The 286343-nt window shown below is 40.7% G+C and overlaps 3 protein-coding genes and 1 non-coding gene across 4 annotated transcripts; 2 read left to right on the top strand and 2 right to left on the bottom strand.

Annotated features, from left to right (window-relative positions):
* Positions 1 to 53013: 53013 nt before the first annotated feature.
* On the bottom strand, positions 53014 to 90019 carry LOC126272372 (uncharacterized). The gene is made up of 3 exons (XM_049975181.1): positions 89650 to 90019; positions 56173 to 56433; positions 53014 to 53644 (listed from the first exon to the last, which is right to left on the bottom strand). The coding sequence occupies exons 1-3, from the start codon at positions 89960 to 89962 to the stop codon at positions 53463 to 53465; spliced, it is 756 nt and encodes a 251-aa protein (XP_049831138.1). The 5' UTR covers positions 89963 to 90019; the 3' UTR covers positions 53014 to 53462.
* On the top strand, positions 78519 to 78593 carry Trnal-caa (transfer RNA leucine (anticodon CAA)). Its single transcript has one exon. It is a non-coding gene; the product is annotated as a tRNA-Leu (tRNA).
* A 213-nt stretch (positions 90020 to 90232) lies between the features above and the next one.
* Positions 90233 to 164740, top strand: LOC126272630 (DNA methyltransferase 1-associated protein 1-like). Its single transcript, XM_049975596.1, has 9 exons — positions 90233 to 90384; positions 109177 to 109403; positions 112184 to 112347; positions 146459 to 146677; positions 146776 to 146883; positions 155645 to 155836; positions 155917 to 156058; positions 159943 to 160097; positions 164322 to 164740. Exons 2-9 carry the CDS (start codon positions 109199 to 109201, stop codon positions 164466 to 164468), a joined length of 1332 nt encoding a protein of 443 aa, XP_049831553.1. The 5' UTR covers positions 90233 to 90384; positions 109177 to 109198; the 3' UTR covers positions 164469 to 164740.
* An 18904-nt stretch (positions 164741 to 183644) lies between these two features.
* LOC126272631 (SOSS complex subunit C homolog) lies at positions 183645 to 196877 on the bottom strand. The gene is made up of 3 exons (XM_049975597.1): positions 196717 to 196877; positions 184707 to 184828; positions 183645 to 184472 (listed from the first exon to the last, which is right to left on the bottom strand). Exons 1-3 carry the CDS (start codon positions 196745 to 196747, stop codon positions 184320 to 184322), a joined length of 306 nt encoding a protein of 101 aa, XP_049831554.1. The 5' UTR covers positions 196748 to 196877; the 3' UTR covers positions 183645 to 184319.
* Positions 196878 to 286343: the final 89466 nt, after the last annotated feature.

The raw sequence follows: 286343 nt of genomic DNA, 5'->3' as shown, positions 1-286343 counted from the left end.
TGGTAGTATTAATCAGTAAGAATCCATAATAGTGGATTCCAGTAGAAGATTCAGTTCTCGTTTGTAGGCAAATTTGCAGTCACGAGTTGCTGAGCTGAGAGAGCCATCGAGCGAGCTCAGACCTGCCTTTGTGCTGTACGCTGCTGCTCACATCTATTACTTTCCCCTCTTTGGGGAAGTGTGAGGGGGAGTTTGTAGCCTTGCGGCTTTTACTCCCCTGTGTACTTATGTGTGTGATTATGTCTGTACTTTTTGGTGTCTGTGAAATGTGATGATTGTTCTGTGTGTGTCTGGTACTGGCGAGATAATTGTGGTTATTTGGGTAGGAGCAGGATTTGGGAAAGAATATTGGGATTTTCTCTTCGACTTAGTCGTCGAAGATCGTCATGGGGCGATTGTGCTTATCGCAGAAAATGTCATACCGACCTAGGGAGTGGATGAGGGCGTTTCCCGACCTGCAAGAACCTTCATAGAAGGCCCTTACCAGGTCTTGAAAACGCTCATTCAGGAGTAGGATTTCAGCAGCGGCATGCTAATCGTCAATGGGGAATCCGAGGTAGACGCAGTGCCCTCCTGAGGGCGCGGTTCTGCAGCCTCTGGAGTTTGTCCAGGTGCTGCTTCGCCGCGTGTCCCCAGACAGGACACGCGTATTCCATGACTGGCCCGATCAGGGCCTGGTATACGTTCACTCCTACTGAGTAGGGAAGGGAGCTAGATGAGTTCAGGATTGGGTACAGGATGGACATTCTGGCGCAGACTTCCTGTGGACTTCGTCTATGTGGGGTTTCCACATAAGGCGAGAGTCCAAGGTTACGCCAAGATACTTGGCGGTTCTACGCCAGGGGAGTTGGGTTCCATTTAGATAAAGGTGGAGGGGGGGGGGGGGCGTTGAGGAGGTTCGCGCCTTCCGAGCCTATGGGTAATCAGCATAGCCTGTGTCTTTTCGGAGTTGATGGTGATTTGCCAGCGACGGGCCCAAGTTCTGTGTCATCTAAAACCCTTTGTAGCCTACGGTTGACCAGGTCCTTGTTCGCATTCCTTGTGTAGAAGGCTGTATCGTCAGCGTACTGTGCGGTGTGCACCAGGGGGGCCGTTGGTGTGTCCGCAGTGTATAGACTGTACAAAACGGGCCCCAGGACCGATCCCTGCGGCACGCCAGCACGAATACGCCTCTTGGTGGAGGTGGCTGTTTCTACTTTGACAGAGAAAGTTCTATTCGAGAGGTAGCTTTTGACCTGCTTAACTATGCTCCCGGGGAACTCTTGTGTGTACAACCTTAGAGTAGCCCTCTATGCCATACTGAGTCAAAGGCTTTGGCTATGTCTAGTAGCACTATCCCGCAGTAGCCTCTGTGGTTGAAGCCCTCTGTGGCTGCTTCGACCACTCTCATGATCTGTTGTGGGGCAGAGTGGTTCTGCCGGAATCCGAATTGGAAATCCGGCAGAAGTTGCTCTCTGGTAATATGTTCTTGTATGGGTCTCAGCAGGAGGCGCTCATAGATCTTGCTGAGAGTTGTCAAGAGGCTAATCGGCCTGTAGTGCTGCGGGAATAGAGGGTCTTTCCCTGGTTTGTGTATCGCGACCACTTCCGCGTGTTTCCAGCAAGCTGGGAACTCGTGGGTACGAGTAATCTCGTTGAAGACGTTCGCGAGGTGTTCGATCGCCGTGGGTGGGAGGTTTCTGATCAACTGGTTGGTGACACTGTCATGTCCTGGCGCTTTTTTGAAGGGGAGAGACCTAATTACTTTTGCCACGTCTGCAGGGGCAAAAACTGTGGGCTCATCTTCTGGGCCCTCCTCAGCATTGAGGAAAACAGCCAGTTGACGACGGACCACTCTTTCATACTCATCATCCTGGGGTTCTGCCGCTTGGAACTGCTTCTAGAAAGTGTCGGCTAGGTCGTTGGCCTTTTCAGCATGGCTGTAGGCCAGACCCCGCTCGCCGTGCAGTGGCGGCATCCTAGCGCGTCTTTTTGTGAATTGTTTGATTGCTTGCCAAAGTGTGTGATCGTCTACTTTGAGGGCTGTGAGGCGGTTTTGCCATTGCTGGTTTTTGTGCTCACTGAGCGCTACCTTCAACTCTCTCTGTAGGCGATAGAGCAGCCTCCTTGTGGCCTGGTTTCTGGTTATCTTCCACTCTTTTGCCACTCTGTTCTTATGTCGAATTTGATCTAGCAAGTGTTCTGGGGGCTGTATTTGCGGCGGCGGGCCATCCCTTTGTGGAGGGGTGGCCTCTTCTGCTGCCTGGAGGATGGTACCTGTTAGGTCTTGTAGCGCTTGTTCTACTGTTTCGGCAGTAGGTGGCGGAGCGCGAGTGATATCAGAGGCGACAGTCTCTCGGTATCGCTCCCAGTTTGTACGTCTGTAAGACGTCTGGTACCGTAGGAGTACTACCCATTCTCCCACGTCGACCTCTAGAATCACTGGGTTGTGGTCGGAGGACATTCTGTTGATTGTCCTCGCAGTCACAAACCCCGTAATCCTCCTGGTGAGAGCTATGTCTAACAGGTCTGGCCTGCCTCCATTTTTTTGAAAACGTATGGACTCGACTGGAGCCCATGTTTCGAAATGGTGGTTGCGCGCTAGTTGTTGCAATCTGGCGCCTGCTCTGGAGGTTACTCTAGAATTCCAATCAGGATGTTTGGCATTGAAGTCGCCCCCTATTACGAGTTTGCCTTCAATTTACCCTAGAGTAGCTATGTCTCCCTCCTCTATCTGGTCTTGTGGAGGTCGGTAGATCGCAACGATTGTTAGGGGTCCAGTGGCAGTGGCTACTTCCACCGCCACTGCTTCGATTTTATTGGTAGCTGGTAAGAATACCTGGTGGTGGGGGATCCCCCTTTTTATGTATATGGCCACTCCTCCGCCTTGGGTTGGCCTGTCTTTGCGGTAGCTAACGTAGTTGGGAACTGTCGCTTTTATTCCCGGTTTTACATGGGTTTCCCCCATCATGCATATGTCGATGGAGAACTCCTTCATGAGTTCCCTGAACTCGACCTCTTGGTTAACAATGCCGTCTGCGTTAAAGACGCACATTGTCAGGCCTTGGATGTTTGGTCGTCTATCCATGATGAGGTTTTGAAACTACTGAGGAAGTCGCAGAGGGGAGCGACTGCTGGACTGCTGCCTGCAGGGCAACAAGTATCTGTGTGTTCTGCTTCTGGGCTTCCCTGAAATCCCTCATCATTTCCATGACGAGGTTCATGGTCCGCACTATCACTAACAACTGATCCGTGGGGGGGGGAGGGGGGGGAGGACGTGTGTGAGGTTCCCTAGAGCTTCCTCTGTCTTGGTGGACCTGGTCGTTGTTGTTGTGTGTACCCCGGTGTTGTTCTTGTGATTGTGATTGGTGTTGTGGTGACAGGGCCGCGCTTTCATGGTTTCTCGGGGGAGAAACCACTTCTGCGTATGTTGCCCTGGGTGTGTAAGGTCTTGGTTTTACCCAGGCCTTGTCTGTGTGTGTTGTTGTATTTTGTTTTCTTGTGTGACTGGTTGGGATTGCCGTGTATTGTTTACGTGTGTGGGGGGCGGCCTTTGCGCCCTTTGCCTGCTGTGAGTGTCTTTTGTGGACCTCACAACCTTGGTACCCCGCTGTGTGGTTTTTGCCACACAGTGTGCACCTTATTTGTGGGTCGATGTGTTTTATTGTGCATGTCCTAGTGTCGTGGGCCTCGGCGCACTTCCTGCATCTCACTGGCATTGTGCACTGTGCAGCGATGTGGTTCAGGCCCTGACACCTGAAGCACTGCACTGTCTTGTTTTTACGGCACAGCGGCTCCGTGGTGAGAGGCACAGCCAGGACCATCTTAACCTCCCTCTTGTTCTGGGGTATGTCAGGGAGTGTTACCTGGTACAGCGGCCACTTGCTGTCGGTGCTGCCCATCTGCTGGACCACCTTGACGACGTACCCCTGGGCAGTCAAGTCTGTTTTGATTGCCTGGGGGGACAGTCGTCTTGGGAGGTCTCTAATAAATATGTTTCTGTTTCGTGTTTTTGTTGTGGGGAATGTGTAGTGAGGTATGTTTTTTGTGTTGAATAGCGTTTTGACTGTGTTGTAGTGTTCGAGTGTATGTACTGTGACTTTTATTTTGTCTCCACCGGCGGGTTTTGCCTGGAAACTGCCTCCCCCGATTTCTGTCTTGAGCAACTCGAAGAGCTCCTCGTAGTTTTGAGGAAACTCTGCGACAATCGGGGGGAGGTGGTGGGTGGCTTGTTTTTGTGTGTCTGTTGTGTCACGTGTTGTCTCCAGTTCATCAGCCACCGCCTGGAATCTGTTCGGGGTGGGTTCCACTCCCCGGGTCGCCGGTAGCCTCGGCTGGCGAAAGGTCTTTTTCACCAGCACGAAACCGTCCGAGTCCTGTCCGGTTAAGCGGTTCCGTTCCAGGTCAGTTGATTCCTGGTCCCCTCCCAGAGCGACTACAGGTGTTGTCGGGGGCGCAGATTCCTCAGAGGGTGAGGAAGTGGTAGGAGCAGGGGCGGTGGAGTGCTTCTTGCTCTTTATGTGCCTCACCTTGCGGTCCATCTTTGCATGTCGCTGCTTGGATGAGGTGGACTTGTGTGGGGGGGATTTTAGGTATTTGGATCGGGTGGAGGGCTGGGTTGAGGTGGTGGGTTTGGGGAGGATTGCAATCGGCTGACAGGTCGTCTGCTTGCCTTTGTTCATGGAAGCAATGGCGTTATCAAGCAGGAGCGGACTTAGGAGAGGGGAGGGAGGGGTGGGATTACAAGTACTGACGATGTATGAGGTTGTTGTTGTTCTGTGTAGGATGGCATTATTTGCTGTGTTATTTGCATGTCCGGAGCGGGGAAGGGGGACGCTGCCAGGGAAGCGCCAGTTACAGCCTTCGTTGACACCGTTAGGTTTCCCGGCTGCATTGCTGGCCCTACTGTATTCGTGGACGCGGAGGTCTGGACGGCGGCGGCAGAAACCTTTTCTGCGCTTCCGTGGTCGGCTTTCAGATCCTGGCCCACAATTTCCCTACTCTTGGGGGGAGCAGAGCCTGGCTCTGCGGCAGCTGGGGTGCCCGAGACGGCCGACGACGCGGCCCGCGGCAACAACAAGACGCGCTTTTTGTCGACAGCGGTTGACCGCTTCGACCCCAAAGCAATACTGGAGCTCGACATCCCGCAAAACGAAAAGAAACACGACAATTCTGCTGTCGGGCGTCGCAAAGTTATGAATCCTGCCCGTCGTTGCTTGCTGTAGACCTGTACGCGAGTTACCGCCAATGCTTTAATAGAAGCAGAGCCGAATAAACTCCTGTTTTGTCACCCGTACAAGCGGGGGCCTATGGCTGACGGTAAGCGAGTGAGAGGAGCAATGCTCAACCCTCGACTGCTACTCAGCGAATGTGCTGTACGAAACAACACACAAAACACACTGCTGCACTTTAATGCTTCCTCTACTTGAGGGTGGCTGCGTGTGGAGTTTGTTGTCCTAGAGACATTTACTCCCACTGGGTTTGGGTGATTATTTTTTTATTTTTACTTTTCTTTGCGGTTTGTCTTCTGTCTGGCGTGCATTTGTTTGTGGGGTACTTGACTGCCCTAACTGGGGGCTGGCTTGGATGATGGTGATGTGTGGTGGTTGGTTGATGATGTAATGGATGTTTTCTTTTTATTATTTTTATTTATTTATTTGTTTTTTTATTTATTTTCATATTTATTTTGATTTATTTTTATTATTATTTTATTTTATTTTTTTATATTTTTATTTTTTTGTTTTTATTAGTCATAAAAGATCGTTTTCGGTCTTTTATGCCTGCCTGTTGATGGATCATATTGTCCTAGCCTGTTGATCAGGTTGTTTGTGGACCTGGATGCTGTGTCATAGAAGGTTTCCGCGAGTTCTCGGAACCTTTCTATTAGTGGCATGACTTCTGCCGCCTCGTGTAGATCGGCCGTTGGGAACTGCGAGGGGACATGTAGTGCTCGTCTCAGCGCCCTATTTTGTACACGCTGGAGTTTTGCTATGTGTGTTTTTGCTGCATATCCCCAGATGGGGCATGCATACTTCATGATGGGGCGGATAAGGGAGCAGTAAACTCTTACCCCTATATTTGCTGCCAGTGAGCCTCCTGTATTGAGAACAGGATACAAGGGGCTCATTCTGGCGCTCGCTTTGCGCCTTAGGTCCTCAATGTGTGACCCATGTGAGGCGTTTATCGAGAGTCACCCCTAGATATTTAGCTTTTTGCCTCCATGGTAGCTCCTGGCCGTTTAGCTTAAGCTGCAGTGGTGGTCTCCTCTGTGGTCCGCGCTTGCCTAGTCGGCGGGTTATGAGCATCGCCTGTGTTTTCTCACTATTGATGGTGATGTGCCATTTCTTTGCCCATTCTTCCGTGTCGCTTAGGACTGTCTGTAGTCGTCTGGTGACCAGATCCCTGTTGGCGTTGCGTGTGAAGAACGCGGTATCGTCCGCGTACTGTGCTGTGTGCACCAGGGGCGCGGTGGGGGTGTCCGCAGTGTATAGGCTATACAGGACGGGCCCTAGCACCGAACCCTGGGGCACTCCAGCACGCACGCGTCTTCTCGTCGAGAGTGAAGAGTCGACCCTAACGGAGAATGTTCTGTTCGAGAGATAGCTTTTCAGTTGTTTGACTGTCGTCCCGGGGAAGCCTTGTGAGTGTAGTTTGTATAGTAACCCAGTGTGCCATACGGTGTCGAAGGCTTTGGCTATGTCAAGTAGCACTATCCCACAGTAGCCTCTTCGATTGAAAGCTTCGGTTGCTGCTTCGACCACTCTCACGATTTGTTGCGGGGTTGAATGTTTTTGCCTGAAACCGAACTGGAAATTTGGTAGAATTTGCTCTCTTAAGATGTGTTGCTCGATGGGTATGAGCAGGAGGCGCTCGTAAATTTTACTGAGAGTGGGTAGGAGGCTAATCGGCCTGTGGTGCTGTGGGAATACTGGGTCTTTACCTGGTTTGGCTATCGCGACCACTTCCGCGTGTTTCCAGCACGCTGGAAACTCGTGGGAACGAGATATCTCGTTGAAGACGTCCGCGATGTGTGTAATAGCCAGTGGCGGGAGATGTTTTATTAGTTGGTTCGTGAGCCGGTCGTGGCCTGGGGCCTTTTTGTTGGGAAGAGACTTGATTACTTTTGCCACTTCTTCTGGTGCGAAAAGTGGTGGGTCATCGTTTCCATCGTCTTCAGCTGCAAGGAAGACTGCAAGCTGTCGACGGACTGTATTTTCATGGTCTCTATCCTGTGCCTCCGCTGGTTTGAACTGCTGTTCAAATGCGTCAGCGAGCGCATTGGCCTTGTCAGCTGCGCTGTAGACCATGCCACGCTCACCGTGCAGCGGCGGCATTCTAGCGCGTCTTTGCGTAAATTGTTTCGTCGCTTGCCATAGGCTGTTGTCGTCTACTTTGAGGGCTGAGAGGCGTGCAGACCATTGCTGGTAGCGGTGCTCAGTGAGTGCGGCTATCAGCTCTCTCTGTAGCCTGTTGAGCAGCCTCCTAGTGTTTGGGTTTCTTGTTATTTTCCACTCCTTTGCGATCCTGTTTTTGTGCCGAATTTGCGCAAGCAGGTGCTCCGGGAGTCGTATTTGAGGAGGACGGCCTTCCCGCTGTCGGGGTGTGGCTTCCTCAGCAGCCTGCAGGATCGTGTTGGTGAGGTCTTGAAGCGCCTGTTCTGCTGTATTTGCAGTTGGAGGCGGGGCGCGAGCAATTTCTGATGCGACGTTGTCTTGAAATTGCTCCCAGTTTGTGCGTTTGTATGTCGCCTGGTGTTGTGGAAGAGCTACCCACTCTCCCACGTCGACCTCTAGTATAACAGGGTTGTGATCGGAGGACATTCGGTTGACTGTCCTCGCTGTCACGAAGCCCGTTATCCTTCTTGTGAGAGCTATATCGAGGACGTCCGGCCTACCTCCGTTCTTTGGGAAGTGAGTCGGCTCCTCTGGGCCCCATACATCGAATTGTAGGTTGCGCGCGAGTCGTTGCAGTTGACGACCTGCTCTGTTAGTGTTTCGCGAGTGCCAGTCTGTGTGCTTGGCGTTGAGGTCTCCTCCTACTAGGAGTTTGCCTCTGATCTGCCCTAATGCGGCTATATCTTCCTCTGCTATTAATGGGGTGGGGGGGCGATATACTGCAACGACTGTTAGGGGTCCTGTGGCTGTGGCTATTTCCACTGCCACAGTTTCCAACTGTTGGGTAGCTGGAATATAGACCTGGTGATGGGGGATCCCTCTTTTGATGAATATGGCTACTCCGCCCCCAGCGGTTAGCCTGTCTTTTCTATAACAATTGTAGTTGGGGACCGTCGCCTTTACTCCCGGTTTTAGATGGGTTTCGGCTACCATGCAGACGTCGATATTGACTTCTTTCATGAATTCGCGGAATTCCATGACTTGCCCGACAATTCCGCCGGCGTTGAAGATACTTATTGACAGGCCTTGAATATGTGGGCGTCTGTCCATGCTTGGCCGCTTGTGCTGCTGGGGAAATCGCTGAGGGCTGCGATTGCTTGGCTGCCGCCTGGAGAGCGGCGAGGATTTGCACATTTTGTTGCTGTATCTCACGCATCATTTGCGTGAGGAGACTGAGAGTCTGTGTCATTAGCCCTAGCATTGGGTCTGTGGAGGAAGGTTTCGTGGTGACTTCTGTCGTTACATGAGCAGTGTGCTGAGCGTCGTCTGTTTGACGGCCTGCTGCTGCCGCTTCTCGCAGACTGGGCTTTGGTGTGGGGTGCAGTGCTTCCCTAGAACTTCCCTCGTTAGGCGGGATCTGGTCGTGTTCTGTGGTGTCCTGAGTTGCGTCTGTGTCTGTGGGTGCCCGGTTGTCCTCATCCGCGCCCGCCGCAGCCGGCAGGGGCCTACTGGGTAGCTGCCCAATGCCGACGGCGACGTTCGCGTAGGTCGCGTCATCAGTAACGTCCCTGGGTTTTGCCCGATAGGCCGGCCTGTCCGGTCTTGTTCGGTTTTCAGGACGGTTAGCGGGCTTGGCTCGGGGTTTGTCCGGCGGTTTTTGTGCCGCCTTCATGCCTCTGGCGCGTTGGACGTAGTTTTTGTGCACCTTGCAGCCCAGGTAGCTGGAGACATGGCCTTCGCCGCCAAGTGCACACTTGATGCCTGGGTCGTCCTTTCTTGTGGTACATGTCCTGGAGTCGTGTCCCCCTGCGCATTTCCTGCATCGAGAGGGCATGTCACAGTGGGTGGAGATGTGCCCGGGTCCCTGGCACGTAAAGCACTGGATTGATTTATTCTTCCTCCGCAGCAGCTCAGTGGTTACTGGGACAGAAAGGACTTCGGTGATTTGTCTTCTATTTTGCGGTGTATCTGGTATGACTGCTACGTATAATGGCCATTTGTTGTCAGACACAGGTTGTTTCATCTGGGTGACCGATTTGACCTCGTAGTCTTGGCGCATCAGGTCCATTTTGATGGCCTTGGGAGAAAGTTTACGTGGCAGGTCACGTATCACGATGTTAAGGTTGCGCGTCTTGTCTGTTGGGAAAGTGTAGTGTGGATTTCGTTTGTCCACTAGCACCTGTTTTACCTCTTTATAATCGTCGAGGTTGTGGAGGACTAGCTTTATTTTATCGCCTCCCGCGGGTTTCGCTTTAAATGGTCTGTGCCCTAGTGTCGATTTCATTAGATCATACAATTCTTTGTAATCCCTGTCGAACTCTGCAACTACTGGGGGCAGTTGGACGCGTTTCTGCTTGCGCGTTTCCCTCTGTTGGTTTTGGGGCGCATCACCATCTGCGGGCTCGTCTGCAATGCTAGAGTAACGGTTAGTCGTAGGGGCTATATCCCTGGCTGGTGGAGGAGTGGGCTGGCGGACAGTGTTTCTGGCTAGTTCGAAGCCGTCTTCGTCTGGACCGCGTTCTTGTTCCACAACGTCATTTTCCTTCCGGGGCCCTGTCTCGTCGATCACGAGAGCGCCCTCTGAGTCAGAGTCGCAATTTGGCGACTCATCTTCAGTGGCCTTGGCGCTTTCGAGGATTTTGGCTCTGTGGTTTCTGCGCCTACATCTGTTTTTCTTTTGGGTCCTCGATAGCTTGACACGGGGGGAGGGGGTGCGGGTGAATTTCACCTTACTCGACAGTTTACTGGTGGGCTTGGGTTCTGCTACTGATGTTGGTTTTGGGAGAATTGTTACTGGAACGTGGATGTTTCCGCGTTTGCGCTTAAAAAAAGGAATGAGTTTATCTTGCGCATTTGCCAGTAGTAGTTGTTCTATGAATGGGGAGGGAGTGGTGGTGGCACTGCACTTACTGACGACGTAAGTCGTTGTGCTCGATTTCTGTGATATGGCGTTAAGCGCCGTGTTATTCACGCTGGTTGGGGAGGCAAAGTCGAAGGCTGCCATGGGGGTGCCAGTCGCTGCCTTGGTTGCCGACACCGTTAGGTTTCCAGCAAACGACTTTGGCCCTAACAAACTAGCATGCGCGGGTAACTGGCCAGTGACCAGGCCCTGACATGCAGATTCCCTATCGCTAGGAGGAGCAGAGCATGGCTCTGCGGCAGCTGAAGTACTCGAACCGCTCGGAAAAGCGGCCCGCGACATCGAGGAGACGACATCGACGCCGCCAACAGCAAGCTGCTGGGGCCCCGAATCGTCACCGCAGCTCGAATCCGCACACGACAATTTGCTCATTTTGCACCTTGGCCATGCTGCGCTTCGATGCGTGGATCCGTCAACGCTTTAATAAAAGCGAAGCCGAAGTCGCACCTGGTTTTTCACCCGTACAAGCGGGGGCCTATGGCTTTGTGTCACAGACTGACGGAGGCGATGCTCAACGCCAGACTGCCACGCAGCGAATGCGCCGCGGCCTTTCTTTATCTTCGGCCTCGGCTGCGACCTTCGTGACGTCAGCCATTCAGAAGCGAACACTGACTGCTGGTGGCGTAGGTCGCTTGCTCCGCGCAAAACTGCTACGACCCGGTTTTAACAAAGCGACTGGACCACGTACAGTCGCAGCGGCGCTCCCCTAGGTTTTCATGTCAGTAGGGGCAAAATATTTTCCCCGTGCAAGTGATTCAATTTTGAGTACATTGTTACCTGCTCACCGTTTTTTCCTGTGGTTTCTACAGCTGTCTTTCTGAACTACACAAAAGCGCCAAAGAACATATAGGCATGCGTATTCAAATACAGATATATGTAAAGAGGCAGAATACGGCGCTGCGGTCGGCAACCCCTATACAAGGTGTTACAAAAAGGTACGGCCAAACGTTCAGGAAACATTCCTCACACACAAAGAAAGCCAATATGTTATGTGGAAATGTGTCCGGAAACGCTTACTTTCCACGTTATAGCTCATTTTATTACTTCTCTTCAAATCACTTTAATCATGGAATGGAAACACACAGCAACAGAACGTACCAGCGTGACTTCACTTAGTTACAGGAAATGTTCAAAATGTCCTCCCTTAGCGAGCATGCATGCATCCACCATCCGTCTCATGGAATCCCTGATGCGCTGATGCAGCCCAGGAAAATGGCGTATTGTATCACAGCCGTCCACAATACGAGCACGAAGGGTCTCTACATTTGGTACCGGGGTTGCGTAGACAAGAGCTTTCAAATGCCCCCATAAATGAAAGTCAAGAGGGTTGCGGTTAGGAGAGCGTGGAGGCCATGGAACTGGTCCGCCTCTACCAATCCATCGGTCACCGAATCTGTTGTTGAGAAGCGTACGAACACTTCGACTGAAATGTGCAGGAGCTCCATCGTGCATGAACCACATGTTGTGTCGTACTTGTAAAGGCACATGTTCTAGCAGCACAGGTAGAGTATCCCGTATGAAATTATGATAACGTGCTCCATTGAGCGTAGGTGGAAGAACATGGGACCCAATCAAGACATCACCAACAATGCCTGACCAAACGTTCACAGAAAATCTGTGTTGATGACGTGATTGCACAATTGCGTGCGGATTCTCGTCAGCCCACACATGTTGATTGTGAAAATTTACAATTTGATCACGTTGGAATGAAGCCTCATCCGTAAAGCGAACATTTGCACTGAAATGAGGATTGATACATTGTTGGAGAAACCATTCGCAGAAGTGTACCCGTGAAGGCCAATCAGCTGCTGATAGTGCCTGCACACGCTGTACATGGTACGGAAACAACTGGTTCTCCCGTAGCACTCTCCATACAGTGACGTGGTCAACGTTACCTTGTACATCAGCAACTTCTCTGACGCTGACATTAGGGTTATCGTCAACTGCACGAAGAATTGCCTCGTCCATTGCAGGTGTCCTCGTCGTTCTAGGTCTTCCCCAGTCGCGAGTCATAGGCTGGAATGTTCCGTGCTCCCTGAGACGCTGATCAATTGCTTCGAACGTCTTCCTCTCGGGACACCTTCGTTCTGGAAATCTGTCTCGATACAAACGTACCGCGCCACGGCTATTGCCCCGTGCTAATCCATACGTCAAATGGGCATCTGCCAACTCCGCATTTGTAAACATTGCACTGACTGCAAAACCACGTTCGTGATGAACACTAACCTGTTGATGCTAGTACTGTAGAGCAATGACTCGCATGTCAACACAAGCACCGAAGTCAACATTACCTTCCTTCAATTGGGCCAACTGGCGGTGAATCGAGGAAGTACAGTACATACTGACGAAACTAAAATGAGCTCTAACATGGAAATTAAGCGTTTCCGGACACATGTTCACATAACATCTTTTCTTTATTTGTGTGTGAGCAATGTTTCCTGACAGTTTGGCCGTACCTTTTTGTAACACCCTGTATAAGACAACAAGTGTCTGGTGCAGTTGTTAGATCTGTTACTGCAGCTAAAATGGCATGGCATCAAGATTTGAGAGAGTTCGTACGTGGTGTTATAGTCGGCGCACGAGCGAGGGGACACAGCATCTCCGAGGTAGCGATGGAGTGGGCACTTTCCCGTACGACCAATTCACGAGTGTACCGCGAATATCAGGAATGCGGTGAAACATCAAATCTCCGACATCGCTGCGGCCGGAAAAAGATCCTGTAAGGACGGGACCAACGACGACTGAAGAGAATCGTTCAGTGTAAAAGAGGTGCAACCCTTCCGTAAGCTGCTGCAGATTTCAGTGCTGAGCAATGAAGAAGTGTCACCGTGCGAACCATTCAACGAAATATCATCCATATAGGCTTTTGGACCCGAAGGCCCACTCATCTACCTTATGCAAGACACAAAGCCTTGGGCCGGCGACACCGGCATTGGACTGTTGATGACTGGAAACATGTTCCCTGGTCGGACGAATCTCGTTTCAAATTGTATCGAGCGGATGGACGTTTACGGGTATGGGGACCACCTCATGAATCCATGGAGCCTACATGTCAGGAGGGGACTGTTCAAACTGGTGGAGGCTCTGTAGTGGTGTGGGGCGTGGGCAGCTGGAATGAAATGGGAGCCCTGATACGTCTAGATACGACTCTGACAAGTGACATGTACCTAAGCATCCTGTCTGATCACCTGCATCCATTCATGCCCACTGTGCATTCCGACGGACTTGCGCAGTTCCAGCAGGACAATCCGACACCGCACAAGTCAGAATTGCTACAAAGTGACTCCAGGAACACTCTTCTGCGAGTGAACACTTTCGCTGGCCACCAAACTCCCCACACATGAACATTATTGATCATATCTGGGATGCCTTGCAACATGCTGTTCAGAAAAGATCTCCACCCTCTCGTACTCTTAAGGATTTATGGACAGCCTTGCACGATTCATCGTGTCAACTCTCCAGCACTACGTCAGACATTAGTCGCGTTGCGGCACTTCTGCGTGCTCGCGGGGGCCCTAGACGGTATTAGGCAGGTACCAGTTTCTTTGGCTCTTCAGTGTAGATGAATGCCGGCCGTTGTGGCCAAGCGGTTCTAGGAGCTTCAGTCTGGAACCGCGCCACCGCTACGTCGCAGGTTCGAATCCTGCCTCGTTCATAGATGTGTGCGATGTCCTTAGGTTCGTTAGATTTAAGTAATTCTAACTTCTAGGGGACTGATGACCTCATATGTTAAGTCCCATAGCACTCAGAGCCATTTGAACCATTTTGTAGATGAATACTGTAAACAAAAACAAGCTAACAGCATTAATATATAGTAAGACCTGTTTCTGCATCCTCATATTTCACGTTTTCTTGGCATTTCCGTTATTTTCGTTGGTCCTCTCTTAAACCGTATTGTCTCAAGTAATTTTTTTCCTACCATTGGAACGTTTTTGCTTTCAAACCATTAGAAAAAGCTTCAGCATCGATTTTCAAACCGATTTAATGTAGAAACTACATCATGTTCCCTCCTTATGTGTAACCTGTAGGATAATACATAACGTAAAACTGAGTAATTTGTTGTTGTTGTTGTTGTCTTCAGTCCTGAGACTGGTTTGATGCAGCACTCCATGCTACTCTATCGTGTGCAAGCTTTTTCATCTCCCAGTACCTACTTCAATCTACATCCTTCTGAATCTGCTTAGTGTATTCATCTCTTGGTCTCCCTCTACAATTTTTACCTTCCACGTTGCCCTCCAATGCTAAATTTGTGATCCCTTGATGCCTCAAAACATGTCCTACCAACCGATCCCTTCGTCTAGTCAAGTTGTGCCACAAACTTCTCTTCTCCCCAATACTATTCAAGCCGGCCGCGGTGGTCTCGAGGTTCTAGGCGCGCAGTCCGGAACCGTGCGACTGCTACGGTCGCAGGTTCGAATCCTGCCTCGGGCATGGATGTGTGCGATGTCCTTAGGGTAGTTAGGTTTAAGTAGTTCTAAGTTCTAGGGGACTACTAACCACAGCAGTTGAGTCCCATATTGCTCAGAGCCATTTGAACCATTTGAACCTTCTCATTAGTTACGTGATCTATCCACCTTATCTTCAGCATTCTTCTGTACCACCACATTTCGAAAGCTTCTATTCTCTTCTTGTCCAAACTAGATATCGTCCATGTTTCACTTCCGTACATGGCTACACTCCAAACAAATACTTTCAGAAACGACTTTTTGATACATAAATCTATATTCGATGTTAACAAATTTCTCTTCTTCAGAAACGCTTTCCTTGCCATTGCCAGTCTACATTTTATATCCTCTCTACTTCGACCATCATCAGTTATTTTACTTCCTAAATAGCAAAACTCCTTTACTACTTTAAGTGTCTCATTTCCTAATCTAATTCCCTCAGCATCACCCGATTTAATTTCACTACATTCCATTATCCTCGTTTTGCTTTTGTTGATGTTCATCTTATATCCTCCTTTCAAGACACTGTCCATGCCGTTCAAATGCTCTTCCAAGTCCTTTGCCGTCTTTGACAGAATTACAATGTCATCGGCGAACCTCAAAGTTTTTACTTCTTCTCCATGAATTTTAATACCTACACCAAATTTTTCTTTTGTTTCCTTTACTGCTTGCTCAATGTACAGATTGAATAACATCGGGGACAGGCTACAACCCTGTCTCACTCCTTTCGCAACCACTGCTTCCCTTTCATGCCCCTCGACTCTTATGACTGTCATCTGGTTTCTGTACAAATTGTAAATAGCCTTTCGCTCCCTGTATTTTACCCCTGCCACCTTTAGAATTTGAAAGAGAGTACTCCAGTCAACATTGTCAAAAGCTTTCTCTAAGTCTACAAATGCTAGAAACGTAGGTTTGCCTTTTCTTAATCTTTCTTCTAAGATAAGTCGTAAGGTCAGTATTGCCTCACGTGTTCCAACATTTCGACGGAATCCAAACTGATCCTCCCCGAGGTCCACATCTACCAGTTTTTCCATTCGTCTGTAAAGAATTCGCGTTAGTATTTTGCAGCTGTGACTTATTAAACTGATTTCCATAATATTGTCCTCAAGTACATCGCCCTTGTATAAACCTTCTATATACTCCTTCCACCTTTCTGCCTTCCCTTCTTTGCCTTGTCTTCTCTCCAAAGGTCTCTTTAATTTTCCTGTAGGCAGTATCTATCTTACCCCTCGTGAGATAAGCTTCTACATCCTTACATTTGTCCTCTAGCCATCCCTGCTTAGCCATTTTGCACGTCCTGTCGATCTCATTTTTGAGACGTTTGTATTCCTTTTTGTCTGCTTCATTTACTGCATTTTTATATTTTCTCCTTTCATCAATTAAATTCAATATTTCTTCTGTTACCCAAGGATTTCTAGCAGCCCTCGTCTTTTTGCCTACTTTATCCTCCGCTGCCTTCACTACTTCATCCCTCAGAGCTAGCCATTCTTCTTCTACTGTGTTTCTTTCCCTCATTCCTGTTAATTGTTCCCTTATGCTCTCCTTGAAACTCTGTACAACCTCTGGTTCTTTCAGCTTATCCAGATCCCATGTCCTTAAATTCCCACCTTTTTGCAGTTTCTTCAGTTTTAACCTACAGGTCATAACCAATAGATTGTGGTCAGAGTCCACACCTGCCCCTGGAAATGTCCTACAATTTAAAACCTGATTCCTAAATCTCTGTCTCACCATTATATAATCTATCTGATACCTTTTAGTATCTCCACGATTCTTCCATGTATACAACCTTCTTTTATGATTCTTGAACCAAGTGTTAGCTATGATTAAGTTATGCTCTGTGCAAAATTCTACCAGACGGCTTACTCTTTCATTTCTTAGCCCCTATCCATAATCACCTACTATGTTTCCTTCTCTCCCTTTTCCTACTGACGAATTCCGGTCACCCATGACTATCAAATTTGTTTCAGAATCTAAATCATTTTAGGTTTCTATGAGAAATGTAGGTGGCATTTTAGGAGCATTTTCAAAATGTTTCCACAAAGTTTTGACACTTAACTGTACTGCAGTAAATGACCAGAAAACAGCATTTTAGTATATTTTCTCTGTTAAAGGCAAGTCATTTAATGCACAAAGTAATAAAAAAAGAAACAATTATTTTCAACTTACGGCAATTAGTTTGTACTAATTTCTAAAGTTCGTCGTTAACCATTTCTTTATATAACATTACAAAATTACTTGACTTTTCAACTAAATATTTATGGCATTCGCAATTCATACGCAATTTTTGCAGACTGTAATTTTTTGAAACCGGTGATCGGACTGCTTATGAATGAGCCTTGATGACTGCCATGCGTTACGCATGACCACAAAAGCATACTGTCGCATGTGTGTCGATAGAAGCTTCTGGAAGGAGGTGAGGTCGGGAAAACAGCGCGTGATAGCGTGGGAGGCGCGTCACGCGAGCCTGTATGAGCGGGTTCAGTTATTATTTCGAGTTCCTCGTCCTATTCCCACCGAGTTTCCTTTTCTGAAACTGTTCCATATTGTATTCTTTAAAGACACCTCCCGCAGTAAGTGAGTAACTTACATGCGAAATATTTGAAATGTAATAAACAAATAAATAAAGCATTAAGTACAAATTAAGTACTATGAACGGTTGTATCGACTGCAGGATACAAACACAGAAAAATGTAGAATTACGTCCCTCAAGTAAGTGTAGTAAAAGTGGAAGTAAAACGTGGACGATAAATAGTTTAGACAGGAAGAGAATAGAAGCTTTCGAAATGTGGTGCTACAGAAGAATGCTGAAGATTAGATGGGTAGATCACGTAACTTATGAGGAGGTATTGAATAGAATTGGAGAGAAGAGGAATTTGTGGCACAACCTGACTAAAAGAAAGGATCGGTTGGTAGAACATATTCTGAGGCATCAAGGGATCAGCAATTTAGTACTGGAGGGCAGCGTGGAGGGTAAAAATCGTAGAGGGAGACCAAGACATGAATACACTAAACAGATTCAGAAGGATGTAGGTTGCAGTAGGTACTGGGAGATGAAGAAGCTTGTACAGGACAGAGTAGCATGGAGAGCTGTATCAAACCAGTCTCTGGATTGAAGACCACAACAACAACAACAACAATTATTTTTGTGAAGGGGACGGCACTTTTTTTTTTATAGAAACGAGTCAAGACAGTTTTCTACGATTATGGCGGATTTATACGGTTCACGGCCATTATCATTTATATTTTGTACAGGCGCAATCATACTAGATGCACTCACCTATTGTTGCATGCAGCAGCTTATTCAATGTAAGTCTCATTGTAAATTTATTTTTTATGTGTGATAATTGAATATAGTGATATTACTTAACATTTGTTTCATTTTATGTTAAAAGTCATCTTGAGCTATACTGCATCTTTCAACTACCCAAACCACGTCTATTCACGTTGAGGTGGTTCGCTTTGGTGGTTTGCTGTTGGGGAGGTTTTCCGGTGAGTAACACTGAGCGGTTCTACTACTGAGATTTAGCCGCCATGCTGTGCAATTAACTATTTTGGTCGACTATGATTTGAGTGCACCAGTGGAATTTTCTATCTTGTGGCCGTTAGTGTTCCGGTTACCTGCCCTGGCCACTAACGCAATTTAAGGCAACGTCCTTTCCTCACCTGTTGTCGCTGTCCAATATGATGTGTAATTTTGTCAGCTAATACGTATTCCATTGTGGGTCACCACATTCGGAACATTGCCGGTTGAGGTTCTCATGTACTGATTGACGGGAAGCAAGTCGTTGTGTCTGTCGGTCCGTGGCTGTCCCCTGGTTGGGTTCCGACGGATCAGGCATAGTTGGGCTCACCACCTGTCTCACCTAAGTGAACGAGGGCAGACCGATCTCCCTGGATGTCCTCTGAGTGCCACCGGGGTTTCATTATCTGTAGTCAGCTATTTTAAATTTTATGCTTGTGGTTTTTGCTAGTTTCTTAAAATTTTTCAAAATTAATATTTTAATTTATTTTTGAATCTTAAACACTGTGGCCTTCTGCCTTTAAAGATTATGGTAATATATTTTGAAATTTTAAAGTTAATTGTGGGAAATTAAGGAGATGGGACCTGGATAAACTGAAAGAACCAGAGGTTGTACAGAGTTTCAGGGAGAGCATAAGGGGACAATTGACAGGAATAGGGGAAAGAAATACAGTAGAAGAAGAATGGGTAGCTCTGAGGGATGAAGTAGTGAAGGCAGCAGAGGATAAAGTAGGTAAAAAAACAAGGGCTGCTAGAAATCCTTGGGTAACAGAAGAAATATTGAATTTAATTGATGAAAGGAGAAAATATAAAAATGCAGTAAATGAAGCAGGCAAAAAGGAATACAGACGTCTCAGAAATGCGATCGACAGGAAGTGCAAAATGGCTGAGCAAGTGTGGCTAGAGGACAAATGTAAGGATGTAGAGGCATATCTCACTAGGGGTAAGATAGATACAGCCTACAGGAAAATTAAAGAGACCTTTGGAGAAAAGAGAACCACGTGTATGAATATCAAGAGCTCAGATGGCAACCCAGTTCTAAGCAAAGAAGGGAAGGCAGAAAGGTGGAAGGAGTATATAGAAGGTTTATACAAGGGTGATGTACTTGAGGACAATATTATGGAAATGGAAGAGGATGTAGATGAAGACGAAATGGGAGATACGATAATGCGCGTGGAGTTTGACAGAGCACTGAAAGACCTGAGTCGAAACAAGGCCCCCGGAGTAGACAACATTCCATTAGAACCACTGACAGCCTTGGGAGAGCCAGTCATGACAAAACTCTACAAGCTGGTGAGCAAGATGTATGAGACAGGCGAAATACCCTCAGACTTCAAGAAGAATATAATAATTCCAATCCCAAAGAAAGCAGGTGCTGACAGATGTGAAAATTACCGAACTATCAGTTTAATAAGTCACAGCTGCAAAATACTAACGCGAATTCTTTACAGACGAATGGAAAAACTGGTAGATGTGGACCTCGGGGAGGATCAGTTTGGATTCCGTCGAAATGTTGGAACACGTGAGGCAATACTGACCTTACGACTTATCTTAGAAGAAAGATTAAGAAAAGGCAAACCTACGTTTCTAGCATTTGTAGACTTAGAGAAAGCTTTTGACAATGTTGACTGGAATACTCTTTTTGAAATTCTAAAGGTGGCAATGGTAAAATACAGGGAGCGAAAGGCTATTTACAATTTGTACAGAAACCAGATGGCAGTCATAAAAGTCGAGGGGCATGAAAGGGAAGCAGTGGTTGCGAAAGGAGTGAGACAGGGTTGTAGCCTGTCCCCGATGTTATTCAATCTGTATATTGAGCAAGCAGTAAAGGAAACAAAAGAAAAATTTGGAGTAGGTATTAAAATTCATGGAGACGAAGTAAAAACTTTGAGGTTCGCCGATGACATTGTAATTCTGTCAGAGACGGCAAAGGACTTGGAAGAGCAGTTGAACGGAGTGGACAGTGTCTTGAAAGGAGGATATAAGATGAACATCAACAAAAGCAAAACGAGGATAATGGAATGTAGTCAAATTAAATCGGGTGATGCTGAGGGAATTAGATTAGGAAATGAGACACTTAAAGTAGTAAAGGAGTTTTGCTATTTAGGAAGTAAAATAGCTGATGATGGTCGAAGTAGAGAGGATATAAAATGTAGACTGGCAATGGCAAGGAAAGCGTTTCTGAAGAAGAGAAATTTGTTAACATCGAATATAGATTTATGTATCAGGAAGTCGTTTATGAAAGTATTTGTTTGGAGTGTAGCCATGTATGGAAGTGAAACATGGACGATTACTAGTTTGGACAAGAAGAGAATAGAAGCTTTCGAAATGTGGTGCTACAGAAGAATACTGAAGATAAGGTGGATAGATCACGTAACTAATGAGGAGGTATTGAATAGGATTGGGGAGAAGAGAAGTTTGTGGCACAACTTGACTAGAAGAAGGGATCGGTTGGTAGGACATGTTTTGAGGCATCAAGGGATCACAAATTTAGCGTTGGAGGGCAGCGGGAGGGTAAAAATCGCAGAGGGAGACCGAGAGATGAGTACACTAAGCAGATTCAAAAGGATGTGGGTTGCAGTAGGTACTGGGAGATGAAGCAGCTTGCACAGGATAGAGTAGCATGGAGAGCTGCATCAAACCAGTCTCAGGACTGAAGACAACAACAACAACAAAGTTAATTGTGGCCCTCAGCCATTGGTATTGCATCTCACATATGTTGCTTCCTTAAATTATTTTATTGCTATCTTAACCGGGTTTTTATCTTGTTGATTTTTTAAAGATTTCTTGTTGTTAAACATGCTGACCATGGTAATATATTCTGAAGCTTTGAAATTTAATTGTAGCCCTCAGCCTTTTGTGTTGCACCTTGGATAAGTTGCCTTTTGGGTTTTTAATTATTATATTGCTGTTTTAAATGCCTTTAAAGGTCTATGATAATATATTCTAAAATTATGGAACTTTATTGTGACCCTCAGCCATTTTCATTGCTCTTTGAGTATGTTGTTTTGAATTGTTTTATTATCTTAATTGGATTTTTATCTTGTTAAGATTTCTTGTTGGAGGCCTTCAGCCGTGAAAGAGTTGCTAAATTACAATAAATGACCATTAGAAGCAGAAACTGACCTCAACCCTTGGCCCTTTCCACAATCCTATCACCTGTTCTGCCCAGTGGGTTTAGCGGGCTTCTCATGCGGCACAATGAATGCTGTCAAATGCAAGATATTTGTTGTACGTGATACTACCGCCATCTGTACATAGGCATATCGCTATCCCATGTCTTTTGTCAAAGAAAGAACTGCAGAGACTTTCTTAACAGATTGACCATTTTTCAAAATGTTGTGCTCGCTCCACGGTTCTATTTCAGTGAATGAATCTTTAATTTCTATGATGAGCAGCTTATTCCTCACATTTCTAATCCAGACACAGACTTTGTTGTATTCTGCCTACTCGTCAAATATGAGGTGCGTAGGAAACCTGCTTTCTCGGATCGCTAGACAACAATTCAAACAAATCGTATTGGTGAATTTTACTTATAGAAAAAAAATTACAATACTTAATTTCGAGAAATTTACAGTGATGTGTCGCAAGCAAAGGGCGACATGCAACATAAGCAACCTCTCCAGTATGAACGGTTCGTAATACAAGAGAAGTAATACAGTTCGTACGTCACTGCTACAGAACTCGCAGAACTGCTAGTCTTCAACTAAGCGGCGGCCAGGCGGGGCCGCGCTTATGTCTTCGTGTTGAGGGCGCTGTCGTCGGATTTTCGTCGTAGAGAGGGGTTGGTCCACGTGCAGTTGGCTGACGTCTTCTTCACAGTCCCCTCTGCTCTAACGTTCTCGACCGGTGTGACGGCGCTTGACTTTATGCCGGAACAGGAGTGATCTCGCCAGAAAGGTCCCGAGTTCGAGTCTCGGTCCGGCACACAGTTTTAATCTTCCAGGAAGTTTCATATCAGCGCACACTCCGCTGCAGAGTGAAAATCTCATTCAGGAGTGATCTTCTCAGGTGCTGTATGCAATAATGTATCACATATCGAGGCGAAACCGTAGAAATCTTCCTCCATAACCTTTACAACACTGAATGATCGCATATTCTTCGCCTCTCTGATCATATCAGCTATTTTGTTTAGCGTCACTGGTTGTGAAACCCTCTTTCTCTTCTCTATCACGCCGAAATCTCAGCCGTCGGGCATGCATGGATGCCACGACACTAGAAATTTCGAAGTGACATTATCAACCATGATGTTTATCACTGAATAGATTGAGGCCATTAAAACCATTTGATTTTTATTTTGGCCGGCGCATTTGACCACACCACACAGTGGAAGAGTCAGCATCTCCTCAAAGCAGGGTCGTCAGTATTACGCAACATTCTTCGTTTTATCTGATGAAACTGAAAAGAAAATTACATTGACTTCTCCAGTTTTGATTCCAAAACTATGAGTGCAGCTTCCGTACGTCATTCTCTTCAAAACTACGGCAGTTATATTTGCGTTCACAAGCATCCATACAAAGTAAGTATATAAATCGGTTAGGTCATAATGAAACACCAAATTAGTTGTTACCATTGTAATCAATTACATTTCATTGCAGATGGAAAATATGACTTACCAGCTTGTGTGGTTTCGGAGCCATTTTGCCTCACTAACAACTGCTAGTAAAGTTACTACTGCATCAGTAACACAGTAATGAATAGTTGGTAACTCGGTGACCTGTTGACTTACTCCCATATACATGCCAGCTAACGTGGTGTTATTACCAGTGCCATCTTGTGTCGTTTATAAGAACGCAGCCACTCCCAGTTTTTACATTTCTATGTCTTTGGCCACATGCCTTACCTTTTTTTTTTTTTTTTTTTTTTTTTTTTTTTTTTTTTTTTTTTTTTTTTTTTTTTTTGCGGCCCTTCACGAATTCCTCTCCTGTGCCAGCCTCTTCATCTCAGGGTAGAACTTGCAACCTGCGTCCTCAGTTGCATGCATTACAATCTCTGTCTTCCTCTACAGTTTTTGCTCTCTACTGTCCCTCTCGTACCATGGAGGTTATTCCCTGGTGTCTTAACAGATGTCTTATCATCCTGAGCCTTCTCCTTGTCAGTGTCTTCCACATATTCCTCCTATTCTGCACAGGAGCTCTTTATTCTTTACCTTACCAGAGCACATGACTTTCAACGTTCGTCTATAGCACCACATCTCAAATGCTTCGATTCTCTTCCACAGTCCATGTTTCACTACTTTACAATTTTGTGTTCCAAACGTATATTCTCAGAAATTTCTTCCTCAGATTAAGGCATATGTTTGATACTAGTAGACTTCTCTTGGCCAGGAATGCCCTTTTTGCCAGAGCTAGTCTGATTTTGATGTTCTCCTTGCTCCGTCTGTCATAGGTTATTTTGCTGTCTAGCTAGCAGAATTCCTCAACTTCATATACTTTGTGATTGTCAATAGCAATGTTAAGTTTCTCGTTGTTCTCATTTCTGTTACTTCTCGTTACTTTCGTTTTTATTCGATTTACTCTCAATCCATGATCTGTACTCATGAGACTGCTCATTCCATTTAGCAGATCGTGTAATTCTTGAATGATTTCAGAATATAATTCTGCTTCACTTTCACTCAGCATAACAATGTCATCAGCGAATAGTGCTATTGATATTATTTCACCCTGAATTTTAATCCCACTCCTGTACCTTTCTTTTATTTCCATCATTGCTTCTTCTATATGCAGATTGAACAGTAGGGGCAAAAACTTAATCCGACCACTTCGTTCTTGGCCACCCACTCTTGGCTCTTGTACATACTGTTTATAGCTTACCCCTATTTTTCTCAGAATTTCGAGCATCTTGCACAATTTTACCATGTTGAAGGCTTCTTCTGGGTGGACAAGTCCTATGAATGTGTCTTGATTTTTCTTTAGTCTTGCTTCCGTTATCGTCTGCAACCTCAGAATTACCTCTCTGATGCCTGTACCTTTCCTAAATCCAAACCGATCGTCATCTAACACATCCTCAATTTTATTTTCTGTTCTACTGTATAATATTCTTCTGAGCAACTTGCCTTACTACCTTCTCAATAAAAAAATCTGAAAAATTATTCGTTTTGACTTACTACCTTCCACATGTCAATGCCTCAACTACTGAGTAAGCGCAGCCCACTGTTATATTGCATAGGTTGGCAGCAGCTCCAATGATGACGACCTCTTATTTCTATCGACAAGTACCATTCAGTGACCAAACACTGCAAATCAACACCCATTAAGCAAATGAAAAGAAATGTAATGCAGTGTGTTACTTTCAATCAACGCCTGACTTTAATTGTTAACCATTATTTGAATTTTGAAAGAGTAAGCTTTTGTCGAGTGTATTTTGTCGTGCAACCCTTTTGTTACACCAACAGTCATTTGAGGTATATGAAGATATGTACATTTATTGATGTGGGAATTGGGTTAGGTGACTTTTTCATTCCCTAGGGACATAACATTTCCGAGAGAAAAGTAGTAAGTGAATATGGATTGCGGATAAGGAATGAAAGAGGAAGCCGCCTGGCAGAATTTTGCACAGAGCATAAATTAATCATCACTAACACTTGGTTCAAGAATCATGAAAGAAGGTTGTATACGTGGAAGAATCCTGGAGATACTAAAAGGTTTCAGATAGATTATATAATGGTAAGACAGAGATTTAGGAACCAGGTTTTAAATTGTAGGACTTTTCCAGGGGCAGATGTTGACTCTGACCACAATCTATTGGTTATGAACTGTAGACTAAAACTGAAGAAATTGCAAAAAGGTAGGAATTTAAGGAGATGGGACCTGGATAAACTTAAAGAACTAGAGGTTGTGGAGATTTTCAGAGGGAGCATTAGGGAACGATTGACAAGAACAGGGAAAAGGAATACAGTAGCAGAAGAATGGGTAGCTTTGAGAGATGAAATAGTGAAGGCAGCAGAGGGTCAAGTAGGTGAAAAGATGAGAACTAGTTGAGATTCTTGGGTAACGGAAGAGATATGGAATGTAATTGATGAAAAGAGAAAATATAAAACCGCAGTAAATGAAGCAGACGAAAAGCAATACAAACGTCTCAAAAATGAGATCGACAGGAAGTGCCAAACAGCTAAGCGGGAATGGGTAGAAGACAAATGTAAGGAAGTACATATCGCTAGAGGTAAGATAGATGCCTCTTACAAAAAACTTAGAGAGACCTTTGGAGAAAAGAGAACCAATAGTATGAATAACGAGATCTCAAATGGTAAACCAGTCCAAAGAAGGGAAAGCCGATAGGTGGAAGGAGTATATAGTGGGTCTATACAAGGGCGATGTACTTGAGGGCAATATTATGGAAGTGGAAGAGTACGTAGATGAAGATGAGATGGGAGATATGATACTGCGTGAAGAATTTGACAGAGCTCTGAAAGACCTAAGTCGAAACAAGGGCCCCTGGAAGCAGACGACAATCCGTTAGAACTACTGAAAGCCCTGGGACAGCCACCCTTGACCAAACTCTTCCATCTGGTGGGCAAGATGTATGAGACGGGCGAAATATCCCCAGACTTCAAGAAGAATATAACAATTCCCATTCCAAAGGAAGCAGATGCTGACTGGTGTGAAAATTACCAGACTATGAGTTTAATAAGCCACGGTTGCAAAATATTAACACCAATTCCTTACCAACGAATGGAAAAACTGATAGAAGTAACCATCGGGGAAGATCAGTTTTGATTCCGTAGAAACACGTGAGGCAATACGGACCCTACAATTTATCTTAGAGGCTATGTTAAGGAAAGGCAAACCTATGTTTCTAGCATTTGTAGACTTAGAGAAAGCTTTTGACAATGGTGTTTAATACTCTCTTTCAAATTCTGAAAGTGGCAGGGGTGAAATGTAGGGAACGAAAGCCTATATATAATTTGAACAGAAACCAGAAAGCAGTTATAAGAGTCGAGGGGCACGAAATGGAAGCAATGGTTGAGAAGGGAGTGAGACAGTGTCGTAGCCTATCCCCTGTGTTATTCAATCTGTACTTTGAAAAGGCGATAAAGGAAGCCAAAGAAAAATTTAGAGTAGGAATTAGACTCCAGTGAGAAGAAATAAAAACCTGGAGGTTTGCCGGTGACATTGTAATTCTGTCAAAGACAGCAAAGGACTTGGAAGAACAGATGAACAGAATGGGCATTGTCTTGAAAGGAGGCTATAAGATGAACATCAACAAAAGTAAAACGAGGATAATGGAATGTAGTCGAATTAAATCAGGCGGCGGTGAGGGAATTAGATTAGGAAAGCCTATGTTCAGGATCTTGCTCAAAGACTTAATGCTGCCATTTTTACTGTTCGAATGGTATCTGAAGTGAGTAATGGTTCGAAACGAAAATTAGTCTACTTTGCTTCTTTTCATCTGCTTATGTCGTATGGTATTATATTTTGGGTTAACTCTTCCTATTCTAAAATGATACTTTTGACTCAGAAACGGGCGGTTCGTGCAATAAGTGGTGAAAGTTCACGAACCCACTCATGTTCACGAGGCTGGGTATTTTGACGTTGGCCTCTCAATATGTATATTCCTTACTGTCATTTCTTGATAACAATATTAGCTTATTCCTCAGAATAAGCAGCTTTCACTCAGTTAACACTCGGTAGAAATCAGACCTGCATCTGGATCGGACTTCCTTAACTATTGTGCAGAAAGGTGTGCATTTTTAATAAGCTACCACTGGAGTTCAAAAATCATAGCAGTAATCCAAGCGCTTTCAAATCGAAACTGAAGCGCTTCCTTACGCGTCGCTCCTATTCTGTCGAGGAAGTCCTCGAAAAATTAAGCTGATTCTTGTTGTATTGTTGACTGCGCTTACTTGAACTTACGGGTTGACTCTTTTCGGGTTCATAAACATCTTATTTTCAGCTGTTACAACTTTTATGTTGTAATTTCATGTACTGACACGTTCCATGACCTCGGAGATTTGCTCCTCAATTTGGTACTATCGTGCTTGACGTATAAATAAAAAATAATAAATAATAAAGACACTTAAAGTAGTAAATGAGTTTTGCTACTTGCGCAGCAAAATACCTGAGGATGGTGGAAGTAGAGAGGATATAAAATGTATACTGGTGATGCCAAGGAAAGCCTTCCTGAAGGAGAGAAATTTGTCAACATCGAGTGTAGATTTAAGTGCCAGGAAGTCTTTTCAGAATGTATTTGTATGGAGTGTGGCCAAGTATGGATGTGAAACATGGACGATAAACAGTTTAGACAAGAAGAAAATAGAAGCTTTTGAAATGCGATGCTACAGAAAAATGGTGAAGATTAGACGGCTAAAGAGGAGGTACTCAATAGAATTAGTGAGAAGAGGAATTTGTGGCACAACTTGACTAGAAGAAGGGACACGTTCGGAGGTATCAAGAGATCACCAATTATTTCTGGAGGGTTGGGTGCAGGGTAAAAGTCGCAGAGAGAGACCAAGAGATGAATTCGCTAAGGAGATTCAGAAGTACGTAGGTTGCAGCAGTTACTCAGAGATGAAGAGGCTTGCACAAGATAGAGTAGCACAGAGACCTGTATCAAACCAGTCTTTGGACTGAAGACGACGACAACAACAACACTGGGTATAAAAATATGAATTTAATTTTGCATTTTTTCTCATACAGGTACTGCACTGTACTTAATTTTTCAAGGATGATCCAATTTTTGCCATTTTACTTGGTTTTTTACATGTTTCTGTTTAACGTACGTAGCAGCTCCTATAAATATTTACCCCACTGCTTAACTGATAAATTAATTAGGATAAGATATAAGGAATGTTTTTGTCATGTCAGAGTATTAACATATTGGCATGAGTTTATAACAATTTATGGTAACTTCTTGCATCGTATTAACAAGTACTTATTATTATCTGCATCTTCCGTCGCTACTTTACGACGAGAAGCTGTCGTTTGGAATGGTTATGTTCCCGTAACAGAAACACGCAACAGTAGTTTTTCCAAATAACACCAATTTCAGCAAATCTTTTCTGATGCTTTCTCAATAATTTCATCAACACTTCTTTTTCATCGTAGCCTTTTATCTGACCGATTTGACCATTAATATTTTTGTCCCAGAAAATAAAGTTACAATTTTACGCAGATTTTAAAGTCATCATTATTCTGGTTTATCATCTCATGAACAGTATTATCTGTCTCTGTCCATCGTACCTACTACTTCCCTCTGTACGACAACTAAATTCGTTTTCTCTTACATCATTATTACCATTATACTGTTTATCTTTGCCTACACATTTTTCCACGTACTTCACCTCCGTTTTTTCTTTATTCAACTCTGTTTCCACTTTCCATTTACATCTAGTATTAAATCATAATTCCGTACCTCCTATTTCCCCATTTTATAGTCCCATTCATGCACTTTATTTTCATCACTGCTGACCTCTCCTGTTCATAATTTTAACCACAACCACTTGGTTTGTCTGCAGTTTTCAATACTTTCACTCCTAGCCGTTAACAAATTTTTCATATCTTTCAAATCAGCTTTAATTTCTATATACAAGTCTTAAAATCCTGCGTTCAACACATCACGTCATCCAATAGTTGCATTATTATTCTGCTCATTTTCCATATTTCCATATTATACTTGTCTTCCAAATCGTCTTTATTTCACATAGTAATAATTTATATTCAGCTTATGTTAATTCAGAAATCCCATATCTGCAAGTATGTTATCACGTTTGTTATTAACTGACATATTAACATTGAGATCCACCTTTCTAAAATGGCATGGTAAATTGTCATAAAACATCATTAAAATTCCTTATCTTGAGCCAAATGCCTCTTATTTTCCAAAACAGTGTAGTCGTACTTTGCACTCTGATATTAACTTTATGAAACAAATTGTCATTCTCACTACTGATTAACTCATTAATACTTTCTTTATTATCAGCAACACCTCCCTGGAAGACAATTTCATCACATGTATTTTCATTAATTGAATTCATCTTTCCTGATTTGCAAGGTCAGTTGAACTCTAAGGCAAAAAAGACGCACCAGAATGGAATTATCCGAATGAGACAGTTGCTGTACAGACAAACAAATGACTACCATTTTAGAAAAATTACATGATTCGTTCAAGAAAAAGTGCTTCACAAATTGAGCAAGTCAATAATGCGTTGGTCTACCTCTGGCCGTTATCCAAGCAATTATTCGGCTTAACATTGATTGATAGAGTTGTTGGTTGTCATCGCGAGGGATATTGCGCCAAATGTTGTCCAATTGGCGCGTTAGATCGGCCCCCAGCTGTTTGGAGATCCCTGCCGATAGTGCTCCGAACGTTCATAATTGAGGAGAAACCTGGCAATGTGGCTGGGCAAGGTAGGGTTTGGCAAGCATGAAGACATGTTCTGGAAACTCTCGCCGCGTGCGGGCGTGCGCTATCTTGCTACAATGTTTGCCTAGGATGGCTTCCCATGTAGGGAAACAAAATGAAGCGTAGAATATTATCGACGTATCATTGTGCTGTAAGAGTGTCGCACATAACAACCTAAGGTGTCCTGTTATTGAAAGATGTGGCAACCCAGACCGTCAGTCCTGGTTATTGGAACGACAGTGAGGTCGGTACCCCATATTTGTAAAGGGCGTCTCCAGACACGTCGCCGGTCTGAAATCTCATTGACTGGAGCATAATTGTCTTCACCGATGATTTCCACTTGGAACTGAGGAACAATGACCAGCGAAGATGCCACAGGCAGCGGTGGGTTACCAGCCTCACCGTCATTCAGCATGTGATCTGACAACGAGGAGTGATGGTCTAGGGTGCTATTTCTTTTCATAGCAGAACCTCTCTGGTTATCATGGTTATCACCCTTGGCATGCTTACAAACAGGGGTACGTCTACGATATATTTTTCACTCCATTTTATCGCCCTTCATGGCAATCTATCCTGGTCCTACATTTCAGCGAGAAAATGCCCCCCCCCCCCCCCTCCCCTCTCTGCACAAGGCAAGAGTTTCTACCGATCGTCTTCGTGCTTGCCAAACCCTGCCCTGACCAGCAAGGTCGCCAGATATTTCTCCAACTGGGAATGTCTGGAACAGTATGGGCAGAGCTCTCCAACCAGCTCGGGATTTTGACGATGGAAAGCGCCAATTGGACAGAATTTGGCACGATATCCCTCAAGACCACAAATAACAACTGTGTCACTCAATGCCAATCAGAATACCGAATAACTACTTGTATAAGGGACAGGGGTGGACAATGTGTTATTGACTTGCTCAATTTGTGAAGCTCTTTCTCTTGAATAAATAATACAATTTTTTTGATTTGTAATCATTTGTTTGTCTGTAAATTTACATCATATCCACCGATTTCCGACCCAACGCTATAATTCCTTCATGATGGGTCGTTTTTTTCTTAGAGTGTATTTCATAACAGAAATATACACGGAAGATCCAAAGAAACTGGTACACCTGCCTAATAGCGTGTAGGGCCCCCGTGAGCAAGCAGAAGCGCCGCAACACGACGCGGCATGGACTCTACTAACGTCTGAAGTAGTGCTGGAGGGAACTGACACCATGGATCCTGCAAGGTTGTCCATAAACCCCTAAGAGTACGAGGGCAAGGAGATCTCTTCTTAATAGCACGTTGCAAGGCATCCCAGATATTCTCAATAATGTTCACGTGTTGGGTGTTTGGTGGCCAGAAGAAGTAGAATGTTCATGGAGCCACTTTGTAGCAGTTATGGACGTCAGTTATGGAAGTATGGGGTGTCGCATTGTCCTGCTGGAACTGCGCAAGTCCGTCGGAATACACACTTGACATGAATGGATGCAGGTGATCAGACCTTTCAGAGTCGTTTCTACACCTATCAGGGGTCCCATAACACTCCAGCTGCATAAGCCCCATGCCATTACTGAGCCTCCGCCAGCTTGAACATTGCCCTGCTGACATGCAGGGTCCACGGACTTATGAGATTGTCTCCATAACCGCACACGTCCATCCGCTCATACAATATGAAACGAGGCTCGTCCGACCAGGCAACAATTTCCAGTCATCAACAGTCCAATGTCGGTGTTAACAGGGCAGGCGAGGCGTAAAGCTTTGTGTCGTGCAGTTATCAAGGGTACACGAGTGGACCTTCGCCTCCGAAAGCCCATATCGATTATGTTTCGCTGACACTTGTTAATGGCCCAGCAGTGGAATCTGCAGCAATTTGGTGAAGGGTTGCGCTTCTGTCACGCTGAACGATTCTCTTCAGTCATCGTCAGTTCCGTTCTTGCAGGATCTTCTTTCGGACGCAGCGATGTAGTAGATTTGATGTTTTACCGGATTCCTGATGTTGACGGTACACTCGTGAAATGTTCGTAAGATAAAATTCACACTTCATTGCTACCTCGGAGATGCTGTGCCCAATCGCTCGTGCGCCAATTGTAACACCGCGCTCAAACTCACTTAAATATTGATACCCAGCCATTGTAGCAGCAGTAAACAAATGGTTCAAATGGCTCTGAGCACTATGGGACTTACATCTGAGGTCATCAGTTCCCTTCACTTAGAACTACTTAATCCTAACTAACATAAGGACATCACATACAGCCATGCCCGAGGCCGGATTCGAACCTGAAGAGCCTAGAACGATTCGTCCACAGCAGCCGGCAGCAGTAACAGATCTTGTTTTATACAGGCGGTGCCGACCGCAGCGTTGCATTCTACCTGTTTAAATATCTCTGTATTTGAACAAGTATGCGTATACCAGATTCTTTCGAGCTTCAGTGTATAATAAACTCCTGGAAATTGAAATAAGAACACCGTGAATTCATTGTCCCAGGAAGGGGAAACTTTATTGACACATTCCTGGGGTCAGATACATCACATGATCACACTGACAGAACCACAGGCACATAGACACAGGCAACAGAGCATGCACAATGTCGGCACTAGTACAGTGTATATCCACCTTTCGCAGCAATGCAGGCTGCTGTTCTCCCATGGAGACGATCGTAGAGATGCTGGGTGTAGTCCTGTGGAACGGCTTGCCATGCCATTTCCACCTGGCGCCTCAGTTGGACCAGCGTTCGTGCTGGACGTGCAGACCGCGTGAGACGACGCGTCATCCAGTCCCAAACATGCTCATTGGGGGACAGATCCGGAGATCTTGCTGGCCAGGGTAGTTGACTTACACCTTCTAGAGCACGTTGGGTGGCACGGGATACATGCGGACGTGCATTGTCCTGTTGGAACAGCAAGTTCCCTTGCCGGTCTAGGAATGGTAGAACGATGGGTTCGATGACGGTTTGGATGTACCGTGCACTATTCAGTGTCCCCTCGACGATCACCAGAGGTGTACGGCCAGTGTAGGAGATCGCTCCCCACACCATGATGCCGGGTGTTGGCCCAGTGTGCCTCAGTCATATGCAGTCCTGATTGTGACGCTCACCTGCACGGCGCCAAACACGCATACGAGCATCATTGGCACCAAGGCAGAAGCGACTCTCATCGCTGAAGACGACACGTCTCCATTCGTCCCTCCATTCACGCCTGTCGCGACACCACTGGAGGCGGGCTGCACGATGTTGGGGCGTGAGCGGAAGACGGCCTAACGGTGTGCGGGACCGTAGCCCAGCTTCATGGAGACGGTTGCGAATGGTCCTCGCCGATACCCCAGGAGCAACAGTGTCCCTAATTTGCTGGGAAGTGTCGGTGCGGTCCCCTACGGCACTGCGTAGGATCCTACGGTCTTGGCGTGCATCCGTGCGTCGCTGCGGTCCGGTCCCAGGTCGACGGGCACGTGCACCTTCCGCCGACCACTGGCGACAACATCGATGTACTGTGGAGACCTCACGCCCCACGTGTTGAGCAATTCGGCGATACGTCCACCCGGCCTCCCGCATGCCCACTATACGCCCTCGCTCAAAGTCCGTCAGGTGTACATACGGTTCACGTCCACGCTGTCGCGGCATGCTACCAGTGTTAAAGACTGCGATGGAGCTCCGTATGCCACGGCAAACTGGCTGACACTGACGGCGGCGGTGCACAAATGCTGCGCAGCTAGCGCCATTCGACGGCCAACACCGCGGTTCCTGGTGTGTCCGCTGTGCCGTGCGTGTGATCATTGCTTGTACAGTCCTCTCGCAGTGTCCGGAGCAAGTATGGTGGGTCTGACACACCGGTGTCAATGTGTTCTTTTTTTCCATTTCCAGGAGTGTACCTATAACTGTAAGGTTAAATTTCCTATAAATACAACATATGTTCCTTTTTAAAAATAATTTCGTATGTACAACTTACATTAATCAGTGCAAAGTCAGGCACACCTCAATGCTGTGATGAGGCCGATGCTGCGCGCGTAAAGCTGATAAGCCGCCCGGACCCCTGGCAGTAGCCGGTAGTCTGCAACTGCTGTTACAGCGCTCGCAGGGTCTTTTCACCCTCTTAGGGTCGTTCACGCATCAGCACAGCTGCCGTGTAAATGTCGCACTAGCTTGCGGCGACAGTACCGAACAGACAGTAGCGACTGTATCATGTCAGACGTTTACACTGTTGTGTACAACTTTGTACACTGCCCTGTTGTCGGTTACCTCATTTCCTTGGAGTTTTACCGAAATTAATTGCTATACAATCACTTACGGAAGGTAAAAACATAACAACCTGGTAAGGAGAGGTAGGTACAGATTGGTGCGGCAGCTGTCATCCCAGGGAAGCTAGACAGGAGAAGAAATAATACAGGAAACAGAAGTTTTAGTTAACATGTGACTTGCTCCTAGTGCTGTGAAGAAACTTAACGAAAGAATAAATTGCAATATAAACCAGCTATTACAACAACGAAACTAAAGAGCTATATTGTAACAAATAAGCCCTCGGTCACAAATATTAAGTCAAAATTGACCTAGTTTCGACGCTACTATGAGCGCCGTCTTCAGAATTAGACTGACTGTACTAAAACATTAGGTATATCGTACATTAATAAAATTAAAGTTTGTACTGACTCGAAAAGATGCAGTACTTACAAGTCACACATTAAAAAAGATCTAAGCCGGAAAGGAACGTCATGAACACTTGTGAGATGGCGAGCCACTTAAGGGCTGCTCGCACTGTGAACAACTGTCTTGTTGCAACCCTTGTTCACAGTACGAGCAGCCCTTAGTGGCTCATAGTAGCGTCGAAACCAGATCAATTTTGACTTAATATTTGTGACCGAGGGATTATTTGTTATAATATAATTCTGACACGGTCACTGAACCTTAGCAGCTATGTTCAAAGTTTAAACTAAAGAGCGCATTCAGTGTGAGGCTCCCACCCTCCCACTAGTTCTGCACGTCAAAGGCTGACTGAGACTGGTCGTGTTGCTGCCCTATATCTGGGCTGCAGAGAGCACTCAGTCGGAGCCACTGAAGTGTGGCTCAGCTGGAGGACATCATTGGATCCGCCGGGCGGCGCCCGACGAGTATCAGCGTCTGTCGGAAACGTGCCTTTCCGTTGCCAACTGTGGAACGCCAGTGATACTGATCTATGACACCACATACACCTATGCACATATGGCTAAATTTTGGCACACAATTACTCAAATGAACCGCAACAGATTACTGCTGTGGATGGTCTTTCTTAGAAGCCTTAAGAAAAAAGGAATAGGATGCGGTGGGTTCATCCAATCAACATGAGAAGAGACGATGTTGGGCTACTATTTATACATTTAGAAAAAACTAGAAGTGATGCTAAAACTTTTTTCAACTATTTTTTGATGATCTATGTATAAGAAAGGATTCAATTCAAAGATGAAGCACATCCTTCAGAGATAGTACACAGCCTATACACATGTCACGGATGAGTGGAAGAATCAAGCGTTTTAATTGCTGAGAATTTTTCCGGGTTGTATGGCCGTGGTCCATGGAACTCTAGCACAACCAGAGGCACGTCCGAAGACGTACCTACATTGTGCTGAGTCTTGCTTTTTAGATCTGTCTTTCGGAAGGTTACACACACTGACCGATACGTGCATAAGGAGTCCAATCATCATCCGCAACAGAAAAGAGGTGTAATTAAAAGTCTAGTGGACAGACCTAAAAGGATTTGTGCGCCGGTATCCCTAGACGCCGAGTTAAAACTACTAAAGCAGGCTTTGAGAAGAATGGGTACTCTAGTAAGGAAATAAATAGAGTTTTGCGACCGAATAACAGGAGCCCTGGGGTGGCCGAGTGATTCTAGGCCCTACTGCCTGGAACCGCGCGACCGCTACGGTCGCAGGTTCGAATCCTGCCCCGGCCATGGGTGTGTGTGCTGTCCTTAGGTTAGTTAGGTTTAAGTAGTTCTAAGTTCTAGGGGACTGATGACCTCAGCAGTTAAGTCCCATAGTGCTCAGAGCTTTTTTTTTATTTTTAGCTGGAGGCCTAAGGACAACGATAGGACACAACTTCGACCGATTTTCAGGCCGACTAAGAAAATAGGCCAAGCACTTCGTTCCGTTAAGCATAAACGGCCCCCTCTGTCTGCAAGTGGTGTATACAAGATTCCGTGTACGTGTGGTAGGGTCTACATTGGAACTACAACGAGAAGTGTGAATGCACGGTTGAAGGAACATAAAAGTCTTTGCCTACTAGGGAAAAGAGACAAGTCAGCAGTGGTGGAACATACTCTTCAGTCGGTTGATCACGTAGTGAAATTTTCGGAAACTGATGTACTATGACGAATTATTAGCCACGGCTATACACCGAGAAGCCATCGAAATATATAAACATGGTGATAACTTTAACAGAAAAGAAGAAGCTATGAAACTCAGCGAACTCACTGCCCATGACAGTGGCGCTACATAATCAGTGAGAAGCTTTTATCTTTGATGTGCTATGATCGATAGTCATTTTTATCCTTGACAAGGTTCATCTCTGCTATCACGTGAAATCCAGACCACGTCCACTTATTTAGGCCGTTCTTCGACGTCCGACTCGTCAGTCGGCAAGACTCAGCACAGCCTATCTATTAACAGAGGAAAGCTTCAAATTCTAACGGCTTTTAAGAGAAAAATGATATTTAATTTAGAAACCGAACGCATCGGCTGATGAGGTTTCGTTGTGGTTTGAAACAATTGGGGACATGCAAAACGTCCCTGTGAAGTCTTTATAGCGGATCTGTAACGTTTGATGCTGGCTATCCTGTGCTGACGAGATCTATGGGAAGCCCTTGCATGAACAGGCACACATTTGTAACACTGTAAGTTGAAATCCCAGTACTTCATCGTCGCAGGACGGGATTATTCCTTTGAAAAACCCATCTAGCTTTTGCATTATAGGGATCATTAGTTCACTTGGGTTGGTTTCCTCAAGTAGGGTTGATTTCTAAAGTGATTAGTACTTCCAGGAATACTTCCACCACGATAAAATAGATAACAACTGTTCACATGTATAACTTCACACGAAATAATGCCCAAGTAGTGAAGACTAGATCAAAAAACGCCAAATGCAGCGAGATGTAAACTCCAACAGTGTTCTACAGCGTCTACTCCTTTGGTAAGTTTGGTTTTCCGCCTCCCGCATCCGGCGGCGGCATTGGGGGCTGCTGACGTCACACAGCAGCATGGCAGCGATGCGCCGTTTAGCCGGCGCCGGGTGGATGTGAAGCGTCTCATACGATTGACCTCCCGACAACCGTCCACTGGCGCCATTTACACCGCACACCGGAATAAGTGTGAAACGACCGTAGTCATCCGCGCAGTCCAATCAGCACGTCGTCTTCACTCATCCGGTTCCACTTGCAGTCACCAGATTAATATCGTGGCAGTAAACTACAACAGTCCACAATCAACGTTTTCTACTACTGTTCACTGCCTGCAGCGTGGGAGAGAATTAACTGCCCATTGCTAATAGTTCATAAATTTTTAATTCTAAATAATGTTAATGAAACAAATTATTATGTTCCTTAAAGTAGTAGAATTAACTACATTATATCTCATGTTATGTGTCAGTGGAAGACCACAGCACAATGTCCAAACGTCCGTGAGCGGGCTCAGCTGGCATCCCGGTATGAAGCATGGCGATCTATGGTACAAGTACAGAGATAGCGGTGACGTGGGAAAGGGCCTCATGCCTCGGTTGATGCAAAGACCCCAAGGAATTGCCAGGAATGGACACAGGTTCTGTATCAGATGTTAGGAAAAGCTGTCGATCCCCAACATCTATGAGCACACTGGACTCGCATTCGGGAGGACGACGGTTCAATCCCGTCTCCAGCCATCCTGATTTAGGTTTTCCGTGATTTCCCTAAATCGTTTCAGGCAAATGCCGGGATGGTTCCTGTGAAAGGGCACGGCCGATTTCCTTCCCAATCCTTCCCTAACCCGAGCTTGCGCTCCGTCTCTAATGACCTCGTTGTCGACGGGACGTTAAACACTAATCACCACCACCGACAACATCTATGACAGAAAAAAATGTGCGAGTGGCTAAGGAAACGTTCATCTGAAGACCTCAGAAATCACCAAGACAGACATCTAGCGAAAGTGGTTTAACCCGACACACAATCCAAACTGTTCTGAAGAAAGGTTTTAATTTTCGTCCGGGTGAACCACGTTACTGCCAGGAATTATCGCGGAAAGACTATGATCATGGTTGGAATATGAGGAGGTGTTGCTTCCTTGGTATGAAGACTGGTCCGATATTTTCTGTAATATCCTGTGGCCAGATGAAGCCGTGTTTTACGTTTGGTGGGTTTAACCGGCACAATTGTTCTTATTGGCAACATACAATCTGAGGGTGGCTACTAAACAAAGCCAACATCGCCCAAAAGTCACAGCGCGGTGCGGCATGACATGCACAAAAGCTGTGGGTCTCATTCGGGACACAATGAATGCAGAACGATTGCTTAAAATTTATCTTCACGGTATTGTACCCACCTGGGGCATTTATAATGATTTAATCTTTATGCAAGATGGTATCCTTCCTGAATTCACACATCCTCTCCACGCGTGGCTCGACACTTACTTTCCAGGACGCTGTTTGGGCCTCTTGAATGCCCAGCAAGGAATCTTGTCCTAATGCGCTGCGTTTCTTCCTCTGGGAGTGACCGAAAGGGGAAGTTTATCGCACAAAACCAAAAACTCTTGATGAATCGGAGGAGCGAATTCGCCGAGTTCTTGTAAAACGTACCACTGGATTATCTGCAGAACAAACACCGTCCAAACGAGCCTTGAAGGCCCTACAATACTGACCAGCCGCTTCACTCAGCCCTCAGGTGTCACCAGATGTGGATACACATGGACATGTGGCCAGCACACCGCTCTCCCTACCGTTGCCAGTCTTCGCGCTCGGTGCCTCTACTTCACGGTCAAGTAGCTCCTCAATTGGCCTCTCAAGGGCTCACCCCACTTCCCAACAGAACTCGGCAGACCCAGACAGTGACCCATCCGAGTGTGAGTCAAGCCCGACAGGACGTAACCTCAGTGATCAGAGACGAACTGGTGTTAACACTGCGACAAGGCTGTTGGCATTAACGGTAGTTGAAACGTCCCCTTAAAAAAAATTGTGAATGACAGTGCTGGAAAAACTCTTACTTTATTTTATACAGAGACAGCGGAGTAAAACTCAACGTACTCAAACAATTCTCCCTTTACTTATTCTGATCATCACTAAACTGACACACAATATTTTTAGCGCAACGCAATCTGACTTTCAATAATTAACCTAAATCTTTCATGAATCACTTACCTCACAAAAATCTTCGTTACTCGAACTACTGCAATACACCGAGCGCCAATACTGCAAGCTAAATAAAAGATTCTAACTACTGAAGGCACTAACTACTGATAGGCATAGCTAGCAAATGAAAGATTTTGATAGAGAACAAACAATGTATTTACCTTAATAATGTTCAAAAGTCATCATATATATATATATATATATATATATATTTATCAATTCATGGCATCCATCTTTACAAATTTTCTTTTTTCTGTCGGACACACGTCCAGATCGTCCACTTATCGTAACCTCTCTAAACTCTGGCATCTCTCTCTCCACATCCACCACTGCTGGCGGCTCACCTCCAACTGCCCAACGCACACACGTCCAGATCGTCCGCTTATCGTAACCTCTCTAAACTCTGGCATCTCTCTCCCCACATCCACCACTGCTGGCGGCTCACCTCCAACTGCCCAACGCTACGCGCTGTTCACGTCCAACTGCCCAACACTACACAAGCGAGTATTGCAACAATGAGTCCAACCAGCCACAGACTGCACACAGCGTGGTCAGCAACTTTCATACGCAGCACTACATAGCATTACCAACACAAAAACCTAAACAGCCTACTACCAAAGTCTGTCACAAACATCCACATCACTTTATAGAAACAGGTAGATAATGGTGGTGCTTACGTTGAATTTTAGCAATGCGTAACAATTCTGACACTGTAAGGAACAAAACGTTTTTGTTTCGTGAAAATTGGTTAATTATTTTAAAAGTTATAAGCAATTTTTAGTAGAGAATTAGTCACGCCCACCCTATATAATCAACATTGCAGGATGTGGTATGCAGGAATATACAACGTCACCATTCATAACAATGTAGCCCTCAATAACAGATCAAAGTCAAAAGTTTCTCCTAAAGTTCAATGTTAAGAGTTTGCCAAATGTAATCTTAACTACTCAAAATAGTTTCTACCACAACAAATATTCACTATCCAATGCCAATTAATAAATTTCACACTTACCATTCATTGTTCAGAACATTTCGTACCACACTAATGACTCAATGCCTACTGGTTATTTTTAAAGTTCAGATCTAATATTCACTGTTCAGATCCTTCTTATCGTGCCAATTACACACTGATCAATGGTCGATACCAACATTAACAAGAAAAATCCACTGCTCAAGACGTTTACTGCCACACCTATTCAGGTTATTTACAGTTTGTCAAATTCATACATGACGTTCACTGCTCAAACTACTTACTACTTCATCAGTCACAAGCAGTCTATTGGCTTTCTCCCATATGGAGATGCCAAGCGTGGCGGTTCCTTTTAAATCTCTGTGGCGTAAATCGTTTGTCTGGTGTTTAACGGCGGTTTCCCAAAACGAGAAGTGCCAAGAGCACCTTCTTTTTTTTATCACAATGCCTAACTAATTAATTAATTAGGGATGAGATATATAGAATGTTCCAGACGTGACACATTACTACGTCGGACATGCTAAAAGCGCTGATCGTTCCTCGTGAGTTGATGCATGTTGAACGCTATCTTGACCATATCTTGATTAAATTGTCCAATAACCTTCTTACAATTTTCCTGGCAAAACAGGATTAGGAGCTAGAAATGACAGAGAAATTTATCTATTTGGGAAGCAGGATTACAAGGGATCGTAGAAGCTGGAAAGAAATTGTGAGCTGAGTACAACGGGCCAAAATTGTTTTTCATTTAAGAAAGAACTTACTCACCAGTAAGAACATCAGTCTGGAAATATGGAAACGGATTATGAAAGCATTTTTATGGGGTGTGTGTTCCTACATGAGTGTAAACTTGGACAGTAGGAAAACAAGAGAGAAAATGGCTAGAAGTTCTGGAGACCTGGTGCTACGGAAGGATAATGGAGATCAGCTGTAGAGACAGAGCTGGCGATGAAGTGCTGCTAAGAAGAGTAGAGGAAACCAGATCTCTGAGGAGACACGTCGAAAGAAACAGAGACAAACTACTACCACACAATTTAAGACACAATAATGTCATTGGACCAATAGCAGAAGGAGCTATTAACAGAAGAACTCGCTGGGCACGACCAAGGATATCATACATGCAGCACATTATGAATGCCGTGGATATATATATATATATATATATATATATATATATATATATATATATATTAGTGTTCATCTCTGAGGTTGGTTTGCGCCACTCTCTTCTTATATATATATATATATATATATATATATATATATATATATATATATATAGTGAGAGAGAGAGAGAGAGAGAGAGAGAGAGAGAGAGTGGTCCATTGATCGTGACCGGGCCAAATATCTCACGAAATAAGCGTCACACGAAAAAACTACAAAGAACGAAACTTGTATTGCTTGAAGGGGGAAACCAGATGGCGCTTTGGTTGGCCCGCTAGATGGCGCTGCCATAGGTCAAACGGCTATCAACTGCGTTTTTTTTTAAATAGGAACCCCCAATTTTAATAACATATTCGTTTAGAACGTAAAGAGATATCAATGTTTTAATTGAAACACTTTTTTCGCTGTGTGACGGGTGGTGCTGCAATAGTCTTTACGTACTACACGAATATGTAATAAAAAATTGGGGTTCCTATTTTTAAATAACGCAGTTGATATCCGTTTGAACCATGACAGCGCCATCTAGCGGTATTGGTATGCCTGTTGTTCCATTGCGCGAAGTGCCATCAGTGAATTTTCTTTTCTCTCTTCTATTGTTAAAAATCTTCATCCTTTCAATGAGGTTTTTAACTCTGTAAAAAAAAAAAAAAAAGTCATCTGGAGAGTATGGAGGATGAGTAAGCACAGTGATTTCATTCTTTGTGCAATAATCATGCACCAACAGTGATGAATGTGCGGTAGCGCTATTGTGATGCAAGAGCCATGAATTGTCTCGCCACATTTCAGGCTGCTCTCAAATTTTCTCGCAGGCATTGCAACACATCCTGCTAGTACCATAAATTGACAATTTGTCCCTGTGGCATGAATTCGCGATGAACTAATTCTTCAAAGTCAAAGAAAACTCTCAGCATGGCTTTGAAATTTGACCAGATCTGACGAGCTTTTTTTAGTCTTGGAGTAGCTTTCCCGACGCATTGTGAAGATTGAATCCTGGTCTCAACATCAACCGTAGACTCACGTCTCATCACCAGTTAATATTCTTTAAAGGGACACCTCATTCTCATTTGCACAGTCCAAAAGCCCTTTGCAGATTGCGAGGCGGTCTTTCTGGTCTTGACTCATGAGCTGTGGAACAAACTTGGCAGCAACGTAATGCATAGACGCAGGTTTGTCAGGATTTCATGCCATGATCCAACTGAAATGTTACATTCTTCTGCAACCTCTTGGACCGTCAGTCTTCGATTGACACACACAATTTCGTTGACGTTCCCATGTTGCTCCTCTAACTCTCCCATCTCGAAATTCGCAAACTGTGCAATACAATGTTCTACACAGTACTAACAGACATACAACAATGAAACTTCTGGCAGTTAAATATTAAACACAGGCGTGTGCAGGGATGCCAATCACATTACGCTTCAGCGCACCATTGGCGCGAAATTACGAATGTTCTGGAATTTTTTGAGCAGATCTTGTACAAAGGGCTTTGAGGGAGGCTTCAGTCAAATTTTCCAACAGAGCATGGGAAATGTGAAAGAAACCTCTTTCAAAGGTATCACTTCAATGGAAGAGAATGAAAGCAAGCTTGGTAAATCTCTTCAATTTTTAATGACCACTCTTATCCCCAATGACAGTCAGGCAGAACTGATCAATGCAATCACAATCCCCATGAAGTTCTTTGGGGATTTCCTTCACTGGCCTGATCTCTAAAATGTTTTGGAACTCAAGGACAATGGCATCACCCCTTGACCATCAAAGCATGTGACAGTGACATGCAACAGTGCTATGCCTAATGATTTGTTCACAAGATCCGCCTTCATTGTCACTTCTGGGTCCAGACACATGATGCTCTTTGTAAATGAATATACCAGGGGCAATTATCCAGCATTTAAGAAACTGTACTCTTTATAAATGTAAGACACTTATAGATATCTTGCTCTGGTGTGTCAACTTGACCGAGAGCTTTTTTGTTTCTGTATCCAATGACTGTGGTTGTAAAAAACCAGGTCATCAGATATGTGTTACAGACAGCCTGTTACTCCAAAACTTCTGATTTGAAAAATTTCCTCATTAACTCTGTGACTATAGATTGGAAGGAAGTATAGGGGAAAGGAGCTAGGGGGGCATCTGACTAAAATTTAGTCAGAAGCAGCTCAACCTAAACAGCCATAGTCTCAAGAAAGAGATGACCTTGCAGCATTTGACCCTAAAAGACTCAACCACTACTTGGTACATCTACATCTACATCTACATGACTACTCTGCAATTCACATTTAAGTGCTTGGCAGAGGGTTCATCGAACCACAATCATACTATCTCTCTACTATTCCACTCCCGAACAGCGAGCGGGAAAAACGAACACCTAAACCTTTCTGTTCGAGCTCTGATTTCTCTTATTTTATTTTGATGATCATTCCTACCTATGTAGGTTGGGCTCAACAAAATATTTTCGCATTCGGAAGAGAAAGTTGGTGACTGAAATTTCGTAAAAAGCTCTCGCCGCGACGAAAAACGTCTATGCTGTAATGACTTCCATCCCAACTCGTGTATCATATCTGCCACACTCTCTCCCCTATAACGCGATAATACAAAACGAGCTGCCCTTCTTTGCACCCTCTCGATGTCCTCCATCAATCCCACCTGGTAAGGATCCCACACCGCGCAGCAATATTCTAACAGAGGACGAACGAGTGTAGTGTAAGCTGTCTCTTTAGTGGACTTGTTGCATCTTCTAAGTGTCCTGCCAATGAAACGCAACCTTTGGCTCGCCTTCCCGACAATATTATCTATGTGGTCCTTCCAACTGAAGTTGTTCGTAATTTTAACACCCAGGTACTTAGTTGAATTGACAGCCTTGAGAATTGTACTATTTATCGAGTAATCGAATTCCAACGGATTTCTTTTAGAACTCATGTGGATCATCTCACACTTTTCGTTATTTAGCGTCAACTGCCACCTGACACACCATACAGCAATCTTTTCTAAATCGCTTTGCAGCTGATACTGGTCTTCGGATGACCTTACTAGACGGTAAATTACAGCATCATCTGCGAACAACCTAAGAGAACTGCTCAGATTGTCACCCAGGTCATTTATATAGATCAGGAACAGTAGAGGTCCCAGGACGCTTCCCTGGGGAACACCTGATATCACTTCAGTTTTACTCGATGATTTGCCGTCTATTACTACGAACTGCGACCTTCCTGACAGTAAATCACGAATCCAGTCGCACAACTGAGACGATACCCCATAGCTCCGCAGCTTGATTAGAAGTCGCTTGTGAGGAACGGTGTCAAAAGCTTTCCGGAAATCTAGAAATACGGAATCAACTTGAGATCCCCTGTCGATAGCGGCCATTACTTCGTGCGAATAAAGAGCTAGCTGCGTTGCACAAGAGCGATGTTTTCTGAAGCCATGCTGATTACGTGTCAATAGATCGTTCCCTTCGAGGTGATTCATAATGTTTGAATACAGTATATGCTTCAAAACCCTACTGCAAACCGACGTCAATGATATAGGTCTGTAGTTAAATGGATTACTCCTACTACCCTTCTTGAACACTGGTGCGACCTGCGCAATTTTCCAATCTGTAGGTACAGATCTATCGGTGAGCGAGCGGTTGTATATGAGTGCTAAGTAGGGAGCTATAGTATCAGCGTAATCTGAAAGGAACCTAATCGGTATACAATCTGGACCTGAAGACTTGCCCGTATCAAGCGATTTGAGTTGCTTCGCAACCCCTAAGGTATCTACTTCTAAGAAACTCATGCTAGCAGATGTTCATGTTTCAAATTCTGGAATATTCCATTCGTCTTCCCTGGTGAAGGAATTTCGGAAAACTGCGTTCAATAACTCCGCTTTAGCGGCACAGTCGTCGATAACAGTACCATCGGCACTGCGCAGCGAAGGTATTGACTGCGTCTTGCCGCTTGTGTACTTTACATACGACCAGAATTTCTTCGGATTTTCTACCAAATTTCGAGACAATGTTTCGTTGTGGAACCTATTAAAGGCATCTCGCATCGAAGTACGTGCCAAATTTCGCGCGTCTGTAAATTTTAGCCCATCTTCAGGATTTCGCGTTCTTCTGAACTTCGCATGCTTTTTCCGTTGCCTCTGCAACAGCGTTCGGACCTTTTTTGTGTACCACGGGGGATCCGTTCCATCTCTTACCAATTTATGAGGTATGAATATCTCAATTGCTGTTGCTACTATATCTTTGAATTTGAGCCACATCTCGTCTACTTTCGCATAGTCAGTTCGGAAGGAATGGAAATTGTCTTTTAGGAAGGCTTCTAGTGGCACTTTATCCGCTTTTTTAAATAAAATTATTTTGCGTTTGTTTCTGATGGATTTGGAAGAAATGGTGTTGAGCCTAGCTACAATGACCTTGTGATCACTAATCCCTGTATCAGTCATGATGCTCTCTATCAGCTCTGGATTGTTTGTGGCCAAGAGGTCAAGTGTGTTTTCGCAACCATTTACAATTCGCGTGGGTTCGTGGACTAACTGCTCTAAATAATTTTCGGAGAATGCATTTAGGACAATCTCGGAAGACGTTTTCTGCCTACCACCGGTTTTGAACAAGTATTTTTGCCAACATACCGAGGGTAGGTTGAAGTCCCCACCAACTATAACCGTATGAGTGGGGTATTTATTTGTTACGAGACTCAAACTTTCTCTGAACTGTTCCGCAACTGTATCATCGGAGTCTGGGGGACGGTAGAAGGAGCCAATTATTAACTTAATTCGGCTGTTAAGTATAACCTCCACCCACACCAATTCGCACGGAGTATCTACTTCGACTTCACTACAAGATAAACCACTACTGACAGACACCAACACTCCACCACCAATTCTGCCTAATCTATCTTTCCTGAACACCGTCTGAGACTTCGTAAAAATTTCTGCAGAACTTATTTCAGGCTTTAGCCAGCTTTCTGTACCTATAACGATATCAGCTTCTGTGCTTTCTATTAGCGCTTGAAGCTCAGGGACTTTTCCAGCGCAACTACAACAATTTACAACTATAATTCCGACTGTTCCTTGATCCAAGCACGTCCTGTAATTGCCAAGCAACCTTTGACATTGCAGCCCATCCCGCACTTTCCCGAGGCCTTCTAACCTAAAAACCGCCCAGTCCATGCCACACAGCCTCTGCTACCCGTGTAGCCGCCAGCTGAGTGTAGTGAACTCCTGACCTATTCAGCGGAACCCGAAACCCCACCACCCTATGGCGCAAGTCAAGGAATCTGCAGCCAATACGGTCGCAAATCCGTCTGAGCCTCTGATTCAGACCCTCCACCCGGCTCTGCACCAAAGGTCCGCAGTCGGTTCTGTCAACGATGCTGCAGATGGTGAGCTCTGCCTTCATCTCGTAAGCAAGACCGGCAGCCTTCACCAAATATGACTCTTAGGAACTCAGATAGAGACCTTAGGTTTCATTTTTATCTACTGTTCTTTCCTTGTCCTTTCTACTAGCTTCACATACTTTTCAACAGCTATTAACATTTGATGAACCCTGAAAAACACAAGACTGGATAAGTTCTACCGGATTAATTTATTGAATTAACCAGTTGTCATCTGGCAAGGCCATCATCAGACTTTAACTGTTTATTGCCATTAAAGAGGATTCAATACATTTAAACAACATTGGAAAATATGTTACTCATCTAGAGTGAGGCACAAACACACAATAAATATCATCTTCGACAGTGGAGTGGTAATGCAATTAAAAAGTTTAAAGTTGAATAGTAAATAAAAGTAAAGGGAGCAGACTAGAAAAAATATTAACACTAAACTCAAAAAACAGTGCCTAAGTAATGATTTAATTTAAAATTAACAATATTATGAAAAGGATAGTTGTTACTCAGTAATATAGTGGAGATTCTGAGTTGTAGATAGGCGAAACAAAAAGACTGTCAAACAAAGCTTTCAGCCAGGCAGACCCACGTGTTCACCATCTCTGGCAGTCCGTTTATTCTATATTTGTGCCTCACTATAGATAAGTGTGGTGTCACCGCCAGACACCACACTTGCTAGGTGGTACCCTTTAAATCGGCCGCGGTCCGGTAGTATACGTCGGACCCGCGTGTCGCCACTATCAGTGATTGCAGACCGAGTACTGCCACACGGCAGGTCTAGAGAGACTTCCTAGCACTCGCCCAATTGTACAGCCGACTTGCTAGCGATGGTTCACTGACAAATTACGCTCTCATTTGCCGAGACGATAGTTAGCATAGCCTTCAGCTACGTTATTTGCTACGACCTAGCAAGGCGCCAGTATCCGTACTATTGATATTGTGAATCATGTATCATAAAGAGCGCCGTTCGTTATTAATGGATTAAAGATAAGTATTCCACCTGCTCCGTCCGTTTTTCTCACTTCTAATTCCCTTGTCATGTTCCAGACCTCACGCCAGCCTGCGTGAGCTAAAATTCGTGCACATCAGCCTCCTTTAACCATACGGTTGGCTCTCCTGCCAACCACAAAAATAAGTAACATCTTTTCTGTTGTTGTTTAAAAACATTGTAACTTCATTGATGATGATAGTTAAGGTTTTATGGTGGCCTTGTGAGTCAACAACTTGTTAATTCAATAAATTAATACTGTAGAACATAAACAATATTATTTTTTTCATTTATAAGTAAGTTGTTCTACCAAGAAAAGATGGAAGAATCAGCTAGCTGCCATTTTATTTTCTGCCCATTAAATGGCACAGAACTTCTGTGGAAAAACAGAAGTGCCTGTAGTATTGGTGAAATCAGTTCAGCCAGAGTGAATGTTTTGAAATAGATTATATAAAGCTCTCAGAAACTGAACAAGATTCCAACCAGTGCTAGTACATGTCTTTAAAACACCTTGCACTGCATGTAATGCACATGTCCCAAAGCCCAAAAGCCTGGGATCCTCTGGATTACCATCAACTTTAAGCTTGCTTTTTAGTTCTCTTCGGAACGCACTGTTAACAATGGGGCTTTCCATGGACACCTGAATAACTCACCTTTCCAGACTTACCCTAGGTTGGGATGTATTTGCCTTAGATCCTTCAGCTAAACCTTTTCAACACCTTTTCCTAAAAACAATGAAGTGAGATTCCTGCTCAAGACCTGGGCCAATGCACTATCCCGGAAGTGTAAAAAGAGTTTTTGCTTTTGGTTTTGGCTAACCTAACTCAAATTCTAATCAAACCGAAGGGCAACCATGTCACAGGCAGCAACAGTATCTTGTAGTTGTTGAGTGAAAAATGGTCCCAGTCTGAACACAATTCTATAATTTACTTCTGACTTCTAAACCTGCACTTTGGAATCAATGTCAGTGTCTGAGAACATATCTGATAAGATATTGACAAGGCTGACAGCTTCCCAAGAATATTGGTGTCTCACAACAGCCAAAAGACACAAATGGTTCTCTGTCATTGTTACAGCTTTCTTCTGCATGTAATCTAGCATTGTCATCCATCATCCAGAAGTTCCTGCATAAGTGCATGATACGATTGCCTCAGGTAGGCCCTTGTTGCTGGACACATTCTCTAATGGCCCACAGCAGAGTAAAAATACATGGAGACTAATTAGTGATATACTTTTTTCAGTGAAATTGTTAACTTTACTTTACAGTCCACCTACGAAGACAAGGACAACATCAGGAGTGTTCTTTCCATTGTTGGAGTTGATGATCATCTGGATGTGTCCAAATAGTGGCAGGTGGCACCGCAGAGGCTATGTTCGATGCAGTAATATTGGGGCCATAGCTGTTTGCCGAGACTAACGTGAATATAGGCGCCATTACCTTTCTAGTAGCCTCAGGCTCAGTATGCTCCTTTCCCCTAGCCTGACTGGACAAGACCTACTTGCCCATATTGCTGAAGGAGAAGTTCATTTTACAAAGTGTAGGCTAAATACTGCCTTTTTTATACATGTGCTCTCTGAACCCCCAAAATTCTGGATCCTCAGTCCACAACAGTTGAACACACACTTCCAGTTCATCAAGTGAGTGCTGAGTTAACATAAGCATCAGACAGTATTGCACCTAAATAATACTGCAAGACTTTTCCAGGCGTTCATGAAGCTGAAATGTCATTAAAAAGTCTTGAAACTTGTACTATTTTCTTTCTTATGGGCAACTTCCCTCTCACTCCCTCACCTACGTCCCTCTTTGATTGGGTGCGAAGGAAGGTGATAATATCTTCCTTGCACGCATGTAACTGATTGTAGTTTATGGTTACTAAGATGCACAGCAGCATCGAAAACATTAGTCAGTGAGGAAAGATATGATGCCCCATATGCTTTCTAGCCACCCGCGTAAAACTGTTCCAGTTGCTAGAGTTAACTCAATGTTAAGTCAGTCAGCTATCACATGCTGAAAGCGCAGAGCATGCTTGTTAGTGTTCTACTTACACTACATTATGACTACCACCAAAGCTCTTTCGTACACAACAGCAATCAGATAAATAGCTGTTGTCAAGCTACAATAATAATTTTTTCTGCATACATTCAAAGCAATGTAGGTATGCAATCCTATCACCTCCTAGATAAAAGGTTTCAAATCAGCTGCAAACTTCCCCTCCCCCAAGCTAATCCCCACTTCCTCTGCCTGAATCCGGGAGAGCTTGCCAGTGTTACATTTATTTCTATTTCCCTTTCTGCTTCTCATTCCGCAGCAATCACCCTTCTTACCCTTTACGCTTGCATTTTAGTTTCAAGGATGGACATTGTCCAAAAGTTTAGAGATGACTTCAGTCTCGTTTATGGGCGTATTAACTACTTACTGCTCAACTATACACTGAGCGGTTACCTTTATTCTTTGCATTGTTTGTATACCACCCAGCAATCTCCAGAATTAAATAAAGAGTTAAACATGTGGTATAAAGACACATTTATGAAATCATATAAGGAAATTCTCCTGAGGTAGAATATTTATGATTTACTTAAAATATTGCAATGACAATGGGATGTTTGATACAAGTGAGCATGGGTGTGAAGATCATCCTAATCTGGCTAGTACTACTAGTGAATGACAGAAGATTCTAAATATGCAGTCTCATAACAAAGCATCACCGCTTGCTAAGTTAACTAACGTGTTTACGAGATTTGATCCTGTCTGATTGCCAAGCATTGTGCTCATTATTAAGCTTCAAGTACAAAAACCAAGTACTTAATAGTGATACACACATCAATATTAAAGCCAAGTTTACTTAATAGTGACAGACATATCAATAAGTAAAAGTAGTGCTGTCATCAACCTGAAGGGTGGTTTGAATGCCACAATGCTTTGCTAGACATGGTAATATAAGAGGTGTCATACTGTTGCCTGCTTCCAGTCTTTGAATTGACTTGCCCAACTAACTACAGGGGGAATTACAGTTAATGTTACAGTTAATGTGGACCATGAACCATGGTGCAAACAGAACTATAGATAAAAAATGATAGTTGATGAATAAACACACGGCACCTGGAATATGAACTTTTTTTTTATTGTGCCTGTCTACCGGCGCTTTCCTGCTTGGTAAGTCTTGGAATCTTTGTTTTTAATATATTTTTCCCATGTGGAAGTTTCTTTCTATTTTATGAACTATATTTTTAATTACAGTAACTTTGGGTACTAATTAAAAAAAATGGCGGTTAATCATAGTACAAAAAGTGAGACTGTCAAAAATTGCAACATTGTGTAAGTAATAAATTCATTATTGAAAATATTCTGTGATTTTTAAGTCTTTTGACTCTCAACTTCTGATTACTCTCTACAAAATAACTTCCAGATTTAGTACAAACAACTTCCATACTGTGATCATACAAAACTAGCTTGTAGTGCTTATTAACAATAAAATAATACCGTAAATTCTGTCATAGCCCATAAACATGCAGCACAACTGAAATGTAGTCACAATGCCATATAAAAGATGGTTAAAACTTAGGGTATTGGATGATCTGTGTGAAATAGATACTTTGGTCATTGACAGTCAAAATGAGGGACACAAAGAGGGATCTGAAGCACTCAAAGCCATTAAAAACAGGTTTTTTCCCAATGCAATGGAAGATTCAATGCAGTCATTTCTTTAAAAAGAATATCAGTGGCCAAATGAAAATCCTCTAGGTACAATTCAGGGCATAAATCAGCAGCAATTTAAAATTAATATTACGTTGTTGCATAAGTAGGTAGCATTCTTCTTTTGAAGGTTCATATTCTAGGTGCCGTGTGTTTATTTATCAACTATCATTTTTTATTTATGGTTCACTGTTTGTATCTGAGTTTACATATTGTCATTTTGAGATTCTGAGTGAAGCTGTGGATGCTAGAAAACGGAGTGCCAAGTGGAGAAGTTAGAACATTTCAACATATTCTTCCATGTGAGTTCAATAGAAGGATGATAGCAGTGTAGGCACCCAGAAATATTCACAGTTTTCTCATTTTAAGGAGAATCATTTTGACAGTAATGACACTCTATGTTCAGGAAGACCTTTGGTTGTTGATGAAGATCATTTAAACACATTAATCCACAAAAATCCATGTCAAAGGACTGAAGAAATGGCAAATGATGAATTGTGATCATTCAATTGTGCAACATTTCCATGCAATGAGGAAGTATCAAAAATCAGGTGTATGGGTTACCATAAGCTCTAAGTTAAAATTATAAAAATCACAGGGTGGCCATTTGTACATCTCTGCTTGTTTGTCATCAATTGGCTTATGAACAATACCAACAATTCATATCCTGTATAGTTACTGGTGACAAAAAGTGGCGTCTTCATACTATTATGAGGACAAGAAAGGAATGGTTGACTCCAAACAAAGCAGCCACTCCCATGCAAAGACCTGTGTGCATCCACAAAATATAATGTTATGCATCTGGTGAAACAGCAACAGTATGGTGTACCACAAATTACTTCCCTAAGATATAGCCATCACTGCTGACATTTATTGTTGATAACTGAGACGTCTTGCAGACAGAATTCAATAAGAATGAGTGGGAAGACTGTGTGAACTATTGCAACTCCATGATAATGCCCACATGCGTGCTACTAGACTAACAAAAAATACTCTACAGGAGATGGGTTGGGAAGTCATTCTGCATTGAACTTATTCACATGATCTTGCACCCTCAGGTTCCCACCTTCTCTGCTCTCTATAAAACAACCTTCAAGGTACTTCTTTTCCAGATGAAAATGCACTCGGAACACGGTTAAACAATTGCTTTGTCTCAAAACCACATGATTTCTACAGTCACGGAAATGAAAAGTTACTCCAGCATTGGCAGACAGTTGTAAACAGTGAAGAAGAATATATTATTGATGACTGAAGTCTCTATTCTATGTATCTGTTATGTTTATTAAAATTACAGAAAAACATTAGAAACTTATGCAGCAACCTAATGTATGAGTAGGAACTGTAGGTGACTGAACTATCTGGTAGGTCCATACATTTTCCCAGCTGAGCTTACTGGTGCTTTTTACAGTTCGCTTCAGGACATGTCACTGTAATAAGAGGAAGATGTGGTTTATACATGAAGACCTCTGAATACATTTCATTAGCACTGTTTGAGATGCACTGAATGACATCTACCATGTCAGATACAAAGTAGGGGAGAGCAGTTGCATGGTCCTGTCTGTTCCCATGATCTCAACCTTTTGGATTATTAACAATGATGCATCCCAAGACAACTTTTTCATGCACAGATATACTTGTGATTTTTACAAGCCACTGTAGAACTGCAAGTAACATGCAAATAAGTGAATGTCCAGACCTCCTGTGAATCTAATTAGTTGACAGTAGAGCTGACTTGGGAAAGTAGAAATGGAGAATTTTATACTTTGTACTCAGATAATATTTTTAACACATTACACACTAAAGTATTTTCCTGACACAAATATAATAATGTGTTTTTCTGTTACATGCTTATAATTGTTCAGTATGTGAAAGTCTGTTTGGATCATAGACAGGTGTCAAATTTTTCAATAATCAGTCCACACAATGAAGATTATTTACTTGCATTAGAGAATAAAGTAGAAGTTTTAGTGAATGCTGAAATTAACTATGACACACTCTGATTGTTATAAAAATATATTTATATAATATATACATAGAAGCAAACAATCCTAATCCATTAACACACAATAAATTAAACACAAATATTTTAGATTGAATGTACAATTCTTGATAAAATATGATTTCCTGATTCAGTTAAGTCCTTTGGTTTCATTTTTCATAAACAATTTGATGGTTGCTCAGCTTCTTCTGGAACTAAAGTGATTGTGTCTTGACTTCAATTGGTTACTGTTTCTGGCAGTGATTATATCAGAGATCGCTGCTCACAGCACCTAAAGACAATTCACGCACTCAAAATATTATGTAACAATCTATTTGACAATGCTGCTGGAACCTAGGAAATTTATCTTTTTATTGTTCACTACAGCAATGTACAGAAAAAAGACAATGACAGTCTTTACTCAGTGAACTACAATTAAAGGCACAAAACAGCTTTCTGCTTTAGGTTAACCTTTGGTTTCTGAAGGCTTTATGTCACCTAAAAATACAGAATGCTGCAAGAGTAATTCCACCACTGGATCATCTTTCTTGTTACTAAGTCTGTCATATTCAGCTCCAACAGACCATAATGATTCCAGGTCATAAGTCAGTCTTGCAGTTTTGGAAAAAATGTGCAATGCAATATTACCTGAAATAAAGGAACTGCTTCAAATTAATGATGATTATACATATAAATATTACTGGAACACAGGAATCCTGGCCCATTTACTGTATCCACAACCACAATCAATCAATAAAGTACATAAATTTATATTATTAACTGTATGCTTCCCATCTCTTTTTGTCAAACAGTCTCAACAGGAAGGAAATTGTCAAATGAAAACATAGCCCAGAACAATTATTACACAAAGCAGGAAAATTTCAAAAAGCTGGGGAATCTTACCACATTTTTAATTTGTTCGAATGTCTGCCCTACTCTAGTAATTTTTGTTTTTGAGATGCTACTCCACCAAAAATATTGTCATTATTGCCCTTTATTACCATTATCTTCTTACACAGCCATGTTTCCTGTCAGTATCATTACTTTTATCTGTGGTGTTGTTGTACCCTGGGGCTGATACCCCATGCAGTATAGCCCAGCCTACCAGGCTGCCTACTTGGCTGATGTCATTAGCATAATAACATGTTTACGGTCAATCTTGTGGAAGTTTCCACTCAGCCAGATTGCGCCATAGGCGGTGTCAAAGTCAGCAAACTATTTCCTTATGCCAGTCACGCACGCAAAAAGAGTGTGTGCAAGGAATCATCCACTTGGCCAGTATTTAGGAGGCCACAGCTCCAAACCAGCCACAACTCCAGTGAAGTGAAATGATTAGCAGCTACGTCTGCATTCTACAAGTGTTTATCCATGAGTTGCTTAGCCATGGTCATCGAGTAACCTTTGAGTGATTTTCCAGATTTCTACTCCAATTTACAAATATTTACAGACTACACTATGTCCAAAAAGCTAGCCTCAACTGGACTCTGAATCAGGAATGTATAGCTCATCCAGAATGAAATTTTCACTCACGAGCGGAGTGTGCGCTGATATGAAACTACCTGGCACATTAAAACTGTGTGCCGGACCGAGACTCGAACTCGGGACCTTTGCCTTTCGCAGGCAAGTGCTCTACCGACTGAGATACCCAAGCACGACTCACGCCCCGTCCTCACAGCTTCACTTCTGCCAGTACCTCATCTCCTACCTTCCAAACTTTACAGAAGCTCTCCTGTGAACCTTGCAGAACTAGCACTCCTGAAAGAAAGGATATTGCGGAGATATGGCTTAGCCACAGCCTGGGGGATGTTTTTTATAGCTCATCCAGTTTGGATTTTACTTCTAAGAGAGCTTTAAAGGACTTGTGTAATTTATCCAGAGTCTCTTCATATGACTCAGACTACATATACTGCATCTTGAATAAATGTAGTGATTTATTAATACTGTCATTTGTAGTTCTGTAGATATGTTGGAGAAACTGACATTTATTTGGAGTGCACTACAGCACTCTTTCAGTGCCATTCCAGCCAGTGTACTCAACTAAATTCTATCTATATCCGAATCCCACTCCAGCTACTGCTGGGTCTGGGTGCTGACGAGTCCTCTCCATTTGGCTTGGTCCTCCCACCACTTTTCTTACTCCACTGGCTGCCAGGTCACACCTCTCCTTTCTACAGATATTCTCACTCCCATTTTCCACCGTGTTCTTGGGTGCCCTCTAGGTCTTTTCCCATCCATCTTTAGTTCTTCCATAATTTTGGGGAGTCTCTGCCCATGCATCCTCTTAACACGCCCATACCATCTTAATCTCTTTCTTTCAATTTCTTCTCTCATACTTTCTTGTTTAAAGTCCTTTCTAATCTCTACATTCCTTACTCTGTCCATTCTTGTTTTTCCCTTAACTGCTCTGAGAAATTTCATTTGCCCTGCTTGCAGTCTGCTCCAGTCCCTTTCTGTCATTGTCCATGTTTCTCCATCATAGGTGACAATAGGGATGTAATAATTCTTATAAATAAGGAGTTTTGCTCTTTCTGAAACTTCATTATTCCAAATCAGGTGTTTTATTGTTTGGTAGAAATTGCCTCCCTTCTGTAACCTCCTATTAATTTTGTTAGTTATTCTTCCATCCCTAGATATTTCACTCCCTAAATAAGTGAAACTTTCTACCACTTTGAGGGGTTCTTCATTCAAGGTAATATTTCTGTTGATCCCTTTCTCTCTTCCAAATACCATTACTTCACTCTTATCTTTATTATTTTTAATCCATACCTTTTCATTATTTCCTTCCACACAGCAAACTGTAACTGTACATCTCTACCTCTTTATCACCTCATATTACCATATCATCTGCAAAGATCATCTTTTTGTCTTTTTCTTTTACTATATCTTTAACTGCCCTATTAATCAACTACATTAGCTTACAAAATTGCTACTTAACACTGATTTGTGCATTTTATAAAAACACTGTTAAAAATTTGATTCAGTTTTTGGCAAATACTAACTTCCAAGATACTGTAGGATTCAGAATTTAACTAAAGATACAAACAACTTATGTAAAGATAATTATGTGAATTTCTCATTCCTCAAGCTGTATCAATGTTGTCTTAATGTTTCCAAAATTATCTATCAAAACTGCTAAAAATTAAGATACACAACTAAGATACAAAACTGTACTGTACCTAGATCCATGGAAATCCAGTCCTTTGAGTCTTTACCTTCTATCTCTGGTATTCTATCATGTGGGTGTCGTTTCTTTTTGAAAACTCTTCTTATAAATTCTGCCGTTGCATACATATGCCTTGGTGATTTTCCAGTGACTATTACCATGTAATTCACATACTTAATTTCAGGGGGTACTGACACAACAAAAATATCTAACATATTCTCTCTCCTGAGGATACTCACAAGTTCCTCTACTTCAAAAACACCAGTCACTCCTCCTGCAAATGAGACAGTGATACTACAAGAATTTTCAATATTGGTTATAGAATTTATATCATTTTCTACTGTTGAAAAGTAATGAAAGAAGTGTTTGGAACAGGTAAAAATATGTATAGTGATGTCAAGCAATACACACAACAGTAAAACGAGCATAAAATAATTAAAACATTGACCTTAAAATAAGTTTTAAATAGGTATTTAGTGCACCAATTAACTTATTTTATATAATAAAATGTGCTAAAATCAAGGGCATGTTTTAGTGACAAAGTGCAAAATGAAAATGGAGAAATGAAATATTAATTTAGTGTTTCATTATAAGATTTGAAAACTTTCACATGAAATTCATGCCATTATAGTAAAGAAAGTTAAGACAGACTGTAATTTCACACAATCAGTTTAAGAGCTCATGCATCCAAGCTGCTGATAAGAATAACATACAGAAGAATGGAAAATTAAATTGAGGACATGCTGTACGACAATGAGTGTGGCTTCAGGAGAGGTAAAGGCACCAGAGAGGCAGGCTGATGTTGTAGTTGATAATGGAAGCAAAACTAGAAAAAGCACTCAACAATGTAAAATGGTGTACAATGTTTGAAATTCTGGGAAAAATAGGCGTAAGCTGTAGGGAATAAGGCTGGAAAGACCAAGGACAAAACGTTCGGATTAAAAAGGGTGTAAGACAGGGATGCAAGCTTTCATCCCTACTGATCAATATATACACAGAAGAAGCAGTGAAGGCAATGAAAGAATGGTTCAAGAGTGGAAACTCCATATAGTGAAGAAAACATGCAGGAACTTCATGCAGGGGAGCAACACCTGATGATTTGAATCTGAGTTTGCAGTTCGTACAAAATTTAAGTACTGTACAATGAGAGAGAACAAAACAACAAACAACTCAAAGAAATGAAAGAGTTATTTCAAACAAAATAGGTATGAGAGGTATGTATTCAGTTGTTTGTCTGCTCAAAACAAGCAGGAGAACAATATTAAGGTTTAAAGTCTTGATGATGTCATTAGAGATGGAGTACATTCATAAATGTGGTAAGGTTGGGGAATGAAGTTGGCTGAGTCCTTTTCAAGCTAAAAGAAAACAAGGAAGACCTATATCTGGCTGGATGGACTAGTATTTGAACTGTTGCCACTCCAAATATGAATCCCCTGTCTTACCAATGTGCCACTTGCTTGGTAAGATACAGATGATGGTAAACACAAAAATTAAAAGGAAGCTGCTTAAAGCATGACACCATCATGCAAACTTATGACAGATACATGGTGGAAAGGGAAAAGCCTTCCAGGAATCAGCTTTAATTTAAAATGTAAACAAATCCCAAAAATACTTGAAGCATCTTAAAAATGTAAGCTCAGCATAAAAGTGAACTTTGGAGATAAAATGTCAAAAAGTGAACTTATTTTGACAACTACAATCTAAATGTAAAACTCCGACACGTCAGCAGTTCCCAAACTTTTAAATGTGTGGACCGTACACTTGTGGCAACAGTTCAAATTAGTCCAGCCAGCTGGTTATAGGTTTTCCATGGTTTATGTAAATAAGTAATTCCTGTAAATAAGTAACTACTGTACCCACAAGAGAATCAATATCTGTATTAAAACTGGTTAACTTTAGCCTCAAATCATATCTACAGTCAACCTATTTCTGTACTTATTAAAAAAAAAAATTAAAACTGAAAAGGCTCATTCACATAGATAGCTTCTCAAAAAGCCCACCAAGTGTCTCAGTAAATAGTAATTTAACAATATCTTCAGAGAAACTTATCGAAATGGCATAATAACTAACACTCTCAACTCATATGCAAGAGATACACATTCAGTTCCCAGGTCAGCTATTCACATATCGGTTTTCTGCAGTCACCCATGTCACTCTGTGCAAATGCCAGGATGGTTGCTCAAAAGGGCCATGATCGCTTCCCTGCCCTCCGGTAGTAAGAAATTTAAGCAACGCTAATCTCTCATAATCTTAGCTGTGGGCAGGATGTAAAACACCAATTGCCCTTCCTTCTTCTTGTGTCAGAATATTAAATGAGCAAAATCCAAGTGAATCATTCTTGTGAACACTTGTGTCCAAGAAAATACCAACTTGAAAATTATGATCAGATTGGTTCGTTTGGGGGAAGGCCAAACAGCGTGGTCATCAGTCTCATCGGATTAAGGAAGAACGGGGAAGGAAGTCGGCCGTGCCCTTCCCGAGGAACCATCCTGGCATTTGCCTGGAGCGATTTAGAGAAATCACGGAAAACCTAAATCAGGATGGCCGGACGCGGGATTGAGCCGTCGTCCTCCTGAATGTGAGTCCAGTGTGCTAACCACTGCGCCACCTCACTCGGTCTATGATCAGATTGGGGCACATTATGTGTTTACTCCCCCCCATGAACCATGGACCTCGCCGTTGGTGGGGAGGCTTGCGTGCCTCAGTGATACAGATGGCCGTACCGTAGGTGCAACCACAACGGAGGGGTATCTGTTGAGAGGCCAGACAAACATGTGGTTCCTGAAGAGGGGCAGCAGCCTTTTCAGTAGTTGCAGGGGCAACAGTCTGGATGATTGACTGATCTGGCCTTGCAACATTAACCAAAACGGCCTTGCTGTGCTGGTACTGCGAACGGCTGAAAGCAAGGGGAAACTACAGCCGTAATTTTTCCCGAGGACATGCAGCTTTACTGTATGATTAAATGATGATAGCGTCCTCTTGGGTAAAATATTCCGGAGGTAAAATAGTCCCCCATTCGAATCTCCGGGCGGGGACTACTCAAGAGGATGTCGTTATCAGGAGAAAGAAAACTGGTGTTCTACGGATCGGAGCGTGGAATGTCAGATCCCTTAATCGGGCAGGTAGGTTAGAAAATTTAAAAAGGGAAATGGATAGGTTAAAGTTAGATATAGTGGGAATTAGTGAAGTTCGGTGGCAGGAGGAACAAGACTTCTGGTCAGGTGACTACAGGGTTATAAACACAAAATCAAATAGGGGTAATGCAGGAGTAGGTTTAATAATGAATAGGAAAATAGGAATGCGGGTAAACTACTACAAACAGCATAGTGAACGCATTATTGTGGCCAAGATAGATACGAAGCCCACACCTACTACAGTGGTACAAGTTTATATGCCAACTAGCTCTGCAGATGACGAAGTAATTGAAGAAATGTACGATGAAATAAAAGAAATTATTCAGATAGTGAAGGGAGACGAAAATTTAATAGTAATGGGTGACTGGAATTCGACTGTAGGAAAAGGGAGAGAAGGAAACATAGTAGGTGAATATGGGTTGGGGCTAAGAAATGAAAGAGGAAGTCGCGTAGTAGAATTTTGCACAGAGCACAACCTAATCATAGCTAACACTTGGTTTAAGAATCATGAAAGAAGGTTGTATACATGGAAGAACCCTGGAAATACTAAAAGGTATCAGATAGATTATATAATGGTAAGACAGAGATTTAGGAACCAGGTTTTAAATTGTAAGACATTTCCAGGGGCAGATGTGGACTCTGACCACAATCTATTGGTTATGACGTGTAGATTAAAACTGAAGAAACTGCAAAAATGTGGGAAATTAAGGAGATGGAACCTGGATAAACTGAAAGTACCAGAGGTTGTACAGACTTTCATGGAGAGCATAAGGGAACAATTGACAGGAATAGGGGAAAGAAATACAGTAGAAGAAGAATGGGTAGCTTTGAGGGATGAAGTAGTGAAGGCAGCAGAGGATAAAGTAGGTAAAAAGACGAGGGCTGCTAGAAATCCTTGGGTAACAGAAGAAATATTGAATTTAATTGATGAAAGGAGAAAATATAAAAATGCAGTAAATGAAGCAGGCAAAAAGGAATACAGACGTCTCAAAAATGAGATTGACAGGAAGTGCAGGGATGACTAGAGGACAAATGTAAGGATGTAGAAGCTTATCTCATTAGGGGTAAGATAGATACTGCCTACAGGAAAATTAAAGAGACCTTTGGAGAGAAGAGAACCATGTGTATGAATATCAAGAACTCAGACGGCAACCCAGTTCTAAGCAAAGAAGGGAAAGCAGAAAGGTGGAAGGAGTATGTAGAAGGTTTATACAAGGGTGATGTACTTGAGGACAATATTATGGAAATGGAAGAGGATGTAGATGAAGACGAAATGGGAGATACGATACTGCGTTAAGAGTTTGATAGAGCACTGAAAGACCTGAGTCGAAACAAGGCCCCCGGAGTAGACAACATTCCATTAGAACTACTGACAGCCTTGGGAGAGCCAGTCATGACAAAACTCTACCAGCTGGTGAGCAAGATGTATGAGTCAGGCAAAATACCCTCAGACTTCAAGAAGAATATAATAATTCCAATCCCAAAGAAAGCAGGTGCTGACAGATGTGAAAATTACCGAACTATCAGTTTAATAAGTCACAGCTGCAAAATACTAACACGAATTCTTTACAGATGAATGGAAAAACTGGTAGATGCGGACCTCGGGGAGGATCAGTTTGGATTCCGTAGAAATGTTGGAACACGTGAGGCAATACTGACCTTACGACTTATCTTAGAAGAAAGATTAAGAAAAGGCAAACCTACGTTTCTAGCATTTGTAGACTTAGAGAAAGCTTTTGACAATGTTGACTGGAATACTCTTTTTCAAATTCTAAAGGTGGCAGGGGTAAAATACAGGGAGCGAAAGGCTATTCACAATTTGTACAGAAACCAGATGACAGTCATAAGAGTCGAGGAGCATGAAAGGGAAGCAGTGGTTGGGAAAGGAGTGAGACAGGGTTGTATTCTCTCCCCGATGTTATTCAATCTGTATATTGAGCAAACAGTAAAGGAAACAAAAGAAAAATTTGGAGTAGGTATTAAAATTCATGGAGACGAAGTAAAAACTTTGAGGTTCGCCGATGACATTGTAATTCCGTCAGAGACGCCAAAGGACTTGGAAGAGCAGTTGAACGGAATGGACAGTGTCTTGAAAGGAGGATATAAGATGAGCATCAACAAAAGCAAAACGAGGATAATGGAATGTAGTCAAATTAAATCGGGTGATGCTGAGGGAATTAGATTAGGAAATGAGACACTTAAAGTAGTAAAGGAGTTTTGCTATTTAGGAAGTAAAATAACTGATGATGGTCGAAGTAGAGAGGATATAAAATGTAGACTGGCAATGGCAAGGAAAGCGTTTCTGAAGAAGAGAAATTTGTTAACATCGAATATAGATTTATGTATCAGGAAGTCGTTTATGAAAGTATTTGTTTGGAGTGTAGCCATGTATGGAAGTGAAACATGGACGATTACTAGTTTGGACAAGAAGAGAATAGAAGCTTTCGAAATGTGGTGCTACAGAAGAATACTGAAGATAAGGTGGATAGATCACGTAACTAATGAGGAGGTATTGAATAGGATTGGGGAGAAGAGAAGTTTGTGGCACAACTTGACTAGAAGAAGGGATCGGTTGGTAGGACATGTTTTGAGGCATCAAGGGATCACAAATTTAGCATTGGAGGGTAGCGTGGAGGGTAAAAATCGTAGAGGGAGACCGAGAGATGAGTACACTAAGCAGATTCAGAAGAATGTAGGTTGCAGTAGGTACTGGGAGATGAAGCAGCTTGCACAGGATAGAGTAGCATGGAGAGCTGCATCAAACCAGTCGGAGGACTGAAGACAACAACAACAACAACAACAACAACATGTGTTTACTCCATGAGCAGCCAGCCAAAGCTGTGTATTGTACATGTGAGGAATGACTGCTTAAATGCTTCTGTACCTGATGTAATTAGTCTAATTTTATCCCCATGGGTCACACAGGGATGATATCTAGTGGGGCAAAAAATATCTCTAGATTCTTCACTTAAGACTGATCCGGAAATTTTGTGAGTAAGCTTTGGCGGGATAATTGGTTCCTTTCTTCAAGTGTCTGACAGTTTAGATTTTTCAGCATGTTCTTGACACACTCATGTGGATCAACCAAACATTTCACCATTTGTACTGCCCTTCTTTGAACACATTCAGTATCCCCTGTTAGATCTCTCTGGTTTAGATCCCATACAACTGAGCAATATTTTAGGATGTGTTGCACAGTGTTTTGTGAGCAAACTCATTGCAGTTCCCCCATATCCTACCAATCAACAGAAGACTACCACCTACTTTGTCTATGATTTAGCCTATATAATCATTCCACTTCATATCAGCACAAATTGTAATACCCAGGTATTTGCATAAGTTGACATTCCAACTGAGACTTATTGATACTGCAGTCATGAACACTATTCTTTCATGTTTTGCGAAGTTCATAATTTCACGTTTCTGAACATCTAAAATAAGTTGACATTCTGTCTGAATATTAGTGCAGCTTTTTCCAGATAACACTTCATTATATATAAATGCACTATCTGCAAAAAGTCTGTCAGGTCATTAATATACAGTGGGAACAGTAAGGGTCGCAAAATGCTTCCTTAGCGCATGCCTGAAGTTGCTTCCATGTCTGTCAATGACTCTCCATCCATAACATGTTGCATCCTACCTACCAAGAAATCTTCAATCCAGTCATTTGACACTTCATACAAACATTCTTTTGATAATAAGAGTAGGTGTGGTGCAGAGTCGAATGCTTTTTGAAAGGCATGAAATACTGCATCTAGCAACCTGGTTGCCTTGATCCGTGGCTTCTAGGAGGTTGAAAAGCACAAGTTTGTTTCTCAAGACCGGTGTTATCAGAGTACTTGGCAGTTGGCATGGAGATATTCTGTTCAAGGTGCATCATTATGTTTGAGCTCAAAACCTGTTCTAAAATCCTACAACAGAGAGATGGCATGGATACTGAATGGTAGTTTGTGGATCACTTACACTACCCTTCTCATACCAGTGTCATGCACGTTGCTAAAATTGGGAGATGGGGATATACTAGACATGACCTATACTGGAATAGGAAAGGACAACAACAGTTGGCTGAGCTTCTTGCAGACTATGTCCAGAGGAGGGGTGGGGGGGGGGGGGGGGGGGCACCATCACACACAGCAAGATCCCTGTAGTTACTCGTGTTAGACATGCACCTTTATAAAGTTAGAATCGGGATACACGCACCCTGCTTTAAAAGAAAAGAAAGTAATAGAAGAGTCTCACAAAATGCTTACGAATGCACAGCAAAGTAAGGTTAGCTTATTTCATCAAAATATTACAGGTCTGAGTAATAAGGGAGGAGAGCTTCTTGCCTATTTGGAAAACTTAGAAAGCTCCTGTTCCTGTCTGAGCACCACATAACCACAGAGTTAGATAAGTTACATATAAAAGAATACACTATAGCAGCTTACTCATGTGGAACTAATATGGGAAAAGAAGGAGTTGTGAAGTACATTAAGACAGAAGACAAGTAGATTTTGTAGTGATCAGCACAAAGAAGTATGCTTGTAAATTAATATTGAAAAATAGTTCACTTTTAATTTTAACTGTATACAGACCACAGCAGGGAAATTTTGAACTGTTTATGAGGACATCTTCAACTTTTGTAGTCCTGTCTTCCTCAGTTGCGTGTAATATTACGGTATATTGATAATTTTTACTTATGGACCGCCTGACAGCAACTGAATAAAACACAATTTTAGTGCCATAAGCGTTTCGCCTTTATTTTCTGCAAAGCATCATCAGTGGCAGGTTGCGTGGACAATTTCTTACATATTACACTCCTGTTGCATTTTTGGTGTTGTTGTTCTCCTCATTGCCAATTTGCGGTTTTTTCCCCGCACTCCATAGCACTATGAACTGAACGCTTGTTTATGAGGAACCTGGATTCCTTACTGTGCTATCTGTCAGACAGTAGCAAGTAGTTAATATTCTATGGTGACTTTGATGTACACCTTCTATGGGATTCTGATAGGAGAAATGATCTGGAAACCTTATTTGAATTCTACAATTTGATCACAATAATTATTTTCCAACACAGGTGGATAAAGACAGTAGGATTCTAATTGATAATGTGTTCTTTGGTGAAGCTCGAGGCAAGAAAATAACTGTTTATCCAATAACAAATGCTCTCTCTGTTCATGATGCACAGTTAGGATAAATAAAATCGTGCCCTACAGTTTGGATACTCCTCAGTGGAAATCAGTAAGAATAATTAATGGCTCCAGGACAATTGATTTTAAGAATAATTTACAGGAGATGACTTGAGATGAAATTTATAATGAATTAAATGTTAACATAAATGTAATCTATTAAATAATAAGTTCATATTATTATTTGAAAATAACTTTCCTTCATAATCATATCAGGAAGGTCACTAAACAGCCATGTAAAAACCATGGACTATTAGACGGATTAAAGTATCCTGTGAAAGGAAAAGGAAATGTATCTTTCGGCGGGAACAAATAGGGATCCTGCAGTAGTTACACACTACAAAAATTGCTCAAAATTAGTAAGAAAAGTAATTAGAAATCAACAAGTATGCACATAATGTCAGAAATCAGTAATTTCAACAACAGACTTAAGATTATACGGAATGTAGTGAAACGAGAGACAGGACAACCAGCCACAGAAGAAGATAACATCACTATTCAACTGAATGGAAGCGCTGTAAATGATGAGTCATAGGTAGCAAATATATTTAATAATCACTTCTTAAATACTGTAGAAAGCATAGGGACAAACATTTCAAGAGAAAAATCACAGCAGTATGTTGAAAAAGTGACTACCATAAAATTCAGTCATGTGAATGTATCACGAACATCGTCTGAAATTAAGAAAATTATACATTCTCCCACAAAAATCTCATTTGGTTTTGATAGTGTTTCCAACACAGTACTAAAGATTTGTTCCTGCAAAATAAGCTTAGTCTCATCTGAAATATGTAATGCCTCACTAACTCAAGGCATTTTTCTAGAGAGACAGAAATATGCCATTTTTAAACCCCTCTTAAAGAAAGTTGATAAGTGACATATCAATAACTACCAAGCTGTTTCACTGCTGACATTATTTTCTAAAATTTTTGAGGTGGTGGAATATTTCAGAATATCTCACCTTAGTAACAATAAGATCCATAGCAAATCACAGTCTGGGTTTCAGAAGTGTTGCTCTACTGAGAATGTCTTTTACATGTTCACTCACCAGATTTTACAGACATCAAGTAATAAAATAGCACCAGTTGGTGTTTTCTGCAACCTACCTAAGACATTTGACTCTGTCAATAACAGTATTCTCCTAAGTAAATTGAAGTTTTATGGGACTGATGGAATGGTCAACCAATGGATAATGTCATATCGAACCAAAAGAATGCAGAAAGGTGTACTTAGAAATTCAATCAATACAACTCAGGGGCATAATTCTGACTGGGATGAAGTCACATATGGGATTCCTCAACGCTCAATCTCAGGTCCACTATTGTTCCTGATATATGAAAATGATCCTCTGTCTAATATACAACAAGCAGAATTAGTTCTTTTTGAAGATGAGACTAGTATTGTAATCACTCCAAGCATACATGCAAAAATAGAAGAAATGGCAAACAAAGTTCTTAAAAGTATCGTTGACTGGTTTTCTGTGAATAGTCTCACCCTCAATTCTAAAAAGACACAACATATCCAGTTCTGCACATCTAGGGGTACTATACCAATGGTAAGTGTAATACACAGTGAGGAAATAATAAATAGGGTGGAAGCTTCAGAATTCTTAGGTATCCATATTGATGAGATCTGAAATCAGAAAAAGCAAATTTTGTAACTCCTAAAATAATTTAGTTCAGCCTTGTTTGCACTTAGAATCATTGCAATCTTGGGGAGAGACAAATCGGTAAGGTGACATATTTTGCATATTTTCATTCATTAATGTCATATGGAGTAATGTTCTCGTTTAACTGATCTTTAAGAAAGAAAGTCTTCATTGTGCAAAAAAATGCTGTAAGAATAATATGTGGTGATCACCCACAATCCTATGGTAGACATCTGTTTGAAGAGTTGGGCATTCTGACTACTGCTTCACAGTATATCTATTCCCTCATGAAGTTTGTTGTAAATAATCCACTACAGTTCAAAAGGAACAAAGATGTACATACTTACAATACTGGAAGGAAAAATGACATTCATTACTCCACATAATGTTGTACTTAGCACAAAATTGATGCACAATGCTGCAACAAAAATTTTTAATCACTTACCCAGTGATATAAAATGTCTGACAGACAGCAAAGTACAATTTCAAAACAAACAGAGAAAGTTCCTCATTGAGAACTTCTTCTATTCTACAAAAGATTAGATTAGATTAGATTAGATTAATACTTGTTCCATAGATCATGAATATGACACTTCGTAATGATGTGGAACGTGTCAGGTTAATGAAAGATGTCTGTACAAGATATTACATTACACAAAATATTGCATGACACAAATGCTTAAGTTAGTTTTTTCCCTCCCTTAATTTATATCTAAAAATTCAGCCAATGAGTAGGAGGAGTTGTCATCTAGAAATTCTTTTAATTTATTTTTAAATGTTGGTTGACTATCTGTCAGGCTTTTGATGCTGTTTGGTAGGTGACCAAAGACTTTTGTGGCAGCATAATTTACCCCCTTCTGTGCCCAAGTCAGATTTAACCCTGCATAGTGAAGATCATTCTTTCTCCTGGTGTTATAGCTATGCACACTGCTATTACTTTTGAACTGGGCTGGATTATTAACAACAAATTTCATAAGTGAATATATATATATATATATATATATATATATATATATATATATATACTGTGAGGTTACTGTGAGGATCCCTATATCCTTAAATACACTCCTGGAAATTGAAATAAGAACACCGTGAATTCATTGTCCCAGGAAGGGGAAAATTTATTGACACATTCCTGGGGTCAGATACATCACATGATCACACTGACAGAACCACAGGCACATAGACACAGGCAACAGAGCATGCACAATGTCGGCACTAGTACAGTGTATATCCACCTTTCGCAGCAATGCAGGCTGCTATTCTCCCATGGAGACAATCGTAGAGATGCTGGATGTAGTCCTGTGGAACGGCTTGCCATGCCATTTCCACCTGGCGCCTCAGTTGGACCAACGTTCGTGCTGGATGTGCAGACCGCGTGAGACGACGCTTCATCCAGTCCCAAACATGCTCAATGGGGGACAGATCCAGAGATCTTGCTGGCCAGGGTAGTTGACTTACACCATCTAGAGCACGTTGGGTGGCACGGGATACATGAGGACGTGCATTGTCCTGTTGGAACAGCAGGTTCCCTTGCCGGTCTAGGAATGGTAGAACGATGGGTTCGATGACGGTTTGGATGTACCGTGCACTATTCAGTGTCCCCTCGACGATCACCAGAGGTGTACGGCCAGTGTAGGAGATCGCTCCCCACACCATGATGCCGGGTGTTGGCCCAGTGTGCCTCGGTCGTATGCAGTCCTGATTGTGGCGCTCACCTGCACAGCGCCAAACACGCATACGACCATCATTGGCACCAAGGCAGAAGCGACTCTCATCGCTGAAGATGACACATCTCCATTCGTCCCTCCATTCACGCCTGTCGCGACACCACTGGAGGCGGGCTGCACGATGTTGGGGCGTGAGCGGAAGACAGCCTAACGGTGTGCGGGACCGTAGCCCAGCTTCATGGAGACGGTTGCGAATGGTCCTCGCCGATACCCCAGGAGCAACAGTGTCCCTAATTTGCTGGGAAGTGTCGGTGCGGTCCCCTACGGCACTGCGTAGGTTCCTACAGTCTTGGCGTGCATCCGTGCGTCGCTGCGGTCCGGTCCCAGGTCGACGGGCACGTGCACCTTCCGCCGACCACTGGCGACAACATCGATGTACTGTGGAGACCTCACGCCCCACGTGTTGAGCAATTCGGCGGTACGTCCACCCGGCCTCCCGCATGCCCACTATACGCCCTCGCTCAAAGTCCGTCAACTGCACATACAGTTCACGTCCACACTGTCGCAGCATGCTACCAGTGTTAAAGACTGCGATGGAGCTCCGTATGCCACGGTAAACTGGCTGACACTGACGGCGGCGGTGCACAAATGCTGCGTAGCTAGCGCCATTCGACGGCCAACACCGCGGTTCCTGGTGTGTCCGCTGTGTCGTGCGTGTGATCATTGCTTGTACAGCCCTCTCGCAGTGTGCGTAGCAAGTATGGTGTGTCTGGCACACCGGTGTCAATGTGTTCTTTTTTCCATTTCCAGGAGTGTAGATGTCTGCAAGATGACCGTGGGTGGGCTCCAGCAATTATTCTGATTATACATTTTTGAGCAATGAATACTTTTCTACTCAACGATGAATTACCCCAGAATATGATACCATACGAAAGCAGTGAATGAAAGTAGGCATAGTAAGCTAATTTACTGAGATTCTTATCACCAAAATTTGCAATAACCCTAATAGCATACGTAGCCGAACTCAGACGTTTCAGCAGACCATCAATGTGTTGCTTCCAGTTTAACCTCTCATCAATGGACACACCTAAAAATTTTGAAAATTCTACCTTAGCTACAGACTTCTGTTCAAAGTCTATATTTATTACTGGAGTTGTGAGATTTACTGTACAGAACTGTATATACTGTGTTTTATCAAAATTTAAAGAGAGTCCATTTGCTGAGAACCACTTAATAATTTTGTGAAAAACATCATTTACAATTACATCACTTAGTTCTTGGTTTTTGGATGTTATTACTATACTTGTATCATCAACAAAAAGAACTAACTTTGCATCTTCATCAATATGGAATGGTAAGTCATTAATGTATATCAAGAACAGTAAAGGACCTAAGACCGAACCCTGTGGGACCCTGTGCTTGATAGCCCCCCAGTTTGAGGAATCAGCTGTTGTATTAACATTACATGAACCACTTATTTCAACTTTCTGCATTCTTCCAGTTAAGTATGAATTAAACAATTTGTGCACTGCCCCCCTCAAACCATAATGATTTAGCTTATCTAAAAGAATTCCATGATTTACACAGACAAAGGCCTTTGAGAGATCACAAAAAATACCAATGGGTGATGTCCGGTTATTCAGAGCACTTAATATTTGATCAGTGAAAGCGTATATAGCATTTTCTGTTGAAAAGCCTTTCTGAAAACCAAACTGACATTTTGTTAGTACTTTATTTTTACATATATGGGAGGCTACTCTTGAATACATTACTTTCTCAAAAACTTTTGATAGAGCTGTCAGAAGAGAGATTGGGCGATAGTTGTTGACATCCGACGTATCCTCCTTTTTATGCAATGGTTTTACAATTGCATATTTCAGTCTATCGGGGAAAACACCCTGCTTCAAAGAGGTATTACATACGTGGCTGAGAATCCTACTTATCTGTGAGGAACAAGCTTTAAGCATCTTGCTGGAAATGCCATCAATTCCGTAAGAGCTTTTACTTTTCAGTGAGTTTATTATTTTACTGATTTCAGAGGGAGAGGTTCGTGGAAATACAGTTGTTTCAAACTGCACAGGTATGGCCTCTTCTATTAGAAGCCTTGCCTCTTCTAGTGAAGATCTAGATCCTACTTTCTACACAACATTTAAAAAATGATTATTGAAAATATTTCCAATTTCAGATTGTTTGTTAGTACACTTGTCATTCAGTTTTATGGCACTAAAGTCTTCATGTGCTCTTGGTTGCCCTGTTTCCCTTTCAATAATATTCCACATTGCTTTAATTTTATTATCAGAGTTACTGATCTCAGACACGATACACATGCTTCTGGACTTTTTAATAACTTTTCTTAGTACCGCACAATAGTTTTTATAATATTGAACAATTTCGGGGTCAGTACTCCCTCTTGCGGTTAGATACAGTTCCCTTTTACGGTTGCAAGATATTCTTATTCCTTTAGTTAGCCAAGGTTTTTTATATGTTTTCTTGGAATTATGTTTCACTGTTTTCTTGGGAAAACAATTTTCAAATACCCTTAAAAATGTATCGTGAAATAAGTAAGAATTTTTGTTACTGTAAAGTGTAAAAGGTGGTGGGTAAGAATTACTAATTCACATCTGTATATCTCCTTCTTTATATACTTTTATATTTAAAAAGCTTAGAAATATTCAGAATGTAACCACATGTACAAATTAATTTGCACTGTGAATGTAAAATGTCTTGTTCCACATCATGACGATCTGGTGTGCAAAATGATCCATGGACCATGTAACTAACTTGTAGATGAGTGTGTCCTGTGTTTCCTTCCAACTACTGAGCACAGTCTGTGGTCTATTACAATTACAAGAGGGGCTAACTCACTTACAGAAAGTGATATGGGTTCCATCAGGCCCTTGGGGTTTGTCTAATTTTAACTATTTCAGCTGTTTCTCAATCCCACTGGTGCTAATATCTGTGTCCCTCATCTTTGCATCAGTGCAACAATTAACCAGGAGCTGCACTCCTGTAACTTCATTTGTAAAGAAACATTTGAAAATGGAGCTCAGTATATAGGGTTTTGCTTTGCTACCATTAACTTCAGTTCATGTGTAAGTATCTGAACACTAAGTTTAGTGCCTGTAGCCACTACACATAAATGGAATTTCTTTAGGTTTTGTGACATATTTTTCAACAACATTCTACTATAGCAGTCATTTAATAGTTCATACTCTGCTCCTCTGACAATAAAATGTGTTTAATTCAACATCTCTCTATCTATACTGTATACAAAAAGGCGGCAGCTCTTGTCTCAGCAGCACCACATGAGAGAACATCATTCATTTGTGAATTATTTGCATGAGCTTCAAGAGAGGCAACTTATTTTCATTTCCTGTGTGTTTAGTAGTTTAATTTGTAAATTTCTTGCATGTTTGTGTGCTTAGCAGGTGCAGTCCAGCATTTTAATTACTATGAGTGTACAGTCCTGCCATCTTCAGTATGGGTAGGGACTGGGATTTTTGTGTTCAGATGCAGGCTGAGTTGGTGAGCCTTCACTCACAGCTCCAGGTGGTGCCAGATTCAGTCACACAACTTGAGTCTGTTGCCAACAGGCACCACTGTGGGGAGCTGGAGGTGGAGATCCAGGGAATGTCCAGCATGTTCCATGTATCTCCCCAACTAACTACTACTGTCGTAACCCCAGTTACTGCCTGCGACTGAAGTTTCCTCACCTATGGTCGAGTGCGAACCCGTTCCGAGGTGTGACACGCTTAGAAAGACTTTCTGGCAGGCCGGTTGAATGGCCTCCACAGTGTGTCTGATAGACAGATCTCAGGGGCTAGCTGTGGCTGATAAAGATCCTGAGCCAGATGCAGTCTTATGTCCTGTTTCATAAGAAGTCTCTTGACCTGCAAGATTTGTGCATTCACAGAGGGTGGTATTACTGGTAACTGGGAGCTCCAATGTTAGGCACATAATTTGATGTCTTAGGGATATGGCTGCCAAGGAGGGAAAGAAACCTGCTGTGCACTCTGTGTGCATACCGGGGAAAGTTATCCTAGATGTGGAATGGGTCCTTCCATGTGTCATGAAGAGCACAAGGTGCAGCCAACTGCAGGTATTGGCTCACTTTGGTACTAATGGTGTATATTGCTTTGGGTCAGAAGAGATTCTCTCTGGTCCTGTGTGTGTAACTGAAGATATAAAGACTACCAGTCTCACTTGCAAAAGGCAGAGCTCCCCACCTGTAGCATCGTTGACAGGACCAATAGCAGACTTTTGATATAGAGCCATGTGGAGGAGCTGAATCAAAGGCTCACACAGTCCTGTGGCCACGAAGGCTGCAGATTCCTTGACTTGCGCCTCTGGTTGTTGGGGCATTGGGTTTTGCTGAATAGGTCAAGAGTCCATTACACACAGAGGGCAGCTACATGGGTAGCAGGGATAGGTTTTGGAGTGTACTGGGTGAATTTTTACATGTGAGCATGTCAGGAAGAACAAAAAGGGCTTCAATCTAGGCCACTCACAGGACGAGAGCAGACCTAATAACCATAGGTATTATGGTAGTAGACTGTTGTAGTTGTGTTGGGAAAGAATCAGAGCTTCAAGCCCTAATAGAAATCACTGAAGCTCAAATCTTTATAGATACTGAAAGCTGGTGAAAGCCAGAGATAAGTTCAGACAAAATTTTAAAAAAGGACCTAATGGTGTTTAATAATGATAAATTAAAAACAAATGGTGGTGGTGTGTTTTAGGCTGTTTGAAATAGTTTATCTCTTTACCTACTCTACTAAACATTTAAATCTTTCAACCTGTCATACCTGCTATTAGTATTTTACTAATCATTATTGCTGCAGCTTCTTCATGGTAACTGACACAAGTTTCAACATGTATATCCTCAAATGGATTAAGCCCATTTGTTGCCTTTACATCTAATACGTCTCCACCATGAGTGGATTTTTGAACTATGTGTTCTCTGTAGTTTCCAGACAAAGTATTAATTATTTTTTCACATGATATCTTGTCGCACCTACTACTTACAAAATTGTAACTCTCGCAATCAGTTGTTGGGTAATTAAAGTCTCTGGAGTGCACTTTCAGAGCTTTTGAAGACAGATCTCTCGGCAACACGGCAGATTGACAACAATTTCACAAAGCTTGTTTCTTTATTAAATTCAATGCCGACATTCAACTACAGTTTAAAAAACAACAGTGATATTCACAAACAAAATAAAAAAATGATACTCATCATCCATTCATTAGCCTAAGCATGGTACAGAAAGAAGTGGAGTATGTAGCAATTACACAACAATACAAACCCAAAATATTGGATGTCATGGTGATGAAACTTAAGCAAAATGAAGACAAACAACAAACAAAAAGGTGTATTAGTTTGCTACAGCACAAGTAACTTCAAAATAGACTGTGATCACAAAACAGAACATGCAGGAATGTTTCTTGCTTTTAATGGTCTCTATGAGCTCCATGAGAAATAAGTGTCATTCTTCTTAGAAAGTTGATCACGCTGCAAACAGATTCTTTACCATATCCTATTGGATTCAGATAAGAAGACAGAGCTGGTCACTTCATCATTCTTCATCACATAAGTCTTGAGTTTAACAACTCACCAGTGAGAAGCTCATTAGAGAAAGATCCATCATAGTATGTAACATAAATTCTACACAGCAAAGTTCACTATTTTGGCTGTCTTCTCTTGCTCTTACAATATTAACTGCTGTATTACTCACATAAATGCAACTGTCTGCGGTATACAGAAGATACAAGCATACTGCTGTGTTAATTTAGTGCATCATTACTGTTGCAAAAACATATGTAACTTTCACATCAATGTCTTTGCTTCCTCAACTAACTGTAATTTTTACATTTTTTTGTTTCAGTTCATGGAAAGCAGTGTCTCTGCCTGAAAATTATTTCCGATTCTTAGGTCCTACTACCGTTTAGACCTTTTTGGTGAAAAGCTTACTTGTTTGACAGTCTTTCTGCTGTGACTATATGGGACTTAGCATCTCTGGTGTATGGTGAATAGTAATCTATTTTTTTTTTTTCATAATACTGTTATTATTCCATCCTGGATTTTCGACTGTTAGAATTAAATTCAATGTATCATAATCACAGGATAAATTAAAACAAGTATAGCTTTGCAAAATGTCCAGTGTTATACATAGAAGGACTTCGCAGACGTACGAGTTGTAGAAACCTTTTAAGTAATTAATGTCTCTGAATTCTCATTTACATATCCACTGACTAAGAAAATACTAATTATCTAACACAAAATAATACAAAGTGGCATTGTATGTTGCGAGGTATGAGACACGGTTTAGTTGCGTCAAAAAGTATTAGCCTATTTAGTTGGTCCCGTTTATCTTTCCTTTGTGAGCTGGAAATATATGTTGAGTATGGAGCAATATGATTACTCTATCAACATGTGGTGTTTGTTTTGTTTATGATAGCAAGAGAAGCAGACACAAGAAACCAGGTACCAGCACTCTCAAATAGCACTAGAATGCTCAAATTAATGCTGATTTGATGAACATATTGCCATTAACTATACCTTTAGACAAACATGGTAAGACACAGCACATATATTTAGAACATAACCAAGGATACTGGCATGTATATTGATCATCTGAACAATATTTCACCCTACCCACTGACTCTATGTCAGTTGATTTGAAATGTGACCTTTCAGAGAGGAAATCATAAATCCATGTACACAGCTGAGTTGATACTCCACAGGCATGCAGTTTAATTAGAAGTTGCTTGTGGGGAATGGTATCAAAAGCCTTAAGGAAATCTAGAAATTTGGAATCAATTTCAGATACGCTGTTGATAGCAGTCATTACTTCATGAAAATAAAGAGCTAGTTGTGTTGCACAAGCAAGATGTTTCCTGGATCCATGCTCATCGTTCTCTCTGAGGCAATTCATAATGTTTGAACATAGCATCTGTTCCAAAATTCTACTGCAAACTGACATAAGTGATTTTAGTCTGCAGTTCATCAGATTACGCCTCTTCCCTTTCTTGGGTGTTGTCGTGACCTGTGCAACTTTCCAGTCTTTAGACATTGATCTTTTTTGTTTTCTCAAATGAGCAGCTATATATGGTTGCTAGTAGGGAGATATTGTATCAACATCCTCTGAGAGGAATGTAACTGGTATACAGTGTGGAGTGGAAGTGATCTGAGTTGCTTCGCTACACCAGGGATACCTACCTCTAAGTCACTCATGTTAACAGCAGTTCTTGTTTTGAATTTTGGAATACTTACTTCACCTTCTTTGGGCAAGGAATTTCGAAAAACCTTATTTAGTAACTCTACCTTAGTGGCATTGTCACTGGAGACATTAACATCACTGCTGTGCAGTGAAGGTATTGATTGTGCCTTGCAGTTTGTGTACTTTACATATGACCAGAATTGCTATGGATTTTCTTTCAGGTTTTGGGACAGAATTGTTTTGAGACAACTATTAAAAGCATCTTGCATTGAAATCTATACTAAATTTTGAGCTTCCGTAACAATTCATCAATCTTGGGAGTTTTGTGTTATATTAAATTTGGCATGCTTTTTTTGTTGCATCTGCAACAGTGTCCTGACCTATTTTGTGTAATATGGGGGGATTAGTCCTGTCTCTTAGTAATTTATATATAGTATAAATTATCTGTCATGGTACTCCTCAATTGCTCCGGATTATTTGCTGCTTGCTAAGAGGTCAAGTAAGTTTTGCAACCATTTACAATTTGAGTGGGTTCCTAAACTAATTAAATAATTTTTGGAGGAAGCATTTAATACAATGTCGAATGTTGTTTTATGCCTACTATCAGCTCTGAACATGTAGCTTCCCCAGCATTTTGAGGGTAGATTGATATTGTGGTGTGCGTATTGTAAGACCTTCGGTACACACACCATCAGATTATTTGACTCGTCGCTCTAATGAAGTAGGTGAGTGTCAGCAATATGTCTCGTGGTCTTATCGTGGCATCTTTATCTTCTGCTGTTAGGTCAGACGATAGAAATGCCACTTACATGCTGACAGTAGCAGATTGATGGTGACGAACTTTAAACAGAACTTGGTTAATTTTCATACCCATTTATTAAAATAATAACAAGCATAAACATTACGTAACTTGATTCAGGATGCTATTTACAATTGATAATCTGAAGTTCCTTTGGTCTTCGTACGTTAATCTTATTCTCACATAACTCTGATATATGACAAAGTGTCTATACATTTATCTTCATTGCTATGTACAGGAATATGATAATCTTCTTAGGTGCAGACTGAAACTTGACTATAGACTGGTACAAACTAATGCAGACTGGTACAGACTGGTGCAGACAAATGCACACTCACTAATCGGAGGTCTGTACACTAGTTATAATACCTCGCGCATTCAGGTATCACTGCGCGAGTGTGATCCACGAGGAGAAAAAGTTCTATGTTAGCAGCAATCTCATTGGCTGCGTTACATATTAATATGTGGATCGGCGGAAGCAGAATTTGGTCCATCTCTAAGGCAGCACCATCTCGTAGTGCAGAGACAGACGAGCGCTGCGCCTGCACTCTTGAGCTTAGCGGGGCGCGCTCTAGTGGGAAAGTTTTGTACGCGCTGACTATGCAGAACACAACAGATATCACCATTAACTATAGTTCTATGAGTGGGGTACATTTCTGAGATGATACTCAAGTTTTCTTTGAACATTTCAACAACTATATCATCCGGGTTAGGAACCAACTGTTGCCTGTTGCTCCAACTAGAAGTACTTGATCCTCTTCATTCTAAATCCAACTATCCAACTCAGTGGCTGAAAGTAATTTATTACTTGGTCAAGACTAGCACTCAATTTCACAATAACTGTGATGTAGACGCCTGGTCCCAATGTTTCTTGCTGTAATTAAAGCTACTGTTGTTTTATAGTAATTCAATTATGCAACGAAGCATACACGTATGTCATGAATGAAACAATTTGTCACATAGAAACTCTGTACTGAACTGGGACTCAAACCTGGAGCTCTCTCTCTCTCTCTCTCTCTCTCTCTCTCTCTCTCTCTCTCTCTCTCTCTTGTGGGAACTGACTGAAATATCCAGGTACAACACACAAACTTCACTCAAAATTTCTTATCTGCCAGAACCTCCATCACATTTTCTAAAACTTCACAGAAGCTCTCCTGCATACCTTGCTGGACTATAGTTGTAGTCAGAAAAAATGATAGTCGAGTTTAAGCTTGTTCTATTTACCTACATCACACATTCTCTAATAGCCAATGAGTGTTCAGTAGTGTTCTGAGACCTCTACTGTAAATGTCGTAGCTAATGTGAGCATTAAACGTGATCGTAGAGGGTTGAACGTGAATTTTTACTCCATTTGTTGCAAGTTGTCATCGCTGATGGCAGTGGTAAGTGACACAATCTACATAAGCAAGTGATAGACATAATTTGCAGTATACACACTTTCTTCAAAAGTGCAAAACACGTGTATGTGTGTACCACAACTCGTGCTTGGAACCAGCAACACCGTAATACTCGTCTGTGCCTTTATCTGATCAAAGCATAATCATTCATGAATCCAACTATAGCACAACTGAAAGAAAATATACTGCAGAGAAAAGGCATAGCCACAGCACACAGTTCATCATGAAGTGAAAGATTCATGACGGAATACCATCAATATTATAATGTCATAGCACACGACAAGGCACTGTGTCTGATCAATACAGATTTCCTCTTTTATCATTCAAACTTCCTATCATTTCAACACTGAAAACTAAACAGCTGCTGGAAGCCAGCAGGGTATAACATTGGTTACCCCAAAAGTGGTTTTACCAATAACAGGAGAAAGCTGTGCTTGGAGTGTGTATAGGATGTGTTTTACTACACAAGTAGTCACAGGATATGATGCATAAGGCATGAAAATGGGTTGAGGAGGGGATAAGATTTGCCAACAATGTTGCAAAGTTTCAAAAGATAACAAAAAGCTGATCTGAGTGGCTTGGAGAAATAGTAGCTCTGGTGCACCTAATTTCAGGAAATCATAGTCTCAGTGGAGACTTTGAATGACAAATTCAAGGTGCACTATTTGCTTGTAATAAGTGGCCTGGCAGACATCCACTGTTTTTATAATGAAAATATGTAGTATCATATTAGAAGGGAGAAAGTGTCCTCACATACCCCACTCACGAAGTTGTTGGAAAATGTTCTGCTCTAAGTACCACCACAGTAATAATTGTTTGGGTTTGAAGCTTTAGCATTAATGGAAATTCAGGTATTTCTATAATGCATCCAATTGTTCTTATTAAATGCCCAAACATGTTTCATATCCTTGTTCCATCATCAATGGGTATCTTTAGACAGTTCTGTTTTAGGTAATAATTATTCTAATGAAATAAGGCCTGAAAACAGTGTCTGAAGAGGTTATTACCTTATTTTCTTGAATGCTGGTTTATTTGGGAACATCTTTACTATTTGCCAGTAACTTGCCATCTGCAGCTAAATGATTTTACTGTGAGTTTGGTTGCTCATGTAACAGATCACTTTATCAATAAGTGCAATTTTATTGTAGACAAATATTTCACTGACTCGAACTCGGGACCTTTGCCTTTCGCGGGCAAGTGCTCTACCAACTGAGCTACCGAAGCACGACTCACGTCCGGTACTCACAGCTTTACTTCTGCCAGTATCCGTCTCCTACCTTCCAAACGGATACTGGCAGAAGTAAAGCTGTGAGTACCGGACGTGAGTCATGCTTCGGTAGCTCAGTTGGTAGAGCACTTGCCCGCAAAAGGCAAAGGTCCCGAGTTCGAGTCTCGGTCGGGCACACAGTTTTAATCTGCCAGGAAGTTTCATATCAGCGCACACTCCGCTGCAGAGTGAAAATCTCATTCTGGAAACATCCCCCAGGCTGTGGCTAAGCCATGTCTCCGCAATATCCTTTCTTTCAGGAGTGCTAGTTCTGCAAGTTTCGCAGAAGAGCTTCTGTAAAGTTTGGAAGGTAGGAGACGGATACTGGCAGAAGTAAAGCTGTGAGTACCGGACGTGAGTCGTGCTTCGGTAGCTCAGTTGGTAGAGCACTTGCCCGCGAAAGGCAAAGGTCCCGAGTTCGAGTCTCGGTCGGGCACACAGTTTTAATCTGCCAGGAAGTTTCATATCAGCGCACACTCCGCTGCAGAGTGAAAATCTCATTCTGGTAAATATTTCACTGTAAGTAGCAGCATAACTTACATCAAAATATAATTATGAAATATTTTTGTACAACCAGCTTAAGTTTACAGATGAATTAATGTGTTACATCACCAGCCAAATCACAATAACATCATTCAGTTGCAGATGGCAAGCTATCCATATCCAATAAAGTAAAGAGGGTCCCTCAAACACAACATCCTAGAACAGAAGGTAATAATTTTGTCAGGCAAACCGTTTTTAGGTCTACTTTCTTACAAATAATTATTACGTAAAACAAGTGTGCATTTTCCAAACTGTATAAATACTGTCCGAGAATGGCACAAAGGTGTTGAAGTGTGTTTGGACATTTAAAAAAAACAGTTGTTTGCACAATAGGTGGTCCTAAATTCCATAATAGTATCAAAAGTCTTTCTTAAGATTGAGGATGACTCCTACAATGTGTTATTTGTGGAGGATGACTCCTGATATTGGCAGGGTGGTGTTATCAAATGTCGAGTAGTGTCCCCTAAACCCACATTGGGAGCAGCTAAATAGCTCCCTGGACTCTAGAAGCCACAGTAGAACACAACTGGCAAGTCAGTTCGGGCTTTATCATGTGAGATGTCAAGGAAATGTTACAACAGCTGCCAAGGAGGGTACTGTCCTCCTCCAGTTGTAGGAGGTGTAATAGAACTACCTCTCTCCACATGTCGAATAGTGGCCATCAGTCCAAACTGCATTAAATAAAACAAAGGAAGCTATTTTTTGTTGTAGTCTGAGATTCTGCAGCATAATCTAGTGAATCTTGTTTAGTCCAAATGAAATAGTGTGCTGACAGAGCTGGTTCCATGTCACACATTGTGACAAATCAGTTGTACAACTCTGTACATTCAAGGTAAAATTCAGGCTGTTTCTTATCACAGTTTCACGACACTAGCAAAACATGTAGGACTCTAGTTGAGCTGTTAAATTTGTAGAAATGTTTCACTATATCTTGGGCTACAACCTCTGTTGCAGAGGCAAGGGAGCTATTTGTCACTACATTAATGAGTGGATATAATTGTTCTTTTCCAGAAAGCTTTGTATACTCCCATACTTTGGTTGATGATACACAACAGTTTATTCAGAAAAACAGCTTATGCAGTGCCCATTCTTTCTCTTCCCAATGTTGATAGGTATAGTGATTTGTTACCTTTCCGACAAAACTCACAATAACCTATGTACTCCGACACCTATTAGTCGGCATTACCGGTAATATGGAGCGACCCTTTGAGTTTACGATCCCTTGAACTCTGCTGGAGATACCTTCAATAAGGTGTCTAAATGTCTACGGAAGAATGGAAGCCCATTCTTCCTCAAAAGTCAAAACCAGAGAAGATAGTGTTGATTAATGCTGTGTTCTGGAGCGAATTCGACATTCTAACTAGCCCCAGAGGTGTTTCCTAGGGTGCAGGTCAGAACTCTGGGCAAGCCAGTCCACTTCAGCAATGTTATTGTGCACAAGCCATTGCCTTAAAGACACTGCTTTACGACAGGGGCACTGTCAAGCTAGTACAAACAATCATTGTCTCCGAATTGTTCCTGTACTGTATACAGCACACAACTCACTTAGCATTTTTTGAAGTGCAGTAAGGGAACCACAATCTAACCATGACAAACACCTCCATACCGTAACAACAGCCCCTCCGTACTTCACTGTAGGCACTACACATGATAGCAGGTAACATTCTCCAGGCATTTGCCAAGGCCAAACCCTTCCATCAGATTGATGCAGGGTATAACATCATTCATTACTCCAAATCACTCATTTCCAGCAGCCCACAGTCCAGTTGCATCATCCTTTACATCATCTCAAGCACTGGTTACGACTGACTACAGGTATGTGTGGCTTATGAGGAGCTGCTTGACCACTGTGCCCCATTTTTAATTCCATATGCACAGTTATTGTGTTAGTCAGACTGCTGACAGCAGTTTGGAACTCACGAGTAATTCCCTCCACTGATTGCATGTGAGAATTTAGATTCACCCTCTGCAATGCTCAGTGGTCACTGTCCTTTTGTACATGAGGTCCACCTGGTCTCAGTTTAGATGTCTTCGTTACTTTGTGTTTGCAGTTCATAATTACATCACCAACAGTCGACAAGTGGAGCTTGAAAAGAGTTGAAATGACCCTGATGAATCTGATAGCCAAGTGACACCCAATGACAAGACCACATTTGAAGTCACAGAGTGCTCCTGACTAGCCTCTACTGTTGTCGCTGCTTCTCTACTAATAACACAATACTCCCACATCATTTTATGATGGTGGACCCACCTATCATGACATATAGTGGTTAATTTCACATTACATATGGTTTCTGGATACTTCTGATCAGATTGTGTGTGTGTGTGTGTGTGTGTGTGTGTGTGTGTGTGTGTGTGTGTGTGTAGCTCTTTCTGACTCAACCACTGCTACATTTTCTGTACACAAATGATTCTGAACCTCCACAGTGTAATCTGCTGATCCCTCAATGCAGTCGGATAATCATGGCCCCATCTAGGAACAGTCTGTCTCCTAAAACAATCAGCAAATTTTTGATGTGGATGGATCAATAGCTTTTTGGACGACCTCTGCAACCATGTGGTCCACCCTCTCCTGGCAGCTATTGTAAAATTTTATCGCGATCAGTAGGCAGTATAAAAGCCAGGTCACCATGCTAAGTATTCATTTTACACGTCTTCTTTCAGATAATGTTGTCCCAGTCAACTTGATTAAAATACGATGTGTTCAGTGAACACATTGACAGTTTCACATAATCAAAACTCTGTAAAAAGCGGATAGATCTATGGCAGAGAACAACCACACAGAAGTTGTAAATGGCTTCATTTTACATGTGTACAGAAGACACAGTTCTTCTGGTAGAAAGCAAACCCTCAATATCTCTTCCCCAAAAACAAATGCCCGAGGAAATCAATAACACACAAAGTATGTTAACATCTCCAATTAATAATAATAATAATAAAAGGTGGGAGGACCTGTTGAATGACGTCTGTGAGATTTGACTACTGATATGTTTGTGATCATGTAAATCGAAATTGCACACTGTTGTTGCTCAAGCAATGTGCACCAATATATTTATTGCTTGTAGTTGAGTGACTCCACACTTCATCCTTTCACCACTGAGGGTCATCCTTCCTATGGAGTTTGTAATATCTACAGACAGGCTGCATTTCAGATGTTTCTCTTTCCCCTTTTCTCTTTGGTGTGGAGGTGACACTATATGAGAGGGGATCGAGCAGAAAGGGTATATGGTTCTGTTACTAATATGTCCATAAACTATTCCAGTAGTTGGTACATGTCGGATTTGCAGATGCATCATAAAATCAGCTGACATAATATTTTGGCATTCCAACTGGTTGCCAATTGCAAACACCACTAAGACATCAGAATCATAACCCCCAAACAGGGCACAAAATACCCATAGTATGTGGGCCAAAAGCTTTACTAAAGTGTACAAGCACAGGCACACTATGAATTATTACGCTGGGAAAGCCTATACTTCTCCACAAGTTATTGGTGTATTCTGTTCTTATGGTTTGGTATCCATTTCCTTGTTTTTTATGTACAGGACACTTAGCCAGTCTGGGTTACTGGAAGTAATGCATTAATATTTTATTGATCATCTAAATTTACTTTCACATTTGGAGCTTTGACAAAGCTACCAATATTTGTTCCAACAGTGGCATATTGCCAAGCCACCCTGTCTTTCAGGACACAAGCAGCAAGGGTTGCTGACAGGACACACTTCCCAGTATTCTGCTGAATAAACTAGTGCCACATGCCATCCAGATGACCAACAGGGACTTGTGACAAAGGAGTCACACTGTGGTTGCTGACCTCATCCTCGGGAGCAGCAGACCACAAAGACGCTCTCTTGTGATCCAGCTGTCAGACCGAGCAAATGGTTTCCCACTGAACACCTCTGTCTCTGCACTCCATGACTGGCCACCAGTGAAACTTGACATTAACAATCTTCTCTGTCCTTCCTATTCCTGTATTTTACCTTCACCAAATAGGCAGACACCTCACTGTTCTGCCTGGACAAGCCCTTATGTGACCTATAATTTCAAAATATAATAAAAATTCAGTTTCTCTCTCTCTTTCATTTCGAACCTCCCATCCAATAGCCTCCCTCTCCCATCTCTGGCCAGACTACCACTTCTTGTGCCTGCATATTTCATTTTTGGGTGCAGCATACCCCTTATTTTGCAAGAGAGACCCAACATTTAGCTGCGAAAATATTATCTAAATTCATACCTTTTTTGGCCATTACTGATTAATGGACTTCTTTGGTTGCCAGAATCGGGTGTGAAGCAACTATCAAGTTCTTATTTGTGGATTTGCATCTGTAGGTGATATTCCAGCATTCTTTGTTCCTGCCTATTTGAAGCATTGGTTTTTTTATTTGGTTTCTGGAGTACAGATACAAAAAAAAAAAAAAAAAAAAAAAAAAGCGCTATAGCTGGTTGCCTTAAAAACCTTCCGGATTCAGCATACAATATGTGACTTATTAGTAACATTTGTGTTTCCTTCTTCATTAAACTTTGGGAATTCCTGCAAGGCTGTGGAGGGGGGGAGAGAGGGGGGGGGGGGAGGGAGAGAGAGAGAGAGAGAGAGAGAGAGAGAGAGAGAGAGAGAGAGAGAGAGAGAGAGAGAGAGAGAGAGAGAGAGAGAGAGAGACAGAGACAGAGAGCATGAATTCTGCAAGGCACAATTTTGACACTATAGCTTCGCAACAAGCAGGGTCAATGCTTCTTGCAAATGAAGCCAGTGTTATAACTAAGGATTTTAGATTGACAGCACCATGAATAACGTTTCTGAAAGAATTATTGGGCAGGTCTTGACTATATTCAGTGCAACAAAATAAATGGCATAATAAGCACATGCAACTGTAGCACATGAACAGGAATTAGTAGAGAGAGTACAATTTTCTTAGAAAATGTAAGAAAGATGTTATGAACTTCTCAAGCAGCTAAGTTTAACAACTTTAATAAGATCTTTTCATTAATTTTAAGCCACTGTACCATTTGATAATGTGTAAAATACCAGCATGCAAACACACACACAAATCAATTGTGTACATGGTAAGTCATTAAGTTTTAATTATACTTTGAAAGACTAATATTACATAATTATTTGTTGTTTGCAGGTAAATGTCTGTAGTTCTGAGACACATGAAAAGCTCTGTGTCACAGTACCATAGCACCCCAGTACAGGAGCAAAAAAAAAATTATGGACATCCAACAGTCATAGAATCTTAGAACATGTTCTGAGCCCAAAACATAATGAGGTATCTCAAGCAGGACAATGTCCTTCATGCTATCCAGTATGGACTTTGAAAATATCATTTATTCAAAACACAACTTATGTTTTTCTCAGATGACATCCTGAGTGCCATGGGCCAAAGCAATCAGATAGACGCAGTAGTTTTGACTACTGATAAGCATTTACTCAGTATCTCGTCAATGCTTTAACAAAACTATGATCGTATGGAAGTATACTGTAAATATGATCTTATGGACTACCAAACAAAATATGGTAGGGAGATGAAGCATATTACATCAGTTGGAACGAAGTAACTTCAAGAGTGTTTCAGAAAAGTGTACGGGTACTCTTTCTGTTCACAGTGTAGCTTATGTTATAGGTCCAGCAGCCAATATTAATAGTAGTCTAAGTCTTCTCGCAGACAATGCAGCTATCTGTAATTAAGTACTTCCTGAAAATATCTACAGAAATACTCTGATCTCGGTAAGTTTTCAAAGTCGTGCTGACACTGGAAGTTTGCTTTTGTTGTTGAGATATGTAAAATTGTGCACTTCACAAAAAAAGACAGTATTGTATGACTATGATGACCATGATTCACAAGTGAAATAAGTCACATCACACAATTTGTGGGGATGTGAAATATAATGATCAAATACAGTCAGTCATAGGTGAAGTAGGTGACAGACTTCGGCTCATCGGCAGGATTCTGGTAAAATACAATCAGTCCATGAATGACACTGCTTGCAAAGCACTTGTGCACTAGTGCAGCCCATTCTACAATATTTATGAAGTATGAAATTACAATGAAAGCCAGACCATTAGCTGCTTACAGGCATTGATAAATATGAATGGGGAAGTTGAAAATGTCTGCCCCGACTGGGACTCAAACTGGGGATCTCCTGCTTACATGGCAGAGGCTCTATCTGATTGAGCCACTGAGGATGCCGAGGATAGTGCGACTGCATGAACTTATCTGTGGTACGCTCCCCATGAGACCCACATTTCCAATTTACTGTCCACAGACTACATTTGTAGTGCCCCTGCCCACTATACGCATTACTTGCGGAAGTCAGTCTACTGATTCCCGTAAGAGTTTGAGCAAATGTGAGCGCACCCGCACTGAAGAAGATCTTTGGCTGGCAAGCTTTATTTATATATGAACATGGTATTTGTTCTTTCAGACATATCCAAACAGATACCATCTTCATATATAAATAAGGCTTACTGGCCAATGATCTTCTTCAGTGCGGGTGTGCTCACATTTGCTCAAACTCCTACGGGAATCAGTAGACTGACTTCCGCAAGTAATGCGTATAGTGGGCAGGGGCACTACAAACATAGTGTGTGGACAGTAAATTGGAAATGTGGGTCCCACGGGGAGTGTACCACAGATAAGTCCACATGTGGTCGCACTATCCTCTGTGTCCTCAGTGGCTCAATCAGATAGAGGCTCTGCCATGTAAGCAGGAGATCCCGGGTTCGAGTCCTGGTCAGGACACAGATTTTCAAGTGTCCCTGTTGATATTTATCAATATCTGTAAGCAGCTAATGGTTTGGATTTCATTGTAATCTCATTCTTCTAGAGCTGCATTTTTTCGGACATGTATGAAAGAAAAGATAACATCTTCATATATAAATAAGGTTTACTGGCCAATGATCTTCTTCAGTGCAGATGCACTCACATTTGCTCAAGCTCTTATGGGAATCGGTAGATTGACTTCTGCGAGTAATGAGTATAGTGGGTAGGGGCACTACAAATGTAGTGTGTGGACTGCAAGTTGGAAGTGTGGCTCTCACAAGGAGCGTACCAGAGATAAGTCCCTGGAGTCCCACTATCTTCTGTGTCCTCGGTGGCTCAGTCAGATAGAGCATCTGCCATGTAAGCAGGAGATCCTGGGTTCGAATCCCGGTCGGGGGCACACATTTTCAACTGTCCCCTTTGATATTTATCAACGCCTGTAAGCAGATCATGGTCTGGATTTCGCTGCAATTTCATTCTTCAAGAGCTGCATTCTTTTGGACATGTCCGAAAGAACATATACCATCTCCATGTATTTATGAAGTATGCCTCAGATTATGTGTAGCAGGAGATATTGAATGTACACACAGAAGAATGGCATGAATGGTAAGAGGGATATCTGGATGATTCTACTCAACCGTCAATGTATCCTGTCAAGTGTAACATCATGTTAAGTACTTGGCAATCACAATGTTTTTGTTTGTATGTTCTAGATTTAATGTTGTTTGTGTTCAGTTATTGTGGATTGCAGCTTGCACTGGTTGTTCACTAGACCTATATAGGTCTAGAGCAAAGGACGAGTTTACTGAAGATCTCAGTACTGTTGATCAGTTCTGCTTTTTTAACTCAACTTCTACATTTATACCTTTCAAACCACTGTGAAGTGCACAAGCAGTATGTCTCATTTTACTAGCCTCATATAACTTGCTATGTTATCCCTACCAGAAAATCCCCAATTAAGTCACAAATTTCACTTGATACCCCATATGATTGTACTTTCAATAATAAGCATAGATGTGGTACTAAGTCACTTACATTTTGGAAGCCAAGAAATACTGCATATACCTGGATGTCTTGCTTCATATCTTTCAGTATGTCGTGACACATAGCTTTCACTTGATCATAGTTTTTGAAATCCACACAACTTCACATATGAGATTACTCTGTTTGAGGTACCTCATTATGTTTGAGTTCAGAATATCTAGTACAACAAATAGATGTCAAGGGTATTGTGTATTGGGTGTGACCTATGCTTTCTTCCAATTATTACAGATTTTTGTTCAAGGGATCTATGGTTGATTATTGTTAAAGGAGGGGTTGACTTGGCTGCAAATTAACAATAGAATCTGATAGGGACATGACCATCAGACCCTGGACCTATGTTCTGTTTTGACAATTTCAACTGTTTCTCAAGACCATTGGTTTACCTGGATCAGTAATGCAAATATTGTGATGGTTACCTAATGAAGGCCATGGCTGACCACCTGTCCTATCCTCACACACTACCTGTCCTATCCCCATAACGCATGTTACTGTGCTGTGTGTTGTATATTTTGGCCTATTGATTTGCACTCTATTACCTTACCAATCCCATATCATTGTAAGAGGATCCTTGGATGAATAAAAGATAAATAAATAAATAAATGTTTATAGAGTTGAGGTCTAGTTTTTGTCATTAGATCTAATATATTTCCAGCATGAGATTGTTCTAAGTAGTTTTCAGAGAAGGCATTACATAATGTTTCACAAGATGCCTCATCAAGTCCACAACTAACAAAATTGTAATCATCCCCGAGGTTTCCTCGGTAGTTTTTTGAGGCAAGTCTGGTGGTCACCAGAAAGATCCAATTACAATTTTATGCTCACTCCTGATACTGAGCCTTGCCCAAACAATCTAAGCTGCAGCTTCAATTCCTATCTCAGTACACTTGAGTTTCTTGTCTACTATGACAAATACACCACCTTTATTTTCCATTGGCCTACCAAGCAAAGTGATGCAATGGTCGGCACAATGTACTCCACTACGGGGACGACAATTCAAACCCCATCTAGCCATCCTGATTCTGGTTTTCCGTGGTTTCCCCAAATTGCTCCAGGCAACTGCCAAGATGGTTCCTTTGAAAAGGGCATGGCTGGTTTTCTTCCTCATCCTTTCGTAATCTGTGCTTGTGCTCTGTCTCTAATTACAGCAGGATGACAAGGCATTAAACTCTAATCTTCCTTTGCATTAGCCTATCCTTTCTATATAATAGTTAAATCTACCACAAAACTCTCACTGCTGTCAGCTGTGGGTTTTAACCAGCTTTCTGTATCTACTATTATGTAGGCTTTTTACGGCCGCTTGAATCTCTGGCACTCTACAATGAATGCTTTGTCAGTGAACCCCTAGGATTTTACTACTCTCATCTAGGTGGGGGGAAGGGGAGGGGCACATTTCTTTGGATTTACACTAATTCTTCAAGGTCTTCTACAGCTATCAATATCTGGATTGGATGGAGATGCGCCTAATCCGAAAACAAAGATCCTTGTGTGAACCTCACACACAATCAGCTATCTGGTTTCCAGCTGATGGCAGCAGCTGTGTTGTTAGACTTATATGTAGCACAGACTGACGTCTTGAGTTCTATTTGTTCTAGGTTGGAAGGTGACAGAGTTGTGAGTTGACGAAGCCAAGGAATGTGGTACATACAGTTTGGCAAAGAGTTATTTAACTATTCATTGTTCCAGCACACCATATCTGGACGGAACAAGAAGAAACTTTAACATGTGGTACAATGGGAAGCCCCTCTGACATGTACATGGATGTATTTTTAACATTGCATTGACAAAATGAGGTCCATCACAACCAGAGCTTAATCAGGCATGGTCATTCTAAATAACTACCCAGATAGTCACTTTGAGATTTAGCTAAAGGATAAAACAAAAACTTGCATCTGGATGACTGGACAGGAATTTCAATCACCTTCCTTACAAATACAAAAAAAAATAGGGAGATTAGATTCTAGTTTAACCTCCAACTGATGACTGTCCACAAGCTTGAGTAGGAGAGAAGCAAAGGGTGGGGTGGGATGGGGGGGTTATGACTTGGATTGCACATGGATGTGGAGGGAAGTGATTTACAGAAATCAAATAAGACCAAATCCAAATATCTATGTGAGAAAATTTGCCATTGTGAGACATTGCACTAGATACAGTAGAATGGTGCATCAAGCTAAGAGTTGACAGGCTTACTACTAATAAATGAAAATACAAAAGTGGTTTTCTATTTGACCTACCAGGTATATTGCTATTCTACGGTTCTAAATTTGCCAATTTTTTACTTTGGTAATGAATGAAATACTAGCAAATATGTACATATCTGTTCCTAACCGACATCCTACAAAATCAAAAGCCTATCAGAGATCAAAAGTTGTCAGTCAATGGTTGATCTAGGCTTTTCTTACGGCGTCAGAACATAACTTCGAAGTCAGAAACTCTAAACTCAAACAAAAAAATCAGAGACTGCGCCAGAATGAGGGCAGAGATATAACATTCTGGATAGTTTAAAATGAGTGGCATGGGCGGGCACTGAAGAGTAGATAAAAATATTGTTTTATGAAATGAAGTGATATAATATCGTCATATGACATCGTAAGAGATAACTGAAAATGCGTCTATGTAAAGATACATAGTGTAGTTCTCCTGATGTATAGTATTCGCCGTATATGCCATAAGATGGCCAATTCAAATACATAGTGTAGTTTTCCTTGATGTATGGTATATGCCGTAAAATGGTCAATTCAAATGTATCTGCGGTATTGAATATTTTATTCTTAAACGATGTTCTAATTTTTTTACAGTCATTTTGTTAAGTGCCTCTCAACAATAACTTAAAAAATAAATCACCTACGAGCAAGAGATAATCCATAGAATTCGTCGAAGTCTTCGTGTGTTACAATATCTTGGGCAACGCCATCACTAATAAGTCTCTCTTCTTGAACATCTAGAATTATAGGCGAATCCTCATCCCTAAATATGCGATATTTGCCCGCAAAAGCCCCCGAAATCTTAGTCTCTTCATTTTGTTTCTTTGAGTCTCCAACAGAATTATTCCGGTGTTCACAGAAATATCTGCAGATTTTATATGATGAAGGTGCGAAGTTAACTACAGGCTCAGGTGCAAATAAACGTCTACTTCGAAAAACAAGTCGGCGCAGCATCATTTCATAACAACACTAAAAACATAAACAAACAAACAATTCAACGCACCACAGTAAATCAAAGATCCTAGTCGTAGGCAAACACACCGTAAACGTTACAACACTAAATGAGATCGCTACTTATTAGTACGAAGGAATAATTTATTAGAATTTGTCCATCTCTAAACTTCATAAAGTGCTACATTCGCTTGGAACTGTAGCTCTTCTGACGTTATGGTCATGCTAAAGATGTAACTGTTAAACCACATGTGCGTAACGTGCCGAGTAAGTTGGCGATAACAGTTGAACGAGTCAAGATGTATGTTATTCAAACGTTGGTATTTGTGTACTGTTTACGTCTGTGTATGGTTTATGTGGTTGTCAGAGGAATTGTACAGTAGAAATTATTTTCCAGTCACAAATCAGACATTTTGATTTGAAATAAGGTAATGTTTTTTTTACTGCAGATAACGACCACTTGCTGTTCACATCTTAAATTTAAAAAATTACGCGCAAATTTTCGTCATTTTAAATTTTTCTTGTGTTGAATGTTTCGAAATTAGCCGGTCTAGACCCTATCACAGCGACATTGTTTCCTATTTCTCTTTAATTAATTTGCCAATAATTCACAATTCTTTCATGTAGTTAATCGAATTCACCCATGGTTACTCACTGTCCACTCCAAAACCACACTTCAGAGTTCCTGTCAGAATTGGGGTTCTTTTTCTTTTGTCCCCTTTTTAACGGTACAGTGATATGTGCTAATGGTGAAATTCACTGTACGAGATATAAAAAGTCTATTTGAGGATTACTGAGGTCACAAAGGACAATCTTATCACTCTACCAGCCCATCTAGAACATCAGTCCTTTTCTGAAAATGACGTTTTCTTTCGGAAAATGAGGTTTTCTTCCTGCTCATAAGGTCACATTTACTATTGGTTCAAAATGTTTCCGTGTGTGACAGGGTATAAAGCATTATGTTCTGCATGCCAATAAGAAAGGAGTCATTTATTAACTGTGGGTCTCTTGCCCTGTTTTATATTTCACACAGACCCAGATCATGAAATAAATCAGTGGGGTTCAAGATATGTGATTCAGCATTGTTAAAATGTCATTTTAAAGAATAAGGAGAGTTTAGCAAAAATTATATCAATAAACGAGAAAAGAGATCATGTCAGAAGTATAGGCTTTATAACTCAGAATGATTCAGGTAACTTAAGCTACAGACAGATGTGTTTCACACTTTTGAAGGTGCATGCAAATAATGAAAATTAAGTTACTTCAGGGAATCTTATAACTCTCTTGGCAAATGCCTTTCCGAGATTGCTGTCTGAAATACTCCTTTGTGATACAGACAAGGGGGAGATTGAGACAATAATTAAATCACTGAAGTCTAAGGACTCTCACGGATATGATGGAGCACCTAGCAGAATATTAAAGTACTGTGATGCACATGTTAGCTCTGTATTTAGTCGTATTTGTAATTTTTCCTTTAGTAATGGTTAGTTTCCCGAACGCTTAAAGTACTCAGTAGTAAAAGTCACTTTATGAAAAGGGAGAAAGGGATAATGTAGACATTTTTGATGTATTTCTATTCCATCAGTGTTTGCTAAAGTTATTGAAAAGGCTTTGTATGTAAGGATAATTGAAAATGCTGTATTCTCGTTTCTCTTTGAAGTACTGGGTGGGTTAAACAAAAGGTTTCGAACACTAGACATATTTTTTGATTTAACTATGGCATTTGATTGTGCTGATCAAAAAATATTGCTCCAGAAGTTGGACCTTTGTGGAATATGGGGAGTAGCTCACAATTGGTTCACCTCTTATGGTAGCAACGGACAGCAAAAGGACATGAGGAGCCCTGCAGCCAGGCAACTAGCACAGATTTTGGTATTCTCGTAAAGATAAGTCATTTTAAAGGTTATAAAAACATATAGTTTAGTACTGATTACATGGTAAATAGGTGTATTAGTGTGCCTTTTAAGCATAAAGGTTTTATTTTTCTTTATGTAATATAGCAGAAAACGTGAAAAGATCACACAGTCATATTTTCTGTTTACTTTTTGCTGCAACAAATCAATAGAATTCCCCCTCCAGCAATTTAACAGTAGCGTACCTCTTCCTTGTTTAACTCACATTTCCGGAAAGTAGTGTAAAGATTAAGTTGTTGTTTCAGTAACTTTGCACTGTTGTGTGAAAGTTGTGAAACTATATTTTCATGTTTATCTGTAATTTAACTGACTTATTCTTGATAAAGTATTACATTTATCATGAGTGTAAAGTGCTTGACTGTAGAATTGTTAAGTTGGGGCTTAGGTGTGATGGGTGCTGTAGTTTTTTCCATGTGGGTGACTGTAGGGGAAGTAAATGAGACTCATCAGTGGTTTTGTAGAATATGTAGTAGAGATAGGAAAATACTAGAACAGGAGGGGAAAATTGCCGCCCTTCAGGCTGAGTTACATAAGGCCAGGGGAGATCTTGACAGGTTAAGGAGGGAGAAGGGTAACGAGAGGTGGGAAGTGGCAACAGGCAACAGGAGGAACAGGCCTAGAGGTTTGTCTGACAGCTTCGTGGTGAAGGTGAAAAATGGATTTGACTTGTTGCTTCAGTTAGAAGCTGGTGAGCCTCAAGCAGTTGCAGGTGTAGACAGGGCACAACAAACTTTCAACAGCAAATTGAAAAGTAAGAATGTAGGGAAATCAGTAAAGAGAAAGAAAGTGTTGTTGTTAAGTAGTTTTCATGGAAGAGGTGTTACCCAACTTTTGCTGGATGAACTTGGATGAGAATACCAGGCCACCAATTTTTTTAAACCTATTGCAGGTCTGGAGCAGGTGACAGAGGATTTAGGATCACTTTGCAGATTTCACTAAGGAAGACACCTTGGTGGGGCAGGTAGACCTAATAGTATTGACAGAGATCCTGGGTACAGTATAGAGTGTGACCTGGCAAAGATTGCACCAGCATACTAGTGTTGAGTTTGTATCTGTGCTTGAGTGCCATGACCGACCTCGTTTGAACTCTTCTGTCAAGAGAGTTAATTTGGAGTTGGAATTGCTGCTTATGTCAGATGCAGGGTCACATATTGGTGTGGTTCCTGTTGATTCTCTCAGTAGGTGGTATCATACTAGGCATGGCCTTCACCTTATCAGTAAATGAAAGGGTAAACTGGCTGGGAAAATAGCAGGAAAATTAAAGGGGGGAGGCACTGCCATGAGCGATAAAATACCAGTGGTTATAGGGTTCAGAAAAGACTGTTTTTAAGGGTAGAGAGCACAAAAAGAAACCAAATTTTAAGAGAGGTTAGGACTGAGACAAACCTTCAGTTTGAGAAAGAAACCAAAAAACATAAATCTATCTTATTACATCAGCATAAACAGCTATTGGTTAAGAATTTTCAATAGTCAGCAGATATTTTAACTTTACCCAATTTTAACTCAGTCAATGTGAAATCTCAGTTATCCTTATTGCATCAAAATATTTGAGGATTGAGAAATAAAATTAATGAATTAATTATCTGCATAGATGAATTAGAGTCCTCAAACCTAGCTGACATAATCTGCCTCCCTGAACATCAGGTGACCACTAGTATAGAACTTTTAAGTGTTACAGGGTTTAGTTTAGCATCTCACTTTTGTAGAGCAGAAATGGAGAAAGGTGGAGTTGCCATATTCATCAGGACCTGTCATAAATTTAAGAACATAGACATTCTTAAATTTTGCCTAGAACAGCACATGGAAGCATGTGCAATAGAAGCAGAATTTTTATAAAAAATCCATCATAATATTAAGTGTATATCGAGCACCTGCAGGTAACTTTAATCTGTTATAAACCACCTTGAAGCTGTAGAGGCCCATTTAACAACCAAAAACAAAGAAATAGTGGTTGCTGGTGATTTCAATGTAGGTTTCCTTAAAGACTCTCCCAATAAGAAACTTATTTGAGTTAGTAACACTATCATTCAACTTAATTCCCACTGTAAAGTTCCCCACTAGGGTAGCCAATTGTTCACAAACAGCCATTGCTAATATCTTTATAGAAAAGTCCAATGAACAAAATTATATGACAAAACCAATAGTCAGTGGCCTCTCAGACCATGATATGCAGTTCCTTCTGTTAAATGTCAATACTAAACATGATATAAAATCTGTTAAATCTGAGCTCAAAAGGGTAATCAATAAACCAAAAATTGATTATTTTAGGACACTCGTCAGAAACATTCACTGGTCTGACGTTCACAGTGCTCATGGCATGAATGAAAAATATAACACTTTTCTAATGAAGTGCTTACCTTATTTGAACACTGTTTTCCCCCAAAACTAACCAAGGTTAGTGCAAAGTCTACAAAGAAGCCATGGATTACTCAAGGAGTAGGGGTATCTGGTAAAACAAAAAGAAAACTGTATCTGTCAATCGTAAACAGTTCTGATGTTGATGCTATAGTACATTACAAGAAATACTGCTAAATATTAAATAGTGTAATACGGGCATCAAAGCAAATATATCGCAAAGAAAAGATAGTCATATCAGATAACAAAATAAAGACGATATGATAAATAGTGAAGGAGGAGACAGGTAGAACCAGAAATTAAGAGGGACAAATAGCATTAAGAGTAAGTGATACATTGGTGATGGATGTGTATAGTGTTGCAGAACATTTTAACAAACATTTTATAACTGTTTCTGAAAAGATGAGGTTGTCAGGTTCTGTAGATGCTGCTATGGAATACCTCAGACCAGACATTTCAAGTAACTTCCATCATATGAATTTGACCCTCACTACCCCAGCAGAAATGTCCATCATAAAATCTTTAAAATCAAAAACATCTAGTGGGTATGATGAAATATCAACAATGTTAATTAAAAATGTGATTCTGAATTAAGTAACATATTAAGCTATCTGTGTAACCAGTCGTTTATCAGTGGAATATTTCCTGAATGGTTGAAATATGTTGAAGTTAAGCCACTGTTTAAGAAGAGAGATACAGAAATAGCATCAAATTTCCATCCAATTTCACTTTTGTCAGCATTCTCAAAAATTTTAGAAAAAGTAATGTACAATCAGCTTTACAACCATCTTATCTCAAGTAACATACTATGAAAGTCGCAGTTCGGATTTCTAAAGGGTTCTGATATTGAGAAGGCTATCTACACTTACAGTGAAAATGTGCTTAATTCATTAGACAAAAAATTGCAGGCAACTGGTATATTTTGTGATCTGTCAAAGGCATTTGACTGTGTAAAGCACAATAGCCTTTTAAGTACATTAGAATATTGTGGTGTAACAGGAAATGCTGCAAAATGGTCCAAATCATATCTCTGCCAGGAAACAAAGGATGTTATTAGGAAAGACACATGCATTAAGCTATCAGGCATCATCCAACTGGGATCTAATTACATGTGGGGTCCCACAAGATTCCATTTTAGCGCCCTTACTTTTTGTTGTGTATATCAATGACCTATTATCAATAACATTACCAGATGCCAAGTTCGTTTTGTTTGCTGATGATACAAACATTGCAAAAAAATAGCAAATCAAGTGTAGTTTTAGAAAAATTGGCTAATAAAATATTTGTGGACATTAACCACTGGTTCCTAGCCAATTCTTTGTCACTAAACTTTGAAAAAACACACTACATGCAGTTCAGAACTTGTAAGGTGTGTGCCACGAGTATATGCCTAACATACGATGACAAGCAGATAGAAGAAGTGGACAGTGTTAAATTCTTGGGATTACAGCTTGATAATAAATTCAACTGGGAGGAGCACACCACAGAACTGCTGAAGCGTCTTAACAAATCTCTATTTGCAATGCGAATTGTGTCAGACATAGGAGAGATAAAAATGAAAATGCTGGCATACTATGCTTACTTTCATTCCATAATGTCGTATGGGATAATATTTTTTGGTAATTCATCAAGCAGGACCAAAGTTTTCCGGGCACAAAAATGTGTTGTACGAGTTATATGTGGTGTGAACTCAAGAACATCCTGCAGAAGCCTGTATAGGGAGCTAAGGATACTACCTACTGCTTCCCAAAATATTTATTCCTCAATGAAATTTTTCATTAAAAATATATCACGTTTTCAAACCAAGAGCTCAATTTATGGAATCAATACTAGAAATAAGAATAATCTTCACAAGGATTTAAAGTGACTTACTCTTGTACAAAAAGGTGTGCATTATTCAGGAACACATATTTTGGAATTTCTCAGTAGAACCAACTGATTTGTGTGTGTGTATATATAAGTGCAATATAACTTCTGCACAATTTCAGTGCAGTAATGTTTTCAAAGTAAATAAGTATTGTAGTAGTTCTATTACATGTTTATTACCTTATAAATAAATAAAACTTTTTTTTAATTTTAAATTCAGTGCTTTAGTGTTTGTAAAATGATTCTTTGATATAGCGTTCATTAAAAAAAATGATGATCATTCCACTTGGGACCTGTGAAAGGTACATTCATTTATTTGTTTCAGTTGTAAATATTTGTCATGTGTTATTGTTTTTCTGACATGTTCTACATTCTGGAGGAACTCCTCACTACGGAACAATTGGAATGAAAGTAAATCTAATATAATCATTATTCACTGTGTTGAGAATGGCTGTGATGTGGGGTCTGAGTGGGATATGGTCAAGTGGGGGGTGTCCCAGGGATCAGTGTTGGGACCACCTCTGTTCCTTATTTATATAAATGATATGCCCTCTTGTATTATGGATAACTAAAATACTTCTGTTTGCTGATGACACTAGCTTGGTAGTAACGGATGTTGTGTGCAACATTGGCATGGTTTCAAATAGTGGAGTTCATGATGTAAGTTCATGGCTTGCAGGAAATAAACTAACACTAAATCACAGTAAGCCTCAGTTTTTACAATTTCTGACACACAATTCAACAAAACCAGACGTTTTACTTTCACAGAGTGGGCATATGATTAGTGAAACTGAACAGTTCAAATTTCTAGGTGTTCAGATAGATAGTAAACTGTCATAGAAAACCCACGTTAAGGATCTTGTTCAAAGACTTAATGCTGCCATTTTTACTATTTGAACGGTACCTGAATCGATATGGAAATTAGTCTACTTTGCTTATTTTGTAGGGTATTATATTTTGAGGTAACTCTTCCCATTCTAAAAGGATATTTTTGGCTCAGAAATGGCAGTTCGGGCAATAAGTGGTGTAAGTTCACGAATCTCTTGTCGACTCGTTTTCACGAGTCTGGGTATTTTGACATTGGCCTCTCAATGTTTATATTCCTTACTGTCATTTCTTGTTAACAGTATTAGCTTAACCCCCAGGAATAAGCAGTTTTCACTTGGATAATACTTGGAGAAATCAAACCTGCATTTTTATCGAACTTCCTTAACTCTTGTGCAGAAAGGTGTACAATTTACCGCTGCATCCATTTTCAATAACCTAGTACTAGAATTCAAAAATCTTAGCAATAATCCATGCACTTTCAAAGCAGAACCGAAGAGTTTCCTCATGGGTACTCCTATTCTGTCAAGGGGTTCCTTGAAAAATTAAGCTGATTCCTGTTGCATTGTTGATTGCTTATACTTAAATTTATGGACTGACTTTTTTGGGGTTCATAAACATTTAATTTTTATTTGTTTTTACTTTTATGTTGTAATTTCATGTGATGACATGTTCCATGATCTTGGATTTGCTCTTCAATCTGGTCCTACGGAACTTGACATGTAAATAAATAAATGATTGATTTTAATAGCATGAAAGTATTTTTGCTGCTTGGCATTCCCATGTGTATACCTATACTACTATATATCTAAAAACAAAGATGATGTGACTTACCAAACGAAAGTGCTGGCAGGTCGATAGACACACAAACACAAAATTCAAGCTTTCGCAACCAACGGTTGCTTCATCAGGAAAGAGGGAAGGAGAGGGGAAGATGAAAGGATGTGGGTTTTAAGGGAGAGGGTAAGGAGTCATTCCAATTCCGGGAGTGGAAAGACTTACCTTAGGGAGAAAAAACGAGAGGTATACACACACACACACACACACACACACACACACACACACACATTTCAATGCTTGAATTTTGTTTGTATGGTTGTGTTTGTTTGTGTGTCTATCGACCTGCCAGCACTTTCGTTTGGTAGGTCACATCATCTTTGTTTTTAGATATATTTTTCCCACGTGGAATGTTTCCCTCTATTATATTCTATACTACTATATAAAGACAAAATGTCGTTTAACATTATTACCAAAAACCTTGAGAACTTTGTGGCTGATTTACTTCAGATTTTTACATGATGCTCTAATGAACATCCAGGCAGGTATAGGCTATACAATTTTTGATATATGTAGTATAGAAAGGGAAAGAGATTTTTCCAAAAAAACATGAGAATTTCATGACCTATTTACTTCAAATTTTTGTGGTTATCTGTAATAAACATAGGCTGAACATTTTTAATATATATCACATAGAAATATTAGTATGTGGTGGAAACATTGTTGGCAACAGTCTTCAAAAGTTCTTGAATGATTTACTTCAAATATTCCTACAATACTCTAGGCAATTTCAAGAGTAATTGAATGAAAGTCAATGAATATTTTTTCCCACTTTAAGCTTAAAAATATCAAGAATCACTGCTAAGGACAAATTCTGTTACTGTATTTTATACGTAAGCAAAGAAATATAATTTTTTAGTGTAACAGTTTGTTTCATTCATATAACGAGACATACGCTATGAACAACTCGTCTGTTGCCTGTATAAATTCACAAAGATCCTGTTATAGAGAGAATGAATGGGAAACAAAATGGTGTAGAAGATAAATGCATTGAACAAATATTGTACTAATGAAATTTTTAAAAAATCCCTGATAATGCAGTGATACTTTATAGTAACTGAATGACACTTTCACTTGAAAATTGCTCGTTTCATTTGCATTGTTGATTGGGTGGGAAAAATGGCACTTATTACTCAGCTTTACCGTAGGTGCAGCCAGTTTCTCTACACACACACACACACACACACACACACACACACACACACACACACACCGGAAAACATTTATCTTCCTTTGAGGGAAATATTAGTATCTTTCCATTTGAATCATTTTTTCTACAAAATGAAATTCCATAGCCATCTAAAACATAAATCAACTACCCACAAAAAATTTTGACCCTTTTTTATGAGCACAAGCTGCCAGAGGAAAAGCCTCTTGAAGCAAGGCATTGCGATTAATCATCCTGCGAATGTGCTTTGGTTGGCAGGTCATTCCACATCAAAACACGCAATAATTGAAGGATTTGTAACCCTCTGTCTCAGATTTTCACAAAACTTTGCACATTTGCTTATACTTATAACACAGGAACTTCTGCAAAATCTTTTTGGTCTCAGACTGCAACCGTATTTTACATCGAGTTCTAAATGTAGTGATATTCTGATAACAGGGCTCTGAAAGAATGTCAATGCAAAATGGTTCTATATACATAAATGCCCATTACTTAGGTGTTTATGAAGCTTTTGATTTGGAATTTTTTAGGAAGTTTAGTATGGCACATAATTAACAGATATCCAGTTTTCAAGCAGTAAAGTTGAGGAGAAATGTTTTTAAAAAATATTAATGTATGCCAATTTTCGATTTCAGAAAAATTGTGGGCATGTGCTTACATAACATTTCTTAAACCTGGCAGGAACCCTATTTTGGTCTTAAATAATCCCACAGATTGTAAACTTTCTAGTCATCATCATCATCATCATCATTTAAGACTGATTATGCCTTTCAGCGTTCAGTCTGGAGCATAGCCCCCTTATAAAATTCCTCCATGTTCGCCCCCTGCGGGTTCGAGGGTAAGAATATGCCCACGGTATTCCTGCCTGTTGTAAGAGGCGACTAAAAGGAGTCTCAAACGTTTCGGCCTTATGTGATGGTCCCCTTTTGGGCTTGACCTGCAGTTTTCGAAATTTCCGTTGTTAGTGCGTGCCATTTGGGGAAGGACGCCTTACGTGGTGTTTTTCTATTGGTCCATCGTGCACCACCATCTTGCATGCTATCTATTGTCGTGTGGCGGGATTTACACCCCATGTCTTCTGGGTTGCCTCCTCGTCTTGTGCGCAATCCCCTTCTTAGCACCCACGACAACTGTGGACCCTTTCAACACCTAAAATCCAGCACGGTAGCCAGTCCGTTGTAGTGGGGTCGTCAGGTACCCTCTTGGTGGTAGCCCCCTGACCACGCAGGGAGCTGTTTCCTCCCCATGCATGCCAAGGAGTATGTGCCCATTTTGTCTGGGGCACGGGGACTCTGGGCAATGGGATATCGGCCAGGTACCCGTTGCTTTGGCTGGATGGCGCCCTTGGGGAGAGCCCTCGTTCGGAGTAGGTGGCATATCTAGGCAGATGTGGCGCAATGAAGCGCAATAAATCTCACCAAGCTGGTGGTCGCACTGCCACCAGCGTCTCTAAGCGAGGCAGAATTGAATTTGATGCTGCACAATATGACCCTCAGTCGTTCCCCTCGTTGGCTGCGCCGGGGAGGGACGCAGATCTAGTGCCAAGCCGGAGCCTTATGTACCACAATACCTTGTCGCAGCAGGACTGATGGTGACTCCTTTCTTTCGACAAAGCCTCTGTTTTTTGTGGAACACCTGGAGGATAAGTTTGGGGAAGTGGCGGGGTTGTCTAAAATGAGGAATGGGTCCATCCTCCTCAAGACGTCCTCCCCAGCCCAGTCACGGGCATTGCTCTTGTGTGATAAGCTGGGAGACGTCCCTGTTACCGTCACTCCCCACAGTAGCTTAAATATGGTCCAGGGGATTATTTACCATCGCGACCTCTTGTTACAATCCGACGACGAGCTGAGAGCTGACTTGGAACGACGTGGTGTGCATTTTGTCCGTCGTGTACACAGAGGACCCAAGACTAACAGGGTGGCCCCCGGTGCCTTTATCTTGGCCTTCGAGGGTGCTGTATTGCCTGAGAAGGTCAAGGTAATGGTTTACCGTTGTGAAGTCAAGCCACACGTCCCTCCCCCGATGCGGTACTTCCAGTGCTGGAAGTTTGGGCATATGTCCTCCTGTTGCCCATCCAGCACCACATGTCGAGATTGCGGACGCCCCTCTCATCCCGATTCTCCATGTGCGCCTCCGCCTGTCTGTGTCAACTGTGGGGAACACCACTCTCCATGCTCGCCAGACTGCCCCGTTCTTCATAAGGAGCGGAAGATAATGGAATTTAAGACCCTGGACCGGCTTACTTATCGCAAGGCAAAACTTAAATTCGAAAGGTTGTATCCTGTCCCGCTTCGAACATCCTATGCTGCAGCCACGTTATCGTCGCCCTCGCGGGCGGTAGTTGTTGCCTCATCTGTGCCGCCTTCAGTGGGCTCTCGCGGCCGTACACCTCTGTCTGCCCCCCTCGTGTCTGGGGGCAAGCCTTCCTCTGTTGCCCCTTAGCATTTGGGGGCAAACCCTCTTCTGTCACTCCCCCCGCACATGCTTCGGGAGTGACATCTGCTCAAAAACCAGGGGGCTTGATCCCTCCCCCTCCTTCTCCGCCGGCGTTGCCTCTGCCGGTTCCTCTCTCGCGGAAGGGGTCCCTCGGGGCCCTCCCTTCTTCCGTTTCTTCTCCTACCCAGCCGGATGTCAGCCAGTGGCTGAAGGTTCCGCCACCTGGTCGTAGGGCTTCTGCGTCGCTGTCAGCCTCCGACGCTCCTTAAGAGAAACTCTCGCAGCCCTCTAAGCCAAAGGACAGACGCGAGAAGAAGGAACGGAACATGTCCAAGAAGAAGGACGTTCCGGCGGTTTCAGTACTGCCTGCTGTACATATTTCTGGCTCTGGGGATGAGGTGGACATCCTCACCTCTGCCGCGGATCTCGCCCTCACTGAACCCTCGGGGGCCTCTCCTATGGACGCAGCTGACTCTCGCCCGGTGGCGGCCGTTGGCTCTAAGGCGCCGTCTGCCTCTTAGTCGCCTTCACGCCCTCCCAGTCCCTTCCTGCTTCCATTCTCCAGTGGAATTGCGGCGGTTATTTCCGCCACCTGCCTGAGCTCCGGATGCTTCTGAGTGTTTCCCCTGTTCTCTGCATTGCTCTTCAGGAAACTTGGTTTCCAGCAATGCAGACCCCTGCCCTTCGCGGTTATTGGGGATACTATAAAACTGCGCTGCCTGTCAACGAGCTTCAGGTGTAGTTTGCCTCTTTGTTCACCACTCTGTCTGTAGCTCGCCAGTACCCCTTCTGACGCCTTTAGAGGCAGTCGCTGTCAGTATTGAGCTCTCGCCGGCTGTTACTGTTTGCTCTGTTTACATTCCTCCGGATGGGGAGCTCCCCCGACATGTCTTGGCTGCGCAGCTGGCTCAACTCCCGCCACCATTGCTGCTTCTGGGCGATTTCAATGCCCACAACCCTCTATGGGGTGGGACTGTCTCCGATGACCGCGGTCATGCCGTGGAGCATGTGTTGGCTCAGCTCGATCTTAGCCTCTTGAACACCGGTGCTCCCACGCATATCAGTGTGGCCCAGGGCTCGTTCTCGGCCATCGATCTCTCTCTTTGCAGCCCCAGACTTATCCCATTCCTCCACTGGAGAGTGCATCCTGACCTGTGTGGTAGTAACCATTTTCCCACCTATTTGTCACTGCCCCAGTGTCATTCTTCTGGGCGCCTGCCCCGCTGGGCTCTCAACAGGGCTGACTGGCCGGCTTTTACTTCTGCTGCCACCATTGCTTCTCCCCCACAGGGTGACATTGACGAGGTGGTCCGTGTCTTGACCACGTCAATTATTTCTGCGGCCGAGGCTGCCATCCCCCGCTCTTCTGGACTCCCTCGGAGGAAGGCTGTCCCCTGGTGGTCGCCGGAGATTGCTGAGGCTATTCGCGACCGTAGGTGGGCTCTCCAGCGTCATAGGCGGCATCCGTGTCTGGAGACCCTCATCGCCTTTAAGAAGCTCCGTGCCTTGGCCCGTCGTCTTATTGCACGGCGTAAGCAGGAGTGCTGGGAGAGGTATGTTTCATCCTTGGGCTCCCGTGTATCCCCGTCGCTCGTGTGGTCCCACATCCGGCAGATTTATGGATACCAGACCCCTATGGGTGTCCCTGGAATCTCCCTGGACGGCGCTGTCTGCACGGACGCCGCCACCATTGCTGACCACCTTGCCACGCACTTTGCTACGAGCTCTGCGACTGCAACTTACCCTCCCGCCTTTCGCTCTCTAAAGGAGCGCGCCGAGCGGATGCCGTTATCATTCTACACACGTCGTTCTGAAAAATACAATGCTACTTTCAGCGAGAGGGAATTCCTCACTGCCTTCGCCGATTGCCCTGATACAGCACCAGGACCGGACTGCATCCACGCGCAGATGCTGAAGCATCTCTCCAGGGACTACCAGAGACACATCCTCACAATCTTTAACCGCATTTGGAGCCAGGGCGTGTTCCCGTCGCAATGGCGAGAGGGTGTTATTGTCCCCATCTTGAAGCCCGGTGCGGACCCTCTGGCGGTGGACAGCTCTCGTCCCATTACCCTCACCAACATTTTGTGCAAATTGCTCGAACGTATGGTGGGGCGGCGTTTGTGTTGGGTCCTTGAGTCGCGCGGTCTCCTCGCTCCATCCCAGGGTGGCTTCCGTCAGGGCCGGTCAGCTGCGGACAATTTGGTGCGGCTGGAATCTGCTATCCGTACGGCCTTTGCCCGCCGTCAGCATCTCGTTGCTGTATTTTTTATCTGCGGAAGGCATATGACACAACATGTAGTCATCACATCCTTGCTACGTTGCGTGAGTGGGGTCTTCGTGGTCAGCTCCCAGCTTTTCGTCAAAAACTTTTTATTGCGCCGCTCTTTCCGGGTGCAAGTCGGTGCCGCCTCTAGTTCATCTTCTATACAGGAAAATGGGGTCCCGCAGGGCTCGGTGTTGAGCGTTTCTTTATTTCTAGTGGCCATTAATGGTCTGGCTGCAGCCGTGGGGTCGTCAGTGTCTCCTTCTTTGTATGCCGACGACTTCTGCATCTCATTTAGCTCAACGACTACGGGAGTCGCCGAACGCAGGCTGCAAGCAGCCGTTCGTAAGGCGGCATCATGGGCTCTGACTCATGGATTTCAATTCTCTGCAGCCAAGACTCAAATTATGCACTTCTGCAGGCGTCGGACGGTCCACCCTCATCCGGAATTTTACCTCGACGGTCACCTACTTGAAGTGGTGGACACTAGCCGCTTCTTAGGACTCGTCTTTGATGCCTGGCTCACATGGGTTCCTCATATTACTCAGCTGAAGCAAAAGTGCTGGCGGCACCTCAATGCCCTCCGCTGCCTGAGCCACGCGTCTTGGGGTGCAGATCGCTGCACGCTCTTGCGATTGTACAGAGCTCTTGTGCAGTCCAGGCTTGATTATGGGAGCCTGGCCTATGGGTGTGCATCACCCTCAGTGTTGACGTTGTTGGACCCCATACACCACTGTGGGGTTCGGCTTGCAACTGGCGCTTTCCGTATGAGCCCCATGGATAGTCTACTGGTGGAGGCCGGGGTTCCCCCGCTGCGGATTCGCCGCCACCGACTGCATGCCGACTGCTCGCCGACTATGCTGTCCACGTGCATTGCTCACCGTGCCATCCCAATCATTGCCTGCTTTTCCCTGCCAGGGTCTTCCCTCTGCCCGACCGGCGACCTAGGTCTGGGCTTTCCATTGCTGTCCACGTCCAGTCCCTGCTGTCGGAACTGGGGTCGTTCCCTCTTCTGCCACCCTTCCGGGTCCGTGCACCCACGCCTCCCTGGTGTATGCCCCGGCCGTCCGTCTGCGTGGACTTGGCACGGGAACCCAAGGACTCGGTTCCGCATGTGGCCCTCCGTCGCCGTTTTCTTGCGCTCCTCGCCTCATTTTCAGGCTGCGAGCCTGTCTACACTGATGGTTCCCTGGTGGATGGTCATACTGCCTACGCTTTTGCTCACGCTGCCCGTGTTGAACAGTGCTCCTTGCCGGCTGGCTGCAGTATTTTTACTGCAGAGCTGGTGGCCATATTGCGCGCTCTTGAGCATATGCGTTCCTGCTCAGGTACGTCCATCGTCATCTGCAGTGACTCCCTGAGCAGCCTCCAGGCTATCGACCACTGCTATATCTCTTCTCCTCTGGTATCCTTTATTCAGGAGCCTGTTTTTGCCATTACCCACTCTGGTCGTTCGGTGGTCTTTGTTTGGACGCCAGGTCACGTTGGCATCCCGGGGAACAAACGTGTCGACAGGCTGGCCAAAGGGGCGATCGACGCCCCCACTTTGGAGATCGGCCTCCCGGCTCGTGATCTGCAGCTGGCGTTGCGCCGTAAGGTGCTGGGGATGTGGCATGACGAGTGGCGTAGCCTGACTTCGCCGAATAAACTGCGGGCTGTTAAGGAGACCACCGATGTGTGGCGGTCCTCCCTGCGGGCTTCTCGCAGGGACTCTGTCATCCTGTGTCGGCTCCGCATCAGTCATACCTACCTGACGCGCGGACATCTTTTGCGTCAGGAGGATCCCCCCCTGTGTCAGTGCGGGTCCCGGTTGACGGTCGTCCACATTTTGTTGGAGTGTCCCCGACTGTGCACCCTCCGGCAGTCTTTTAATCTCCCAGCCGCGTTGCCTTTGGTTTTAAGCGACGATGCCTCCATGGCTGACGACGTTTTAAATTTTATCCGTGGTAGTCCTTTTTATGGTTCCATTTAGGGAGGTCCTGCCCCTTTCCCTTTCTGTGTCTCTTGTCCTCGAGTCTCTCATTGGTTGCAGATTTTAGTGTGTATTTGGATGGTTGACTCTTTCCCTTTTTTTTGTTCTCATGGCCAGTCAACCAGTCTCCGGCCCTCTTCTTTTCTTCCGTTTTTTTCTGTCCGGTGTTCGTCTGCACTCTTCTTGTCTCTAGTGTTCGCTGCCACATTGGTGTTCTTTCAGTGACTGGGGGGAGGGGCGTCTCCTCCCCCCTTGGGGTTTTACCTGCTACGTAAATTTTCGTCTCGCCTGTTTTTGGAATGGGGGACTGATGGCTGTTTATTCCCCCTTAAACATCCCAACAACCACCACCAGCATCCTCCATGTTCCCCTATTCAGTGCTAACATTGGTGCCTCTTCTGATGTTAAACCTATTACTTCAAAATCATTCTTAACCGAATCCAGGTACCTTCTCCTTGGTCTGCCCCGACTCCTCCTACCCTCTACTGCTGAACCCATGAGTCTCTTGGATAACCTTGCTTCTCCCATGCGTGTTACATGACCCCACCATCTAAGCCTGTTCGCCCTGACTGCTACAACTATAGAGTTCATTCCCAGTTTTTCTTTGATTTCCTCATTGTGGACACCCTCCTGCCATTGTTCCCATCTACTAGTGCCTGCAATCATCCTAGATACTTTCATATCCGTAACCTCAACCTTGTTGATAAGGTAACCTGAATCCACCCAGCTTTCGGTGCACAGATAACTTAGTCTTGGTACTGACTTCCTTCTTGCAGAAGAGAGTAGATCGTAGCTGAGCGCTCACTGCATTGGCTTTGCTACACCTTGCTTCCCGTTCTTTCACTATGTTGCCATCCTGTGAGAATATGCATCCTAAGTACTTGAAACCGTCCACCTGTTCTAACTTTGTTCCTCCTGTTTGGCACTCAATCCGTTTATATTTCTTTCCCACTGACATTACTTTCGTTTTGGGGATGCTAATCTTCATACCATAGTCCTTACATTTCTGATCTAGCTGTGAAATATTACTTTGCAAACTTTCAATCGAACATGCCATCACAACTAAGTCATCCGCATATGCAAGACTGCTTATTTTGTGTTCACATATCTTAATCTCACCCAGCCAGTCTATTGTTTTCAACATATGATCCATAAATAATATGAACAAAATAAAAATTTGAATGGGTCTTCTGCTAACTGACATACACATGTGAAATCAAAATACATTTTACTGTGGTGGATAAGGGTCATAAGTAAGTTCATCCACTCACTGCCCCCCAGATGCAGGGGTTTCAAATTAGCATATTTAAGTGATAGCATAGAAATGAAAGTGACACAGATGACCCAGAGGTGACATTTCATGAATCAGTGCTAAGAAGCCAAAGTATTGAGGATGTGAATAACACTTTCATTATTTGGGGTGCTCTCCCCTAAAACTTCACTTGATTCCAATTCACAGCGAAGCTTCGTGTGACAAGAAGCAGTCAGAAAAAGTGAGGAATGTTTTGGAAAAAAAGTGTTCAGGCATTATATTGCAGTATTGAAGATTCTGACTATAGAGAAGAACAGTTTGATGATGAAATTGTAAAGAAAGCCAAAGATTATGATGTCATGATATTGTTAATGAAAAAAAAAGTGGCTAGCGTAAGTGTACCTCAAAAAATTCAAATTTATCTTTAGCTCCATCCTCTTGGGCACAAGAAAACATAGTGTCAGAATTCAGTGTTAATGAGTATGTGGTTCGACGAGCAAGGAAACTGAAAACAGAAATGGGTAACTTGTCAATTCCTAAACCAAAAAGGGAGAAGATATTGCTGATGAAGTGGTAAAAATTGTCACAATTTCTACCAAAATGATGAATAAACGCGAGTGTCACCAGGAGCAAAAGAGAAAGTTAGCATTCTGGAGAATGTATATATTTTTTTTTTTAAAAAAAAAAAAAAAAAAAAAAAGGTCTCAAATTAAGAGAACTGTACTCTTGTTTTAAATGGGAGAATCCAAACATTAATACCTTTTTAAATTTTATTTGCCAAGACCGAAGTTGTGTATTTTAGCTGGTGTAGCACTCATTCAGTGTGTGTGTGTGTGTGTGTGTGTGTGTGTGTGTGTGTGTGTGTTGTATCTACCAGAATATAAAACTGGTTTTAGATGTGGAACACATTGAAGAAACATACAAAGAACTTATATAATTTCTCGTGTGTGACTCTGAAAACGACAGCAGCATGCTTAATCACTATGATAATTGTCCCAGTGATGACAGACTATCAGAACTATTAAACAGAAATTAGCTTACAATGATGCTGATGATGAAATTGGGTTTAGCCAGTGGATAAATACAGACCATCAAGCAGAATTGGTAAAGCAGTCTGCAACTGTTAGTCAATACATAGACTTGTTGGTAACAAAATTACATGCACTTAATCACACTCACTTACATATTTCAGTCACAGTCATTGAAAAAATTGAAAAGAATCTAACCCCGGAAAAAGCAATTCAGTTAATAGACTTTGCTGAAAACTACAGTTTTGTTATTCAGAATGAAATTCAGAGTTGTCACCAGACAAGGAGCAGCTGTACAATCCATCCCATGTGTGTTTATGTGATTAATGAAGAAAGTAAATTGGTAATAGTGAACCACTGCTTTATAAGTGATGATAGGAAATATGATGTAGGATTTGTAAATGCTGTCCAGAAAGAAATGGGTAAGCGGCTGGCAGAGCATTACCCACAAGCGAAGAAAGTGTGTTATTTCACTGATGGATGTGCTGCTGAATATAAGAATCGAAAAAGCTTTAAAAAATTGTGTGAGCACAAAAACGATTTTTCTATTGATGCTGAGCAGTCCATTTTTGCTACTAGCCACAGTAAATCTGTGTATGATAGTTTGGGAGGAACTATAAAATGTATATCGAGAAGAGCTAGTCTTCAACTAGCGGATGATGCACAAATAACAACTGTATATAATGTTTATGATTTCTGCAAAGCTAATATTGACAAATGTTTTTTTTTCACGTCTTAGAAAAAGTCAGTGTAGATTTCCTATGCAAGAAGCTCGAGAAGAGATTTTTGACAACCCCCACAATAACTGGTGTCAGGAATTTTCACCATTACAAACCACTTCTGTGGAGAGTAGAAGAGTAACTTCTTCTGAAAAGCCTTCCTTGATTTTTTTCATTCAATGCAAATGCCCGTCAGTTGACATGAATTGCAAAAACAGACATGTCTAATAGGATAGCAGCAATCAGTGAATTTTACAATGTTACTTATAATCCGTCTTGATTGCAAAATTTTTATTCATATGACCGGTTTTGGTTCATCTAGAACCATCTTCAGATCTGTAACAATAATGATACTAATTTACTATTTCACGAATGCAAATCTTTTTCATCCTATCTAATCAACATCAAATGTACCAGAATGTACCTGATATTTTGGTTACAGGAGTAACCCGTCCCAATCCAGCAACTTCCACATGCTGCATCACATAAAATTGGTTGGCAGAATGCACGTCATTTATATTAATTGTATTTTGTTATAAAGTGTGTTCATGTGTAAGTTTTTTAATTTTTTTTTTTCTTTTAGGTGCAGTTAACTGTTTTCAGTGATGGCTGACGTCAGAGACATATTGGAGCTTGAAAGGCCTCCAACCCCTGAAATAACAAAAGAGGCTATTTTGGGACCTGAGAAGGTAAAGAGAAAGCCATTCACTCCAAAGGTCTCAAAACGGCCAGAAGGAATGCATCGTGAAGTATTCGCTCTACTTTATACTGACAATAAGGATGCTCCTCCAGTCTTCCCAACAGACATGGGTATGTCTTAACACTTTTCCTTACATGATATTTGTCATTTTGATCTCTCTTCATTATATAAAATTTTGAATGCTTTAACGATGGGAATAAAAAGAGCAACATACCTTCATACAGCTAAAAAATGTGGTTATTGTTCAACGGTATTGAAATTGGGAAGGAAGTAAAAAATGTCGCCCTGTGTAAGGCGAAGTTTATATTATTTATCAGTATTATTATTTGTCATATAATGAGATGGATGGGGGAAGAACTGTTGGTCTACCTCCACATCCTATATGTGAACCTGTCATGGTCATTATGTGAGATGTATTTGCTCCCTGAACATCATGTGAACACTGGTATACGTATGTTAATGGTGCATGAGGTAGGTTAGCATCTCACTTGTGAGTAGTAGATATAGAGAAAGAACAAACTGCCACATTAGAATGGCCAGAATTTCAAGGAATGGAATCTCTCAAGTTGGAATATCAACAATATAAGGAAAAGATAAGTTGCTGCTTACCATAAAAGTGACACATTAAGTTGCGGATAGACACAACAAAAAGACAATTTTACATTATCTTTGAGCCAAAGCCTTAGTAACAAAAGGACACACACACACACACACACACACACACACACACACACACACACACACACTCCTGTCTGAACTGCCAGAGGTGACTGTCATGTGTGCATAAGGTGTGCTTGCTTGTATGAATGAATGAATGAATGAATGAATGTGTGTGTGTGTGTGTGTGTGTGTGTGTGTGTGTGTGTGTGTGTGTGTGTGTGTGTGTGTGTTTCTTTTTCTGACAAAGGTTTTGACTGCAAGCTAATGTGTAAGTGGCTTTTCGTTGTGCCTGTCTGAAACTTAGTGTGTCATGTTTACAGTAAATAGCAATATATCTTTTCCTTATAGCAACCACATTGATGTCGATAAATTTTATTTAGAGCAACATCTAGAAGCGTATGTGACAAAAGAATAATTTAATAAGAAATCCTTTGTAAAGTTATCTGTGTATTGAAAATGTCTAGAAAACTTTAATGTTCTCATAAATCATCTTGAAGTTATTTTGATTTATTTAGTATTTTAAATTATAAAAACAAGGCAGGAACAGTGACCACTGGTGAGTGTGATATAGCTTTTCTGAAGACTCTCCCAGTAAACATTTATTAGAATCAGAAACATGGTCATTCAGTTGAGTTCTTACTTGGATAGCTAAATGTTTTAAAAAGACACTGGTAATATCTTTAGATACAGATCTAATAAACTTAACTTGCAGCAGGCAAAGTTCGTAATACTGCTAACAGACCCATATTAAAGTACAAGAAAAATCCTAGCATTTGGGACTAATATTTCTTTTCTTGGGAAGGGAAGAGGGATAGGTTGTGGGCAGAATAGGAAGGAAAGGAAGTTGCTTTATACCATAGAGTGAGAGGAACCCACTCGTAGTCAGGATGATGGAAGACAAAGGTCTTGTACTTGTGTGTGTCTGTTGACAGTACTAAGAATTTTGCCTGCTGATGGTAAGCATAGGCCAGCATTTAAGTCTCATAATTATGAAGTTTCTCATGTGAATTTTCCTATGGATACAGATTTAATGAACTTGTAAAACTAGGCACGTTGTTCTTCTTGTTGACTTATAATACTGATCAAGATACAAAATTTATTGTCTGATTATGGGAGGGTAGTAAATAAACCAAAAATTAATAATGTAAAGGGACTGCTCATACATGTGAATTGGAGAGATTTCTATAGTGCTCATAATGTGAATGACAAAACAATTTTATTAATACAGATATCATCTTGTTGAACATCTGTTTTCACCTACATGAGTGGAATAACAATATCAAATCTATAATGACGCAAGAGATTCACAGGATGCTCCAGAACCCTAATAACGTACTTGAGTTACAGGTACTTAAGGTTTTTAGTACTTTATTCTCTCTTTCGACTGTTCTTAACATGACACCGTAATCCTCTGGAGTGTAAGTACTTATTTAAGTATAGGAAACAGATGCAGTGTGACTGAAAACACCCACTAAACTGCATTGTATCTTCTCAGAATTTACGTTGCCATTCTCTTTTTTCATTACGACAAATTTTGTGTCAAATTTCTGCATCAAAAACTCTGAAAGATCCATCGTTGTACAATAAAAGTAGAAATGTCACATAAAATTAGTGTATATTACAGTCAAAATAACAGTAATCGTCAATTGAAATGTTGCTTTAGTGCTACAGTGCTCTCTATGCGAGGGCTTGTTGGAGGTAATATGCCTTTCCAGCGTGTGGACGTGCATATACCAGTGGTCACATGATGTTCGGGGGGCAAATACATCTCACGTAATGACCATGACAGTAAAATTAGTGTATTCCAGATTCACAGACAGGATGTGGAGGTAAACTAACAGTCCTTCCCACACTCATTTAATAATACAATAGAAGGACAAATAATAATACTGGTAAATGATGTAAACTTTGCCATATACAGGGAGACATTTTTTACTTCCTTTTCAATTTCAGTACTGTTGTACAATAACCACATAGCAAGCTCAATCAGTTACTGTCTTTCAGTTAAATGTAGAATTCACATCAAGTGCACTTTGTATTTTGCATTCACAAAATATTACCAGATATAGAAATCATAATAATTCTCCAAAAATCCCCAGGATTGCACAGACCTCAGACTCTGGACCTCTGGCTTCCTAGCACACTACTTGAGAAACATGCTATCAAATTTAATCCAAACATTTTTGCAGCCTTACTACTGCTAAATAAAGCTGTCTGATATCTGTTTTAGGGCAGGGCTACAAACAAATGAAAGCTAAACTTGGAATGCGAAAAGTACGTCCATGGAAGTGGATGCCTTTCACAAACCCTGCGCGCACTGACGGAGCAGTGTTTCATCACTGGCGTCGTACTGTTGATGAAGGAAAGGATTACCCATTTGCCAAGTTTAATAAGGTAAGTGTTTGTGTTTTGTTTCAGTCATTGTACTATGTGATAATATTGAAGCTGCTAATAGTTGTCACTAATCCCTATAAAGTGTTATAGTATTCCTGTAAGAACTCACTATAGCATCATTTTTCTACAGTATTGTCACATAGAGTCCAGAATCACATTATAGTTTATAGAGCATGGTGGCCAACAAGAACCAATAGTTCAATTTGAAAGCATGTTTAGTGAGCACATATGAAGCACTTGCAGAGCTGAACAAACTGCTTAAGCATAGTGTGCTCCTTCTTATACACACAAGTAATGTTCTAGCAAATTACAAAATTTCACAAATAAACAAGTCTCACAAATCAGAAGCATCAAGTGGATATGCACAGCACGTGGCATTTCTCCCCTTCCGTGCAAACAGCACCATGCTAATTCAGACTGAAATGCAGATTCCTGGTTCTGGATCTAACCAGTCATCCTTAGTATGGCAGTGCTGATGGATATTTGCATTCTCATTCAATTGTTATGTCCTTATGGTCACCGCAAAGATTAAATACAGTTGCTTCCATTGTGGCATCATGATTGTTGGACAGATTTATCTTTCTTGTATGGGAAGCCCCTGCTGTTGAAATGCTCCTCAGCACTATGATAGGGCTTTATGCAGAGGACATAGACAGTGTCTCTGCACTTTTGTCGCCTCACTGTTGGATCGCCGTCTTTGACTTTAGGGGTTAGGATCCAATATAGGTCAAAGCTGCACTGTAATTATTATTATTATTATTGTTATTGTTCTTGCTTTTTCAGTTCTGGTGATGAGTGTTTTATTATAATCATCATGAGCATAATTGGGTTTAAATGGAAACAAAGTTATTTCAACCTCGCAGCAGCAAATCAGGAAAAATGGTGAGAAGCTTGTAAAGCCCTGTTGTGCCCTGTTGTATATGAAAAGTCATGACAGACAGTATTGTCACTCTATCTTTCTGTTTGACATCATTGTAATTTGATGTAATATCTGCCAACATGCTATTAAAATGTCTTGTCATGTCATTTGTCATTAGGTGGTAGGCTGTTCTCATTCTGTGGACCACATTGCATAGCAAAACTGCTTCGACACGAGTCTCGATTGAAACACTTTTTTACAATCAGAGATCACACGCATGGTGCTTCATGCTTCAAGATTATGTCTTCTCCAATGTACCTGGTGATCCCTGGAGCTTCAGCAGTGGGCACAGCTCTGGTGATAGTGTAGTGGGTCGGGTAGTCAATGTATGCTATCATGCATTTATTCCCATTTGTTGACTAGAGAAACCTCTCCAAGAGGTCAAATTCTGATCTTGTGAAATGAAGGAATTGGTGCCAGGCACATGTTTTCATCTTTGGCATGCTCTACGGTGGCTTACAAAATGTCTGACAATTTGGTAGACCACTAGCTAATGACATCTGATTCTCATTCTGTCAAGGGTCTTCATAAATTCCAGGTGACCTGATGTTGGAGCATCATGAAAATACTCCAGAATGAATAGATGGAAATGGGCTGGGAGCACAAGCAACCATTTTTATCCTGTTGAATCGTAATTCCTTTTATGAAATATTCAATCTAAATCTATCTGATTACTCTGCAATTCACAATTAAGTGCTTAGCAGACGGTTCACTCACCCACCTTCAAGCTATTTTTCTACTGTTCCACTCATGAGTGGCGCATACAAAAAACGAGCACTTAAATCTTTCTGCGTGACCTCTGATGTCTCTTATTTTATTATGATTATCGTGTCTCCCTATGAAGGTGGGTACCAACAGAATATTGGTGATTGAACTTTCACGAAACTCTCTCCCCTATTTCGCAATAAAACAAAATGAACTGCTGCTCTTTGAAGTTTTTTGATATTCTCTGTCAGTCGTATCTGATGGGATCCCACACCACACAGCAATAGTCCAGAAGAGGATGGTGTATGTGGTGTAAGCAGTCTCGTTAGTAGATCCGTCAGTCGCATCTGATGGGATCCCACACCACACAGCAATAGTCCAGAAGAGGATGGTCATATGTGGTGTAAGCAGTCTCGTTAGTAGATCTGTGGTACTCCCTAAGTGTTCTGCCAATAAATTACAGTCTTTGGTTTGCTTTCCCCATGATATTACCTTTGTACTTAGATGAATTATAGCCTTTAGATCTGTGTGACTTATCATTTACCAGAATTGTGGTACTTATGTGAATTCCAATCCCAAAGAAAGCAGGTGCTGACAGATGTGAAAAATACCGAACTATCAGTTTAATAAGCCACGGCTGCAAAATACTAACGCGAATTCTTTACAGACGAATGGAAAAACTGGTAGATGCAGACCTCGGGGAGGATCAGTTTGGATTCCGTCGAAATGTTGGAACACGTGAGGCAATACTGACCTTACGACTTATCTTAGAAGAAAGATTAAGAAAAGGCAAACCTACATTTCTAGCATTTGTAGACTTAGAGAAAGCTTTTGACAATGTTGACTGGAATACTCTTTTTCAAATTCTAAAGGTGGCAGGGGTAAAATACAGGGAGCGAAAGGCTATTTATAATTTGTACAGAAACCAGATGGCAGTAATAAAAGTCAAGGGGCATGAAAGGGAAGCAGTGGTTGGGAAAGGAGTGGGACAGGGTTGTAGCCTCTCCCCGATGTTATTCAATCTGTATATTGAGCAAGCAGTAAAGGAAACAAAAGAAAAATTTGGAGTAGGTATTAAAATTCATGGAGACGAAGTAAAAACTTTGAGGTTCGCCGATGACATTGTAATTCTGTCAGAGACGGCAAAGGACTTGGAAGAGCAGTTGAACGGAATGGACAGTGTCTTTAAAGGAGGATATAAGATGAACATTAACAAAAGCAAAACGAGGATAATGGAATGTAGTCTAATTAAATCAGGTGATGCTGAGGGAATTAGATTAGGAAATGAGACACTTAAAGTAGTAAAGGAGTTTTGCTATTTAGGAAGTAAAATAACTGATGATGGTCGAAGTAGAGAGGATATAAAATGTAGACTGGCAATGGCAAGGAAAGCGTTTCTGAAGAAGAGAAATTTGTTAACATCGAATATAGATTTATGTATCAGGAAGTCGTTTATGAAAGTATTTGTTTGGAGTGTAGCCATGTATGGAAGTGAAACATGGACGATAACTAGTTTGGACAAGAAGAGAATAGAAGCTTTCGAAATGTGGTGCTACAGAAGAATACTGAAGATAAGGTGGATAGATCACGTAACTAATGAGGAGGTATTGAATAGGATTGGGGAGAAGAGAAGTTTGTGGCACAACTTGACTAGAAGAAGGGATCGGTTGGTAGGACATGTTTTGAGGCATCAAGGGATCACAAATTTAGCATTGGAGGGCAGCGTGGAGGGTAAAAATCGTAGAGGGAGACCGAGAGATGAGTACACTAAGCAGATTCAGAAGGATGTAGGTTGCAGTAGGTACTGGGAGATGAAGCAGCTTGCACAGGATAGAGTAGCATGGAGAGCTGCATCAAACCAGTCTCAGGACTGAAGACAACAACAACAACAATGTGAATGACTTCATACTTTTCAGTATTTTGAATCAATTATCATCTTTTGCACCATACAGGTGTGTTGTCTAAATAATTTTACAATTGGTTTATATCATATGATGACTTTACAAGACAATTAATGACAGAATCATCTGCAAACAGTCTGAGAGGGCTGCTCAGACTAGACTGTCCCCAATGTCATTTATGAAGATAACTTTTTCTTGGGGAATGCCATCTATGGCTTCTGTGTTACTCGAGACTTTGCGTCAGTTACTCCAAGCTGTGGCCTTTCTGACAGTAGCTCACAAATTTAGTCACACAGTTGAGGCGGTACTCCATAGGCACGCAATGTGATTAGAAGTCGCTTGTGGGGAATGGTGTCAAAAGAATCCTGGAAATTGAAAAAATTGAAATCAATTTGACATCGCCTATTGATAGCACTCATTACTTTATGAGAATAAAGAACTAGTTTTGTTTCACAAGAACAATTTTTTTTTATTTGGGGGGGGGGGGGGGGGGGGATCTTTGCAGACTGTTTGTTAGTAAATAATTTTCTTTGAGGTAATTCATAACGTTAGAACACAGTATATCGATCGTAGCCAGTGAAAGCCACGTAACTGCATTTTGTTAAATTTTACAGGAGAAATAAAAATGGTGTCTTAAAGAATAATATGAAGTGATACAGAAAGTTGCTAGATGTGTAGTTATATAATAGAATCATAGTTATTGACAGATTAGAGAAATCCATGCACTTTCAAATCTCCCTTTGGTCACGGAGTTATTGGTTGCTGTAATGATGAGGTTTTCACAGACAGATTGAGTTATGAGGGTTTCAATGCCTAACATCGATATGTTTCAAAATCCTACTGCAGATTGACTTAAGTAATATGGGTCTGTAATTCAGCATATTACTCCTATTTACTATCTTGATTATTGGTGTGACTTTGTCTAAATTGTCTTTCGCCTGCTGGTTCGAGGGTCAGAATCGACCGGAGTTATTCCTGCCTGTCATAAGAGGTGACTAAAAGGAGTCTCCTACTTTCCAGCCTGAAGTATTATGGTTGCCTATTAGGGTCTGACCTCCACATTTTCCAAATTTTTCAGAAGTGCGGTCCATGTGGGGAAGGTCACTTTATGTGATGCATCATGTATCCATTGTGCGCCTAATATTCTCATGCCTCTGTAACTCCACTCATAATCCAGCCATTGGGCAAGGACACCTTACAGGGTGCGTAATCTACATACCTTGTGCATTGTCATCTTCTGCACCCATGATAATAATGAATCTTTTCACACCCAATGTCCAGTGCAGTAGCCAGTCTGTTGTCAAGGGTCCATCATGTACCCTCTTACTTGTAGCCCCTTGACAACACAGGAATCGCACTGCTGCTGTCTGAGCAGCAAACTCCCCGCATATGCCAAGCAGTGGATGCCCAGCTTCGTGGGGCATCAGCACTCCTGACAACAGTCATCGTGCGAGGTGGCCGTTGTTGAAGCTGGATGGCACCTGTGGGGAGTCCCTGGTCAGAGTGGGTGGCCTCAAAACAGATGACCCGCAGTGAGGCGGACCAAGTCATCTTTTGCCGATGGCTGAATAGCTCCAGCAATCTCTAAGAAAGGAATGCTATATTTCAGTGCTGAGAAGTATGATCCTAAATTTTTCCTTTCCCTTGCTACACTGTGAGGGAAACATAGAGCTATAGAAGAATCAAAAGGTTTCGAACACTTGGCATATTTTTTGATTTAACTAAGGCATTTGAGTGTGTTGATCACAAAATATTGCTCGAGAAGTTGGACCATTATGGAATACGGAGAGTAGCTCACAATTGATTCACCTCTTACTTTAGCCATGGACAGCACAATGTCATTATTCACGATGTTGAGAATAGCTGTGATGTGGGATCTGAGTGGAGTTCGGTCAAGTGGGGGTTGCCCCAGGGATCAGTGGTGGGGCCACTCCTGTTCCTTATTTATATAAATGATATGCTCCCTAGTATTACGGGCAACTCTAAAATATTTCTGTTTGCTGATGACACTAGCTTGGTAGTGATGTGTGAAACATTGGCTCAGTTTCAAATAGTGCAGTTCATGACCTAAGTTCATCACTTGTAGAAAATAAACTAACGCTAAATCACAGTAAGCCTCAGTTCAATTCAACAAAACCTGAAGTTTTAATTTCACAGAATGGGCATATGATTAATGAAACTGAACAGTTCAAAATTCTAGGTGTTCAGATAGATAGTAAGATGTCGTGGAAAGCCCACATTCAGGATCTTGTTCAAAGACTTAATACTGCCATTCTTACTATTCGAACAGTATCTTAAGTGAGTTATCATTCGACACGAAAATTAGTCTGCTTTCCATATTTTCATTCTCTTATGTCACATGGTATTATATTTTGGGGTAACTCTTCCCATTCTAAAAGGTATTTTTGAGTCAGAAACAGGTGGTTCAAGCAATAAGAGGTGTATGTTCACCAATCTCTTGTCGACCCTGTGCATGAGTCTGGGTATTTTGACATTGACCACTCAGTATACATATACCTCACTGTCATTTCTTGTTCCCAAGAATAAGTCATTTCTTGTTCCCAAGAATAAGCAGCTTTCACTCAGTTAATACTCGGCAGAAATCAAACCTGCATTTTGATTGGACTTCCTTAACTCTTGTGCGGGAAGGTGTGCAATATGCTGCTGCATCCATTTTCAATAAGCTACCACTACAATCATCTATGCACTTTCAAATCGAAACTGAAGCGTTTCCTCATGGATCACTCCTATTCTGTCGAGGAGCTCCTTGAAAAATTAAGCTGATTCTTGTTGCATTGTTGATTGCGTTCTCATTTCAGCGACTCCCTATAAAATGCTAAATGTGGTCCAGAGGATTATTTTTCATTGAGACCTCCCATTTGCAGTCCGACAACAAACTACACACCAATGTAGTACAACGGGGTGTTCACTTCATCCAACGCATTTATAGGGGACCAAAACATAATAGGGTTGCTACTGGTGCCTTCATCTTGACTTTTGAGGATAATTTGTTACTCCCCCTGTGTGGTGCTCTAAGTGCTGAAAGTATGGGCACGTCTTCCTGGTGCAGTTCCAGCACCACATTTAGAGACTGAGAATGCCCGTTGCATCCAAATACTCCATGTGCCCCCCTCCCACCTGTGTCAACTGTAGAGAACACCACTATACCTGCTCACTGGACTGTATGGTTCTTCAAAAGGAGAAGAAAATTATGGAATACAAGATCCCAGACAGGCTGACTTACCAAGAGGCTAAAAAGAAATGTGACTAGTTGGACCCCATTCGGTTGACCACCTCCTGTGCTGCAGCTACAAAGACATTGACCTTGCCAGTGACGATAGTCCCTTTGTCTCTGCCTCCAACAACTGGCCCTCAGTGTTGTTCCCATAGCACCTACTTTGAGAGCTATATCCCCCCAAACACTGAGCACATCATCAGTCCCCGCCAACCAGAGAAGCAACAGCCTCTTCCCCCCCTCTCACATGGAAAGGGTCCCCCAAGGTCTCACCCCATGCAAAAGTGGACACTAGCCAGTGGCTGAAGAAGCCACAAGCTGCTGGTGAAAGGGCTTCACACTCTTCATCTGTACCTGACGCTACTCCAGAGAAGCCCTCCCAGCAAGCCCCTAAAGAGAAGTGAGATCTGGTGAGAAACAAGAAACTCCAGTGACCCCCATACCACCACTTCCTGCCAGTTCTGCATCTGAGGATGAGGCAGAGATTCTAGCATCCCTCGAGGACCTAGATCTCGTTGATGCCTCAGCATTAATGGTAATAAATACAAGCACTCAACTGGTGGCTGCAGATTACCCTGAGGCATAAACTGCCTCCTCGGTCCCTTCACACCTTCCCAGATTACAGAGAGCATCATCCTCCTGTGAAATGGCGATAGTTTATTTCCTCGCCTGGCTGCACTATAACAACTCTTAAGCATTACACCTGCTTTCTGCGTTGCTCTTCAGGAAAACCTAGTTTCCGGAAGTGCTGACCCCCAACCTTTGTGGCTGTTGGGGGGGTATTACAAAAATCGCAATGACTGTGACAGTATGTCAGGTGGAATATGTACATATATTCTTACCTTTGTCTACAACAAACCTGTGTCGCTTCAAGTAACTTCAGAAGTTGTGGTTGTTAGGGTGAGGACAGTGAAGTAGATTACCATTTGCAACATCTACCGTCCTCCAGTTGGTGAAGTATCATACAATGTATTGGCTGCACTAATTTCTTAAATTCCTCCACCTTTCCTACGTTTGGGTGAGTTCAATGCCCACAGCCTTCTTGGGGTGGAACCAAGGCTACTGGCAGTGGCAAAGATGTTGAGAATATAGACGCCCCACTCATTTCAGTATGGCACATGGCACATACTCGGCCATTGATCTCTTAGTTTGCAGTTCTGGTCTTCTACCATCTATACACTGAAGAGTTCATGATGACTTGTGTGATAGTGATCACTTTCCACTCTCCCTGTACGTCCTCCAGCACCACTCACCTGGATGCTTGCCCAGATGGGCTCTTATCAATGCTGTCTTGGGTGCTTTCATGTCTGCTACCACCGTTTGATCTCCATCGCATGGCATTATCAATGTGGTGATCCGGAATATTACTACGACCATTGTTCCTGCAGAATCAGCAGCAGTCCCTTGTTCCTCAGGCTGCTCACGGCAGGAGACAGTGCCTTGTTGGTTGCTGGAAATTGCTGTGGCCGTTAGAGATCATAGGCAGGCCCTACAACGTCATAAGTGGCACCCTTCAATGTACAGCTCCATACACAGGTCCATCAAATAATCAGAAGACAGAAGCAGGAGTGTTGGGAATGGTACATCTCCACCATTGGAACACGAATCTCTCCTTTCCAAGTTTGGACTGAGATCGGGTGCCTTTATGGATATTAGACCCCTGCAGGTATACCTGTGATTTCCATGAATGAAGCTATAAATACTGACCCAGATGCAATCACAGATCGTTTTGCTGAGCATTATGCATGAACCTCTACTTCTGAGGATTACCAGAACAAAAGCACTTATCTTTTGCTGCACACCATATTGAGCCATATCATGCTCTGTCCAGTTAGTGGGGATTTCTCAGTGTCCTTGCTCATTGTTGTCCCAACACAACCCGGGTCCAGACAGCATCCATCCCCAAATGATTAAACATCTATGAGCAGATTACCATGCCACATCCTTGCCATCTTCAGCTGCATCTTGAGTGATTGCGAATTCCCGTCACAATGTCAAGAAAGCATTCTCTTTCCAGTGCTAAAACCTGGTTAAGACCCTGATAGATATGGATAGCCTCACCAACATTCTGTGCAAGCTGCTTGAATGTATTGTGAACTGGCAATTGTGTTGGCTCCTTGAGTCTTGAGGCTGTCTGGCTCCATCCCAGGGCAGTTTTCGCCAAGGTCACTCCACCACTGTCAACTTCATATACCTGGAGTCTTCCATCGGAACAGTCTTTTCCTGCCGTCATCACCTTATTGTCATCTTTTTTGACCTGACAAAAGCCTGTACACACACCTGTGTGCTGACATTGTGCTGGCTGGGCATACAGTGCTGTGATTGCATGGTGGAAAGTGGTCGAGGGTGCAGTGCGGATTGTGTCGGATGAGGTTGGTAGAGGGAGAGAGAGGTAGGAGGCAGCAAGAGGATTGAGGGTGTGTTCAGAGGGAGGTAGCATGTTTTCTGCCTAGAAATGGGGGAGTGCAAGGTGGGGGGGGGGTGGCATTTACACAGGCTAGGCATATGATGCATAGATACCGGAATTAGTGTGGGTGTGGCACACAAAGGAGACGTGGATTGCGAGGTTGTGAAATGACAGAAGAATGGGAAATAGAGTGGAAAATGTGCGGACAGTGGGTTAAGAGAGACAATCTAAGAGGGCTGCGGGAGTGAAGGACGTGTTGCAGGGATAACTCCCATCTGTGTATGCCAGAAAGGTTGGTGGTGGAGAGAAGAATCCAGAACAGAAGGGATGGGTTGTGAAGATGCCACTGAAATCGAGCATGTTGTGGCCAGCTTTGTTCTTGGTCATAGTTTGACAGGTGTCATCCATTCTGGCGATTAGCTTGTTGGTTGTCATACTGGAAATAAAATGATGACTGGAAATAAAATGAGCGTTTGGTGTCATTGGCCGGGAGGCCCCATACGGGGCAGGTCTGGCCGCCTTGGTACAGGTCTTATTACAATCGGCGCCACATTGACTGACCTGCACACCGAATGGGGATGAAATGATGATGAAGACAACACAACACCCAGTCCCTGAGCAGAGAAAATCCCTGAACCAGCTGGGAATCAAACCCGGGCCCCTTAGGACGGGAGTCCATCACACTGACCTTTCAGCTATCGGGGCGGACATACTGACAACAAAGCTGTGCAGTAATTGGAGCAGAATTGGTATACATCATGGCTGTTTTCACATGTGGCTCTGCCTCTTGTGTAGTAGGATAATGTGAGAATACAAGATTTCCCAGATGTATTTTTGAAATTAAATCATTTCATTGATTGAGGGGGAAATAACACGCCAATTTTGAATGTAAATGAGCAAGTGTTATTAGCAGAAGGTCTGTTTATTTGTTCATCTATTATTTTTCTTGAGGTATTCTGCATGAGCTTTGTGCCATCTCAGGAACATTAAAATGGTGACAGTTGTCATGACATATGGACTGATCGGTGGCGGCAAAGAATATTCTGCACAAAGCATGACGTGGAATACCAATGACCAGAATATTAATAATGTAAATGCTGTATAACCCTAGCTTACTTATTTGTTAGATAGTTTAATTAATTTCTTTGCGTGTTTTTGGGTACTTGCATTGTTTAATTCATATATTTCGGGCGTATTATAGTATTTGACAGTTGTAGCATCGCGCTTTAGTGTTTACTTTGTAGATTCTTATTTAAATTGCGTGTGAGTTTCGTATAGGAGGTGCAATTTCGAGTTTTAGTTACTGTAATCGTAAATTCAGCAGATTGTAGCGCAGTCGTTAGGCATTTGTACAGGTTAGTTGATACATTCTTTGCGTGTTCCGCTTGCGTTATCTAGGCACCGACTCGTGTTTCAGTAACTGTTGTTAAACATCGATTAGAATGGACAGGGACTGCGATTGCTGTGTTCGGATGAGGGCTGACTTGGCATCCCTTCGCTCACAGCTGCAATCGGCGCTGACTTCGGTCGCGCAGCTTGAGGCTGTTGCCAATGGGCACCACTGTGGGGAGCCGGACTCGGGTATCACGGGGATGTCAACCTCATCCCGTCTGTCCCCAGATCGGTCTGCCGCTGTGGTTGCCCCGGTTGCTGCCCGCAGTGGGGCTGAGCCCTCGCCTGTGGTTGATTGGGAGGTCGTTCCAAGGCGTGGCAGGCAGCGAAAGGCGTCCCCGGAAGCTGATCAGAAAGCCTCCCCGGTGCGTCTGACAAACCGGTTTCAGGCACTGTCTCTGGCTGAGCCAGATGCAGCTGCCTGCCCTGTTTCAGAGGATCATTCTCAGCCTTCAAGCTCCGGGCAATCGCAGAGGTTGGGCTTACTGGTAGTTGGGAGCTCCAATGTTAGGCGCGTAATGGGGCCCCTTAGGGATATGGCGGCTAAGGAGGGGCAGAAATCCAGTGTGCACTCCGTGTGCATTCCGGGAGGAGTCATTCCTGATGTGGAAAGGGTCCTTCCGGATGCCATGAAGAGCACAGGGTGCAGCCAGCTGCAGGTGGTGGCACATGTCGGCACTAATGACGTGTGTCGCTTTGGATCTGAGGAAATTCTCTCTGGATTCCAGCGGCTATCTGATTTAGTGAAGGCTGCCGGTCTTGCTTACGAGATGAAGGCAGAGCTCACCATCTGCAGCATCGTTGACAGAACCGACTGCGGACCTTTGGTGCAGAGCCGGGTGGAGGGTCTGAATCAGAGGCTCAGACGGTTTTGCGACCGTATTGGCTGCAGATTCCTTGACTTGCGCCATAGGGTGGTGGGGTTTCGGGTTCCGCTGAATAGGTCAGGAGTTCACTACACTCAGCTGGCGGCTACACGGGTAGCGGAGGCTGTGTGGCGTGGACTGGGTGGTTTTTTAGGTTAGAAGGCCTCGGGAAAGTGCGGGATGGGCTGCAATGTCAAAGGGTGCTTGGCAATTACAGGACGTGCTTGGATCAAGGAACAGTCGGAATTATAGTTGTAAACTGTTGTAGTTGCGCTGGAAAAGTCCCTGAGCTTCAAGCGCTAATAGAAAGCACAGAAGCTGATATCGTTATAGGTACAGAAAGCTGGCTAAAGCCTGAAATAAGTTCTGCAGAAATTTTTACGAAGTCTCAGACGGTGTTCAGGAAAGATAGATTAGGCAGAATTGGTGGTGGAGTGTTGGTGTCTGTCAGTAGTGGTTTATCTTGTAGTGAAGTCGAAGTAGATACTCTGTGCGAATTGGTGTGGGTGGAGGTTATACTTAACAGCCGAATTAAGTTAATAATTGGCTCCTTCTACCGACCCCCAGACTCCGATGATACAGTTGCGGAACAGTTCAGAGAAAGTTTGAGTCTCGTAACAAATAAATACCCCACTCATACGGTTATAGTTGGTGGGGACTTCAACCTACCCTCGGTATGTTGGCAAAAATACTTGTTCAAAACCGGTGGTAGGCACAAAACGTCTTCCGAGATTGTCCTAAATGCATTCTCCGAAAATTATTTAGAGCAGTTAGTCCACGAACCCACGCGAATTGTAAATGGTTGCGAAAACACACTTGACCTCTTGGCCACAAACAATCCAGAGCTGATAGAGAGCATCATGACTGATACAGGGATTAGTGATCACAAGGTCATTGTAGCTAGGCTCAATACCATTTCTTCCAAATCCATCAGAAACAAACGCAAAATAAAGTGCCACTAGAAGCCTTCCTAAAAGACAATTTCCATTCCTTCCGAACTGACTATGCAAATGTAGACGAGATGTGGCTCAAATTCAAAGATATAGTAGCAACAGCAATTGAGATATTCATACCTCATAAATTGGTAAGAGATGGAACGGATCCCCCGTGGTACACAAAAAAGGTCCGAACGCTGTTGCAGAGGCAACGGAAAAAGCATGCGAAGTTCAGAAGAACGCGAAATCCTGAAGATGGGCTAAAATTTACAGACGCGCGAAATTTGGCATGTACTTCGATGCGAGATGCCTTTAATAGGTTCCACAACGAAACATTGTCTCGAAATTTGGTAGAAAATCCGAAGAAATTCTGGTCGTATGTAAAGTACACAAGCGGCAAGACGCAGTCAATACCTTCGCTGCGCAGTGCCGATGGTACTGTTATCGACGACTGCGCCGCTAAAGCGGAGTTATTGAATGCAGTTTTCCGAAATTCCTTCACCAGGGAAGACGAATGGAATATTCCAGAATTTGAAACACGAACATCTGCTAGCATGAGTTTCTTAGAAGTAGATACCTTAGGGGTTGCGAAGCAACTCAAATCGCTTGATACGGGCAAGTCTTCAGGTCCAGATTGTATACCGATTAGGTTCCTTTCAGATTACACTGATACTATAGCTCCCTACTTAGCACTCATATACATAGATACAGTTATGCATTTGGATGACAAGTTTACCCAAGTTGAAAACAGACTGCTGCAAATTGACACCAAACTCATGAATTTAGAAATATGGAAATGAATTTACTACCCAACATAATGGCAGAATAGATACTTTGGAAACAAGATTGAACATGGACTTTGATCATATTTCTGAAATAGACAGGCAGTTGGAGATAGTGGAAACTAAACAAGACAGTACCGTATAGCATGTACATTTTATCAAGGCAGAAATGCCAAGTTAGTGTGAAGAATTGAGATGTTAGAGAAAGAACTGATGGATACCAAAACAGTGTTATATACTTTTACTCACAAGAATATTGATGTTCTATCAATAATATTTAATGAATTGGAACTGAGATTATAAAAACTTGAATTAACTAAGGATGTGCATTGTACAGCAGTACGTGCTAAAACTACAGAACTAGTTGGCAACAAATATACACTTACAATGTTTATTTGTGCATTGTCAGGAACACCAACAGTTCACAGCAATGATAGTTTTAGTACAGACATAAATGCAATGATATAAAATAACGCTTTGAGCTTAGAAGCGACAAAGAAAAATTAAGAAAAGAAGTAGAAGCCCAGTTATTATAGAATGTGATAATACCTAATAACTATGGTGACTACTGTAACACTGAGAAAAGGATTAAATAAGTGATTTCTTAAGTTTTCACCTTAAGGCAATATTCACCCAGTTTTGTTTCTGAAGTCATTTGAGGGCATATTATCCAATTCCTGGTCAGATACTAATAAGATACAATTTGTAATAATCCACTTGACGGACCTCCACAGTGGGGTATGTTACAGGTTGAAGAATTCACATCGTTGATTTCGAGACAGCATTTAAGTCTAAGCATTTGAGTGAGGGGGCCTAAAAGAAACTGAGATTAGAACTTTCAGGATCAAAACCTTACAATAATGGTTCATAGAACAGATATAGAGATTTTTAGAGATATTATGGAGTGGCATCTCAACAAAACGAAATATCTAGATGATCTTATGAGAGAGAAACATTTATTGCAAGTTGTCACTAGCTGATTACCATGGTGAGTAAGGGACAGATTGTTAGCAAAGGATTGCGGGAAAAGTGAACAACTTACTGGAATATTTAGAACACGTAGATACAGTGGAGAGGCAAGCTGAAAGATGGGACACAGGCAGCACAACAAATTATAATAACCAATACAGTAATGTTAAGAGAGGATTCTCACCTCACTAAAGAGGATGCTACAAATTGAGCAAACAGGGTATGCAATGGACATGATTATAATCATTCAGGGAATAGATACAGAAATGCAACAGCAAAAATTATCACAAAAACACACTTAATGGTGCTACTACCATGAAGAGGGAAAACTAATACACTTCCAAGAAGAGGCTTGGTCCTCTGAAGCAATACCAAGGGAGCCACAACAAATCGTTTCAAGCTTAATGAAGTATGACTATGATCACAGTTTAATGTATGTTTTATTATATGACGATGACACACAAATAAAAGAATATATGAAAACAAAATTAACATCCATTGTAAGTAATGTAACTGCGAAAGTTATTTTAGATTCTGGTGGTGACATATGAGTGGTAGGTTCATTTGTTGGATGCTCTCCCTCAGTTACCAGTCATAAGAATAAAGATAACAGACACAACAGGCAAACCAGTATATGCAGGATTGTTCATTGTGCGAATCATAGTGTACTCCTAGATAAATTGAAGTTTTATGGGATTGATGGTATTGCCAACCAGTGGATCATGTCATATCTAACCAAAAGAATGCAGAAAGTTGTACTTCATAGTAATTCAACCAACAAAATCCAGGGACATAATTCTGACTGGGGAGAAATTATATATGGGCTTCCCCAAGGCTCAATCTTAGGTCCACTACTGTTTCTCATGTATGTAAATGATGTAGTGCGTAATGTACAACAAGCAGAATTAGTTCTTTTGCAGATGACACCAGTATCATAATCACTCCCGGTATACGTTCAGAAATGGAAGATATGGTGAACAAAGTTCTCAAAAGTATCATTGACTGGTTTTCTGTGAATGGCCTCATCCTGAATTTCACAAAGACACATGATATTCAGTTCTGCACCTCGAGGGATACTGCACCAGTGATAAATGTAACACATGGTGATGAAATAATACATTGTGTAGAAACTTCAGAATTCTTAGGTGTCCATATTGATGAGAATTTAAATTGGAACTTGCTTGAATGAAAAACAGCCCACAGTTGCACTAAATTATGTTTATTTTAAACCTTGACATGGTTTCTGCTATAATAATATAGCCTTCTTCAAAAGTCATACACACTAATAAATGAAAAACGTCTTAGCCCAGTGTCTGCGTCAAGACCAGCCATTGGGCTAAGACAATTTTCATTTATTAGTGTGTGTGACTTCTGAAGAAGGCTATATCATTATAGCATAAACCATGGTCAAGGTTTAAAATTATCATAATTTAGCACAACAGTGGGCTGTTTTTCATTCGAGACAATTTCTTAACGGTTGCTGTTGTCACTGCCACGATGAAAATAATGACATTTTGGAACTCCTAAAAAAACTTAGTTCAGCCAGCAAATAGCAAATTTTTGGGAGAGAGAAATCAGTAAGTTGACATACTTTACTTTTTCTTCATTTGGTAATGTCATATGGAATAATGTTCTGGGGTAACTCATCTTTAAGAAAGAAGGTCTTCATTGTCCAAATACGTGCTGTAGGAATAATATGTGTGCACTTGTAGACATCTGCTTAAGGAGTGGGGCATTCTGACTACTGCTTCACGGTTTATTTATTCCCTCATGAAGTTTGTTGTAAATAACCCACTACAGTTCAGAAGGAACAATGAGGTATATAATTACAATACTAGAAGAAAAAATGATTCCAGAATGAAATTTTCTGCAGAGGAGTGTGCGCTGATATGAAACTTCCTGGCAGATTAAAACAGTGTGCTAGACCGAGACTCGAACTCGGGACCTTTGCCTTTCGCGGGCAAGTTGTGCACATGCCTGAAAAAGGCAAAGGTCCCAAGTTCGAGTCTCTGTCCGGCACACCATTTTAATCAGCCAGGAAATTTCATAACAAAAAAAACGATGTTTATTACCCAGCATTATGGTTGTCTTTAGCATAGAAAGGGGGAGGGGAATGCTACAACAAAAAATTTTGACCACTTCCTCAGTGATATATTACGTCTAACAGAGAGCAAGGTAAAATGCGAAAATAAATTTAAAAAGTTTCTCCTTGACAACCCCTCCTATGCCGTTGAAGAATTTCTATGTTTGTAATGTGTAAAAGGTGGTGGGTAGGAATCGCTAACACTATCTGTATATCTTGTTTTCATTTTGTGGGAATAATAATAATAAGAATTATTATTATTATTATTATTATTATTATTATTATTATATGGTCATGTTTAGAGTACAAAGAGATGTACAAATTAATTTGCAATATCAATGTAAAATGACTCTTTCCACAGCATGACAATTTATCGTGCAAATGATCTGTGGGACATGAAAGTAACTAACTTAAGTTTACATTAAACAAATACACATTTTAACAAGCTGTGCTTGTTGTGAAAGGTTTAAATGTATCTATGATTTTGGGTATAGATTGAATGTCAGACAATAATGTATTGTTAAACTTCCAAAATGAGACAGCAACATTCATATATGGACATGAAGATATTTAGCTGCCATTCATTTTGAGCAAAGCAACACATCCAGATTAGGACTCACTTTAATGACAGGAAGTACACTAGAACAGGATGACAGGCACCAGTTAGTTGTAGATGTGAACAAGTGAATGAAGCAGATATAGTTGATAACATTAACAGATCAAAGAATCTGCATATTCATGAAAAGAAGGATATGATTTCTTTATTACATAGACATATAAATGTATTTTCAACGTGCCCAGGCATTATTAAAGACTTTATTTGTGGGTTGAGGATTAAACCACACAATCCATTTTATGGCATTCCCCTTCTCCATATCAGTATTGAGGAAGCCATTAGTACAAAAATAAATTGAAAGAATGTTACAGTGGAACATTATATAAATGTCCAATAGTTGTTACAATAATCCATTAGTAGTTGTTAAAAAATCAGATGGCATTTTACTAATAGTGGTGTGTACATGAACTGTAAATAGAACAATAGTGCCAGAGAGGGATAGGCTCCCTGTAATAGAGGAACTGTTAGCCAAGTATGAAGAAGTGAAGTGTATCTGCACAGTGGACCTGATGGGAGGTTACTGCCGTATTGCTTTATGCAGTGATCCATGGAAGTATATGGCATTCCTGTTTGAAAGAAGGTTGTATCAGTTCGAAGTGCTACCATTCTGCCTAACAATTCAGTCTCTGTTTTCGCAAGAGCTTTGGATAAAGCAAGAGGCAGTGAGTTATGAAGTTAAGTGTTGCTATATGACAACAATGTAGTAGTAATATCCACAACATGGGGAGAACACCTGAACACTGGATAAAATTTTCATGAGATTAAGTTCCCTGTGTATCACCGTGAAATCGTCAAAATCACAGTCTGGGAGAAGCAGTGTTAAGTAATTGGGACATCTTGTAAATACTAAAGACATTAAGCTTGAGTCACACAAATTGGGTCCAATAAGACTGTGTCCAGAAACAACTAACAAAAAACCAGCTATAATAATTTTTTTGAATGGTGAGTTTCTACAGAAAATTCCTTGCCAATTCAGAGCTTAATGCACCAAGTCTGATGAAGTTATTAAAACAGAACACAAAATGGAGATGGGATATAAACTGCCTTGAAGAATTTTCAAAAATAAAATAAGCATTGGCAGGATGCCAACTGCTGGTTTACCTGAATTTCACTCTTCATTTTCATATGGCAGTGGAAATATCGGATTATGAGTTGGGCTGTCACATATTCCAGGAATACGTGACTGATCACACATTAGAGAAAAAACCAATAGCTTTTGCTAGTAGAGTGCTCACTCAACATGAACACAATTACAGCATTACAGAAAAGGAAACATTATCAGTAGTGTGGACATTCAAGAAATTTAAATACCTACTAGCGGGAAATGCTATATGTACAGCAACACGTACGGACCATAGCATGTTGATATTTCTATTAAAGAGCAACACAGTGGGCTAATATGCTGTGCTCTCTTTCTACAGAAATTTCATTTTACTATTAAATATATAAATGGGATAGATAACATAATACCCTATGCATTGTCTCAACTACCTGTAGGTCTCCAGTCAAAACAAAATGTAAAAAAAAAGGGCAAAATTGATGTTTATTTTCTGAAAGTAAATGCATACAAGAAAGACAAAAAAAATTTTGCAAAAACTTAGAAAGTGAACAAAAAGAAAATAGTCACTTACATTTACAAATTCGTGCCTTGCACCAAAGTCACACTGACAGTTGGAAATTGTGCAAAGGAATATTGTTTCATAGTAAAAGCAACACACAGAGACGGTTACTATGCATCCCACAAAATAGCCTTAATTTAATGACTTGGTATGTATGTATAGGATATGCTCATTTCAGACCAAAAAAGTGAATCATGCAAATTTTACTACTTTAAGAATAGGAATCATCTAGTTAGAAAAATTCTGTGATCCTGTGAGATGCGTCAGGAAGTAAAAGTACAAACTATTAGTGTGCACACTACATCGTACCTCATCATTACATTCAATTTGTGGGATTTATCGGCCGTGGGCTTCTATGGTCCTCTGCCTAGGGGCAGCAGAGAAATGATGTATGTATTTGTGGTATTTGAAAGCTGGGACAATCTAGTAAAATTATACTTGTTAAGAAAGGCTGCCTCTCATTATGTTGTAATGATATTAATAAAACATTTTAAAAATGTGAGTAAGTCAAAAAATTTGCTTTTGGATAATGGAACTCAGATTCCAACCAAACAGTTTAAAGAATTTTTGGCATGGGAAGTCATGAACCGCATCTTAATTTCTAAATTTCACTCTCAAAGTAATGCAGCAAAATGGGTCATGTGTGAATTACGTGGTTAGACTTTCAAAATGGACCGACATGGTGATAGAATTTTTGAAAATGTTAAATGAGGTGCAATATTCAGTTACAAATGTTGCCCCAATGGAATAGTAGGAAAGCAGATAGAAGGAGACTCACCTGTGAAGTAAATTGAATGACTACAGGGGGATGTTGGACCACAGAAGTCACTGAATAATGATGTGAATAATTTACTATTAAGAGAGGCTGAGAGAAGGAAAAAGAGATGGAAGAAAGGTACACCCACACAGTACAATGTAGGGGATTTAGTTTTAGTTGAGTCATAAAGAGCCAAAAACTGAAAAATTATAAGTAAGTTTCACCACTTAATAATGAAGATGTCATACCCAAAAGTAGCCATATTAACTGGCCTGGGGACAGGAAAGGATAAAGGTATGCACAATAAGGCTTGAGACCATTCATTAGCGAAAAAAAAAGAGTAATAATAATCGACATAGTTTCAGAATTGTCTATAGTATAATTAAACAATGGAAAATCCAGGCTGTTACAAAACTTCAGAAATTTATGGGAGGATTTGTTTACTATTCAGCAGAGTCAAAAGATGTGCAAGATTATAACTATTTTGTGATGTGTAGTAAGGGAGTATAAGAGGAAAGATAGACATAGGGAAGAGACAATTTGTAATATTGCTTCAGTGTAGGACTATGAAGGAGCATGTTTTGAAAGGAGACCCTGGAAAAGAGGTGGTATGTTGTTGATGCTTAAGGTATTAAAGTTGTCATTATGGATCTTCACAGGCAACTTTCATGTTATATTGTTTTGGGAAGTGAAGTAATTGAGATTATTTTAAAGTTTGGTGTAAAACGCTTAGCGTACTCGAAAAGTAATCGTCCGCAGCTTGTGGTCTCGCGGTCGCGTTCTCGATTCCCGAGTACGGGGTCCCGGGTTCGATTCCCGGCAGGGTCAGGGATTTTCACCTGCCTCGAGATGACTGAGTGTTTGTGTTGTCCTTATCATCCCATCATCATTCATGCAATTGGCAAGATTGGACTGAGAAAAGGCTGGGAATTTGTACGGGCACTGATGACCACACATTTGAGCACCCCACAATCCAAACATCATCATCATCATCATCATCATCATCATCATCGTCACCGAAAAGTAATGATTGAGTGTAAGTGGAAGTGTACTTGGAGACAGCAACGATTGGAAGAGAGGCTGTCCTTGGTGTTGAAAATGACTTAACCTGTCATCCTATCATGAAGAATACTAAAGGTGTGGGTAGTAAGGTTAAATGTAAATGTTGATAGTAAAGGACCTGGTAACATGGAATACCAGAGCTGTCGTAAAAACTGTGTGCAATGAAAATGGATAAAACCTTAACCTTTCCATCTTTCCATGGTCTCATCTATGAAGGTTGTGAAGTGGCCATGTAATCTAGAATATTAGGCTAAACCTATTGATGGGTCATCAGGAAAGATAAATTTTTGTGTCACTTTCAAGTCTGTAAAATTTTGTAATTTATGAATGGTTGTCTCACTCCTTTTCGAACACTGGGAAATGGTTAGTATCTTTTCTACGGGAAGCTAATTTTAATTTGAATACGCTTTGCAAGGGAAAGGTATGAGTGAAACTTTCAGTACCAAATTAGGTAACATGTCTTCTGATATATTGTGGAACTACTACTGTACAGTGGACAAAAAGGACTACTTGTTTCTAATTGTTGCATTGATGATTTACCTGATTCATTTGGTGATGCCACTTATGTTTATGCATGATTTTGTATATACTGCATTATAGACTTTCGATTAGTCTAAAAAGGAAGAAGAAAATCATTGGCCAGAGTGAAATTTATAGAGTATAACATGATTAATTAAAAGTTACTTTCAAATTGGAAACTGGTAAGTAGTCAGACGCTTGTTGATTTATAAGGGGGCGACAGGTGTTAGGGTATGAGATTATGAGATTTCCCAGACGTTTTGTGGCAAAAGTGTTTGAAATTAAATAATTTTGTTGATTACAGAGGATATGATATCCCAATTTGGAATGTAAAGCAACAAGTATTTTTAACAAAAGATCAGTTCACTGTTCATCTAGAAAAATTGTACAGAGGTTACAAATTTAATTATTTTGTGGGAAGATTCAGGAAGGAGAAGGTCTTCCAGAAGATGATAATGTAATTGCTGATGTATATACTCTTGTTTTTCTTGCTTTGTTGGCTTGGAGTTGGTTCATAGGAGATGTACCTAACTGATGAAGTTCAGGTTGTAATAAAAGGCACAATAAAAGCCTTCATACAAATCAGAATTATTGTTGTTCTGGTTTTGGATACAAGTCAAATTCTTTGACTGACATAAGTAGAGTTTAACAAGTCGGTGGTTCACAGACTTCTTGAAGTTTAAGACCGGTGACAAGGTAATAAAAACACTAGCTGAACCCTCACAATAAGCCTGTGACAGGATTGGGATAGGAATTGCTGAGTGGGTGGATTGGGCAGGTCTTGCACCTGGTCTTCCACAGGAATATGTTTCCTATGGCAAGCAATTGGGAGTGGGAGAAGCCTGGGGATGGACCATGATGTCATTTAGGTTGTATGGGTGACAGAATATCACCTCAGGAGGGATAGAAAAGGTCTTGGATGAAGTTCCCTCCTTTCTCTGTTGTGTGTGCCTGTCAATAACTCAGTGCATCTTCTATTCGGTTAGTGGCCACCTTTACTCCTAAATTATATACCTTCTACCAGAACTTACCTGCTATATATCTGTATATGTGTTTGACAAGGGAGTAGGGCTCTGGGTAGTCTTATGTCACCATATTGCATCTCAGCATCTTGACACCTTTGCATCTAAGAAGGAAGTTTTTCATACATCTCCTCTGTACTGAAATGAATCTGCCAGTTTATACTCTTTCTTTGTTGTAATAGATGTCAGGTACTTCTCCTCAACGATCCATGCTAAAAAGGCATCAGCATCATAAAACTCACTAGCTGCTCTTCATTTATAGTACAAATGTTTGATTTTTTTGAAGTTTCCATCTTCAAGTTGGCAGCCACAGATCCAGGTGGAATTTTGGCATCACATATCAATACCACCTCATGGCATATCAAGTTGATACTAGAGCGGCAAGTTTCTGTCTGACATCAATAGCGGTTGTGCGGGATCTGGTGGCTGCTGAGCCAACCTCCAGCAGCTCTCTCCTATAACCATCCTCTGCCACCACAATATAGGACAACCAGCAGCAGCCGTTCGACCTACTTGCACTTGGAACCACTATGCAACAACACCTCTGTTTGTTATCCTTGGTGACACAGATAATATGGCTCAAATGGCTCTGAGCACTATGCGACTTAACTTCTGAGGTCATCAGTCGCCTAGAACTTAGAACTAATTAAACCTAACTAACCTAAGGACATCACATACGTCCATGCCCAAGACAGGATTCGAACCTGCGACCGTAGCGGTCGCTGAGCTCCAGACTGTAGCGCCTAGAACCGCACGGCCACTCCGGCCGACAACACTGAGATAGCTGGACGGTGATGCTTGCTGCAATATTTGTGTTGAATCTTTGGATGCCTAGAGAAATACAAATTAAGCAAATCTCCTGTTTCTTCTGACAAAAGTTGCTATATTACACTGTTGTCCAGCTCTCTTACTGTTGTATACAAACAGGAACTACTATACGCTCAATTCTAAATGCCATAGTAATATTAAGCTTATACAAACATGCAAGACTGTGCTTGCTTGGATCACTTAATTCTTCTCTTGAGTATTTGTGGGACCAGCTGTTGGACTGTACCAAAAGTGAAGTAAATTTGTATGGCATTATTATGTGGGAGTCCCTTAATTGGACGCTATTTCAGTTAGTTGTGTGACCTTAACCAACCCCTGTAATGTTACTAGAGAAAGGGGACCTAACAGTTCAATGAGGAATCTGAATACTATGTCATTCCTGGCATATCTTCACATCAATGAGAACCAATTAACCATGATATACAGTGTCTTCAAAAATCAACAGTAATTTTAGTAAACCTGTAGCCTCGTATTCACAAAATACACAATTTGACAATCATTTGCTACAGGGTACAATGTAATTATTTAATAAGAATAAATATGTGAACAATAAAAATGTTAATAATTTGTAACAGATCCTCCATTTTACATTACGTACCCATTCAATATGAGCTCTATTTAGCTCAAGAAAAGGTTAACAGAAATTGCTGTCAGACAGCTAATCATGAAGTTATAGTTCTCGGTTGGCATGTTCAGCTTAATGAACACTGAAAACTTTGAAACCTTGTAGTTGAGTATTTTAAATACTAGTATGAAAACTTTAGAAATAGTGTTGATGTATTCTGAAAACTCTTGTGTAAAGTAGAGTCACAGAACCTTCACACTCTTATTTAACCAGCAGCGCAGCTTTTCCAACTAGTGTACATTGTTCATATTCAGTTGGTGCACTCTGTGATGACCATTATTGTCCAGATGATAGTTTGCTTTCCATGAAATAGAGTTTGTTATCGGTATCCTACTTGCCGCATGGCTTTTCTGTCTGTCAATTTATTGGCATTACAACAAAACAAAATGTTAAAGTTCATGGAAGCAGTTGCCTCAAAATCATTCATATAGGTAGCAAAAGCCTCACTTCAATTTGTGGATGTCTAAAATAACAGTGCACACAATATGCACTGTACCAGTTGCACAAAATTTTTGCAAATTCTAAGTCTGATCACTCAGAACCAACATCCAAAACACAGAGACAAAAGACACATTTGTCATCTCAGCTCACAACCACAGATAGACTTACTGACTGATTACTCTGTATCCAAATCTTCAATGACTACACTGTTACTTGAGTGACGGCCTGTGTCAACTTTATAGTAACATCATTCTTTCAAGCACATGGCAGTCAGTGCTAAGCATTCACAGCATACAATATTATACAGTGGGCTGAAGGAGAGCAACCCAGTTTGTATAAACAAATGTGAAACATCTTACCAAAATCAGATAGTCAGTTTTCTCTGATTGCTTTTCCTTCGGAGAGGCTCATCTGATCAGTGAAATTAAGCAAACTCTACCAATCTCACTCAAAAACAAAAGCTTCTCATTTTTCCTAAAACACTATGAGTGTGATCAGACATTCCACGAAAAATAAGAAAATTTTATGCAATGATCGAGAATTTACTTTACAATTATCCTTTCCGACATAGTTTCATACTGTATTAATATGAATTTGGTGTTGCAATATCTCATGTAAACTCCAGTAACTTCTATCATTTAATTTATAATGCAGTAAGTTTGCATAGCAATAAAACACAAAATTTACAGTGCCTAAAATAATTGGTTGCTTCACTTGGGAGTTGAGAGTGATGATGTTTCCTTATAACATAACACCTGTGGACACTCATGAATAAATCTCTTATTTATAGAGTGCCCATGAAATTTAATATATTCCCTTTATAATTCAAAATCTACCAACTAGAATGATATGAAATTTGCATTCTTGAACATACAACATAAAATCTGTAGGTTTTGTAACATCTCTTTTTTATGTAAAAACTGAAGTCACTTGCATCTGTCTCTATATCCATTATAATCTCAGGAACTGCTGTAGGGACTTCTATCCAGTGTTGTCTAATAGATACACAGATTCATGAGGAAGGTATGTATGTAATTCATAAATGCTTTGTACAATTATGATGAATTAAAGTTAAGTTCTGAAAACAATGCCATTGCCACCTGGTGAACAGTTGCAATAACTAGAGAGAGCAGCAGTGCCTCCAGAATACAACAAGTGCGATCTATTTCATATCTGGTGTGGTGGTCTAGTGATAAAACATGTGGCTGAAAACTGGAAGGGTGTGGGATTGAATCCTGGTTGGATCACTTTTCTCCAGTTTGCTTTGTAACTTAGAATTCACCTGCCAGTGATATGGAGATACACATTTCAAAATATGATAATTTCTGACTGTCAATTTCTGCTTCCCTCAGACTATTAATAGCAATTTGCATTCTTAATGCATCGCAAATTCTTCAAACAATGGGCAATGAGTTACTCAACTGTAAAATATAGTAATACATATAACCAATAATGAAAAGATAATGACATCATCATTGGGTTGTGTTGTGAAACCTACAGTTTGAAATAAGCAAATATTTTTAAGCACTATCTTCCCTGCTATAGTTTGAGAACATCTGCATAACGAAGGAACATGTGACTCCAAAATATTTGTTCTGAAAAACTACATCAGAAACTTTGTTTAGACTATATGAGTACAGCCCTCAAAGCCTTGGTATTCGTTTACTGAGGACAGACTTGACGACCCTGTGGTTCCTGAACTGGGGACTGGTACACGTCTCCAGTCCTCTGTTACCATAAGCTGTGGGCATGTTTCGGCAACCATGTATGGCCCGGCAGTGGAGCATTGTGTGTCAAGGATCTTGGCTTGATGGCCCGGATTGTGAGGATGGTAATATATAACCCTCAATCTCAAGGTGGTGCTGTGCGCACTGATGAGATGCATGGCTGTTGACATGGAACAGTTGTTAATGAACAACCTCTGTGGAAACTGCCTGCCACACCTCCGTTATATGAGGCTTACCTAGGCACATGGGGCTCCGTCTAGATGGACTTTTATCTCCATAGTTGCTCGTTGGACCAGGGTGGATCCTTCGAACTTTTGTCTGCCACCTCTGCATCACATTGAACTACAGTAAAGATGTTGTGACACGCAGAGACTTTGTGGACATCCCCAAAGAAGGCTGGAAGTTTAATGGGCCCAAAAGGCATTGTAGATGTGCAGAATAAGGCGGGTTTTCTTTGCTTAACCGTGCAGCACTATGTTCCCAACCCAATACTCTGTTTTAAATGCCAGCTCTTTGGGCATACCACTCTTGATGTAAGGGAAAAGCCACTTGTGGCAAATGTGGTAAGGCTGCCCACGAAGGAGCCAGATGTTCATGTTCTCCAAAGTGTGTGAATTGCTCTGGCTCTCCCCATGTCTGGAGTAGGGACTACTGTGTCTTCCTTGAAGAACAAGGAAATTAAAACAACAAGATGGATATCCTATGGTGAGGCCAAGAATATTTATAAGAACATGCAGCCCCCGACATTCTGTATCTCCTTTGCTTCAGTTGTTAAACAGCCAGTACAGAAAACCAATGCTGCTACACAAACAGAGGTAGCTAGTGTTAGCACTAGTACCCGTGTTTGTCAGTGTACTTGTGCTGCTGCAGTTTCTTCACAGCCTACACTTTCTTCCAAAACATCAGAAGAATCTGTGGTCACTAATGTTGCAGAGCTTCTTGCTCCCCCAAAGGTTCACTCTGGTCCACCATCCAGCACTGCTGCTACCACTACTGTGATTGTAGCTCTGGAACCTACCCAAGGCAAAAAATCAAAAGCCAAGCCCACCACTGATGGAGTCATGAAGTAAACAGTCCAATAATGTCGATGTCATCCTGTCGAATGTCTCTGCTGAAGGGTACAGCTAATGAACCATGATGTGGGACAGGGGCAATCATCTCGCCCCTACCAATTATGGGCTCCCCTCCCTGGTGGAAACACAGGCCGAAAGTACATCATCTGTGATAGATGGCTCCTACATTACAGTGGAAAATTAATGGGCTCAGGACACATGTAGAGGAACTGAAACTGCTAGCACAGAATACCCCCTGTGCCTGTGTTTACAAGAAACACGTTTAAAAAGCCACTGACACCACTGTGCTACAGGGTTATAGCCTTCACTGACAAGATGATGTGACTGGGAACAGAACCAAGTAAGGGGTTGCTGTGTTTGTTGATGATACACATCTCTCCTCTGCTCTCCCTCTGGCTACTGACGTGCAAGGAGTTGCTGTTGAAATTCATGTGTGTCAGAGGGTCACTGTTTGCTCACTTTGTCTACCTCTGCAAGATGCAGTAGCCTCTGAGACTCTTCTAGATGTTGTGGAACAACTCCCGTGACCATTTTTTGTCATGTCTTGTGTGACTCAACCTCTACGTGCCCTCAGGGTCAGGTTTTGAAGAGCCTCATGATATCTCATGACCTATGCGTCGTCAGCATGGGTACTCTCATCATTCCTGTGCTGCTACTGGGTCATTCTCAGGCATCAACCTTTCTGCTCTCCAGCCCTCACAGACTCTCTTGAATGACCTACAATCTAGTGACCATTTCCCACTCTACATTCACCTGAGGAGAAGCCACCAGCAAAGCTAACTGGACACTGGTCAGTCAGCTGGCTGTGTTTAAACATTGTAATAGCATCCAGGAATGGGTAGACCACATCATACGAGTGATCCATCATGCCACCAATCTATCAATTCCAAGGTCTTCAGTTGGTAACCTGTACCTTGGTGGACCGGCGAGTGCCATTCAGCAATTTGGGGCAACTGTGTCGCTCTCCAATGCCTTAAATGCCGCCCAACAACCACTTGGCCTTTCAGGTCACAAATGCCATTGCTCTAAATAATTAAGGAGGGCAAGAAAAGGATGTGGCAAGTGTTTGTGGACTTTATCAATCGTTCCACTTGTTCTACAACAGTATGGGAAGCCATCTGGAGGATTTCCGGTAAACACAATCTTTTACTGATGGCAGCAGTGCTGAAACAAGGATGTCTCCAAACAACAGCTGGAGGTATCTCTCAGATGGTGGTAGAGCTTTTTTGCAAAAACTACTGCCAATGCCAGCCAAGATCCGGCACTTTGCTGCTACCATGTGTCTGTAGAGAGCTGCAAGTTGGGCTTCAGATCCCACAATTCTGAATCTTACAAGGGTGGTTTGAAAAGTTCTTAGAACAGAATAGGAAAAAAAGTATTGCATCACAGAAACTTTTTTCATTTTGCAATGTAGTCTCCTTGTAGATTAATGCACTTGATCCAACAGTGTTCCAGTGCCTTGATCCCATCTCAAAAATGAGTTTGTCAACTCCGGCTATCAATTATTCGTTTGAAGTGAATCTTTGTCCAGCAAGAAAAATTTTCAGTTTTGGGTAGAGATGGAAGTCTGGCGGAGCCATATCAGGTGAATAAGGCAGCTGTGGCAACAATTCCTACCTCAGTTCATGTAATTTTGTCATGGCGACGGCAAATTTGTGCGGGCGCGCATTGTCTTGATGGAAGATGACATTCTTCCTTGCTAAACCTGGCCTTTTTTCGCATATCTTTTGTTGCAATTTGTCCAGGAGGTTAGCGTAGTATTCTCCAGTAACTGTTTGCCAAGTGGGGAGATAATCTACAAACAGAATCCCCTTCGCATCCCAGAACACTGATGCCATGACCTTTCCTGCCAAAGGAAATGTCTTTGCTTTCTTTGGTGGCAGTGAATCAAAATGTTTCCACTGCTTTGAGTGTTGTTTTGTCTCTGGGGTATAGTGGTTCATCCAAGATCCATACATGGCATACACTTGAAGATTGCAGCACTTCTTTCTACTATATCATGGGACTGGGTGGATAGAGTGACTTCAGCCAAGTTCGACTGGGTATATAAGGCTGCTAGTTCCCAGCAGATGTCGAAACTTGATCGCTTCATGCCACAACAGCTGATGCCACAGGAAATAACTGCATGACATTCCGTGGTTAATTTCACGGAGAAGATTTTAGACGATGCAACACTGTCACTTTTGGGCAAAGATTTTAATTTTCCACCTACACCAAGTGCAGTACCTCTTATAAGTTTCGTAAGTGGTGTTGAACAAGCTGTACATCACCTTCCTATGGATGTTGCTGAAGAAATAAGATGGGAAACTGGTTGGGTTCTTCTGAAAGCTCCTCCCCAATGCAGTAATATAACCGCTGAAGAAAGGGCTGCACTACAGAACCTTTGAGAAGATCCGGAAATAGTGGTGCTTAAGGCTGGTAAAGGTAATTCTACTGTTTTGTTACCTCGTGGGTTGTATTTGGAGAAGATGTGTAGTCTACTTAGTGATACTATGTATCGGAGAATTGATCAAGACCCAACAGCACGTTTGCAACGGAAGACGTGTGCACTTTTGAACTCTTCCTTGCTAGCTCCAGAGACCATCAAGCAGTTAAGACCACATGGCAGCGTACCACCGAGACTGCATGGTCTTCCTAAAGGGCCTTCTCAACTAGAGCCAGGAACTGGGAAATGGATAAAGAGGAGAATGTGCCAGCCAAGTCCCTAGCTTTTCTTCCCTTTGTTGGAAATATCTCCTTCAAGATAGTGAGGATTCTTAATAATTTTCACGTGAAAGTGGTTTTTTGCCCGCCTTCTAAGATTTCGGATTTGCTGGGATCGGTGAAGGATGATTTGTTACTGTGGAAGGCGGGAATTTACAAAATACCGTGTCAATGTGGTATGGCCTATATAGGAAAGACAACGCGTACAGTGGAAGAGAGTTGTACAGAACATCAGTGATGCACTCGCCTACTGCAACCAAGTAAGTCTGCCGTTGCAGAACATTGTATTTCTAACGGTCATTCAATGGAGTACGACAAAACTTCGATTTTGGCCACAACAACAACTTTTTGGGACTCCATTATCAAAGAATCTGTTTAAATACGCATTGCGGGAAATATAATGAACCTTGACAGTGGTTACCAATTGAATAACGCATGGAATCCCATCATCTCTGAAATTTGCTCGAGACAAAGGCGCCAGAAGACTTTGATAGCTGCGGCCAGTGATGGTACCGATGGCAGCTGGGCGGTGTGGCCCATCTGTCCCTGCAACTGCAATGCATGTGCGGCAGTACTATCAGTGCACTATATAAGCTGGAGCGGAGAACGTCTACATCAGTTGTCGTTCGGCTCACCTGAAGATGGCTGGCAGTTGTCCAGCCGAAATATCGTGCAATGAAGTTTACGATGACCGGCTGCAAGCCCGAAATCTTTTTGAATAATGTGGGATTTGTCTGATACCTGACAGTTGTAGATGTGTATGAAAGCAATGATGTACCAAAGAACATCCCAGGCATGCAGTCCTATGGGTTCAGTCATGTTTTGGGCTGGTATCATTTACTGATGTCAGACACCTCTCTTTCCTATGAAAGATCATTTGAGGGCTGTGTATTAGCTAGACAGAATCCTCCACCCTGCTGTCCATCTAAACATGATGATAATTCTTGAGCATACTGTGCACACCTCATGAACATCGTCCTTCAGAAAGCAGGATTCAGCTAAATGGAATGAGCTGTGAAATTTCTGAACTGAACCCGATTGAATGTGCTTGGGACTCATTTAAACTTTCTGTGCAACATACCAGGTACCCTCATAACACACTGAATGATCCTAGGGGGTCCACTGACCACTGTTGAAGAGTGGGACAGTATGCCAAGTGAGATTCAAGCATAATACAGTGTGGGAGTTGAAGAAACGTGGCGTTGAATGTTACCCACAAGCAAAGTTTGATTTCACAGATGCTCTTTCAGACAGGCTGCCTTTATTTTTGTTGTTTTGTTTTAATTTACTGTAAAGCTGTTTCATAACCCAAATTCTTTCATTCTCTACTCCCTTTCAATCAAATCCCAGACACCTTCTCAGACAACCAGGTTGAGCAGTTTCGATAATCTTTCAAATAAATAAAAGATCATTTGTTCTACACTGATTGAGTACACAAGCTTGATTTATAATCTGTAAGTGTTCTGTACTATAAAGTTAAGCTACTTTGGTCTCACATGTGTACAGTTTGTTCAGATTTAATTTTCAAGTTTCTCTATCTAAGCCTCTTGGTAGGGAAACAAATTTGGTTTTGTTGTTTCAATCAAAACAAATTTGTTAATGCTCTAGAAAACATGTTTGAGATTGGATTATGTGTATTGGTGTTGCAAGAGAAAATTTGAATTTGTAAAATTTTATCAGCACTCGGTATTAATTTGCTTTAATAATTTCATTGAAAATAATTGTGCTACTATGAGTATGTTGGGTTTTTGTTGATTAAATTTGTACCCTGTATTTATTGTTGCTCATAAAATTTCAAGAAATTTCAATAGTGTTGGCCTGATTCGTTTGCCAAATATATTTTCAATTTTCCATGGGGAAACAGTTTTGTTGTATTCCTATTAGTACTTTTTCATTTGAGCAACATGACTTAAGTTGAGAGAGAAGTGATCCTTATTTCTGGACTCTTATCATGTCAGTATCCATAGAATGGGCTCTGTTTTTGGTCTGAATATTACATCCCCCCCCCCCCCCCCAACCAAAAAAAAAAAACCTTGAATGTACTCAAAGTATTAACCCCACCAGCGACATGACTTATAAATAACCTAGGTCTTGTGCACCTTACACTGACCTGTGTAACAGAAAGAGAACAAATTTCATGAAAAACAGTTGTTGTTGCTTCCAGCAAGACGGCTTTGTCACGAATGTATGCTATAGTGTGTTCTAGTTTTATGAGATACAGTAAATGCTGGTATTCAACTGTCCCCCCACAGAAGGAACCAACAGAGTCAACAAATAGCTGCTAATCAGTACAGTAAGGACCTGTCCCCACCCAACCCCAACCTGCCACAATCAAATCCAATCCACATACCTCCTTACATGCAATAGTAAGGAATGGCCAAATACGAAACACATGAGTGTATTGGTGTGCAGTCATTCATAACTTAGCCCACTAAACATATGACAAGGAGATCTCTTCCAGTAACATTAGAAGTTACATTCAGAGCAGCGGACGCACACTGTAGAGGAAAGCAGTGCTTTCTGAAGTTGTCATTGATAGTGTTACGCTGTGCTCCAATGTCTATTCTTCTAGAGGTTTTATCTGGGATGTAAGGTGAGCAGCTCTCCCATATTTCCCAGGATCTCCTGTATAATAGCAATATTTTCATAATCCTGCCAGCTTCATTACTGACCACCAGTTTCTTCCATGTATTTTGTCAATAATCACTGCTGCAAGTATTAATCCCATGAACTACTATTGATAGTTCAAGTTCCCTGGCTGGCCGCTGTGGTCGAGCGGTTCCAGGCGCTTCAGTCTGGAACCACGTGACCGGGGTCATGGATGTGTGTGATGTCCTTAGGTTAGTTAAGTTTAAGTAGTTCTAAGTTCTAGGGGACTGATGACCTCAGATGTTAAGTCCCATAGAGCTCAGAGCCATGTAAACCATTTTCAAGTTCCCTGAATGACTCACCTCGAACAGTTTTGTGTGACTATCAGTATGGTTATTGACATATGAGAGACCACTGTCCTGCTTTGCATGCTCTCCTGTTTTCATGTATTAAGGTCTGTATGAAATACTTGCTAATTTTCTTTTCAAAATTACAATGTTAAAGTTCCTACATTAAGCACATATCGTTAAACCATCAGAATGGTAGAAACAAACTCACCCCACAGAACTTTATTATTCAGATCATTCATTTTGTTGGCCTGATTGCAATGAGCTAGTTAGTTTCATCAGAAATAATGGCCATCAAAAGTTACTGCAGTTATAAAATTTTGTACATTTATTCATAGGGAAAATCTTATGAGTTAACAGGTAAATTCAGAAAGAAAGACCAATTTCAAATTAAAGAGGCTAGTTTTCATCTTTGTTTCTAATAATCAAAACCTAATTAGTTTAAAAGATATTGTTAGTTAGAGATTTCACCTGGTCATAACTTCCAGTGTTAGTTATAGCCAAAGTAGAGCGAACTGTTCACTCCATCTGTATTGTGTGAAATTTTAGTTTTGAAGAAATAAGAACTATTATGCTCCGTGTATGTCCAAAATAACTACCTATTTGTAAACATTAGAGACTGTAAGTGACCTGGTCATCACTGGTAGGATCTTAAAGACATGATAAAAGACTGGTAAACTTCTGAACTTAAAAAGAAGTGTCTGGCTATTTATTTTAATAAGTCCTACTACAGCACTTTCGGGTGATGATCCAGCAAAATTGCTCAGCTATAGAGTCTTATTCGGTAACAGGTAGGACTGGTTTACATGACAGACATGATCTGTTTTTGGCTGCTACAGAAAGAAGACGGTTTGGCCCAAGGGAATGCGAGGAGTGGAGAAAGAATGACATAGTGTAGGCATCTAGAAGGTACTTGTTAGAAAATATAAAATAAGAAACATGTTTTAAACACTTGAGTGTTATAGTCATTTCTTAATGTATACCACATGTGAGTCTAATTACATGCTTTTGCACTCTAAAAGCTTTCTCTCAGTTTACCGAGATACTCCAGAATATGATACCATATGACATGTAGAGTCAAAGTAAACAAAATATGGCAGGATTTTTATTATTATTATTATTATTTTTATCTCCATTGCCACCAATTCCAAGATAATGTGACATAGTTGTGCAGTGGAAGTTTATTATGACTAACACTAAATCTCCCTTAAAATCTTGTTCAGTTGTTGGTCATCTCCCCTAAAACCATGATCAAATGTTGGTTGCCTTACTGCTACATATCATCTGTCATTTAACTGTACCTGTTTGCAACTTGAAGCTTCAAGGCAGGGATAAGAAGAATGCCTATTGCAAGCAGTCCTTTCACCTGGTACACCATCCAAACATGCCTCCAAGCATGACTCAAACTTTCGATGTCACTTATGATTTGTGTGCAACTCCAGTGACAGTGGAAGTTTACGTTGGTCCTGGACATGTGTTCAGATAGTCCCACTTCTTAAGGTGATAGTACCCAATAAACAGTAAATAAGTGTCCAAAACCTGGTCTGGGTCACATGTAAAGTTGTATTAGATGAATAAGATTGTGACAACTATGTTAGTGAACTAATTTAATTGATTTGAGTGGGTAACATAGACAGTACTTCTTGACATAAAAATATGATGCCTATTGTGATCCACTCCTCGATCGTGGCCTCATGTGGTAGCTGTTTGGAAGAGCACAAGAGAGGAACTGTGAGATTGATGCTCTGAACTAGTTGTGAAATGTGCTTGGATGGTTCATTTGGTAAGAGTGATAATGACCAAGGCTAGAGTAAAGTCCCTAGTCCAGCACACATCTTTAATCTAGCACAATGCCTTATGATAGCCTTCACATCATCTGTGAGCTACAGCTTCATTCTACCTTATAACTTGACTATTGCTTTGTTGTTTTATACAAAAGTCATGCACTTTCTGATTTACTGTGAATTTCTTTAGTGTTTCCTTTTCTAGAAAGTTCCTGTTCCAACGTACACGGATTCAGAGTACCTACACTATTTACATAATGAATCATGGAGCCGACAGGAAACTGACCACCTATTTGATTTATGTAGGCGATTTGATTTAAGGTTTATTGTGATGAAAGACCGCTGGGATCGCACTCGCTTCGGTGATAGAAGTGTTGAAGATCTAAAAGAGCGCTACTATGAAGTCTGTGCAATTCTTACCAGGGTATGTTCATTGTTCATGATTCTTCATTTTGAAATTATAATGTGTTTCTTCTGTAGAGTTAACAGATTTATATGTTCTTACCTATACTACTCATTCAGGTGCGGGCCAGTTCAAGTGCAGAAGCAAAAGTTTACGTGTTTGATGCAGACCATGAACGGCGAAGGAAGGAACAGTTGCGGCGGCTTTTTGAAAGAACACCTGAACAGGTAAAATTATGTCTTAGAAGAATTATAAATAATCTGTATGTTCTGTAACAACATATTGACTTTCCAGTCACATTTACATATTATTAACTTCACAGTTGAAGTGAGGGTGTTAGGAAATTAAAGTTGAGTGCTTTGAGTGAGGCTCAGTGAGTTCACTCAGCAGCAGTATGAAGGCTCGTTTCTCAATTGTTTACCATTGTGAATGCTGCTTCCTAACAGATAATGCAGAAGTATGAGAAGCCATGGCACTTGTAACCATTTTTTATTTATTCTGTATTTTGTCATAATTTTCTTGCTTTTTCTATACACTGTGGGATATCTTTTAACAACTAGCTGGCTCTGCAAAAATCATTTTTGTCATTGTGGGGTGGTTTCTTAATTAAACATGTTTTGCCTGCTCATATTAGGCATCTTAATTGTATTCTGCAGTTGATAGAAATGTGTTTTTCAGTTTGTGAGCAAACACTGTAATGAATAGAGACAAATAGTCTCTATTGACATGAGACGTTAAGTGATGGATAGCCATACAGACAAGGCATTGGACAGTGTGTGAATACAGTCAGACCACAGAGGTGATAGAATGTATGCTCTGAAAGAGAATGCATTGAGTGTGAAAGAAGCTATTTGCCTACTCTTCTCTCTCAACTACGTAGCAGCTAAAGTAGCAGGATAGGGGATCACAGTTATCAAAACGAGATTTGTTGACCGAAATCTGATAGGCATTCTTCTCAATTTCCCTGAATAGATAGCTCTATCGTTAGTAGGTATCATGCAATAAACCACATATGCACAAAATGTGGAAAAGTTTCTCAACTCTGTCAGAGCAGCATGTACAAAATAAAATCAGCGTTATTTAATCTTAGACAATGAAGTACCATAGTAAGACCAACCATATTGTATATTTCAGGATGATCTAAAAGAGGCAGAGTGGAAAATGATAACTGAAAGACTGAAATATACTATCAAAAATAGTGGGACCTACAGTTACACAATTTGACACAGCAAGAATTGGTTCAGTTAAATAGAGCATTAAAACAGAAATGAGAAAGAGGATACAGTATGTAGCATTTTACATGCTAGTTTTCGTTATATCGTATTCATCACAGGTGCATATGGAATAACCAAAAAGACACTGGACACATATTTTGTAGGCCAGAAGTTTAAATACTCATTGTGCCATTCAGATTTAATTTGTTCACTTTGTTATGTTTGATAGAGAGTCATAGTAAGTACACTTTTTAACAATACATTTTATTATCCAGATTATTATGTAAATTGGAGAGAGCAATTGCCAGGATCACTTGTTTGAAAGGGACAGTTGGTTTACTCTCTCCTTTTATGTCCTTGCAAGGTGACAAGGATACAGGAAGTAAACAGCAATTCCCAGTAACATTTGCAAGAGTTTATTGCACAGTGGTTAACAATACATATCATCTGGTATCACAGACTGAAGGCTTTACCGGAGCTGTGACAAACACAATGTAGTGCTCTGATGTGTGCACAACTGATGCCTGGTGATGCTCGGCAAGGCACAGCAGCTGCTTGGTGATTGGTGCTGCAATGAGACTAACTGTGTGAGCGGCCTGATGAGGGCAATTGATGCTGTGGCAAGAGGGGTGTGCAGGCACATAGTGAGACAGGCAGTGTCTATAGCCCAAAGAGCCATCAAGGCCGTGACAGGTACTGCTCAATCAGCAGTGACAAACTGGGGCGCAGTGGGGCTGACAGCCCTGTGAAAGTAGTGGTGGCAGCTGGGAGGTAACTCTTAAGCGTCGGTATGACCTGAGACGTCAGGATACCAATGGAGTGCGCAGTCTTAGGAGCTAGTGAGCTGGCAATGATGTCATCAGCTCTTGGGGACTGATGGAAGTAACAGCTTGACCAGCAGTGGCCCATGATATGGATGAGCCAGTGAGACAGATGGTGAAAATCTGACTGATGGTCAAAAAGTGGCGAGCATAATTGCCCAGAGCTGGAGAATCTACTGCCTGGTAGTGGCCTCATTATGAGTTATAAAGGCAGGCAGGTTGATATTTGCATAATTATGTGATTGATGCAGTGGTGCTACAGACAGTGTGTACTGGATGAAAAAGTTGTTTCGCAATCGCATGCCACTATAGGCTGTGTGTGCGCAGTTTAGCGTGAAACTAGTGCTTCTAACAAGGAAATACATGTGGCTCAATTATGAGACAACCCACAGGATGTGAGGTAATGTTGGTGGTTGTAGTGGCCTGTTTAATGGCCAGCTACAATAGCCCACCTCCTCAGGAGGAGATGGCAGGGCCGAGATAGCAGAGCCATCTTGGCCAAAACGAAAGATGAAGAAGGAGAGAAGTAGAGACGCGAACCTAGGCAAACGGGGCATTAGGAGCACCAAAATGGGTGATAAGGAAAGGATGGGCCAGAAGATTGTTAGTTCCTGCAGGAAGTAAAGGCTAGATTGATGGTGATGGCGACAGCCATCTAGTAATGAGGGCTTGCAAAAAAGTACATGCTATGATGAACAGAGGAGCATGTCAGGGGCAACACCAAGAACAAGCACCATTGAAAATAAGAATAGCATGACATCCATGCATCCAGAAAAGAAGCATGAGCTGGAAACACAATTTACTTCACAAGGCGGACGACAGGTGCTGGGTGTGGAAGTGCCGAAGAGACACAGAAGAATGCTAGAATGGACTGAACGGCGTCCTGTGACGCGGGAAACAGAGAGACAGCATTGGCAGGCCATCGGCGGCCAATGGGAGACTAGCTCGACCAACACCGACCACCTGAAACACAGTAATGCCTGTGAGCCATTTAAGTATTTGAAGGGTCAGTAGCAGCCAGTGGGAGCAAGGAGCTCAGCCATCAGTGGCTGCTGGAGATGTGAAGGTACTGACAGGATGTCAGCACAGAGCAGGGCATACATCGAGACACTGGTGGCGTGGCTAGATGCCAGTAGGCCAGTGGGACATCAACTGGGACACCAGTGGGCTCAGCCAAAACCAGATGGACCATTGGGACATTGATCAGATGTCTGCAGCTGCCATGAGGTTGACTTGACAAACATGACTGCTGGAGTCACCATGATGTTGACTGGCTCAGCCAGGAGGACACAGCAGCAGCCACGTCCAGATGTAGGCTGCCTGATGAAGATGCTGGGGTTGCTGCAACAACCGCTTCACCAGCTTATGTGTCTGTACAGTGCCGGTCGTACAGGACAGTGGCCGCAGATGAGGCGATGCGTGTGGGATCACATTGCCTGCTTTTGACTGAAGGTGGACAAGCTGCCAGTGATGGCCTTGAGGACGATGAAACCTGTGGGACATAGGGAAGTGACAGCTGAAGGAAGCACGGCTCAACCAGTGGTGGCTGCCAGGCTTCAGCAGTGGAGGGGAGCGTGGCTCAACATGTAACAGCTGCTGGTTACGTGACTGGGTCTCTGGAAACTCTGTCCATCAGCAGCCGAGCAAAACAAGTCACTATCCACAGCAGCTGGCAGGACGACAGGTGTTTGGTTCGTGAGGCAGGGAGATGCACCGAGTGAGACAAGATGTGTTAATTCATTGAGACAAGATGTTTGATTATTAGTTGACAGCCATACCTGCAACTGATGTATTGTGGCAGAGCTGGAACACCTCATCACCAGCTTTTATCTCCTTACACAGTGGCAAGATCATAGGAAGTAACTAGGAGTTCCTAGTGAGATCTGGTAGTCTGTTGCACAACAATACATCTGGTACAATAATATTGTAGGTTCTTCCAGATCTGGTCTGGACCCAGTATACTGCTATAACATTGAATTGAAATTGTGTGTTACAAAAATTGTATAACATTCCCTGAAGCCTATGAGGTGTGTCAGAAGTGCTGCTCAGCATCCACTTTTGTTATAACAACTGTGCTTTTTATCTATAACTTGGCAGTGAATAACCTCCTTCAACAATTACCTTCTTTTTTATACTCATTCTGAGAGAGATAATACATAATATTTCCATTGTATCTCATTGGGATGTAATGTTACATACCTTAACTTTTAATGTTAACATGCTATTTTACATTTTGCAGAAAAGACATTTGTCTGCATCACGTTATTTCCTTGTATGTGCTGAATATTAATGTTGTTGTTGTGCCTGAGACAAGCTTGTGTTCTTTCATTATTATGATTATTATTACCCCCTGCCCTGCAGTGATTGCCAGGAGAGAAAAATGTAGGTGGTGTATGATCCATATGAGCTGCAACAGTGAGTGGTGGTAGACTGATATTCATGTGCACCAAGATGGAAGACAGGGCAGGAAAACATTCGATGGAAGTTGCATGACTCGTTCTGGAGCAAGAGGGTTTGCTGTTTCATGAAATATAAATCCAAAAGCATGGAAGAGTATGTCCCAAAAATATTATCCACTTTGGAGTCAGCTACAGCTAGAAAATTTACTGGATTAGCGACTCGGTTGTTAAGTGAATAAAATTGGAAGTTTTCCTAGTAAGGACCCATATTGATGTCCATAGGACCAAAGCTTTGTCTCAGCTCTGCAAGGATAGTGACTCTAAGTAAGTGGACCAATTACTGAGAAACCACTCTCATACAGGTGTGTGATTCCAAGCATATTGTTAAACTGAGCAGTTATTTTAAACAATTGCAGCACCTGTTCATTAGGAAATTTTTGTTGTAAATTCCCAAATTGTCTGCAGTATGAAAGTTTTCTCCATCATATGGAAGAGATTCCTTCACCTTTAGAAAGTGCACCCACAAACTTTCTGAAAGTTTCTAACTTTCTCATTAACCCCAGACTTGCGACCAGTCAATGCGACAACTCCATCTGTTGCAATCAAGGAAAATTTTCACAACAACAATATTGCTTTCTAAGCAAGAACATTTATTGTCAGCCACAGTTGTCGTTCATTGGGATCAGATCAAGGAGTTCCCCCCACAACATTGAAATCAGTGTCAACACCACTCATGAAAATGGCAATCTGAGTAGCATCAATTCTAACATTGCTTTTGTCCAAAGCTGAGGAGAAAATAACCCAATCTTTATCTGTATTTGAACTGCACTTCCATGTCGCTCACAGTTTTTTCAGTACATCTGCAAATGCTTCACATTGGCAGAAGAAATACTTTGAGAAGAATGATTTCAGCTGTACATAAAATTTTTGCAGTATTCACAAAATATTCTTTCAGAAATTATCCATTGCTGAAAGAAAGTGCTGTTTTTGCTCTTTTAAGAGCTATGAGGCAGTTCTGTTTCATTTCTGTATTAAATTATTTTCTTCATGTAAATTTGTTACAAGAACATGCTTAATTCTTTATTTTTGTGCAGTTTTGCTTTCTTTGCTCAGTATTCTAATTGATAGCTAATGTCTCATGAAGCAATTGGAAATGTCATATCACATTATACTTCTTCAACACCAACATTACATCAAAAAGCAATCACTGAGGTCCCCTCTGTTTCAATAAAAAAGTAATTTTTTTCTCACTGTAGGTTCAAACATCAAAAAGATTCATTAGATTTTCATTTCAAGGATCATAACTTCTCTTAGACCATTTTCAACTCACTAGTTGTGTCTTAGTACCTCATACTAGATCTCAACATAGACAGTGCTGACAAGACAAGGTCAACAATCTGTACTGCTGAGCTTATGTCTATTTAAAATGCCAGAACTGGAATGAGTAGCGAGGTGGAGAACAACTTGTGCTGACAGAGTGGGGATGAGCCTCTGCTTGCACCCATACCTCTCAATATTCGCATTTGCTCAGCCTGGTCTAGATTGTGATCAGATTTTAGCCAATATTACTAATATAATATCTGTAACAACTAGGTAAAAATACTGTAGACGGAAATTTGGGGTAATTGTATTACATTGTACTTGGCATCAGCAGCTAGAGACTGTGGTCATGTGTGTGAGTTGTTGTGCCTATCTGCAACTCAAAATCACTATATGGTGAGTAGCAGCTATTGTTTTCATAATATTGTTGTATTACATTATAAGCATTAGGCAAAAAGCATTGAATCATTAACTTTAGGCTTAGTTTAGGACATCAAAGCAGGAGTGTAGGGCTTGAAATTTTCCCAAGGCCTTTCCAGTGTTGTCTTAGGTAATGGGAAATTCTTTTCTGTTATATTTTCCAGCATGAGTTAATGTTATTCCATTTAATTCAGTAATGTTAATGTTGCAGAGCATAAACACAACAAATTTCATAAGATTGAATGATGCACTTGGCTAATTACTTTCATGTTATTAACCAATAAACATTCAATTCGAAGTAGGGATGCTGAGTCACGATACGTACAATAAAAAGATTCACACAATCATAGCTTTCGCCCATTAAGGCCTTTGTCAGCAGTAGACACACACACACACACACACACACACACACACACACACACACACACACACACACAACTTGCACACACATCTGCAGTCTCAGAGGGCTGAACTACAGTGCAAGCAGCAGCACCAGTGCATGATGGGAGTGGCGACTGGGTGGGGGTAAGGAGGAGGCTGGGTCGGGGAGGGGGAGGGATAGCATGATTGGAGTGGTGGACAGAAGAGTGTTGCACTTTAGGCGGAGGGCAGGAGAGAAGGTGCAGGGGGAGGGGGGGGGGGGGTTATGTAGCAGAAAAGAGAGAAATAAAAAGAAATTAAAAGACTGGGTGTGGTGGTGAAATGATGGCTCTGTAGTGCTGGAATGGGAACAGGGAGAGGGCTGGATGGATGAGGACAGTGACTAACGAAGGTTGAAGCCAGGAGGGTTACGGGAACATAGGATGTATTGCAGGGAAATTTCCCACCCGCACAATTCAGAAAAGCTGGTGTTGGTGGGAAGGACCCATATGGAACAGGCTGTGAAGCAGTCATTGAGGTGATTGACCGTAATTATCCTCCCATTCTTGTACAAAAACAAATCTCCCATGGTTTATCTTTCCAGTCCCCAACCATCTTCCAAAGTCCCACTGTCTGGCCACAGAGGAGCATTCCCCTCGTAACTCAGTACCATCTGGGACTGGAGCAACTGAATTACATTCTCAGCCAGGTTTTTGATTACCACTCATTGTGCCCTGAAATGAGAAATGTTCTACCCACTATCCTTCCCACCCCTCCTACCACGGTATTCTGCTGTCCACCGAAGATAAACAATATTCTCATCTTAAACTTCCTGGCAGATTAAAAATGTGTGCCCAACCGAGACTCGAACTCGGGACCTTTGCCTTTCGCGGGCAAGTGCTCTACCATCTGAGCTACCGAAGCACGACTCACGCCCGGTCCTCACAGCTTTACTTCTGCCAGTATCTTGTCTCCTACCTTCCAAACTTTACTGAAGTTCTCCTGTGAAACTTGCAGAACTAGCACTCCTGAAAGAAAATCTCATTCTGGAAACATCCCCCAGGCTGTGGCTAAGCCATGTCTCTGCAGTATCCTTTCTTTTAGAAGTGCTAGTTCTGCAAGTTTCGCAGAAGAACTTCAGTAAAGTTTGGGAAATAGGAGACGAGATACTGGCAGAAGTAAAGCTGTGAGGACCGGGTGTGAGTCGTGCTTCGGTAGCTCAGATGGTAGAGCAGTTGCCCGCGAAAGGCAAAGGTCCCGAGTTCGAGTCTCGGTTGGGCACACAGTTTTAATCTGCCAGGAAGTTTCATATCAGCGCACACTCCGCTGCAGAGTGAAAATCTCATTCTGGAAATATACTCATCCATCCTTACACAACCCCTGCTCCCAATCCCTTACCTCATCGCTCATACCCCTGTAAAAGGCCTAGATGCAAGACCTGTTCTATACATCCTCCTACCACCACCTACTCCAGTCCAATCACTAACATCACCTATCCCATCAAAGGCAGGGCTACCTGTGAAACCAGTCATGTGATTTATAAGCTAAGCTGCAACCACTGTGTTCCATTCTATGTAGGCATGACAAACAACAGGTTGTCTGTCCACATGAACGGCCACCAATAAACTGTGACCAAAAAACAAGTGGACTGCTTCACAGCCTGTGCCATATGGACCCTTCCCACCAACACCAGCTTTTCTGAATTGCACAGGTGGGAACTTTCCTTGCAATACATCCTACGTTCCCATAACCCTCCTGGCCTCAGCCTTCGTTAGTCACTGTCCTTACCCATCCAGCCCCCTCCCTGTTCCCATTCCAGCACTACACAGCCGTCATTTCACCACCACACCTAGTCTTTTAATTTCTTTTTATTTCTCTCCTCACCTTCTCTCCTGCCTGTCTAAACTGCAACACTCCACTGTCCGCCACTAACCACCATACTATCCCTCCCCCTCCCTGACCCAGCCTCCTCCTTACCCCCACTTCCATCATGCACTGGTGCTGCTACTCACAGTGTAGTTTCAGCTCTCTGGGACTGCAGACGTGTGTGCAAGTTGTGTTTGCGCGTGTGTGTGTGTGTGTGTGTGTGTGTGTGTGTGTGTGTGTGTGTGTGTCTACTGCTGACAAAGGCCTTAATAGCCGAAAGCTGTGATTGTGTGAATCTTTTTATTGTGCCTATCGCGACTTTGCATCTCCGCTATATGGTAAGTAGCATCCTGGATTTTCCATTGCTCAATTTGAAGTAGAATTAAACCTGGCCTGTCTTTCCCTAGGTGGCAGGTTATTTATAAATAGGAGTAAATATATAAATAGTAAAATGTGGTAATTTGATATGAAAAATTTTGCTTATTAGATAGTACACTTTGTAAGGTATTGTCTGTTGAGTGTTTTCATAGAAATTTAAAGATCATTAGTTTCATCACTGTACAGTCTTTTTTTTTTGTACATGTGCAGATAGAGGAGGAACAAACTCTTTTGAATGAACTGCGGAAGATTGAAGCAAGAAAGAAGGAAAGAGAAAAGAAACAACAAGATCTTCAAAAATTAATAACAGCTGCTGACAGCCAGTCTGATGTCCGGCGAACAGAAAAGAAAATAACAAAAAAAAAGCTGACTCATCAAATGAGGCCGAGGCTAGATGCTAATGTAAGTGCACAATATAAGAGCGTTTATACATATGTTGCAAAAATAGTGCTTTTGGGATTATTCTCTGATGTATGTTACAGATGGTGGAAACTGCAGGAATAAAATTCCCTGATTACAAGGGTAGTGGTGTGTCTTTGCGCTCCCAGCGTATGAAACTACCAGCAAACATTGGCCAGAAGAAAACTAAAGCTATTGAGCAGCTGCTTCATGAACTTCACATTGGTATTGTAACATTAGATGTAGTACAAACAAGCATTTTTTTTACTGGCTGTTCCAGAAACTGTAATGTTAACCTGTTTATCGTGATGTCGCATAATGCATGCTAGTGAGGTGATGTCTCTTCTCATCATAGTGCAGGAATAGTAAAATTTAAATGTCTGAGAAAATTGTTTTAATGCAATGTAGTATTTTCACAATACTTTTCTGCATAGAAATTAAAGTAATTCATTGCAAGGGGCAGTACATTTTGATTTATAATATCAATTTTATCAGAAGCAAATTCAATTGAGAAAACTAATAAATTATGAGACAGAATTGCTGGCCAGTACGTACCTTGTTGTTGTTGTTGTTGTTGTTGTCTTCACTCCTGAGACTGGTTGGATGCAGCTCTCCATGCTACTCTGTCCTGTGCTAGCTTCTTCATCTCCCAGTACCTACTGCAACCTACATCCTTCTGAATCTGCTTTGTGTACTCATCTCTCGGTCTCTTTTGACAAATATTTCTACAGCTAATTACTGAATAAGTATCTTGAATGTGTAATCAAACAATTCCTCTGAATGCATTTTAACAATTAATTCCTTTCATCTGTCTTTCCTCTGTCATACACATATAGCATTGCTATTTCAGTCATTTACATGTCCGCAAATCACAAAGTCTCGACAGGAACAACTAGGTATCGCCCAATACCACCTTGCAATATATTGTGCTAGGATCAATATTTTTAAAGCTCTGAAGTCTCCTTCAGTATAGTGCACAAACTGCCAATACCTGTTTCAGACTGTCAGTATTATTTGCAATAAATATTGAGTAAAATTCAAATGGTTCAAATGGCTGTGAGCACTATGTGACTTAACTTCTGAGGTCATCAGTCGCCTAGAACTTAGAACTAATTATAACTAACTAACCTAAGGACAGCACACACATCCACGCCCGAGGCAGGATTCGAACCTGCGACCGTAGCAATCGCTCGGCTCCAGACTGTAGCGCCTTGAACCGCACGGCTACCCGGCCGGCCAAGAACAAGTGTTTATAACGATCACAGCAGAGAGATTCAATAACAAAGGGAAACTCTTCTCAATAAAAAAATAATACAACTTCTCAGACACACAGTGAATACACATACTGGGGCGGGAAGACTATGCTACTGATTGATAAGTCCTAATGACGGAGGGTTGAGTGTGATCTTAGAAGTTAAGTCCCATAGTGCTCAGAGCCATTTGAACTTGTTCTTGTTTACCTGTGCCTTGTTATTTCTTACCTGTGGGAGATATAACAGCATTGGTTTAGGTTTTTTTAACTAGTTCCTTGGAGGAAGAAGCAGCTTTCTGGCTTAAAAATCACTTCATGGTTAACTTAAAACACTGTCATGTATAAGTTTCATAATCAAGTTAAACTTCTCATCACAGTTATAGTAGTAAAAAATTAGCTTTGTAATACAGTCAAATCCCAGACACATGTTTTCTTCATACCACACTGCCACTTAATGTAACGCCCAACAGCGTGACAATAACAATGAGAAATTGTGCACTGTGTTATGACTACTGCAGTGTCACACATTTGTACATTGCATAAGTTAGAAGCAGCACAAAAACTTCCAAAAAACAATCAACAAGACTGTCAAAACAAGATGAATTATTCCCAGCAAAGGCAGTGTTGACTAATGAAGGGAAGGGTGGGGAGGCAACAGTTCGAAACAAACATTTTGCGGGAAATTCATTTTGTTTAACATTACACATATACTAATTTTATCAGTCAGTTTTCTCACAATCATTTTAAGTTTAGAAATAAGGTTATGTAAATTAATAATTTTACTTATTTCAATATGTTTTTTGTTTACTTGTATGCATACTACCTGCAATATCCTTGCATACCACCAGTGGTGCAAGTACCACTGTCTGGGAACCCATAGTGTAGATGATAGAATTCTGATAGGGAAATGCAAATAGTATAGCATTAAAGGTCTTTCCCTTCTGTGAATGGAGTCATAAACTATCAATAGAAAAGCAAGGGTCACATCAGATATAATAGGAACACGATTGAATTCAAATTGGTGAAACATTAAATATGGTGTGTTGCAAGGTTCAGTGCTTGGCCTGCTCCTGTTCTTGATCTACGTAAATAATTTATAAAAGACAATGGAGGACTCATAAAAAACTGGAATGTTCACTGATGACACAAGTATATTGATCAAAGGTCCATACAAATTCATATCAGACACAGCCAGGAGGATAATGGAACAATCTTACAACTGGTTCACAGCCAATATTTTAATCCTTAATATTGCAAAACTCTTATTATGCTATTCCAAACAAATAAATATGACTTACAGGTACTAGAAGTAGAGAACAAGGGGCTTACACTGAGTCCCAGTATGTGAAGTTCTTGGGCATCAAGATGAGTGTTAAACTAAGGTGGTGCCAGCATGTGGTCAAGTTAACCAAAAAGTTCAGTTTAGCAGCTTTGCACTCAAAAGTCTTCTCTCACAGTGTTGTTAGCATATTTTGCACGTTTTTGCTCAATTCTGTCCTATGCAGCAATCTTCAGGGGCATTGCAGTGAAGGCGGATAAACAATATTTATTCTGCAGAAGCATAAAGTAAGAATATTGTGTGAAGTTGATAACTAAACACCTTGCAGCAGACTTACATTTACATGCCAGTACACATTCTCCCAAACAGTGTTTGTGGTTAATATGAAAAAGATTACTGTCACTATCCTAGAAGTAGAAATAATTTCCATATAGACTGCATCCCCCTCTAGGGTTAAGAATGGAGTTTTATGTTCCAGTGCAGAAGTCTGTAACACATTGCCAGTGGGCATATGGTAGAAAATTGAAAATCCCTAAATACTTAAAACACAAAGTAAAATAATACCTCATTAGCCATTACTTCTACAATCTGTCTGAATTCGGGAATTTAAATTCTGCCTAATCCTAATATTTCTATCAGACAGATTCTAATATTGCCAGTATGTACAAAGCTGATAGTGGTCTGAAAAGTTAAAATGCTTTGTGTGAAGTATTAGGTCAGTGTTCGTCAAACTTGCTGCTTATGTACTGATCTTATTATTCATTCAGAACTTTCATAAATTAGTAATTTATGAGCCATCAATGGACCAGCCATAGTAAGGGTGTGGTAAGTTAGCTGTCAGCCCCCAAGAACTGATTGTTTAAAAGTTGACACTATTCAAACCACTTCGTGTTGAATGTTTTTTGTTTTGCAAAGGTGCCACATGCCAGTCAAGATTTTTGTAATTTTTTTACATTTATGATGCATGAAGTTCAAAACTCAAAAATACCTCCTTCAAAGCCATTCAATGCAATCGTCAAAAATTCTCGAGAAAATGGACTTTTTAAGTTTTCCAGTCACATTTAATATACTAAAATAAGATGAATATACAAATGTGAGCAGTGTGACTCTGTGGTAGAGTGTTTTCTCACTGTACGGGGCCTGTGTTCAATTCCAGGTGGAATCTTTTTTTTTTTATTTTTTCCATTCGGTTGAAACACTAATGTCATTTAAATATAAAATTCATTAATTATATGCTAATTAAACTTCAGACTATTTGGGCATAGCTTCTGCAATCTTATACAGTGCTCCAAAGCTCAGCTTTTTCATTTACTAAGTGTACACACTATTAAAAATGGAGACACCTTTCTGCATTTGTGTTGTTTATGTGTAGCCTTATATTTGGTAAGACAGTACTATGTATTAAGTATCGCATATGATATATCCTGCCTTCCCCAGCACACACATTTTCCCATTTTTTTTTATTCTACCTCCACAAAAGACACACATTTCTAAATGTTTGAAATTCTCTGCTTACTTTTCAGTTTGCACTTGTATATTCTATTCTTGTCACATGTATTATTATGTTATATGTTACAGAATTAAACCCCATGCCAACAGAAGACATTTGCCAACATTTTAATGAATTGCGTAGTGATATGGTTCTTCTGTATGAATTAAAAATGGCACTAGCAACATGTGAATTTGAACTGCAAACACTTCGTCATCAGTATGAAGCCCTCAATCCAGGAAAGGTTAGTACTCCACAAATGATTCATTATTATTATTATTATTATTATTATTATTATTATTATTATTTCAGAGTTTGTGTTTGTCAAAACCATTAAATTATGTCTTTTTTGAAAATGACAATGCCCAGAAGAAAATAAGAGAAATACTTTCTTCGAAAGAAGTGACAACAAGATGACAAAGCCTTTTCCTTTATTTCAGGAAAATGTTCTTCACATAATACTGTATAGTGCAGTTTGTTTCAATAGCTATAAATTTTCAACAGAAATAGCTTTGATTTTATTTATATCAAGAGGAGAATTTACTTGAGAGGACTCAAGAGTCCTACTTTTGGGGTAGACATAGTAGTATTCACTAACTGAAAACTCCCCACTCATCAATAGCCTCCTAAATAAATAAAAAACTTAGATTCAAAATGAAAGATTTAAAGCTAGGAACCAAGGGAACCTTCATATAGCATCATAGACAAAAGGACTGAAGAAAATGGGGTTAGTCACAATTGTAGTTCCAGTTTCACTTTCACAGTAAAATCTTACTGTGTATGTGAGACCTTGTATCCTGTCCACATCTTGTGGCTCCATGCTAAATATCGTGTGGGTTATTTCAAAAGTTCTGCATTTATTTTACAAAACAAAATACCTATACAGGCCTTCGACATAATCTCCATTGGTGCTTGAGACAGCTTCCCAACATTTTGGCTATTTCTGTATTCTGGGTAGGGCACCTTCATTGTTGAGCTGTCTGGTTACTTGGGAATCTTCAACAGTTGTACCAGAATGTTTTCCATAGACTTGTTGCTTCAATTTGGGAATCAGATCAAAGTCTGGTGGTCTCTTATCAGAACTGTATGGTGGAAGGGGAAATATTTCCAATCCATATCTTTTGAGCATTTCTCTCACTGGTAGGGTAATATACGGACTCGCATTATCATGTAAAATGAGGACACCAGCTGCAAACATGTAAGGCCTTCTTTGACAACTTTTTAGGCATGAAACCTTTTCCAGTATGCACATGTTACATCCCCTGTGGTGCTTCCTTTGTAGCTACGACTCCATTCATGTCATACCAAAAGATCATTATCAGTTTCACCTTTGGAATTTTTTTGGGCATGCAGAGTCGGAACATTTCCATTGCGATGACTGAGACTTCAGTTCTGGCGCAAAATTTTGTATCCACATTTTATCGAGTGCAACAATCCTTTTCAGAAACTGTTCTCTTTCCATTCAATAAGGCTGCAACTTTTTCTCTCTTCAACTTTTCAAGTATGAGTCTGTAAACTGAAGTGACAGACATTCTGGCATTGTATGCAATTGCCTCATGTTTCTCATCAATCCTCTCTCAAAGTGTCATTAACAATAGCATGAGATGTGTAGTCTGTTGCATTGATGGTCATCTGCTTTTGGGTTGTCCTCAGTGTTTACCCGATCTTGGAAATGAGCAGACCACTAAGGCCATGTCCTACATGAGCGACAGAAGCGAGCAACAGGTTCAGGCTATAAACCACAACCGCAGGTGTAGTTACGGAAGTGTCCTGTGTGAGCGACATCTGTGTCGCTGCCTGTCTCCCGCTGCAACTGGCGACGTTTGAATTCAAACACGTTTGAAGCTTGTTGCTGTAGCATGCACGACATAGAGCGACAGCCATGTGTCAACTCGGCACAGCAGTGGAGCGGACACGACGGCAGCTATGAATTACTTAACATCCGATTTTAAGAAAACTATTCGGTGAAAAATTCGATTCTTCAGCAACCTATAGCTTGATATCTTTAAACGATAAAGGTCTTAATTTATTTTTGTTATTTGTCATTGTTACTGTGCTGCACGAAATTGAGTACATGACTGCACGAAATTTTTAAGAATTTGCAGAGGTAAAATCACATTGTGTAGACTTTCTGTATAGTTCATTTAAGGCCATACATTATTGCATATGAAATATAACCATTGTATGTAAATTGTATTTAAAGTTGAGGCCGGAATGATCTCTCTCTTCATTCTTGAGATATTGGTTGTTATATGCGCGGACAAGTCACTCGTAGCATGTCCGAACCTTTCCTTCAGGAATCAAGTGGTCGTAAAAATCATTGTATCTCATAAAAGGTTCAAGATATCGAAACAATGAATTTTGGAAATGACAGCACGCAAATATGACTATTTTATCACATGATTAATATTTGATGTGTTTTTGTAAATGCGTGAGCAGAGCAAAAACAAGACTCCCTATAACTTACACATGAGATTTTGTCCAAATTTTTGAATAAAATTTGAAAGTAAAAAATGAAAGAAATCAGTCAAATATTTTATGAAGTGATTTGTGTAAAAGAAATAAGTAGATCGGAGAAATATTCTACGTGCCTTTGAATGATGCTCAAAATCATGAACAGAAAATGAGGTGCACCAAAAATTTCCCTAATATTTTTTATTCCATACTTTCAGATAAATCACTACACAAAATGTTTGACTTTCTCTTCAAAAATCTTGTAAGCTTTACTTTTACAGACTATTGATAGTAGTTGAAACACTTTGCCTAACTATTGACTGCTGATGAATTATGCTCGCAACATCGAATATCTGTAAAATTTCATGGTTCATTGTAATTTATTAGGAACTAAATGTGTGTGATTTTTAAGGTCTTGCCAAAGAACTTGATCTTTACATCTATTCTAGTGTTCTTTGGCAAGACCTTAAAAATATACTGAGCAATGCAATGTGAACAGTATACATAAAACTTAGTATACAGAATTGTAACTGAGTCAGTAAAAATATAAAAATGATCCATAATTGAACCCAGGACCTTTTTCTAGCACGTAATAATGAACTGCAAACACTGACTCTACACCACAACTAGCTGTTGTTTACTGGTATCAATCTTTGTACTTGTTTGTATTTATCGTAGTCGTCCGCATTTATTGGCTGTTAAAATTTCTTGATCATATATATATAATGGAAAGAAACATTGCACATGGGGAAAAAATATTAAAAAAAGGATGCTGTGACTTACCAAACGGGAAAATGCTGGTAGATCGACACAATAAAAAACACACCAAAACACACCAAAACAAACACACACACACACACACACACACACACACACACACACACACACACAAGGTAAGTCTTTCCGCTCCCGGGATTGGAATGACTCCTTACCCTCTCCCTTAAAACCTACATCCTTTCGTCTTTCCCTCTCTTTCCCTCTTTCCTGATGAAGCAACCGATGGTTGCGAAAGCTTGAATTTTGTGTATATGTTTGTGTGTCTTATCAACCTGCCAGCACTTTCGTTTGGTAAGTCACATCATCTTTGTTTTTAGATATATTTTTCCCACATGGAATGTTGTGTGTGTGCGCGCGAGTATATACCTATCCTTTTTTCCCCCTAAGGTAAGTCTTTCCACTCCCGGGATTGGAATGACTCCTTACCCTCTCCCTTAAAACCCACATCCTTTCACCTTTCCTTTTCCTTCCCTCTTTCCTGACGAAGCAGCCGCCGGTATATTAAAAACAAATATTCCAAGACTTACCAAGCGGGAAAGCGCCGGTAGATAGGCACAATGAATAAAACACAAACACACACACAGAATTTGAGCTTTCGCAACCGGCGGCTGCTTCGTCAGGAAAGAGGGAAGGAAAAGGAAAGATGAAAGGATGTGGGTTTTAAGGGAGAGGGTAAGGAGTCATTCCAATCCCGGGAGCGGAAAGACTTACCTTAGGGGGGAAAAAAGGATAGGTATATACTCGCGCGCGCGGCCCCCCCTCCCACACACACACACACACACACACACACACACACACACACACACACATCCTTACATACACAGACACAAGCAAACTCTTTGCCTTTACGTGTGTGTGGGGGGGGGGGGGGGGGGGGGGGGCGCGTGCGTGCTTGCGTGTGTGTATGTGCGCGCCTTTAAGTTCTTTCTCCCCCCCTCCTCCCAATCTTCTTAACTGTTAACTCTGCCATTTCTAACACTGTAGAATTGTCACTTGAAAGTCTGTGTGATATGACAAAAAGGCAGTGTCCAGTGGAGGCTGCAAGCACAAATTCTAATTGCGAATTATTTTCTTGTGAATCTTTCTCGCCATTTGGATTATCGGATGAAATATGACATGAAGTTCTTGTCCCATAAAAGTAAAAAAAAAAATTAGAGCTGCTACACTTATTCATTAAGCTATTTCCATCTGGTAGACATATAGTTGTTTCTAAGTGAAAGTGATGTATATGTTTCAGACTCTCCCTGTACCAAGTGCAATATCTTTAGACTCTGAAGAATCTCGTACACAGAGTGCTGAAGGTGATGCTCCAGCTGTGAAACAGAAGGCAATTTCAGAAGTTATTGATGTAGTAGGTTCACCTGGTACACCAAGTGCACCGTGATTCCATAGCATGTACTTTATATCTTGTATATTTTCTGTAGATTACATTTTTTCTCAAAATGTTTAATTTTGTACTTTTATGGTTTATATTTAATTCAAACAGTAGTAGAGTATAAAAGTAAGAGTGTAAATATTCATTGATCTGCATTTGCATAAAAAGTAGAAAATGTCCAATTGTTTAACTTAAACTTGTTTTGTATAAAAAAAGGAAAATTAGTAACATGACTTTCTCTTCAGTACTATAAATAAACTGCTCGAAAGTTCAGCAACACCTTCATGACTTTTTGTTTCAGACCTCTTTCTCAATACTTTTTAGAGCACAGCAAATTTGTAGGTATAGCCAGTACTGGACATAAAAGAATGCCTGAATTCTCATTGGAGTGTAGTAGAGTGAACCACTGTTCAGTCTGCCACATATCTCTAAGGGTAATTTCATGCTTTGACAGTGTGCTGTCACTATAAGACAGGGGAAGTTGTCCTCAAATTGGCACACACCAGGAATGTAAATTTGTCACACGTTAAGAGTCTGGAGAAAAATAACCAAACTTAGGAAACTTTGAACTGTTCTGCCCTCTCTTCAACTGATGTTAAAATCAATGCACTGTTATTGTAAGAACTAGTCTGTAGAATGTAGCTACAAAGTTAAGCCTAATGGCCCTGCTTTTCAATAGTTCACACAGCATGCACACTGAACATCCAGAACTTTGACTTATCAATATAAACCAGTCCAGGTAATAGTAGCATCACCTGGCGAGGAATAACTGCTAGTCAGACGCATGGGTTTTGTGTCAGTTGGAGTGCTGTCCATGTGCAGAATGGGGAATGGGCACGATCTGAGTTTTCAAGGGCAGATTTTGACGGCTCAGCACAAGCATTTTGGAAACTGCACAGCCTGTCAGGTGTTTGATGACTGCTGTGGTGAGTCTTCAACAAGTGACAAAACCAAGGTCAAACCTGACATCCAGACATCGTGAGGTTGGGTTGCCCCCTCATTACTGTGTCAGACGTCATAGGCTGGGCAGACTGATAAAACAGTGAACTATGGTGGAAATAACATCAGATTTATGCTGGGCAGAGTACAAGTGTGTCTGCATACACAGTGCACTGAACACTCCCAATGATGGGCTTCTGCAGTCGGCGACCGATGCATGTACCAAAGTTACCCCCACGATATCGGTTACTACAGTGGAAATGGGCACATGATGTGGCACAGTGGCAGAGCATTGCATGGTCTGATGAATTCCGATACCTTCTTCATTGTGCAAATAGAAGGGTGTGAATCCGTCTTCCAGGGGAACAGTTCCTTGACATCAGTACTGTGGGATGGAGACAAGCTGGCAGTGGCTCCATTATGCTCTGGAGAATATTCATGTGGGCATCTATGGGTCCAGTTGAGTTTGTGCAAGCCACCATGACAGACAAAGAGTACCATACGCTGATTGCAGACCATGTACAGCCTTAATGACAATCATGTTTCCTGACTGCATTGGCATATTTCAACAATACGCCATACCACGAGGTCAGGAGTGCGATGGAGCAGTTAGAGGAACACAGTGCTGAGCTCCAACTGACGAGCTGCCCCCCCTCCCCTCCAACTCTCCAGATCTGAACTGAACATGGTGTCTGAGCTCATCACGCCCCTTCCAGGAACTGACCGAAATTAGATGATTTGTGCATGCAGATGTGGTGCCAACTCCATCCAGCAACCTGCCAAGACTGCATTGCTTCCTTGCCATGAGGCATCACCAAAATGCTGTCTATTAGGTACACATAGGTAGTCAATGTTTTGGCTGATCAGTGTACATCTATTCTAAGTTAATATGAAAATAAGTATTTACAAGAAATAACTCAACCAAACACATTTTGATTGTATTCAGATTCCAACCTTTTATTCTCCATCAAACAGAACTGCATTTTCTCTCCCATAATTTTTACTTTGTTCTAAACTTTGAATTCAAAATCAAATATTCTGTGGTCAGTAAGAAATATAAGATCATAGTTTATTCAGCTCTTAATGAAAGCAACATTTTTATATATATATATATTACATTTATTATTTACTTAGCTCGATATCTTCTCTTACATTTTTAAACTTAACACCATGCACATCCAGAGTTGCATTCCAAACGTACAATAATTCCAGCCTCAAAGCAAGGAGGTGAGCAATTGCTTCTTGGGCTTGCATAATAAGGTGGACTGGAACTGGAGACTTGCGTTTTCAGTGAAGGAATAGTGAGCAACACATTATATTGAAACAGAGAAGGAAAATGTGGGGGGGGGGGGGGGGGGAGAACTAGATTTGGATGGGAAACAGGACATGATGTATCCTCCACCACACACCATGTTGGGGCTCAGTGAGTATAGATGTAGAAGAAAACAATTTATCTTTTAATAGGTACTAAAAATATGGCCACAAATTCTGTAATCTAAAACAACTTAAGATATTCCAGTCTCTTCATTTACATATTATGAAATTTTGTGAACATATTGGAACCCTGCACTACAGCAACCATGTTGTTGTTGTGGTCTTCAGTCCTGAGACTGGTTTGATGCAGCTCTCCATGCTACTCTATCCTGTGCAAGCTGCTTCATCTCCCAGTACCTAGTGCAGCCTACATCCTTCTGAATCTGCTTAGTGGATTCATCTCTTTGTCTCTCTCTACGATTTTTTACCCTCCACGCTGCCCTCCAGTACTAAATTGGTGATCACTTGATGCCTCTGAACATTTCCTACCAACTGATGCCTTCTTCTAGTCAAGTAGTGCCAGAAACTTCTCTTCTCCCCAATCCTATTCAATACCTCCGCATTCGTTATGTGATCTATCCATCTAATCTTCAGCATTCTTCTGTAGCACCACATTTCGAAAGCATCTATTCTCTTCTTGTCCAAACTATTTATCATCCATGTTTCACTTCCTGACACTTAAATCTGTACTCAATGTTAACAAATTTCTCTTCTTCAGAAACGCTTTCCTTGCCATTGCCAGTCTACATTTTATATCCTCTCTATTACGATCATCATCAGTTATTTTGCTCCCCAAAGAGCAATACTAATTTACTACTTTAAGTGTCTCATTTCCTAATCTAATTCCCGCAGCATCACCCGACTTAATTCGACTACATTCCATTATCCTCGTTTTCTTTTGTTGATGTTCTTCTTATATACTCCCTTCACGACACTATCCATTCCGTTCAACTGCTCTTCCAAGTCCTTTGTTGTCTCTGACAGAATTACAATGTCATCGGCGAACCTCAAAGTTTTTATTTCTTCTCCATGGATTTTAATTCCAACTCCGAATTCCTTTACTACTTGCTCAATGTACAGATTGAATAACATCGGGGAGAGGCTACAACCCTGTCTCACTCCCTTCCCAACCACTGCTTCCCTTTCATATCCCTCGGTTCTTATAACTGCCATTTGGTTTCTGTACAAATTGTAAATAGCCTTTGGCTGCCTGTATTTTACCCTTGCCACCTTCACAATTTGAAAGAGAGTGTTCCAGTCAACATTGTCAAAAGCTTTCTCTAAGTCTACAAATGCTAGAAACATAGGTTAGCCTTTTCTTAATCTAGCTTCTAAGATAAGCTGGAGGGTCAGTATTGCCTCATGTGTTCCAACATTTCTACGGAATCCAAACTGATCTTCCCCGAGGTCCGCATCTACCAGTTTTTCCATTCGTCTGTAAAGAATTCGCGTTAGTATTTTGCAGCTGTGACTTATTAAACTGATGGTATGGTAATTTTCACATCTGTCAACACCTGCTTTCTTTGGGATTGGAATTATTACATTCTTCTTGAAGTCTGAGGGTATTTCACCTGTCTCATACATATTGCTCACCAGATGGTAGAGTTTTGTCAGGACGCTCTCCCAAGGCTGTCAGTAGTTCTAATGGAATGCTGTCTACTCCTGGGGCCTTGTTTCAACTCAGGTCTTTCAGTGCTCTGTCGAACTCTTCACACAGTATCATATCTCCCATTTCATCTTTATCCACATTCTCTTCCATTTCCATAATATTGCCCTCAAGTACCTCACCCTTCTACTAGCCCTCGTCTTTTTACCTACTTGATCCTTTGCTACCTTTACTATTTCGTCTCTCAAAGCTACCCATTCTTGCCAATTGTTCCTTTATGCTCTCCCTGTAACTCTGTACAACCTCTGGTTTAGCCAGTTTACCCAGGTCCCATCTCCTTAAATTCCCATCTTTTTGCAGTTTCTTCAGTTTTAATCTACAGTTCATAACCAATATACAGGGTGATTCAAAAAGAATACCACAACTTTAGGAATTTAAAACTCTGCAACGACAAAAGGCAGAGCTAAGCACTATCTGTTGGCGAATTAAGGGAGCTATAAAGTTTCATTTAGTTGTACATTTGTTCACTTGAGGCGCTGTTGACTAGGCGTCAGCGTCAGTTGATGCTAAGATGGCGACCACTCAACAGAAAGCTTTTTGTGTTATTGAGTACGGCAGAAGTGAATCGACGACAGTTGTTCAGCGTGAATTTCGAACGAAGTATGGTGTTAAACCTCCTGATAGGAGGTGTATTAAACGTTGGTATAAAGTTTACAGAGAATGGTTGTTTGTGCAAAGGGAAAAGTTCTGGACGGCCGAGAACGAGTGATGAAAATGTAACACGCATCCAGCAAGCATTTGTTCGCAGCCCAGGAAAATTGACTCGCAGAGCTAGCAGAGAGCTGCAAATTCCACAATCAACTGTATGGAGAGTCCTACGAAAAAGGTTACTTATGAAACCTTATCGTCTGAAATTGGTTCAAGCACTGTCTGCAGCCCGTGACTGAGCACTTCATCACTGGCCTCCAAGAAGCCCTGATCTTACCCCCCTGCAATTTTTTCTTATGGGGGTATGTTAAGGATATGGTGTTTCGACCACCTCTCCCAGCCACCATTGATGATTTGAAATGAGAAATAACAGCAGCTATCCAAACTCTTACGCCTTATATGCTACAGAGAGTGTGGAACGAGTTGGAGTATCGGGTTGATATTGCTCGGGTGTCTGGAGGGGGCCATATTGAACATCTCTGAACTTGTTTTTGAGTGAAAAAAAAACCTTTTTAAATACTCTTTGTAATGATGTATAACAGAAGGTTATATTATGTTTCTTTCATGAAATACACATTTTTAAAGTTGTGGTATTCTTTTTGAATCACCCTGTATTGTGGTCAGAGTCCACATCTGCCCCTGGAAATGTCTTACAATTTAAAACCTGGTTCCTAAATTTCTGGCTTAACATTCTATAAACTATCTGAAACCTGTCAGTATCTCCAGGCTTCTTCCGTGTATACAACCTTCTTTTATGACTCTTGAACCAAGTGGTAGCTATGATTAAGCTATGCTCTGTGCAAAATTCTACCAGGCGGCTTAATCTTTCATTTCTTACCCCCAATCCATATTCACCTACTATGTTTCCTTCTCTTCCTTTTCCTACTATTGAATTCCAGTCACCCATGACTATTAAATTTTCATCTCCCTTCACTATCTGAATAATTTCTTTTATCTCATCTTACATTTCTTCAATCTCTTCTCCACATATGGAACTAGTTGGCATATAAACGTGTACTACTGTGGGAGGTGTGGGCTTCGTGTCTATCTTGGCCACAATTAGGCAGTTACTATGCTGTTTGTAGTAGCTTACCCACACTTTTTTTTTTATTCATTATTAAACCTACTCCTGCATTACCCCTATTTGATTTTGTATTTATAACACTGTATTCACCTGACCAAAAGTCTTGTTCCTCCTGCCACTGAACTTTGCTAATTCCCACTATATCTAACTTTAACCTATCCATTTCCCTTTTTAAATTTTCTAACCTACCTGCCTGACTAAGGGATCTGACATTCCACGCTCCGATCCGTAGAAAGCCAGTTTTCTTTCTCCTGATAACGACTTGGTCTTGAGTAGTCCCCACCTGGAGATCCGAATGGGGGACTATTTTACCTCCGGAATATTTGACCCAAGAGGACGCCATCATCATTAAACCATACAGTAAAGCTGCATGCCCTCGGGAAAAATTACGGCTGTAGTTTCCCCTTGCTTTCAACCGTTCCAGCAAAGCTGTTTTGGTTAGTGTTACAAGGCCAGATCAGTCAATCATCCAGACTGTTGCCCCTGCAACTACTGAAAAGGCTGCTGCCCCTCTTCAGGAAGCACACATTTGTCTGGCCTCTAAACAGATACCCCTCCGTTGTGGTTGCACCTATGGTATGGTTATGTGTATCGCTGAGGCATGCAAGCCTCTTCACCAACATCAAGGTCTATGGTTCATGGGGGTGGGGTGGGAGCTCATATTGCTATTGACATTATCATACTCAATGAATGTATTTTTAATTTAATTACTGCTGGACAAGTGTCAGCACACATGCCCATCAACAGTTGCATCAGCATTACAAAAAACAAAATATCTAAAACTCAAAGTAGGGAATGTCAGATCCCTGAATCGTGTATGTAAGTTAGAGAATTAAAAAATGGAAATAGATAGTTCGAAGTTAGATAGCATGAATTATTGAAATACAGTAGCATGAAGAATAGGACCTCTGATCGGCTGAATACATGTAATAATGAATTAAAAAGAATGAACATTAACAGCACTGTGAGCACATTATCTAACCAGTATAAATACAGATCAAACAACTACGGAAGTATGCTTTTAAAGCCTACTATCCCTGCAGATGATGGGATTTTAAAGAAATTATTCACAAGTTGAGAGAGATAAAAATGGGAAGATGATGAGGCTGCATTCAACTGTAGGAAAAAGAAGAGAAGAAAGAATAACAGAACATGGACTAGCTGAGAGGAAGGAAGAGGAAGCTGCTTGGCAGAATCTTGTGCATAAAACAATTTACTCATTGCTAACACTAACTAACAATCAGGGAAGAAGGTTGTCCAAGTGGAGAGACCCGAAGGGTTTCGTTATTAGATCCCAAAACCCACATTTTAAACTGGAAAACATTTCCATATGGAGAGAGGGACCCAGGACATAATTTATTAATAATTTTACAATAGATTAAAATGAAATTTCTGAATTTGAAGAGATGGGATATGGATAAATTAACAGAACAAGAGGTTGCTGAAAGTGTCAAAATAACCATTAGGCCTCTATTACCAGAAACGGGGAAAGGAATACAATAGAAGGCTAATGAATAGCTGTGGGAGATTAAATAGTTAAGACAGCAGAGGGTCAATTATTTTTTAAAAAAAAATTAGGTGAAAGGAATTACAGACAGCTAAAATACGAGTGACACAGTGTACGAAAGTAAAGCAAGGATAGCTATAGGAAAAATGCAAAGCTGTACAAGCATCCATGACTATGGGGTTGATATGTGCACCCTACAAGAAAATTAAAGAAACATTTGGAGAAAGAAGGAACATCTGTATAGAAAGCCGGGTACTAAATGAAGACGGTATGAGTGATAGATGGAAGGAATAAATGAGGTGTGATCAAAAAGTAACAAGAATTTTTTTAAATTTTGTTGACTTCATACATCTTATTTTCAGATCTTTTCTTTTTTTATCTTGGTAACACACATCTGATGATGTCTGCATATCCTTTGGGTCATGGCAATTTTTTCTGGTGTTTTGGGCATGAAAAGTGTAGCAGCAAAGTTTGTCCTGAAATTGTTGAATTTCAACCAAAACCAATGTTGCGTAGACATTCGGAAGTTGACAAGGCTCCAGAACTTCTAAGGAAAGATATAATAGGTGTCGAAACCAACGTCCAATCATCCCAATGGAAACTGCCTGAAGAGCCAAGATCGAAAATATTGACAAGTTTGATCACATGTGGTACATCTCCTCACTGTTTCCTTCTGTTACAATGGTATAGTACATAATGAGTCCATGTCTTATGGTTGCATGGTGAATAAGGAATCCTAATGTATTTTACAGGCTAGAAGACACTTTTTTTCTTCAAAAAATTGCCTAAAAAATTCAGGTGTGTCTTAATATTCGATGCGCTAAAAACACTGACTCCTCCTGCCCCACCATCACAAACCCAGAACACTGTCTAGCATACGAAGTGTCCTTGCAGTCTATGGTACCAGTGAACTGTAATTTAAAGTTATTTGTGTTCTTGGTAACAGTACAATATTCTTGTTAGTAGCTAGTTTCATGATGGAAAAAATAAGTATGATGAGGGCTGTAATTTGAAAGTAATAGTATATGTAGAACAACATGGGAACAAGAGTAGCTGAGCAGCATTTCGGCCCTCCATTAACAGAAAAAAATTACCATTTGTGATTGATGGGCTAGTAAAGAACTGTAAAAATGAACACTAAATGTGCAAATAGAAAGCTGAATTTAAACTGGCCAAAACTAGATGATAATGTATTGAAATGGTTTAGAGGACACTGTCAAAATGGCATTGGAACTAATACAAAAATGATTCAAATACACACTTGTAAGCTAGCGTTACAGTGGAACAGACTTTAATGGTGGAGTTGCTTGATGCTAGAGGTTTATGAATTGTTAAGGACTAACATGCAGAACAAAACCAAAATATCTCAGAAAATGCCACAGGAGTACAAAGTAAAACTGTAACTATACAAACAAGCAGACTCGAAAAAAATGCACTACATTGTTGTCCTTTCATATTGTGCTGACAATACTAAACTTAATCCAATGATTCTTTTCAACCAGGTGGTGGTGTTCATACAGATGACAAGGGTTGGATGGACTAGACTGGTATGAAATTTTGGATTAACAGAGTGTGGGAGAGAAGGAAAGGTGCTTTATTGAAGAAGAGTTCTTTTCTTGTGCTAGATCAGAGGGGGGGGGGGGGGGGGGAGAGAGAGAGAGAGAGAGAGAGAGAGAGAGAGAGAGAGAGAGAGAGAGAGAGAGAGAGAGAGAGAGAGAGCGCTTGCTGTAATTCCAGGAGGACTGACTTAACAACTTAACAATCACAACCTCTTAATGTCTCAATAAATAAACCATTTGAACTGTGTATGAGAGAGGAATGGAATAGACGGATAATATGACTGATGAAACCCAACCTGTGTCAATGGATAAAAAGAGTCATGGTCTCAAGTAAGAGAAGACATTCCTGTTAAATCTTTCAAGAAGTGCAGCATAAGTAATGCTCATGGTGGCAGTGAAAATCATTTGTTATATGAAGAGGAGAACAATGATGGAAGAAGGAGAGAAAGTTCAACTGATGAGATTCGGGGATTTTAAAGGTAACTTCAGTTTTATAATATAAGTAACTTTCTTAGTCTGGCTTTGCAATCTAATAATAAAAATGTAATTTTTTAAAAATTGCTTCAGGATTAAGGTGTGTCTTATAGTCCATAAAATGCAGTACCTGGAAGTTAAGTGCCATTTATATGAAGCAATCCAAAGTAAATGACCAGAACTGTGGCAAAACCACTTGTGGAAATTGCACCTTGATAATGCTCTCACTCATACCTTAAAGATTGTTCATGATTTGTTGGCAAAAAGAAAACTTATGTTGCCTTGGCCACTGTATTCGCTGGACATGGCCCCTGTGACTTCTTTCTATTTGCGAGGTTGAAGAGAACTATGAAAGAACATCATTTTGAGATAAAACAGAATTGCTGAAGGAGCTAAACACCATAACAAGTGATTCCAAGATTGGAGAAAGTGCAGACAGGTGTGTTATATCTGAAGGGGTTTACTTTACAGGGGACAAAGTTGATGCTGATGAATAAATAAAGGTTTTTTATGAAAAACAAAAATTCCTGTTACTTTTTGATCACATCTTGTATAGGAGAGCTATATAAAAAAGCCTGAAAATATTATTGAAAAGGAAAAGTTTGATAATTAAATGGGGGATGCAATACTGAGAAGATGATTTGACAGAGCATTGTAAAGTCTAAGTCAACACCAGGCACCTGGAGTAAAAAGTGACGAAATTATTCCACCTTATATGCAAGGTATACATTAGTCCTCAAGCAAATGTAATAATTCCAGTTCCAAGGAGGACAGTTTCTGACAGGTGTGAACATTACTGAATCGTTATGATTGTATATTACAGACACGATTATTTCCATTTTTTTTCCTTGTGTGTGTGTGTGTGTGTGTTCGGGGCACTCAATAGTGAGGTTATTACATACCAAAGAATGGAAAGAGCAGAAGATGACAACTTGCAAAGATCAGTTTGGGTCCCAGAGAAATGAGGGAACATATGAGGTGATACTGATCCAACAACTTATCTTAGAATATAGGTTGAAGAAAAGCACACCCTCTTTTACACGACTAGTAAATTTTGAGAGAGCTTTTAACAGTGTTAACTGGAATACTCTCTTTGAAGTTCTGAATTTAGCAGAGAGCTACAACTTCACCAGACTGCAGTTACTAGTGTTTACAGACATGAATGGGAAGTAGTGGTGAAGAAGGGAGTAACACAGGATTGCAGTTGACACCCCATGTTATGGCTGTGCATTGACCAAGCAATAAAGGGAACTTGAATTCAAGAAGACAAAATTTTTAAAAGGTTCGTTTCTATTAGAGACAGAAATGGACTTGAAAAATCAGTTATACACAATGATAGTATCTTGAAAAGAGAATATCTGCCAAAGTAATGGGATTAAACTGGGTAATGCCAAGAGAATAAGTCATTAAAAGGTGACTACCTGTTTTACTGTTTGAGCAGAAATAACATGCTGGCCAAAGCAGAGAGAGTGTAAAATGCAGATTTATTACAGCACGGAAAATGTTTCTGAAAAAAGAGACACATTTTAATACCTAGTATAAATTTAAGTTTTAGGAAGTAGCTTCTGAAAGTATAGTACAAAGTGTAACGTGTGGAAGAGAAATGTGGATGATGAACAGTTAAGAAGTTAATAGGAGCTTTTGAAATGTAGTGCTACAGAAGAAAGCTGAAGGGTGTAGTGTGCATTTAATGAGGTGGTATAATTTAGGAGGAAATATTTTTAGGGTACCGCTTGACTAAAAAAAAAAGGATCCAGTCAGAGGTATCGAAGTAAAAATCGTTGAGGGAGACCAAGGCTTGACTCGAGTAAACATATTCAAAAGGATTTATTGCAGTTAGAAAGAGGAAGTGTCTTACACAGGAAAGACTACAGTGGAGAGCTGCATCAAGCAAGTCTTCGGGCTGAAGACCACATCAACAACATATTTATTCTGCATCTCTGTCTTTCAAATCTATTTTACCTTAAAGGCCTAGGGACCACATTGGATATCACTGGGAAAAGATGGATACTGCTTTGTCAGGCTAGGTGATATTGCCAATTACCTGTGTAAGTAATGTTTTACCAGAAGCATTCAGATGCAAACCAAACCACATATTATGCAACCAAGTGAGGGGACATAATGCATCAGTTGTAGCCATAATCACATTACACCACCTCCTCCCTCTCCAACAATTTATGAAACTGCCTTTTTAAAACATAAGTTTGATCACTTTTCTACATTTATTTTACCAGATACTGTTAATGATACAGGTGTGTGTATGTCATAAAAACAAATTGCTAAAGGAAACATTTCAGGTTCAAGATAATGAAAAAACAGAAGCTACAGAATTTTGGAACTTCCATGTATAGCACACTAGGGAATATTTTAAATAGTGCACCACGATGGAAGCATCAGATTGAAATGAAATTTATTAGACAATGATGTAGATGCAAGATTCCCTTGATCCCAAAATTGAGACATGTAAACAAATAGATAGTACAATTAGACAAATACAATGCAACATCAGTAACACATTGGACCACCTTTGGCTGCAATATGTGTTGCTACATGGTCTGGCATCGAGCTGATTAGACATATGATGTTCTGAGACAGATTGATCCAAAAATCTTGAACAGCCACCTCCAAATAATGTACAGAGTGACACAACAGCATCTACCATTTCAGCTATTCCCACATATGCTGTATAAGGGACAAGTCCGCAGAGCAGGCCAGTCATGGAAAGGTTTGAACATGATGTACGAAGTCATGAGCAACTCACAGTGTGTGAAGATGAGAATTATGTTGCAGGAAAAGTGCCCCTGTAGACTATGTAGAAAAGGTCCAACATCAGGCTGAAGAATGTCAAGTCAGCATAATACTGACCCATTAAGGTTCCACATATCACAATTTTAGAGGATCATACCATTACACCAGCTGTGTGGGTGGAATTTTACTGTTCACCACATCCATATGCAGTTATATGTCCCCAAAACAAATTTGAATTCATCACTATACACTACGTTTTGCCTATCTGTGGCTGTCCACATTGTTCTGGCTCAGCATCACTGAAGATTGAGTCGATGAAGTGTGCCTGGATATCATTTGTGCAACATCTGGCACCTTTACATCTGCTTTTATCATGAAGTGAGTCACTGTAGTATCCACGATTGTTTGCCCCACAATCCTTCAACCCTCTCATCGTCGTTGCTCCAGACCCAGTATGTTGTGTGTGCCATCTCGTGGCCACTGCTATCATCATCATAATACTGCTCAGCAGTGTGGGATCCGCACCAGATAGGGTTGATAGAAGAGATAGAGAAGATCCAACGGAGAGCAGTGTGCTTCGTTACAGGATTAGTAATCGTGAAAGCGTTACGGAGATGATAGACAAACTCCAGTGGAAGGCTCTGCAGGAGAGACGCTCAGTAGCTCGGTATGGGCTTTTGTTAAAGTTTCGAGAACATACCTTCACCGAAGAGTCAAGCAGTATATTGCTCCCTCCTACGTATATCTCACGAAGAGATCATGAGGATAAAATCAGAGATTAGAGCCCACACAGAAGCATACCAACAATCCTTCTTTCCACGTACAATACGAGACTGGAATAGAAGGGAGAACCGATAGAGGTACTCAGGGTACCCTCCGCCACACACCGTCAGGTGGCTTGCGGAGTATGGATGTAGATGTAGATAATCATGTCGGAACTCTACTTAATGATTGTCGACATGACATATTGACCAACCTGCAGTTTTCATGCCAATGATTAGGTCCCTCACAAACTGGCTGTACTGTGAGAAATGTAATTAACATGCTTATCTGGCATTCTGGGCCTACTAATGTCACCTCTGAGTTGGGATGAGATTGTAACATGTATTACTTGTCCACTATGTGCCATTTAAATAGGGCCCCTTGCCTAATTGCACTGTCACTGTGGCCATTTCTACCATTCTTCTCAGGGTGAGCTATTTTCAGTGTTCCACAGTTTATATTTCACAGCCAGCCATCACTTGCATAATGTGCGAGTACTGCCACTCCACATTAATAAACTATTTTTTAGAAAGAATTTTGCTGTTATAAGCTATCTTTTGCCTGTGTAACTACCACAACAGTGTCTGCACATAAATAACTACTTCACAGCTATAATGGAAAATAAGATTGTTTTGTTTCCATGTCTATAGCATCCAAAAATATATTAATTTCACAGTAGTGCTCCATGTTTTCTTGATTTGTCTGAACTGATGTTCCTAAATGTGTGTTTTGATGTGGACTTTGTGTCGTAATAGTGAAAGAAACACGTTTTAGTCCAATGAGCGTATACTTTTTGCATTTATCAAACGCCTTTTTAAATTCAAAGCCAGTAACAGTTTCTAAATTAAACTCTTCTCAGCCTCCAATTTCTACATGCATATGAAACAAACTGCATCCAAAAGCGTTACAACCAGTTTATGTTCCTAGTCTTGAGGCCAAGATATTTCCACGCACTCCACTAAAACATAATCCTCTAACAGTTGCCTCTACTCATCAATCAAAACACCCACACTTTCGTGGTACAATGCATGGAAAGAAACTGATTTAACAATTCTGATTCTATGGTATTTTCCTGTCATTTGTTTTTCCAGTCCTCTACTAGAGTGGAAAGCAATCTATAATTTAAAATCAAAGTTGTGTTATTTAAAAATGTAATGGAAGATCCTAAGTGGAATACAAATATTAAAAGAAGAAAAGTAACTATTTACTACACAGATGAGTTGTCAATCAGTTGATACACACCTAAATAATCACGAGTACACTGCTGAGGTCTCTTAACATATCATGCTCTGCACTGCAGCTCAACTGGGATCAGGGAATTGTTTTAGCTCAACTGGGATCAGGGAATTGTTTCGGTGGGAGCTGGTGAGAGGAGGGGTGGATGACTGCTGAGAGGGAGATGTATCAAGAGACAGGATAGAAATGTGGCACTAGTGCACATGCCCTGGTGCAAGAAGGGGAGTTTTATTTGGCACACGAGACATTGGAAGGAGTTGAATGGCCTAAGGGGATAGAAAAGAGCAAGAGGGAGATTAGAAATTGCTAAATGAAATGGGGGCAGAGATAGACCTAGGTTTATGGGCACGGGTCAGTGAAGATTAAGGCCAGGAGGGACTGAAGGCTGTGTTGTAAGGGCAATTCCAATCTATTTAATTCAGAGAGGCTGCTGTTCAGGGAAAAGATCCGTGGCGTGTTGTTAAACAGCCACTGAAGTTGAGTATGTTCTGCTCGGCTGCATGCTCCAGCACTAGGTGATCAACTCTGCTCTTGGCCATCAGTTGGTTGGGGATTAAGGGACTAAACAGCAAGGTCATCAGCCCCATGATCCAGTAGTTCATCCACAAGACATCCACCAAGTACATGTTCTGAGGATGAAAGTATGTATGAGCAGTAAGACTGAGGCATTGAAGGCAACACTGATGTTAGAGCTGAGAAAGAATTTACGGAGAAGTGTATGTGTCAGGCAGGTACGTAAGTCAGAGCAGACAAGGGGTCTCCCAGAGACCATCCAATGGCAAGAAAAGCCGAACTCCACATCCAAATCCAACCAGCCTGATGAAGGGTGTAAAGTTACAGAGCAACGAATGCCTTCCAGTCAGCAGATTCAGAATAGTAAAAGTGATAAGGCAAAAAAATGGGTGATGGGAGTCATCCCACCCACTCCTGCCCCACTGTAGTCATGGCTTTAAACTCCCACTATTCGACAAAGACCTCTAAAACAGAAAGTAGGGTGCAAAAACTACCATCCATGAATTGTCTGACAGTATTTGAGACAAAGAATTCTGAAGGCCACACTCAGCACTGAGGGCCTAAAGAAGGGGGCATTCCACCAGGATATTAGCAACTGTTTGTAAGGCACCACAAGTACAATGTTGGGGTGGCTCATTATCTAAAATGAAACTATGGACAATACAGGGGTAACATAGAACGGTGGATTCCTGAAAGGAACAAAGAATGGCATACAGCAGTAGTCTTGATAGTGTGGAGATTGTTAGTGGGTGCAGTAGCTAACCACATGTCATTCCATCTCAGAGAGCAAAGGTCTTATTTGCCATGCAAATCTGCACTTGGGATCAGCAAAGTAAATGGGTGGGGGTGGGGGGTAGCGGCAGGTAATCACCCCTCTAGCCAAAAGTGGTTGGTCAGTTCATTCCTTCATTCCCTGCAATACCCATATGACTTAGGACACACAATGACAACTGAGCAAGAAGGTCTTAAACAGTAGACACCAGCAGGTGAAAAGAGTAACCCACTACATACCTCAGCTCAGTACAGCCGATAGAAACACAAAAAACAACCGAAAATTTAAGCTCCTAGCTTTCAGAATAAATGTTCCTTCATCAGGGAGGAGAGAGGGGGAAAGAAAGGGAAGAAGGGAAAGTGGATTTAGTTACTCACAACCCAGGTTATGAAGCAACAGGGAAAGGAAAACAGGGAAGGTAGCAAGGTTGGAGGCATGGTTGTCAGAGGGAAGCCTTGCTACCTTCCCTGTTTTCCTTTCCCTGTTGCTTCATAACCTGGGTTGTGAGTAACTAAATCCACTTTCCCTTCTTCCCTTTCTTTCCCCTCTCTCCTCCCTGATGAAGGAACATTTATTCCGAAAGCTAGGAGCTTAAATTTTCGGTTGTTTTTTGTGTTTCTATCGGCTGTACTGAGCTGAGGTAAGTACTGGCCAGCCCCTCTATCTCTTTGTTAGTAATTGTTTCACATCTTTATATGAGATTTTCCATTAATTAGTTAGATAACCCACTACATATTAAGACATGGCCACAGGAGACCTGTTTGATAAAGCAGAGGGCTCTGTTAACAGCTATCAGCTCAGCTGTGAAGACACTAAAAGTTCCCGGCAACAAATTGCGTTCCTCACAGGCACAGACAAGCATATTGTGTCTTATCCACTATTTTAGAGCAGACAGTGTAAAAGATGGGAGCACAGAAACTCCTGAAGAACAGAGTATAAGAGACACCAAATGGTCATAGGGGTGACATGCTTTATAACATAGAAAAACATCTATCCTAATTCGTGGCTTGGGCACCAATCAAAGGAGGCATGCAAGAAAACTTGGGGAGCAAATTCCAGGTAGGTGAGGTGGAGATTCTGGCAAAGAGTCGCAAGGCGCAATCCTACTGGTAATACCACGAGGGCAAGTATCAGGAGGTCGATGCCCCTCGTATGAGATAGGAATGGGATTGTTGGATGATGAGGAAATAGTCGAATGGTGACCGCATAGGAAACAACAAGTTGGTACCATCGGAACTAAAGAGGTAAGGACACAGCTTCAGCAAGGAGAATCTATACAGTGCTAGTCTGGAAGGCACCAATGGCCAAACTCCATGATGATGGGCTGGGTCTAAATTTCAAAGCAGAAAGCACCAGTATGTATGGTGTGGAGTAGCACAATCCACACTCTTAGAGATATGGGCAAGAAAGCAGACAGCATTAACCTTCCATGTGAACTAGTCTTAAATTGGTGAATATGGGCAGCCAAGTCAGTTTCTTATCAAAAAGGAGGTCCCAAAAAGAAAAAAAGGTTGGACTGTGCAACAATTACAAGTGCTGGATACCCAAGTAGGGTTCTGAATCAGGATGGAATGTGGTACGGTGGCAAAACTATGACCCTTTTTTGTGGGAGAGAAGTGGTAACCATGGGAAAGAGTCCACACAGAGGCCCATCACATGACAGCTTGAAGCTGGCATTCAGCCAGGGCTACTGAGTGGGAACTGCACCAGATGCAAAAGTCATTGAAAGACAGCGAAGGGCTGACATACGACTTGATAGAGGTCACTAGCATTTAATGGTGATGAAGAGCGTGACATTCAGGCAGCACCGTGTGGGATACCATTTTCTTCGACCTGTGGAGAGCTGACTGAAGTGCAAACTCTAATCTGGAGCAACCAACAAATTTGGTCATTCCACACACAACAGGATAATATCTATAGATACCAGACAGAGAATAATGTTAATCAATTTGTTTTCTATCAAGCTGATAATAAATTATAAGATAATATATTTTGAATAAAATCAATATGTGCAAAATTCAGTTATCTGATGTCTGAAAATGACCATTTGCTGAAGTTTCATTTTATCATGTATATAATGTTAAGGATTTATGCCTTATTGTAACAAGAACACTGGATTTTCAATATATTCCCTTACTTGCTCGTAATCATGACCAATAAATGTATGGTCAGGGAAGGGTTAAAAGTCTTTAATCATCCATTTGTCAGTACTGTTGTCCTTTTTCTTATACAATACTGAAAACCATACCACAGATTAATGCACACAAACATAATGCTCCTGCTCATTCTTGTTACACACTTCAACAGCAGTGTTTCAAGTGGATGGAAAGTTATATTTCTGAATACAATGTCAGATGAGTGTGAACAGTATTGTTTACATTGATTTCAAACAGTTTTTGGAAAAGGGAGTATCTGGAGTACCATAAAACTCTGCACTAAGTAAAAAAGACACCAATTTGTCTTTATTTAGGTGCCTAAACACCCTGAAGGGTATGAAACAGTGTATTACAGAGCAGCTTATTTATTCTCTTGTGACTTATAGTTGGTTACTTAAGAATGTCATTTTCTTTTACAAACAAAAAGTGGCTAGTAAACAGCAAAAGACACTATCTTTCATCATATATCTACTCAACAACTACACTCCCAACAAATCAGTGAATGTGGAGCATCGGAAACTTGTATGAAATGCAATACTTATTTGCATGGCAAATAAGACCCCAACTGTAGCTGAGGGGGAGGTGGGGGGACCACACATATTTGAATGATAAACATCAAAAGCAATAGAAAGTCCCCCCAACAAAAAAGAAACCAATTACACAATTTTTGCTACATCTGAGCCGTAAACTGCATGAACTTTAAACACATTTGCTTCTGAAGCACAAGTTGCTACACCTACAAAAATGTTTGTGTCTTAGAAAGTCGAGTGAAATGTAAGAATGTGCAAATCTCAATACTCATGTGAAATTGTTGTGTGTCAAGGAAAGTGCCTATCGTAATAACAGACAATAGAAATATATGTTGCTCAAGCATGAAATGTGTGTGTATATTTTCTTGCTTTCAACAGAGTAAGCTGCAATTATACACACAGTCAATGTATCTTCATGAATAACTTGTAGCTTTTCACTGATATCTTGTGAGATTTAAACTTAAGTGTTTATATTATTATTTCGCCAGCTTTATAATGTGTACAGTATATAGAACAGCAGATAAATTCAAACCATCATATGCAACTGCCTCTTACACAGCGTGTCACAATTTTATATTACTGAGTGGGTTACAAATTCCCAACATGCTTGAAAATAACAATGTGTCAAAATTGCAATAAATAATGTTTTAAACAGCTTAAACTGGAATGATTTCCTTTACAAATTATGTCACTGAATTGGGGATTTTATTTTTATGTCACAATCTACTGATATTTTACAGATGCTTGGAATGCAAAAATGTAGTAACTACTTTGTTAATGAAGTAGAAAAATAATTAAAAACAATCAATCTAATGACTGGCTTCTCACCACTGGGGGCACTAACGCCATTCCCGTTATCTAATGGTAAAAATTTTCACAGCCGTGTGCGTCACGACTGAATATGGTGGATTGGCCGTACAACAAATGCCACTTGATGCAAACAATGAACAAATGTCACATTAAAGCAGTTTTAGTCCTAGGATAAACACTTTGAGGAACACACTCAAAGGAAATGTAATCCACCATGATAAAAACTGAACACTGTCTCCTGCTTAAATTATTACAAAATTGTCATTGTATGTACAGCCACACATTTTGCAATGCTGCAGTAAGTGAAAGGGGCAGGAAAAAACACACACACACACACACACACACACACACACACACACACACACACACACACACACACACACACACACACACAGTTATTAGGAGCATATCAATATAGGACATAAGGAATTACATAGTTTAAAATGACTGTTGCCATAAAACAAAACTATTTACACACATTATTTATTTTATGATAAAAATGAAAATCTAATGAAATCAACATCAATGTCAACACAACTCTTTTTGTGAAATTTATATGAAGCTGGTAAATTGAAACGCAGCTCTGCTAGGACTTCAGCTTTCATGTTCCAGTTTGAGGCTTTATTTAGGATGTATTCCCTTGTTGATGTTTTATGAAGAGAATAAACTGCCTCACTGGCTAATTTCACAGCCACTTCAAGAAACTTAACATCTACACCTTGATTGCGTTTTGTACCAAATGGTGGATTCATAACAACAACATCAAACACTTTGTCAAAACATACTGGCAACCCATTAGTCACATCACACTGCACTACATCAACATTTGTAAGTTCAAGTTCTGATATGTTTTGCGAAAAAATACTTAAAGCATCAGTATCTATCTCAAATCCCACACACTGGGCTGCATCAAGCATTGCAGCACCTGCCGAAAGAACACCACATCCACAGCCCAAATCTGCTACCAACTTCCCTGCTATGTCTCCATAACAAGACTGCATTGTATATAGCATACGGCTACCAATGTGTGGAGAGGTCGCATATTGCTCTAGCCACACCTTTGGTTTTTCAAAAACGTCAATATCTTGAAGCCAAGATTCAAGTTCTTTTAATTTCAAGCATGCCATTTTACAATAGTTTATCTACTTGTGAAAGCGAGGAAGCACTGGTAGTATAAGGTTGCCAAATAGTGAATCCTGAGTAATAAAGAAACCAAATGACATGGAATTGGCTTGCTGCATAGCAACTCTCTGTGATGGAGAAAGCATATGGGCTTCAGCTGACATCGACGATGGCTAGAACAGAAAGAAAAGTTATCAGTGCTAAAGAATGTGAAGATCAAATATTTTTTAGCTAGCAAGTGTCTCAGGAAACTAGTGGCTCTTAACTTTTACTATAAGTTTGCAATACATATTTCAGTTCTACATCCATCAAACAGCAAAAATGTTAATCCATTTCTGTCTTCACAAGACACTAAGAATAATTCCAGTACAGTACTGTGTGTTTTAAGATAGATGTTTATTACTAACATTTGTTACTCCGACAGGCAGAGCACTAATTGAAGAGGAGTTAAGAGTAGGCGCCACACCTTGCTTCAAAAGCATCTGTTTCTTTAACTGGATTTCTTCAAGTATCTTCCTGCTTGCAAGATCTAAAAACATACAAGTACAAATTATTTTGATTATCATCAATGTTGAATATTGAACAAATTTCATACAGTATTAACTGTCATGAAAGTGGATTGGACTGATGGGTTAAGGGACCAAAATACTGGAAGAGTAACAGACCATAACCATTGGGTGGCGGAAAATAACCTCTCGCTGAAAATAACTGGAGGTCCACTGAGCTTGACAAATGGGGCTAGGCACACCTTCCACATCCAAACAGTGAACACCCCTGTCATTTTAAAAGATTGGTAACATAGCTGAACCACCCCACCTGGGTGCCAACAAAATTCAGGTGTTGACTTTCAGATAAGCAACATTGTTTGACAAAATGTAAAACAAATTTCTACGATGTCACTTTCTAAATTTGCAGATACTGAGCCCACTGGCTTCATAGTTCGCCTTACTGCAGTAAGGTGGGACAGCTTATTTAACATCATACAAATGGGTCATTCTATTGTTGCGGACATGGCATCAGCACAAATTCTAGATTCCGAGTGGGACATTCTGTATGAAGGCATCCATGCAAATGTAGGATCTTTTACAGTACATAGCTTGCTGATGTTTGCTACATCATACCACTCACTATGCCATAGCACTGGTATGTAATGGAATAGGGTCACCCTAAGCCAGGGCTGGTACCTTTATTTCCAAGGTGTAGTCTTTGGTGCCCTCCTTGACAAAATCATATGTGGTAACATGTTCAGGTATTTCAACGTGGCTGAGGGTGCAGGGAGAAACGATTGGCCTTCTGGTGTTTTGGAGCTCAGAAAGGTCTTGAGTGAACAGTATAAGTGGGTGTCATGGATAACAGTAACTTACAGCTTTTAACTTCTCAAAGAGCCAGTCCAAAATTACAAAAGTTTAATGTGAGCGGCTGCTGATATACTGTAAAGCTGGCATAATGGCTACTAGTTCTGCATCAAAGACGCTACATTCCTGTGATAAGGAGTGCTATTCACTGCTGCCTGTGTGTGTCAGGGCATCGACATTTTGGCCATTAATACAATGACAACCCCCAGTGCCCCAGTGTAGATAATTTCTTAACTCTGTTTTTTCACATAATAGCTGAGGAAAAATATAGGACTTTAATAATAAATTGCAGTGGTTGAGCAATGTCATTACTAGGCCTGATAAGATGTCGTGAAACATAAATAGTATCTAAATGAGTGAGAAAGATATTGGGAGTAAAACTGGCTCTCCCAATGAGAAAAGAATGGCACAGTTTTCACAATTTCTTCCAACACCCAGCTTATTAGTGCTGGACTGACAACCAAAAACTAACAGGCGCTACAAACACAATAGATAAGCAGTTGGATTCACAGTTATTGAGCAAGTGTCCTCTGGACAAAAGATTATAAAATACAAACAAAGGCAAAAATTTCATAAAATTGCTTTTAGTTTCCAAACAGCAACAATGCTTACCCTGGTATATACTTCAATAATACATTGTTAGGCCTACATGTTATTTTTCAACACATTGCCCATAGCTTTCTTTCTGTTCAAATGCTCTTAGATTGATTATGGTGATTGGCTGCATTCCCTCATTTTCTGTTGTTTCATCCAGTATAGTAGCATCAACAATTTTATTCTTGTAATTAAGCACTTCTGTAAGTTTACACAAAACCTATTTCCAGCTTCCATCCTTTCACTCATACTCTCATATTATCATCACTGAATGAAAGTACTGAAGCATGCAACACCTTTCAGACTTGTTAGCAGTCATAGCCATATGACATTAAAACCTACAAATTTAACATTATTATATATTTTGCTTTCATTACAGTTAGTCCAAATGGTGTCCCCTTTGTTTTCATTACTTCAGGCATAATCAGTATCACTTCAGGCAGGGGTTACCTTCATAGGCTCGAATGTCATTGAATTTAAGAGCAAGTAAGAAACATATATATTTTTTGTTTTCTCAAAAAAAAAAAAAAAAAAAAAATCCTGCCCTGAGATACAGGCCTCCAAAGATGACACTGCGAACACCATTTTGGAGATGCAAATTTCCAATTATTTTTTTTTAAATAATTGTTTTATGATTACAATGGATACTCTGTTTGGACATATATGTCAAAGTTCTTTTACTGTCACCTTTTGAATTCTTTTTTAATTTACAGGATTTTTTAAAATAAAATGCCAGTTCAAAGTTAGATTTTCTTCTGTTGATTAGCACCTTTTAGTATTATATTCTATGTGAAGGAGAGCTTCCACTTTTACCTTGGGCAGGTTTTATTTTTAAAAAATCTTTTTTTTTTCATTTTCAAGGGTAATGTATGTCTTTACTAAAGTTGTTTCTTACTGATTTCCTTGTTACAATGTTTATTTCTGTTGTCATTGTTGCAGTTATTTCTTACACTTTGTTGTAGTTTCTTGCCAGTGTCTTTGTTGTGGTTGTTCATTGCAGGTTTCTGTATTCTAATTGTTCAGTGCTAATTTGCTTCCTGAAGAGGCTTATAAGAAATCTGAGACCATCCAGTCAGTTGTGTGTTATTGTGAGGAATTTGCCAGTTGACACAGTTGCAGTTTGATTTGGGAAAAAGATGAAATGTTTTCTGAAAGGGGCCACAGGAGAGTGAAGTGTGCTGACTATTTGAATATCCATAAAAGAGTGATATATAAGATAAGAAAAACACAGACTGTTAGGTTGGGAAGAAGCGTTCTCATTTCAAGACTCTGTTTCAAGGTGAAGATGTTTCCAGTGACGACTTTTTGTGTTCTAAATCTTTTAACTGAATAACAATGATAGTATCTAAACATCGTGAAGCCTCTCATTTTGCACCAATAAATAACCTGAATCAGTCAACTGCAGAGGTAGGTGTTAGGCCTGTTAACAAACCATGGGCAGTGAAGTCTAGTCATAAGCTCTATACATGAAGAAAACAAAGAAATTACTAAAGCTATGGATGACTACACTACAGCAAAGCTGACCACGCTGTTTAAAGTAGGAATTCCATCTTCAGAAGAAAATGAACCAAAGCACTCTTACACCTCTTGCCACGAGTTTTTCCACAAATGTCAATTCAGTTGTTTAATAGTGTGCATCCTACTGTAAAAAAGGTGCAAGTTTTAAATAATATTCCAGAGACATTTTCAAAGAAAACAATTTTGAACCACATTCCATCTGTATCAAAGTACATGGTAGACAAATCAAGAAATGTGAGGTCTGTAAAAGGAGTCTTTGGAACACCAGATCCTTATGGTCATCCTGTAGGAGCATACCGAGTTTAAATAGTGCAGTCATCTTATCTGGAAGATAAATGGTACTGTTCTTACCAGAGTGCCAACAAAAAAGACACTAAACAGTAACAGCTGAAGGTCAAAAGTTGCGAAAGTGAGGAGGTACATGACTCGCAGTATTAAAGAAACTTTTGTAGTTTATAAGAGCAACTATACAACTTCACATATTGGAAGATCAACATTTTATGCTCTATGACCTAAGTAGGTAGTTCCATACCCACCTAGAGATGTCTGTTTATGTTTGTACTGCACGAATTTTGAACTTTGTGTGGTAACTTTGAAGAACTTACTGGAGCATGTGACATACAACACCTTGGTTGGGCGTTTTAAGTCATTAGTAGTCTGTGACGTAAAGCAAGTGACTTCTTAGTTTCAAGAATGTGGTGACTGCCCTGGAAAGGGAGGACTGTCTTTACAGACACTTGGCCTGGAAGACGTAGGAGATAACTCTGCAGAAACTACATATGCGACATGGGAGGAAAATAAACTAATTAAGAAAACAAACTGTTGCCTTTGACAATTTCACTGATGAACTTGGTAAATAGTCAGTGAAAGCAGTAACACACCAGCATCTGAAGAAATTGCAACAACACATTGCAGAAGTAAAAGGGTGTGTCCAGGCTGAAGAACTAGCCTATGTTTAGTGCTTCACTGTGAATTTGCTGAGAACTGGTCTGTAATTTTCCCACAAGAAGTACAAAGCTATCATTGGAGTAATGACCAGGCTTCAATTTTTACAGGAGTGACATTTTCACAAGACCACAAGTGTTGCAGTTATAAGCAATGACACAGGACGTGACTCAGCACATGCTTTGCTGGCAATGCACAAAATACAACTGCAAACAGGGGCAGAGAAGATTATCATTATTTCTGATAGTGCTCCCAGTCATTTTAAAAATCGTTATCAGCTGTTTGAATCGAGCAATTTGCTTGTGCCAACTGACTGGGTATACAGTGCTACTGGTCACAGGAAGGGGCCTTGTAATAGTGTGGAAGGCCTGCTGAAGCACCATGCTACAAAACAATCTTTCCAGACCAAATACAGCTGTGCTTCAGAATGCTGAGGATTTTTTGAGAGTCTTGAAATCTTACACATCCACAGCCCTCACTCTTTTGTCCAAAGAGGAAATCTAAGAATTCGATGTGCAGAAAAAAGAAGAATGGTCCAACCAAAGTACTCCTGTGAAAGGAATTTAGAAGACACATTTTTGCATTAAAACTGATAGGTGAACTCATATTGCACGCACTTTAAAGAGCAAGAAAAAAGAAGTTTTGTTCATTCGGCCAACACCTCAGAAACAGCAGGATAATATTCAGATTCACAACCTGCGAAGGGGGATATTTGTGTGGTGCGTGTATGATGGTGATTGGTGGATTGCAGAGATTATAGAAACCAATTGTGAGTTAAATGAAATTGTAGTGAATTTTATGCTACCACATAGACCAGCTGCTGGATATAGGTTTCCAGCTGAAGGACAGCAATAACGCCGTCAGCGCTCACTTCCTGTTCGCAATGTTTGGAAGATTTTTAGTGCTCCAGTTCCTATTGGTTCAACAGGAAGGCATCACTTTATACCAAATGAAGATACTGAAGCAATGGAACACACTTTTAGTTCATTGACTGGCTAATTCTGATACAAAACAGAGTGCACAGAAGTTGCATAAATTGAAACCTTTAAGTCTAAAGACTTTTCACACATATTTCGGAACCATTTAAAACGCTCGATAAAATGAGTCTCGTCCTCATCTTTTAAAACTAAAATTATGTTAAATAATGTTTGATTTTTATGAGCCTGTTATGTAATAATGTGGTAATAAAACAGATTTTATGTATCGCAAAAATTTCAATTGTTTATAAAGCCTGTTCAACCAATATATTTTATGGGCTGGCATTACTGGAAAAAAAAAAAAAAAATCATAAATTATAAAAAGCTCAGAATGCTGTTGTAAAAAACTGACAGATTAGCCCAAATGGAGGATTTCGTTGTAATCAAAGCTATTATCTTCCAAATAACAAAAAACGAATAAAATATCTAGAACTATTTCAGAGATACACCATTATAAAAATTTTATCAAAATTCGCTAACTTCAAAATCGTATGCGCAGCATCATCTTTGGAGGGCTGAATCTCTGAGCAGATTTTTTTTTTTTTTTTTTTTTTGGAGAAAGCAAAAAAGTGTTCCTTGTTTAGTTCTTCATTTTAAAGTATGCTAAATTCAATAACATCCGAGACTATGAAGGTAAGATTTTTCCTACCATGCCTGAACTGAAACGGACTATGCCTTCAGATTTCCATAGGTGCACTTCTATTTCTTGCAAAAATTTCAATATCTTCATATGCACATATCTGTATGGATTTTATCATAATTTAGTCTGTGGTTTGTGTTAAACTGAATCTCATTTCATTGTAGCAATAAAATTATGTGGTAAAGGGACAAGAACTGTGGAGAACTGGTACAGGGAATGATTGATGTCATTTATATAGGAGTGTATGATATGGGTAATATGCTGAAGGTGTGGGTCTACAAGATTAGACATTCTCTCAACAGGAGTACACTGACCGGACACAATGGGCATGCTGGGTGGTTGGTTTTATGGACTTTAGAAAGCATGTAGAAGGTAGGAGTGCAGGGGGAGTTCTGCATAGAGCTTAAGAATTAGAGGAGACACTCAATACCCTGTTGGATTTGGGTCACTGTGGCAGGATTTGTAGGTGGAGCAATCTAACAACTGACTAAGTCGCTCTGTCAGTTGATCCCTGCAGGTCAAAACCACAGAGGTTGAGCCTTTGTCAGTAGATAGGGTTAAGTTTTGATGTGGTGGATTATGATTCATTCTGCAAATGTAAGGTTGGTTCCCATGTTAAGGGATTTGGAAAATGATGGTGAGGCAAGGTTTGGGATTAATAAATTCTTCAATGTTCATAGGGGTGAGTTGAAGGGCAGTGGGATGCATCATGGTTGACTAGAGGAGTGAACTGAGTCAGACAGGGCTCAACATTGGCATTAGGTTGAGTGACAAGAGTTGGCATCAAAAAAGTGTTTTCACTGTACAGATTGAGGAGGAGAGAAAATGTTAAACAATTCCAGTGTGACTGACTTTGAGAATGTGGCAAAAGACAAGGCCCCTGGAAAGGACCAATACTTTTGGGGGGTAAATGGCTTTTAGAGCAAAGCTTCACAACAGTGTTTAGGGTCTGTTTAGGTTGGATTCTGTATGGCGGTGTAAGGGGGCTTGTGAGAGTGGTAAACAGCATAGGTCTGTGAGGCAGGGTTGTCAGCTATGAGGGGATATGATGGAAGTTCTGAGGCTGTTGTAGCGGTGGTGGAGAGTGGTTTCAGTGAGAGACATGAGATGCAGTAATTTGGGACTGCAGAGAAGGAGAATTTTATGGCTGGAGAGGAGGCATTGGAAGGATGTTTGGGCCAGATTTACATGGTCTTATGGAACAAGGTTAATGAGGGCTATGGACTGGCAAAATTTGGACAAATAGAGGTCATTATGAAAAGTGGTTGCAGCCAGAGATGCTTAATTTGATTGAAAGGGGGGGGGGGGGGGGGGGGGTGAAGAGATTCCATGAGCTCAGCAACAATTTGGAAACAGTATGTGGGGTTGGGTTCTGCCTGAGGATAAGGAAACTTTTCTGTTTTTGTTCAGAAGGAAGGAACAAGGATCCATGCTGTAGGATCAAAACAGCATAAAAACAAAAATTACATAAAAATGAATGGGGAAAAGCTCAAAAATACGTGGGAAAAACATAAAAAGGCACGACAGATGAAGTATGGGTGAAAAAGATGAAACCTGAGGGAATAAGGCCAATAGAGAGATGTGAAAACAAACAATGCTACAGATCACTGTCACAAGAAGAGCTCTCAAATTGGTGTTTACAGTCACCAACTAATTGAGTCTGTCATTTGTAAATTGTTTTCTTAATGCTCCAAGTAACAAAACTGATCTGAGACACCTCTAATTGGTTGAAAATCACATTTTCATGGATATTTTTGTACTCTTTACCCTTTTTCCACTTCTATACAAATGATATTTGATGTTGTGTTCAAACGACAGGACTCTTACGAGCCAACTTTTCTCTTTTTTTTTATGCATAGACATAATGATAGAGTTTTATGATATTTTGGTGTATGTTTTCTTTCCCATATCTCAGTTGTGAGTTCATGTAGTATTAGTCAGCTTTATAAGTTCAGATACTACTCTATCTTTCACCTGATGCGCAACAGTTTATAAATCTACATGCTTTTCTAGAACTGAAATCTGGTATAGGCAAACTTTCTTGTTATCTTATCATTTAGTTATTCCTCTGTATTACAAATGTTTGTGTCCAGGTTGGAATATCAACAACTATGAATTAATTAACACAGTTTCTACACTAAAACCTGGAAGATACTAGCTTAAAAGTGGTGGAATATGGAGTATTACAGTGTCTTGGTTTGTTCTGAATACAAAATATCAAAAGTTACAAGGGTTGCTGTTGCGGTTTATTAAATTGGTGATCCTTGATGTCTCAGAATGTGTCCTATCAACTGATTCCATCTTCTAGTCATGTTGTGCCACAAATTTCTTTTCTCTCCAGTTCTATTCAGAACCTCCTCATTAGTTAGGTGCTCTACCCAATTAAGCTTCAGCATCCTTCCATAGCACCACATCTCAAAAACTTCTATTCTCTTGTCTGCACTGTACTGTCCGTGTTTCACTTACATATTTGGTGACAGTCCTCACAAATACTTTCAGAAAGACTTCGTAACATATCAATATTCAACGTTAACAAATTTCTCTTCTTCAGAAATGCTTTCCTTGCCAATGCTAATCTACACTCTACTATGGTCATCATCAGTTATTTTAATGTCCAAATAGCAAAACTAATGTGCTACTTGAAGTATCTCATTTCCCAATCTAATCCCCTCCGCATCACCTGATTCAATTTGACTACAGTCCATTGTCCTCGATTTTCTTCTTATGATATACATTTTATAGCCACCTTTCAAGACACTATTGATTCTAGCCAACTGCTGTTCGGAGTCCTTTGCTGTCAATGACAGAATTACATCATTGGCAAACCTCAAAGTTTTTATTTGTTCTCCCTGAACATTAACTCCTTCTCCAAATTTTTCTTTGGTTTCCTCAATGTACACACTGAATAACATCGGGGACAGGCTACAACCCTGCCTCACTCCCTTCTCAATTATTGCTTCCTTTCCATGCCCCTCGACTCCTAACTGCAGTCTTGTTTCTGCACAAATTATAAATAGCCTTTCGCTCCCTGTGTTTTACCACCTTCAGAATTTCAAAAGAGTATGCCAGCCAGTCAATATTGCCAAATGCTTTCAGTACATCTACAAATGCTATAAACTTAGGTTTGGCTTTCCATTACCTATCATCTCAGATAAGTCATAGGGTCAGTATTGCTTTCATATTCCTACATTTCTCTGAAATCCAAACCGATCTGCCCATAGGTTTGCTTCTACCTGTCTTTCTGTAAAGAATTTGTGCTAGTAAAAACTGCAACTGTGACTTATCAAACTGATAGTTTGGTAATGTTCACACCTATCAGCACCTGCTTTCTTTGGAATTGAAATTACTAAACTCTTCTTGAAGTCTGAGCGTGTTTCCCGTATCATATCTTATACTCCAGACGGAAGAGTTGGCATGGCTGGCACCCCAAGGCCGTCAGTAGCTCTAATGGAATGCCATCTACTCCTGGGGCCTTTTTTTATTTAGGTCTTTCAGTGCTCTATCAAATTCTACTTGCAGTACCATGTCTACCATCTCCTCTACACCTACATCCTCTTTCATTTCCATAATATTGCCTACAAGTTCATCTACCTTGTACAGACCCTCTATACACTTGTTCCACCTTCCTCCTTTTCATTCTTTGCTTAGGACTTGTTTTCAGCCCAAGCTCTTGATATTCATACAGGTGGTTCTCTTTTATACAAATGTCTCTTCATTTTCCTATAGGTGCCATTTATCTAACCTTAGTGTTGTATGCCTCCACATCCTTACATTTGTCCACTGGCCATTCCTGCTTAGCCATTTTGCACTTACTGTCAATCTAATTTTTTAGACATTTGTATTCCTTTTGCCTGCTTCATTTTTATATTTTCACCTTTCATCACTTAAACATCTCCTGTGTCATCCAAGGATTTTTACAAGGCCTTGTCTTTTTACCTATTTGGTCCTCTGCTGCCTCCACTATTTCATCTCTTAAAGGTAGCCATTCATCTTCTACTGTTTTCCTTTCCCCTGTTCTAGCCTGTAGTTGCCCCATGCTCCCTCTTAAACTAAGAACAACATTGGAAAACAGATTTCTACTTACCGTAAAGAAGACAGCTTACGTTGCAGATAGGCACAATTAAAAGACCCATAAAGCTTTCGGTCATGGCCTTCAACTGCATTCCAACAGAACTGCCGGAGTTAGTGGTCACGTGTGCTTGCCAGTGTGTATGGATGGTGTAACATTCCTTTTGCAGAAGAAGGCTGTGGCCAAAAGCTTTATTCAAGTTTCTCAATTGTGCCTTTCCGCAACATGTGTCTTCTTTACAGTAATTAGCAATCTATCTTTTCCTACACTGATGATAGTCACAACAACACTAGTCCTTTTAAGTTATCAAGGTCCCCTCTGCTAAATATCCTCCTATTTCGCAATTTCTTTAGTTTTAATCTACAGTTCATAACCAGAGTCCACATCTGCCCCTGGAAATGTCTTACAACTTCAAAGTTGGTTCCAAAATCTGACTTACCATTATATAATCAATATGAAATCTTCCAATGTCTCCAGGTCTCTTCCACATTTACAGCCTTCTTTCACGACTCTTAAACCAAGTGCCAGCGATGATTAAATTGTTCCTACTCTATCCAAAATTCTACCTGGCAGCTTCCTCTTTCATTCCTTTCCCCTATTTTACATTCACCTACTGTTTTTCCTTCTCTTCCTTTTCCTACCATCAGATTAGAGTCCTCCCATCACATCATATACATTTCTTTCCTCTCTTCATCATCTGCAGAGGTAGTTGGCACAAACTTTTGCTGTTGTGATAGGTGTAGCCTTTGTCTCCCTCTTGGCTATGATAATGTTTTCACTAAGTTGTTTCTCAGTAGCTTACCCATGTTACTATTTTGTTATTCATTACGAAACCTACTCCTCCATTACCCCTATTTGATTTTATATTTACAACCTGAATTCATCTAACCAGAAGACCCATTCGTCCTGCAATCTTACTTCACTAATTCCTACAATATGTAACTTCAGCTTACACATTTCCGTTTTTAATTTTTCTAACCTATCAGCCCAATTAAGGGATCTAACATTCCACGCTCCAATACATATGCCAGTCTCCCCCCCCCCCCCCCAATGATGACATCCTCCTGATTAGTCCTGCCCTAAGATCTGAATGGGGGACTACTTTACCTCTGGACTGGACTATTTTACCCTTGAGGATGCCATTATCAGAAGAGCTGCATGGCCTGAGGAATAATTATGACTATAGACTCCCCTTGCTTTTAGCCGTTTGCAGTACCAGCACAGCAAGGCCATTTTGGTTGATGTTATAAGGCTAGATCATTCAATCATGCAGACTGTTGCTCCTGCAACAACTGAAAAGGCTGCATCCCCTCTTGAGGAACCACACATTTGTCTGGCCCGTCAACAGAGAAGCCTCCTATGTGGCTGCACCTATAGTATGGCTATCTGTAGGCCTACTGCACACACACACAAGCAACCCAACCAACAGTAACATCCAACGTTCATCGTGTGTGTGTGTGGGGGGGGGGGGGGGTGGGGGGGGGAGGTGATATAATTTTAAATGTATGAACTGCAGCAACACATTAGTTCCATTACCTTGGCCGGCAACACTAAAATATCAAGATAACGCTAATAGTAATTATATCTTATCCCATTATAAAGTGCCGAGGAAAATATACACGGACTATGGTTGTAAATGCTTATCATACAAGAAGTTACTCATGGTTGAACTGTACAGAATGGTCTATCCATACAAGAAAAACTCTTCCCAACAAACACATACAACACTTCAAGCAAGTTTGAAACATTGCGAATATTAATTTTGAATCACTATTTTCTAATATGGATCTTTACCAATATGGCACACTGATTCTCACAAAGGAAACCCTATATTAACTAACAATCCAGTAAAGTTTTGAGTACTTTCTAAGTAAGCCCTACTACACTAGTAGCACAATCTGATAACAAACATTCGAACTACGGAGCTGATGGTAAAGATATTCTGTTCAAAAAGTCTCAATGGTGCTATAGGGTGCCTAAGTGTTTCCTCAGACTTCACCGATTGTTGCAGTGACTAAGTTATAATTACATTTGGTTAGTTGAAAATGGAATGAATTTCTCACTTTTGAGGTGGATGATACCCTTCGTGCGAGCACTCTGCTTTTGTTTAGTAACTAACATTCCTTTCCTATTTACCAACGTTAAAGTTCATAATGCTCGTAAGCTAATGTAGGTTAGAGGAAAGCATCAGTCTACTTTTACACTGGCTCATTAATACATTCTTCATCCTCTTACAAATTAAAAAAATCTGTCCGCACATTATTAAAATTATGAGTTACGTTCAACTGGCATTTATTGACATCCTGATACCTGCATTACCTTGTCGAGGATTTATTTGCTGGAACGACATGTCTACGTTACGCAATAATTGCACTACGCATCTCACGCGCTTAACTTCCACTCTGAACAGTGTACTATATGACTGGATGTCCTGTGTAATGTATGTGTGTATGTAAATACTGCACAGACCACAGAGAATACTCAAATATGACCTGTGGTACCAAAGATGCACTGCGTTTTCGCGGAAATACAATTTGAAATCCCCTTAATATTATGTATTCCAACAAAACATTTTACTTGAGCCGCACAGTAATAAAACATGAACAAGAACATAACATCAAAATAAAACGTTATTTGCTACGAAAATGCAGCAGTTACAGCAATGAAAGATAAAATATCCTATTGTTACAGAAAATAAATTCCAGTTACGGATCTATAATCAAAACGTGGGTTGTGCGAAATTTTTTCTAAATCGCCAAAAGATATTCTTAATTGCAGTTCTATCGAAAAACTACTCGCTCCTTTCAGGGTTGGTGAGTAACGCGTACTTGTAACGCCGTTACTAGTAACAGTTAGCTTTTAAAGGTAAACTGTAGCTAAGTTACTCTTATCGGTGACGACTACTGTTGCCAACTTATAGGATTTTCCACTAAAACTGGTGGTTTCTACCTTCCTTTTAGTGGCGAAATATTGATTCTAGCGGCTGGTGGATTTTATAGTGGTTTAATAGAATTCAGTTTCAGTTACTGAAAATGCGATCTCTCATCCACTAAGCTATTTATATGTTTCGAAATACGTTATTTCTACTTAATTTGATTTCAGGAGTATTTAACTTTTACTGCGAAGACAACAGTGATGCTTAACGATGTGGCATCGAACCAACGATCGCACTCGATAGGCTTCATGCGGGGATTCCCTGCAGAATGAACAGTATTTAGTAGCACATAGTTATAGTTCACTTCACGAGCGAAGGCGGTTTGCGCAGATGTAGGAAGTGCAGCATCTGGTTTCAAACAATGGGTGCTCACATATTTCTTTGCCGCTTCGAATAACCACTGAACGCTTGGTGGCTCAGACAGGGTGCGTCACGTCAGACGTGCCGGAAAAGGAAATTGACTGTCGTTGTTCGTGGTATGCACTATACAAATGTGATTATCTGTGAATGGCATTATTTCACGACTTGATACGTGTATAGCTATGCCGAAAACACAACATACGCAAAAGATTCTGGATTCTTGGCTTGAAAGGCCCACATTTAAAAATTGGCATCAAGTTATTGAAAGTACTACAGATCAGGGGGTCAGCTGCAATATTTGTGGTATAGTTTTTAGGAGTCACTATAGAGATGTGACGTCTCATGAGGTGTCAAAGAAGCCTCTACAAAATAAAAAGGTAAGCAAGCTTTTTTCCAAATTGATTAGCCATTCATTGATCTGTTTTACGTCTTTGACCACTCTTTGATTAAGTAGATTGTTGCAGATTGTAACTAAGCAGCCTAAAACCACTTTTAAGTCAGAGCCCATTGGGAATAGAAAAAAAGGAAGAAGCAAGACTTGCATTAAACACAGCCTTGCATACTAGTATACATAGGGTGACCATATCAATTGTTTAAAAAGGAGGACAAACGGCTTCAAAAAGGGGGACAAAGTAAGAAAAAAGAGGAAACATCAAACGGGTCAACTGCATATGTGGATACCACCCGTCAGCTTTGGACAAGTCATGTGATTGTCATTACCGGTAAAACTAGTAGTTAATTGTTACTGATGGTCAGGAGGTGGTCAACTGAGCAATATAAAATCAATGAAAAACATTGATTGTGGTGACAGTGTGGCGTCAATTGTTTTATGTCAACAACACGGAATTGTTTATAAAGTGAATAACGTAAGACCGACCATTCACCTCCCTTCATTCGACGCACTGCTACCAACATCTACCATTCAAGCAGCAGCTGACGACATGTAAATTGCACTTTAACCTTTCGAATACAAATAAATTGAATGACAATGAAACAATGAAATAAAACCATGACAGTTAATCTGTCGAGTTATTTCTTACCTTTATTGGCCACTGAGATGTTCGTTCCAGCTCCATATATCTTACATTCCGCTTCAAATTCATTTCTCCCTTTCTTAAAGCCGGATATTTGCAGGAAAGGACATCAGAAAATGTACACTTTCGTGTAGGCATAGCCAAATATTTTACGTAACACACTCGGTTAAAAATTACACTCACAAATCACACGTGCACTACAGGAAGCCAAGCCAATGCAAAGTGAAGATACGAAACGAAAAGTTTAAATAATCGATATTTGCATTCGCTTATAGGTTGATCAACGATAACATCAACGATGTGCCCCCTACTAACACCGCCTTCGTGCGTGTTTATCACAAAGGCTGTGCCAATCACAGATTTACTAAATAAAAACTAGACTGTGCATTGGCGCTAGCGTCGCGTCCCCACAATGAACGTGATAGAAGCAGCCATTAGCAGGGAAACAGTGCGTAAACATGGTTCGTTCGTGTGGTGCTTTTAATTGTAACAGTAAGAATGGAAGCAAAGACGAAGACAGAAACAATGTTACATTTCATAGATCAGTCATTTCTGGTTGTTTGTTACATTCTATTGCTTGTACATAGTATTTTCGTGGAGAAATAATACATCGTGAACGTTTGTTTTTGTTTAGGTTTCCCCTTACAAATGATTTTCTAAATCGGAAATCGATAGTTGCTACTCGGAGAGAGAACTTCCAACCGACAGCAAATCATCTGCTGTGCTCTCTTCATTTTGAAGAGAATTGTTACATGGAAAATTATGTAAATAGATGTCATCTTTAGGACGATGCTATACCGACAGTATCTGGCTTTCCAACTCATTTGAAAAAGGTATAGTGTCCTGGAAATTGTGCAATATAGGCCTAGGTTAAATAGTGTGGAAATACTGTCAGTGTGTTTAATTTTGAACGTTCCTGTTCCAGGTTACCAAGGCAAGGAAACCTTCAAAGCCAAGAAATGTTGAGATAGCAGAAAACGTGTGTGGATGTGCACGTTTCTGTTTATACCAGAGATGACAATTATTCATTTCCATCAAGCCCAAGTAAGCTGAAGGAAAAGTCCAAAAAACTTGAAGAAAAGAAGGAAGCAAAAATTGTGAAATATAAGACTAAGTTAAATACAGTGAACAAAAAGTGCAAAAGACAGACGCAGAAAATTTGCAAATTAGCAAATATTTTAGAAGAACTAAAAGCTAAAACTTAGTGAACGATAAAGTAATCTCACTTATTAGCGCTAATCACAGTGACATGTTATTGGCGATCCTAGATTGAAGCAAAAACAGATAACAGCAATATTCGGATAGATTAAACGCTTTTGCTGTAACTTTAAATTTTTATTCACCTGCTGCTTACAGGTATGTTCGCAGTAGCCTACATTTAATTTATCGCTACCACATGCAAGTACTTTGCAGAGATGGTACAATTGTGTTGAAGGTTTGCCAGGTTTTATGTCAGAAAGTTTTGACATTATAAAGGCAAGAGTTGCAAAATCATCTCATGAAGTGTTTTGTGCGTTAATGTTTGACGAAATGTCAATGAGTGTTGAGTGGGATGGAAGTGAATTTGTAGGCTATGTTAATTTTGGGTGTGTGGCAACATCAGGACTAGAGGGTGTTGAATGTAAAGAAGCATTAGTTCTTATGGCAGTAAGTGTCAACGATTATTGGAAGACCCCTACAGGATACTTCCTAACTAATCGTGTTTCTGCCTGGGAGAACAAAACAATTAGTGGAATGGCCATTACAATGTTGTATGATGTAAATGTCAGTGTGTTAGCTGCTACTTGTGATGGACTTTCCACTAATATTGCAATGGAAAAGGAGTTAGGGGCAAATATTACTGTTGAAGATATAAAACCCTATTTTTCTCATCCTGTTACAGGTGACAATTATATATAATTTTAGATCCTTGCTATATGATCAAGTTACTTAGAAATATGTTTGGTACATATAAGAATTTAGTTGATGGGAGTGGAAGGAAAGTCTCCTGACAATACATAGAAAAGCTGCATTGTACACAAGAAAGGGAGGGGCTTACTCTAGCTAACAGACTGAAATTATTGCACTTGAACTCCGCACAACAAAAAATGAAAGTGAAGTTAGCTATCCAAGTATTAAGTGCTTCAGTTAGCTCTGCACTGCAATATTTATGCTGCGATTTAAAATTAGAGGAATTTCAGGGATATGAAGAAACAACAGACTTTTGTCTCATTTTTGATCAAATATTTGATATGTTCAATTCAAAAAATCCTTTGGCTAAGGGATACAAAGCACCAATACGGGAGAGCATTAAGTGTGTTTTGGAGCCTTTTCTTGAAACAGTAGCTGGTTATTTGACATCCCTTAGAGATACATATGGGAAGCTATTAAGTAAAAGTAATAGAAAGGCAGCTATACTTGGGATATTAGCACTGTGTGAAACTATTAAAGGCGTGTATAATGATGTAATCATGACAAGAAAGATGAACTACTTGCTGATGTACAAGTTTAGCCAGAATGATCTGGAAATGTATTTTTCTTTAGTTAGATCTAGGTTAGTATGGAATAACAATCCATCCTACCTGCAGTTCAGAGCAGCATATAGGAACCTCCTCCTTTCAAATGAGATCAGACCTAAGGCAACTGCTAACTGTCAGGTTCAAAATGATGTCTTTCACCTTGGCATGGGAAAAATAATCGTGTTTCGTATGACTCAGTTGAGTTTTCAACAGCAGGATATATGACTGTACTGATGAAAGAAATGTGGAGTCTGTGTCTGACCATGATTATGTGATATTGCCAAATAATTTAACAGAGTAGACTAGTAATGTTGTTGTATATATTGCAGGTTTTGTTGTGAAACATATGGTAAAGAAATTGAATTGCAGTTCTTGTGAACATAGTTTATTCAGTGTAGAAGCAGTTCAGTTCACTGATTTGTTAAGGAGGAAAAACAATGGTGGCTTTATTATGCCATCAGCAGGAGTAATTGTGGTTTGCAGAGAAGCTGAGAAAATAATATGGCTACAGGTTGTGAAATCAACTAATGTAATTCAGAAAAGCGGTACACTCATTGAAATAATGTCACATGTTGTGCCAATAGTAATGCAGCAGGACTTATTTACTGAACTGAAGGACCATCTGAAGGAAAATATTTTCCCAAGGAATCATTTGTACATTATTGTAAAATCAGTTGTAAGGCAGTATGTTACTGTTTGTTGTCACCATATTGCAAACCCATGCAATGCAAAATTACACAAAAAAGTTATTAGACAGACACTGACAAAATCAATTTTATTTCAAAATCAGTGATGGATGAAATATGATGTTTTTAATTAAAAATACAACTGTTTAAAATTGAAAATAGCGTTGTTGTATCATTTCAGTTCTTGCATTTACCACCTGTGTATGAATAATTCAGACAGTTGTAAACTTCTTTCTTATGTATGCATACAAAATTAAATCCTGTGAACCTAATTATGCCAATGAATGTCTGTAGTGTGGTGGTGCTTCCTCACACCTCTTACCTCCTTCTAATAAACATTACATAAGTAGTATTCCATGAGATGTAGAATGAGTTTAGGAATGTGCATGTCGGTTGAAGACAGAGAAACGTCATTACATCATTGTACTAAAGTGCTAATTCTATAAACAAAATAATAAATTTAAGATTTACTGAATAGATTTCAAGGAGTTGCCACATAGAAAGTTCTTTGATTGTTTTGACCTCCAGTACTTGACATTTAATGTGCTCTGGTAAGTTTTGAAAACATGGATAGCTGACTCTTCTTAATACCTTTAGCTCTTTGCAGAGGCTCTTTTTGGTCCTAGTATTTTATTTCCTTGCTTTCACCATTTATTTAAAGTGAGAAATGTTGATAACGATAATGGGGTATTAATGGATAGTTGTCAAAATACCAATAATAGTTAGTTACAGAATATTTTTGAAGTGACACTACATCTTAATTGTGATAAACTAATATGTGATGCCTCTGAGTTGTAGGATATATTGGAAAGTAACAATTTGTTCGCAAAGCCAATTAATGCAAATGCTAAATGTAGCTGACAGAAGATTGTTCTATAGCCCAACCTGATGTCTAAATTTATACCTTATACTGTATCTAATAAACTTTCTGCTACAAAAATTGCAAGCTACGTAATGAAAAATTTGCAGTGTTAGGTTACAGACAAAGGTACTTTGTTGCATGTCAAGTACTTATGATGTATTTGCATATAAATTACTAAAAATACTAACAGGGTTAAAATACTAAGTTGAACTGAATGAAGAACTAGGCACATGATAGGTATTTAGATTTTTAATCAAATATATATTAAGTATGATTCGGAGGTAGGTCGAATAATTGCGTATAGATACTTAACATGTGCTGTCAGTTGGTGATTATACTTCGTAAATGGTAAAATATTTGGTCAAATGTTGCAAACCACTTTCAGAGGTGCTATCAGTGTTAAAAACTAATGTGCAAATGAAATTCCTACGTTATTTAAACCGATATGGGTTATTAAAGCGATATGGGTTATTACAATTAATCATACCAAAAATTGAGTGTAGACAATACTGTGCTAAACAAAAATAAGCGTGCAAAATGTACACAGTAGCCGGCAAAAAGCAAACAGGACCTGACAGAAAAATTACATGAATTAAATAATAATCGTACTGTCTGCTACTTTAAAAGTTTCACGTAATTATCTAATGCAAATAACTCGATGTAAACTCGCTCCACCTTGTCAGGAAAGAGTCTTACATTCTTAGATTTTGCGTCTCTATGCAGACGTATTTCGGAAATTAGGAACCTCCATTCACTTAAGTATACTTTCAAAATAATCTCGAATACTCAGTATTTTTTTTAAGAAACGTGTTTAATTTGTGCTTCAATTTCCTCTTGTTGCGTCTCATATACTTCAAATCACAAGACCTGTACTAGGATTCATCCCTGCAAATGGCGGCGATCAGCTGCCTCAATTGGGGGACAGTTGCCTCACTTCTTCGCTACAGTGTGGTAGGGTCTTGGTGCCAATAGTTAAAGTATTTAAGAAAAGAGCAATAGAACGGGACGAATTGTAAATTTAACTGTATTACGCTCAACTTTGTGAAAAAGCTGGACACTGAAAAAATCCGCCTGGACCCCGGACAAAGAGCTAAAAAGGAGGACATGTCCAGATTAATCCAGACGTCTGGTGAGCCTAAGTATACATGTAGTTGACCATGTGGGACAGGTAATAATCACAGTCATGAAAAAGACATCGAACTAAGTGCACCCCAGTTACAAAAAAATGTGTTAGCACTGTATTTCACTGACGTTCTAAAACAAGATTGCAGCATCAAAAGCCTGACAGATAGCCAACTAACATTTAAAAATAAATTAAAAGAATTTCTAGATGACAACTCCTTCTACTCATTGGCTGAATTTTTAGATATAAACTAAGAAAAAAAACTTAATCATTAGTGTCATGCAATATTTTGTGTAATGTAATTTCTTGTACAGACATCTTTTATTAACCTGACACGTTCCACATCATTACGAAGTGTCGTATTCATGATCTATGGAACAAGTATTAATCTAATCTAATCTAATCTAATGATCAACCATTTAGCTTATTAACTGATGAGTCTACTGATATTGCTGTACAGAAATCCTTTGGACTGATTACAGTTTATTACAGTAAATTACACTAAAAACTAGTATCTACACGCCTTGCTCTCGCTCAACTGCACGAATGTAATGCTGAAGCAATTGTCTCTACTATAAAGAAGACACTTCAACGATCTGATTTGTGACATGAAAATTGAAACAGATAGTGCCTCTGTCATGGCTGGAGTAAATAACAGAGTATTTACGAAATTAAAAGAAGAGGTACCACACCTAATTTTAGTATGTTGCTTGTGCCATTCCTTGCAACTGGCTATTTCTGCTGCTGCAAAATAATTTTTACGAAGAGATTTGGAGTTTTTAATTACAGAGACGTGGTTTAGTCGCTACTCTACCAGACAATCTCTTTACAAGGAGCTATACAAAACCAATAACGATGGACAGAAACTGTCAAAAACAGTTCAAGCACGTCATACAAGGTGGCTATCAATAGAATCCGCTCTATCAAGAATATGCACACAATGATCAGAGCTAAAAAGAAATTTTTCATCAGCTAAAGTGCGCGAAAGGTGTCACATGGCAGAGTTATTTCACGCTTTGTGTGCAAACGAGAGTAATTACGCATATATTTCATTTTTATATCCGATATTAATTGAAATAAACATAATGAGTAAAATGTTCGAATCGAAAGATACAGATCACACCAAATTCTTTGAAGAGTTGACCAACCTGATAGATATGCTTCTTAGCAAAGTTACCTTATCTGCAAATAAAGTTAATATTTTTACTAGAAATATTCGTGATTTCTTCGATCGAAGATGTTTAGCGCAGATTCCGCTTTAAAAGGCAGTTGCTTGAAATGAGAGAAAAAGTATAACCATGGCAAGGCAAAGAAATGTTGCGTAATTGGTGCATAACATTTATAGCAAGTCTAATTGAAGAACTAAAAAACATGTTGGCAGAAAATTTGAAATTGATGAAAAAATTCTGGGATAAGTGTTGAACAAGCACTTAACCACAACAAAGAAAATCTAATTGATAATGGATCAGTTCAATAGAAGTGTAGAATTTATAGCAAGAGTGGATGATCAGTGGTGACAATTTCATTTGTTGAACTGGTATGAAACCAAAGACACAAAAAATTTTGGAATGAAATATTGCGTTTTAAGAATGCTCAAGGGGAATCCACATTTGAGGAATTAGTGACTTTTGCGATTACTCTCCTAATACTGCCTCATTCCAACGCCGATGTTGAGAGACTATGTATCAGTATGAATGTCAGAAAAAACAAGCAGAGGAATAGAATGAAGTTAAATCTTTTAATTGCTGTATTACGAATACACTGCAGTTTAAGGTTGGAAGGAAAATGCTGTAACGAATATGAAATTCCGATATACATTGTACAAAATTCAGTACCAAATAATCATACCAGTTACAAACTGATGATGATGATGATGATGCACACAAAAATGATTCACCTGAAGAAGGCGAATTCATTTAAATGATTAGCTCCTGTTACAGAGCTCTTTATATGCTCCCGATCTTGATTTGCTGATTGATTTATTGTATGTTCATTTAATGATTGTGAAGATTTTATTTAATAATAATAGATACTAATTACTAATATACTTACTGTTTTCGTTTGTAATTTATTGGACATTTTAGCGATTATGGGAGTTGGGGTATTTTTGTTAGTGGTTTTATGTTGTTTTTTTGGACTTGAAACACGTGAGGAGCTCAGTTTAACTGTTGGCAACACTGGTAACGACTTAACGAAAGTGTCGTTACTTTTTATTGCAGGTAACAAGTTTTGTTGTAAGTATCATAAGACAGGGTAATATCGTCCTTTAGTTTAAAAAATCGCGACATTTGTTCAGAAATTAAATCTTCTCAACAATGTACATATGAAATGACTGAATTATAATTTTAGTGCTGTTATTGCAATTTAATACCTGCTCATTTATTCACAACATTTTTATAAGAAAATATGCACTGGTACACAACAATGAGTAGGTTACAGTCAAGTGAAACGTCACTTATGAATAGCATGCAGTCTCCAATGTTACATTTAGTTTCACATGTCTCTACAACATGGAGAAGGAAGCTGACACAAGCATGCTTTGGCTGGATTATGCTGACATTGTTGAATTTTTGACTTCAGATGGAAGTAAATAATTCCTGTCGTTGCAGATAATGCGTCGATGGGAAAAGAGTGCAAAGCTAATGGAGCTTCACAGCGAACTTAAAAAAATGTGCATGTTGATTTTCTGCTTGCTGTTAGCATTAGGCCTTTAAATAAAAATGTGATGGATAACATTGTTTTATTCAAATAGGGAACATTCTCAGCATTATAAATACAGTAAACTTTCCACAATGCAGCTCATCACTATCTGACCTCTGTTCTACTGGGAAACTTAATTAATATCATAATAATACTTCTCCATGATAAAGTAATGGTTAATTTACTGTATGTACTGTACTTTTCACAGTCTCAAGGAAACAGGCGCCAGCTACAATGCTGTGTGGCCTTTCAAAATGTCTTATGTTTCTTTTGTGCTTCTGACACATCTGAAGTTATAGTTGTAATGTACCAAACATGCTCTATTGTTAATCTTAAATCAATTATTGGAACCACTCTTTAACAAAAAATCCTTAGAAGTCCTGTTCTAGCACTTACAAACAACAATGACCATATGTAAAAATCAGCTCTGTTGACAACCCTGTGTTCTTTCTTTCTTCAGCTGTATATCAGACACCTAAAGTACATGCATTGTAAAATTGTTGTTTTGTGCTGTCGTCTGTGTTTTACTTAAAGATTCCAAAATGGGTGATAAATGAAAAATATTGTAGTGACTGTGAATGGAAAACTGATTTCCGCAATGTTGCCAAAAAGATTCAAAAATGGGTGATAAACGAAAAAAATTGTAGTGACTATGGATAGAAAACTGAATGCTATAACTACTAAAATTTTTGTTTTGGAGTTAGGGGTAGGAAAAAGTACTGCTGTGGGCTGGAAGAAAAATCGAGGAGAACTTCAGAAGCTGTGTACTTCCCAAGCTAGTGGAAATGGAATAAAATAAGAAAGGCTACGTTGAGATGGAAGCATGGAGAAGTTGAGGAATATTTATTTTTGTTGCATGAATATTGAAAAGAAAAGGTATGCTGATTGTAGGACCTATAGTGCAGCAAAAAGCACTATCATTTCAGTGGCAGGTAAAAGGAGAAGATTTACAATTTCTTTTGGCCTGTGATGGATGGCTGGTTAGGTGGAAGAAACCATTTGGCATTCCCCAGGTTGCAATTAGTGTAGAGGTTTTATCTGCTGACAAAGAGTCTGTGTCATTGTTTAAAGGTGATCTTTCGAAGTTAATAGATGGCAAGGGAATTTCTGGTGACCAATTTTACAACTGTGGAGGGAGTGGAGTAAATAACAAGATGCTCTCTACAAAAAGTTTGATTCAAAAGAGGAAGCTCTGACATCCAGGTACAATAAAAGTAAGGAACAAGTTCCCATATTCGCTTGTGGTAATACAACTGGCAACCACAAGCTGAAGCTTACATTAAAAGGGAAAACACAGAAATCTAGAGCTTTCAAAAAGAAAGCATGAATGAATCCAGTAATCTTTAAAACCTCGTTCCCAAATTAATATTTACCAGTTGTAGAGAAATATTTGAAAGACAACAGTTTACTGAAGAACACTCCACTCCTTCTTGGCAACACACATTTACATCCTGGCAGTGCCAAACTCACAGATGGAGATATCAAAGCCTTATTTTTACCACCAAACATGACTGCTTTTTGCCAGCCAATGGACCATGGGATACTGAAGAAAAAGTATCGTTGTTGTTGATACCAGTGATTGATAATTAAGAAGACTGTGTAACCATTCTGAAGGGAATTGACCTACCGAACTATGGGAAGCAATTCAAAACACATGACTTGTACAGTCTTGGAAAATTAATTTAGACCATGAAGGTGGACATTTCAACTTTGAATACAAATGAGAAATTGAACTCAATGATATCATTTCGTTGCTCAAAAATTTACTTGGCTGTATGTCGATGCAGAGGACATCTCAGGACATATGACAAAAATTGAAGTTGAACAATAAACTGACAATGACATTGCAGAAATGGTGATGCAGAGGGAAGTAACACAAAATTAGGAGCCAAATTTAGATGACAGAAGAAATCTCATCCAACATTGGAAAGGATTCAAAATGACTAAGGCAGTGCTGCATTACATTATTGATAAGGAGAAAGCAATTCCAAATGATACAATCTGTTTGCATAAGAGAAGGAAGACTGCAATATGGAAGATGTCTAAAGGAGGGAAACATATATCAAAGACTTTTTTAAAACCTAAATCAGTAAGTGACATTTTTTTGTTAGTCCTGGATTTTCACATGCACATAATCATACGTTTGTGCCTTCCAGTGGAGATCATTATATGTTTCCTGCAATAATTTGTGAGGGATACAAGATGTACATAACAAACACTGGCTCTGATCAGACATACAGGTTGGCACCTACAAGTGTAGTGATGTTGCAGTTATGCCTAGTCCCATGTAGTGCTCTCCCTTTAACATTCGAAAAGGACAATGCTGAGAGTCTGTAGTTGACTAGTTTGAGCACTAGTAGGGTGTCCGTAGCGACATGTTGTGTAGATTTTCGAGTAGTTCTTGTTTTCTGTTCTTTATTGACTTATTAGTTTCGGTAGCTTGACTCAAAGTAAAAAAAATGAGTCTTCTGATATTGTTTGTGGAATTTATTTACTGAATGAAAGTATTTGAGAAAATGGAAGAGCATGAAGAAACATATATTTCCCCTGTGCCATGTGGGTCAGGTTTCCAAACAACCCTAATAAGAAATTTATTGACAATAGAAACAATGCAACAGAAAAAGGCAACTGAGTTTTGGCGGAAAAGTGAATCCATAATCGACAGTGTCTATCAATATTTAAAACATCTTGTAGACAATGATGGTGGAATGTTAACATCTACATGCACACACATTAGGAAAGGTAGACACAATCAGCAGTGAAGATATCAATAAATGTAATCATATGTTACTGAAAAAAAAACACTGTAAGGAAACAAAGTCTTGAATCTCCCAGGAAATGTCAAACAACACAGCTCTTTAACCAAACTAAATGAGTTTAACAAAGACACCCTAATGCGTAAAATTTATGAATTTTACGACAAATTTTTACAAATTGAGAAAAAAGTTAATTGAAAAAATAAATTTTACTGGATCTGCTAGATCTGTGAGATGCATATTGATCTGCTAGATCTGTGTGACGCATATTCAATGATATAGGATTTAAATACAAGCATTAGAATGATGGTAGACAATTTTTACCTGACTGCAACATTATAGTGGCCCCTAGAATTAAATTTTTGCGGGCAAACTTCAGGTGGCATATTCTACTTGGATGAAACTTGAGTTAGTCAAAACCATTTGTTAAAGTACACCTGGCTGAGTTCTGGCCAAAGTGGGGGCCTTCAGATACCTGTTGGAAAAGAGGCCAGGTTATTTGTTGTGCATGTGCAGTCTGTGAATACTGGAAGTAAATTAGTTTAGGAAGTAAATTAGTTTATAGATACAGCAAACTAAACAAGTCAGAAGAGCTAAGTTTGACCAGTTATGCATTATAGTTAGTTTGCTAACCTGCTTGAAATTCCAGTAGTTATATTTTTTACACAAGTATACACTTTTGTCACTGATTTACTAGCGTTTGCACTTCATATAAACAGACAATAGCCAATGTTATCTACAGTAATTTTATACACTGTAGAATGAAAATATTGAATTGAATGGCTAATCTTTTAAAATATTTTTAAATTCAAATAATGTACACACAAATTGCTTACACAACAATATGACGGACATGGCATAAATCAACATTTCACTGCAGAAACATAGATATATTTGTGTTGACCAAAGAATAAATTATTACAATGAGTAATGGAGGTGCATGTGACTACCAAGTGCATCTGACTCATGATCTGGCAAAACCACACTAACAGCCACCTGCCAGTATGCCTGACCAGAGCTATAGCATGTATTATGTAAGAAGTAAGAAAATGTAAATAAAATTAGTTTTCTGTATAAGAAATGTTTGTTTTGAGTGGTACACCTGGGATCAGAAGAGAGAATGAATAGACCTCTGATCTATATGGGATTTTTATTAACCAGATTGACCTTCAGTCCCATTAGGCTGGGCAGTGAAGAGACTATACAGACTTAAAAAAGCTAATATATTCAATTCTCACTTTCGTTTAGACCAAAAATCCACATTCCCTAAAAGAAACTGAGGAAAACAAAGTACAAGGCTCGAAAAGGAAGTGCAGCAGTACCACAATGGGTCAATGTCAAAACAAACAACACTTAACTCTTGGAACAACCCTTCAGCTTCACAATATGTAACCGAAAGTACAGCTGACAAAGCAGTAATGAACTTTATCATAAAACTGCTCAGTCATTCTGCATAGTAGAGGAGCCATCTTTTAAACATCTTGTATGTCTGGGATTCCAAAAGTCTCTGTCAGTTGCACTAGCAAAACCGTAAGTGCTAAGATTAAATAAGTGATTTGAGAGAATGTAAAGCCAAAACTAAGGTGAACTTGAGTTAGTACATGAGGTGTCATCTACCATAAATGTATGGAATAAGGGAAAAGGTATTCTCATAAATACCTCATATTTTAGATAACATCATTTATTAATTTTCTGAACATATTTTGTAATTTAATGTGGAGATCAGACTTTTCTTGTGTCATCAAGGTCGAATCATTGACTTTTCAATTGTCTTATGTTATTGTGTTTCAAGAGCTTCACTGGAATAATTGGTCAGTGGCTTGATACAATCACACTAAAAAGAAGAATGACAGAATTAGCATGTAGACATATGAAAGGAAGACATACATATGATGGCATGGCAAAGGAAATAAGTGACACATTGTTACGATATCACATACCAAATAAAGTATCCACAACAGACAATGGCACAAACGTAGGCAAGACTTCTAGATTGTTCCAGAGGGAAAATATTGTTGATGAGTAAGAATACAATGTGAAACTGATGATTATTATAATGATTTACAATTTATAAATGGCTTCAATATATTAGAATCAGTAAGTGGAACAGAAAGTGCTGAAGACGAGACACTAATGAGCTCTTGCCAACATTATGCAACTCATACGTTAAATTTGATTACCGTGAAAGATTCTGAACATGCACTTGGAAATATAAAATTCAAGAAAGTTTCAAGGATCTCTGTGGTAAAGTGTTACAGGCTTTGGGACAAACAGAGTCAGTCAACCCAAGTTACAGACCATACTTGAGATGCTTGCGGTGTCCATTTGTAATTATGAGTTGGAATTCAATGTATGAGGCTGTCCAATGGGTCCAAAAACTGATAGATAGTGGCAATGAAAAAACAGACAGTGGCATGGACCTTTTGTTAATTCCCAAGACTAACACTGACTCCTGAAGAAGTTACTTTCCTAAGAGAATACTGTGATGTTTTGAGTTCACTGGCACAGGCTCTGAACTTGCTACAAGGCTAAACAACATTCTCATGTAATTCTTTCTCCCAACTCCGACTGCTTTGAAACAAAAGCCAAAAAAATTATCCTCTAAGCTGACACAGTGCAGAACTCTGTTTGATGCAGTCTTTCTGCAGTTGTATCTGAAAATAAGACCTAATCCTGTCTGCATGCTTAATCCAAAAATTCAAAACCAACTAGATAAATCAACCACATTTCTGTGTAGACAAGGCTCACGTGCTGGAACCTATGCTGCAAACAACAACTGTAAGAGACACTGTCAGAGAAGAGTCAGAAGTACTTGATGATGAGGAGAAAGATTTTTTCTGCTGTGAGAGGCATAATACTAGGTCTACAACTTTGCTTCCACCGTTTTTTATCGAAGTTCGGTGCTTTATTGTGAAAAACTACAGACAATTACGATTCATACTATTGCCCATCGCTGGCCACTACATTCTCCCATCTTTTGGATAGCATAAGAATCGCGTGGCGCAAGAACTGGGCCTCTTTTGTGGGGATCCATGAATCGATTCAATTTTGCACTTGTTCATGTGATCGAAAGTGCTGGTCAGCCAGACTGTATGCCACTAATCGAAAAGATGGTAGTCAGAGAGAGCAACATATGGAGAATACGACGGGAGGGATAGGACTTCTCATTTCAACGTCTCAATGTACATTTTGACGGGTTTTGCGACACAGGGTTGAGCACTCACCTGCTGCAAAATTACCTTTCGATTCTACGCCACTTCGGCGACTTGTGCGACGATGGGGATGAAATGATGATGATTAGGACAACACAGCAACCAATCCCTGACGGAGAAAATCTCCAACCCAGCCGGGAATCGATCCTAGGCTCTCAGGACTGACACTTTTTTGCGCTGCCCACTCAGCTACTGGGGGCGGACGTTTCAATAATGATGTCCTGTGACTATGTTCGTCTGTTTCAGTAGCTACGACAACGTTCTGTCTTCCTCCTCCATGCTGGTCTTCAACATCAAAATCACCATTCTCAAGGCGTTGGAAACATTCTCTACACGTTCTTCCACTAATAGTTCCCTCACCATTGGTCTTACCCAGCATTTTAAGTGCCACAACCACAGATTTCTTCATGTTGAAGAAGAAAATTAAAACATCCCGCAAATGGCGAGAAATGGGTACGTAAGTTGACGTACTTTATCGAGAATAACTTTATGATGCAATCACAAATCGACTAATATTTTTATGGCGTTATGTTTACCGATGCCTAAGCTTGTTGTATTACACTTATGACCAACCATCCGAACCCCACTTGTCGGTACTGCCATCTATTGCAAAGTGGCGCAAGCAGAGTTGTACACCTAATACATTTACCTTATGTGATCAACAGGACCGTCAACAATTTGTACTACAATCTCCAGCATATATACAGAAGTTTCCCACAATCAAGACGCTCATTCTTAAATATAACACAGACATTCCAACTAGAACACACGTAGAATCACCTTTCAGTATAGGAGGTATTGTTTTTAAGACAACGAGGAATGAATTGAGAGATGAAACATATAAAAAAACTATTTTTGTTGAAAAAGAACATGCATTAACTGATGAAGTTACCTTTGGTGTACAGTAACTATAACTGTAACTTATTCACTTTTCTTGGGAATTAACTTTAACTGTAACTTAGTTACTTTCAAAAAGTAACTTTTCCAACCTTTGTCATTTTACGAGTTGTTTGTGGTCGGTGAAGGTATAGCAATAACTGATAGATAATTTTTTTTTCGTTTCTTTCTGTAGTTTCTTTCACTTTTTTAGACTGAGAATTCATATCTTTGATATTGTAGGATAGCAGTGTTTGGTAATAATATAAAAAAGTAACTGCAATTTATTTCTTTTCCTCTAATGGATAAATGTGTTTACTTATTACTACTTGAATATGGAAAGACTTTAAATACTTTTGTTTATTTTATCTGAATTTATAATATTAACTGTGTTTTTAAGAACTGCCACATAAATTCTAGACATGAAAGTACAGAGAGCGATATTGAGAGTAACAGTTGAGCAGCAGTATACTGTGGGGAGTGTTAATATGTGTGCTAAAATATGGCGAGGGGTGTGTTCTTCAATTGGACTGAAAAACTTGCTGAAACAGTGAATTGTGGAACTTTACAACTGACGATTCCGATCACTGTCACAGAGCATAATCCAATTTGAAGTCATCATTATAAACAAAAAGATTATATGGTTTGGTTATTACGAAATGGACTGTGTCTCAACCTGTAGCAACAATGCTTTTGAGAGTAGATATTACAGTTTTTTCTGCCATTTGACTACATCGAGAGAGCCAAGGTTCCTTAAACCCGAATAATGTATTTGTTATCTTAGTGAACAGCCGATTGTTTGAAGCAGTTAACTGTCATGGTGAACATAATTACAATTGTGGATCAGGTATAAGAAACATTTCACTTATTGTGAATTTGCGTTTGTGATAGTAGTATGCAAATGTGACAAATGTTATGGTGTGATCGGAAATAATCACAAACAGTGTATAAAGTACTAACATGAGAGCTAGATGTGTATAATGAGTAATAAACGTGCATATACTAAACATGTGAATTGTCACTAACAATTATGTGGATGACTTTGCAGCCTGATCGAGAAGAGACGTAACCAGCATGTTTTTCTATGGAAATACGACAAATGGAATGCTGTAATAATATTGCCTGCAGCATCACGAGCCATAATCATCTTCTAAACATACTGCCACGCCTCTCCAGCAACGAGCAGATAAGCTGCATTATCATGTGCTCCTTCGAGTTATAAGTATCAGAATTCTGTAGTTCAGACTGCAAATCGTTTGTTTCATTACAAAATTATTTTATTTCTTTTTAGCTTTTGCTACATAAATAAAAGTGCTTGAATGAAATGTTAACTTTCAATGTAGCTTTGTTGACCCACCATTAGTTACAAGAATTTTATTTTGCTATAACTATCTCTTTCTTTTAAATAAATCTGCTGCAGTTGTATGTTTTTTTATGTTCCTTTTGGAGGGATGTCTTGTAAACACATGAACAGTGTTATTTTCAAATTGGCATACCTTAAAGTATGATATGGTCGTGCACTTAAATCGTGACATCCATCGTTAATTTCTGACCAACGACCAATAGAATTAAAGCTACTTGTTTGCTACTGGTCTAAGCTTCACGGTGAGGGCAAATTGGATGTGACAACTGTCAAACCATGAGGGCTATGTTTACTTCGTACTTGGAGTCATGTTACCACACTTTCAGGTGTAATAACATGGTTGTTAATAATAACAGCCATAAGTGAACGGATGTAGAGGCTTATCCTACAGTGTTAACAGGATTAGTACCAGAACTGTATGTGATTTACATAATTCAGTGAGTAGGTTGAATCACTTTCTCCACACCAATACAATCCAGAAGTAAAACAAGTTTTTCTCAGGTGAAATAATCAGACATCAACTTCTAACAAGCCTCATGTAAATTTGTGGCCTGTAGTCGCATAAAGTACACTCCTGGGATAAGTTTTCGCCACATATATTAACTATGCTGTGATAGGAGAGAGTTATTTTAATACTGTCTTCATGAATCTGTTAATCTTAGGAGGTGACTTGTTTTGTTTCGTGTTGTTTTCATAGAGTGTACAAAGTTACAGTTAAAGAGGATAATTGGATGGCTAGTTACAGTGAACAATTGGTAGATAAAGGTCTAGGACTTGTTATGGGATATGCAGAAAAAAGGAGCAATCATGAAATTGGGACCAGGTGTCAAAGGAGAAATAGATGGAAAGGGATGAGTACAAAGGATGTTTGAATTGCTGTTGGCGAAAATGGAGCAAGGACATAAAGAACTGAGTGACCAGATGAAATCCGAGATCAGACCACAGGAAAAAAGAGAAGAGAAAATAAAAAAGGACAGAAAGAATTGAAGAGAACTTAGTGAACAAATAGAAACTGTTAGGGAAAAGTTCGACCAGTCAAAAAAGGAGCTGGATAAAAAATTCAAACAAAGCTTGAAGGATTTTAAAAGGGAGTTGGAAGATGGGATACAAAAGAAGATGTCTGAGCTCAAGTTGGAGGAAAATAAAGATTCTGATAAATTCAAAGATGATGTTAGAGAGCCTTTTAAGGAAACTGAATTTGAGAGCATAGTAAAGGATAAGGTAGAATGCTTGGCTAAAAATGTTGAAGTCCCAAAGTGGAAAAAGGGAGACTGCAGTGAACGAATATTGTGATCGCATATTCAAAAGCCAAAAGACTAAGGTGGAAATGAAAGAAGTTAAAACGGACTGATTGTGTGATTGAGGATAGGGTAGAGACATTAGAGAGAATAGTACAAGGCAGAAGTGATGCAGCTTCAGTTGCAATAGTACGTGTGAGAAATGGCAGTAGTTTTAATAACATAAAGGGAATGTAAATCATGAACAGAGAAAGATAAGTTAAGGATGGCCAGTGCATGCTTAAAAGGAGAATGTTTGCATTGGTGAGCAGATGTACCTGATAAATATGAAACTTATCAGGACTTTGAGTCAGCTTTTCTGGCAGGATACTGGACCAAAGAAAAACAAAGTGATGTTATAAGTTTTTTTTAAGAAAGCTCTCTTCTAGCATAGGAGAAACAGGGAGAATATGTGAGAATTTTGGGAGAGGTAGATCAATAATATGAAACATTTGGGTAATAATTGGATTGATAGGGAACTAAAGAGATATTAATGGGTGATTTACCTCCTAACAAGATTGTAGATTTATAGGGCATAACAATAATATTAAAGACTTTTTGAATAGTGTGAGGGATGTAGACAGATGGAAAACAAATCGTTCATTTCCTGAAAACAGCAAGTCTGAGTGGTTTCTGAAGAACTGAGAGTAGACAAAGAGAGTGAAGCAAATAAATGTGAGAGGTACAGAGGAAGAGGTCGAATATTTTTTAGAGGTAACAGTAGAGCTTATGACAGAAGAAGAGAATTTCAGATGGGAAATGGTACCTCACAATAGTGAGGGCCAACACTGGGGTATCTCAGATGTTCAGGCCTTCCAATATTAGAAGTCGCCATGGTGAGGCAAGAAGTTTACTAATATACAATACACGCAATATTAGTCATTGTCATAAGAGATGTGGAAGTCAGAATTTGGTGATTGAGGAGATAGTGCCTGAAGTTAACTGAATAATTAATGTAGAGCCAGTGTTTTCCAGATGTATGATGGTATCAAAGAATATGAAGAGGAGTGGAGAGATAACAGAAATGAAGATAAAATGATTCAGACTGAAAGTGTTGAGAGTGCCAAACGAGATAGTGGTGAAAGTAGTTGTAATGAAGAAGCATGGTAGGTTGGAGGAAAGTTTTAAGGAACGAGAAGGGCAAATTTCTGAAATTGTTGGAGAGGAGACTTCTACAGATCCTATAAACAGTGACATAGAAGCATATTTAGAGGAGAAGGAGGAGAATAGCAACTTGTAAGGAGGAGGAAAGAAGTTTATGTGCAACTGAAAAGGAGTCAGGAGAAGAAGTAAAGTCAAAGTAAGGTTATAGAGACTAGGAACATGCAATAGTGAGAGAGATTTATTACATGAGGAAGAGGATGTCGATGACGTTAAGTCTGTACAACCATTTGTGAGAATAAGGTCTTATGGTAGGAAAGTAAAAGCTCTTTTGGGAATTGGTACAGTTGCTGAGGAATTTTATAATTGTATAACAGATGATAACGAGGTAGTTATTGCGAGAGTATTAGGACTGAAGATACTGTGCACTACTGGTAAACTGAGTAAAGCTGTTAAAACTCTCCTTCCGAACAGGCCATGAAGGCCTAAAGGTACCGACCGGCCGCCGTGTCACCCTCAGTCCACAGGTGTCACTGGATGTAGATATGGAGGGTATTTGGTCAGCGCAACCTTCTCCCAGCCATATGTCAGTTTCCGAGACCAGAGCCGCTACTTCTCAATGAAGTAGCTCCTCAGTTTGCCTCACAAGGGCTGAGTGCACCCCGTTTGCCAACAGTGCTTGGTAGACCGAATGGTCTCCCATCCTAGTGCTAGCCCAGCCTGACAGCACTTGACTCCGGTAATCTAATGGGAACTGGTGTTAGCACTGCGGCAAGGCTGTTGGCTAAAGCTGTTAAGCATCAAATTATTTTGGAATTTGGTCTTGGGAGCATTAGTCTGGTCCACAATTCTTTGTCATAACTGGTCTGAGTATGGATATTATTTTAGGGATGGATTGTTTAATGGAATTCAGAGCACAAATTAATTGTGGAGACAGAAGTGAAAGTAATTTTCGATGGGGTGGTAGTGGATAATTAAACTAGTGGATAATTAAAATAAAAAGTTCTGAGGTTATCTGTGAAGAAACAAAACTATCATTTATACTGATAGCTGAGCTCTTATTTTTTTCAAGAATTTTAGACTAATGCATGCACAACTGACAAGATGGACCATGTTCATGCAACAATTTGAATTTCAAATACAGTATGCCAATGGTACGCAGAACAAAGTAGCCAATGCATTATCCAGACTATCACTGGGTGCGAATAATGAGATAAGACAAGATGTAGATGAGGTACATGTAATATTGTTTCATATAGAAGGAGTTCAGGAAGAGAATAAAACAGAAGGAATTTGTAAATTCATGAGAAGGTATTGACTACGTCCATTTCAGTTTTAGACATGTAGGTGCTATGAAGTTTATACAAAAACTAAGAGAGTGTGTAATTGTTGACAACGTGGTGAGCAGGGTAAATAACTATATTAAAATGTGTGATAAGTGTCAGAGCGCGAAGGCTACCAGCCACAGTTCAGACTTCCCATACAACAATTTGATGGAACTGTTAGCAGTGGTTTCTTATGTTCATTTGCTGAAGACAAAAGAAGGTTTTGCCTATATTTTTGTAATGCTGGAAGTATTCTTTACAGTTGTAAAGCTCTATCTTTTGTGTAAAGCAACTGGCAAGGCGATTTTGACAAAGTTAGGAATAAAAAGGAATATTTTATTAAATTTAATAAACCAAAAGCCATGCTTTCTGATAACAGGTCACAGTTAACATATCAAAAATGGAAGGAAGGTCTTATCGATCACATAATAACAGTAACATATATGTCAACCTATCATCCAGCAGGGCATCCTCCAGTGTGTTATATGCAGGAATATGGATAGTTGTGAGACACATACTGTAGCAACAATTATATCTCATGTGGAGATATTGTAGAGAGTATTGAATATGTAATGAGATTATGTAGGGAGAGAGATCTTTGAGTTTTGTACAGGAGAAACCGCCTTTTCCCCTTCGAAATGATTTAAATTGGAACGAAAATAAAAAAGAATGAGGGAATTGGTGGAAACGAAACTGGAGGGGAGAAAGAGAAGATATAATGAGAAAATAAAGAAGGTTGATATTTAACTGGAAAATTCAGTGTTAGTCAAGACATATAAAAAATCCAGAGAAATAAATAATGGGATATTAAAATTTTTTATGTATAAATAGATCCATTTGAGGTGATGAATGTATCACACTGAATACATACTATTTATTTTATCTAAAGTCAAGGTAGAAAATTGGGTTAAGATCATAGTGGATTTTAAAATTGTATCAGGCTACAGTGGCACAATCAGTGAAGATGAAAGTTATGAAACGTGGTGCATAGAGAGCAGTACAGTGGATCCAGAGGGAATGGTAGAAAAGTAGTCTACAATGACAATTTTAATTGGCTGAGTTATACATTTAAAGGTCAATTTTTTAGAATTTATATTGTGTAATTCACTTGGTTTAAATTTCGTTTTGTGTAATTTGACATATGTGAGTAAAAGTAAATACTGAAATGTAAGAAATGGACGAGGTACACTGACGTTCATACTTTAACTGACAACTGATAAGTGAAAAATCCACAATGTTGATCTTCACCAGAGTATAACGTTACTGTTAATTTTGAAATTTTAAACTAGAACTCACACATTGCTTCGTGTTACTTTTACAATGTAACATTTAATCAATCATTCAAAGATTTCTTTATGTAATGTAAGGTGTTGTGTTCGTTATTGCTGAGAAAACTGCCCACTAATTTTTCTTTATTTTTGCTTGAATGTGGAAAGCCTTTAAATTCTTTTGTTTGTATTATACACATTAAAATTAATATTAACTGCTACGTGAAGAAGTGTTATGTAAATCACAGACATGAAAGCCCAAAAGCAATATCGAGAGGAATAGTTGAGCAACGATATACAGTGAGAAAGTGTTAGAATGTGTGCGGCGGCAGTATGGTGAGGGGTGCATTGTTGATTAGAAATGAAAATCTTTGTGAAACAGAGAATCGTGTAACTTTAAGATTGACAATTCAGATTACTGACACATTGCCTTGTTCTTGAACGCCCTCTGACAGGAAACTGCGTTTCCTTTATTCAGTTCGTTGTGACAGCTGGCTGAGTGGAGATCCGTTAGGGTTTGTTGCCGGATTCTGTCTGCATGAAAATGGTCGCCAAAACAGAGCAATGAGTTTGTGCAAAATTGTTTTAAAACCAGGAAATCAGCTTCTGAGACTTATGAACTATTAAAATCAACTTTTGGAGATAATTGTATAAGTCAGTCAAATGGTTTTGTCTGGTTCAACAGATTTAAAAATGGCACGGAATCATTTGAAGATGAACCATGGTCTGGTCGTTCTTCCACCTCAAAAACGAATGAAACTGTTGTGAAAGTTTGCGACTTAGTGCGCTCTGATTGTAGACTTACAATTAGGGAGATGGCTGATGAACTTCTATGCAGATCAGTCAATTTTAACTGAAGATCTGAACATGCGTCGAGTGTCCGCAAAATTCATTCCAAAAGTATTTTCAAGTGGCCAGAGACAATACCGACTTAAGTGTACCAAGAACTGAATAGTCTTCGCAGCGGGAGACTCCAGGTTCACCACAGCCGAAAAAAGCATGGCAAAGTCGGTCAAAGATGAAGACAATGTTGGTGATTTTTTTCGATGGATTATAAAATTAACCCTGAAGGAGAGACAATTAACCAAGATTACTACAAATGTGTCCTTGAGCGTATACGCGAAAAGTTGCGCAAGAAAAGGCCTGCATTGTAGAAAGACAAGAGTTGGGTGCCTCACGATGACAATGCTCTGGCTCGTCATGCCTGCTCCATCGTTGTATTATTGACCAAATTGAAAGTTCCTGTGCTTCCACAACCGCCATATTCCCCTGATTTGGCCCCTGCGGACTTCTACCTGTTTCCTAAATTGAAATTTTATCTGAAAGGGGAACGATTTCACTATATTGAAGACATCCAGGTAGATATAGAGAGGATCCTTAACACACTTCAGAAAAAAATCGAGGAATGTTTCCAAAAGTGGAAACTTCGTTGGAGTCGGTGTTTTCCGTCAGAAGGGGACTATTTTAAAGAAGATGCATCACAGTGGCATGTAAGCACCACCATTGTACAATTACAAGCCTATTCTTTAAACTTTCAAATCACACATCGTATTTGTCTTCTTAGTGAGCAGACGAGTGTTCAAAGATGTAGCTGTCATGATTAACGTAATTAGAAATGTAGATCTGGTGTAATAACCATTTTACTGACTGTGAATTTGGGATTGCAATAGTCGAATGCAAATATGACAAACAGTAGTATCATGATTGGGAATTATCACAAAGAGCGTATTAAGTACTGAAACGAGAATTGGGGGTGTATAACGTGTATTAAATGTGCACATACTAAACATGTGGATTACACCAACAGTTATGTCTATTCAGGAAGAGGCCTATTAAACAGCACAACACATGACTTTGCAGCCCAATAGAGAACAGATGTCACCAGCATTATTCGCCATGGAAATACGACAAACAGAGTTGCTATAATAACTTTGCAACATCACAAGCCACCACTGTCATCTTAACATTCTGCCACACATCTCTAACAATGAACAGATAAGCTGCATTGCCGTGCACTTTCCAAAGTTAAAGACTAACAGATTTCCATAGTTCATATTGTAAATTATTTGTTTCATTGTAAAACTATTTTCTATGTTTACCTTTCCAAACTTTTACTATATAAATAAAAGTGCTTGAAGTGAACTATTAACTTTTAGTGTAGCTTTGTCGGCCCAAATTTAGTTGTAAGCATTTTTCTTTTATTTAAGGTATCTCTTTTAAATTAATGCTGCTGCAGTTGCATGAGTTTTATGTACCTTTTGGAGAGAACTGTTACAAATGCATCTACCGTATTATCTTCTGGCCACCAACCAATAGTATTAATCATTTTTTTTAAATTTTGGGTGGAAACTATCAGCAGCCATTAAGTAATGTATAAAATGCATGTTTGAGGATCAGCTGCTTTTATTTTAAACCCAAATAACGACCGGTTTCAGCCACACACCAGTTTCACAGATTAGGTTTAAACCAGTTTAGGCCACATCACACATGCCATTATTTAAAAATGGCCATGTCTCATATGTTGAACATGTCACGAATTCCAGTATACAACATACGACTTCTAGAAGCAAACATACTAATAATAAGTGTAAACAAGGCAGTTCTTTTGGGGAACAACAATCAGACATCAACTCAGTTACATTATTTCTAACAAATCTTTATACAAATACATGGTCTATAGTCTGGCAAAGTACACTCCTGAGAAACAGTTTCTCCACAAATCTTGCCACCAGGCAGGTTGAGGTATTTCTCATTGAACATATGGACGTATAAAGCAGCTCCTGGAGAGTCAATAATATAGCACATAATGTTAAGCAACACTATTGTGTTACTCCCTAGGTAGCTGAATAAAACTACCAATAATATTGTGCAGTAATACTGTGATTTCGAGTAAAACACTGCCCTGCTCTGATAAGTGCTCTACTTCGTTGCAAGAAGAAAACAAAGGTGGAAAAGTTGGTTCAATGGATATGAAAGTTCACCCATGAAAACTTGTTGAGGGAAAGGTAGTTGAACGTTAAAAAAACATTGTCATAACTTTATGTATTAACAGTCGAAAAGTTTTACTGGAATTTGTTTTTCCCATACATTGGTACCTCCATACATAGGCACTTGTTGCCCCCTCCCCCTCCAATGGATAAATTTTTATTGGGGTCTCATCATCAAAAAACAAAATAATTCAATGACAGATGGAGTTCCACCAAGTCAGGGCATAGCAATTGTGCAACAATACCTTGCTACTGGCGAGTCTTTTGAAGACTTGTAATTCACAAGTGCATTTTCACTTTACAGTATTTGAGACATATTTACGGAAAATTGTCATGAAATAATTCTTTACAGTTCTGTTTTTATCCTCATCTGCCCTAACAACTGCAACGATTTATACATATTGATCTACTCTAATAACTATGTTGTTTCGTCTTGTTTTGAACTCATTTACAACACAAAAACAGAAACAAAGTAAATCTAACCCAGTATCCTTAACTGTGTAGCATGTAAAAAACTGTCAAGAGTATTGTCGATTCCGCTCACAGGCAGCACCATACTTCCAAACAGTGCCATACATTTCCAAAGTTGGCGATGTTCTCAGTATTAGTATGCAACCTTTCACTTTCATTCCTAGGCAGTCAATGTGATGGTGCATCTGAACAATGTCAACATTATTGTCTATCTAGGAACTTCATAGCCCAAGGTTGAATATGGTAACGGGGGCTCAATGAAAGACAGAGTTTTCTTTGGCGGACAACTGAACTTCAGTTTAAAAAATACACACATTACAGCAGTGTAAATCTTTACTGGGACTTATTCACAATTTGTCGAGAAGCAGCTTGCCACTCAGTTGAAATAATCATTATGGGCATTAACTTTTTGCAAGACAATGTGGATATAGTGTTTGTAAAATGTGGTCAGTCTTCAATTCTATTTAATTATGATGATGATGATGATGAGTCCCATACTCCGTTTACCGAGCGTAGGGGAGCGACGCGGGAGACCCGCGCCGCCATACTAGGCAAGGTCCTAGTGGAGGTGGTTTGCCATTGCCTTCCTCCGACCGTAATGGGGATAATTGATGATGATGATGAAGACGACACAAACACCCAGTCATCACGAGGCAGGTGAAAAATCCCTGACCCCGCCGGGAATCGAACCCGGGACCCCGTGCTCGGGAAGCGAGAACGCTACCGCGAGACCACGAGCTGCGGACTATTTAATTATAGTAAACCCATATGCTTGAACATGTCTGACAACTGCCTGGTATATAATTTCAGATTACACATTTCGACTCTGACACTATAATTAAGAACATGATTAATGAGAAGCATTAATAAATATTACCAACTAATAAAAGTGAACCCATATCTGACAAATTTAGAAGTTGCCAAATAAAGTTCAGTGATAATACATAGTAAATTACATACCAAAGCAGAGTGTTGATTGCTAAGTCAGCTAAAAAGTTTACACAAGTCATACTGCGAGACTAAATGGGGCACTGATGGCAAGTGTGGTTTTATACATTCTTCTGGTCTAATAACAAGTGATGTGGAGAACATTTCAAAGTAGTAGTAATACTAGTGTAATTATGAAACAAGCTTTCATAATAAGACAGTTATTTAACACACATATGACATATGTGTCACAGACTGCAGAATAAGTATCCAAAAGCACAGAAAAATGCAGATTAAACAGTTTGTAGGCATTTACATACCTCACAAAAAAGCCTAAAAAATTCAGAAGTAATTCTGTCTAAAAACAAACTAAAATTTGTTAATGAATTTAAATTCCATCCACAACGGATAAAGACATTTTAAAATAGGATGCACATGTGAACTTTATAACCAATAAATTAACTACCAAATATTATTGTATGAAAATTCTTACAAGATATACAACACAGCAGGCTAAAAAATAAGTACTGTGTACACATGGAATCATTGTTAAAATAAAGTAATTCTTTTGGGAAGCTCTCACGCAAGTACAAAATGCTTTACATTGCCTTACAAATCACATAATACGTAAATAAAATTAGAGAGAACTGACACCAACTTGTCGATACAAACCAGAAAATCCACACCTACAGTATCAGGAAGAATTAGCAATTGATGCATACAGAACATTCACACACAAAAATGAAGGAAAATCGACATTTCCAAACAGGAATACAGCTCTACGACAAACTACCTGACCAATACCAAAATTATGTGTTTCAGTGAAACTGTTTAAGCATACCATCTTAAGCAGTTCTTCTACAATGCAGGTGCATTTTTAATGATGTAAAATGTTATATTTTTGAACTTCCAGTCGCTATCAATATATTTAATTTTAATAACACGTAGACTGTCGTAATACTTGAAGTGGATCCTAATGCAGTTTGGAATTCCTGTGTGATGGTCTGGATAAATTTCTGCCTATTACACATTATGGTCCTCTTCAACTTTTGGTGGTTTCTGTCAGTCAACAGACGAGGTCGTCCTGTACGCTTTTGTGCTGTATGTATCCCTTCACTTTTCCACTTCACTGTCACATGGGGAACAATGGACCTCGGGATATTTAGGAGTGTGGAAATCTCGTGTACAGACATATAACACAAGTGACACCCAAACATCTGACCACTTTCGAAGTCTGAGTTTTGCAGAGCACCCCATTCTGCTCTCTCACTATGTCTATTGACTACTGAGATCGCTAATATGTTGTACCTGGCAGTAGGTGGTAGCAAAGTGCACCTAATATGAAAAACATGTTTTTGTGGGTTTCTGATACTTTTGATCGCATAGTGTGTACAAATAATTTTACTTGTTCTTTTACCGTTGTATGTAAGGATATTTGTGCCTGTCAAAAAAGTAAAAGAGTAGAACTATTAGCATGTCTAGTGATAAAAATAAGATGAATACGTATCCTCTTTGTATAGGAAATTTGACATTTCCAAAAATGAGCTTAAGACATGTTAATAGTGTATGTGAGTGAAACAGAGTGCATTTATATAATAAAGATTTTAAATTCATTTTCATGAAATTGTACAGGATATCAGCTTTTACTGTGTTTTAATGCACTCATTACTCTTCAGCGATGAGCACAATCCAAAACTGGTGTGATACTATCCTACAAGAATTGTACTGACAGTTGTTCTTCCAGGGAATGAATTGAATAGTGCAGAAGTACAACATATCATCTAGTGGCTTACAGGGTACAGACTTAGATGAGGATGTTAATTTGGAGGATGTAAACATACATGTGGAAACAGTATGAAGTAAACTTTTTGACAGAGTTTGAAAGTTGAAAAAAACTTTAACAACCAATGAAAGACCTTAATTAAATTATTTTGCTTATGGTTTTAAAAATTTATTGTAAAATACCTAAAATAATATATACTAAAACATCTGTTTATAGAAGTGTTCAACCTGTGCGAAATATTCCCAGTTTTCATAATCATAGCATTGTCTGTAGTGGAGCAAAAACATCGTTGGAGCAGTGCCATCTGTGCCATGATGTAGCACATTTAAAATTTACATGATTGCTTTACAGACACATTACTATCAGCACAGATTGTTTAATAATATTTTTTCTAACTAAGCTGGAGATCAAGATGAGACAGGTTTATTGACGAATTTGCCAGTAAATTTATTGTATTGTGTGGAATAGGCCCTGGCCTGTACTATGTCTAATGGACAGTCACTCACATTACAAAGAGTCAATGTTATATTTGACCTACCAAGTTGGAAAGCAAAGTGGCAGCTGGAAGTATATTTGTTTCCATGAATAATTATCAAGGGGCATTTGATTGTGTTTTAACAAGTCCATAAGATATTGATCATATATCAGTAGAATTTGCATAGCATTGTTATATTGTTTTTAGCATTTTATCAATTATAGCAATATTATGCCACATACTGACAATTTCGCTGAAATAGTAATTTTTAATTAACATAATACTAACACTTTCAAGTAGTGCACTGTATAGTTATCCTTCAGCTTGTTGACCCATTTTAAAGAGAAAACAGGTCACTGAATGTTGCAGTGCTGCATCAAACGAATCCTGACATGTTGCAGTGGTTCTGTTACTATGAAGACAATTTGGATGCCATCTGCTTTTAGTAGCTAAAAAGGACCATAACTGGACGAAAACTAAATAATGTTCCAATATACCTTAGCAATACAACTTAGGTGTGCTTTGCTAATTTTTAAATATTATCCATCTTCACTATGGGAATAATCAACCATTTGACTATGCAAGCCGCATTGTACATTGAGTCACACTCAAACCCTCCGATAGCCCATTTGTAGTTCCTTACTTGCCGTCTTCAAGTGTGTAGCTGTTCCAAACTTCATACTGCCTTGTGTTTGTTCCTCAGCATGCCAGTTACTCTTCTGTTTTATTGAATTAATTGCAAACTAGCTCTGAAATACATAAACTGGTGCATAAGATAAAGGAATTATTCCAAGCATTTCCATGTCAGTGCAAATGTACTGTGACAGCATATTCTGCATATTATATTTGAAATCTTGTTTCGCAGGACAGAGTGGATCATGTTGTGGAAAGGGTCCAAGGTCAATTACAGTTACTTATAAAAGAACACATACAACTATATTCCTCAAACCAATGCAGCGTTTTCTCTTTAAAACAACAAAGATCAGTTAATGGCTGAGGGCCCAAGTAACTTCTCCAGAATAAGTTTAAATGATTGCTTTTAGAAGACCAGGATTTAGAGTAACAGCTGCAGGCCTTACTTAAGTAAAATTACAATATCTTCTCAACTAAAGACCGAAATAATATTTCAGGTCAGCTAAGGAAATTCTTTAAAAGTCAAGCATTTACAAATTCCAGCTAAGTTAATTCTTCAGCTGAAAGCCTAATTAAAAAAATTCTTTACATAATAAAAGAGAGACTTCAAAGATTAGCTTTTGTACAGTACAACAGAAAACATCTTAAGAAAACTTGAAGTATCTTGTGAGCTGAAGACCCAAACACTTACTCAATAACAATAAAAGACAACCTTCAGATAAACATTTACAGAACACAGCTGAAGGCTGTTTCAAGAATTCAAGATAATTAAAGAGAAACCATACAGACAAGGATTTACATATTAAAGCCACAAATTCTTAAACACAGTTGAAAGCCTAAATACACAGCAACAAGAATTTTCAATTCAATGTGGCTGAAGGCCTAATCTTAAAGCTGTTATGAAGTTCGGTTGAAGGCCATATACTAAACATAAAACAGACACTATTAATACACGGCTGAAGGTCTGACACAATGCCTGCGACCCAGTAAAATGAAAATCACAAACAACAGAACAGTGGTGCTCAGAAGTGTTCCAAGTGTCGGCCTGAGGAGGAAACTCTAACAACAGTTTAGGTGGGACAGGCAGCCAAGCATAACACCAAATAATCGGGTGGCAGCACGACCTATGGATGGCTGAAGAACCAACCATCAACCTAATCAGTTCCCTTCCATTCAACCAACTGCATGACAACCGAAAATATCAGTGACAAGGAAGATCCCAGCAGCACTATATCTTGAAAATTGGTGTCTAGCACAGTCAAGGCACAATAACGATTAAAAGGCGAAATGAAAAGCACCAAGGCTGTAGAACTACATGCCATGCCAGACAGCATCAACACGGCGAGGAAAACACACACTCGCTGGTTTGTTGCAACCGACAAACTGGCTACCCCAGTATGCAGACAGCATTCATCTGCTGAGTGGAAATCACAGAAGCTACACAATTCCAAGTGAACACTTGCACCAAGAACTCTGACAATCCTAAAACCAATCACCGTCGAACAATAAGGAGAAATGATAAGTCGACACACATACACAGAGTTTCCATAAGAGGTCTGCTACCAAATACACGTCGTCCGACGAGACGACCGACCGAACGACCAACCACGGTCGTCCCCACTGAAATTATGTGCGTCGGCAATGGTCGGGCGCGTCTTGGCTGTCTGGAGCTCACAGCAGCTGCAACCCGACTCAACTCGATGTCCGCTCGGAATTCGGAGACACAGCGACCCTGGCACACTAGCTGGGACCCAACCATGCAGACGGAACACTTGGCCATTGGCAACCCGACATCTACGCAGAAGCAAGCAACGGACCCAAGTCCCCTGAGATGATTAACTGAAGGGGCCCAGAAGCACTCAGCGACCAAATACGTCGTCCGATCAGACGACCGACCGAACGACCAACCAACAGTCGTTCCCGCTCCAATCTCGTTCTGTCGGGCAGTTCATGTGCGTGGCCAGCGATCTGCAAGTACTGGATGTCCGCACTTCACTGGCTCTCCGTCCCCGACTGCTGCTCCGTCCCCCTCTAAACTCCCCACACTCGACGACCCGAAAATACTAGCGGTCGCTCCAGAGATAGTTCGACAGTGAACTATCGATTGGCGCTGCTGCTGCCACGCACAGGCAAGCAAACCAGCAAGTTAGTGACGCCAGTAAATTGAATAAGAAAGTCTTTGCCTAACGAGCAGTTGCACTTTACTCCTGGTCGCCTGCCGTTCTTAAACACTGATGTCTGGGAGAACTTTACCAGATCTATATATCTGGTCATTTGAAGGTACCTTGGTGTGCCTGCCAGTTGAAGGCCACGAAGAAAATCAATGAAATTTCATTGTATAGTGTGGCCACTCTTTGCAGATTACATTTGTATGATTTTTTCGATTAGCCCAGGACACCACTTATCCTTGAATAAATCTTTTAACCATTTTATATTTCAATTTATCAGTCATGTCATGAACAAAATTATCTTTGTTGTGTTGAGTTAAGTCTACTTGATCCGTGTGGGCTGCAGATTCCTCGACTTGCGCCATAGGGTGGTGGGGTTTCGGGTTCTGCTGAATAGGTCAGGAGTCCACTACACACAGCAGGCGGCTGCACAGGTAGCAGGGATTGTGTGGCGTGGACTGGGCAATTTTTTAGGTTAGATGGCCACGGGCAATTACAGAAAGGACTACAGCCTCAAAGGGTGCGGGGCAAAATTAGGACATGCGGGGACCAAGTAGCAATCGGTATTGTAATTGTAAACTATCGAAGCTGCGTTGGTAAATTACCGGAACTTCAAGCGCTCATAGAAAGCATCGTAGCTGAAATCTTTATATGTACGGAAAGCTGGCTGAAGCCAGAGATAAATTCTGCCGAAATTTTTACAAAGGCACAAAGGGTGTTTAGAAAGGATAGATTGCTTGCAACCGGTAGTGGCGTGTTTGTCACTGTTAGTAGTAGTTTATCCTGTAGTGAAATAGAAGTGGATAGTTCCTGTGAATTATTATGGGGGGAGGTTATATTCAGCAACCGAGCTAGGTTAATAATTGGCTCCTTTTACCGACCTCCCGACTCAGCAGCATTAGTGACAGAACAACTGAGAGAAAATCTGGAATATATTTCACATAAATTTCCTCAGCATGTTATAGTCTTAGGTGGAGATTTCAATTTACCAGATATAGACTGGGCCACTCAGATGTTTAGGACAGGTGATAGGGACAAAGCATCGAGTGACGTTATACTGAGTGCACTATCCGAAAATTGCCTTGAGCAATTAAACAGAGAACCGACTCGTGAAGGTAACATCTTGTACCTACTGATAACAAACAGACCCGAACTTTTCGACTCTGTAGGCGCAGAACAGGGAATCAGTGATTATAAGGCCATTGAGCATCCCTGAATATGGAAGTAAATAGGAATATAAAAAAGGAAGGAGGGTTTATCTGTTTAGCAAGAGTAATAGGAGGCAGATTTCCGACTAACTAACAGACCAAAATGGAAATTTCTGACCGACACGGACAGTATTGAGTGTTTATGAAAAAAGTTCAAGGCAATCGTTAAATGCGTTTTAGACAGGTAAGTGCCGAGTAAAACTGTGAGGGACGGAAAAAAACCACCGTCGTTTAACAATAATTTTAGGAAACAACTTGCAAAAGAAAGAGAGCTTCACTACAAATTTAAACGTAGCCAAAACCTGTCAGACAAACAGAAGTTAAACGATGTCAAAGTTAGGGTAAGGAGGGCTATGCGTGAAGCGTTCCGTGAATTCGAAAGTAAAATTCTATTTACCGACTTGACAGAAAATCCTAGGAAGTTCTGGTCTTACGGTAAATCAGTAATTGGATCGAAACAGCATATCCAGACACTCTGGGATGATAATGGCATTTAAACAGAGAATGTCACACGTAAAGCTGAAATATTAAACATCTTTTTCCAAAACTGTTTCACAGAGGAAGACCGCACTGCAGTTCCTTCTCTAAATCCTCGCACGAACGAAAAAATGGCTGACATCGAAATAAGTGTCCAAGGAATAGAAAAGCAACTGAAATCACTCAACAGAGGAAAGTCCACTGGACCTGACGGGATACCAGTTCGATTCTACACAGAGTACTCGAATGAACTTGCCCCCCTTCTAACAGTCGTGTACCTCAAGTCTCTAGAGGAACAGAAGGATCCAAATGAGTGGAAAAGAACATAGGCAGTCCCAGTCTTCAAGAAGGGTCGTCGAGCAGATGCGCAAAATTATAGGCCTATATCTCTGACATCGACCTGTTGTAGAATTTTAGAACATGTTTTTTGCTCGCGTATCATATCACTTCTGGAAACCCAGAATCTACTCTGTAGGAATCAACATTAATTCCGGAAACAGCGATCGTGTGAAACCCAACTCACTTTATTTGTTCAAGAGACCCAGAAAATATTAGATACAGCTCCCAGGTAGATGCCATTTTCCTTGACTTCCGGAAGGCGTTCGATACAGTACCGCACTGTCGCCTGATAAACAAAGTAAAAGCCTATGGAATATTAGGCCAGCTGTGTGGCTGGATTGAAGAGTTTTTAGCAAACAGAACACAGCATGTTGTTCTCAATGGAGAGACGACTACAGACGTTAAAGTAACCTCTGGCGTGCCACAGGGGAGTGTTATGGGAACATTGCTTTCACAATATATATCTATATGACCTAGCAGATAGTGTCGGATGTTCCATGCGACTTTTCGCAGATGATGCTGTAGTATACAGAGAAGTTGCAGCATTAGAAAATTGCAGTGAAATGCAGGAAGATCTGCAGCGGATAGGCACTTGGTGAAGGGAGTGGGAACTGACCCTTAATATAGACAAATGTAACATATTGCAAATACATAGAAAGAAGGATCCTTTATTGTATGATTATATGATAGCAGAACAAACACTGGTAGCAGTTACTTCTGTAAAATATCTGGGAGTAATGGGAACATGCGTACGGAACGATTTGAAGTGGAATGATCATATAAAATTAATTGTTAGTAAGTCGGGTGCCAGGTTGAGATTCACTGGGAGAGTCCTTAGAAAATGTAGTCCATCAACAAAGGAGGTGGTTTACAAAACACTCGTTGGACCTATACTTGAGTATTGCTGATCAGTGTGGGATCTATACCAGGTCGGGTTGACAGAGGAGATAGAGAAGATCCAAAGAAGAGCGGCGCGTTTCGTCACTGGATTATTTGGTAAGCGTGATACCATTACAGAGATGTTTAGCAAACTGTTGCTGGGAGGACCTCAGTACGAGACTTGGTCCATCAGTGTAGCAGCTGGGTCCCTTGGCAGGTGGTCCTCTCATGAAAATGGTGAAGTGGTAGTGGCTTCTCAGAAGAAGCCTACATACAGTGGTAATAAAAATAATGAGTGTATGGCACTGGTGGCCGGGAGACCCCTCGCAGGGCGGTTTGGCAGCCACTCCACCAGTTCTTTAACGTCATAACGGCGACTTGCGAGTGAAAGAGAAAATCCCTGACCCCGCCGGAAATCGAACCCTGGAGCGAGAACGCTACCGCAAGATCACGAGCCGCAGACCTTACAGTGGTCATTGACTCGGTGATTCACGATTCCGTGACTAAGCTGGCCGATTAACAGTATTTACAGTCACCAACGTGGGTTTTTTGTGATGTGGCTACCGCAAATGTCATGTAGGCTGCATGTGAAAGTGTCCGTGGTTTCACTAACCAACTACTCATTGATCGACAGGTGAGCTGCAATGTCTAAGCAGGTGACATAGCGCAGTGCCACACAACTATATTGTGGCACAGGCTGCCTGTGATAATGAGGCCACTTATATTATGCCCAAATTGTTTCACTAGGATTCTCTCAAAGTATTTCCTAAATTTATTTACAATGTTGACAAACTACTATGACACTACACCTCCTTTCCGCTTACCAATTTTTCCACTGCATCATTTAAATCGCTATACTGCTGGACATTAAAAAGGCATCTGCTTGTAGGTAGCATGCAGATGTCAAAGTGCTGTAATATGTGCTACACAGTTTAATATGCAAGTGAACAAATTGTATCGTTCTTAATCACCAATGCCTGGGAACACCTTACCAACACTGCACAACTGATTGTCTGGACCCACATTAGTCTGCCATTGGGTAAAAACCACTAAAAAAATCAGTAAAAATTCTTTAACAGTGCAGCCATTCTTTGTAGATCAAATTTTAACCATTCGTTTGATTAGCACATGACATTGCTTACCTCTCAAGAAATATTTTAACGAACTTTATTTTGAAGTTATCATTCATATTAAAAATAAAACTATCTACATTTTGAATGAAATTTACTAGATGCAATTTCCCATCTCTAGGAAAATTTTGCACTGTAATGTTATACCAAATATAGCAACAGCATTAATACTGACAGCCAAAAATCTGAGTTTACGCTAAGAAAGGTGCTGCTGTCATACCAGTGGGCACAAGGATACTCCCATGGGAATCTGTATCCAACCCCCTCCTTAAAAGTTCTGTCATCAACATAGTAAATTTTTCATTCCCATTCCTGTTGAGCTGTAGACAACGCCCTGTAAAAACACACCTGTCAGTAGGATCAATAGAAACGAGTGCCCTACAGAAGCTGTTGATTAACTCCACGCAATTAAGACAGTTGTTCAACTAGGGCGATCATAACACCTCAAAACAGGAACAAAGCTATCATTTGCATGGCCTGTTGCTGAAGCTGTCCTCACAAGGTCTCTTTCAATAATGTAACCACGATCCACGCAATGCTGTTTCCTGCCCCACCCACTATTACAATATGATACCCCTTTCTCAAACACATCCACAAAGAACTACTTCGCCGAGACTTGCACTTCACTTGAAATAATTTATGATCTGGTGATTATTTGCTAGTTCTTCAAAAAAAATGGTTCAAATGGCTCTGAGCACTATGGGACTCAACTGCTGTGGTCATTAGTCCCCTAGAACTTAGAACTACTTAAACCTAACTAACCTAAGGACATCACACATATCCATGCCCGAGGCAGGATTCGAACCTGCGACCGTAGCAGTTCCACGGTTCCGGACTGCGCGCCTAGAACCGTGAGACCACTGCGGTCGGCGCTAGTTCTTCCTCTAACAACTCTACTACACTTTTTCTATGACTACTGCCTATTTTAAGACTTTCATCCATTTTCCTACTTTTTACTAAACCAGTAATTTGGTGTTGAAAACCTATTGCACCTATATCTACAGTAGACACTGCCTTATGTGTCTGAGGTAGCAGGACAATCCTAAGATTCTTTTTTCTGTGACACATGTTTCATTTTACTAATTTTCACTTCTTGTTACGATTCTTCTCTCTTACCCTTCCAAATAATCTTAGCACTATTGAGCTGTGCCATATGAATCCTAATTTTTTCCTCCTTCATATTTTTCTGTCTCCTGCACAGACTATGCAGTACCATGCAAGAGTTTCGCTTTCATCATCATTTCTCACGCCATTGCATCCTCTCAATGGCGCCATCTATCACAACAACAGCGCTGTTTCCATAACTAGCTATCATATAGTAACTCCAACACTTCTCACTCATGTTTGTTTACAAAACAATTGAACCTAGGCTTGTTAATAAAAGTAAATTGTTAAATGTTGCATTTATGAATTTACATTACGTAGTATATTACATGTACAGTATCTAGTGACCAGACAAATCTCACACAGTTGTGTGGAAATTAGTCAATCTCTGGACAGCGAAAATACAATCTTTAGAAACGCAAATAATACAGTCAACTTTTCACAAACCAGAGTTTTCAATACGGCAACATCCGACAGTTGTCAAATATACAGCTGGGTTTTCAGTTGCCTGTGCTATTGCATGTACAAAATAAAACTATTGTACATTGTAATAAGTGCAACTGTACAATTATAACATGCACACAATAACGAATAACTAATATTACTCCGATTTAAGTAGCCATGAATTGAATTTTAAGAAGTGACAGAAATTTATGCTGCCACAAAGGTCTTTGGTCACTTACATAATAGCATCAAAAGTCTGACAGATTGCCATATAGCATTTAAAAGGAAATTAAAAGAATTTCTTAACAGCAACTCCTTCCACCCATTAGATGACTTTTTGGATAAAGTAAGTGGGTAATTTCCCAACCCCCACAAAAAATTAAAAATATTAAGTGTCATGTAATATTTTGTGTTGTTGTTGTGGTCTTCAGTCCTGAGACTGGTTTGATGCAGCCTCCCATGCTACTCTATCCTGTGCAAGCTTCTTCATCTCCCAGTACCTACTGCAACCTACATCCTTCTGAATCTGCTTAGTGTAGTCATCTCTTGGTCTCCCTCTACGATTTTTACCCTCCACGCTGCCCTCCAATACTAAATTGGTGATCCCTTGATGCCTCAGAACATGTCATACCAACCGATCCCTTCTTCTGGTCAAGTTGTGCCACAAACTTCTCTTCTCCCCAATCCGATTCAATACTTCCTCATTAGTTATGTGATCTACCCATCTAATCTTCAGCATTCTTCTGTAGCACCACATTTCGAAAGCTTCTATTTATCGTCCATGTTTCGCTTCCATGCATGGCTAAACTCCATACAAATACTTTCAGAAATGACTTCCTGACACTTAAATCTATACTCGATGGTAACAAATTTCTCTTCTTCAGAAACGCTCTCCTTGACATAGCCAGTCTACATTTTATATCCTCTCTACTTCGCCGATCATCAGTTATTTTGCTCCCCAAATAGCAAAACTCCTTTACTACTTTAAGTGTCTCATTTCCTAATCTAATTCTCTCAGCATCACCCAACTTAATTCGACTACATTCCATTATCCTCGTTTTGCTTTTGTTGCTGTTGTGTAATGAAATATATTGTATAGACACCGTTTATTAACCTAACACGTTCCACATCATTATGAAGTGTCGTATTCATGATCTATGGAACAAGGACTAATATAATCTAATCTAATTTATAACACATAAAAATGGAACACACTGTAGCTGTCAAGTATAAGGTAGGATATGTGGTATGAATATTCATAGCACAATGCTATTATTACCAAGTATATCCAAGAACTAATCACTATTGCTTTTGCCATTCAATTGTCAAATTTCAACAAACAAAAATTTTTATACAAGAAAGCAAAATACTGTACAGCTGTAAAATTTAGGACAGCATGATGAGAATCCATTTATATCACATGCTGAAAGAGAGAAACGTTTTCCATGCCAGAAAATGTAAAAAAATGATGGCACCGTGCTATTATGCATTAAATGTAATATGCACCAAGCAATTTGTAATGTTTTTGCACAGTTGTTTAATCCTGAAAAAAATTAATGAAAGTTTCCTCAGTGTATACTGAAGAAGGCAGTGAGACATCTTTTTGAAGAAGATAGATTTCTTGTAAATTTACACTCCTGGAAATGGAAAAAAGAACACATTGACACCTGTGTGTCAGACCCACCATACTTGCTCCGGACACTGCGAGAGGGCTGTACAAGCAATGATCACACGCACGGCACAGTGGACACACCAGGAACCGTGGTGTTGGCCGTCGAATGGCGCTAGCTGCGAGGCATTTGTGCACCGCCGCCGTCAGTGTCAGCCAGTTTGCCGTGGCATACGGAGCTCCATCGCAGTCTTTAACACTGGTAGCATGCCGCGACAGCGTGGACGTGAACGGTATGTGCAGTTGACGGACTTTGAGCGAGGGCGTATAGTGGGCATGCGGGAGGCCGGGTGGACGTACCGCCGAATGGCACGTGGGGCGTGAGATCTCCACAGTACATCGATGTTGTCGCCAGTGGTCGGCGGAAGGTGCACGTGCCCGTCGACCTGGGACCGGACAGCAGCGACGCACGGATGCACGCCAAGACCGTAGGATCCTACGCAGTGCCGTAGGGGACCGCACCGCCACTTCCCAGCAAATTAGGGACACTGTTGCTCCTGGGGTATCGGCGAGGACCATTCGCAACCTTCTCCATGAAGCTGGGCTACGGTCCCGCACACCGTTAGGCCGTCTTCCGCTCACGCCCCAACATCGTGCAGCCCGCCTCCAGTGGTGTCGCGACAGGCGTGAATGGAGGGACGAATGGAGACGTGTCGTCTTCAGCGATGAGAGTCACTTCTGCCTTGGTGCCAATGATGGTCGTATGCGTGTTTGGCGCCGTGCAGGTGAGCGCCACAATCAGGACTGCATACGACCGAGGCACACAGGGTCAACACCTGGCATCATGGTGTGGGGAGCGATCTCCTACACTGGCCGTACACCTCTGGTGATCGTCGACGGGACACTGAATAGTGCACGGTACATCCAAACCGTCATCGAACCCATCGTTCTACCATTCCTAGACCGGCAAGGAAACTTGCTGTTCCAACAGGACAATGCACGTCCGCATGTATCCTGTGCCACCCAACGTGCTCTAGAAGGTGTAAGTCAACTACCCTGGCCAGCAAGATGTCCGGATCTGTCCCCCATTGAGCATGTTTGGGACTGGATGAAGCGTCGTCTCACGCGGTCTGCACGTCCAGCACGAACGCTGGTCCAACTGAGGCGCCAGGTGGAAATGGCATGGCAAGCCGTTCCACAGGACTACATCCAGCATATCTACGATCGTCTCCATGGGAGAATAGCAGCCTGCATTGCTCCGAAAGGTGGATATACACTGTACTAGTGCCGACATTGTGCATGCTCTGTTGCCTGTGTCTATGTGCCTGTGGTTCTGTCAGTGTGATCATGTGATGTATCTGACCCCAGGAATGTGTCAATAAAGTTTCCCCTTCCTGGGACAATGAATTCACGGTGTTCTTATTTCAATTTCCAGGAGTGTATTTGCAGTTACTCATAACAAAGTCACAAAAATTATGAAATGCAATAAAAAGGTTGTGTCTGAGCACAAGTTCTCTTTAAGTGACTGCCTTGAAAACTTGATGATAGAAAGAAATTAATGTGATATTGTTTGACATTAGTATAAACTTCATTTAAGAATTTGACGCCACAAGTTATTACAAGCTGCAAAACTGTTAGCGCTTTTTCAGTTAATTCGTGCCCAGATATGTATTTCAATGGATGGAATAAAAAAAAATTATTTTATGCTGCCAAATGCAGATACCACTACAGAAGTCAGAACTATTGAAGCTTCAGTTATTAATGAATTCCCACAACGCTAATTATAACTTCTCCCTTGATGTGAAATTTTTGAGTCACATGAATATCATCCAATGTTAAAGTAAGGTAATTTGGTTGCTACACTCTTCGTAAAATGATAATTACTGGACCTACGTTCTCCTGAACTGCAAACAGTGGAAGAGTACTCACATGCAGAACTGGAACGTGTAATATTACGAAATAGTATATTAACATATTCACAAAGTATCTTTCCTTTATCATACCACATAACATGTGTTTTCGTACCAGAAATTGATATGAACAGTGTTTTGACTGCCTTCAGTAAGATTTTACTTCAAACATGCAACACATCTCTTCAGTTTTATGACATAATCGTACTGAGAAGTTTCACAGAATATTTCAGTGGTTATATACTTCTGCAGAATGTTTTTGAGGTGTAATCACCAAGTTACTTTCAAGACTGATCATGGGCCCTTGCAGTATTTTTGCCAATGCATACCTCAAAACACATAAAACACTATTAGTCTTTAGAATAATTTGAATTTTTGGAATGCCCTCCATTGATAAGCTTTAGAGATATATTGAATATTTAATTACAGTATGGCACCGTGTTTCACTTTGCACAACCATATCTACATTTCACACACACCTGTAAAACTTTTAATTCTATCTTCTGCATGCCATTCTTCATTTATATTACAAAGATCTTCCTCTCGTTTCAATTTTCTTTCGTTTGAGTCAGATTTAAGTTGTTTGCTTAAATAGTTAGGTGGATAGAGCAAATTCTTGTTATTTATCTGTTTCCCAAATTTTCGTCGAGCTCATGGGAATTTCTGTTCATTTTCTAACAAATGTATGAAACTGATTATATCCCTTCTTCAAAATGCTTAGCACAGACTACAGATCTTTTGGAAGGCAGCCAGACTTACCTCCGAATTGCTTTCAGCCATTCATGTTACTTGTCTGTATTTGTCAAGAGCCATCAAGTCATGGTATAGCTTTTATCACCAGTGGAATGATAATTGCTTAAACATCCTGGAACACAACACTTGTCAGGCGTCTGTATGATAATAGTAACATTCCTTGTAGATAACACACTACTAACATGCTACATTTACAGTTCACTCTCTTACATTATAATTAAATTTCGTTTACATAACAATATGTTAGACCAGCAATAATTGGATGTTTAGAGAAAAAGTTTAACTCGTATAACGTATCTCACACTACCCAAAACACAAACATTCACAATATATACAGTTCACGCAAACAGACCTGAACTCCATAAAGAAAATGCTCATTGGTCCCCACTCAGCTGATCGCCAGTGTCGGGCATGTTGCCAGCATATCAGCATATCTGCTGTAGCATATCCAAAGTAAAGACTACACCAGTACAAACTAAGTTAAAGGTAAAATTTCTTAGTAGTAAAACGTGTGAAGTGGGTACAACTGTCTACTAGTTTATGAAGAAAGGAGTTATGTGCTTCACTGAAATTAAAATCCACATTGAAACGAGTGGTTGAAGAAATTGATGTATCATTTACTACCATGTACTGAATCAAGAGAAAAACTTTCTCTCTCTCTCTCTCTCTCATATATATATATATATATATATATATATATACTCCTGGAAATTGAAATAAGAACACCGTGAATTCATTGTCCCAGGAAGGGGAAACTTTATTGACACATTCCTGGGGTCAGATACATCACATGATCATACTGACAGAACCACAGACACATAGACACACCCAACAAAGCATGCACAATGTCGGCACTAGTACAGTGTATATCCACCTTTTGGAGCAATGCAGGCTGCTATTCTCCCATGGAGACGATCATAGAGATGCTGGATGTAGTCCTGTGGAACGGCTTGCCATGCCATTTCCACCTGGCGCCTCAGTTGGACCAGCGTTCGTGCTGGACGTGCAGACCGCGTGAGACGACGCTTCATCCAGTCCCAAACATGCTCAATGGGGGACAGATCCGGACATCTTGCTGGCCAGGGTAGTTGACTTACACCTTCTAGAGCACGTTGGGTGGCACAGGATACATGCGGACGTGCATTGTCCTGTTGGAACAGCAAGTTTCCTTGCCGGTCTAGGAATGGTAGAACGATGGGTTCGATGACGGTTTGGATGTACTGTGCACTATTCAGTGTCCCCTCGACGATCACCAGAGGTGTACGGCCAGTGTAGGAGATCGCTGCCCACACCATGATGCCGGGTGTTGGCCCTGTGTGCCTCGGTCGTATGCAGTCCTGATTGTGGCGCTCACCTGCACGGCGCCAAACACGCATACGACCATCATTGGCACCAAGGAAGAAGCGACTCTCATCGCTGAAGACGACACATCTCCATTCGTCCCTCCATTCACGCCTGTAGCGACACCACTGGAGGCGGGCTGCACGATGTTGGGGCGTGAGCGGAAGACGGCCTAAAGGTGTGCGGGACCGTAGCCCAGCTTCATGGAGACGGTTGCGAATGGTCCTCGCCGATACCCCAGGAGCAACAGTGTCCCTAATTTGCTGGGAAGTGGCGGTGCGGTCCCCTACGGCACTGCGTAGGATCCTACGGTCTTGGCGTGCATCCGTGCATCGCTGCTGTCCGGTCCCAGGTCGACGGGCACGTGCACCTTCCGCCGACCACTGGCGACAACATCGATGTACTGTGGAGACCTCACGCCCCACGTGTTGAGCAATTCGCCGGTACGTCCACCCGGCCTCCCGCATGCCCACTATACGCCCTCGCTCAAAGTCCGTCAACTGCACATACGGTTCACGTCCACGCTGTTGCGGCATGCTACCAGTGTTAAAGACTGCTATGGATCTCCGTATGCCACGGCAAACTGGCTGACACTGACGGCGGCGGTGCACAAATGCTGCGCAGCTAGCGCCATTCGACGGCCAACACCACGGTTCCTGGTGTGTCCGCTGTGCCGTGCGTGTGATCATTGCTTGTACAGCCCTCTCACAGTGTCCGGAGCAAGTATGGTGGGTCTGTCAATGCGTTCTTTTTTCCATTTCCAGGAGTATATATAAGGTGAGTCACTAACTATTGCCACCAAGAATAACTCCGAAAGTATGATAGGAGCTGAAAAGTTTAAGAGACAAGTGTGGTATGGGACAAGTCGCTTCAGAGATATGAAGATCAACTTTGTTTTTTTGAATGGCATGTTATACCTTGGTACTTATTTTCTGATAGCGGTTATCAAAACGAATCCAATGATGTGTAACGGGAAGGTTTTTGAAGGTGAAAGCAGGTCAGATAGGTGGCATGAACGTCCAGTTACAGGTGTTCGAAGTGATGACTATTGGTATCAATGCAGTGCTGCAATCTTCCTGTCATGGACTGCGTGGTATTCCTTATCACATCGGCGCTTATCGAAGCACATGCTCTGACAATTCTTTCTGTCATATCTTCAGGTGTAGTTGGAACATCTTAATAAACAATGTCTTTTACGAATCCCCACAAGAAAAAAATCCAGAGGCATCAAGTCTGGTGAATGAGCTGGCCGCGGCACGTCTCCTACGCGTCCAATCCAACGATATGGGAATTGTCTCTGCAACTCATTTCTAACCATTAGCGAAAAATGTGCCAGACACCCATCCTGTAGATACCACATTGTTCCTAAAGGTATTCCTCCCAATAAAACAGACCTGATTTTTCTTGCAGGAATGTTGTGCACTTCCTACCACTAAGATTTCCTTTGATGAAACAGGGGCCTATAATTCCGTCCTCCAGAATAACACACCATACATTCACCAACCACGATTTTTGGTGTGCAACTTGCCACAGCCAACATGGATTCTGAGTTTTCCAATAATGCATGTTATGCAAATTAACATTTCCATGGTTCCATAATGCAGCCTCATCAGTAAATATAATCAAATTAATAGATGTGTCATCCCTCTGAATCTGAAGTTGAGCCCATCGGCAGAATTCAATGCAACCCATACAATGCATACCAGTTGATTCTTGGTGGAGACTGATATGGTAAGGATGGTAATTATGGCGATGCAGAACACAAACAACACTATTCTGGCTCATGCCAGATTCCCTTGCAATTTGATGCGAACTAACGCAAGGCTCTCAAACCACAGTGGCAAGCGTACGACTACCAATTTCCATTTCCTCGTTAGTTACTTTCCTTTGCCGGATAAATTTCCGATGCGTTAAAGATCCATTTGTTCTCAGTCTGTCATAGACATATTTAAATGCACAGCATGTGTGGTGTGTACGCTGATGATATCTTTCAGTGTATAAGTCTCTAACTCTCACTGAATTTCTTTGTCATTCTCTGTAAATGAGAAGCATATCGACCTGTTCTTCAAAGGAATACATCATTCACATTTGTTTGTTTCCATGATACTAGTCTTACCCTTGCTGTTAGTGTTGTATTGCGAAACCGTCGAATGGTGTTTATATGCCAATGGCTCTTAAGATGGATATGCCATATTCCGCGATTATTTACTATTTGCACGATATACGAGAGAGAATTGTCAGAGCATGTGCTTCGATAAGTTGAGAGATTGCAGGGCACTCTCACTTCTGATTTGGTGCTATGCCGCTTCATGTTCTTAGGAAATGTGATCTTTATTGTAATTTGACTTCATACATCATGATGAAATGGTCGGCAGTAGTTAATGCTCTTGCTTGCATGCTCTAGGGAAGGAATAATGATAAGCTTTACCTGCGTTCAAAGGAATAGGGTGCTGATTTAAACGACTGCAGTAAAATCACGGCGACAGTGGCCGAGGGAAGCGCGTTTTTTCTGCGTAACCTGGGTGGAAACATTTCTGGTCGGTAGGCAGCCGTGTCCAGGTAGACTGACTTGCGCCGGGAAGTCGCCACTGCAATGGCCAGCGCATTGTAGACCGGCAGTAAAGCAGAGGATGGGCCCATCTTAGGCAGGAAGCCAGCAGGACAACTGTGAGCGTTCTCCGAATTTCCATGGGTCAGGTCACAGGTGCCCAGACGTCCAGACTGTGTTACAAAACATATCTGTGAAAGCATGAAGCTTTTAGCGTGTTTATGGCCGTTCTTAGGAAACTTCGAAATGGATGCAAACGGGGAGAAAACAAGATTTTCATGGAGGGGTGTGGTTCCATCCTGCCATGTTGTTAGCAAAAGACACAGCTTAAACTCGAGGGAAAGAGGCCGCAAAGCTGAATTTCTTTCCAATTAACTTTAAAGTCTCTGATTGGTCAATTCGGTGTATGCAGAGCAAAGGGCGGTCTCCCAGCCTCGAATGTCGCGCTCCAGGTCGTGATTGGTTTGTGCTAAAGGGCGGGAAATCTAAGATGTAAATGTGCTTTGCTGACGAGGAAGGGGTCAGAAACAGAAGAGATCACTCTTATACTGGCGCTTCGCTAGTAAAGAACTGCAGGTCTCTACCTAACGGTGAGACTTACATCCTTTGCTAGCGTGCCACTTAGAGCCTGTGCCAGTCACCTTCTGAACCGTCAGAGGTACTGCTTCTAGCATCACGCACACAATGAGTAATGTGTGGGTGTACTTATTTGTCTTGAGTCGTGTGTCTGAACATTTTACATATTCTGTCACACATAGTCGTGGCACGGAGTCAAATTGGTTTAGCAGACCAGCAAATGGGTCCACCTGCACTCTGGAATCCACCGAGGTTTCAGAGGCTCATAGGAAAGTACCTGGGTTCCCAATTACCCGAATGCCAGACCGCGTACTTGCATTTTTCGGGTGCGCGCCATTAATAACAGATTGCGGCCCTCCATGACTTCAGTCGCCAAACGCATCGTGGTGTGCCGCTCTGACCAGCAGGAGGGTAAAGTATTCGCTGCTACAGCGCAGGTCTCTAATATGTGTTTCTCAGCACCCTGTTCTTTCCAACCATATTTTTCTTTATGGAATTGTAGAGTATAGATGTTTGGTTGTGAGGAAGTTGTGCCATACCCCGGATTCACGTGTGTGGAGTCAGATAGAGCGATTAGTGTTCTGGTTAGTGTCATGTGTCGATCCCCAGCTGATCACTTTGTCCAACTTAGAAATGGCTCTCAGCACTATGGGACTCAACTTCTGAGGTCATTAGTCCCCTAGAACTTTGAAATAGTTAAACCTAACTAACCTAAGGACATCACACACATCAATGCCTGAGGCAGGATTTGAACCTGCGACCATAGCGGTCTCAACCACTGTACTACAAAATTGATTTGAAGAGAGGGTCTATGTAAGATGGCAAGAACTATGTCCCTTACATGAAGTCATTAAAGATCACCGAACTCACTTTGAGCGAACAGAAGAGCTGAACAAAAATGACTGACGAGGCACAATGCATATTGCAGAGGGTATAGTATGGACGTATTGGAATAATTAATGTTGGGTGATGGTTTTAAAGTAATTCTCGCGACATGACTACTTTGTGGAAACGCGTCGATTTACTGGAGGCTAGTTTATCCCAGCGAAGTATTCAGAGTTGACCGTGGCCGGGTGGCGGCGCGTGGCTGGGGAGCGACCAAGGGAAGCGACAATAGGCAGCTTAGGGCGGCTCAAACTCTGAGAAAGCGGTAACGGGGCGCGGCTTCCGGCCGTGTTAAGATGAGTGGCAGTGAGGGGGTGGTTGACCCCATGCTGGTGTGCCAGGAAGCAGGCAGAGAACTTGTACCCCTGTTGATAAATGTCCGTTGTCCTGTTTTCAGTGAAACATGTGAGAAAGCAGCACAAAGCTACGGTGGAGCGGTCAACAGCCATGCGCTGGAGATGATAATGAATGTGTGAAGTGTTGCAGAGTCAAACAGTGATAGTCATACTGATGGAAGCAATACTAATTCCGCAAGTGAAGGTGAAAGTAAATCAACCAGTGCTGACAGGGTTAGTGCAATAGACATGGCTACAGCAGATGAAAAAATGTAAGGTGGAGCATTTCTTAAATGTTTTCTTATGTGTGGAAATAGTGATGGTTTGTGATCCATGGTATTACATCACAGGATTAGCTGCATTATTTGTAATGTGCAATTGATTTGTAGTTACTCAATAGATCTGTATACATCTTCTCAACTGTGAAGATTCTTTTTACGATCAAACTATACGAGTTACATGGCTATGCTTGTAAAATAAAACCACTTATACTTTCCTATGTATGTTCAGGCCACCTGTAAGAGACCTAGTCAACTACATTGAAATGCTCTTGCTCTTCCTTGGATGTTCCCCCCTGAATTTATGAGTATTCTTTGCGTCTACATCCACATGCATACTCTGTAAGCCACCATGTGGTGTTTATGAAGGATAAGTTGCTCCACTGTTAGTTATTCCCTTGTAAATTGCTCCTACTTTTATGTAAGCAAACATGTGTATTTTGGCTGCCTTAATTGTAATTGGCAATCAGACTTGATTGTTATGACATCAAGGAGGGTGCACTTTCTCCCAAGTGACATGGGCCAGTTCAAGAAAGTTCTTAACCATGTACATGCTGACAGGCTTCCTACCTTCAATTCACATAATTTTAATCAAAATTCCCACCAAAATTGCTAATATTAATATGCCCTGGTTAAATGAAATTCACAATGAAATACACAATGATATCAAAGCGCTCGGTTTATTGTACTTAATTACAAGCAAGATTATTCCTACGAATTCAATCACATGGACTCTGCAACAGCATTCATGCACTTAACACTTTCTGAATCAAGTTTACCACAGCTGATAAGTTCTTTATGGTCGTCCATAATTTAAAATCATTGCTAGACTAAATAATTTTAGTTCCACAGACTAATGCTTGTTAATTCCGATCATACATCATGGACACACTCGCGATCCTCTGCTGAAGAAGGCAAGGTAGGACTAACTCACTTACACACGAAAGCAAACAGTGTGCGCCAAGAAACGCCCTTCTAATAGAATGGGGCTTCCCCATCAGCGGCGCTAGCTCACTGGATCAGAGATGGGTAATAGTAGATTCGATATGTCCGTTTAAGAATTGATAACTGTGCCCTTATGGGTTTCCTGTATCACTCACAACTGGGGCAATGGAGAAACGACTCTCTGTATACTTCCATATGAGCCCCAATTTCTTTTATACTGTCTGCTTGCGTATTGCAAAAGATGTATGTTGGTGGTAGTAGGATTATTCTGGAGTCTGTCACAAATATTGCTTCTCTACAATTTCTCAGTAATGTTCGTGATAAGAATGTCTTTTCGCTGTAGACCCTTTCATTTGAGTTCACAGAGAATTTTTGTAACACTCGTGTGTTGATAGAACCTGCTGTTGTGGCCTTCAGTCCAGAGACTGGTTTGATGCAGCTCTCCATTATGCTCTATTCTCTGCAAGCCTCTTCATGTCCGAGTTACTACTGCAACCTACATCCCTCTGAATCTGTTTAGTGTATTCACCTCTTGGTCTCCCTCTACGATTTTTACCCTCCACACTTCCCTCCAATACTAAATTGGTGATTCCTTGATAACTCGGAATGTGTCCTACGAGCCAATCCTTTCTTCTAGTCAAGTTGTACCACAAATTGCTCTTCTTCCCAATTCTATTCAGTACCTCCTCGTCAGTTACGTGATCTACTCATCTAATCTTCAGCGTTCTGCTATAGCGCCACGTTTCAAAATCTTCTATTCTCTTCCTGCCAAAAATATTTATCGTTCGTGTTTCGATTCCGTATATAGCTACACTCCATACAAATACTTTTTATTAAAATTTACTAAAGTTCCTATTCTTCAGAAACGCGTTCCTTGCCATAGACAGTCGATAATCATCAGTTATTTTGCTTCCCAGATAGCAAAACTTATCTAATACTTTAAAGAGTTTCATTTCCCAAATAATCCCCTCAGCATCACCTGATTTAATTCGATTAGATTCCATCGTGCTCATTTTGCTTTTGTTGATTTTCATCTCATATCCTCCATTCAAGACCTGGTAACGACGTCCTCCTGAGTAATCCCCATCAGGAGATCCGAATAGGAGACTATTTTTCCTCTAAAATATTTTACCAAAGCGGACGCCATCATCATTTAACCATACAGTAAAGCTGCATACCTTCAAGAAAAATTAAGGCTGTAGCTTGCCTTGATTTCAGCCTTTCGCAGTACCAGCACAGCAAGGCCGTTTTGGTTGATGTTACTAGGTCAGATCAGTCAATCATCCAGACTAATACCCCTGCAACTACTGAAAAAGCTACTGCCCCTCTTCAGGAACAACACGTTTTTCTGGACTCTCGACAAACACCCCTCCCTTGTGGCTGCACCTACGGTTTGGCTATCTGTATTGCTTAGGCACGCAAGCCCTATGGTAAGGTCCATGGTTCATGGGCGTATCGAACCTACAGGTGACAAATCTAGCATTCTGAGTATTGCTAAAGTGTTTGCTATCCTCACCAGGATTAAAGAAAGATAGCAAAGCAATTCAGAGGCATGTTGCTAGATTTATTACCTGATTGATCCTAGAGGTAACAAATCTAGCAAGATGCCTCTGAATTGCTTTGATATCTTTCTTTAATCCTGGTGGTGATCGCCGATACTTGAGCAGTACTCAAAATGCGTCCCCAAGTGTTCTGCACGCTGTCTCCTGTATAGATGAGCTATGTTTTAGTAAAATCCATGTCATCCAGCTGCTTTTCCAAGTACTTTGATCTCTCTGACGGAATTACAAAGCCACCTGCAGACCTCAAAGTTTGTATTTCTTCTCAGTGAGCATTAACTCCTTTTTGAAATTTTTCTTTGGTTTACTTAACTGCTTACTCAATCTACACACAGAATAAAATGGGGGCACACTACAATCCTTTTCCACTCCCTTCTCAACTACTGGTTAGCTCTCAAGCCCTTCGTCTCTTATAACTGCAGTCTGATTTCTCAACAAGGTGTTGATAACCTTTTATTCTCTAGATGTTATCCCTGAACCATCAAATCTCGGTTTCCTCCATTGTTTGCATTAACTGTACGTCTTGTGACACAGAACTGCATGAGTTTAGCAGGCCTTCTTCACAGTGTTGCCACTTCTCCTGATTCCAACTTGTCCAGATTAGGCCACATGTTAACTAAAACATAGCCTCTTTACTCTACTATGTCAAATTATACTCAGCTTTTAATACTTGATGTTGAAGATCTGGGTGTATCTTTTCACTGCAGTAATCTAAACCAGAAAATAGATCAGGTTTCGCTGTATTGTCAGGCAATTTATGTCTTGATTAATCGACTTCTAAAGAAATTATGTGACCAAAATAGTTAATTTGCTATACTTCTTTATTGTACTACAAATGATGTCAAATGGCTAAAAAAATCTTGAAGAGAACTGCATGTGCAAGGGCTGTTACTGCTGGGCATTATATAGGTTACAATGGTGGAAACACAAGTAATAGCATTGTTTAAAATACTTATTTTGTAGTTTATAATTAAAAGTAGAATGGTTTTCTGAAAAGATTACAAAATTTAGATTAATAAAACTTCACAGTCGCTTTAAAATAGTAAATATGCCGAAACAAAACAGTTTTCTTTGCCGAAATAGATGTCATATTGCAATAATATTTACTTTAAAAATCGAAATAACTTTTTTATTGTAGGTTGGATTTTGTTGCCTGGTCATAAATATGTTGCTGAATGATAAAAACGATTTCGTTCCTCTGTAAAATTTTATTAAGAATTAATTTTGAAGTTTGCTTGCACTTCCCATACCTAGTTTCAGAAACAACCTATATTTCACCACATTTACATTATTGATAATCATAATTATGTTTTAGGTATACAGGCAATGTTAAGTTCGCCAGTCAGATGGTTACAATCAGTGCTGTTTTTCCGGGGGAACGCTGGGGGATGCATACCCCTAAGCTTTTTCTTGGACAAAGTAATTTTTTTACGATGTTGAGAACTTGGAAGAGTGCTAAAGATTTATTTGTGTCCCACAGAATAATGGCAGTGTCCCAAGTAATTATCTGCAGCTATGGCAGATATGCGTCCGATCAGGACAGCTTCCAGAAAGAAAAGATGCCTTCTTCTCAGCAAGACAACTGAACTGCGTAATTATTCTAATGTTTCAGCGGTTGTACGCAGCTATCAATACAACCGCTTATACTAATTAATATCTTATGTAATTCTTTTTTTATATTCTGAACTTATATCTACTTTTTTTCTATACAGGGTAGTCAGAAAATGTCTGACATGCTTGTAGGGATGTTGCAGAGAACGTTGTACTGAGATATAAATGTTAAGAAATAAATTCAATACGTTGCGTCGTTTCCTAGTTATTTAGCATTGAAGTTAGTCAATCAGGTCGTTGCGCTCGCAAATCCAAGTTGTATGTAACCAAACAAAACACTCGTTGGGCAATACCACCCCTGGCACGCCACTTGAACATGAGCACGCGATGCCCCCATTGGCTAGTTTCAACGCTAAATAACTCTCAAACGGTGCAACGTATTGAATTTGTTTCTTAACATTTATATCTCAGTACAATGTGCCCTGCAACATCCTTACAAGTGTTTCAGACATTTTCTGACCACCCTGTATATCCACACCCATCCTGCAAATGTGCCTTTAAATTGCCCTCTGAACTGCGAGGCGAAAGGACGCATCTGCAGGGGATCAATGCACTCTAAAGCACATTCAGTACAATATTTACATACATATTCAAATACATTTCATTGTATACACTATTTGAATGAGGCGCATGCCCCCAGAATATTTCATTGTGGGTATTTCGGCTGCTGTGCATGCGCAGTCGCGTTTATTTCAGTAACTGTTACTTGAACTGGCGACACGGTGATCACAGTTTGTATACAATTCGTATATGTGTGTGTATGCAAGCCATTACTGTCAGGACATTTCATTATTGGTCATTGTCTCTCATGGAAAGTGTAGTATTTAAAATGTCTTTCTGTTTCAGATTAGCTTTCCTTGTACAACATCTCATCCTTTGCAGTTCATATACATAATATATACAATAATAGCGGAAAGGTGAACATTGTTTTGGTAGTTTGCCTAACGTAAATGTTATTGCATGTAGACTTTGCTGTTCACAGATATGACAACCTATATGTGGGCATGTTCACTCGTTCCACTGTTTATTTTCAGGGATAACACTGTTCTTCCTATGTCATGTGTCACGTGGTTGAAGGCCAGTTGATTTCCATTCCACAACATAAATTTCATGAAGGCATGGATGTAAGACTTCATACGGCAAAATGCTGGCATCAGTCCTCGATTTGTCCAGGTGAGAGTGGCCATCGTATTCTGAGAACATTACATTCCCTGAAATCCCATCCAAAATTCTTCCACCTGTGGAGTTGTCTTCAATGTTTTTGTGCGTCGCGACTGTAGGTCCAGTGGTTTACCAATTCCTTATTTTGCACAGTTTCATCATGGTAAAAGTCATTAGGCGATGCACTACAAATGTTATTGCACTTCACATGCACAGTTCTATCATGCTCAGAGTTTATCTGGCGATGTACAAAGAATGTTTATTACCAAGTGTTTTTTTTGCATAAATATTTCATTGCGATCATTCTCACAGTGATATATTAAGAACAGTATTTAACAATTTTGCACACATACTTCATTGCGGTTACAGGCATTGCGATGTATGTAGAACGTCTTTAAAACATTCTCTTTCACATAAATCTCCTGATTTTACACATTTTGATACATACCATTATTACAAATTCTAATCACGTTTACATATCACCATATTACATTTTGCTTTACATCAACATAGAAATTACACATAAATACATACATTACATTTTGGCTTTATATGGAATACAAGTAGTTACACAATTTTACAGACATTACAAATTTTTGATCCAAATTTTGCATTCATGCAATGATGTCACCTGAAATTGGAAGAATTAGGCACAACACAACAAACAAGCTCGAGTGCACATATACTAACGGCCAAATATGTAAAGCAACACACTAAAATAAAATCTACAGAATTCTCGCATTACGAGTGCGTGTAGAGTGAGTATATGGCCTTGGTTTCACATAAACATGTGTTATACAGTATGAAGTGCATCTAATCCGTTCCTAGGTGACAGTGTTTGGTTGTCATGTGGCTTTGTGTATATGTCACATCTATAGTCCTTTTCCGACACTACAGTTAGTCAGTTAGGTTGCCTCAGAAATATTTTTATTGCACTTGCGTAAATGTCATTACATTTGCGTTAAAATTTAGGATGATGTCGTTTATATACATACGGCGAAGTAGAAATCTCTGCTTTCTTCTTCTTAGGCTAGCTTTCAGTAGTACTGAAAAGTACCCATATTTTATAAATATTCAGTTTACTTACTCATTACTAATAGATATACGGTTACTGCAAGAATGAAATACTCTTAAGTCTCGATGAGCGTAAAGCCCAATGGTTCTATTTGTTTTGTGTTCTGCAACAGATATGCACCAGTATGCAGTGTGTTTACAATTACATATGGACCGTCGTACAGCAGACACCACTTTGCGTTGCGCCGTTTTAGTGTAGAAGATTTGTGGGAAGTACACAATAGCATTTGCATACCTATCTTGAACTCCTGCTTTCGCTTAATAGTACTAGAGTAGTATCTTTTCCTTGCATTAGCTTGCTGTGTCAGTGTGGTTAGTACTTCTCTTACCTTTTCATCATCATTTGATACTTTGCACTCGAATATCAGGTCATTAGGTGAATGAGTTGTGTCATATATAATCAGGTTGTTGTGAGCTTCTTCAAATACTGACAAATAACTTACCCAATTAGAATGCTATGTAGGTATATATATCCTCATAAATCCCTTCAGTTGTCTGAAAATTCGTTCATTAGAAATAGATTGTGGGCTAAGCTTCGAGATAAAGATGCTATTAATGATAATCTTCTTTAAGTATTTACCCCATTTGTACCCTGTGTAGTAGATGACGCTGTCAGATAAAATTACCTTGGGTTTTTCGCACGTGGGGATTGTATTCACGTGAGAATCGTCTGATGACTGCGTTAGCAGTTGCAGATTTTATGGTGTACAGCAAAACATGTTTGGAAAACATGTCATGCTAAAATATACTTTACACCACCACTATTTGCTGGAAGCGGACGACTTATCAGAAATGAAATTCTGAAGATGGCAGGGGTAAAATACAGGGAGCGAAAGACTATTTACAATTTGTACAGAAACCAGATGGCAGTTATAAGAGTCGAGGGGTATGAAAGGGAAGCAGTGGTTGGGAAGGGAGTGAGACAGCGTTGTAGCCTATCTCCGATGTTATTCAATCTGTATATTGAGCAAGCAAAGGAAACAAAAAAGTTTGGAGTAGGTATTAAAATCCATGGAGAAGAAATAAAAACTTTGAGGTTCGCCGATGACATTGTAATTCTGTCAAAGACAGCTAAGGACTTGGAAGAGCAGTTGAACGGAATAGATGGTGTACTGAAGGGAGGATATAAGATGAACATCAACAAAAGCAAAACGAGGATAATGAACTGCAGTCAAATTATATCGGGTGATGTTGAGGGAATTAGAGTAGGAAATGAGACACTTAAACTATTAAAGGAGTTTTGCTATTTGGGGAGCAAAATTAATGATGATGGTCGAAGTAGAGAGGATATAAAATGTAGACTGGCAACAGCAAGGAAAGCGTTTCTTAAGAAGAGAAATTTGTTGCCATCAAGTATTGATTTAAGTGTCAGGAAGTCGTTTCTCAAAGTATTTGTATGGAGTGTAGCCATGTATGGAAGTGAAACGTGGACAATAAATAGCTTAGACAAGAAGAGAATAGAAGCTTTCGAAATGTGGTGCTACAGAAGAATGCTGAAGATTAGATGGGTTGATCACATAACTAATTTGGAGGTACTGAATAGAATTGGGGAGAAGAGGAGCTTGTGGCACAACTTGACTAGAAGAAGGGATCGGTTGGTAGGACATGTTCTGAGACATCGAGAGATCACCAATTTAGTATTGGAGGGCAGCGTGGAGGGTAAAAATCGTAGAGGGAGACCAAGAGATGAATACACTAAACAGATTCAGTAGGATGTAGGTTGCAGTAGGTACTGGGAGATGAAGAAGCTTGCACAGGATAGAGTAGCATGGAGAGCTGCATCAAACAAGTCTAAGGACTGAAGACCACAACAACAACAACAGTTTAAGTGAATGTGAACGTACTTATTCAACTACTGATGTTGAAACTCTTTCTATTTTTTTGGCTTTCAAAAACTTAAAGTATTACTTGTATGGTAAACACACAGAACATTTCATCAGAATTTGAAAGAGAGTATTCCAATTAACATTGTTAAAAGCTTTCTCTAAGTCTACAAATGCTAGAAACGTAGGTTTGCCTTTCCTTAATCTTTCGTCTAACATAAGTCGTAGGGTCAGTATTGCCTCACGTGTTCCAACATTTCTACGGAATCCAAATTGATCTTCAGCGAGGTCGGCTTCAACCAGTTTTTCCATTCATCTGTAAAGAATTCGCATTAGTATTTTGCAGCTGTGACTTATTAAACTGATAGTCCGGTAATTTTCACATCTGTCAACACCTGCTTTGTTTGGGATTGGAATTATTATATTCTTCTTGAAGTCTGAGGGTATTTCGCCTGTCTCATACATCTTGCTCACCAGATGGTAGAGTTTTGTCGGGACTGGCTCTCCCAAGGTTGTCAGTAGTTCTAATGGAATGTTGTCTACTCCGGGGGCCTTGTTTCGACTCAGGTCTGACAGTGCTCTGTCAAACTCTTCACGCAATATCATATCTCCCATTTCATCTTCATCTACATTCTCTTCCATTTCCATAATATTGTCCTCAAGTACATCGCCCTTGTATAGGCCCTCTATATACTCCTTCCACCTTTCTGCTTTCCCTTCTTTGCTTAGAACTGGGTTTCCATCAAAGCTCTTGATATTCATGCAAGTGGTTCTGCTTTCTCCAAGGGTCTCTTTAATTTTCCTGTAGGCAGTATCTATCTTACCCCTAGTGAGATCAGCCTCTACATCCTTACATTTGTCCTGTAGCCATCCGTGCTTAGCCGTTTTGCACTTCCTGTCAATATCATTTTTGCCTGCTTCATTTACTGCATTTTTATATTGTCTCCTTTCATCAATTAAATTCAATATTTCTTCTGTTACCCAAGGATTTCTACTAGCCCTCGTCTTTTTACCTTTTTTTGTTGTGGTTGGCAGAGAGCCAATTGTGTTTTTCTAAAGGAGGCCGAAATGCACGCGTCTCAGCTCACGCAGGCTGGCGTGAGGTCTGGTACATGACAAGGGAATTAGAATTGAGAAAAACGTACGTAGCTGGTAGAATACTTAACTTTAATCCATTAATGGAGAACGTCGCTCTTTATGGCACATGATTCACAACATCAATAGTACGGATACTGGCGCCTTGCTAGATTTAAAGGCTACCACCTAGCAAGTGTGGTGTCTGGCGGTGACACCACATTCCTCCCCCGCAAATCGGCGTACGGTTGTAGCATAAGGCTTCCGCCCGCCGTGGGGAGGACCCCATGTTGACGTATGCGACGAGGTGGGGAGCCTAGCTACAGGCGAGGCTGTGCCACCCGCACCCTGCCATTCGGACCGCGGGGAGCTAGGAAACGCCTGAATACCTGCTCCAGGGTGCACGCCAACATGCGGTGTATGCGCCCGTAGAGAGACAGGAGGGGCCGAAGGGTCGACCTCCATCGGGCCGGGGCACCCGACGGACGAAGACGACATATGGTCCGGAGCGGGCAAAAGTTCCATGTCGGAGGACAACTGGTCACGGGAAGCGTTCGGCGGCGCGTGACCCAATAATGCGCCCGGCGGTTGCAGCGACGCGTCCATTGCTGGCGTTGCCGGCGGGAGAACAGGCGGCGGCGGCGACAGCGACGGCGGCGGCGGCGGCGGCGGCGGCGGCGGCGGTGACGCGTCGCCATGGGGCAAAATGAAAGGCAGCGTCGGTAACACCTGGGGTTGAGGCGAGCCAGTAGATGGGTCCCCAGGGCGCTGACCGGACGGCACCGTCGCTGAAAGCAGACGGCGAGCGGCAGATCCCGTGCGACGACAGAGGCGCAGCTGATTGAGATGCCGACGCACCTCACCAGAGGCCCCCAAAACCAGATACATAGCGCGTCCGAGGCAGCGAAGAATGCGCCCTTCGAGCCAACGCCGTGAACCACGATAGTGGCGATAGTAGACAACGTCGCCTGGAGCAAAAACAGGTGTCTGCCGCTGCACAGGAACCTGATGCGGCGGATGTAGCAGACATTAAGGTTCGATGAGGGCGACCGTGGAGCAACTCAGACGGCGAGCGACAATCGCGGGGCTGAGAGCGATACGAGGACAAAAAGAGCAATAACGCGTCCTCCCGAGAATGCGACTCTTTCAACTTCAACATCTGGGACTTGAAAGTCCTGACCAACCGTTCAGCGGCACCGTTTGACTGTGGCGAAAACGGCGCGGTCGTCAGATGTTGAATACCATTGGCCTTGCAGAATGACTGAAATTCTGCGGACATGAATTGTGGGCCATTGTCGGAAACAATGGTCTGTGGAAGGCCTTCAATGCAAAAGATAGCGGATAATGCTTGGATGGTGGCAGTTGATGTTGTGGAAGACATCCGGACAACAAAAGGAAAATTTCTGAATGAATTCACCACAACCACCCATCGAGCATTCCAGGATGGACCAGCAAAATCGATGTGTAAGCGTTGCCAAGGAGAAGTGGCTTTTGGCCATGCAAAGAATTTCCGCGGTGGTGCTGATTGTTGTTCGGCACACACAATGCAAGAAGAGCACATATTCGTAATCGCGGCATCGATTCCGAACCAAGTACAGTGCTGACGAGCAAGTTGTTTCGTTCTCACTATACCCCAATGTCCTTGGTGGAGAAGCTGTAATACAGAGGACTGTAACGAACGTGGTACCACGACCCTGGACTGATTATTATGAGAACGCAACAGCAAAACACCACGTCGTACAAAGAGCCTCTCCTTGTGAGCAAAAAATCGGCGAACCAACGGGTTCCCGATCCGTGACTTTGATAAGGACCATTGCGTAGCAACAAAACACAGAACGGGAGCAAGGACAGGGTCGGCAGCTGTGGCTGTAGCTACACGACGAAAATCAATCGGAAACGATTCGACCACGTCATCGGTTTCCGCATCAATGAACATGCAAGCAAGTTCGGAGGAATCGAATGCCCTATCCTCAGCAACAGGCAAGCGGGACAACGCATCGGCGTTTCCGTGCTTGGCAATGGACCAATACAATATATCGTAGCGGTACTGCGAGAGGAAAACAGACCAGCGAATGAATTTCTGCGCTGTACGTGGAGGTACAGGCTTGGTCGGATGAAAAAGCGATGTCAATGGTTTGTGATCTGTGATTATGGTAAAGTGACGACCATACAAGAAATCATGAAACTTTGTAACACCAAATACGAGAGCCAATGCTTCTTTCTCGATCTGTGAATAATTTCTTTGAGCAGACGAGAGCAATTTGGACGCAAAGGCAATAGGGCGATCGTGCAATCCATCTCTGTGCGCAAGCACAGCACCGATCCCGAAATCCGATGCATCCACCATCAACAAAAGGGGCTTCTGGGGATCGAATGGCGTAAGGCAAGTATTGGAAAGCAACGCCGATTTCAACTGGCGAAAGGCGCGTTCGCATTCCGTCGTCCAGACGAACGGAACACCCTTACGGCGTAAGCGATGAAGCGGAGCTAAAATGGAAGAGGCGTGGTGAATATATTTATGATAGTAGTAGACTTTTGCCAGCACACTCTGTAGCTGCTTCAAATTCTGCGGCGACGGTAAGTCTTGTACGGCACGGAGGTGCGTGGGACTGGGATGTATGCCTTGGGCATTGAGTAAATGGCAAAGTATGGCAAGTCCCGAGCAAAAAACACACATTTGTCCTTCCGTAAGCGAAGACCATTTTGTCGCAAGACCTGAAATAATGTTCTGAGATTGGCCAAATGTTCTTCTTCCGTCTTTCCGGAAATCACAATGTCGTCCAGGTAATTTGCTGCAGTAGGGACCGACGCACAAACAGTTTGTAGATATTGCTGAAACAATGCAGGGGCGGATGCACACCCGAATGGCAGTCGTTTGAATCGATACAACCCAAGATGCGTGTTAACTACCAAAACGCGCTGGGATTCTTCGTCCACCAGTATTTGCAAGTACGCATCTGCGAGGTCCAACTTCGAAAAATATTTACCCGGGCACAGTTTGTCAAAAAGATCTTCCGGGCGGGGTAAAGGAAAAGTTGCAATCACTAGTTGTGGATTCACTGTTGCCTTGAAGTCCACACAAAGTCTCAACTTTCCGGAAGGTTTTGGCAAAATGACTAAGGGTGGTGCCCAGAGAGAAGCCTGCACACATTCAATTACACCTTGTGATTCCAAATCGTGTAACGTTTTTGCGACCTCATCACGCAATGCGTGGGGAACATTGCGCGCTCTGAAAAATTTCAGTTGCGCGTTTACTTTCAGTTCCAAATGTGCTTTATAGTTCTTAGCGGAACCGAGGCCCGGTGCAAAAAATCTGCAAATTCTTCACATAGACGAGAAACACTGTCTGAAGGCATCGTCTGGTTGACTATAGACAAGTTAAACAACTGAAATAAATCGAAACCAAAAAAGTTCACTGCAGAAGATGAACGAAGGACGTAAAATGACAAGTTTTGTTTGTCCTTTGTATGTTGCAAGAAGGCTGCACTGTCCTAACACAAGGATAGCTTGACCGGAATAACTACTTAAATTAACCTTTGCGGCACGCAACGGAGGTGTGCCCAGTAGTTTGTAAGTGTTTTGATTGATCAGTGAAACTGTAGCCCCGGTATCGAGCTGGAATGGTATCACTTTGCCGTTAATGTCCAAGTCTACAAAAAGTTTATTGTCCTGCTGACGACAAGAGCGACTGTCTCGTGAAACGTGAACTGATACAGGTACATAATAACTTGCGACTCGACGGGAGTTCCGGCGATGTCGACGCACACTATTTTTGGGACGAACATAGTCACTGTTAGAGAGAGTGGCACTGGGTGAAGTGGAATGAACTACATGAATTTCCATGGGCGAAGTTTCGCGAGCCTGAGTATCCTTGGTTCGATTCCGATTCCGGCGCGAAGCAAAGGGCCTGGAACGGTTTTGAGCTTCCAATCTGAGCTTTCTCTGGCAAACACTCTGAACATGTCCTTTTTTATTACAATAAAAGCAAATAGCTTGGCGTGACGGGCAATTCTCACGCGAATGTTTAGTAGCACACCGCGGGCATAATTTGATCACTGCATTTGCATGACGGCGCGGCACACGTGGCTGAGAGCCTGGCGGCAGCGGCGCGGCCGGGCGCGAGGGCTGTTTACTGCTCCGCGCAGCTCGCCCGGCGGGCCGGTTAACCTGACACTCTGCTGGTGAAGTTTCAAATGATTCCTGAGCAAAGTCAAGTGTGTCCTGCCGATCCAATATGTCCATCATTTGTTGAAGGGAGGGATTGACTAGTTTCAAAATCTGTTCCCTTATACGAACATCAGACACGTTCTGTGCAATTGCATCACGTACCATAGTATCTGAATAAGGGAGGCCACATTGACACTCAAAAGCACAATCCCTAGTAAGGCCTTGCAAGGTTGCAACCCACTCCAGATTAGTCTGACCTCCCGTACGTTTTGTACGAAAGAAGCTATACCTTTTGGCAACTACATTGACTGATTCCTTGAAATATGCATCTAATGCAGACAAAATTTCTTCGTAGGACAGAGTTGCTACGTCGCGTCGGGGAAATAATTTGACTATCACACGGTACGTAGTCACTCCGACCGACGATAATAAAAAAGGCTGCCGCTCGTTACCTTGAATTCTGTAGGCGGCGAGATGGAATCCAAATTGGCGTGACCACTCCGTCCAGCTTTCCAGTGCAGCATCAAAAGATCGAAAAGTGGGTGCAACAGCGTGTTGTGGCTGCGTTAGCGGCGAAGCGGCTGCTGCCGCATCGTTTTGCATCTCACGTTGACCCTGGACGAGCTGTCCAAGGGCATCCAGTAAGGCCTGCGTCTGCTGATTCTGTAAGCGATAAAATTCGGACAGTACATCTGGAGATTGTGGCGAAGCCATTATACAAGTAAATAAGGGCAATATCGATAAGAACGCGGTTTTGCCTCGTCGCCAATGTTGTGGTTGGCGGGAGAGCCAACCGTGTTTTTCTAAAGGAGGCCGAAATGCACACGTCTCAGCTCACGCAGGCTGGCGTGAGGTCTGGAACATGACAAGGGAATTAGAATTGAGAAAAACGGACGTAGCTAGTGGAATACTTAACTTTAATCCATTAATGGAGAACGTCGCTCTTTATGGTACATGATTCACAATATCAATAGTACGGATACTGGCACCTTGCTAGATCGTAGCAAATAACGTAGCTGAAGGCTATGCTAACTATCGTGTCGGCAAATGAGAGCGTAGAAGTCAGTGAACCATCGCTAGCAAAGTCGGCTGTACAACTGGGGCTGAGTGCTAGGAAGTCTCTCTAGACCTGCCGTGTGGCGGCGCTCGGTCTGCAATCACTGATAGTGGCGATACGTGGGTCCGACGTGTACTACTGGACCGCGGCCGATTTAAAGGCTACCACCTGACAAGTGTGGTGTCTGGCGGTGACACCACAATTTGATCCTCTGCTGCCTTCTCTATTTCATCCCTCAAAGCTACCCATTCTTCTTCTGCTGTATTTCTTTCCCCCATTCCTGTCAATTGCTCTCTTATGTTCTCCCTGAAACTCTGTACAATATCTGGTTCTTTCAGCTTATCCAGGTCCCATCTCCTTAAATTCCCACCTTTTTGCAGTTTCTTCAGTTTTAATCTACAGTTCATAACAAATAGATTGTGGTCAGAGTCCACATCTGCCCCTGGAAATGTCTTACAATTTAAAACGTGGTTCCTAAATCTCTGTCTTACCATTATATAATCTATCTGATACCTTTTAGTATCTCCAGGCTTCTTCCATGTATACAACCTTCTTTCATGATTCTTAAACCAAGTGTTAGCTATGATTAAGTTGTGCTCTGCTCAAAATTCTACCAGGCGGCTTCCTCTTTCATTTCTTAGCCCCAATCCATATCCACCTACTACGTTTCCTTCTCTCCCTTTTCCTACACTCGAATTCCAGTCACCCATTACTATTAAATTTTCACCTCCCTTCACTATCTGAATAATTTCTTTTATTTCATCATTTCTTCAATTTCTTCGTCATCTGCAGAGCTAGTTGGCATATAAACTTGTACTACTGTAGTAGGTGTGGGCTTTGTATCTATCTTGGCCACAATAAAGCTTTTACTATGCTGTTTGTAGTAGCTTACCTGTACACCTACTTTTTATTCATTATTAAACCTACTCCTGCATTACCCCTATTTGATTTTGTATTTATAACCATGTACTCACCTGGACAGAAGTCCTGTTCCTCCTGCCACCGAACTTCACTACTTCCCCCTATATCTAACTTTAACCTATCCATTTCCCTTTTTAAAATTTCTAACCTACCTGCCCGATTAAGGGATCTGACATTCCACGCTCCAATCCGTAGAACGGCAGTTTTCTTTCTCCTGGTAATGATGTCCTCTTGAGTAGTCCCTGCCCGGATATCCGAATGGGGGACTATTTTACCTCGGGAATATTTGACCCAAGAGGACGCCATCATCATTTAATCGTACAGTAAAGCTGCATGCCCTCGGGAAAAATTATGACCGTAGTTTCCTCTTGCTTTCAGCAGTTTGCAGTACGAGAACAGCAAGGCCATTTTGGTTAATATTACAATGCCAGGTCAGTCAATCATCCAGACTGTTGCCCCTGCAACTACTGAAAAGGCTGCTGCCCCTCTTCAGGAACCACACGTTTGTCTGGCCTCTCAACAGGTACCCCTCTGCTGTGGTTGCACCTACAGTACGGCTGTCTGTATCGTTGAGGCATGCAAGCCTCCCCACCAACGGCAAGGTCCATGGTTCATGGGGTAGTCACTTAAAAAATCCAATGATTTTTACCTGTTCCTTTCTCCATCTTTAACTACTTGAAACGGGCAACAACCCAAGCCACTGGATGACACGTCAGATGTCATACAAAAATCTGAACTAAAGTCTGGATGGTCTAAAATGTTTGCATTCACCAAAGCATGTTTAATCTTATCACATTTTTGCTGGTACTGCTCTGACCAGATCCATACCTTATTCTTTCTAAATAAACTAGGAGATGCTTACTGTTCAATGGCTGTTGTGACAGGAGATGTCGAAGCAAAGAACAGAGTACTAAAATGACTTCAGTTGTTTTTTAGTGCTAGTACTGGGAAAATTCCTAATAGCGACCAGCTTACTTGAATCAGGGCGTATACCTTGTGCATTCATTATGTGTCCAAGATACCTAATCTCACTACAAGCAAATTTTGACTTATTTAGGTTAGCTGTTACACCGGCTTGTGCAAATTTAACCAGAATCTTTTAAAGGGTGTCAAGATGTTCATTCCAACTCTCAGTAGTCACCAAAGAACATCGACATACTGTGTAACAGTCTCGACTAACTCATCACCAAGCACAATATCCAAAGAAGTAATAAATACGCCTGAACTGACGCTCAGGATGAACACAGAATTCATATGTTCGCCTCCTGAATATGAAAGCAGTATATTTTATGGAATCAGGAGTGATTGCGACTTGGCAAAACGAATTGGTCAAGTCGATCATGGAAAAGTACTTAGCATCAAAAAATTCCTGTAATTGTTCCTCTAAATTTTCTGGTTTAGTGCGTACAGGTATTATAATTTCATTTATGGCATGTGTGTCCAACACCACACTAATATTTCCTTTAGATTTCTTGACAACAGGTAATGGACTACAGTAGGGAGATGTGGAAGGTTCAGTGATCTTCCACTCTAACATCTGTTTAAGTTCTTGCCACACCACAGGTCGTTGAGATAGTGGTACACTATAGGTTTTGTGATATAAAATTTGGTAAGGCTTCACTTCAATTTTATGAACATATGTCTTAATGACACTTGGTCGTTTACTGAAGACCTGTATATACTTAGATAACACTTGACAAAGCTCATTGCATTCATCACCAGTAACATCAGTGGTTTCACTTAACTTGTGGCTAATCAGTGTTTTCAAGTCATCATATTCAGTATCAGGTGTCTGTATGTTTGTTTCGTCGTTCTCTTGCAAAAATTGAATTTTGTACCCTGTACAATACTTGTCTTGTTTGAGCGTCCTGGTATCCAAGTCAATCGTCGTTTCACTGCTCTTATGTCCAAGGAAACATTTACATTTCGAGGAGTCAAAATACTGTCCTTCTCACATAACATATCTTAACCCATAAACAATTGGTAACTAAATTCTGGACCACAAGCAATGGCCATTGTACTGTTACATTACTTATCTTAATGGTCATAAAAACCTGTTCCATAACTCTACTAGACTTATTACCGATGGCAGTTAAAATCTTACACTTTTGAACAGTGAACTCTGGTACAGGTTCAAATTCAGTCATTTCCTAATAGAAATTATAGGACATAACATTCACAGCTCCTCCTGTGTCCAAAACGATACTGGTTGGAACACCTCCTCCACACCTTTAGTTGTAGCTAAAACTATTTCATTGCTAGATGAACGACATTGTGTATTTTCCTGGAATAGTTCATCAGATAACCTCTCATCATGATTGTAGCGTATAAATAACAGTGGTTGCTGCTTAAAACTATTTGCTACATAATCATTGTGTTGATCATCAGTGGGTGTGTCAAACAATGATTTGATATTGAAGTCGCCTCCCAAACCTTCTTCAGCCACGACCGGGGGCCTAGCAGTGACTATATTTACTTTGACGTCGTTGTAATTGGTGCAGGTGATGACGGAGGCGGAGTTTCACGTGAGACTTGTACTATGTTAACATTAAGGAATTGTGTATTCCACTCTCCAATCTGTTGTGGCTTTTGTGGTTGAGCACCTTACCTGCTGATTGGTGGCTAAAGCGCAATTTTGATTTTGTACAGGCTGTGGCGGCTTTTGCCACAGACCTGTGTTGATGTTGTACTGAGGTAGTGGATCAGTATTTTCGTATGCATTACCGTAGTTACTTATCCAGTTTTGCTGTTGTTTTTGTACAGGCTAATAATTGTTTCTGTTTATGTTCTAGTTTTTGTTGTTTCCGTTTCTGTTATTTCCATTATATTGTTGCAGCGCCTCTTGTGCGGGTTGTCGCTTGTTTGCTACGATATGTTATGTTACACAATGTGTTTCCTTAGTCGTTCTTTTACCGACTGAGACCAAAATTTGGCCAAGAAAGCTCTTTCAAACTGCTCATATGTCACGCATCTGTCGGCTTCATTATATGCCCAGTCATCTGCGTCACCCTGGATGTAACCTAAAACGTAAGAAATTCTCTTTTGGCCAATCTACGCTCTCGCAAACGCGATTCTAAATGCTTTCATAGATATTACAGGTTGTACAGTACGTTTTTCTGGGATGAAATATTGAAACTGCCTATGTTTAATCCGACTTTCTTCTTCTTTGGCACTGTAATTATTGTAGCGATCAGCTGGTGAATGGAAACGAATACACTGCCCATAAAAGTTGCAATTATAATTAGGTGTCATGTGTGTGGGTGTGTGTGGTTGTTGCTGTGAAGTATGTGTTGTGTACGGAAGATATGTATCATACATATATGTGTTTTCATTACTGAAGCGAGCACTTTGATTATTAGCATTACTACACTCTGGTTGTATATCATCATTTAGTTGTTCCTGTTTTGCTTTGTTGGACTGAGCTGCCTCTGTTATGATATGTTTCTTATTTTTTATCAAATTAGGCTATGGTGTTGTGTGCAACTGTCCGAAACTTTTCCTCTATGTGTTGGTCAAAATATTTGTTTTTCTGGTCAACCCAGTCTTAAAATTCTTTATTTATGGTGGCAAAGTGGCTATCATTGTGTAATTGCAGTTTGTCTGTAAGTTGCTTATCCATAGTGTTAACTTTGCCTTCAATTACAGTAATGCATGTTTTTATTGAGTCACGAACTGATGGATAAAATTTCACTTGAGTGGCAACTGCTTCGGATGTAGCATTTAAATGTTTGACTTCAGTTTGAATATCTTTTAAGTCTTTTGCGATTTTTTCCTGCTGTGAGTTCAATATTGAGTGAAGTTCAGATACTTGGCTGCTCTGTCTCGTGTTAATCTCGTCTACTCTTTCACACAAAGTATCATTACAAGTTTTTAGTGCCCTTAATTCAGCCTTAATCTCCTCATGTCGCGTTTTTAAAACTTTCATGTGTTCGTCAATGTCTTTTTCGTTTTCGGTAATCAGATTTTTGTTTTCAGTCATCTGATTATGTATTGATAACATATGTGAGGAGGTGTCTTCCTTGTTTTTAGTTATCTGATTTTGAATTGATGTCATGTGATTTTTGTTTTCAGTCATTTGTGTGATAGTAGCGTCAGATATACTGGCAATATTTGTCAAATGAAACTGCTCTGCCTCCGCCACATAGATTGACGTGACGTCGCAGACAAGAATGTGCTCTGAGCTGGATTTAGCTATTTGACTAGTGGTCAGCCTAGTTACGAAATTTCCGTCACTAGGCATCTTAACTACTGATTGATCGTTACTATTGCAGTCAACTCTGGAGTCACTGTCACTGTATTGTTCAATGTTAAGTTGGATTCATAGAGTAAATATCTCTGGAGTGAGCATTCACATGCGCAGAACAGATTTTGTCTTGTCAACATACACTGCCGGCTTAGTCACGTGTCCTCGGGACGTCGTGTGTTTGTCCGTATAGCGCCCTGTATATTTCGAATGTCACTACACCCCTAGTACAGACGGATTCTTTTCGCATCTGTCGTGGATTATTTATGTATGTTGCGCAGACATTTTAACAGTATCCATTTGATACCGAGAATAAACCAGCTCCGTAACTTTTAAGGGCAAGTGATATTGCATACTGCTTCTTTGCGATAGATTACATAGTCTAGATGCACTCGATTTTTGGTAGTTCTCGGTATGATACGGCACTTTATAGTATTACAGAACCTGACGTACATTTTTGCAATGATAGTCTTGCAAAACGACTTGACAGTACGCTAGTACTTTTGCAAGTATCCAAAAAACATGAATTTACCACACCTTCGCGATTATATCCTTGCTAATTCTTCCTTTTTTCTGCTATTTCTGCGTATTTATTTTCTTGTTTTTGCGAACTAAAGCACAATTTTTTTTTTACTTGTGAGACTTTGAAGTGTTGGTTTAACGCATTTTATCCACTTGCTCCCAGTTTATTAAATAAATAGTAGACTGAGTAAGAAGGGGGAAAAAAGGCGATCGGAAAATAAATGTAGCGTAAAGCAAATACAGTTGGTCATGTAACAGTCAACCCATATAACACCATTAAGGGAAGTGGAAAGTGATACAAATGAAAGAGTTTGGGGACATGTTTACTAATATTTTACGCTTCTTAATAAAATGGCGAATAAAATAAATTGAAGGCAAAATACACCAAAGAAGATGTATGTGTACTTTGATTAGCTACACTATTGTGTCTTTTATTTGATTTGTGCAGAAAATGTAGTTACACTGAATGCAGAAATTCGTAGTAGGTGCTATGGAAAATTAAAAATAGTTGGTATAGCATCTACCATGTCCAAATTTTTCTCTCTCTGAACACTCCTCTTCAAAGCGTTTTGAACATACTTTGGAATATTTTTTGGGGACAAAATTACTCCTGCTTATTTTCTGGAGCCACATCTTTACTCGTTGTTCATCCTTCAGGAAATTAAAATATAAATTACACATAATCATTCTCCGTGGCCTAGACACACTTCACATGGTCTTCTACTGTAACTTCATGTTAAACAAAAAGGTTTGGACACACATATTATATCGAGACAATTACAGACTCCCACTCTATTGAATTTATCTGTGTCCCATCTTTCAAATCTATATACATAATCGACAAGTCACTGATAAATGCATGGAGGATAGTATTTGCTGAAACAACTAAACATTCCCTTTCCTGTTCCACTAGCTAATTTACGAGAGGAAGCGGTTGTTTGTAGGCTTTTGTACAAGGCGTAATATCTATTACATAGTCATAAAATCGTAGAAAAATAGGTCTACAGAATCAAGCCTTAATTATAATGCGTCTCGAAATTTTTAAATGTAGTACCCATGAAAAGTTACCATCCTTCCTTCCACATATTTTTCTTTGCATCCGTAGCAACAACAGTAATTCACCATCGCTATTACACTATCAACAGACGGCGAAAACACAACAAAAACTCTTGATCTTATAAACTTCAAACTCTGCGGAAAGCACACACACACAGCGAAGTCCCTAAAACACGTGACAATCCTGGTTTGATGTCGACAACATGCGCAGAACGGAATACTCACTCCAGAGATATTTACTCTATGGTTGGATTCGGTTTGCGTCTCTCGTTTTCCATTTTTGCTAATTGCTTAAATGTTACTACCATGCTACACGTAATGTATATTGCAAGAAAAATCTTTAAACTCGTTTGAGAATGAATTCATGAAATGAATTCCATATGGCAATATGTTGGCTTAACTGAGCAAGAATTGCAATTAATGACGAAAAAATTAACATTAATGGCTGCTTGTCATTTTATGTTGCACATGACACAATTCACCCATTTTGTGGAATGGTATGACTGTATTGTTGTAAAAAACAGCATGATAAACATAATTTGGAATACGAGACCTTGCGAAAAAGTGACTGCTGTGGTTATGGAAAATTTTGACAAAGCTAGAAAGCGAGCCACAATTGCTGAAAGCACTTGGCCTAGTGTGCTAATGTAAAAATGCAATGTCTTACCTTGGATACAAGTATTCAGTGCAGATTTCAGGTTTCATCAACAATTTCAATGGTTCATGTTTTTCTTTGGTCTTTACAAATATCCCATGGTAATGGCTCATCAGATATGATTCCATTATCCATACAACAAAGAAAAACAATGTGGCAAATAAGAAAAGGTGCAGACGTTAATTCGCCAGTTTGATTTATCGTGATTTTTCCTGTCTGGTTTGAGAATATCGAACAATAAACAAATAATAATAAGTAATAATAATAGCATTTATTCAGTTTATACAAACTTTGTGCGCTTGACAAAGGCTTTTTGCATAAGGTCCATTCCTTTAATATTGACCATGAGAGATTTTCTGAAAATATTCCTCTATTGGACTTCATACATTAAATAATTCGAAAGCTTTTGTTCGCACTGGACTTTTGGTTTAATTTGTAACACAGAACCTTTAGCCTTTCCAAGACGCCTTTGAATTGGAACGGCAGCTTGCAATATAAATGAAACACAAGATTAAATAATATCACTATATTCACAAAATATTATACTAAATTAAATTACTGAGACACTTACACTTATTCTGTTGCCGTGTGCAACTATGAGTATGCCTAGTGATATTGTGTCTCATTGACTAATGGCAGTGTGCCAAATAATCATCTGCAGCAATATGAGATATGCTTCCGATCAGGACAGCTTCTAGAACAAAATGGTGCTATCTTCTTGGTAAGACAACTGAACAACATAATTATTCTGTTTCAGTGGTTGCACGCCACAACTGCTTATATTAATTAATATTTTAAGTAACTCTTTATTTATATTCTGAATTTATATGTATAGTACGTTTTTGTTATATGTCCACGCCCATCCTGCAAATGTGCCTTTAAACTACAAGAAAAGTACATTCTTGGATGTGGTGACACCCTGTGTTTCTGTCTCTGTCCGTATGATATTCCTCTCCATTCGAGTACAATCGGTCACTGCTTTTGTGTGTATGACTATAAGATTCTCAGGATATCATCAATAATACCATACCACACCAATTATCATACTTACTCATATATAGTTTAATAATGTGCAAAGTGTTCAGGTATACAGTAGGACCTAATTAAAAAGTGTCAGACTCAGACTAATATAATCTCATTAGATACATACATAAGTTATTGATTTAATGTTAGAAGACTTGTCAATATACGTAATATAACTGAGACATACAGTTTGTCAACAACCAAAATTTAATCTTAATTCAGAACCACCAGCACATGTTTATTATGTAACTCCACAAAGAGAGCTTTAGCAAAACTTAAAAAGTCCATAGCGGAATAATAACATTTTTGCTGAAATATGGTATGTAACTTTCTTTTCAGCAAGTTTACTTCCATTCTGTGAAAGTTTCATATTTTTAGTTTATTATAAATTCTCTTAAATATGTACTCAGGAGCCTGTGAGTAGAGTTTTAAACAACAAGATGGTGATATGAAATTACCTTTGTTTCTGGTAACATACATTTATCGTATATTGTTTCCTACAATGTATAAATTTAAAAAGTTTATAAATCTAAATATGCAGAATATTTGAAATATATAGCTCCCTAAATAGCGGTCAGTGTGAATTGCTTGGCTTATTACTTTACACATCCTGATTATAATTTTTTGATGATAACATACTATTTATATTCCATCAAAAGACTTGTCCATAGCTTACAACAGTTTCAAAGTTCTGTGATTAAAAGGTTTACATCAACTGCAGAGGACGGTATTGTCATTATGAATGCAAGACTGTTACCTTGTCTGCAAAGTAGTTTATGTGAAAAGACCACCAAAAATTATTTTGCAGTAACATGCCTAGGAATTTGACAGAGTCTGCATCCCCACATTCCTGGATTTTATGGTTAACTTTAAAGTTTTTTGATTTTGATTTTTTAGTTTGAAACCATGTCACTTGGGTCTTTGTCATGTATAATTCTGATGTATTTTAATCATGTCAATAATCCAAGGTGTTTATGGTGTCAGTGACAGGAGAATTTTTTCTGCTTTGAGTAGGAAGAGATGTATTGTCTGCTAATAAAACTGAGTGAGCTGTTATACTTAGAGGTTAATTATTTATGGACTGACTGACAATGAAGGTGAGCAAACCAGTAGGGCAAGAGTAAAAGAAGTGAAACTTCACAGATTGAAAGGGTATGTGACATTATTGCAGTGATTATAAAATCGAATTAGCCATTATAAACGTGCTAATCAATATGACCATGGCCAGTTCAAAATCATGATTTTAGACTTTCACCCATCTCACTATTTACTACATAATATGATAACTGATTTCGCAGTTGGGGCCCCCTTTCAGCTTGGTACTGCAAGTGGCTGTTGCTAATTGTGTTATCTTGGATATAAAAATCTTACAGTTGTATCACCTCTGATGCCCCTCTCAGCTTGGCGCACCAAGTAGCGTCTTCTGCCACTTCCGCCTTAAACCATCCCTGAATATGGCATTGCACCCTCTCTGGCCTGGATGAAAGTGGCATGCACATGGTTTTTTTTAGATTAGGTTCCTCCTCACAGGAAACAAACCATTGGCCTGAAAAATTACCAGTTCATGACACTGATGTGGGTGTGTCAACTGTAAAAATGGTTAGTTCGCCTAAACAGGTCATTCCAAAGGATTTAAATATGCTGCATCTCATGTTAGTAAATTTTCGATATGTCTGTAGTAATATCCTCGAGTTACTCCCCGAAATAAACAGTAGCAATGCCAATATTGTATTAGGTACCGAAAGCTGGTTGCAACCAGACATAAATAGCAGTGAAATTATGAACTCGGACTGGAAAGTGTTTACGAAGGACAGAGCTGATGATATGGGAGGTGGTGTGTTCATTGCAGTTAAAACCTGTTTAAGCACAATTGAGATCGATACTCGGTCGGACTGTGAAATAGTTTGGATAAAGCGGTCAGGAGAGACACAGTTAGCCCTCTTTGAGCATGATATACAGCAGGCTCTAGATACCGGCTCCTAAGTTAATGGCATATTTATCGACTTCCGAAATGCGTTCATCTCAGTTCGGCACTGTCGCTTGCTCCTAAAAGTGCGCGCTTACGGTCTATCTGATGAGATATGCGGTTGGATAGAAAGTTTTCTAAGAGACAGAGAGCAGTATGTCGTCCTGAATGAGGTGACTTCAACAGAAACAAGCATAACTTCAGGTGTGCCCCAGGGCAGCCTTTTGCGATTTACATAAACGATCTGGTTGATGATATTGACAGCGGTATTAGACTGTTTGCCGATGATGCTATAGTCTACAGGAAAGTAGTATCACACGAAAGTTGTGATCAAGTCAATGAGAATTTGCAGAAAATAAATGTGTGGTGTAATGACTGGCAGTTATCTCTCAATATTAGTGAGTGTAACCTACTGCATATAACAAGGCGAAAATCCCCATTAATGTATGAATACAAGATAAATGCCAAGTCTTTGGAAGTGGTAACATCCGTCAAGTATCTGGGTGTGACTATTAGAAATGATCTGAAATGGAAGCAACAGTCGGTATTGTAGTTATAAATTGGCATAGCTTTGTTGGAAAAGTACCAGAGCTTCAAGTGCTGATAGAAAGCACTGAAGCTGAAATTGTTATAGGAACAGAAAGTTGGCTAAAGCCGGAGATAAAACCTGCCGAAATTGTTATAGAGGCGCAAACCGTTTTCGGAAAGGATAGATTAAATAAAGTAGGTGGTGGTGTGTTTGTGTCTGTTGGTAGTAGTTTATCTTGTAGTGAAGTCGAAATAGATAGTCCATGACAATTACTTTGGGCAGAGGTTACACTCAACAGCCATACCAAAATAATAGTTGGCTCCTTCTAGGCCCCCTGACTCAGATTATATAGTAGCTGAACGGTTTGAAGAAAACTTGAATCTCATTACAAATAAGTACCCCACTCATTCAGTTATAATTAGTGGAGACTTCAATCTACCTTCGATTTGTTGATGTAAATACATGTTCAAAGGTGGTGGTAGACAGAAAACTAAATGCTTTCTCTGAGAGTTACTTTGAACAGTTAGTTTATGAGCCCACACGAGTTGTAAATGGTTGCGAAAACACACTTGACATCTTAGACACAAATAATCCTGATCTAATAGAGAGCATCATGATGGATACAGGGATTACTGAACACAAGGTCATTGTAGCGAGGCTCAAAACCGTATCAACCAAAACCACTAAAAATAAACGCAAAATATATCTATTTAAAACAGCAGATCAAAATTCGCTTAATGCCGTCCTAAGAGTCTTCATTCCTTCCAAGCTAATTATGTGAGTATAGACCAGATATGGGTCAAATTCAAAAATACGGTGTCGACAGCAATAGGTAGATTCATACCGCATAAGGAACAGTCGGAATTATAGTTGTAAACTGTTGTAGTTGCGCTGGAAAAGTCCCTGAGCTTCAAGCGCTAATAGAAAGCACAGAAGCTGATATCGTTATAGGTACAGAAAGCTGGCTAAAGCCTGAAATAAGTTCTGCAGAAATTTTTACGAAGTCTCAGACGGTGTTCAGGAAAGATAGATTAGGCAGAATTGGTGGTGGAGTGTTGGTGTCTGTCAGTAGTGGTTTATCTTGTAGTGAAGTCGAAGTAGATACTCCGTGCGAATTGGTGTGGGTGGAGGTTATACTTAACAGCCGAATTAAGTTAATAATTGGCTCCTTCTACCGACCCCCAGACTCCGATGATACAGTTGCGGAACAGTTCAGAGAAAGTTTGAGTCTCGTAACAAATAAATACCCCACTCATACGGTTATAGTTGGTGGGGACTTCAACCTACCCTCGGTATGTTGGCAAAAATACTTGTTCAAAACCGGCAGAAAACGTCTTCCGAGATTGTCCTAAATGCATTCTCTGAAAATTATTTAGAGCAGTTAGTCCACGAACCCACGAGAATTGTAAATGGTTGCGAAAACACACTTGACCTCTTGGCCACAAACAATCCAGAGCTGATAGAGAGCATCATGACTGATACAGGGATTAGTGATCACAAGGTCATTGTAGCTAGGCTCAATACCATTTCTTCCAAATCCATCAGAAACAAACGCAAAATAATTTTATTTAAAAAAGCGGATAAAGTGCCACTAGAAGCCTCCCTAAAAGACAATTTCCATTCCTTCCGAACTGACTATGCGAATGTAGACGAGATGTGGCTCAAATTCAAAGATATAGTAGCAACAGCAATTGAGATATTCATACCTCATAAATTGGTAAGAGATGGAACGGATCCCCCGTGGTACACAAAAAAGGTCCGAACGCTGTTGCAGAGGCAACGGAAAAAGCATGCGAAGTTCAGAAGAACGCGAAATCCTGAAGATGGGCTAAAATTTACAGACGCGTGAAATTTGGCACGTACTTCGATGCGAGATGCCTTTAATAGGTTCCACAACGAAACATTGTCTCGAAATTTGGTAGAAAATCCGAAGAAATTCTGGTCGTATGTAAAGTACACAAGCGGCAAGACGCAGTCAATACCTTCGCTGCGCAGTGCCGATGGTACTGTTATCGACGACTGTGCCGCTAAAGCGGAGTTATTGAACGCAGTTTTCCGAAATTCCTTCACCAGGGAAGACGAATGGAATATTCCAGAATTTGAAACACGAACATCTGCTAGCATGAGTTTCTTAGAAGTAGATACCTTACGGGTTGCGAAGCAACTCAAATCGCTTGATACGGGCAAGTCTTCAGGTCCAGATTGTATACCGATTAGGTTCCTTTCAGATTACGCTGATACTATAGCTCCCTACTTAGCACTCATATACAACCGCTCGCTCACCGATAGATCTGTACCTACAGATTGGAAAATTGCGCAGGTCGCACCAGTGTTCAAGAAGGGTAGTAGGAGTAATCCATTTAACTACAGACCTATATCATTGACGTCGGTTTGCAGTAGGGTTTTGGAGCATATACTGTATTCAAACATTATGAATCACCTCGAAGAGAACGATCTATTGACACGTAATCAGCATGGCTTCAGAAAACATCGCTCTTGTGCAACGCAGCTAGCTCTTTATTCGCACGAAGTAATGGCCGCTATCGACAGGGGATCTCAAGTTGATTCCGTATTTCTAGATTTCCGGAAAGCTTTTGACACCGTTCCTCACAAGCGACTTCTAATCAAGCTGCGGAGCTATGGGGTATCGTCTCAGTTGTGCGACTGGATTCGTGATTTCCTGTCAGGAAGGTCGCAGTTCGTAGTAATAGACGGCAAATCATCGAGTAAAACTGAAGTGATATCAGGTGTTCCCCAGGGAAGCGTCCTGGGACCTCTACTGTTCCTGATCTATATAAATGACCTGGGTGACAATCTGAGCAGTTCTCTTAGGTTGTTCGCAGATGATGCTGTAATTTACTGTCTAGTAAGGTCATCCGAAGACCAGTATCAGCTGCAAAGCGATTTAGAAAAGATTGCTGTATGGTGTGTCAGGTGGCAGTTGACGCTAAATAACGAAAAGTGTGAGATGATCCACATGAGTTCCAAAAGAAATCCGTTGGAATTCGATTACTCGATAAATAGTACAATTCTCAAGGCTGTCAATTCAACTAAGTACCTGGGTGTTAAAATTACGAACAACTTCAGTTGGAAGGACCACATAGATAATATTGTCGGGAAGGCGAGCCAAAGGTTGCGTTTCATTGGCAGGACACTTAGAAGATGCAACAAGTCCACTAAAGAGACAGCTTACACTACAGTTGTTCGTCCTCTGTTAGAATATTGCTGCGCTGTGTGGGATCCTTACCAGGTGGGATTGACGGAGGACATCGAGAGGGTGCAAAGAAGGGCAGCTCGTTTTGCATTATCGCGTTATAGAGGAGAGAGTGTGGCAGATATGATACACGAGTTGGGATGGAAGTCATTACAGCATAGACGTTTTTCGTCGCGGCGAGAGCTTTTTACGAAATTTCAGTCACCAACTTTCTCTTCCGAATGCGAAAATATTTTGTTGAGCCCAATCTACATAGGTAGGAATGATCATCAAAATAAAATAAGAGAAATCAGAGCTCGAACAGAAAGGTTTAGGTGTTCGTTTTTCCCGCTCGCTGTTCGGGAGTGGAATAGTAGAGAGATAGTATGATTGTGGTTCGATGAACCCTCTGCCAAGCACTTAAATGTGAATTGCAGAGTAGTCATGTAGATGTAGATGTAGATGTATAAGTTAATAAGAGACGGGGCTGATCCAACATAATACAAAAAGCACATCATAACACTGTTGCAGAAGCAACGAAAAAAGATGCCAATTTCAGAAGAACGCAAAATCCCCAAGACTGGCTAAGTTTCACGGAAGCTCGAAATTTTGTGTGGATGTCAATAGGAGATGCTTTTAATAATTTACACAATGAAATATTGTCTAAAAATATAGTAGAAAACTCAAAGAAATTCTGGTCATATGTAAAGTATACCAGTGGCAAAAAACAATGAATAACATCACTGCGCAATAGCGATGGAAATGTTACCAATTATGGTGGCACTATAGCGGAGTTACTAAACACAGTTTTCCGTAATTCCTTCACAAAAGAAGACGAAGTAAATATTCCTGTTAGCACGAGTGACATAAAAGTGGATATCTTAAGTGTTGCGAAACAACTCAAATCATTTAACAAAGGCAAGTCTTCAAGTCCAGATGGTATACCAATCAGGTTCCTTTCAGAGTATGCAGACACAATAGCGCCTTTCTTAGCAATCATATACAACCGCTCACTTGACGAAAGGTCTGTTCCTAAAGGTTGGAAACTAGCACAGGTCACACCAATATTCAAGAAAGGAAATAGGAGTAACCCATTGAATTACAGACCCATATCACTGACCTCAATTTGCAGTAGGATTTTGGAGCATATACTGTACTCTAACATCATGAATCACCTTGAAGAAAATTACTTATTGATACGTAACCAACACGGATTCAGAAAATATCATTCTTGTCCAACACAGCTAGTTCCTTATTCACATGAAGTAATGAGTGCTGTCAGCAAGGGATCTCAGGTCGATTCCATATTCCTAGATTTCCAGAAGGCTTTTGATACCGTTCCTCACAAGCGACTATTAATCACAAGCGACTATTAATCAAATTGCGTGCATATGGAGTATCATCTCAGTTGTGTGGTGGCTTCGCGATTTCCTCTTAGAGAGATCACCATTCATAGTGATAGACAGTAAATCATTGAGTAGAACAGAAGTGATATCTTGCGTTCCACAAGGTATTGCCATAGTAGGTTTTCTGCTGTTTCTGATTTATATAAATGATCTAGCGGATAATCTGAGCAGCCCCCTTAGATTGTTTGAAGATGACGCGCTGTCTAGTAAAATCATCAGACGATCAAATGGCTCTGAGCACTATAGGACTTAACTGCTGAGGTCATCAGTCCCCTAGGACTTACAACTACTTAAACCTAACTAACCTAAGGACTCCACACACATCCATGCCCAAGACAGGATTCGTACCTGCGACCGTAGCGGTCGCGCGTTTCCAGACTGTAGCGCCTAGAACCGCTCGGCCACACCGGCCGGCATCAGATGATCAATTCCAAATACAAAATGATCTAGAGAGAATTTCTGTATGGTGCGAAAAGTGGCATTTACAACTAAACAAAGAAAAGTGCGAGGTCATCCACATGGGTACTAAAAGAAATCCAATAAATTTTGGGTATACGATAAATCGCTCAAATCTAAGGGCTGTCAATTCGATTAAATACCTAGGAACTACAATTACGAGCGACTTAAATTAGAAATACCACATAGATAATATTGTGGGGAAGGCGAAACAAAGACTGTGCTTTGTTGGAAGAACACTTAGAAGATGCGACAAACCCACTAAAGAGACAGCCTGCATTACACTTGTCTGTCCTCTGCTGGAATATTGCTACGCGGTATGGGATCCTTACCAGGTAGGATTGACAGAGAACATTGAAAAAGTGCAAAGAAGGGTAGCTTGTTTCACAATAGGGGTGAGAGTGTCACGCGAGTTGGGGTGGCAGTCACTGAAACAAAGGCGGTTTTCTTTGCAGCGAGATCTATTTACGAAATTTCAATCACCAACTTCCTCTTCCGAATGCGTAAATATTTTGTTGACACCCACGTAGTAGGGACATATGATCATCATAATAAAATTAGAGAAATCAGAGCTCTATATCATCATCATCATCATCATCATCGTCATTTAAGACTGATTATGCCTTTCAGCGTTCAGTCTGGAGCATAGCCCCCTTATAAAATTCCTCCACGATCCCCTATTCCGTGCTAACATTGGTGCCTCTTCTGATGTTAAACCTATTACTTCAAAATCATTCTTAACCAAATCCAGGTACCTTCTCCTTGGTCTGCACCGACTCCTCCTACCCTCTACTGCTGTACCCATGAGTCTCTTCGGTAACCTTGCTTCTCCCATGCGTGTAACATGACCCCACCATCTAAGTCTGTTCACCCTGACTGCAACATCTATAGAGTTCATTCCCAGTTTTTCTTTGATTTCCTCGTTGTGGACACCCTCCTGCCATTGTTCCCATCTACTAGTACCTGCAATCATCCTAGCTACTTTCATATCCGTAACCTCAACCTTGTTGATAAGGTAACCTGAATCCACCCAGCTTTCGCTCCCATACAACAAAGTTGGCCGAAAGATTGAACGGTGCACAGATAACTTAGTCTTGGTACTGACTTCCTCCTTGCAGAAGAGAGTAGATAGTAGCTGAGCGCTCACTGCATTAGCTTTGCTACACCTCGCTTTCAGTTCTTTCACTATGTTGCCATCCTGTGAGAATATGCATCCTAAGTACTTGAAACCGTCCACCTGTTCTAACTTTGTTCCTCCTATTTGGCACTTAATCCGTTTATATTTCTTTCCCACTGACATTACTTTCGTTTTGGAGATGCTAATCTTCATACCATAGTCATTACATTTCTGATCTAGCTCTGAAATATTACTTTGCAAACTTTCAATCGAATCTGCCATCACAACTAAGTCATCTGCATATGCAAGACTGCTTATTTTGTGTTCACATATCTTAATCTCACCCAGCCAGTCTATTGTTTTCAACATATGATCCATAAATAATATGAACAACAGTGGATACAGGTTGCAGCCTTGTCTTACCTCTGAAACTACTCTGAACCATGAACTCAATTTACCGTCAACTCTAACTGCTGCCTGACTTGCTTGCAAAAGTTTGCCTCCTATTCCATAATCTCGTAGAACAGACAATAACTTCCACCTAGGAATCCGGTCATATGCGTTTTCTAGATCTATAAAGCATAGATACAATTCCCCGTTCCACTCATAACACTTCTCCATTATTTGCCGTAAGATCTGGTCCTGACAACCTCTAAGAGGCCTAAACCCACACTGATTTTCATCCAATTTGTGCTCAACTAATACTCGCACATTTCTTTCAACAATACCTGAGAAGATTTTACCCCCAACGCTGATTAAAGAGATACCTCTGTAGTTGTTACAATCTTTCCTGTTTCCATGTTTAAAGATTGGTGTGATTACTGCTTTTGTCCAGTCTGATGGAACCTGTCCCGACTCCCAGGCCATTTCAATTATCCTATGTAGCCATTTAAGACTAGAAATTCCACTGTATTGATGAGTTCCGACTTAATTTCATCCACCCCAGCTGCTTTATTGCACTGCAGTCTATTGACCATTTTCTCCACTTCCTCAAATGTGATCCTATTTCCATCATCATTCCAATCCCATTCTACCTTGAAATCTGAAACATTACTGATCGTATTTTCAATTCATTGTTCAACTCTTCAAAATATTCCCTCCATCTGCCCAAGGAATCCACAGAATTCCAAAATACTTTTCATTTCCTTCTTACCTCCCTTTCGAAGACTGCTAATTACACTCCAGAATGGTTTTCCAGCAGCTTGACCCATAGTCTCCAACCTGCTTCCAAAGTCTTCCCAAGATTTCTTCTTGGATGCTACAATTATCTGTTTGGCTTTGTTTCTTTCTTCAACATAACTTTCTCTGTCTACTTGAGTTCCAGTATTTAGCCATTTTTGATACGCCTTCTTTTTCCTTTTACAGGCTGCCTTGACTGTGTCATTCCACCAAGCTGTTCGCTTCATCTTACTTTTACACACTACTGTTCCAAGACATTCTTTAGCCACTTCTAGTACTGTGTCCCTGTACCTTGTCCATTCCTTTTCCAATGACTGTAATTGACTACATTCAACTAACTGATACCTTTCTGAGATCGCTGTTATGTACCTGTGCCTGATTTCCTTATCCTGAAGTTTCTCCACTCTTATCCTCCTACATATGGACCTGACCTTCTGAACTTTCGGCCTCACAATCCCAATTTCACTGCAGATTAAATAATGATAAGTGTCATCAAAGAATCCCCTGAATACACATGAGTCCCTCACAGCCTTCCTGAATTCCTGATCTGTTATTATATAGTCATTGACAGATCTGGTTCCCCTGCCTTCCCAAGTATACCGGTGAATGTTCTTATGTTTAAAAAAAGGAGTTCGTGATTACTAAGCCCATACTGGCTCAGATATCCAAGAGTTGCTTACCATTCCTGTTGGCCTCCATATCCTCACCAAATTTACCCATAACCTTTTCATACCCTTCTGTTCGATTTCCAATCCAGGCTTTAAAATCACCCATGAGCAGAACACTGTCCTTGTCCTTTACTCTAACAACTACATCACTGAGTGCCTCATAAAAACTATCCATTTTATCTTGATCTGTCCCTTCACAATGCGAATATACTGACACAATCCTAATTTTCTTGTTAGACACTGTCAAATCTATCCACATCAGTCGTTCATTTACATACCTTATTGCAACTACGCTGGGTTCCATTTCTTTCCTGATGTAAAGCCCTGCACCCCATTGTGCTATTCCTGCTTTGACTCCTAACAGGTAGACCTTGTATTCTCCCACTTCCTCTTCTTTCTCACCCCTTACCCGAAGTCACTAACAGCTAAAACGTCCAGCACCATCTTACTTGCAGCCTCTGCCAGCTCTATCTTCTTCCCAGAGTAGCCCCCATTGATGTTAATAGCTCCCCATCTCATTACCATTTGTTTGCCAAGTCGTATTTTAGGAGTCCAGTTAGAGGTGAGACTCCGTCACCTCTAAAGGTCCGAGGCATTTTGCTCTGATTGTTGCCAGCATCATATTTAAATTACCGGGGAAGCAGGTTGCTAGCCTTACTTGCCCCGAGTCCCATTGGGTTTTACTCCTAACGGTTGAGGGACTAACCGGTGGATTTGGTAGTCTTTGCCATATGAGCACAAAGGTGACCATGACTCAGAATATGCCCGTAATGCCCAGCCTTATTCCAAAGTAACTGGTATCCTGACTGTTGGGATCACTTACTTGGCCACTCATACGTTGCCTGTGGTTCATAAACTAGGACATGACTACAGGAACCCACACCCACTGCCAGTGTGAATTGCAGAGTAACCATGTAGATGTAGATATAGATGGAACGATCAGATTACACAAGTAATGGGCAAGGCGAACTCTAGAATGGCGTTTATTGGTAGAATCCTGAAGCGATGCAGTCCTTCAACAAAGGAAGTTGCTTACAATAAGTTAGTTCGTCGAGTCTTAGAGTATTGTTCGTCTGTATGGGACCCTTACCAGTTGGGTTTGATTCAAGAGATTGAGAAGGTCCAAATAAGAGCGGCAAGATTCGTGACAAAACTCATAGAAAGTTTGAAGTGGGACAAACTTGCAGATAGACGACACGCTAAACGGAAGGGGCTGCTCACTGAATTCCGAAGTCCGATCTTCGCCGAGGATGTAGAGCATATATTATTACCACCGAATTTCAAATCATGCAATGATCACCATTCAAAGATATGGGAAATTGGAGCTCGTACTGAGGCGTTCAGACAGTCGTTTTTCCCTCGCGCCATCCGCGATTGGAACGGGGGGGGGGGGGGGGGGGGATAAGTCTTTGGTGCGTATTGTGCCCTCTTCTACACACTGCTTGGTGGCTAGTGGAGTATATATGTAGATGTAGATGCTGTCATGAAGCAATTGTTAGCTCCCAAGATGCAAACTGGCTCACAACTGTTGTAACTCATATTTGATATCCTGGATACTGTGATCGGAATAGAATTGACATCTGAGCTAGTTCCAAATACGTTGTATTGGAGACAGATCTGGGGTCTTGCTGGCTCTGGGAATACCTCTATATCATGTGCATGGCTCATAGAAAAATGTGCCATATGTGAACAGACATTGTGATGTTCAAAAACTGCACCACGTACTGTTGCGTGTGACACAACATATGGTGAAACACGATGTCTGTAATATACTCCTGAGCCCATTAGAATTCCCTCAGTTTTTACCAACTGTGACCTGGAGTTATTCCTGATGGCTCCCCACACCACGATGCCAGTAGCATCATGGTTCTGCCTCTCCAAAACATTGGAGGAATGTAATCTCTCGCCAGATTGCTTCCATACGCACTGTTGAGGGTCATCTGGGTTTGTGCATAAATGAACAAAATGCGATGCAGTTCATCAGCAGTATATGCATACGAGTCATGATACTACTCCAAACACAGCGATTTGTTTTGCGATGTTAACGGCAGCCTAGACATGGGATGAGAATTCCATAATATCGCTGCTGCTAGTCCCTGACCAATGATGTGGAATGACCCCAGCATGTTGCAGCTACTCCATTAATTGTTCTCAGAAGGCATGTGCAGATGTGAAGGACTTAGCACAAGATGGCAATTCCCTCTTGTGGTGGTCAGATGTAGTCATCTGGAAACCTAACAATGAGTATGACTGCCCCATGTTCCCAGGAAGTACAACCACTCTGGTGGCAGTTCTACCAGTCACAGATGCTTGTCACTCTAGTCAATTACTTAACTGACAGTGGTGTTTATGAAGATATATTGACATCTGACAATGTCTTCTCAATATTTCACTTCTTTTAGTAGGCAGTGTCTAACATAAAAACAGGACTGGGGCTAAAATGGAACTTTGTGGAAATCCTTGTGAAACAGTTTTCCAGAGTAATAAAAATTTCCTTATCTGACATTACGACTACCCTTTGCTTTCTCTCTGCTAAATATGATCTGAATGACTTCAAAGCACTATTGTTGAAACCACATATTTCTAGTTTATGAAGCAGAAGGAAGTAGTTTACACAGTCAAAATTCTTCTAAAGGTCACGTAAAATGCCTTTGGTTTTTGAAACTTGTCCAAAGGTAGGCAAATTTTCTCAACAAATTTGTTGATGGCACATATTGTACACTTGCCTTTCTGGAAGCCAAACTGATTTAACGTCTCAATATTAGATTCTGATGTGACATTTCAGATTTTGCTTTTTAAAAGCTTGGGAGAAATCTTGTTGCTTGGTAGTTTTCTGTATCTTCTTTTGAGGCTTTCGTGAATAGTGTCTTTACTAGTATGTGCTTTAAAGCACATAGGAAGCACACTTCTTCAAATAACTGATTATTACAGATAGCAGCCCTGATATTATACCAGAAACTGTGCTAATTGCTCTAGTGATTATTTCATCCCATTTAGTCATTTTTTAAAAGTATAATACTACTGTCGCTAAACATTAGCTAACCAACCACTTACAGCAGCATCTGATTTCGATGCATGCAAAAGAAAAGTTCAAATATTTTGATGTTTTTGTTGAATTTACAGCTTCTTTGTCACTAACTCTTTTTCTCTGGAGATTTTTGGAATGTCGGCTATGACACCAAATTCAGATTTTTATGACAGAACCTACTATCTTTGATTTATTTGTTTGATTCAGAATTAACTTTTTATGTGCAGTTTCTTTTACTACATTAACTAGTCTTCTAAGTACAGTATTACATAGTTTATAACATCTAAATTTGAATAATATTCAGTTTATAATGTATCTATTTTTTAAAGGTCTTAACAGTTGTACATTTTAGTTCACTTGTCTTTTTTATGGCAGAATCTAGAGGGGAAACAATTTTGGTACAAATGTGCAAAAAAAAAAAAACTTTCGAAACGTCTGTCATAATTTTCAGAATTTTAATTTTGCGATCTAATTGCCAGTTACTTCTACAATAGAACAAGTTTATATTTTGTTTGCTGAAGTACTGTCTATTTCACGTTTTCCTAGCACTGGTTCATTTACTTTTTGTAGCTCTAAAAACAATACAGAATTTTCTTGCATCATCCAGTTTATAATTTGCCAGAATGTAATCTATAAGCATTTGCAGTTTGCCCTCTCTGTCTTGTGAATGCTGTGAACTGCACCTTGAAACAAAATACCTGTTGCAACAAGTATGAATTTAAATCTGAAACAACATTTATTGTTTGGTGTGCTCACACAACACAATCTGAGACCACTCTATAAATATAATGAAATAAAACAAAAAATAAATACTAATCCCAGAAATTACATCCAAATGTAATCACTGTACAACTTGCGCTCTTCTACATCTTGATACTTCAAAGCAGAAACACTATGCAGCCACTACATCAGTCCCCTCCCTCTCCTCCCCTCCATAGGTTAATGATATCCACAATTAAATTTAACCTGGAGTCCATATCACGTGACAACAGGTGTTGCTGTTGTAAATTGTCAGCTGTAGCACTCAGTGTCCGTGGTGGGTTATCGACGGCAGCTGGTTGGGTAGTGGGTGGTTCAGACATGTCTGTTGGTGGTGTGGTAACTGATTTGCCTGTGCCAGTATCAGCAGTGCTATATGTTGGTTTAAGGTGGTCAGTGGAAACTGTTGTTGGCGTTCCTATGATGTTGACTCTAAACATTTTATCCTCCCTGCTGAGTACAGTATATAGCCCATTGTATAGTGGTTGCCAAGGTTTAAGTATCATGTAATGCTGAATGACCACTTGTTCGCAGCTTGATAGATTGGCAGAGAAGAATGGGCATCGAGTCACTTGTTTCCTTGCTGTAACAGGCCAAAGTTGCACATCTGTGCACCTAACTTGCTGACGAAATATAAAACATCAATGATAGTGTGCGGCATGCTACATAGGAACTCACCAGGTAGTCTTGTAGGCTGTCTATATACCAAATCAGTTGTGGAGGTCCAGCAGTACAATCAGTAGTGTCTCAGTCTATCACTGTGACCCTTGAGAGTGAAGAGGTGCTTTGAGCTGATGATGTAAGTATTCTGTCAGTCCATTCACTGCCACGTAGTAAGCGGTTGTCTGGGTGTGTTTCGTACCTAAGAGGGCGGCAAGTGCCTTGAGTAGATGAGTTCTGAATTGCCTGCCCTGTTCGGTAGTGATACATAACGATACATCGAAACAGGCAGCAATCCATCCTCAGAGAAACGTAGCCACGGCGGTCTCAGCAGAGATTTCGCACATGTGGAGTATCTCTGGCCAGCAAGTGAAACGGTGTATGACAGTCGGACACTGAGTACATACATCTGAGGGTGGCAACAGTCCAACGATGTCTATGTGGACTTGTTCAAACTGTTGCATTAGGTGGAATGGACATACTAAGGGGCGCACCAACATGACGAGCGATCTTGTTATGCTGACAGCCATGCACTGGGCAAAGTCCCTGTCAATTTTAGGTCACACAATAGTTCTTTTCAATAACTGCACTGTAGAATGAACATCAGGGTGAAACAGGTCGTGTAGTGACGCAATTGCTTTCCGCCGAAAATTTTGAGACACTAAGGATTGTGGCTTCAATGTAGAGACATAACAATAAAAAAGCATGCATGTTGGTGGCGCCTGAATATTCCACGAGAGAGAGTTTGTACTCGGACATTAAGCCGCCCCTCCATGTGTAGAAGTTTGATTGTAAACTGCCCAATGAAGTACAGATGACGAAGCTGGCATGGAGATGCTTTGTGAGTGGATGGATGAAATGCAGATGTCAGCGGTTCATGGTCCATGACGAGGGTCGAGTGTCTGCCTTCGAGCATATGTTTGAATATCTTTATTGAATCATATGCTGCTTACTGTTTGTAGTCATAAGTAGTCCAGTTCTGCTGTGAAGGAGATAGCTTTTTGTTATAGGATGCCAAAGATCATTCATCTGCTGTTACAATGCAGCCCCTACTGCCATCGCTGATGCGTCAAACATTAAGGCGAGTGGAGCTTGAGGGATAGTCTGTCCACCTGGTCTATGCAAACTGCACAGAAGATCTTTCAGTATAGTGGCCAACATTGCATGATTTCGCACACAACGACTATAAAAGTTGATAACACCTAAAAAAACGCCACAATTTATGAACAGTCACTGGTCTTGGATAATTAACTATTGTGTCTACCCAGTCTTGTGGTGACCGAATTTCCTGCACATTGACTGTTTGGCCCAGAAACTGGACTTCTGAAGTTCCAAAGACTCATTTAGAGAGGTTGATATGAAGTCCATGTGAATGAAGGCATGTGAATACGTAGCTTAGATGCCCCAGAACTTGGCTTTGGAGCTGGATATCACTAATAGGCTACTGATGTACACATAAAGGAAGTCCAGGTCTCTCATCACTTTGTCCTTGAAACGTTGGAATGTTTGTGCAATGTTACACGACCCAAATTGCATCCTCGTAAACTCGAGAGGCCGAACAGGTTAGTGACAGCGTTCTAGATACGTCTTCTGGGGCCACAGGTACCTGATAGTATGCACGCACCAAGTTTAAGGTGGGAAAGATGCGCTTACCGTAGGCGTTAAACCTGCAGTCCTCAATGTGTGGTACCAAGTATCAATCTGGGATTGTCCTTGATTTTAGGTAATAATAATACCACATGGACACGATCCATTGATCTTCTTAGGCATTACATGTAGTGCTGAAGCCCAACTTCTAATCATACTTGATGTTCTGCAGATACTCTGCACAAGCATGGAAGACAATTATTGCTTAGCTACTCTCAGCTTCTCAGGCGTCCAGTGGCGTGGTCGGACATGGACTGGCAGTCCGGGAGTTGTGAGGATGTAGTGTACTGTCGAGTGGCATGTGGGTGTTACGGTCAGTAGCTGTGTGGTGATCTCTTGGAACTGTTTAAGAAGTTAGATGTGGGGTGAGTCACCTGCAATCATTCATGCAGCTGTACCATCTATACAATATGTAATACCTTTTCTGGCCACACTGCACTGCACAAATACTATGACACCACTACATGCTTTATCAGGTTATCAAACTGTGCTAATCAACACATTTATTATGTATATGTTAAAATCAGCAACTATTATAATCTCTTTCTTTTTATCTTTTGTCAGTTTCTTTGAGACTCTTTTGTTACTTATTTACATGGATTCTATAAAATGGAATTATTAGAATATTTTGTCCCTCTAATCTATGAAGCAACTTACAAGTACAGCCACATCGTTTAGAAAATAAAAACCATCTGTTTCCTAGCATGTCAAAGATTTGTTCATAAGTATTCAGCAACCCCCACGAATTTTGTTATAACTACTATAACTATTGTCTACAACATAGTCCTCCAATTTATTGAGGAATTTGATGCGGTCTTTTGTTAGTGTTAAGTGTTCATTTAGACAATATACTGTAATACTTTCCATTTTGATAGAAATTTTTTTACATCGCCAATTTTTGCCTCTCTGCCATCTTTCTTGCTTTGTTTTCTACATAAGTCATTTATGTTTAAATGCATCAAAAATGTGCTTTTACTTTTACCTATGATTTTAAGAATAGCTTTTCTTAAGTGTTTCTTTTAAATATTTTATTCCCTTAGGCAGCTTGTCGCACCCATCACTCACATATTGTTTCACTTACTGTTTACAATTTTGCACATGTTAATAAACTTCTTGCTTAATTTTATCAACCCATATCTGTTAAATTACAGACCATCCTATGCGAAAAGGTATTATTGTTATATATAAATTTATTAGGATTAATAAATATTGTTGCTAACCTATTACACTGTCCTCTGACATGGTATTTTATTTTGTCTGTATATTTATCGCTCACTGATTACTGATCTTCTGTGGGTAGTGACACTTACTGTTATTCTTGAGGCTGCAAACACGTTTTTTGCTGTTCAGTCACATTTCTTGTTTCAGCACAGCTATGAAGGGAATTTGTCTCTCAGTGGGTAAAAACTGATTTGTAATTAGAATTATAATTAACATGTTCTTTTGACTTTTTGGCTTCCAAATGACTATTTAGCTGATTAGTTCTTAACTATGGGAGAGCAATGATTTTGCAACTTGAAGGTGTTATTTCTTGGAGTATATAATGCCGATTTTTAGAAATGCGTTTTCGACAATTTGTTTAACACTGTGCGTACTATTTTTGTACTTTATGGTGGTCCTTTTTTATTTGCACGTTGTTTATTAATTGTAGTTTCTATCTCTCTACTGAAGTCATTCATATTAAGCACACATACCTTTTGTGTTTCGTTACCGTAACAACACTTTAATCTGCAACCAATATTTTTTCCCTTTTGACTCTCACATTTTCCTCTTGCAATGATTTTATTTCACCTTTAAGAGCTTCAGTGTCT

The sequence above is a fragment of the Schistocerca gregaria genome, chromosome 5, assembly GCF_023897955.1.
Source record: "Schistocerca gregaria isolate iqSchGreg1 chromosome 5, iqSchGreg1.2, whole genome shotgun sequence".
NCBI lineage: Eukaryota > Metazoa > Arthropoda > Insecta > Orthoptera > Acrididae > Schistocerca > Schistocerca gregaria.
The sequence above is the reverse complement of the archived record's forward strand: the minus strand, read 5'-3'. Positions and strand labels throughout refer to the sequence as shown.

Excerpts from the sequence above, each read along its gene's own strand:
- LOC126272372 (XM_049975181.1), bottom strand. The coding sequence starts at position 89,962 with ATGATGCTGCGCCGACTTGTTTTTCGAAGTAGACGTTTATTTGCACCT. Across the intron at positions 56,434-89,649 it reads CTATGGATTATCTCTTGCTC|GAGGAGTGACTGGTGTTTTT; the intron begins GTAGGTGATTTA and ends TCTCATTTGCAG. Across the intron at positions 53,645-56,172 it reads CTGGATTTCCATGGATCTAG|GTAATATTGCATTGCACATT; the intron begins GTACAGTACAGT and ends CCTTTATTTCAG.
- LOC126272630 (XM_049975596.1), top strand. The coding sequence starts at position 109,199 with ATGGCTGACGTCAGAGACATATTGGAGCTTGAAAGGCCTCCAACCCCT. Across the intron at positions 109,404-112,183 it reads AGTCTTCCCAACAGACATGG|GGCAGGGCTACAAACAAATG; the intron begins GTATGTCTTAAC and ends TATCTGTTTTAG. Across the intron at positions 160,098-164,321 it reads AAGCCCTCAATCCAGGAAAG|ACTCTCCCTGTACCAAGTGC; the intron begins GTTAGTACTCCA and ends TATATGTTTCAG.
- LOC126272631 (XM_049975597.1), bottom strand. The coding sequence starts at position 196,747 with ATGTCGTTCCAGCAAATAAATCCTCGACAAG. Across the intron at positions 184,829-196,716 it reads GCAAATAAATCCTCGACAAG|ATCTTGCAAGCAGGAAGATA; the intron begins GTAATGCAGGTA and ends GTATGTTTTTAG. Across the intron at positions 184,473-184,706 it reads TGCCTGTCGGAGTAACAAAT|CCATCGTCGATGTCAGCTGA; the intron begins GTTAGTAATAAA and ends TTTCTGTTCTAG.